At 39.1% G+C, this 288358-nt stretch overlaps 13 protein-coding genes and 2 non-coding genes across 25 annotated transcripts; 12 read left to right on the top strand and 3 right to left on the bottom strand.

The window, feature by feature from the left end:
• Positions 1 to 10219: 10219 nt before the first annotated feature.
• tmpob (thymopoietin b) lies at positions 10220 to 15219 on the top strand. 3 transcript variants are annotated; one of them, XM_058408837.1, is made up of 7 exons: positions 10220 to 10376; positions 10670 to 10942; positions 11015 to 11132; positions 12056 to 12232; positions 12623 to 12720; positions 13292 to 13395; positions 13542 to 15219. In XM_058408837.1, the coding sequence occupies exons 2-7, from the start codon at positions 10715 to 10717 to the stop codon at positions 13915 to 13917; spliced, it is 1101 nt and encodes a 366-aa protein (XP_058264820.1). In that variant the 5' UTR covers positions 10220 to 10376; positions 10670 to 10714; the 3' UTR covers positions 13918 to 15219. The 3 variants fall into 3 exon arrangements, with proteins under 3 accessions (XP_058264820.1, XP_058264818.1, XP_058264819.1); XM_058408835.1 differs by having other exon boundaries at positions 13289 to 13395; XM_058408836.1 differs by lacking the exon at positions 10220 to 10376 and having other exon boundaries at positions 10385 to 10942; positions 13289 to 13395.
• A 320-nt stretch (positions 15220 to 15539) lies between these two features.
• On the top strand, positions 15540 to 20828 carry slc25a3b (solute carrier family 25 member 3b). Of its 3 annotated transcripts, none has more exons than XM_058408839.1 (8): positions 15540 to 15698; positions 16032 to 16181; positions 17574 to 17701; positions 18110 to 18289; positions 18691 to 18872; positions 19447 to 19619; positions 19840 to 19950; positions 20445 to 20828. In XM_058408839.1, the coding sequence occupies exons 2-8, from the start codon at positions 16043 to 16045 to the stop codon at positions 20603 to 20605; spliced, it is 1074 nt and encodes a 357-aa protein (XP_058264822.1). In that variant the 5' UTR covers positions 15540 to 15698; positions 16032 to 16042; the 3' UTR covers positions 20606 to 20828. The 3 variants fall into 3 exon arrangements, with proteins under 3 accessions (XP_058264822.1, XP_058264824.1, XP_058264823.1); XM_058408841.1 differs by lacking the exon at positions 17574 to 17701 and adding an exon at positions 17330 to 17454; XM_058408840.1 differs by having other exon boundaries at positions 15562 to 15702.
• LOC131365327 (small nucleolar RNA SNORA53) lies at positions 18941 to 19167 on the top strand. The gene has a single exon (XR_009206632.1). It is a non-coding gene; the product is annotated as a small nucleolar RNA SNORA53 (small nucleolar RNA).
• On the top strand, positions 20165 to 20375 carry LOC131365328 (small nucleolar RNA SNORA53). Its single transcript, XR_009206633.1, has one exon. It is a non-coding gene; the product is annotated as a small nucleolar RNA SNORA53 (small nucleolar RNA).
• A 329-nt stretch (positions 20829 to 21157) lies between the features above and the next one.
• Positions 21158 to 25677, top strand: ldhbb (lactate dehydrogenase Bb). The gene is made up of 8 exons (XM_058408842.1): positions 21158 to 22286; positions 22768 to 22904; positions 23361 to 23478; positions 23694 to 23867; positions 23950 to 24123; positions 24287 to 24404; positions 24502 to 24625; positions 25339 to 25677. Exons 1-8 carry the CDS (start codon positions 22232 to 22234, stop codon positions 25504 to 25506), a joined length of 1068 nt encoding a protein of 355 aa, XP_058264825.1. The 5' UTR covers positions 21158 to 22231; the 3' UTR covers positions 25507 to 25677.
• Positions 25678 to 25740: 63 nt separating this feature from the next.
• On the bottom strand, positions 25741 to 30350 carry golt1bb (golgi transport 1Bb). Of its 2 annotated transcripts, XM_058408845.1 has the most exons (5): positions 30196 to 30349; positions 29766 to 29857; positions 28231 to 28409; positions 27254 to 27335; positions 25741 to 26463 (listed from the first exon to the last, which is right to left on the bottom strand). In XM_058408845.1, exons 1-5 carry the CDS (start codon positions 30218 to 30220, stop codon positions 26425 to 26427), a joined length of 417 nt encoding a protein of 138 aa, XP_058264828.1. In that variant the 5' UTR covers positions 30221 to 30349; the 3' UTR covers positions 25741 to 26424. The 2 variants fall into 2 exon arrangements, with proteins under 2 accessions (XP_058264828.1, XP_058264827.1); XM_058408844.1 differs by having other exon boundaries at positions 25741 to 27335; positions 30196 to 30350.
• A 317-nt stretch (positions 30351 to 30667) lies between these two features.
• On the top strand, positions 30668 to 38037 carry slc35b4 (solute carrier family 35 member B4). Its single transcript, XM_058408843.1, has 10 exons — positions 30668 to 30902; positions 31115 to 31228; positions 32845 to 32947; positions 33057 to 33106; positions 33690 to 33771; positions 33883 to 33943; positions 34095 to 34204; positions 36201 to 36276; positions 36701 to 36776; positions 37207 to 38037. Exons 1-10 carry the CDS (start codon positions 30826 to 30828, stop codon positions 37451 to 37453), a joined length of 996 nt encoding a protein of 331 aa, XP_058264826.1. The 5' UTR covers positions 30668 to 30825; the 3' UTR covers positions 37454 to 38037.
• Positions 38038 to 39018: 981 nt separating this feature from the next.
• On the top strand, positions 39019 to 47098 carry LOC131365063 (uncharacterized). Of its 2 annotated transcripts, XM_058408664.1 has the most exons (9): positions 39087 to 39241; positions 39576 to 39744; positions 40243 to 41320; positions 41457 to 41550; positions 42825 to 42996; positions 44822 to 44905; positions 45562 to 45632; positions 46353 to 46488; positions 46674 to 47098. In XM_058408664.1, exons 3-9 carry the CDS (start codon positions 40243 to 40245, stop codon positions 46698 to 46700), a joined length of 1662 nt encoding a protein of 553 aa, XP_058264647.1. In that variant the 5' UTR covers positions 39087 to 39241; positions 39576 to 39744; the 3' UTR covers positions 46701 to 47098. The 2 variants fall into 2 exon arrangements, with proteins under 2 accessions (XP_058264646.1, XP_058264647.1); XM_058408663.1 differs by lacking the exon at positions 39576 to 39744 and having other exon boundaries at positions 39019 to 39241.
• A 1626-nt stretch (positions 47099 to 48724) lies between these two features.
• Positions 48725 to 53519, bottom strand: gpr22b (G protein-coupled receptor 22b). The gene is given in 4 exon segments (XM_058408665.1): positions 48725 to 50402; positions 51195 to 51216; positions 51219 to 52260; positions 53081 to 53519. Coding segments are annotated over 3 exon segments (1404 nt in total). The 5' UTR covers positions 51277 to 52260; positions 53081 to 53519; the 3' UTR covers positions 48725 to 49078.
• Positions 53520 to 88045: 34526 nt separating this feature from the next.
• On the top strand, positions 88046 to 100430 carry pidd1 (p53-induced death domain protein 1). Of its 3 annotated transcripts, none has more exons than XM_058407933.1 (16): positions 88047 to 88107; positions 88558 to 89285; positions 89650 to 90063; positions 90251 to 90409; positions 90551 to 90602; positions 90717 to 90918; positions 91031 to 91180; positions 91305 to 91478; positions 94524 to 94671; positions 94761 to 94896; positions 95241 to 95391; positions 95761 to 95884; positions 96810 to 96925; positions 97234 to 97341; positions 97541 to 97734; positions 99291 to 100430. In XM_058407933.1, the coding sequence occupies exons 2-16, from the start codon at positions 88727 to 88729 to the stop codon at positions 99520 to 99522; spliced, it is 2919 nt and encodes a 972-aa protein (XP_058263916.1). In that variant the 5' UTR covers positions 88047 to 88107; positions 88558 to 88726; the 3' UTR covers positions 99523 to 100430. The 3 variants fall into 3 exon arrangements, with proteins under 3 accessions (XP_058263915.1, XP_058263916.1, XP_058263917.1); XM_058407934.1 differs by having other exon boundaries at positions 88048 to 88154; XM_058407932.1 differs by having other exon boundaries at positions 88046 to 89285.
• Positions 100431 to 100569: 139 nt separating this feature from the next.
• On the top strand, positions 100570 to 126438 carry slc25a22a (solute carrier family 25 member 22a). Its single transcript, XM_058407935.1, has 11 exons — positions 100570 to 100944; positions 110771 to 110923; positions 112230 to 112355; positions 112464 to 112519; positions 114359 to 114449; positions 115313 to 115370; positions 117489 to 117549; positions 118898 to 119045; positions 119210 to 119364; positions 121109 to 121184; positions 122254 to 126438. The coding sequence occupies exons 2-11, from the start codon at positions 110904 to 110906 to the stop codon at positions 122405 to 122407; spliced, it is 945 nt and encodes a 314-aa protein (XP_058263918.1). The 5' UTR covers positions 100570 to 100944; positions 110771 to 110903; the 3' UTR covers positions 122408 to 126438.
• A 4632-nt stretch (positions 126439 to 131070) lies between these two features.
• syt7a (synaptotagmin VIIa) lies at positions 131071 to 244519 on the top strand. 3 transcript variants are annotated; one of them, XM_058408088.1, is made up of 13 exons: positions 131071 to 131374; positions 180157 to 180260; positions 198586 to 198665; positions 200140 to 200274; positions 204228 to 204395; positions 208412 to 208816; positions 213986 to 214102; positions 230520 to 230631; positions 230991 to 231255; positions 233295 to 233464; positions 233654 to 233768; positions 234235 to 234434; positions 235620 to 244519. In XM_058408088.1, exons 1-13 carry the CDS (start codon positions 131341 to 131343, stop codon positions 235722 to 235724), a joined length of 2010 nt encoding a protein of 669 aa, XP_058264071.1. In that variant the 5' UTR covers positions 131071 to 131340; the 3' UTR covers positions 235725 to 244519. The 3 variants fall into 3 exon arrangements, with proteins under 3 accessions (XP_058264071.1, XP_058264070.1, XP_058264069.1); XM_058408087.1 differs by lacking the exons at positions 200140 to 200274; positions 204228 to 204395 and having other exon boundaries at positions 131076 to 131374; XM_058408086.1 differs by lacking the exons at positions 131071 to 131374; positions 180157 to 180260; positions 198586 to 198665; positions 200140 to 200274; positions 204228 to 204395 and having other exon boundaries at positions 205209 to 208816.
• Positions 244520 to 251736: 7217 nt separating this feature from the next.
• saxo4 (stabilizer of axonemal microtubules 4) lies at positions 251737 to 260821 on the top strand. Its single transcript, XM_058407526.1, has 12 exons — positions 251737 to 251850; positions 253092 to 253222; positions 253924 to 254041; positions 254148 to 254292; positions 254394 to 254457; positions 254711 to 254823; positions 255273 to 255335; positions 255428 to 255514; positions 255753 to 255830; positions 257352 to 257446; positions 257620 to 257721; positions 258260 to 260821. Exons 2-12 carry the CDS (start codon positions 253114 to 253116, stop codon positions 258270 to 258272), a joined length of 987 nt encoding a protein of 328 aa, XP_058263509.1. The 5' UTR covers positions 251737 to 251850; positions 253092 to 253113; the 3' UTR covers positions 258273 to 260821.
• Positions 260822 to 260908: 87 nt separating this feature from the next.
• LOC131364382 (leucine-rich repeat-containing protein 10B) lies at positions 260909 to 265758 on the bottom strand. The gene has a single exon (XM_058407525.1). It carries the CDS (start codon positions 264737 to 264739, stop codon positions 263588 to 263590), a length of 1152 nt encoding a protein of 383 aa, XP_058263508.1. The 5' UTR covers positions 264740 to 265758; the 3' UTR covers positions 260909 to 263587.
• Positions 265759 to 275699: 9941 nt separating this feature from the next.
• LOC131365224 (fatty acid desaturase 2) lies at positions 275700 to 284863 on the top strand. Its single transcript, XM_058408910.1, has 14 exons — positions 275700 to 275857; positions 275989 to 276034; positions 276686 to 276899; positions 277060 to 277170; positions 278533 to 278730; positions 279256 to 279357; positions 279944 to 280069; positions 280221 to 280281; positions 280408 to 280484; positions 280608 to 280705; positions 280827 to 280923; positions 282599 to 282678; positions 282790 to 282915; positions 283075 to 284863. The coding sequence occupies exons 3-14, from the start codon at positions 276690 to 276692 to the stop codon at positions 283124 to 283126; spliced, it is 1338 nt and encodes a 445-aa protein (XP_058264893.1). The 5' UTR covers positions 275700 to 275857; positions 275989 to 276034; positions 276686 to 276689; the 3' UTR covers positions 283127 to 284863.
• Positions 284864 to 288358: the final 3495 nt, after the last annotated feature.

The raw sequence follows: 288358 nt of genomic DNA, 5'->3' as shown, positions 1-288358 counted from the left end.
TCCACTCACACATTTTTAAGTGTTTATTTGATCTCTGGTTAATCGGAATTTCATGATTACTACTGCATTTGAATCAATTGCATCCATGATTACGGTCAGTATTATTTCAGTTCAGGAAATCGACCTGTATTCATGTCATAAATATGTTGAAGTGAAACAGAAGTGGAATTTTTGAGCCAGAGCTGCTAGAAAGGTGCACTCACTGAGCGGAGAGAACAGAGACCCTCCCTTCCCAATAGATGTGCAGAACTGGGTGAAAAAAGCAAACACTGCTGGCTGACCACTGTCCCAAGAGATCCTAACCATAACCTCAGTGAAACCCAGCTTGTGGGTAGGTCTCCTGCCCTACTAAGCAAACCTCCTAGCCATTTAATGGTTAAGGTGGTTTTTGAAAAACACACAATTCAGTAACACTTCATTTACTTGTTTATATAATGTGTTAATATATATTATGTTGTTCATCAATATTAACAGACCGTATCTGAAGAAATACTTTACTTTATTTCTGTCAAATCTTTTATGTTCTTTGATTATCATCTTTGATGTCATCTCTCATAAACAGTGTTTCTTTCTTTCTTTCTTTCTTTCTTTCTTTCTTTCTTTCTTTCTTTCTTTCTTTCTTTCTTTCTTTCTTCTTTTTGTTTTACATTACCAATTCTTGCTTTCCATCTGTGACTACATTCTCTATTCTATATCAAAATAATAATAGATGGATGGATGGATGGATGGATGGATGGATGGATAGATAGATAGAATTATGTTATATATATATATATCGTTCCAAAAGTCTGGTCGAATACTGATTTGGTTGAAACCAAATTATTTTCCCCATAGGAAATAATGTAAAATGAATTAATCTGTTTCAACTCGATGGTTGATCTGACAACTTTCCTCATTGGCAACATCGCCAGGGTACACCGCATGAAAAGCTTGTGTGGTCACAATAATTCTTTTAAAGTCGGGTCGAACACTGATTTGAAATATTGATAGTCATTGTAATTCTGTATGAAACAAGAACTGGCGTTCCTGACGGTACACTGAAAATATTTTCGTACACCGAGGTCAAATTCGAAAATTCTAATCGAATACCGAAAATTCGTACACAGGGGTGGTTGAGGACTGAGGTACCACTGTATTACTATTTGCATAGAAGATCTATTTTGTGTATAGGTTTGTTCTGATTTTTTATACCAATGTCACCTATAACTTCTCTAAGCCTCTTTGGATGAGAGCATCTGTTAAATGCCATAAATGTAAATGTATCTTAATTGGTGTACCTCAACTTCTGTTTAGTTTGCGGTATATAATAAAAATAACACATCAGTGAAACAATAAATTGAAAGTAAGTGGCTATTACTGGTGAAAATACTTTTCTTAAGTGGTGTATGTCAATTTTGTCATTTCTAAGCAAGAATAATGTCTAACAAGTGTCAAATGTGTTTTCCCCATCACGTCTTGTTAAGTCCGTTCTTGAGCTGTTTAGCCAATTGTACCTTGTTCTATTCTATAAACACACACAAATAAGTGACAAAGTTTTGCTCTTGGCTTCGTAATATGAAAAGAGCAGTTTGGCTTCTGTGAATCCATTGAGCTCCAAGTATAACCACAGGTAATTGAACTCTGTTACCAAGAAAAGCCTTTTTTTGTAGGAGAAAAACTTTGTGGTCTGCTCACTGAGACAAGTAAATGAATAAAATGTGTCATTTAACACCGTCTGTGTTACCCCATTGACCACTGCCACTTGACCCTCTCAGCACTTGGACAAACTGATACAGCACCTGCACTGGATTGGTTCGTCTCTATAACCAGCTTTAAGTGAATGATATGTCACTTGAGAAAGAGCATAGCTTTGGTCAACCAAACCACCCAGTATGGAATCTTGCTGTGAAATTATTAAGACTGATGTCCCCAGCAAGTCCAATATTTTTTGTTCTACCACTGAACGTCGGCAATTTATCATTCAAACATCCCACTGGTTTGTGTTGTGTAGGTACTTTTGGACCTCAGTTCAGTGGGTTTGATTCTGTGCCAGAGACAACATGGCCACCTTGCCAACAGACCGTTTAGAGCCCAAGCTGTGAATGCTTGTCTGAGAGTTACAGTAAATCCTTCTGCTAGCAGCACTAAGAAGTTTGGAAACCTACAAGGCTGCTTTGCCCACCCTCCCCAAACCTCCCACCACCTTTTTGCTGCTTGAATCTCACATCTATGTTCTAACTATTTTTCTCTTTACTAGACACATACATTATCAATTAGCTTCATATGGGCAATCTGTTGTTCTACATAAAACATGGTCCAGTGAGTTTTTAAATGGGCAGTGAAATTCAAAAGTTGTGGTGCCATTTCCTAACAAGATCCCTGCAGCCAGTGGACATAAATTAGTTATCTGAATCAAGTAGCAAGCATTATGTCTGTTTCTCGCATGGGAAACTTTTATTAAAGCTATCAGCAATGTCAGACATCAAGTTCTTTTTCTCAGAGTAAATAAGCAATAATCACCTGTGTTAATTATTAGATACTAAATATACTGAATTGGAGTATTTTGAATTAAATGTTGGTACAATACTCCACATGTAACTTCTGCAGTTACTAGCAGCAAATTCTTCAAAACAAACTATTAACAGTATGTTAAAAGAAATTCACTTGTTTCAGAAAATAAAAGCAGGTGGCATCCTATGTGGTCTGTCAAACATTCCGCAGAGATTGGACCGCATGCACAAACATGTCTTGATTTTATCTAATGGTCTGGAGGGAAAACTCTTCCAGTAAACGGCTGGTTTGTTTAGCAGCATGCCACCCAACCATACATAAACTAGACAAATATTTACTCCATAATGAAGTGCCCCATCTCTACTAATTAATTCAGTGCAATAACACAGCACAACACAATGAATGTCGAAGCAGATGAGCTTTCTTAGAACATGTACAATCATTTCCAGTTAGTTGAACGTTGATAGGTGAGGTAATTAAGTAGATTTGGGAGATTATACATCATAGGAGTTACAGGTTCTTGACCTCGTCCTCTGTTGTTGAGAGGGGGGCCTGAGGAGAAGTCTAGGACACGGCACACCGGAGCTGTGTGTGCTGCCGCACAGTAAGGCCTTTTGCTGGCTGCCATGGCGTTGGCGACCGCAGAATTGCAGTGTTTACTTTAAAGCTGGTGCATAAGAGAACAGCAGACCACCGGCACTCGCCACCCGCTGGGCCCCGGGCAAATCCTATGGCTCATCTTTGTTGAAAATGGCTCAGGAACCTGTCGTCTGAACAGGGCCAAGCTAAATTTAGCAACAAACTGAAAAACCTTCCTCATTCTTAAAAAAGCGATTTAACTTTCCATTGAGAGAAGGGTTCAGTAAAGTAATACAAGAGGGTGAAAGAGTATTTTTCCTCATATCTCTAATCACGATGTCTTGTTATAAGTGAGGAGATTTGCTTTTTTATTAATCAATCCTTACCCACTTTCTATGTTTCCCATATCAAAGCATCTGAAGCATCAAAGAGTGAGGTCAAATAACAAATTTTGATTTTTTTTGTATGCTCCGTACCAATAACATTTAAATGAACCTGATTCTGGAGTAGCATGTGGTTATTTTAATGGTGGGGGTTTTGTGAAGTCAGCAACAGTTGAGAAATAATGTTGGCAACTGTATTCAAGCATAATGGTTCCTATAATCATGGCATGTTGAATCAATCAAAGCTAAGTCGACTATTGCTGTGTAGTCTTTATAAGCCAGATCCTGTTTCTTAGGAAAGTAGGACGGTTCTGCTGGTAAAGGTAATTGTGCTTGGCATCATGAATGAACACTTTGTGCCAAGCTCTGTACATTGGATCTCCAATGTGGAATTCCAGCGATAACAAGCAATAGTTACAAAAATGGAAAACGGCAAGGTAGCACAGTAGGTGGGCAAAGGCATGGGCTTGTACCTATTCAAGGTCTGCTAAAGCGATCTAACAAAGTTCACACTGCTTTTGAATGCAACCCTGTATTGACATGAGTTGACCTTTATCAATATCTGCCAAACAAAACAGCATGATGGCTCAAATAATAATTGGACAAATAAATGGAGAAGTTGCTTGGCACATGATTCATAAGGAGGTGGGCTGCCAGGGTTCGGGAAGGGGCGTCTCACTTTCCTGCAGTGAGAGATGTTGACATCGAGGTGTGTGTCCTATAAGTACAGTTTGGACTGTCAACAGGGGAATATACTGTGCAAAGGCTGCAGGATAGGTTTTTCCATGCCAGGACAAACCTATTCAACTCATATGAAAAGCTACCATCTTAGTCTGGCCTGACACCAACAGCCTGATGGTAATTACTTATGAATAACATCCTTTGAGGAGCCTGTTGCTTTAGGATTTGTCAAGAATAATGTCCTCACTTCTTGTTTTGCACCATAGTCGAGCTACCCTTAAGAGAATATTGAGTATCACATCCACCTGAGCTACCAGCCAACAACTTCAACAACCTCACATAGAGAGGTGAAATTGAGATGTATGTCATGTCACCACCATGGGATGATGGCTATTACATACTGCGGATAAGTTCCACGGTAGAATATTAATAAATTATTTTTAAGGAAAACAAACTTGCCATCGTAATCCAAAATCGAGGTCAACTGGGCCTGCTCAGCATTTTATACATTTTTATATTCATATTATACATGGGAAGATGTAATCAGGTAATCAGAGTTTTCCTTTAATTTGCCATTCATCTGTGTCTTATGAGATCTGTCTGAATGCAGCTAAAATCTTCATTGAATTTATTAACACCACTTTTCTTTTCTGCAGGTAAAATCTATTCCACATTTTTTTTGCAATATCTTATTATTAAACAAATTTGTACAAAATATTTATTTATTGGTTCTTATGACAGATGAATGTGGTTCTGTTCATACTGCATGACCTTTCAAACCGTGTTGTTTTATTACATGAAAATCCACAAACACAAAAATGTAAAATTGACATTTATAAATCTGTCATCAGCTCTATAATATATACTGCTTTTCCTTTTTAAAGCCACTTTCATACACACAATTACTAATAATTGCTTTATGTCTCTCAGATCCTTTTCCTGAGGGCCCCACTGTTATGCTTTAAAAGACACTTTTCTGTGATTTTTGGCTTATATGGTATTTTCTGTATAAATAAAATACAGTAAAGGCTGAAGAAGTGTTTCTTAGAAGCTTGGCACTTTTAACACAATACTGCCTCCACTTTATTGGCAAAGGCATGTCAGAGAAGCCGGTGAAGATTAAGCGCTGAAATTTATGTGGATTGAGGCATAATATAGGCATCAGTTCTATAAGCTATAGTGATACCCCGAATACATATGTCAGGTCAGAGAGGTATGCCACCTTAGACCACTCTCATAACTACAGTGAACTGGAATGCAAAAACACCAGACAGTGGTTAAAATCAACACCCAATCTCACACTTATACTCTTGGTTCACTGAGTATGTGTAGGCTGTGAAAGTGAGCTGTGAGGAACTGAGCCCAGCAAAGTGTAGTATTTGGGCAGTGGAATAAAAAAAATAATTTAAGAAAACCTTGTCCAGTGACAACTCTGCCCAGACCCACATTAACCTTTCTGTGTTATGCTCAAACATTACAATATTTTTTAAATTCAGCTTTACATATGAATACATTTATGACTGCATCATTTGGCTCATGATTTCCTCAAACCCCAATCTCTGAAATGTCAAAAAAAAATTCTTGATACTAATACTCTTAAGCTCTTCAGTCTATGATTCAAAGACTTTCTATGCAACACCTAGTAAACCCAAAGATGTAAAAACACATGATTTATTCTTTTTATTTTATGTGTTTTTCTTATTCCCTTAAGGCTACATAAACCATATGAAAGTCTAGTTAGTACACTTGACATAAAGCAAGAAAGTTTTTGAAACAGTAAAAATAAATAAATAAATAAACAAACTTAGTCCCTACTCTAACATAACTCACATGATATTTGTATGAATGCCATCTCATTTATATTTTATAGTTTAAATTAAAAAAAATTCTTTATGGTAGGTGGCTTAGTGGTTAGCATGTTTGCCTCACACCTCCAGCATCCTGGGTGAAAAATCTCACTCCTGCTCACTGAGTGTGGAGTTTGCATGTTCTCCCTGTGCTTGGTGATGTAAGTGCAATCTAGGCTGATTGGAGTCCCTAAATTGCCCGTAGTGTGTGTGTGCCCTGCGATGGGTTGGGACTCTGTCCAGGGTGTATCCTGCCTTGATGTCTGAGACACAGGCTCCCCGAGTATAGATTGGATAAGCGGTATAGACAATAGACAAAATGAAAAAATCTTTATGGTATAAAGCATTGCGCTCATGTACAGTAACCACTTTACAGCACTGTAATTGGACTATCATGATAGAAATATACCCTGGATGGCATGTTTTGGAAGATGGTTGGAAATTCAGAAAACCCAGTAGAACGCAAACATCTAGAACATGCAAAACTAGTAGCCTGAGCTCAGAATCAAACCAAGAAACCTGGATCAGTGAGGTCTATCTGCTGAGCCCACTGGTCTGAAGCACATGTATGTATTAATGTATTACATTTAACACAAACATTTTTTTTCTGAACAGAACAGTCTCTTGTGTATTGCAGCTATTTATGATATCACATAAAATACTGTTTTATTAAAGGACCCTCTTTCAGGAGCTTGCTTGTATTACAGACTGAGCCTGAGCTTCATCGTGTCAGTGATGTCAAATTGATGTATTGACAAATTCAGACTGAATTGAGGTAAATTTGAATTACCCTTAGAATTATAAGTTTGTAACTAAGTCAAAAATGAATGGAAGAAGATTATGATACTAATGTCATTTTGTATGGTGTTATTATGATAATATGATAATACACTTATTACTAAAAATAACCACTGTTAGGTTTAAAATGAAATCATTTTATTAGAATATCAAAGTTCATTTCCTATTGTCCTTACATTTCTGACCATCATCACTGTAATGAATCCTATGTGATGCCCATGATGGAAATGCTTGACTCCTGAACTTTCTTCTACTTTATGCATTTTAATGAGAAAAATTCCTGAATCATGTACATTGTATATTACAAAGGAACTGAGACTGAGGTTAAAAGCTTCTACGTCTGATATTATCAGATTGCCTTGCAATGGCTTAATAGCACAACATTAACCCCAAGAAGCAAACTTAAGTTAAGTTAAAACCTAGCTGCAGATTTGACTCAGCTATAATTAATGATTTAGGGGCTAAATTACTAAAACTCTTCTGATTTTGAACAGAGCCATCTTTATAGTCATCTCATTCATTCTTCATCAGAGACAGATGATTATATGTCTACAGTTTTGTACAGGAGATACACTGATCAGGAATAACATTATGACCACCTGCCTAATATTGCGTTGGTCCCCCAATGCACTATGTATTCTGACACCTTTCTATCAGAACCAGCATTAACTTCTTCACTAATCTGAGCAACAGTAGCTCATCTGTTGGATCGGATCACACGGGCCAGCCTTCACTCCCCACATGCATCAATGTGCCTTGGCCACCCCTGACCCTGTCGCCGGTTCACCACTGTTTCTTCCTTGGACCGCTTTTGATAGATACTGACCACTGACCAGGAACACCCCACAAGAGCTGCAGTTTTGGAGATGCTCTGATCCAGCCGTCTAGCCATCACAGTTTGGCCCTTGTCAAACTTGCTCAAATCCTTACGCTTTCTCATTTTTCCTCCTTCTAACACATCAACTTTGAGGACAAAATGTTCACTTGCTGTCTAATATATCCCACCCACTAACAGGTGCCATGATGAGGAGATCATCAGTGTTATTCACTTCACCTGTTAGTGCTCATAATGTTATGGCTGATCGGTGTATTGCCCAGATTATAGACATTGAACCATCATATTCAGTTCTAGCCTCAGCGACTTCTAATGAAGCCCCAGCACCTGCTTGCTCCAAGGTGCCACTGACAGGCTCTAAACTAGCTCTTAAGATTACAAAATCTCAAGAAAGACTAGATGGTGCTATTTAAACTGAGCCCTGAATGCACTCTTTTGCACAGCAAGAGAGGTCAAGAGAGAATTACCTAATCAGAATTACCTATGCTATAACTTCTGGTTCAAGGTCTTGATGTCAATCAGACACTACTTAAATCCAGGTAAAACTTAATTTGGGGCTTAAAGAAGAGCACTACATACACATACCTAAAGTTAAGACAGACTGTTCCTGTGAACACTTCTACAGTTTTTATTGTCTTAAAAAGACAAAACTGGGTCATGAGCCTGAATTTACATACCTAGGGTGGTAGCTATTAAACACTAGTAAAGATCAGGTAATGCTGATACTACTAGCCTAATACTACTACCACTGCTAGTAATCAACATCATCTTATTTTTATTTTTAACCTTCACAGTATTGACTACAAGAGCACTCTGCAGTCTGTCCACTAAAACCCTAGCTTTATGGCGTGACACATTCAGTCTTTGACTTGGCTCCACATCAGCTTTTAAGTACACAAAATCATTTCCCACATCCTTAAGAAACACACAACCAAATTTATTACTGTGATGGTACTGGTGAGCCTCCGAGGTCGTCAAATTGCTCATTGCCTTACTGTCTCAAGCAACTGAAAGAACAAAATATACTATATTGGCAAAAGTTTGGGGACACCCCTCCAAATTATAGAATTCAGCTGTTGTCTTTCAGGGGTTGGGCTAGGCCCCTTAGTTCCAATAAAAGTAACTCTTCAGGATACCAAGACATTTTGGACAATTTCATGCTCCAAACAGTTTGGGGATGGCTCCTTCCTGTTCCAACATGACTGTGCACCAATGCACAAAGCACGGCCCATAAGACATGGATGAGTGAGTTTGGTGTGAAAGAACTTGACTGACCCTTCACCTGATAGAACACCTTTTGGATGAATTAGAGTGGGGACTGCGAGCCATTCCAAAACTGGGACGTCGGTCTTTACATGCACATAAATGTAATATGGAGTTACCCCATAAGTTAAGGCTTTCCACAAGGTTTAGGAGTGTGTTTATGGGAATTTTTTGACCATTCCACTAGAAGTGCATTTGTGAGGTCAAGCACCGATGTTGGACGTGAAGGTCTGGCTCGCAGTCTCCGCTCTAATTCATCCCAAAGGTGTTCTATCGGGTTGAGGGCAGGGTTCTGTGCAGGCCAGTCAAGTTCCTCCACACCAAACTCTCTCATCCATGTCTTTATGGACCTTGATTTGTACACTGATGCGCAGTCAGGTCTGAACAGGAAGGGGTCATCCCTAAACTGTTCCCACAAAGTAGGGAGCATGAAATTGTCCAAAATGTCTTGGTGTACTGAAGCATTGAGTTCCTTTCACTGGAACTAAGGTGCCAAGCCCAAACCCTTGAAAAACATCACCTGAATTCAATAGTGTATCTACATTTGCTACTGTAAGTTATCCACCACCACGTTATTAAGTTGTCCTCCCCTTCCTCTCATAATTAAGGGACGGGTTTACTTATGTTGTCTTTTACGCGTTCTGTCTGAATAAAAGCCGAGCGACATCGCAGCGAAAGTTTTGTTTACGTCCTAACTAAAGTTACTCTCATGATTCAGGTAAAGCGTCATGGGGCGTGGAACAAGGTGATATCACGAACTTTTCTCTTTTTTTGTAAAATAATGTTAATAATATCTGTAATTAATCTGTGTTAATAATCTGTAAACTGGTGAAAGTGTTCACAGTAAAACTAAGAATAATCATTTTAATAAACGGTGTCTAAAAACGAGTGTGACATTTAATGAAGGCACAATTAATTATTTACATATTTTTAATAAATAAAAAAAAAAAAAAATAATAATAATAATAATAATAATAATAATAATAATAATAATATTAGAAAGATAACAATAATTGTAGTATCTGTCCTAAATTCTGCGCCTTGGAATAAATATGTACTAATATTTTTAAAATGCTGTGCGATAGACTAGACCCCCAGCAGCAGCCTGTATCTCTAAGCGTGGTTAAGGCCGCCATCTTGAGGAACTTTCGTATTGTTCCACACCGCCAGTCCTAGGAGACTTTTTTTTATTAAAGAGATACATAACCAGTTTGGTAAAGGGGCTGTAAGTTAAAATATTTTATTTTTTTTAACACTCGCATAACATGTCTCTTACAGACAATTAAAACTGAACCAGTTTTATTACGAAAAGGTTCACGCGCCCCCGCAGCTTCGTCGAGCCCTTTATCGCGCTCTTTGATGCGGCGGTTGGTCGTCGTTTCATGTGCACCAATCCCGGAACGCCGTACTAAACCAAACTAGCCAATAGGCGTTGGTTTTATTCAACCGTGCCAGATAGAGGCGCGCACGGACCATCGGGATACAGCGAGCGAAACAGAGGTAGTTATTTGTTCTTTCTTTTGTATAAACAAAGCAGAGCGTCGAAATATAACTGCATTTTATTGATCGAAACATGGGCATTGGGTGGCGTTAAGAAGCCCTGTTTGGAGGTGGAGGAGTAAGATTGCGTGTTTTGCCGCGTAAATCTGTGAGGCTATTCAAACGCGCTGAAGCGCTCCAGCCGGTCTGACGTTTGTCAACAACGGCGCAAGTTCATTAACTCTTCAGGAGCTGTATTCTGTGGCTCAGTGTCGCGCTTTACTTACTCTAAACACAACTGACTTTTTTGTTAGATAAGCTGTGTCTACTTTGGGCTGGAAACAAGCCGGTTATAAAGCATGGCGGATTTCCTTGAAGACCCGTCCGTTCTCACAAAGGACAAGCTTAAGAGCGAACTGCTTGCGAACCATGTTCCTCTTCCCACCGGAGAGCACAGGAAGGACGTCTATGTCCAGCTTTACCTCAAACACCTGACCGCACTGAACAAGAAACACTCTCCGGCTGATACTTTCTCTAGCGACGACGAAATAACACCCGTGATCTCTAACAGAAGTAGATCAGGAAAGGTAAGTTTTAAAAAATATATATATATATATATATTAATTAATGGAGTTAATCGGTTTGTGGTCATTCTGCAGAAAGCTACAAAAAAGACCGATAAGATTCGGAAGGAGGAGGTGGAAGTGACCAGTCTGACCGACAGCGACTTGAAGGATCAGCTGCTGAAGTATGGCATCAATACCGGTCCTATAGTCGGTAGGTTTTCCGCCAAACGCTTAGATGAGATTTATGGTATTTCCCCAGCTATTACATAATAAATTACATGAAAACAGGCAATGTGTGCTTTCTTATTTAGTCAATATTTGAAGCATGATGGCTTCAAACTGGCTGGGTTCAGGAAAATGGCTTTAAAAATGTCCAAGTGTGGGTATTTTTCATGCAAATTTCAAAAGGAATTACAAATTGCATTTGCAATTGTGGTTTTTTTTTGTTATTATTATTATTATTTGTGGAAACATAAATTATGACAATTCAAATGAAAATGCAAATTTTCTAAATACAAACATGGCCTGTAGTATACACTGCTTGACGGGTTTCTGTGCAAGGCATCAGAAATGCACACGCAAAGGGATTTGTGATCGTCTTTTTATTTTGTTATGGTCCATCCATACACATTGTATGCGAAAGTGAAGGTGGCAGTCGGTGTGTGTCTGTAAGATTGCATTTTCATTTGAATTATGTCTTAATTCATGCATCCACCCATAGTAAACACAACTGCAAATATGATTTGCAATTCTTTTAGAAAATTGCCCACTGTGAAACGCTTCCAGAGGCTGAAAGAAAAATAACTGGGGCAAAACTGCGAGAGAGAGATAATAATAAAAAAAGAATGTATTTACATCACATTTGGAATAATCTTCTTGACTGCTGACCAAAACATGCACTCTATGGTCCTTTTGCTAGTGAGTAATTAAGGAAATCATGTTTATTATTTTATCTTCTAAAATGGTCTCATCAGTTTGAAGGTAGTGTGTACAGATTTTTGCATTTGACTCTGTTATTCTATTCTATTCTACTCCAGTAGATAGTTTACTTTAGTGAATTTTTATTTGTTAAATGGCTAAAGGACAATCGGTTGTGTTATCTTGTTTTTTCCCCTCCTTGTTCATGTGCAACAGGCTCAACTCGTAAACTTTATGAGAAGAGACTTCAAAAGCTGTTGGATCAGACTTCTTCAGAGACTACATCACCTGAACCTGAGACCGCAGTTCCAGAGTCAGTACCTGTGAAGGCAGACGGCAGTCAGAATGGCAAAACGCACACGGTGGAGGATCAGTACAGCGACAAGGAAGAAGGTTGTTATATTCTTGGCTATTGTTTTTTTGTTTTTGTTTGTTTGGTTTAAATTAAATAAATCACTGGGGTTGTAATATGTGTACTTCCTCCTAAATCAAAGTTCTGCTGTGGAATCACTGCTTCTTCAAAACAAAAAGGTACAAGGATTGTTTACTAGGCTTCTCATGTAATGAAACGGGAAATGCTTGTTTTAAAGATTTTAAACATGGCGAAAAGATAAGATTCTTCTCATACCATGATCTAATAAATCCTAAACAGGGACTCTAAGTCCTTCAATAATCCAAACAGTCGATAGCTTCGAAATGGGCTGTAGTCAACAATGTTTTATGTGGTTTTCATGCATTTTACTTAGATTTCCATCTATTTATTTTTGCTGTTTTTGTTTGCAGATGTTGAGCCAGAGCCAGTTCCTGTAGCACCAAAACCTGTGAGGAGCCGAGGAAAAACACCAGTGACCACCAGGACAAGCAGCCGGCACAGTACTAAGGTAAAGTACGGAGTGACGTTAGTGATGTTAATCCAGTAGAAAATTTACATACATTTTTCTTTGTTTGTTTGTTTCTAGAAAGCTGAGCAATGTGTCTGGACAGAAGTTTTGATGATATGCAATATATTGGTCATTATTGTTATAGACAGTAACTGTGCTCAAAACTGTGCAAGAAATAAAGCGAAAGAACAGTGTGTGAGACATCAACAAACCATGCAGGTGTTTTATGATGCACAAGCACCTGCTGACCTATGGAAATATAAAAATGTTGGTTAAAAATATGAGACAGAGGGAGAGAAACAAAACATGTTTTGCAAAATTTATAAACATAACATTGTTAGAATTAGCATATCTGCAAAGTGGATTCATTTGTAAATGAATTTGTTTGCAAGAAATAGTCTGAAATGATGCAGATTCATTTGAATGCCGGTTTTACCGGTTGTGGTTTAAAGATCTAAAGATCTCTCAGAGGTAAAAACCTCTGATTATACTCTTGGTACTATCGTTCCATAAGGCCACTGCACCAATGACTGACATGCCTATACAATTTGTGACTTTTTTTTTTTAGCAGGTAGAGGAGACAACAGCAGCTGACGAGCAGTCATTTACTCTGGACAGAAGTGATATTTTAAAAGATATCTTCCCTAATGAACCTGCAACACCCACAGGCATAAGGTGAGTGTAAATCTTAAGATTTATTAGACTGAGCACATTTCTGTATGAAATTTTGGTGAGATTAGTGGTGGTGTATATTATGGCTAGTTATATAGGTACACACCAAGTAATGCATTACCCTCATACCGCCTGTTGCTTATGTACAGTGCTACCTGCCGGCGACCTATTCATGGGGCAGCTGGGCGTCCAGCAAGGCCGCTTGACCTTTGGCCAGAGGAGTCTCTCTTACAGCAGCGTGTGTTCACAACCACCAAGTCCTCACTCTCGCACATTCACAGCCCTGCATCTCATGCACCATCATTCTCACCTCAATCTGAGCTTCGTCCACGCCGTCGCTCCTTCTCCATCTGGCTCAAACTGCTGGTGTTCCTCATGCTGGCTGCCTCACTTTACTATGTCTTTCAGAATGTGAGCAATGAGCAGATCGACTCCTGCCTGCTCTTTTTACAGGACAGGGTGATCACGCCCTTCCTGACTGCGATTGGTGTTATTAGCCAGGAGGAGAAATCTGGGAGCGAGTGAATGCATCTTCTCCCAGTGTTTGCATGAGCTGTCTCTTCTTCGACTTGAGGCACATCCCCATCTGATAGATTGAAGGATCAACATATTGGCAGGGTTTGTGCTTATAATTATTGCAATCCAACTTCTCAGTCATGTCCAATTGTGTGTTTTAATTAGTCTTTAAACTGTGTGTACTGTGTTTTCACTTTGCCTTTTTTTACTGTTTTGTAGCAGATTATCAGGACAGGAAGAAATAGTGATATTTTTTTTAGCCTTGTATCATGAAACAATTGCCACTGTGTTTGCCTGTAGTGCATTTAGACAAACTCCATGACAAAACATTTGTTTTAGATAACAACAAAATGTTTTTATTTTTATTTACAGGGCATTAGTATATGTTAAATCACAGGCATTTAAACTCATCACGATGTGAGTTTAAAATACTGGGGCATGCTAAAAAAGTACTATTTTGTGTGCTGTGGATTTTTAGTAAAGGTTACTGTATGTACATATTTTTGCTGTGCTGGTTACCTTTGTTATCAGGATAGCAAAGAATATCGTTGGTAATTGTATCTTTATGTTTCTGTCTGTTTGTATAGTAGCATGGAAATGTGCCCAAACTACTAGACTACCTGGTCAGTCATGCAGTTTGCTTTTAGTGCCACTTGTGCTGGTCCTTCATCAAACCCTAGTTCAAATTTCTACACGCTCTGCCGTCCTCTCAGGCTATAGGTGTGACTCTTATTCACTTAAGAATGACTGGTTTTGTGTTGGTTGACGACTTATTTACGTACGTGATCTATATGTAATGTGAAAGTATACTCGTCAGATATCCCAAGTCGTCATAACACAAACTTTATCCACCCTCAGAAGGTCACATCTGTGTCTGACAAGCATGAAGTCGTGTAGAACCTTTTAGCTGAAATAAATACATTTACCATAAACTTTTTTTTTTTTGTATTTTACTACATGGATTTTGAAAACGTCTCTGCTTTTTAACTGCAATATTTTTCTAATGTTTTTGTTGTTGTTTTTCTTCTAAAAAAAAAAAAAACTTTTTAAAAGACAAGTAAACATAGTACTTTGGAATGGTATGTGCCAGTGAGTTGACGCAAACATGTAAGTTTAAACCTGCTGTCTGAAAGGCAGAATGTGTTTTTAAAAATGGAAATAAATAAATTTTGCACTTTGTCACAGGGCAGCTAATAGGATCTGACGGTTAACTGTAATCTTTCATTCTGGATAATCTGAGTGTCTATCTTTTGGTTAAATACACAATTGTGCAAAATAAAAAAAATATATATATAATAAAAGACAACTGAACTGAATGTTTTTTTATTACATTTAGTTTATATTAGCAGTCTCTCTTTTGGGGTCATATTTTTCATGCACAAGAATGTGAACCTATGAATAGACCTCTCCCATATGTCCAGTATATATCGTACTCTGTCTTTCAGGTTGGTTTGACCTTCATGGGCAGTAAAGTGTCCCAGCAGCAGGCAGTCTAGTCTTATTTATTCATTATATATATAATGTGTATCTGTTTCATGAGCTGAAATTTTTTGGACCAGGCTTTGAGGTCGTGTAACAGCAATAAAAAAGTATATTTTATTACATTGTTTTATATATAAAATATTCTAATGAGGCTCTGGCCGTCGTCCAATCGGATTGGTCAGGGCGCTAGGTGACGCGTGCACTTCCGCTGCTCTGCGGCCGGTTAGAAGGCGCCGGTGCGGTGCGCGAGTTCTCTACGAGCGGCCGGTAGAGGAGGACGGAGGCGCCATTTTGAGACGTGTTCAGCTGTAAGTAAGGACGTTTTTTAAAAACATAATGCCGGCTCACTGTGGTTGTGACTCTGATTTCTTTTTCGTAGATGAACCCTACTCTTACATGTTGTTGCTATTACGGTTGCCGATAAAATGAATTTTTACTTCTACCCTGAGTGACCTGACTAGCAGGCTAGTGCTGCTAAGCTAACTTGACTCTATTTGTCATTGAAACGTGTAATGTAGCAAATAAGCCAGCTAGTTAGTTAATCTGCTTGTGGAGCTTAAAGTCGCTTATTGTGGTGGTGTTTTATATATATATATATACACTTCCTTGGGCAGTTATTTGATTTGTATTTTTATTGTTAGCTATCAACAAAATGTATCCCAGCACGCTGCTACACCTGGCCCGGGCAAATCCTTTCAGCGCCCCGCTGTTCACGCTGCAGAAGACGGAGGAGCCCTCACGGCCAGCCGCTAACGGACAGACCCGCAGACTGGCAGCAGCTTCAGTGGCTGGTGGGTTGCCAGAAATTATTAGGATTATATTTCTACAATGATAATGCAGTGATTCCCCCCCCTTCGCTTTTCTTTCACAGTTGCTAATTCAACGCGTGTAGCATAGCCACTGTTGGTCATTCATTGTCAGCTCTCTATATATAGATATTGTAACTAATGAACTATGGTCACTAATTCCTTATCAGAGCTGTTTCTGTTTTTAATCATCGAATTGTTGCTTCAGTGGACGTCCACGGCACTGGAGGTCGCATTTCAGAGGTCAGAATGTTAATGTTAGCAAGCTAATGTAAGCTAGCGTAGCGTTAGCATGCTAGTTAGCCGGTGTGGATAGGTTGAGCAATACCTTATTTTCCCCCATTTTCACCCCATTACTAGTCGTTTTATGGTGCGTTCATAGTTTCGTTTGTTTTTTAATGTTTTAATTGATTGCTTGTTTTTTGCCAGTAAGACTCCAGGCCTGGTTGGAGTTTCCATGGAGGGCAACGAAGGACAAAGTTGGGTCAATCCGGGATAGTGAAAATCCGGGGGAAAAGTTTATGATCTCGCTTGGTTTAACAGTATAATATATGCTAGCACGCAGCCAAGGAATATGAAATAATATTAAAGTGTGCTTTAGTACACCCTGTTCCCATAAACGCGCCTCACGCACATGACCGTCTCAGATATTGGACATATCAACAACGAGCAACGCCATTGGTTGCTTTCTAAACTGTGGGTTCCTATTTAACAAGATCTCTATACCCTAGTTACTGGATCTGCTGGAAACCGTATTCCCTCTCCCTTTCCTCACAGCACATTATAATGTATGTCCTAGTAGATTTGGTAAGAGGTCTGGGTTGTAAAAGTACTTGGATCAGAACAAAAGTCTTGCAGATCCTTTTTTGGGGATTCAGAGTTCTAATATGATGTAATCTAAGGCCTTTAAAATTGATGTATATTGATTGGAGGGATGAGGAATTTTAAAGGTCAAAGAGTTTGTTTTGATGTTATGTAATGACCTTGCCATGACCTGTCCTTCTCTTGGGTCATCGAAAACATTTGCTCAGTTTAGTTCAGCTAAAATCATACAGATGAAATGGCGCTCCACTAATTTTTAGCAAGACATTTTGTAAGTGTCCAATGATTTGTAATGCCATGTTTCTCTTCAGAGGGAGACAGCTGTGAATTTGGCTCACAGAAGTATTTCATCCTGTGCGGCTTCGGTGGGATTCTGAGTTGTGGCACCACACACACTGCGGTGGTGCCGCTCGACTTGGTTAAATGCAGGATGCAGGTCCGTTTGGGCATGAATGCTGGAGTCATGTGGAGTGTGTGGCCCTGGCACTTACCCAGCATGTTACATATTGTGTTGTGATGCATGAGCATGTGTGTGTTGTGTTCCTCATATAACAGACTCGGGTGATAGCTGTGAGTTTGGTTCATCAAAATACTACGCACTCTGCGGCTTTGGGGGCATCTTGAGCTGCGGTATCACACACACAGCTGTAGTGCCCCTTGACTTGGTCAAATGTCGGCTTCAGGTCTGTATTACACTGAGAAACAAAAGTTTAGCTAGTTGATGTTCATTGTCCATTTTAAGCAGGCATGAATAGGAGACCAATATTTGTATAAGCATATGGTGGGTTTTTTTTTTTTTTTTTTTTTAAATTGAATTGATCAGAGTTCACACTGACTGTTTTAGGATGATTTATGCATTGTTGAATTTGGCTCTCTTCATGCCTTCTTACGATGTGATTTGTTCTACTGATGTCAAGGAAATTATAATCATATTTAAAAACCGTAACAACCGTTTTCAGTTTTGAAATGCATGTATATCATTTGAACATGGTGTGCACTCATCATAACCAACCAGTTCACAGAATGAAAGTGACCTTCATGTTTCTATATGTACTTGATGAGCAATTAAACTAATCAAGTGTTTCATTTAGGTGGACCCTGCAAAGTACAGGAGCATCTTTAATGGATTCTCGGTCACAATTAAGGAAGATGGCGTTCGGGGGCTTGCTAAGGGATGGGCACCAACCTTCATCGGATACTCCATGCAGGGTCTCTGCAAGTTTGGCTTCTATGAGGTGTTCAAGATTCTGTATGGTGACCTGCTTGGAGAGGTGCGTTCTTCTGATTGGACAACCTAGTTTTGATTAAAAACTAGTTGTCTCTTTACATGATTCTGTCTGCACATGTCCTTTAATTGTTATCAAATTGGTCATTTATTTAAATCAAAAAAGGATTAAAGATAACTGTATCTTTAGAGTGACTGTATGGCATTCTTGCAGTATAGGCAGGTTTATATGCCCGATTTTTTCCTACAAATACCAAGCTTGCTAGGAAATTTTGTGTGTTAGTGGTCTTGATTCTCTGTAAGTTACCCAGTGCTTAGGGATGCTGACTGCTTGTGTTGGCCTGATTGCCTCAACATAGAAATTTGTCTACAATCAGTTTGCCTACTATGAAATTGTGTATAAAGGTAACAGGCCACAGTTTAATGCTCCTCCTTCTGCTCAAACAGGAAAATGCCTACTTGTGGAGAACCTCTCTGTACCTCGCAGCCTCTGCTAGTGCTGAATTCTTTGCTGATATAGCTCTGGCCCCAATGGAGGCATGTAAAGTGCGCATCCAGACCCAGCCTGGCTATGCCAACACCCTGAGGGAGTGTGCCCCCAAGATGTACGCTGAGGAGGGTCTCTGGGCGTAAGTGTCCTTTTTTTTTAGTTTCCAGAAGACTTAGAATTACAACATCATGTTAAGCAAAATTGCTACACACGTTCCTTAGATCCACCTCTAGGGAGTCCTTCGGCTCTGGTGCTGCTGTTCTTTTGAGCATGCAGCTCCAGGCTGGAGGCTCCCAGCAGCTTTTCTGGCTGTACAGTTGGAGGTGCTTGAGTCATTGGCGTGTGAGAGCAGTCTACCTGCTCCTTCAGCCGAGTTGCTGCCCTGGCACCCACAGTGGACTTCACCAGGGTAGACAAGCTGGAGGGCGGACACAATAAACTTTCACCAAGCTGTTGCTTTAAGTTATAACTTTGTAGCTCAAGACCCATACCTGTGAGGCAAATTTATTTCTTTTTGCTATCAGTGTATTTGGTTTTAACTTGTAGTCATTGTGTGCTGATTATCTGGCTGTCATTTTTATTGTATTGCCCTGTTTCTTTTTTTGCCAACATTGTATGCAAGGCAGCTTTCTAAGGCTGCAGTTAAAAAAAAGGAATAATAATAATTCACATCCCTGGCAGCTGAGAATTCTTTTTCCATGTTCTTTTGGCAGATTCTACAAGGGTGTGGTTCCCCTGTGGATGAGGCAGATCCCCTACACCATGATGAAATTTGCCTGTTTTGAGCGCACAGTTGAGCTGCTCTACAAGTATGTGGTACCCAAACCCCGCAGCGAGTGCAGCAAGCCCGAGCAGCTGGTGGTCACCTTTGTGGCTGGTTACATTGGTAAGCTTGGCTGATCATAGCCATGTTACACTGCGATATGTACTAGGCTCACTTTATTGCTTTGTCTGTCTCTGTTCATTCATTCTTTTTCTGATTGGTTTAAATAAATGTCTTATGAGCTTAAATCTTCATGCGTGCCACTGCTGCTTTGCATTATTAAAGTGTAGGTGTAAAGGTGCATTTGAATATTGACCACTGTGGTTTCTATCTTCCTGTGTAGCTGGTGTTTTCTGTGCCATTGTGTCGCACCCTGCTGACTCTGTGGTGTCTGTGCTGAACAAGGAGAAGGGAAGCACAGCAGCTCAAGTGCTGAAGAGGCTTGGGCCCATGGGTGAGTATTTCGCACCCTGTTTTTAACATTTACACTTTAAAATATGGCATTAAGCAAATGTATATACATATGGTGGGATAATTTCAGAGTATGTATATGCCTCTGATAAGAATGGCTAGAGTAGCTCAACTTTTATATAATTTGGAAAGAATAAAATGAAAGGTTTCTTACTTGAATGCCCAACTTTTATGTATTATGGTGGGGTTAGATGGACCACACGCTCCTTAAGTCCACCTCTAGGGAGTCCTCCAGCTCTGAGTGTCATAGCTCCAGAGTGGAGGCTCCCAGCAGCTTTTCTGGCTGTACAGTTGGAGGTGCTTGAGTCATTGGTGTGTGAGAGCAGTCTACCTGCTCCTTCAGCCCAGTCTCTACCCTGGCTCCCATGGTGGACTTCACCAGGGTAGATGAGCTGGAGGGCGGACAAGAACTTTGTGTTAATATGGAATGAGTAGACCTAAGTACTGGTTTCTTCTGACTTGGCTCTTTCTTTTCAGGTGTCTGGAAGGGTCTAGTGGCCCGTATCATTATGATCGGTACCCTGACCGCCCTGCAGTGGTTCATCTATGACTCTGTGAAGGTGTACTTCCGCCTGCCCCGCCCCCCTCCACCAGAGATGCCAGAGTCTCTGAAGAAGAAGCTGGGTCTTACAGAGTAGAGAACTGCTCATTCCTCGGTTTATCACGTTCCCTCCTGTTTTCTATATTTAAGCTCCCAAATGCTACACTGTTCCTCCCAGGCTGCTGCTCGTCTCGGTCATCTGGACTCTGAGAGGGATTTCCTCCATGTATAGAGGTTTCATTTAGATTATGACATGAGTGAATTCCATCTGGTTTTAAATTGTCAATAGTATGATTTAAAAAGACGATCTGGAAATGTGACGCTGTCTTTCTCTCTTTGTTTAAATGTCATTTTGCACATTCTCTCCTTAACTACAATAATAACTGATCCAGTTTTTGTCCCAAAAGTATTCCATGTTCACACTCTAATTTAGAGTACAGCAGTACCTTATTTGGATATTTATCCATTAAAAGGGATGAAATAAAGGATGTTCACTATTAATATTACATTGTCTTGAACTCCTTGATTTGTTTAAGTTTCAGCACTGTAGGTAAGTGACTAACTGATAAAACGTTTATTGTTCTTGGTGAACAGTCTTACTGACAAGAAATGGGGAGGTGATATGTGGTTACAATCCATACTAATTTAATTGAGAAATTTCCTTTAATGTTTTTTTTTGAGCCTTGGAGTCATGGTTAAATTGTGGCCCTGTTTGCAAATCCACTTTCCATGCAGCTCAGAAAGTTTAGATTCATGAATATGTATTTGAGGTGGCCAGGCGTGACATGCAAATTATATTCAAAAACCAACCTGGTTGGCTTTGGCCCACAAAATCTCTGTCTTTGTTTAACTAAGGTATTCTTATTTGATATAAAACTGATTTACATAAGTGATGCACATACCCAGCAGCACAAAGTACAGGTTATCAGTTGATTTAAAGACTTGATTTGCATGTTATATTCAGTCCTTGTGCTTTCGAGTTTAGTTTGACAAACAGGTTAACATAAGCTAGATTAGATAATGTGTATAATGTTTATGTTCTTCAGGAAGTTAGAAACTTTATATGGGTTTTTTGAATGTTTTACAGTTAGGCACCTTTCACATTTATAGACCCTTTTCAGTACAGGTTTATTTTATAAACCATTAAAAAAAATGTGGGGCACTGTGAGAATCACTGCTGTATAGTATAATATCCATAATGTATTGGAAATTGGATTTAATTTATCCCTCATGAATTTAAGACCTCTTGTCTTATTTTTTTTAGAATTAAAAAATAAAACTTAATTAATGTCTTGTCCTAAATTAATGAGGACATGATTAAATGCACTTGGATAAAAAAAAAAAATAATGTTAATTGAATTTCTCTGTTAAATTGCGAAAGCCAGATGAAGACGAGGCTGGTTTAATTTGAGTAATAGCTTGTTCAACATGCTATTAGTTGATCCTTTCTTGGGTCTGAGTGGTTACCTTGGTTATACAGAGCAGGTCAGGTTATACAGAAAGTGTCATGGGATTACAGTAACACCATTAGCTGTCTACATATAAGGCTCTGTGTTTTACTACACACAGTCCTCAAAGGAGAAGGCGTGGAGTCTCTGAGCCCTCCTCTCCTCTCCTCTTCTCTCCTCCCGCTCTGTCTCTGCTGCAGCTTTGAGGAAGTGTCACACAGCGACGCCACTGCCGAAACACTGCAGTCACCTGCTCTCCTCTCAGCTGCCCTACCATGATGATTTCATGGTGGTATTTGTACCTGGGAGCTCAAAGCGTCTACAGGGAAGGCAAGTGTTCAGCTGATGTTTGTGCCAAGCTGCAATGCAGCTAAATGTTTGTGTGCAGTTTGTGTGTACTGAGAGAGACCTGGGTTTGTGTGTCTGCCTTCCATAATGTGGGTGTGTCATAGATGTGACCTTGATGTAAGGAGACCTGGAACAGATATCAAACGAGATTTTTAATTTAGAGGACGAATAAGAGCTCACTAAATAAAAAACACAAATGTAAATACTGTATATGATTCCCAGTATAGCTGGTGCATATTATTAATGATAAACCTTTATCTGTATTTATGTGTTTGTGTAAATATCACATGAATATTGAAACCTGTTGATAAGATTTTGCTCAAGCAGAATGTGCTGTTATTCCTGTTATTTTTGCATTAACCAGCATATAAGTTCCAACCATAAATCAAGAAACGAATCATTTCTCAGAGTCCTGCACGTTTGTGTATGTTTGCACTGATTTATGTAGTTTCTTTTTTTACAGTACTAAATATGGCATCGGTGCTGCAGAAGCTCATCACCCCCTTCGTCAGTGGACCAGTTGAGCCTCCCAAGAACAAGGTGACGGTGGTGGGAGTGGGTCAGGTGGGCATGGCATGTGCCGTCAGCATCCTGTTGCAGGTAAGACTTGTGGACTTCTGCAATCTTGTATAGTACTATTTACACCATTTTAATGGTTACATGAACTCAGGTACAGTGGTACTTGCTTTAGCAGCCAGCCTTATCCATTGTGAGTCACAGGAATTATAAATAGAGTCCCTGGTTTGATACTGAGTTTAAGATACTGTCTGTGCAGTTATTCACGCTCTTCCATGTCATTTCTTCTGGGTTTTCTAATTTCCTCCCACCTCCCAAAAACATGCCAGTGGGTTTGGTAACTTTGCATTGTCCCTAGGTGTGAATAAAGTGTGTGCTTGGTTTGCTGTGGTGGACTGGGTGTACCAGGACCAGGCTGTATTTCTTTACACCCAATCTTCCCAGGAACGATTCTGATCCAGTGTGACCCTGACCAAGATAACGTGTATACTGAAGATGTATAAATGAGGTCAGACTGTTTTGTCTTCTATTGCTGTGTAGGAGTTGGCTGATGAGCTGGCTCTGGTGGATGTGATGGAGGACAAGCTAAAAGGAGAGATGCTAGACCTGCAGCATGGAAGTCTCTTTTTCAAAACTCCTAAAATTGTCTCAGGAAAAGGTAAGTGTTACTAGTTACTATAGCCCTGCTATAAAAGATGGAGGCATGGGGAATCAGGGGATCCTATTTGATAAAAATTTAGTTTTTTTAAAAAGTCTGGAGTGACTTGAATGCAGGTAGAATGATGTGACAATGTTATGTTATATATAATGCAGGCATTTGGGCACTGAAAACCTTGACTGTAAAATGACTCTCAGTTGCTCATGTTTCCACAGACTACTCAGTGACAGCAAACTCACGCATTGTGGTGGTGACAGCAGGTGTACGCCAGCAGGAGGGCGAAAGCAGGCTTAACCTTGTCCAGAGGAACGTCAATGTTTTCAAGCACATAATCCCACAAATAATCAAATACAGCCCCAACTGTATCCTTATTGTTGTGTCTAATCCAGGTACTCAAACAGCTTCTTGTTAACATGAATGTTTGAACGTGAAACTTTTACTTTGGTAATCCCAAGTTGTGTGTGTATGCAGTGGATGTTTTGACCTACGTAACCTGGAAGCTAAGCGGCCTACCCAAACACAGGGTCATCGGCAGCGGCACGAATTTGGATTCAGCACGTTTTCGGTACCTGATGGCGGAACGACTGGGAATTCATGCTAGCAGCTTTAATGGCTGGATTCTTGGAGAACACGGTGACTCTAGTGGTAAGACAGCAGGGAGGAATCACTGTCTTTCTTTAAAAAACGTTCTGTTTACAGTTCTGATACACAGAGATGCTCTTTCCTATCAGCAAGCTGTGTGTATGAGGTGGCACAAGTTTTTCTGTGTGCACTTATTCATTTAAAATTCTGTTTGTAAAATTCCTAGTGCCTGTTTGGAGTGGTGCAAATGTAGCAGGTGTGAACCTCCAGAAACTGAACCCAGACATCGGCAAAGATGGTGACAAGGAAAACTGGAAAGAGACTCACAAGTTGGTAGTCGATAGGTATGTTCATTTACATCCAATTCTAAAGTTTGTCATTTAAATCACCACCACAGAAGATGGAGTTATACGATCCTGTGTATGTGTTGATTCCCTGCAGTGCTTATGAGGTGATCAGACTGAAAGGCTACACTAACTGGGCTATTGGACTGAGTGTAGCAGATCTGATAGAGAGCCTCATTAAAAACCTGAACAGAGTTCATCCCATTTCCACTATGGTCAAGGTCAGTAGCTAATACATAAAGATACATGTAGTGCCTTGAAAAGTTACTGAGCCCTAAAACATATTTTTAATCACATGATTGTCATAACCTGGGATGTTGGTGAATCAGAATCTTCTGTATGTATGCACAAAAAAGGAGGACAAAAATCTAAAACTGGAATGTGAGCAGTTCATAAATATTTAATTCCATTGCTTAGTATTTGGTTGCAATTTTTTTTTAACTCTGCTATTTATTTGCAGCATGAAGCATGCTATTCCCCTCTACGAAATAGTTTGCACTGCGTCATGTTAGTTGGAGAGCAATTTTTAAGGTGTCACCAGTCACCACACATGGGTTAGGGTCAGTCACACATGACTGGGCCATTCAAGGACATTGTAGTTATTTGTGGTGTTTTCCTCCTGAAAGTGCACTTCCTTCCTAGTTTAAGCTTTTGAGACAGGAACTCCCTATCAGCACTGACCAGTGACAGCTGGTCATCATATCCAATGTAGGGGCTAAAAAAAAAAAATCGAACGAACTATCAATAACTCTGTGGTACTGTTAAGAAACCACTAATGTAGCCAGCACTTTCATGCAAAACTTTGTGTAATTTGCACTAGGATTGGACTTTAAGCTTCTGTTTATTTTTATTTTGCCTTTAATTGTTTTAAGCGTGCCTTCTGATGGCTTGTTATAGATGTGTCTGACAAAAGCATACCCTTTTTGACCGATAGGGGATGTACGGCATCAGCGATCAGGTGTTCCTGAGCCTGCCGTGTGTGTTGAACAGCAGAGGAGTGAGCAGTGTGATCAACATGAACCTGACTCAGGATGAGGTGTCTCAGCTGAAGAAAAGTGCAGACACACTGTGGAACATTCAGAAAGACCTGAAAGATCTGTAAGAGCCGTGCTCAGGAGCAAGTGCGCTTGTTCATTAGTTTTTCAGACTAACATCTTGACTAACACAGCAGCTTTGTCATTGATCTCCTGCTTATTACGCTAATAATATGAGCAGAGGTAGGTCTAGATGCAGCTCTCATCTGCTATGCGCGATGAACATGTAAATTATATGTACACAAAAATGGATTGATTTGTTCTTGATTGTTTGAAAATAAAGACTGAAACAGCCAGACATATACAGACATGGAGAGGTTTATTAAACTGTTGCTGTCTCTGTGTAAAAAAAATGTACATCAGTCTTATACATTACTTAAAATACGTATTTACATGTAGTATCACGTGTGTTTCACAAAGGCTACTAATTCCTCACTGAGCCAGTAACATGATGAGGTTTGTAGCTCATTCGGTGTGCTGTTCTCGCAACCCGCTTCAATACAGCACACTCTTAAAAGCAGTTGGCACCTGAACAAGCAGAATTCCAGTAACACCATCATACATGGAGATCATTCGATTTCTGTAACAGCGGCATAAAGAAAGCTAAAAATGAAGTAGCAAACTTCGGTTCCTCCCACAGCAGGTTGGTTCAAAAGCCGGAAAATAGGCGCACCATCAAAACACGCCCTCTACTGGTTCAAATCCACGTTACCTCTCCGATGGAGGTGATGCAGCAGAGAAAGTAGCCGAGCCCAATTTGGGCTGTGGATCAGTTTCCAGAAATAACAGCTCTCTATTGGTCACATTGCTTTTTACAAGGTGACTACATGTGCCACATAAAAGCACTGCCCTTTCTCAAACGTGAGAAATTCTCATTTCAGACATTCACTGGTTGCCGATAAGGGCGTCAAGTTACAAATAAGATTGAGGAGTTTAAATAAGTGGTAACAACACAGAGAAAAATTGTTTTAAATGGACTTTTCTTGTTATACCATGGCGTTGCTTTCACCGACTTTGTCCACCAACTAGAAAAAAAAACAATCATACAAAGCCATTATCTTCCTTCATCAAGTATATAGTGTGATATTTTTGAAAGAAAATCAAATGCAAGGCTTTTCAAATGTATCAGATTTGATTTACAACAATCAACTAAGTGATCAGGTGTCTACTCAGTGAGACTCTTAATATACATTTTTATATTTCTGTCAGTCAACATGGTAATAATAAAGCTGATCGAAAATCATCATCATAATTTCTATTAAATATATTATGTTTGGATTAATTTTTTTGGCCTGCTACATGCACCACACCTGTCAGTGTATCATGTGACGCTCAGTCTTCTGATGATTTCATAGAAGGAGAGTTCTGCATGGGTGAATTTTAGCAAACAACAACAACACAACCTTGCACAAAACAACCAGACACCTACAGTGGGACAGTTTCAGTGTCCGTTTCAAATCATCTGTGATTATGGATACTGGTCTGCTCTGGTAATTGGTTGAAGAAATATGAAGAAAAGCTTTTCAAAGAAATAAGAAGCCTTGGTTTTGTCGCATATATATTACAACACAGTGACATTTTTTCTTCACATATCCCTGTACACACTCCAGCAGAGTCTCCATTCTTTGCGATATACTTATTTACATAGTTGATTTTTCTCAGTTATTAAAAGCTGTGTCCTACATCCACACATCCATCAGTCAGTGTATAGCCAGAGATGCAAAACATTTATCCTTTCACTTAATTCTTTGTAACATATCTTTCTGAATCCTCAATGCAGTATGAATGTATAAAAGAGTCATGGACAGTACTTACCCCACTGATGCCGGGGAGATTAAGCAGTGAACCGAGAATGGGTATTCTTCTGATGAAGCCAACTGCCACTGGGAAGAAGCCCCTACAGCACACACACACACACATACACACAGAGAGAGGACAGATGTTGGGTTCAAATAGCTAGCAGCTGTATAAAGGCACCATGTAACATACATAACCACTTTCTAAAGGCTTAGCAGGGTTTTTTCAGCTTTTACAAAACTTAATCCATAATGTATTATAATGTATGACATGAGCAATGTGTATGAATGCCATTATATTCATTATGTCTTCGCTGAATGGCAAATTAAAAGGCAGCAAACTGACAGCTGACCAGATTTACTCCAAAAGACCTTACGCAACGAGGATGAGAAATGTCCTCATTCTGCTACTCTATTTTTACCAAGGCAAAAAATGACCTGCTGGAAATAATTAATATTTGAACTAAAGCATGGTGAAAATTTACACTATAGATAGAGAGACACTATATTGCCAAAAGTTATGGGACACCTCTCCAAATGATTGAATTCAGAGGTTGGGATTGGCCCCTTAGTTCCAGTGAAAGGAACTCCTAATGCTTCAATGTATGCTACAGCATACCAAGACATTTTGGACAATTTTGTGGGAACAGTTTGGAGATGATCCCTATTCCAACATGACTGCACACCAGTACACAAAGCAAGGTCCATAACGACTGACCTCAACCTGATAGAACATCTTTGGGATGAATTAGAGTGGAGACTGCGAGCCAGGCCAAAACTGGGTCGTCTGCCTTTACATGCACATCTATGTAATCCCTCTGGGAAGGCTTTCCACAAGGTTTAGGAGTGTGTTTATGGGAATTTTTGACCATTCCTCTAGAAGCGCATTTGTGAGGTCAGGCACTGATGTTAGACGAGAAAGTCTGGCTCACAGTCTCCAATCTAATTCATCAAATGAAGTGAATCTGTTGTGATATCAAACTGTACCAAACTCACCTGAAAAGGAGGAAGAAGCCATAAATCTCCAGTACCACGCCAATGATCGGCCATCCGATCAACACCACAAACACTCCTCCCAAAAAGAAACTGGTAGCTTTTACTTTGTGGCGCTGGAAGAAGAATCTGAAAGTACGCTCCAGACCAATAACAAATGACAGACCTGCAACAAACAAGATCTACACACAGAGAGACAGAGAGAGGGACAGAGAGACAGAGAAAGAGGGACAGAGAGAGAGGCAGACAGACAGACAGAGACAACAGAGAAAGAGAGAGAGAGAGAGAGAGAGAGAGAACAGAGACAGAGAGAACAGAGACAGAGAGAGAGGGAGAGAGACAGAGAGAACAGAGACAGAGAGAACAGAGAGAGAGAGAGAGAGAGAGAGAGAGAGAGAGAGAGAGAGCAGAGATAGGAGAGAACAGAGCGAGAGAGTGAGAGAGAGGCAGACAGAACAGAGAGAGAGAGAGACAGAGAGAAAGTGAGAGAAAGAGAGAGAGAGAGAGGCAGACAGAGAGAACAGAGAGAGAGAGAGAGAGACAGAGAGAAAGTGAGAGAAAGAGAGAGAGAGAGAGGCAGACAGAGAGAACAGAGAGAGAGAGAGAGAGAGACAGAGAGAAAGTGAGAGAAAGAGAGAGAGAGAGAGAGAGAGAGAGCAGAGAGACAGGAGAGAACAGAGCGAGAGAGGCAGACAGAACAGAGAGAGAGAGACAGAGAGAAAGTGAGAGAAAGAGAGAGAGAGAGACAGAGAGAGAGGCAGACAGAGAGAACAGAGAGAGAGAGAGAGAGACAGAGAGAAAGTGAGAGAAAGAGAGAGAGAGAGAGAGAGAGAGAGAGAGAGAGAGAGAGAGAGGCAGACAGAAAACAGAGAGAGAGAGAGAGACAGAGAGAAAGTGAGAGAAAGAGAGAGAGAGAGACAGAGAGAGAGAGAGAGAGAGAGGCAGACAGAGAGAACAGAGAGAGAGAGAGACAGAGAGAAAGTGAGAAAGAGAGTGAGAGAGAGAGAGAGAGAGAGAGAGAGAGAGAGAGAGAGAGAGAGAGCAGAGAGACAGGAGAGAACAGAGCGAGAGAGTGAGAGAGAGGCAGACAGAACAGAGAGAGAGAGACAGAGAAAGTGAGAGAAAGAGAGAGAGAGAGAGAGAGGCAGACAGAGAGAACAGAGAGAGAGAGAGAGAGAGACAGAGAGAGAGAGAGAGAGAGAGAGAGAGAGAGAGAGAGAGAGAGGCAGACAGAGAGAACAGAGAGAGAGAGAGAGACAGACAGACAGAGAAAGTGAGAGAGAAAGTGAGAGAGAGAGAGAGAGACAGACAGACAGAGAAAGTGAGAGAGAGAGAGAGAGAGAGAGAGACAGACAGAAAGTGAGAGAAAGAGAGAGAGGAAGAGAGAGAACAGAGACAGTGAGAACAGAGACAGACAGACAGACACACACACACAGAGAGAGAGAGACAGAGTTTACTGGACACTCTGGTTACAGTGTGGTCCTGAAGTTATTCAGTATTTGGGTGTAAAGGTGAACTCAGTCTTCCATCACACTCACATTCCCTATGGCCAGCAGAGCTTTATCGAAGAAGAGGATCATCCCAAAGAAGAGGAAGAACACGCCGAAGCCTGTTAATCCCATCCCGATTTCTGTTCATACAGAGAGAACACAGAGTAATGTACATCACACTCACTACTGGAAACACACACACACACACACACACACACACACACACACACACACACACACAATCTTACATGCCACACGTCCTAAAACTAGACGTTTTTGGTACCATTGAGGTAAATATTTAACACGTGTTTAAGACTCTAGACGCTTGTAGGAGAATGGGAGTCTGCTTGTTTGTCTCAGGCCGCGCCATGATGGCTCTCATTCATTCAAACTACCGTCCTATCTTCACCATTCAAATCCTCCAGCGTTGGGGTAATGACCGATAATCCTGAGATAAACACAATCAAAGTCCACTCACTCTGAGAATCTGTTAAGGAGATCATTTCTGCGGTCTATGAACTTGCTTCCGTGTGAGCAAAAATCAAGGCGAAACGCCGCACCGTTATAATTTCAGCAATCGCCACGTCTTCCGGAAACACGTAACTACGCAACACTCTGGAGCATTTGGAGAGTTACTTCTGCGCTGCAACTGCGCAATATGAAACACAGAACGCGATCTCATTTAAGCTTATATTAGCATTTACTTATCATTTAACTTCAGTATCTTGAAATGCAAACAATATAATGATAACTAATTGGCGTATTAGTTTATAAAAACCGTGGCATATATTTAACGTCTTTGAGGTTGCCTAGACATATAGTTGACCGTCGTGAATGCACCTCATAGAGTCGGCCCACTCTGCCTTTGTGGGAAATGTAGTTTATGTATCGCCTTTTTAACCACGGCGGTAACGTGAAAAGCACGAAGGCAAAGACTACAATATCCACAAAACCTCGAAGGTGAACCTAAAATGAACGCGTTCATTGAAAGCTTTTGCATACCTTGACGACAACATGCCAGCCCTGGGATTAGTGTAGTTTTTGTGTTATCATTTATTCATTTATTTTTGTTCATCTTGTCGTAGGATAGTCTTTAAGGTGTGTGAAGATGAACACGGTTTTTGCAGTGACTTTGGTGTTTGTCGGCTGCTGCAGCAATGTTGTGTTCTTGGAAGTTTTGGTGAGGTCGGTGCAACTTCTGCTTAATGTCTTATACAGATCATCAGCTGCGGTTTATTATCAACAACCTGTGCTTAATGTGATATCTGTGTGTATTTAATAACATAATGATCTATTCGGTGCCATAACAGTAGGCTGTTCTGTCTCCAGTTGAAAGACGTGTGGAATGAATGGTAACGGAAGTGAAGCTGACTTTTTCTGTGATCTGAACCCTTTAGAGATTTCCGAGGATGCGGGAACATTGTGACATTTGCCCAGTTTGTTTTTATTGCCTTGGAGGGATTCATCTTCGAGACAAATTTTGGACGCAAGAAACCAGCCATACCAATCAGGTACTCACCAGCTCTGTCACAAGAAAACATTACAACCTACACCGATCAGCCATAACATTATGAGCACTGAGAGGTGAAGTGAATAACACTGATGATCTCCTCATCATGGTACCTGTTAGTGGGTGGGATATATTAGGCAGCAAGTGAACATTTTGTCCTCAAAGTTGATGTGTTAGAAGCAGGAAAAATGGGTAAGAGTAAGGATTTGAGCGAGTTTGACAAGGGCCAAATTGTGATGGCTAGACGACTGGATCAGAGCATCTCCAAAACTGCAGCTCTTCTGGGGTGTTCCCGGTCTGCAGTGGTCAGTATCTATCAAAAGTGGTCCAAGGAAGGAACAGTGGTGAACCGGAGACAGGGTCATGGGCGGCCAAGGTTCACTGATTCATGTGCACGTGCAACAGACGGGCTTCTGTTGCTCAAACTGCTGAAGAAGTTAATGCTGGTTCTGATAGGAAGGTGTCAGAATACACAGTGCAAAACACAGAAGAGTCAGGGCTGTTTTGGCAGAGAAATGGGGACCAACACAATATTAGGCAGGTGGTCATAATGTTATGCCTGGTCGGTGTAACTCCCTATAGTAGTACTATAGACTCAGGAGCTCAATGTCAAAATCAGTGTTACACTGTAATAATTACTTAATTAATATACTAGTATAGTATATACACAAAAACACACGCATTCATTATGTTACACTGGCTCAGCTTTCTTTGAATGAGCACGCATTCATTCCTTCATTCATTCATTCATTCGTCTTCAGTAAACCACTTTATCCTGGTCAGATTTGCAATGGATTTATAGCTTAATCCCAGGAAAACTGTGTGAGAGAAGGGAATACACCCAGGATGAAACATCACCACACACACAATTACAGCGTTTGACAGACACCAAATCTGGATTGACTTCCATTTATATCATTTATATAACTCAGCAGCTGATGGTTACGTGGCAGTTTGGTAGTGCTGGGGATTGATCTTATGACTACCCCAAGCAGACACACACACACTCACTCACACACACACACACACACTCACTCACACACACTCACTCACACACACATACGCACCCACACTCACACACTTCCAATCATCCCCCTATATGCACTTTTTTGAGGAAACCCACAAGAAACAGGAAGAATATGTGAAACTTCACACAGTCAGTAAACTGAAACTAGGGATTCAGCATTTGTGAATGATTTTAAATGAGAAACAACCTTATTTTACCAGACCTGTTTGTTGGATCTATTTTATTGCCCCTGCTAAAAATATCCACCTTAGTCTCATCAGCTACCACTTACTAAAACACAAGCCAAGCTGCTTAATCTCGTAGACCATCTTTGCCTGCTAGTAAATACTGGTAGAAAGGAAGCAGTTTCGGAATTACCGACTATAGAAATAGAAAACATATTGTTACGAAAATAACACAGTAAGGCAATTATAATATTTTAGTAAGAAATAAAGAAGATGGAAAATCACTTACCAAGCTACAAAAGTTGTGCTTTGGTAGCTGATACGATCAGCCGCTCAAAACAAGCTTCAATTTTCAGCAGCTGTTTTTATTAGTCCAGATCTATTGAGTGTGTTAATACTCTTCTCTGTGTTTTTGTTCCTTTCTAGAAACTATGTGATAATGGTGACCATGTTCTTCACTGTAAGTGTTGTAAACAACTATGCCCTGAACTTCAACATTGCAATGCCACTGCACATGATCTTCAGATCTGTAAGTCTCACACATCTGTTCAGGAATCCATCAAGTTGCATCAAGTCATCCATTTGATCAGGATGTATGCTTTAAACCATATGAATGACAGAAATGTATTTTCTTGCAGGGCTCTTTAATAGCAAACATGATACTGGGTATCATCATTTTGAAAAAAAGGTAGGATTGATACAGCGCCGAGCAAAATTTAATATACTGAGAGAAGAATGTATGCAATAAGTGATAATTTGATCTAAAACATACAGGGATTGGATGTATGTTAACCTTGGTCCACTTCTTCAAGCTTCTTTATATTTTTGGGTTTGTGCATGTGGACTCCCCTCTTTAATTAAGATTTTCAGTAAGGATCTAAGATAGCCTTAATTTTGTGTTTCCTTAACCACACTGCATCAGCATCTTGTTAAAAGCCAAGTCTAAACCTCCTGGCAGAGGCAGCCGTAATCTTCACAAAAGCCCCAGAACCACAAACAAAAGAATTTTCATTTAAAAAATGTAATTAAACTGTGTAATGCTTATTAATGCTTTTACATTCACTTTTATGAATTTACATATTTACACCGTTGCTATGATTCATCTACTGATATCGAAAGTCTTTTTCACGTCTTAGTTTTTATTTCATTTCCATTCCCTTTGGTATATTTAAATTCAGTTGCTCAGTGTTTTGTTGCATGTTAATATGAATGATTAGAATATTTTGCTCATGGACATAATTTACCAATGTGCTGTCTTGTCTCTGGTTCAGGTATTCATCAAGTAAATACCTTTCCATATTTTTGGTATCAGTAGGCATCTTTATCTGTACCATCATGTCTGCCAAACAAGTAGTAAGTACCTTGGTCAATGTTGTGCCATCTTTTTCTGACTGGTGTAAAGTTTTATATCTCATTCTTAGTTTTGCAAAGATGCATTTACCTTTATTTGATGATTTTTGCTAGAGTGCTGAAAAGGCTGCTACACAAGAGGAAGGCGTGTATGCGTTCTTGCACTGGCTTTTAGGTAATTGTGGCTCTATGTATATTTTAGTTTATGTTGTTGAGCCACAACAACAGGTTTAGATTTTTTTTTAGGTACCTTTTAAAGGTTTTTTAAGAATATGGTTGAAAGACTACTCCAGTACACAAGCCTGAAGTTTCTATTTTTATTCAAGGTATTGGCATGCTGACCTTTGCCCTAATAGTGTCTGCTTTAATGGGCATTTTCCAAGAGACGCTGTACAAGCAGTATGGCAAGCACTCGAAAGAGGCTCTCTTCTATAATGTAAGTGAAATTCTGTGACCTATTAGTTCAGAAGTTGCATTTACACCTGCCATTGAGTGATCAGATCAAAAGTTGCTTGTACCTCACAGTGTCAGACTTACTGATTGTAAAAATAATATTAGTACAAGTGCATTATTTACAGAGGTGGACAAAGTACACAACTTCCTTACTTGAGTGAAAGTACAGATACTACTGGTCAAACATTACTCCATTACAAGTAAAAGTTGTAAAGACAGATTTTTATTAGAGTAAAAGTACAGAAGTACTTGTTTTTAAAAGTACTCAAGTATCAAAAGTAAAAAGTAAATACCATCGCATTGTTTTATTATTGTTTTATGCAATACTTACAGCAACCTAGTGAATATACTGACCAGTTTGTAGTATCTGTAGAATTAAGAGCGTTTAGAATGTTACAAAATTAAGAAATTAAACTACTGAATTGACAAAAAAGACATGTATAATCATTTTAATTGTTTATTTAATGATCCTACCACCCCCAAGTACACATCTGTGTGTATCTATTCATGCACATTTGAATCAAGTGGTCTGTAAATGCAGACTGATCAGAAAAAAAATCCAACCTGCTTTAAAACCCAGCTCCACAACTGTAGCTGTATAACTGTAGCTGTATAACTGTACCTGTATAACTGTACCTGTATAACTGTAGCTGTATAACTGTACCTGTATAACTGTACCTGTATAACTGTAGCTGTATAACTGCCCAACAGCTACACTGCTTTAACAAAGAGCAAAACAGAAAGACTTATTTGCTGTCAAAACAAAAATTTCAAAACCATTAGTTGTGACAACGATACTATGTCTAACAGATCACTAGTAGAGAGAAATCGTACTATGGTCAAATAAGTCAAACTTAAAAAAGTCCTTTTTCATCTTAAGTAGAAGCTGGTTCATATGCAAATTAATTGCTCAACTTCTTGGGCTAAAGATCAATCCAGCTGCACTAAAAAACCTCTCACAGGCCACTGAGGGCTGTGTTCAGCTTAAGTGACAGTGGATAAGGCTGGATAAGATGTCAGCATAGTCATACCTTCAGCTGTACATGTTAGGACACATCCAAACAACCTGTGTGCGCACATGCACAATATTAGAGAAGAAATCCTCTTTATCCGAAGTGTATGAGGATACTTCATGGCACTCAGAGCGATTTAGAGACAGTCTAGAAGCATGTCTTTGGACTGTGGGAGGAAACCCACCAAGCACGGGGAGAACATGCAAACTCCACACAGTGAGTGGGAGCGAGACTTGAACCCAGGACGCTGGAGGTGTGAGGCGAACATGCTAACCACTAAGCCACCGTGCCACCCAAAGCAAACATTTAAAATGGAAAGAATCTTTACTCTTTTCTAAAAACAGGAACATACTGTCTAAGTATGGCCATGGATGCGCATATGAAATGATTCGTCCATTTTGCCACCAATTGATCAGAGTTCAAAAAATGACGGAAAACCACTGAACCTCACGACACGTGATGCTACAAGAGTGAAAACAAATCATCCTCTGATTAACGTAACTATTTACTACTCAGTGACCTCGACAGAAATGTAGTGGAGTAAAAAAGTACAATATTTGTCTTTTAAATGGAGTGAATTTAAAGTAACAAGTTTCCAGAAAAAATTATACTCAAGTAAAGTAAAGATACTCAAAAAGTGTACTTAAGTACAGTACTCAAGTAAATGTACTTTGTTACTGTACACCTCTGATTATTTAAAAACTGTACAAGTTCCTGATTTTAGCTGAGCCATGGTGTTTTAGAAAATGAATCAACAACAGATTTCAGGAAAAGGTCTGAGAATTCAGCAGCACTGTGATAAAAAAAAAATCCCAAAATTTAATGATAATTTTATATTTAGTCTCGCACTCCAAATTTTTCTGCACATTGTTAAATGTGGCACGGGTGTGAATGGGGCATCAAATTCGATGTATATAGGTTTTCTGGGTCATTCTGTTGTCAGTGTAGTTTCTCTGCTTCTTTCAGCATTGCCTGCCATTGCCAGGGTTTCTGCTGCTCTCGACTGACATCTATAACCACGCTGTACTCTTCAGTCAAACCAGTGAGTCTTACTACCATTTATATTAACTTTTTTTTACCCACAGACAATGTGAAGCAGGACAGTTAGAGCAGAAGAAGCTCTCTAAGCATGTAGCAAAGTGCTCCAAAGCATTTAGAAACCTGTAGTTGTACTATGAAAATATGAAAATATGAAAATCATCATTCATTATCTATTAAATTTTTCTTTATATTTGAGAAGATTGTTTATTTGCAAAATACTCCAGTATGTTATTCTGAAGTTGCTGGGTTGGGGAGAGGGGCTGGGGTTGGCAGGTAAATTGTAAAGCAGAGGTTTATTTTCTTCGATTTAGAAGGAACAGGGGATTTAAATGTAGGTAGACGATTTCACTAGGCATTACTATGTGAATAGTGCTAACAGATATTTATTCTGATTATTCTAATGTCTCAATGTCCTTTTCTTAAAGCTCCTGTGGAACTCCCTGTGATTGGTCAAAGTGTACCAGTTATGTGGTTGCATTTAGCGATGAATGTCATCACCCAGTATCCTTTGACATATGGCAATATTTTGAAATATATACACTGATCAGCCATAATATTAAAAGCAGGACACGTTATCCTGCTGAAAGAGGCCACTGCCATTAGGTAATATAGTTGCCATAAAGCGGCATACTTGGTCTGCAACAATGTTTAGGTAGGTGGTACATGTCAAAGTAACATCCACATGAATGGTATGACCCAAGGTTTCTCAGCAGAACATTTGCCCAGAGCATCACACTGCCTCTATCAGCTTCCTGGTCCCATCCAATGCGGTCATTTACCTGGGTTGACAGGTGCCATTGTAACGAGATAATCAGTGTTATTCATATCACCTGTTAGTGGTTTGAATCTTATGGCTGATCGTGCGCGCACACACACACACACACACAAAGATTTTAACTTTATCTAGCCCTTAACTCGGCTGCTTCCTCAGATACGTATGCATTCGGGGTGTATTCATCCTAACCACAGAGTGCACCTCCCTTACTGTTACACTAGTAGTGACTCTCCGAAAATTCCTGAGCCTCATCATCTCTATATTGTACTTCCGGAACCCATTCACAGCCTGGCACTGGGTTGGCACAGCTGTGGTCTTCATGGGAACGCTTCTGTACACTGAGGTGTTGTCCAGCATCCGCATGGCAGTGAAAGGAGAGAAACCAGGCAAGAAGGCAGAGTAAAAATGATGAGCACAACAGAATACCTCTGTGTGTGTGTGTGTGTGTGTATATGTGTGTGTAACCATGCCTATGGGCATTGTGGCATAGCAGGTTCTAGCACTGCTATGCAGGTTCTTTCTACTTTTAAAATATTCTAAGGCTGTATTTTAGGGTCAAAAACAAAAAGCTAATTTCTTTCACAAATCCACTCCTTTATCAGTTTTCTTATGGGAAATAAGCAGTAATAAGTCTGTAGAATAGTAGTACATTTTCAGACATTCGGAGTTACATTATGTCTGCAACTTATTTACTATGTTTTCAACTGAGGTAGGGAATTTGTGCACAGGAAAATTACTATGTGTTTTGGTCTAGTTAGGGGGATTAAGATTTAGGGGATTAGAACAGAAATGTGTAATACAGATTTTAGTCGGCAGATATGTACTGTATAAATTTGTAATTATGTCTCAGGATTTTATTGTTTACTTAGTGAGTCTCAAGATGAGTCTTAATGTCTCAGATAAAGTGTTATCTCACAGCCCTCATATGAAACACATTTCCACCAGACTCTACTGCTATAATAAAATTAACCCATGTTTATTATTCTACAGTGTGTAACTCATCATTTGTTGCCCATCTACACCACACAGTGAATAATGTTTGCTGCTCAGGCAAAAGACAAACACAAGTCAGGAATAAAAACACAAGTCAGCTGTGATTTTATAGGAAGATAGAGCCTTATGTGAGGTAGAGTTACAACCCTGAAGTGGGGTGGTTACAGTAACTTTCTGTTATTGTTTGTTCTGCTCAGCAATAAATAGGAAGCTTACCACCTGTCCTTTTTTCTTACTTGAAGTAAATTAAGACAAAATGTGATTGCTCTGTCTCTCCCATGGTAGAACCTTACTGACATTATAAAAGCTCTGACATTTAAGACTCCTTCCAAACATGTTAAATAAACATTTCCTAATTGAAAACTTCATATCAATTAGTGTAGTCTTTTCTTTTGTTAAATAACATTTTTTATCCAGTTATTTTTAGCCTTATTACTTGATTATATGGATTGTCCACTATAACTGCCCGCATAAAGTATTAGAGTGAGGTCATTCATATAAACCCCTGGTTAGAACTGCAGTTATAGAAAATTAATCAACACTTTCTGACCAATCAGAATAGAGAATCCAACAGCTTGGTTGTTTGTCTTTGTGAAAATGGATTTTTTTATTTATTGCTTAACATCTGAATAAAACAAAATGGACAGCTTAATAAAATAAAATAAAGTTGTAAGTCCACAAACAAAATACTTGAAACCACCCACTTTGAATACTAATCGAAATAATATTATAGTAGTATTATAGTAAACGAAATTAGTCGTAATAAATAAATCTTTAAATTTTAAACATTTTTTGTATTGACGTTTTTGCGCATGCGCGGGACGATCAGGCAGCACAAGCTCCAGCCACAGCCTCCCACTGTTCCTTAGAGCTGTCCTCTGGATGTGTAGTCAAGCACAGCGCGTGCAGAGTGCTCTGACCAATAGGAAGCGCTGTTGCTAGTACCTCCGTCTCGCTGTCCAGTGGAAAGCATCGTTCTCGGCTCAGGCGAAGGGGGCAGGGTTGGATGTTGGACCCTCTGAATGGGTATTGACTCCAAATACTACAAGTTAGTTCTCAATCTGTGCCTATAATTAATATAAGATTTAGGGGCGGCGCGGCGCGCGTGCTGATAGAGATGGGGGGCAGCAACAGCTCCAGGCACATCTCAGTGGACTCTGAGGACGCAGAAGGGGTCGTGTTTGTGAAGGGCATTCGGGTAAGTTTAACAGAGCAAAACTTAATTATGGTTACAGTCTTCTCTTTCTGATAAAATACTGCAGAGTTTAGCTTTCTGAATGGATTCTGGGAGAAAAGCCCAGGTAGTAGTATATTTGGGGTACACTGGTGGGTGTGCCTGGTCTTTAAACTCACATTACTCTAATAGGTCTTAGAAAGGTACACACTGTTCTGTTTAGCACAGCCTGCACACATGGTGATATAACCAGCAACTGATATAATAATAATAATAATAATAACAACATAGAACTGAGGGCATGAAGCCTTTATTACCACACACATTACAGCAGAATTCTTTTCTTCACATATCCCAGCTGAGAAAGTTGGGGTCAGAGCGCAGGGGCAGCTATGATACAGTGCCCCTGGAGCAGAGGGGGTTAAGGGCCTTGTTCAGTTGCCCAACAGTGGAGTTTGGTGGTGCTGGGGCTTGAACCCTGATCCTCCGATGATGATGTCTATTGATGGTGCAAAGTGCATGAAAAGGCCAGTATTAAAAAGCTTAATATTTACACAGTAGTATGATGTTAATTTAAAAATTGTGTTGATAGATTGTAGAATTTTATTTAATTTAAACATGTCTCTGCAAAAGGTTTGCGTTTGTGTGTAACAGGAAGTTCAGGAATATAAGAGGGCTAATGGTTGCAATAAATGATGTTATCGTTCACATTTGCTAGCTGTGTTTAATAACTACATACTAAGTCATCAGAATGATTACGATGTGATCATGGGTCCATAATAATTTATTTTTGCACTGAAAGGGGTCCATACTTGGCATACATCAAGTCTTTTATTTATGTTCGCGTCATGGATCATATTGAATGGTAGTTTTATATATACCTCATTTGAAAATGGTTCCAGGACCCATTTTAAAAAGCTTGAACAGCTAAACTTCCAGGGGACTCCTAAGGAATTTTCTACAACCTCTCTCTCTCTCTCTCTCTATCTATCTATCTATTTTTTTTTTTTACATGTGGTTGGCAGATGACCGATAGAGTGATTGATCGCATGAGGGAGCCTCCACCAGCCCAGCGTTCTCAGTCCAAAAGCTCAACATGTCCTCCACCAGATCAGCTTTTAACCCCTCAGAGTGAGACCTTGACTCCTACTGAGCTTTTGCCACCAAAACTGCCCCAACCTCCTTCATATGCCAGTGCACTGGTACCACCATCTCTGCAGGAGTCCATCAGTCCACTTGCTCCTCTAGTGTCAGTAAGTCAGGAGACATCACCTACATCCACACCTACTGTTGAAGCAGTTCCCTCAGTTGCTCATACTGTAACTGAGCCTGTGCCTGCTCCTGTGCCTTCAGTTCAAGAACATATAGTAATATCCATGTCCTCTGAATCTGTACCTCCAGCTCCACCTGCTGACCCCATACCAATAACCACATCTCCTTTAACTGTCACTGAAGCTGTAGCAATGCCTCTACCTGCTGAGCCTGTACCTGGACTATTATCACCTTCTCCTGAAGCTGTGGATATTTCTCCACCTCTGCCTCCAATTACTGATACTGTGCCTTCTCCTTCACCTAGTGAACCAACAGCCATACCTCTTGAACCACCAACAATGCCATTAACTAATGATGTGCTCACTGCTCCACCTGTTCAAGCCATACACCTGCCTCCCACTGTTGATACAATTAACATACCTGTGGAATCATCTGTCCCATCTACACCTACTCTGACCCTAGATGCAACTATTACAGTTGAACAAGTAGAGCTGCCTACAACACATACCTATGAGCCAGTGGCTAAGATTGAATTGCCACTTTTGCCTGTTACACCACTCACATCAACCTCTAAATCAATGGAAATATCAACAGACATTCCACCTGCACCTGTCAAGCCCAGTGACTTGTCCAGCAACCTGGAAGAGTTGCTGCCTCCTCCACCCTCTTCTTCTCTAGCTGTGTCCTGTGAAGTTCCCTCAGTGGGGCAGAATGGATGCCCACATAATGAAGATACCCCAGCTCCAACTCCTGTTGTTGAGCCAGCTGTTGCACCAGTGTTGCCTCCTCTAACTGAAACAGTGGGTCCACTTACTTCTCCAGCGGCTATGGGTGAGGCTTGATCATGTTAATGATGTGTTCTTATTATGCTTTTTAGAGGTTCTTTTTTTGTAGAATGTGCTTTTCCTTAAATATATTATAGCCTTTTTTCTAGGAGATCAACAATTTTGCTCTCTCTTGTATTTAGTCAATGAAGAAAATCTGAGGAAGCTGATCAGAGATGAACTGCAGAAAGTCCTGCAAGAAGAGATAAAGATGGCAAAGCTAAAGATCCATAAGCAGTAAGTGCATGACGAATTTTAACATCAAGTATGCATTAGTTGTGTCTATTTATAATATCCCTTATTACCAGTGGATTTCACAGCCGTGCATTTCACAGCTAGGCCTTCACTGGTGTCCTTCCTGAATTAATTCACCTCTATACCATCATCACGACGCCACGGCAATAGATACTAATTAACCAAAAATATCAACTAAATAGCGAAGTAAAATAGAAATTAGGCTACAGTATTTCACACCTCACAAGGAATAGTCAATTTTATTACAGTCCGCCTTGAAAATGCATTTGTAAGGATGTCTGCAACCAAATCGATTTCTTCTCCTCTGTCAGCCATTGTGAGTTAAAATATATATATTTTATTTAGGTTGTGCAGTTCGCTGCCTCTGACTACTCCAATTATCCAATCAAAGGACGGAAAATTGCTGACGTAATCGTATGCCTGCTAGATGGCCCCAGTGACACCAACTCAAAATCTGATTGGTTAATGTAATTTCATTGCCACTTATTTTAAGCTACAGGCGCCTGCACTATTGATTCTGAAGGCCTTAAGGGCAGATTTCTTTCACCCTGTCAACAGGCTGAAATATGATTGGATAAATACTCTTATCATAAATATACACTACTGGAAGCAGCGCAACCAAGAGAAAAGCTATAAAATGTAGAGAATAGGCTATTGGGAATAATTTAATACACATTCATGGAAAAATATATTAAATATATTAAAATGCAAGTCAGCAAGTCAGTCAGATTCAGATCACTGCTGTTTAGGCCAGCAGAGAAGGCCTTGCTGGCCCTGACGGCCCACCCCTACTTATTACATATGTATTCTTCATCAAGATGTATACCAAAAACTAGTGCTGATATACACTACCCACAAAAAAGTTAAGGATAGTTGGCTTTTGGGTGAAATTTATGGAAAATGTAAAAAGTTCACACTACAGTGATATTATATCATGAAAGTAGGGCATTTAAGTAGAAGCATGCAATGGTGATTTCCTCATCTCAAACAATTTATTGAAACAAAAGCCAACAACAGGTGTGGGTATACCACAACAAAAAATGTCAATGTCTCAATAATTTGTGTATATATATATATATATATATATATATATATATATATATATATATATATATATATATATATGTATGTATACATACATACAATATGTGTATATATGTGTATATATATATATATATATATATATATATATATATATATATATATATATATAATGTATATATGTATATATGTTTGCGTGTGTGTTTGCGTTTCAGTTTGGAGGAGGAGAAAGCTAAGGCTGAGGCAGAAGCTCAGGCCAAAGCTCAGCAGCAGGTCCAGGCAGAGGTTCAAAAGATCCTTGAGAAGGAACAGCTAGCCCTTCAGCAAACTCTAAAAGATGCTGTTATTCAGGAGCGCAAGAACATTCAGCTTGCAAGCCAGTATTATGTAAGATATACTGAGATCATTGCAGATGCACAACATGCAGAACACATTTGGTGCCCTAGACAAGCTTCAATCACTTTAACCAAACTCTTGATGAAACAAACTTGATCCAAAAATTGCCCATATCTGCAACACTTTGTAAGCTGATAATTACACCAGCTAAAGTGGGCGTAAAACAGGACAACTTCTTTTCTTCTGTGCAAGTGGAAATGTCACCCATTTGTTCCTGAAAATAAATTGAAACATACTGACCTTTATGGCTTTTTATAATCAGATAAAATCTGAGCAACCAACAGGTTTCCTTATTGATCAATTTCACCTTTAGCACATTTCTATGATGTAACTCACATCTGGTTAGATTGTGTTCAGTTGCGCTCGAAAAATGCTCGTTTTTATGTCATTAAAATTATTTCATGAATAGGTGCAGAGTTTCATGTTCTCCCCATGTCCACTTGGGCTTACCCCGCTAGGCTCCACAGTGACTCTGATGAGGATAAAGTTTTAACTGAAGATAAAAAGACAAAGAATAGAAAGAACTTCATGACATTTCAGCGGTGTTTCCTGAGATTGTCTTGACTAGGGTGTAGTCCTGCTTCATTACCACTGTTCTTGGCATCAAGTCACACCATGACCCTGACCAGAATAGAACACTTACTAAACATGTATAAATGATTGAAAACAACCCCTCACCTTAATTCAGCCATTACTGAATGTACACTGACCAGGCATAACATTATGACCACCAGTCTAATATTGTGTTGGTCGCCCTTTTGCTGCAAAAACAGCCCTGACTCGTCATGCACTGTGTATTCTGACACCTTTCTATCAGAACCAGAATTAACTTCTTCAGCAATTTGAGCAATAGTAACTCGTCTGTTGGATTGGATCACACGGGCCAGCCTTCGCTCCCCACATGTATTAATGAGCCTTTGCCCATGACCTCATCACTGGTTTACCACTGTTCCTTACTTGGACCACTTTTGATGTGATACCGACCAGTGCAGACCGGGAACACCCCACAAGAGCTGCAGTTTTGGAGATACTCTGATCCAGTCGTCTAGCTGTTACAATTTGGCCCTTGGCCTCAAATCCTTACACTTGCCCATTATTCCTGCTTCTAAAACATCAACTTTGAGGACAAAATGTTCCCTTGCTGCCTAATATATCCCACCCACTAACAGGTGCCATGATGAGGAGATCATCAGTGTTATTCATAATGTTATGCCTGATCGATTTATGTCCTATGCACTTTTCACTCAGTCTCTTTACCGAGTAAGAATTGTTATGATTTGCATTAAATTGTCTTTAAATAATGCTAAGCTTGCACTGGAGTTAACCAAGAAGTGCATTGTTGCTTAGAAACCATTATGTGAAAGTTGTGACAGGAAGTTTTAGTTATAGCATTTAATGGATGCCACAGTTTTATATCAGTTAACAAACACATTTTGTTAAAATGCATTCATCTTCTTACTTTCACTTTATCTTTATCTTATTCTTTATTTTCCCTTTTTTCTTCCTTCTATTTCTGCTCCTGCATTTCAGTGGATGGAAAGGAAGGTAGGTGCAGTGCAGCTCGGTCCTGCATACAGCATGCTTTATTACTGTCACTCCCAGCTCTTTCTAAATTGTTCTCCAGGACTGAGGTTCTCAATGTAAAATATTAGCTTTACATTCAACTAGTGCATGATAAGGGACAATGCTTAGTTCTTTTTGCTCCATATCCCAGAGCGATATTGTTATTGAGGATGACTCCAGTAATTAGGTAGCTTAATATAGAGTCCCAGCAGAGTTGTGCTCTTTGTGTAACAAGTCGGTGTTTCTGAAACAGATCCAGAAGCTGAAAGAGAGGGAGAGAGACCTTGCAAAACAGGACTTAATGTACAGTGAACAGATTGCCAAGCTTGAGGAGAAGGTAAGTAACTTGTGCAATATGAACATATGAAAAACAACAATCGTAACAATCATGCCCATGTTCTTACCCTACCCCTGGTCGGAGTCTTGTCGCTTGGTGGTGCCCACAGATGCTGTACATGGATCTGTGTGGACCAGGAGACAGCCATGGACAGAGCCACTTGGGGACTTTCACACCATCACAGATCTGCCATTTCATCTGTCAGCTTGTGACAGCAAAGAATTAGTGCCTATAATGACCTTAGAAACTACAATGACCTAATAGTTCCTCATGGGCCATTGATTGGTGTTGTAGAAAGGACATAAATTAGTTACAGTTACATTATCTCCTGTTTAGTGTCACCCAAATGAGGATGGGTTCCCATCTCTCAAGATTTCTCCCTCATATCATCCCAGGGAGTTTTTCCTTGTCACCATCACCACAGGCTTGCTAAAATAGTTTAATAATTTAAATTTAATAATTTATTCTTATATCTAGGTATTTAGTTTTTTTGTTTTTTTTAAAATATTTTTATTTTCATTTTTCCCCTCCCCTTTCTCCGTTTCTCTTCTTTTGTAAAGCTGCTTTGAGACAATGTTCATTGTAAAAGGCGCTATACAAAATGAATTGAATTGAATTGAATGTTCTTGGTATGTCCTTTGATTTACCTCATGCAGACTGCAAAGCTCGCCAGAGTCACAGCAGAGAGCTTCAAAAAGGGTCTGGAGGAAACTCAGAAACGTTTCAAGTGAGTGAGTGAGCCTGAGCATGTTCTCTGTGCTCAAATTTACTAGCATGTTGCCAAAACCTTAAAAAAAAGTTAAATCTTAATTTTCATATCATTATGCTGTTTCAGAATCAAGTGGTAAAAAAATCACACTAAAATAAACCTATTGAGAAGACTGATTGAAAATGAATTTTATCTACCCATAATCTATTTCCACTGCAAAAAACATTATGCAAATCTTGAATCTAGTGAAAATGATTAAATGATTATTTCCTATTGTTAGATTACAAGAAACCAAATCTAACATTATGCAGCCTTGTTCTAGACATATTTTACTATTTGTAGGCTTTAAGATTTCTTGCTCTATTTTGGTCATTTTAAGCATTAATTTCTAGAAAGAAGCAAAACGGTCTGCTAATAAAATAAGAAAATGTAAAGATTAATAATAGTAGAAATATGTAGCAAAAATAGCCTTGGACTTTTGGATTTGGTTTAGTTTAATGTTATAATAGGAAATAGCAGATACATTTGACTAGATTCCAGATATTGTCACTAAGATCTCATATTTTTAATAAATAGGACAGGGACTTGGCATGGGATTACTGCGTACTGACCGTAGATTGTAAATTACAACTACTCTGTCTAATGGGAGATGGCATAATTATAAATCTCTCTCTCTCTCTCTGTCTCTGTCTCTCTGTCTCTCTCTCTCTCTCTCTGTATCTATCTGTCTATCTGTAGGAGGTACCAGATTAAGCCAGTTTGCTCAGAGCTGCAGAGTGAGATATTGAAATGTTATTTGCAAAATACTGGCCAGTCTCTGACATGCTCCAAGATTGCCTTACAGTATGTGAAGTGTGTGAACAATACTAAACAGGTACAGCATCATTTCAATTGGTTTAAAAGGAATTTTCTCATTATTTCCTGCCTTTTATGTGCAACATAACATGTGAAAGCCTGATGATGATAACTTAGTGTATTCGAGTTTATCCCTTGAAAACAGATTGATGCTTGATGTAGGAATTTTTCAACATTTTCAACATGTGATTTCTCTGTCTCCAGAACAAGAAGGTGAGCACAGGGGGTTAAACCCATTTCCAGGATGAACATTAATCTTATGGTAGAAGAAACAACCCGACAGAGAGGTGACAAGCATTTATAAGCAGGTTAACACAGCTGTGCACCTTGCCTTCATTCTAACTGTTTTGTTGCTATACTGGAAAATGCAAAGCACTGAGTTCATAAACATGCCGCGAGCATGATTTAGTGCAATTCATATAATATATTCTAACCCACCATGAGTGGGTGTTTGACATTAAAACCATACGTAGAATTCATGGGAAGGAGAAGTCATTGTGCCTCGATTATTCTTTTTTTGCTCATCTGAAAAAAAGTGGACTGAAGCTTATTTTGTTATTTCTAGAGATCTCTAAGATATTGCCTGTGAAGAAAGAACATGAAATACCCTCATTAAATAGTCAACAGTGTTCTAGTCTCTTTGCTTGTGAAGTTGTGAAGATGCATGTCATTTGCAATTTAAATGGCGTGAGTGGGAGTGAGTGTGGAGCTGACCTGTATTTCAGAGGAAGACCTCTGCCAAGTCATAAGCGTCTTTCAAAATTTCTCCACAAGGCTGTGCTGTGGCTTAGAGTTCCTTCCCCATCCATTCTACACGATTAAACCTTATCAGTCTGCTTCATCACTTCTGAACCACTCGACAAGCTCCATGTTTACATCACCAATCAGTGTTACAACATGTGTTATTCAATACAGATGTGCGATATGCAACGTGCTAATTAGTCCAAAAAAAGGGCAAATCAATTCAATTCAGTGAACTACTGCAACAGTGACAAGACAGAGATAGTGGAAAGACTCGAACGTAATGAGATGCAGAGAGTAATAGGGCAGCGTCCCACTTCACTCCACCTGTATAACACTTTTGTTATTATCCATTAAAGCTGTCAGATGCGCTCCCACACTCCCACACACTCGCACAGAACAATCACACATCATCACACATTCCCTCGCTCACTTGGTTTCACACATGCCCGCGATTACACATGCGAAACAGCCACACTGAAATATGTTCACTCTCTTCCCTGTTTAAGCTAAAAAAGAGCAAGGCAGGAGCTGCATCTGACATTTAAGACTAAAGCTCTAGAAACATGAAATGTGGAGCTGACTTTGTGCTAATGACCTTTTTTGATTGCTCTGAAAAACCAAACATTATGAAAGTCAATAGAGGCCATGCCGGCTGGGTTGAATTCCTTATTACATTTTTGGCTGTCAAAACAAAAGTGACCTTGATCAGACAGGGAGCTCAGGCATTTTATTAAGACGTGCAATGCTCCAGCACATTAAACAGCTGGGCTCAAAAATAGGAACTGGCCCCCCGCAGTAGTGAGAAACAGTTCTCATCTGGATGTCTGTGTATGAAAAACAGACAAAAATCCTAAACACAAGCAGCCTGCTTTTGCTTGTTGGAGATTGATTATTGAATTTTTCCCATAATTTATACGCCTCTGGAAGGAAAGCTCTAAATTTAAGCGTCCACTGCCTATTTAACATTGATCTTCCCCTGTGTGATGCAGGACAAGCCATTACCACATGGCTTACTGTAATATTGATGTGGAGGCCATCCTAATTTAAGCTCTTTTACTGAGCCTGGATGCCCTTCAATATTGGAAAGAAAACACGAGTTTGTGCACTGAATACTCCGATGTCCTTGAACAGAAGAGCAAATTGTCTGTGTCTGTGTGGAAAATAAGGTGAATGACTCTCCAGTCTTCTATTACATTCTGCAGTGTTGAAATAAACCAGGCATTCCCCTTGCTCGCAAGTCACTTTGTGTAAGGCATAATGCCAGTTACTTGATGCTCAAGTGATCTTCGCTTGCTTGCATTTTTGGCTACAGCTAACAGTGTGTGTTCGTAGTAATTTGCTAAATTGTAATCTGAATAATGACTTACTAGTCCAAGAGAAGAACACAAAGGGGGAAGAGGACAACATAATAAACAGATGGGTCATAAAAGTGATATTACATCAGCATGGGTCAAAGGTGAGCTGCTGTCTGATGGACAGATCAGCAGTTAATTTGTGTTGAAACCTGGAGGGAAGCTTTTGCCTATTTTATTACAAATACTTGTATGTGGTGCCTATGTATTCTAATATTTATACATATAGTGTTTTATGTGTGCATATACACATCTCAATTATTGAATTATATATACAGTGTTATAAAAACATGCAGTTTTCAACAGCACAGTGAATGTCATACTAGTATACTAAATTTGAAGTTCATATAAATAGTAATAAACTGATATTAATTCATATATTCACATCTAATGCAGTTCCGTCTTTAGCACACACTTGAGGCAGTCTCTTTCCATTATGACCATAATGAAGATTTTTTAAAGTTCAGTTTTTGAGGCTACAATGTGTACTGGTGTTCCTGCAGGTACTGGTATTTAGTCAACATCCTCTGATGATAGACACTTTTGTTTGGCTTCATGATCCTCAAATGTTACTTTTTTGTTCCTCTTTGGATCAATCCATGAGTTCTTTATGACTGAATTGGTGGGCATCGGATCCGTCTCGATGATGGACACCACCCGCTTTTTCATCTTACTTTTCAGAACCTTTTGAAATTTCTGCCGCGTGAAAGCATAGAGGAGCGGATGGAAGACTGTTGTTCCATACGCCATGACCAGGAGGCCCAGACGTAGCTTCACATTGAGGTCACTGGGGCCTGTGCTGAGGATGATGCTGTTTAGAACAGTAATAGGGGTCCAGCACAGCAGGAAAGTGGAGATGATAAGGAGTGACATGCGGAACACCCGCTTTTGCCTCTCCCGCCGCTCGCGGTGCCGTTTCACAGCTCGCCGCAGGGCAATGATCACAGACACTGAGGTTCTCATGCCCAGTGGCACATTACGGTTCCCACTGCTGCCCTGAGAGCCATCTGTGACTTCCGGCAACTGCTGTTGTGAGGACGACATGAGTGAGATGTTCTTTTTCCATCGCATCTTCTTCTTCTTCTGTGAGGCATGGAAGCGTGTTCCGATGCGGATGTTTAGCGCTTGCAGGATTTTAGAGTAAGTGACCAGCATGACCACAGCAGTGAAGCAGAAGATAGGGATCTGTGCAACCAGGTGGTAATACAGGCCTAACTCTGTGTAGTACTCATTAACATGCACTACAGCAGTCTGGTTGGCTTTGGTTGGCTCTGGTCCAAAGAAGCCCACCTCAATGAAGGGCACCAGGAAACTAAGAAAAGACAGCACCCAGATACCCCCCAACAGAGCCACCGCTCGGCCCATGGTCAACACACGATTGGCTGGTTTGACAGATATATCATAGCGATCGAGTGTGATGGCTAACACGTTTGCTGCTGTGGCCACACTAGCGAAGGACACGCAGGCCTCGTGGAAACAGCAGACCAGCACAGTGTCACCTTGCAGTGAGAGAAGCAGCACAACGATGGTCAGCGGGATACAGCACACACACACCAGCACATCGAGCACATGCAGGTTCATAGTCACAATGTTGCTAACAGAGTTGACCAGGTTGGACTTCATGCAGTACAAGACGAGCACAGTGAGGTTGCTGCTCAGGCCCAGCACTATCTCTAGCATCAGGAAGCCAGTTAGGGAGACCTGGAAGCTGAGGGGGTAGGGGTGAGGTTCGTCCGCCGTCATGGCTGGGCTTACAGTCTCCGTGATGTCCAAGACTGTAACGTTACTCATGGTGCCTTCTTCCTCCTGTGTTGAAGGGATAGGCCTGTGCATTATCCTGTTCCAAAGAAATGGGGACAGAATTAGAAAGCAAAATCAGGACAATATTATGGAGATTAACTGTTCAAATGATCAAATATGGCACACAGAACTATGCTTTTGAGTGATCACCAATTAGGAGATTGTTGTATAATTATACATGCAATATTAATTATATTTTCTTTTGTGTTTTATTGCTTAGAACATGAATATCTATGAAAGAGGTATGAAGAAATCCCTGCAAATATCAGTTTGTTGTTGTTCGGCTGTGATGTTCCACAGCAATTAAACGTTACATGTTTTATCTCCTTTTTTTTTTTTTTTTTTTTGATAAATGCAATACAAGGAAAACAAGAGGGAACAGGAAACAGACGGGAGCAGAGATTTTTGGAAAACTACCATAAAAACATCAGGAGCTACAGGCACAAATGCCAAACTTATCATAATTTAATTTTTAAAAATAAAAATCTAGCCGCCTGCATTTTGGTTGTGAACTCTAATGTTTCCATGTGATAGCTTCTTATTACAAAGCGTTCTGGTTCTTTTCTTGTGTATGTCTTTGGCAATGTGTATTTTTATGAAGAGGAAGACCAAGAGCAGAGGCAAAGGGCTGGGGGTTGGGTGTGAGGACAGCACGTATTATATAAAGCGGCTTCAAGGTTGTCTATGGACACTGATGGCCACATAGTGCTCAAGGTAAAATAAAAAAACAAACAATGAAGTTTAGGGGCAGAACTGAACTGGAGATTTTAGAGTTGTTTTCAGATATCCAATTATGCCATGACAATATCCTAATAATAATTGAACTTACCCCTCTCCAGAGCTCGGTCTCTCTCAGTATCCACAGCGTGTGGTTGGCCCAAAAGAGTCTGGGTGGAGTCCAAGTCGAACATCACACCCAAGCATTTTCAAAGGAGAGTTTTGCACCTTTTGTAATCCTTGCAGTCCAGCAGGGAATTCACATCTCCTGGTTTCCACAATAGGTTTGCACTTCTTTATTTTTTTTATCAAACTGACTGCAACTCTTGGGTCACAGCCATGTTCTGGTTTAACAGTAATAGGCCAGTATCCACATTCCCTGTGGGTCATGGATAAAACTGTCCTATATCTCTCCCATTTAGAAACCCCTCTCTGTCCCCATTTCATGCAGTTAGATACAGTACTAAAACCCATAAAGGAAATCCAGCGAATTGTTTGGAATGATTCAGAGCAAAGTTCACGTGTTGATCTATTAATACAGCCACTTCACGTTTAAAAATAACAGTCTTTAAAGCTTCAGATGCTTCCAGTTTTTCGTCGGCTTCAAATGACCCTGTCCTATATCAATGTGCCTTTCAGTTGCCTGCACTGTATTCCCTGTAATTAAGATTTTATGGACCAAGCACGGTGATAAGTCCTTATTGATTTGCTGTTGTTGATTTACATAAGCCTCCACCAAGGAAACCAAGGTCACAGTATTGGTGAGGTCAGCCCTTGCGAGTGGTTATATGTATGAGTGTGTGTGTGTGTGTGTGTGTGTGTGGAGGGGGGACTTTCATCCCCCTTGTTAATGGTAGCCCATAAATCCAGATTTTGTCATTGCTGGGGCAAATAATAAATCCATCCGCTTCTATTGAAGTGCATTTAGTTATTTATTTCATGCCACTGTTTTGCTTGTTCATGTAAATGATGACATTTTCCATCTCCAGTATAAGCTCCACGGAGCAATCTGGATTCATATGCCTTATGGACAGTCAACTTATACAGAGGATAAGTGATGAGTCCTATTGCCATGGGTCCTGTCTTGGCAAATTTCCACAAGGTATTGGATTGGTGCTTGTGTGAACCACGCATTGCCTCAAAAGCACCTTCCCTTTCAGCTCCATTTCTCCAGATGCCTGACAGAGGAAGACAGAGCAGAAGAGCCTTGATGAACAAAACAACCTGCACTAAGACTGTCGCCAATCCCTGACTAAAGAACAGTCATGCATTACCCATACATGCTCCTGTTGCAGCCTGAGGAAGTGCATTGCCTCTAGATTTGATTATGGTCTCTGTTAAGGTAAGCGAAAGGACAGCTAGGGAGCTGCAGAGGATAAGGACCAGAAGCTTGCATCTACTATACATACACACAGTTTCCCAGCCTGAGCAAGTCCTTTTTAGGAAAGGTGTATGTGTTCCTAAACTGAGGCCCAAATCTCTCTCACTGTGCATTTTTCTGTGCATATTTCTGTGGATTTCATAATATAACATTTAATGAAATTGTTGGATTATTGTTTTTTTTAATAATAGACCCATTAAACTGTAAAGTTCGTCCCCAAACACCATAGCCCATCTCTTATCAATGAGAAAAAGATAGGGAGCACGAGCAATCTACATTGGAGAATTATGAGTGTGAATTAGAAGCTAATGAACACTTGATATTTGTATACTATAGGAGGCTCAACATTACCCAGCAAACAGCACAGGAGATTCATGCAAACAGCTTACTGACAGAAATGACTTCTCTTATGCCTTTTTTCCCCTTTCTCTCTATCTTTCAAAGAAGAGCTGGTGTATCCATGGGAACCCAAACTCATGAGCTCTGCTTTCTCAAATAACACCTCACTATATTAGTTCACAATGTAACAAAAAAAGTGACTTTCCAAGATATGGCTGTTTATGACAGCGGATGCTCATCCTTCTTAACAGTCAAGGTTGTTGATGTCACAAACTTACCTCTAATGTAAAGGGAGACCCAGCAGGTACCTGTTTCACAAGAATCTTACAAATCCCAAGTGGTGTAAAAGGAAATATGTTGCTTGAGGTTTTCACTACGGTATTTCCCTGAGGTTTCCAGAGTTGCCCTGGAGAGGAGCATTAAACATTCATAGTCCTTTCATCATCCAGTCAAGTGTGCCAAGAAAATGAGAATACACAGGCAAATATAGGCAGTCCTCGCACTTTCTTGTCCTGTCCTTCTTATCCCTGCTTTCTGTCTCGTTTTTGCTCTATTACACACATGTATACACGAACACACATTGCCCTCTCTATCTCTGCTTCGCTCTTCACGCTGTGGTGTGTGTCAGTGTGTGTGTGAAAGCTTGGCTCATCTAACCCAGCACGCTGTTGCACACTCTCACCCCACTCCTACTCTCTCTCTCTCTCTCTCTCTCTCTCTCTCTCTCTCTCTCTCACTGCGGAGGTTTTGCAGTGCTACTCTCTGTCCTGATTGGTTTGTTATAATGGAGTTAACCCTTTTGTCTCCTGCAAGGGGAAAGCACTCCTGCTTTTGTTTTTCACCAATTTTCGCCAAGCTTTAATGGTGATGTGGGCTAGAGATCTGCTTGTGATCTCTATGAAGCTTGAACTACTGAGCACATGATATTTAAACACCTAATACTCATATTCCATGATGGATAGTGTTCCTCAGGGGTGAAGGGGACAAAGAGGGTATACCGGTAACTGATGATCAGATTACTTTTGGAGTGTGTGTGTGTGTGTATGACTTGTGTGTGCATTAATACAGAGAGGGTGCCTGATTGATAGCTTCAATTATATTGGCCTGTCACTTGGCAGAGGGACCCGTCAACTTCAATTCATTTTGCATGGCTCATTTGCCAGGTGAGCTAAAAGCTAGGGGGTGGGGCACAGCTTCTCATCTGAAGAGACAGTTACAGCATGCGTGTATGTGTGTGCACTGTGTCCACAGTTTAATTTAAAGCATTGCTAGCTGTAAACCCACGCTGTTCTTCCTCCCACTCCCAGCTCACATCAACAGAAGTTCCATGTTTTCAAGTAGGTGTACAGGAATAAGCCATTACTACAGAAAACACTGCTGTTGTTTTTGAGAAATTATCCTGTATTTCCCCCCCAACGACAATAAGTTACTTGTGCTAATATTCAGATTTTATAGACGTTTAGCACTGGTCATGTAATTGTACATAAACTTGAATGTTGTTACTGTAAAGATAATATGTTTCCATAGTGTACAGTACATGTATGCTCTTACAGTGGTGGAAAACATCTTTGGAGTGCAGGTAGTGTATTATTAAGTGGCACATATTCTTCTCTGCTAAAGGCAGTGCACTTCCTCAAACTTTTCACTAAAGACAGACTCAATATTTCATTTTCCCATTAATATTTCAGTTGGATTTTCCTGCAGTCCCCAGACGTTTCTGACTGATATTCTGTTATTCTGACTCATTTTTCTTCCCCTTTGTTCTGCACAGTGTGTGTGTGTGTGTGTGTGTGTGAGAGAGAGAGAGACTCCAACCAGAAGTTCTTGCTCTGTGTTAATCATTTTTATAATGTTATATACCATATTAAAACACAATACAATGAACATGAACGTGAATAATAACTCATGCAGTTTTATGAAATTACTCCAGGCAGGGTGGTGTGATATGGTCAGACATGAAGTGGAGTGAGTCCCCCCCCCTATAAAAAATCGATCTTTTTTATTTATTAAAACAACACACTGACACACAGTTTTGTGACACTCACATTTAATGTTAGTAAAACTTCTGTGACACAGGTTTCTTTTATTGCTTACCGTACAGCAGCTATAAACAGCTCACCAGCTTCTCTTTTTGCTTTCTCTTGAATTTAATAAGACAAAAACTGTTACTGACAAAACAGAAACAATGTCTTGGAGATTCACCTGTGATGGAAAACTAATACTGGAGACTCTAGAATTGGAGACACTTTTTACACATCTGTTTATTTTTAGACTTAGATAATGTGGAGTGTGCACTATACAAGTCCCTGTATATCAGCTGTATATGATGAGGCATATAGCGTACCAGTTTATTAATAGAAACCTACCGCTTTTGTTACAGCTGGAATCATTATCAGAATTGCTGTTATAGACGTTTCTTAAACACCTTTTGATTTGAGAATTCATTCATACTGTGGTATAAAAAAAAATGGCAATGACAAAATGACTAAGTGAATCTTCTGTGATTAAGTTTTAACCCCTTCAGGTCTCATTCATTTTCTTATTCATTATTCCTCGTAAAGCATATGACTCAGAAATGATTCACTAACTACAGTGATCCAAACAGGAGAAGGTATTTAGTCACAAGACTTCGGCGTTTAAGGGGTTAAACAGCATTTACGTTTAAACGGAAAGGAATATAAATTTCTATAAGCTGCCTGGTTGCTGTCATATTTCATGGTTTGTTCATCATAGTGCAGTTCCAAATTTCGAACACTGTTCCTTTTCTTGTCATTGTAAATTAGAGTATTAATGGATTAATGTAGGAATGGAGTGGAGTCGTCATCACACTCCTGCACTGAATCATTTTTTGGACTATTACAAAAGTTAATAAATGTGTACATGCATTATTCAGTAGTGGATATTATACTTCCTCAAAATCCTGCCACACCTTACTAAAAACAAGTTCAATTTTCCTTCAGCATGTTTGATGTTTTCAAATCATTCTTCCCTGCAGTAGCTCTCCTGTGCACTGAAGCCTGAGGCAGTGGGATCCCCAGTAGATTAGCTATTCGCTAATAAAGCTGCCTGCCTTTGTATTACTGAGGAGGCTGACTGTGTTTTAATCAATGAGCTCTTAACACCCACTGTAAGACTGAGTACTATCTGAAGGAGCCAGACCTGCGTTGAGGAGATCCTGAAACATGAAAGAGAACATGCAAAAGTCAAGACTTCACTCATGTAAAAGGGTTCCTTAAGGGTGTTTAGAGGGTTCTAGTTTTACAAAGATGATATTTGACCCTTTGTTTAGGGTTCTACATAGAACCTTCCAGAAGACGGAACCAAAACACTTTAGTGGGTTAGGCAGAACCTAATTTCTTGACTAAAATATTTAATCGGTTATTTTTTTTGTTGGTGGACTTCCCCGACTCTTAAAAAGGTGTTAAGTATGAAAAGAGGGAAACGAACTAAACAGCTAAATGAAGCCCTGAGTCATAGAGCTTCACATCATTCAGGTGTAATTTCATTAATATGCTCTTTGAGAACCTTGCAAAAAAAAAAGCCATTCATGTTAGACAGTTTAAATTACTGTCTCCTTCCCTCTCTATCATGTGCTCAACTCTAAACAGCCCACCTCACTAGACCACATAATTTAATTGTTGATGATTCCCATTGTTGGCTGTGACATTTAGTGCGCTCTCTTTCTCTTTAGCAAAGCACAAATGAGTTCTAATTTGACTGGGTTTTGAAGAGGTTCATAGTTAGAGGGAAAATGAAAAAGGACCACCAGATGAATTTTAATCATACTCTGAATTGGAAATGAAACAGTGCTTAGTTGTTAAGTTTTTAATCTTCTAAATTGATTACACTGGGCAAATCTGTTCTATCTTTTGCTGGGGCAGAAAGGGAACGACTTCTGGGACGTGCAGCACTTCCTGTGTCAGTAAGCTGTGTTTGTGCTGGGGTGTGAGAGAGCGAGGGAAGGCGTGGGAAAGTCTGCCTGCCGCACAGGACGCATTCACAAGGTCATCAACACGCTCTTCTTCTAGCCATGTCTGTTAGGGCCAACTGCAGTGTCATGCTGCAAAAAAACAGAAGCCATGATTCTAGGATTAGAGGCGGTCAACACGCAGACCTATGTTAGGGTTACTCTAGTGAAGACTTGCAATGTGGCAGTTTAATCCTGTCAATAGTGTTTATATTGTTTTGCTATCTAGATTTGACATTGATATGAACTGACTAAATTCCCAATGGTGTTACTTTTCAAAATGCCTATCAAAGTTATTTGTTCTGGCAATATTAAATGTTCTGTCTTTAATTCCCAGATTCCCAAAAAGAAAAGCCATATGCAATATGGGATCAGGGGAACATAAGACAGCATATCAAATGAAGCTTAGCCATAAATAGGTACTAAAATGAAATGAATGGGATGTGGGTTCATCCATCATTATGTCAATGTACAGAGCCACGTGCAGTTTGGCTACTGTGGCCTCCCACAACGTTGCGTGAAAGTCTGCTTGTTTTTCCTCCCCAGGGAATGAGACGTTTGTGAGTAGGGAATTTTTGCTGAGAATCACATGGGGAATCACATGAACATCTCTACAAATATGACACATGAACATCAGTGAAAGGGGTCATAAGTGGACATAGGTCCTTTTAGCTTTCTCACGTTCCCCCCCACATATTTGTGGTACAAGGCTGTAAGACAGTGTTGTTTGGTTGCAGTAGTGGTTATTGTTTTCCCTCTCTGATTTATACTGTGATTAGATTCCCCCCCCCAAGGTCAATCAATACCTCTGCAAGTGGTATTCCGTGTGAAATAGCTCTGTCTGACACATCATATACAAACACACTGGGTACATTTGATGTTGTCCACAGTGCTCTTCACTGATCCTGGCCAATCCTTCAACCTCTGAGACATCTCCCTGGCTTCTCTTCAGAGGACCCTTGTTAATATTCAATGAGAACTATCTGCCACAGGGAGAGAATAAGCCAAGTCATGCATAAACATACACTGAGATTTAATTATATTCCTTGGTGAGAGCAATTGAAATTGCTATATGCATGATGTGAGGGAGCAAAGGGGAAATTAGATTTTGGAAGCACCTGGAAGTTAATGCTTTCGACACAGCACTGGGGGATTTGATGGGCATTAGGATTAGGACGCTCCAGTTACCAGAATTCACAAATATGAGGGATGTTGAGGTCAACAACTTTGGGCAGTATTGAGAAAATGAAGTATGTTAAACAGGATACATCAGATTTTAACATCATACAGGTTAAATAAAGTAGAGGGAATGTGTGGTGAAAAAGGAGTCCTGCTCTGTTTGTGAGTGTGAGTGGCAGGCAGGGTCAGAATATGTGTTGACTGGTGAAGCATAGCAGCAAACAGGGATTTAGTATTCCACATGGAAGCTACCTATCTGAACTCGGTGCAGAAACCCAGCACTGTAAATTAGCTGTGCCTGAGAGCAGGAACTGGCCTCTCGCCTCGCATAAAAATCACACCAAGAAATATTTTATTTCGTTCTGCTATGGTGTGCAAAGGCATCAGGAATATCAGGCAAACTGAAATATAGCTCCTCTACACTATGCCCACATGCACACACTAGCCTTTTCAATCATTTGCACTTTTCCACATCCTCAGTTTTACCTACCAGGAACCTCCTTCCTAAATTCTCTTTCTTTGTTCCTCATCTCTGTTAGCTAATAAGCCTAATCTTTATTTCAAACCTTTACTTTAAAAACAAGACGGTCCCTCTGTTCTAAAAGAGCTATAGTTACTATCAAGATGAAGTATTGTCCTTTGTCATACCTTTCTCTACTTTTCTCCACTGAGTTATTTTTGTTCCCCACCGCCAAATTCTATTGCATGCTCTATCTGTCTGGATGATGAAGCTGCATAGAAATTGAGGCTAATGTTTAAGTGCAGGTGTACGCTATTTATTGTACCTGAAAAGCAATTCGTAATTTCAGTTTCTACATCAAAGATTAAAGCACAAATAACAACATTTCTATCTTAAAAAGCAGTGTTCCTGAAATAGGCAAAAATAGAAAATCCTGACACTGTGCAATGCAATCCATCTAGTTCATTGTCATGGTTACTGTTCAGTACTTGCACAAACAGTCTTATTATGTTGGCGTATGCCAGCGTGTCTGTGCACTTCCGTATACACATGCACACATGCGTACACTTCATTTATACCTTTTACTTCGGTGGTTTGACTTTCAGCCCTTACGAGCGTTTATCAGCGCAGGCTCTCGGAGCGTGACAGTTGTAATGAACCTATTAAGCATGAAATTGAGTTTTGTGATCTAGAGAGGGAGGGAAAAGAAAGAGAGTATATACACTCTTCATGTTCTCCACGTTTTGCTCACAAAACCTAATTAAACTGTTAGGGATTTGTCTTAACAGAGGCAGGATTGTGCATCATGCTTTATCAGTATTACAACAGCATGCTTAAATGTTGTGGGTATTTCAAATAATACATCAACTTGCTCAGAAATTTAGTTTCCAGTTTAATTGCAGATATTAATGTGGTTTGGATTACTGTTATAATATTACTATGGTCTGTCTAATACATTTTGTAATCTGCTGCAAAAATGTAAAATACACCAGTCGACCATTACATTCAAATCACTGACAGGTGAAGTGAATAACAATGATTATCTCATTACAGTGGCACCTGCTAAGGGGTGGGATATATTAAGCAGTAAGTGACCAGTGTGATGTATTAGGCAGCAAGTGACCTGAGCAACATGGGCCAAATTGTGATAGCTAGACGATTGCTTCAGAGCATGGTCTTGGCAGGGTTTGTGCAGTGTTCCTGCTATGCAGTCTTCAATAACTAACAAAAGTTGTCCTTCCTTGGTAAACTGGCAGCAGGGTTATTGGCACCGAAGGCTCATTGATGGGCAAAGGGAGCAAAGGTGAGCCATTCTGGTACAGTCCCACAGAAGAGCTACTGTAGCACCAGCTGCTGAAAACATTAATGACTTAAAAGATCTGTAGCAAAAACCTTGTCCACAGCATACCTTCAGAGACCTTCAGAAGGCCTACACAATATTAGGCAGGTGGTTATATTATAGCTGATCAGTGTATATTTTCCATGCTACATTTATTCACATGTAGGAAACAAGTCATTGCATAAAATTATATGGAGCACTTGCCAAAATACTCAGGGATCAACTCACAAATGGAACTTGGTGACCAAAGTATTTGAATATGAACTTGACATGTATGTAATTTAAATAAAGGAAATACATGTTCAAATGATTTCAAACCTTCAAAGTCCAATACAATAGGAGACTTCAGCAAAGGTGATCATAGCTTGGTAATATTTTTGGGTAATACGTAATACTCCCGCCTACCTGCCATGGTTTATTGAGCTCTGTGGTGCGGTCAGCATGCCCCCTGCAGAAGCACAGGCTCTCTCCATGCCCTCTTCTCTGCCATCTGACTCCCCACACTGATATGTACACACACACACACACACTAACCTCCATCTGCCCACTCCCACACTGCCTCACCAGCTCAGCGTCGTGGGAGCAGCTTCAGAGAGGTGCGTTCGCAGCTCATTCCTGCACCATCTTTAACACCTGTGTCTCTCTGTGTGTTGTTGCCGCATGATGGCAAGTGTGGTGGATTTCAGGCTTTCGGTTTGTTGAAAATTCAACACAGATGGGCTGTGATAAATTAGAATGTAAGACAGTGACTGAAAGGTGAACCCCCTCTTTATCTCTATTTGTCCATTGCAAAGGCATTATGGATACTGTGCTACCATTTTGCTTCAAATTATGACAGTAGTATGAGACAGCTTCCAGGTGTGAGAAATACACTGCATTTGAAAGTGGGGGGAAATAGTGAAAGAAATCTGAAAAAAAAAGAAAAAAAATTAGCCATGTGCACTCTCTTCAATCCTGCATATGACTCAGATGAGAAAGAGAGAAAGAAGGAGATCGAGGATGGGGAGGGGGGTGAGGTGGGGGGGGGGCAGTCGCTGAGGTGATTATACCTCTTCACTAAAGTGCTGATTGCACACAGTCATTAATCAATGCTCTAATCAGGACTGAATTCTCCGATTATCTATGAAATTCACATTTGAGTACTTAAAGATTTTTTGCTCTCTGCCAAAGTAAATGTTGCTGGAGGAAGCTGAGAGTCTTCTCTTTTGAAGTAGAGGCGAGAGTATTTTTAGGCATGACACACATACAGTAGCAAAGAAGGCTGGATGGAAAGGCAAGAAGCACCGACATTTGCTGAAGAGAGAGAGAGAGAGAGAGAGAGAGAGAGAGAGAGAGAGAGAGAAAGAGAGAGCATTGAGTAATCCAGATTTCGAATTGCAGATTGTGGAGAAATGAATATGGCCCAGATTTTTCTTTTTTTGGCTTCTTGTGCGGAAGAACACCTCCAGTCTGTTGACGTCAGGACTGATGGGGGATGATTGAAGGGCATGTTTTACACTTCCTCTGCTTCTCTTTTTCCATGACCAGTTCGCCTGTAATACTTCTCTCATTTAGCACTGATGTTTACACAAACTGGGATTAAACAGTGTTTAATGTCTTAATTAAGTGGTTATTTCATACTTATACAGTATTCTCAGCCCAGGGAAGATAAATCTGGTATACAAATAATGCACCATACATAAAATGCAGTTATTAGGTTCCACAGCTCTCATCATTACATAAGTAAACATATGCCACTGTGCGTTGGGCAGGTCTATTAAGACATGCACTCATCCATTGGGTACTCCCATAATGGATCATCTGAGTGTTGACAAGCACACTGTCAGCCAAATGACTTTATAATTGCATCTTTCCAGGTGGTACACCTGTTTAACCAAAGTAAACACCAGAAAAGAAGGTCACACAAGCACAGAATGAACTGCTATGTAGACACTGACCTGTATAGACTGTACATTTGGGTGATGTATGACAAAATGGTCTTTTCAGTAGAGAATTAATTGATCTCTTAATAGGTGCTCTTTATTACACAAATAACGATACATTTCTGCTTAAGTAACATGCAGTTTGAAGAGCATTTCATGATTTCCAGGTGAATAAATAGAACCATAGTTTCGAAGTAGTGATCACTGTTCAATTACAAGGCTATTATTTTTTAAAGGACATAGACATTGTGCCTTACCTGCCATTATTTTTTGTGCATATGGCATGCAGCCATTTGGACTGGCCAGGTGCCATATGCACAGTTCCGGTGATATTCTCTAAATCCTGACTGAGGAACTCAAGATGACTGGGAACTATCAAACCTAAATGAAGGCTGACACTTCAAGCGAAAATCCCTGGGCGCAGATTAAATCTAGTAACAAACTGACACCCAGTTTGATTCTTCATTTCACTTCAACATTAGTTTGGACAGGTTCTGATGAACCATTTTCACGTGGTATTTCTGTGTGGTCAACATGATGTATTTCTCCTAAACACACACACTGACAGGCAAAGATTACTATACTACTAGGAGACAATGTGGTGTAGTGTAGGCCTTAGTGGGGAAGGTGCTGGTGCTGTGATTAATACTGTGTTGCCCTTTGCTGTTCAAGAGCGTCAGGGCGCCATTAGTATTCTGAACATGGAGGCCAGGAGTGTTTGTGAAGTGAAGCAGACGGCAACAGCAGAGCCCATGTTTATTCTGGCTGCTCCTCCAAGACAGGCACACATACGTTACAAACCTGTAGTGTATATATTTGTCCACAAAAGGTTTTTAAATAACCTAACCGGTATGTAGAATTTGTCAGTCTCTTTCACCAGATATAGACCTTAGACTCTGTAGAAAGAAACTGTTATCCTTCACATGCAGGCTGAATAATTTACATATTGCTGCAGTTTTTACACTCTTATTCACATTGATGCAAATGTTGCAGGACATTCTGTTGTTGCCTTCTACATAACAAGTGTAGATTTGTTATGCATTTGTTATGCATGAGTGTGGTCTTACTGCCATCCCTGTCAGAGCATGTTTTCTAAAGGCAAGGTTCTCCGTGGTCTGTGGCAGTGTCTCAGTGTGAAATGACTGCACATAGCTCAGTGATTCATACTGCCAGCAGCTTTGGATGGTGCCCATAAAATGATGCTAAGGGTGCACCATCAATCTGTAACTGCGTACATCCACTGAGCCTATCAGTAAGATAAACTCATAGCAAGAGTGTGGGTATATAAACTACTTGCCTTGCTATGTTTATGGCCTTTGTGGAAATTGTTTATGTGAAACACGATGATGTGTATTTCACTTTACAGCAGTCGAGCAGCAATTAACACTGCATATTGTCAGACACACACGTTTCGGCAGAAGCAGGAAGAGAAGGACAATGTCAAAATTATGTAAGACTTATAACAATAAAATCCCTTTTAGATAAATTTCCTGTACATAATTTAAGTGCTTTCTGAACTTGAATGTTACTGTTCTGGTATGTGGATTTGTGGAAATTAAATCTCTGACACGTGGCACAGACTATGTCCGCACGCCCACTGAAAAACACTAGGGTTTATATAGCAGTGTGCACAGGTGACAAGTGTCAGCACTGATTACCTGCACTGGACTGAGGCACTATAAAAGAGCACGCAGATGGCCGTGGATTTGGCTGCGAAGGCACCCGCGACGTTACAGGAACGATGGGTTCTTTATGGTGTATATGTTTTCATTTAAAGCAGTCATAAAATACACTAAGCACAGAACGGAAAGATTCCATTTTTCTCCTGGCTGCACATGTACATTTTCATCTGCAGCAGTCAGCAGATATTTTCATTGACTTACTACAAGCTATTTAATTCTATACCCCTACCCTAAACTAACCCTAGTAACTAAAAGAAAATCTTTGGGCTTACGTTTTAAAATAAACAATGCATTTTTGTTTTGAAATAAAGGTACCTATGAGGTGATTGCTTCCACAAAAGTCACAACTGTCCCATATTTCCATCAACACTCCTCATTCAGTCTTTTGCAGTGATCTTTCTGTCTCCTGTTCAGGTTCTCATTAGCTCAGAGTTTAGGAACAGCAGTCAATGCCTATAGGCAATCGCCTCCATGATGGCTGCCCTATGATGTATGCCTCCATTGCGCAACATTAATAGCCTTCCTCATGTAATCGCAATGTCATGACCAACTAAACACAGCCATAAATTACAACACTAGCACATTCAGCTTCTCATCAATGCTGATTTGTGCATGACAGTTATTGTGCCAAGCAGACAAGGACATCCAGTGAGAATTACTAAATACACTGAGGTGTGAGATGATGTAGAAGCTTATAAATATCTGGTAGGAGAACATCATTAACCAATCTGTCTTTGCCAAGATTTAACACATAGTTCAATGTTCCAAAGGAAAGTGAAAAAACATGGAGAAGTAGTGGGACAGACGTATTAAAATGAGCAAAGGAAACCCCTGTTATTTAATTCTGAGATTGTGGCTATGTCATCCCAGCAATATGAACTCTAATTTCCATGATCCCCAACCATGTCACATGATCCTAAGATTGTCTCTCACTGAATTAACCTCTTCTCAATTACCACACTCCAATGAGTAAGCCAGGCTCACTTGCATATTTTGTAAAGGCTCACTCCAGGATTCCGCGCCTGTCTGTTTGCTGATCACCTAACTCATTGACTGTTTATTGTTTTGAGTATTTCCTAGCTTTTCTGGTTTGTTTGTTTCAGTGACATGCCAGAAGAATGACAGAATGCTTTTGCAGATAACATAGATACAGCAGGTTTTAATACAATGTGACAAGACTCACACCAAGACAAGCGAACAGGCCATGTTCTTTAATCTCATATCGACCCCAGTTCCAAGAATGTCAAGGCTGTTGCTTTGTCACACATTTATCCATCAAGCTCTAAACCTATGACTACTGACACTATCCTACATGAATCTTACTTTATTGCAGCTCTCAGCTGGGACAGATAAATCAGGACCAAGATCACCCAGTGTCCAGAGACAATGGCTACATCCCTTCTAATTTCCACAATGCTCTGATAACATGTGTTCACACTTCACTAGCCACAGGACACCCAGATGTCACCAAAGCTTTTCAGTTCCTCTGCATGAAATATTGTTAAAAGACAGTCAACAAATCATGTTTGATTTGTGCCAAAGGCAAAGTCCCCCATACTCACCAGCAGGCCATCTTCTACCTGTTCTGGTCCATTAGTATCTATGGTCTCATCTTGCCAAGACCCAGCAACAAACCAACCAGCTGCTTCTTTAAATCCCTCAGGCTTATCCCTCACCTGGCCTTCTCCACCACCTTTAAAAAAATGGCAGAGAGTGAATAGCAAGCTTGATGTCTGCATATTAAGCATTGGAAGGTTTCTCAGAATAACCAGAAGAATAAACACCAATGGACACCCAAAACTATGCCACTTGGCAACACATAACATAGCATTCCAATGTATACATGGAACACAGAACTCACAAATACTTCTACATTCCATGATTGGTTCAAGGAATGTAAGAGAACAGCGAGACCAGAAGATCAGTCATGTGATTTACCAACTACACATCCCATAATCCCAGCCAGCAACCATATGACACAATCCTCAAACACCTATCCCTGTTCTCCCTCATTCTTAACTGGCTCATTTGCATACTTTGCAAAGTCTCATTCCTGTGATGTTATCTGTAATGTTACTAAGATGTTCTATTTTTTCATTGCTTGTTTTGCATCACAGGTTTCACATTTTCTGTTCTCCTATTTGCTCTGCCTAGTTTAGACCTTTTGAAAACCAGATTTCCCTCAGATGTGGGATTCCATGTGTAGTAATTTACCTATCCATGGCTTGTACATCTGTCCTTATAATTGATCTAATCTTAGCTGAAATTCACAGCAATCAGAACACGAGAAATGTCAGCAATTTCAATGTAAGTTGATTTTCCTCTAGTTACCAGTGACATAATAATGGTAACCAGTGTATATAAATACACTGTCTATATTTACTCGCTATAAAAAAAAAAAAAAATCACGTTTCCTACATTCTGAATAGAACTGTCACCCACAGAGAAATCATCATGTGCATGGTCTGCTGTGTTAGTGCTCTTAATGCAAATGGAACATAATTATATTGTTTTTTTTCCATTGCAGTGAGGACAAGGACATTTTAATCATTTGAATCTGTCCTTGTTTAAGGGTGTAGGACGTGGCCTTATTTTGCTATGAACTGGGAATTATATTATTGTAAAAATTCATGAACAAAAACACGGCCCTGAGTGACCCAGAATAATTTGTTTTAAAAAATTGGCTTCTTCTCTGAGACTCAAGCGTTCGTGGTTTACCATTTATAATAAGTGGTTTACCAGAAAAATCTGAGCTCAGTCACAGTCTTTATTTTAGCAGATAAATGAGACATGACAGAGTGCAAATTTGGGATAAATATTCTGTTAAGCTGACAAATGAACATTTAAGCATTTTGCTACATTGCATATTAGAGCACTTTAATAGGCACCATTCCATTTTCTTGCCCATCTTCCTGTGGGCTCTTATCACATTTTTGTGCATGTTATCTGATGTCACACATGCCCTAGTGTTTACACAAACGAGTTCCTAAGTGCACCTTTTCCTATTCATGTTTAGTTTTTACTGTCTCTGCACAGCACATAATTAATTTTATCTAGAGAATGAGTAACAAAAGACATAAAGGGAAACAAAAGGATGAAGAATAGCGAGATTTAAGAGAGAGGGAGAAAAAAAAAACCCTGAGAAGCTCAACCTTTGAGTTCCTTATCTCTTGACTACATTGGCCCATCTGAAGGTTTTGTTCCTTTTTTGGTCTCATTATCCACTGTAACCTTTGACTTCATTTGTGATGTTCAAAACACACATCAAGACACTCTCACTTTCACTTTCTCGCTCTCTCTGGCACCTTTTCTGACCCTGCTGTAGCTTTTAAATGTCAACTGGAATCTGGTAGTACTGGCTCGGTTATAGAGCATACAGTAAGAGCTGAGGGACGCACTCTTGCTATTGAGCAGTTGTGCTGCAGATTTCAGGATTATACAGTCCCTCTAGATTTTGCAGTTTTGCACTTGAACACAAAATCAAGCAAAAATATTCAGAGGAGGTTGCAATTTTTCAAAATTAATGCAGATTTTTCATCAGTTTCGGCCAAGGCTTTCGTCAGTGCACATGCTTCATAACATAATTACACAGAATCTCCTATGAATTCTCCTATCCCACTTTCATAGAAAGTAATTACATATGTGTCTTCACTGTAAGTAGTTTAAAAGAATAATCCTCTGCTTGCAATTTCACCAATACAAGTAGTTTCTTGGAACAAAATCGAACATTTTTGGCTGCAGCAATCACAAAAAACCCTGAAATGCTAAAGGGACTGATTATAACCAATAACTTTGAAGCTGATATCACAGTGGAGAGAAGTGTGCTCTCATGAACCTTTACTATATTTACATTATTGTGTTTTCACATTTTATATTCCTGCCTCAGGTTTTATATTCTTGCCTCGTATTTTATATTCTTGCGTTAATAGTTTCCTTTTAAAAGCAAAAAGGATATTTGTTTTAAATGTCTGTGGCATTTTAGTCTACACGTTACCAAAGGGATTTTAAAGCTGATTATTTAGTGAAACAAATGTGTAATCGTGAAACAATAGAAAATGAGAAAGGGTACAAATTAACAGAAAAGAAACAGAACCCAGAAGACAGAAGGTGTCTTGTAATGATTTGGGCTTCCAGAATGGCTTCAGGTGCCACATATTCTACAATTCTCAAGAACTGTATTGCAGAGATGAAAACTATTCTATTAACTGATATTCTCTCAGCTGGTGTTTTGATGATTATGGTGGAGAGTGGTGTCTAACACATTACTCAAAAATCTCCCAGAGGTGTTCAATTGGATTGAAATCCAGCAACGGAAAAGGCCATAACACAAGATTTACACCATTTTCTGACTCTCCAACCAATTCAGTGAGCCTGTTAATGTCCGTAAAACATGTTGGAGCTTATATTTCTTTATTCAACCTTCACACCAGACTAAACTGACAGAGTCAAAAAATACATTCGACTGTCTGCGTCACTCCCTGTTATGCCAAATGTTTAAAGGAAGTCATTGATCCTATATTTAACCAATGTAATGAACACATTGCCTTAACTGTAGGACATTAGATTAGAAGCATTTCTAGGTATGTAACTGAGATCTTGTGTCCTGTGGTCTCTTCTATCCTGGAAGAGACCCCTGCCATCAGGATAGAAATGTTTTATCACAGGATAGAGGTGATCAGTGGTAATGAACTTTGTATTGATTCACAGTGTCGTTTCTTTCTAAGAGAACAAGTCGAGCCAAATCATGCCAGCAAAATGCACTAGAGAGCATAACAGAGAACAGTTTTATCTTTAATTTGTGACCTGACTGTATGTAGTAACCACTGGTGGTTCTAGACTATTTGAGCAGGGGAAGCCAGGCTGGGATCAGTCATTCTGTTACAGCAGGGGTTCTCAGTCTTTTTGTAGTCAATGACTACTGTAAAATAAATTGCACAGAACAATTCCTCAGTACAGAGTTTCACTTAAATGTGTACAGTAACATTTTGTCAGTATATAGATGCATAGAGTGTAATATTTTTGCTGTTATTTCTAAGCCTACTTGTTTTTGAGTTACTGAGGTTTCACTAGTTCCATTATCAAATCATGTTCAGCTGATAGGGACAAGCTGCATCAGGTATTTTCTTTTCCAAACCTGATAGTGCTGTTCTTATGGAGCCACATGACTCTTCTGTCTGTGTCTCACACTCAGATCTACATCGTTCTTATCCTCCTTCTCAGGATATCCGTCCATCTTTCACTGCTGTACTGTGCATTAACTTCCTGAACCCTTCACCTGACATTTCTTCCTGCTATTTCCTATAGCTTCCAACTTTGCTAAGTGGGAAAAAATGCCTTCTGATCCACACAGGAGACTATAGGCTATACATAATAATTATTTCAGAGTCCCACTACATTTAGAGGGGCTGCAAGGGGGGGAGCAAGTTTGTTGCCACAGGGGCATTGGCAGGCAGTACAAAGAGATAAACATAAGTCTAGACCTGGTGATATGTCCAGGGAAATTCTTTTGACAAGAGAAGAGAACAGAAGGATAAAAACAAAAAAAGCTAATGCAAAATTCACACACACACACACACACACACACACACACACACACACACACTATTTCTAAGCAGGACACAGAACACAGAGTCTGTACACTCTCTGGGTTTGTCTACACACAATCTCTCTCTCTCCCTCTCTCTCTCTCTCTCTCTCTCTCTCTCTCTCTTTCTCTTTTCCATTATTGCAGCCTAATTTTTCCTAACAAAGGAGTCGGGTGCAGATGCATGCTCTGATTAGGTGAATGCACCTGCTGACATTTCTCTCTCTCCCTGACTCTGACTGTCCTCTGCCCTTAATTGTTCATTTCATTATTCATTTGCTCCCTAAATTGGTCTTCTCACAAGACCTAATACATAATGAAAGCGAACAGAGTCTCTAAAATGACTACTGAATTAAACCAACTTATAGTTAAGTGCTCTGAGAAGTACTTAGTAAGGGATTAGTGCTGGACACATGAAAATATCAGCCTCAGTCCATTGAAACACTGACATGATTTTAAAGGCCAATCAATATTGTCCATGGTGCAGTAGCAATATGTTCCTTTGTTGCGGTTTCAGCTTTAGATAAATCCCTGAGGCCCTTCAATTGTGTTGCATGCTCTTAGAGTCTGCTGGTAACAATAACACTATAATTGATCGAATTTCAACATTGTTCTTTTTCTGAAAGTTATTCAGCCAACATTGCTCATTCGAGAGAGCTCAGAGACTTTGAGGATCAGAAAGGATTGGTTTTGTGCATTAAGGATAGAAGGGGAACAATAGTGGGTATGATTCCTCAGTGCCAGTCAGCTCCAGGACTCTGACCATGCATAAACATGAGTCAGTCACACTGCCACAGCCAGACACTAACACTGAAGAATGGCAGGCTTCAGATGCAAGTGGAGATACATAGTGTTTGTTTATGCAGTTCTGATTCTGTGGTTATATAATACTTATGAATATGGAGGGAGCAACAACAGCATGCAGATATTAACATATAACATATTTCATTGATTTTTACTCATGTTTCTTCTTGATGTTGGATATGAATTAATAGATTTTAGTGTTCTGCTGAGAACCCAAATTATTACTCAGAACCTTTTTTAAAAAACAGAATGTATTTAATAGATATTGGAACCTGAAGATAATATCATTAATTTATCACACATTCTGACTGATAATACAGAGGACATAATTATTCATAATAATTATATTTTATTTTAACCTTGTATTAAAAACTATAACGATAAATTGTTTTCTGTTTACAACAGGTATAATAGCAAAAATCCAAGGTACATTCAAGTTGATGTTTTGCCACCAGTTAGTTGGGACAAAATGCTATGTGTATGCACTTTCAGTTGCCCTTTAACAGTTTGTATCTGTGAGGTAAAATAGTCAGTCAAAAAATTGCATATCTACCAACAACAGCTTCAAAAGTGTCTTTATTCTTCTACCCTACTGGACAAAATACACAGACAACAGCATGTGTGAACCACGGCTTTCCAAATGAAACTAGTACAAAAAGACACTTACACTAAGTAGCTAGTTATCTGGTGTTGTTATAGAAACTTATGTGGCTACAGTACAGTAGTTTCTGTTACATTCTGTTAGACAAACTGGAAACTTTGCATTAATGCACTGCATCTTACATATTCTACCAGTTTACTACGACTCCAGACAAGTATACATGTTTGGGAAAAAAACACAAAATCTTTAATAACATTCAACAAACAAGGTTTATGAAGTTAAACCAGCTAGATAGATTAGCTTGCTCCCAGGTTACTGTCATCACACTTTTGCATACAAATTTGGATGACATATGTAATCAGGCAGAAATCCTAAACATAATGTCACACCAGTGTTATCTGGACACCACTCATGCAAGACACGTTTATCACCAAAACATGAAGCTTTCCCACTTGCTGAAGTAATCACTAGCAAACAAAGCAGTTCTCAGAGACACCAACACCCAGATCAACAACTTGCAGAGGCTCATAAAGATGGCTGTTAAGGGACAAACACAAGGGGGATATCCCAGGCAGGGCTCTTGGGTAATTGTGAAACCCCATAATATATTTTTGAGCCCTCAACAAGATGTCTTCTTGCTCTGTGGTGACACACTACACAGGCTACTGCATTCTTCTTTAGTGTAGATAGGCAGCCACTGTCTACTAGTCACTTAAGAAAAAATAGCACCATGTGAATTAGCTATAAAAGGCCTATGTACTAGAGGCTCTTGTGTTCATGAGTGTTGCCTGGACTGCTATGTCACATTCCTCTGTCCACAGTTTATTCCCAGGCACCAAACCCACAAGCACAGGTGATCTGGCATGTGACAGTGTGTGCTACTAGATAATGTGATTTTATTGAGGCCATGGCTGAGCCCTACAGAGGAACTTCTGTGTAAGGTGAAGAGAGATGTCTGACCCTGTGATTGACATAGCTGAAGAGCACAATGTTATAAACAGCACAAAGACATGTCAAGATCTCAGAATAAGAAAACATGGTCAAAGGGTAAAACAGAACAACCTCTATTCCAGCTGTATCCAGTGGCTGTGTTCAAATATTCTATTAAAATGTTGAATGAATTCATTGTGGCCTAGTAATGTCTCTTGTAAGCAACCCTAAGACGGCCAATGTGAAAAGCACATTCAGTACTATTGGCTGTGTCGCACTAACAAACCCCACTAGGGCAACTGTCATTTTAAAACTGGCAGCCAGGGCTAGTTAGAGCACATCAGTGATGCCTGCATGCTATGAAAGGCTGACCCAGACCCATTTTCAGCCATTGCTGAGGCTGTAGTTAAACATAGCAATTCCATTACTAGGTCATTAACAGCATGTAAGAATCTTTCATAAGAATCTAGACACAGCATCCTTGGGTTGCTTGAATGTCAGAAACTGGAAGGGTGACTAGTCATTTGATTGGATTGAAGGCCCTTGTTGGAGGACATTAGTCTCTAAATTTTGCAATCTCAGCTCCTGACTCATCAATTTCAGCTGAGCCATGTATTGATTCACCAAGAAAGTGACTAAGATGGATTTGTGGGCCTCCTGCTTTGTTATATTTATCAGTCATGGCATGAGGTGAGCAGATGTGACTAGCAAACATTTTAAGCTGTGAATAGACCTGGAGACACCCCGAGCATCCAGAAACAGATATGGGGACATCTTTAGGACACCAAATTAGACTTGAGGACACCTTAGGCACCCACAAACAGGCATGAGGACACCTTAAGGACACCAAATTAGAACTGGGGACAGCTTGAGCTCCCAAAAACATACATGGGGACACATTGATGACACAAAATAGACCTGGGGAAACCTTAAGCACCAAAATTGACCTGGGAACACCTTGAGCACACAAAAACGGACACGGGACACCTTAATGACACCAAAATAGACTTGGGGACACCTTGTGCACCCCAAAACTGACCTGGGGACACACTGGGCACTTAAACGCAGACATAGGGACACTTTAAAGACACCTAAATAGACCTGGGAACACCTTAATGACACCAAAATAGACCAGGGGACACCTTAATGACACCAAAATAGACCTGGGGACACCTTGCACACCCAGCAGCAGACATGGGGACACCTTAAGGACACCAAAATAGACCTGGGGACACCTTAATGACACTAAAGTAGACTGGGGGACAACTTAATGACAAAATAGACCTGGGAACATCTTGAGCACCTAAAAACAGACCTGGGGACACTGTGTGTACCGAAAACGAACCTGGGGACACCTGGAGCACCTAAGGGGACACATAAAAGACACCAAAATAGACCTGGAAACACCCAGAAACACACATGGGGACACCATAAAGACACAAGAATAGATCTGGGGACACTTTAATTATGCCAAAATAGACCTGGTTACACCTTAATGACACCAAAATAAACCTGGGAACACCTTGAGCACCCAAACACAGACCTGGGGACACATTGGGTACCCCAAAAAAGACTTTAATAACACAAAAATAAACCTGGGGAAACATTACCACCAAAATAGACTTACGGACGCCTTCAGCACCCAAAAACAGACCTGCATCCGATGCTTTGCATTGCACTTGGTGATGTATGGCTTGGATGCAGCTGCTTGGCCATGAAAACCCATTCCATGATGCTCTTTATGCACTGTTCTTGAGCTAATCTGAAGGCCACACGAAGTTTGGAGGTCTGTAGCTATTGACTCTGCTGAAAGTTGCTGAACTAATTTTACATGGCCTACCACTTCATGCTTTTGTTCTGAATTGCTTCCACTTATATTATTATATTATTATGTTATAATACCACTAACAGTTGACCGTGGAATATTTGGTAGTGAGGAAATTTCATGAACGGACTTATTGCACAGGTGGCATGGCGTGACGCTTGAATTCACTGAGCTCCTGAGAGTGACCCATTCTTTCAAAAATGTTTGTAGAAGCAGTCTGCATGCCTAGGTGTTTGAGTTTATACACCTGTGGCCAAGGAAGTGAGTGGAACATCTGAATTCAGTGATTTGGATGGGTGTCCCAAAGCTTTTGGCAATATAGTGTACATCAGAGACTTACAGACTATGTCTGCATTCATCGCAAATACACATACTTATTTGCATTCTTAATGCAAATAAGCAACATGGACTCTTCTACTCATCTACCTCTACAGGATTTTGCATATAGGAATAAAGAAGGTATAGAAAATGGATGGATGGATGTCTTTATGTTAAATCGTACACCGTACACTTTATACAGGAAATACTTTTTGTCTCTTTCCTTTTTTTTGCACTATGAGTAATTTTTGTAATTGTAAATTTGTAATTTCCACCTTATATATACTAATGTTTTTTTATGTCCTTAAATTACGTGTTAGTAAGAACTTCATTGGTGTATCACACTGTTTGCTGTACAAATGACAAACTGTTGAATCTTAGATCTAACAATGAACTTATTTAGTCATTTTCATCTAGTCCTTTAGTAAACCCCTGCTACAGTCTTCCAGGGCCTCACAGTACTTCATGAACTATAATCCTAAACATGACATACAACTTTACATGCCATGTGTGAATTTGAAAGCAAAAAAGCCTACTGCTAACAGTTAAAGAGGTACTGAAGCATTTGGGCCCTCACAACCAGACTGTGTAACAGTTTCTTCCCTCAAGCCAACACCCAGAACTGAACTGTACAGAACTTACACACACACTCAACTGTGTGAACTGAACTGTTCTGAACTCGAACTCAAACACACACTCAAACACTCAATTCAATTCAATATTCATCCATAGCACCACCCATATTATGACTGTTTACATGTCATTTCAAACTGCCACCAACAGCAAGAACTGTTTTTGTTTACACTTCTCTTATTTTTGCACATTGTTCTGTATAACATATTATACGGAATGTATACTGTCGGTGCTATTTTGTGTATCTGTACTGTTTGGCTTTGTATTACCTGCTCTAAAACTTACTTTTAGTCCTTAGCTCTGTGTTGTTTTATGCAGCTCTATGTGGTGTTCTAACATTGTTTCTATTAACTGTGTTCTGTGTCAGCGATATTTCGTTGAAATGACAATAAAAAGCTTCTTGAATCTTGACTTGAGTTATCCTAATCAGCATGGTCAACATGGTTTCTTAAATTGCATCCCCATCACGTCTTGAGAGCCAACATTTCATTTCCAATCTCATTTAATGCGGCTTATAGCCAAAAGCGTTATTCTTATTTTTCCACTTATCCTTTTGTCTACAAGATGCATTTAGGACAAACCTTTTTCTCATCAACGTGTTCCAGGCTACTCCGACAGAAAAAACATGTCCGTGCTACAGTATTACGGGAGTTCTTCAGGGTGTCCTTAACTGCTTGCAGCCCAAATACAGAAGGCACTTTAACTGGTTTCTGTTTATTTTCATATGTACTTATTTTGATTGTCCCTCCTATTTGAAACAGGTTTTCCCGAAATTTTGAAAGAAGTCGAACGTAGGTAATTTGAATATAAAGCTCCTTCTGCCTGAAACTGCCTTCCTTTTTCTCTATGACCTTGCTCTTTTCCTTGAAGTCCTCTCCAAATTCTCATCTTAAATCGCAATTAATTTTATTCATGCTTCAAGTATGTATTATTTATTTCTTGTTAGAAAAATATGGTGATCCAAATTGTACATTATCTGGGTTTTTGTAATGACTTTTTATGTTGTATGGTAGTAGAATGAGCAGGCTGTCTGTTTCTGTTTGTTTCTTTTTGTGAATTTGTTGTGCTATATATTGACGTTATGTTTGTATATGTTTTATCATTTCGTAGCACACTTGTGTTTAGGACACCCTCAAAAAGGAGATCGTTTAAGAAATATCGTCTCAAGAAATTCAAAATTAGAGAGAAAGTGCTTCCTAAAAATTTTTCAAGAATAGCTGAAGTAAAAGTTGTTCTTTCGTGTGGCACAACCTGGATAAAACAATGTTGTACTAGTATTTTCCACATCAACTGCAAACGAAGAAAAAACAAACAAAAAAAAACAAACAACGCTTTTATTATATATTACAACAAGTGTATAGCGTATACAGTAGCCTCTGCCTAAGACTCGTGTTTCTCTGCCTAAGAACCATGTGTTTCAATCTGTCTACAGGCCCGAGCTTCATAAACAATCGCTCTAACCACTAGGCTATGGCAGGCAACAGACCACACACTGCACAGAGCTACATACTCCAGACAGATTCCACCCCTTCTTACAGATGATAGGCTGGGCGCCTTACACAGCCCCTCCACGGATTGGACAGTTCAACTGCCACTCAACTCAGCTAACAACCGGATGGCAAAATGGAGCTTGTCCACAAATAACAATGCCACTGACCAAGTCCTGACAAATTGTACATACTAAATATGTGTTTGCTGCCAGCATTAATGACCAGGTTATAATTTTTCAGACTAAATAAATCAATAAATTCTTGGCTTTACTGCAGAGCCAAAGGCCCTGGGTCAAAGCAGTTCTCTAAACTGTCTTAAAACTTTGAGCAGTTTAACATGTGAGATACGTACCTCTAGCCTGTGGGTGTGAGTGCTTTACACTCCAACTCATCAAGACTTATGCTTGTGAAAACCCTCAAGCCTCCTGAGAAATGGAGTGTGCCTTTTCTATGCGGTCATCCAATTATCAGCCATTGCATTTCTGAGTCGGATCGGATGGCGGAGTTCATTGATCATTTTATCAATCCATTATATCAAAAACACATTAGTTATATCCGGGACACTTATAACTTAGTCAATAAAATAAATAAGTTGTTTGTACCAGAGACTGCCTTTTTATATACCATTGATATTAATTCCCTTTACACAAATATAATATGACACAGATAGACAGCAATAGACCTGATGAAGAGATTTTACAACTTTTAAAGTTGGGTCTCCAGGCCCATGGCGCTTCAATGGGGAAAAAGTTTGCACCGGCTTATACAAATCTGTACATGAGCACATGGGAAGAGTGCAACAAATTACCAATAGTATATTACAGATTTCTGGATGATATATTTGGCATTTGGAGTTACTCATAGGATGATGTTTTTAATAGTTTTATTCCCAGCATACATTAATAAAAATCACATACAACATACAGAAAGACAAAGTGGGGTTTTTAGACACACAAACATTTTTTAAGCCTCCAGAAAATGGGAAAAAAAAGTGTCTGGCCACAAAAGTGTTTTTTAAAGACACAGACAGACACGCACTTCTGTTTCATAAGAGCAGCTTCCATCCCTTCAAAAGAATAGTGAAATCACAATTAATTTTATTCCATAGAATCTGCAGCTTTGCAGAGGATGTGGAGGTACTGTTTAGGGCACTCAGGTCCAGAGGTTAAGTCAATTGGTTCCTGTGGGAATGTAAAACAAAGGGATGTAAAACAAAATTTTTGACAGGATCCAGCACCATTTAAAAATTTAAAAAATCAGCTATAAATAATACCTTTTGTACTCACCTATTCACATTATCCACAAACCTTCAATAAAGAGCTTAGAAAGCACCTCCAACAGGCCCAGGAACTGGCAGTGGAACTGGCAGACATCAAACCCATTGCAGCACACAGAAAAAAACAAAAATCTTATATATTATAAGACATTGGTATGTACAAAAGTGACCATGAGAAAACAGAACAAAAAAGAAAGAACACACACATAACAAACTAAATATTTAAAAAACTAGCATTCTGGACAAGGTGCACCGATTTAGCAGACCATACATCTGGAGAATTTCAATGTGGTGTATACCATCAGATGTAGGGAATGCCAAAAATTATACATAGGGGAAACCAAAAACAAATAACTAGACAGACTCAGACAGCACTCATAAAATTAGAAAAAGAAAAGAGAGAAACACAATATACAACCATTTCTGAACACATGGCCTCGATAAGCTGCAGATTCAGGGGGTGGAGAGCAGGATGGAATGGACAATGCAACAGAGATGGAGAGCAAAAAGGTGATGGAATAGGTTATTGAGTACCTGGGTGCCTCTTGGCTTAAATAAAAAATAAAGAAATAAAGGAATTTTCCCCATGAAGTCAGACTTGGCCATACAGCGACTCTTTCCTGTGGATCTTCGCCCCCTACTGGTGAAGCATGTGTATGGTGATAATGTTTATTAATGATTAGACACTTAAAAATATGTAATTTTAATAAACTAAGACCTCATTGTTGTTCTTATTTATTTATTTATTTATTTATTTATGAGTTTATATGCATTTATCTGCAGTTTAGGGTGAATTTTTTGTTGACTTTTAATGTATGATGTGTAGCTTTAGCACTTAGTGTATGGTGACAGGTACCACTTAAAAAATGCACTGTGGTAACCTCATTGCCGGTCTCAGCTACATTCTAAAAACAGAAATGACAAAAGATTATAATAGATATATTTAAAAAAGATCTGCTATAAATAAGTTAATTATTTTCACACTAGTAAACTGTTTTGAAAGTAAAAAATCAATGGGTATTTATTAATTGTATCATACTGCCTTTTTTTTGTTTGACAGCCACCAGGATAACTGCTAACCCTGAGAAACCCTCACCCTATAATATATACGATAATAAACAAAATGACATGCATGTATTAATGTATTACTGTACATAGCTTGGTTTTAGTAGACCAGATAACCATCTTCCCTGGTACCATCAACACTGAAAGATAAAATAATTGAAAACATCTTTTGGCTGCAAGGATGTACTCTTCAAAAGTGTACACATTAGCATGGCATTATATAAGGAACAGTGCAATATTATACATAGTTATGTTATACATACCTTAATAGTTTTCAAGGAATTCAAGCATGAACTCGTTTAGGGAATCATGATATAAGTTCTGTCTCCAATCACATTCCAGTTTGTTTATGAGTTGTTCCGTGTATTTCAATAGAAAATTTCCCTTATCAAAATGGACACAGCTGAATACTTCACGATCTGAATGAGAAATAAATCTATAAAGCCAGTCTTTTCCAAATCTAGCCTTAACACTAGTTTGGTGTTTTCCATTCTCTTATATACCCAGTAGTGGGCAGAAACAAAATGAATGTAATTCGTTATTGTACTTAAGTATCTTTTTTCAGTATCTGTACTTTACTAAAGTATAATAAAATGTGAGACTTTTTATTTTCACTCCACTACATTTTTAAAGTAGCATACCATACTTTCTACTCCACTGTATTATGCCACATTTCTTGTTACTTGTCCAATTACAGCACAGCAAACAAACCTAGGAAAAGTGTGCGCTTTATTTTTGACCTATGTAGCTTTTTCGTTAGACTAAATGCGAGGACCTACGATGGAAGAAATATATGAAATCTAATGTTAGCTTGCAACAGTAAAGCATTTTATTATGTGTGAAGTATGTCATATTAATTTTGTGCGGTAGTCTATGCTAACGTTGCTAATGTTATTCAACAATCTAGTAAGGCAAGTTTTTTTTCTTCTGTTCCAAATAGTTAATTATCTCTTTCACCTTTTACTGAAGCTCTCTTATTGTGATATGGTAAACACATTAGTTGGAGGAGGTTCTTAACCAAAGATTTCTATTTCCACAAATTCAGCTTTCACTGACTGTATGAATTTATAACGTGCTATTCTTTGCCTTAGTAGGCTTTTCTGGAAGTTGAGTCATATTAACTACACTTCACTGCTCATCCAAGCAGCTTCTCTGTTCTGAGGGAAGTTCACAGGATTTGTGGAAGTTACTTATTGAACATTGATGTTTATCATAGAGAGGGAAACTGACATGTGGAATTAAAGAGAAAACATGGTGAAAAATGGAGAAAAATGTTGCTCTAACTTCACAAAAAAGAAAAGCAGAATCTGACGTAGCTCCTTCAACCTCAAGACAATTGAAGTTAGGAGAAACCAAGGTTATCAATCAGAACTTTGTCATCCAGAGTCTCCAACCCTTTAGCCTGGTAGACCAGCCAGCATTTAAATCCCTTATACACAACCTTCAGCCAAACTCATCCCTCAGTCATGCCCCACCTTGTGACGCACAATGGATGGACTTGCTATGGAAATGAAACAAAACCCTAAAGTGAAGATGAAGGAAATAGATTTTATTGCCACAACCACAGATTGTTGGAGTCCATGTAGGAGACGTTTCCTAGGTGTCACAACCCACTGGCTTGATCCCAGCACTCTGGGTGGCACTTACATACAGGCAGCTAAAAGGACCACATACTTTTGATATTTTGGCTTGTGCACTAAATGAAAAACATTCAGAATTCTGTATCCAGAACAAGATTTTTCGCACTTCAACAGATAATGGATGTGTTTCGATTTGTTTGGAGAGCAAGATGAAAACAAATATGATCCAAATAAGGACGAGAAAGATGTGCTCCTGGGATGGGTGAGGAAGACGATGAGGATGTGGATGGTGCAGAGGTGGAATTTGTTGATGTGATCACTGATTTGGATGAGGATGATGGTTTGCAATTCCATCTCTTTAAACATCATCAGTGTGTGTGCCACTTATTAAACCTTATTTCAACCGTGGATGCTGAAAAGGTAAATTCAAATGAGGTGTGCAAGGAGCTCTTCCGGTCAACATTCTCAAAGTGCCATGCACTATGGAACAAGTGTGGCAGGTCTGCTACAGCAGCAGAAATGATAGAAGAGGTGTGCGAAATTCAGCTGATCCGTCCAAACACAACAAGATGGAATTCCTTGTTCTTGGCTGTTGAGAGAATTCTTCGAATCATTAAAGGTCAGGTAGAGGGAGCTATCAAAACTGTATGCACTTCACTGAAGCTTCCCATGTAAGTGCTGTTTTTTGCAATTACTTGAATCCATATAAGGTGTTGGAAAGTAAATATCGCAATAATGAAGCAGTTCTTTTAACCCTTTTATAAATCCTAGCCCACTGCCTTTAAATGATTAGTTGCATGTTAACCTGCCATTAGGTTAATTTTAGTTGATTCAATCACTGAGGAACTGATTTACTGTGGAGAAGAATAAAGAAAAAAGTTGAGCTTTACCCCTCCTCTATTAAATGTGTGATAACACGAGATGATTCATTGTTTTTAATTATGTGTGTCATAGGTCCAGTCCATAGGTTAAGTCCAGTTAAAATAGCCTTTCTGGAGGAGTAGGCCAGAACAATAAGCCCCCTTGCTAAAGCCATCAACATTCTCCAAGCTGAAATCGATGATGGGATGGCTGCTGAATACTCTCAGCCTACTTATTTCCAAACTCAACAGAATCCGGATATCCTCCAAATATTGCAAACCTCTGGTGGATGCTGTCCAAGAAGGACTGCAGAACCACTTTGGTGACATGCTTACAGAGCCTGAGTTTATTGCTGCTGCAATCCTTGTACTGAAATTCAAAACATCCTGGACAATGTACAAAAACATCATTAAACTAGATAAAACTCCTTCAGCTATCCAGTTTTGTTTTTGACAAGTGATCTTAATAAAAGACTAAAAACAACTAAATCAAAACATTTTAATAATCACTTCAAATTATTAATCATGGTATTGATATTAATTTGTTTTGTGGTTGGTTTCAAATGCAGACTGGAAATACATAGGGCCATAAAGATTTTTGAAATGTAAATATGAATAATTTCATGCTGGTGTGATTGTAAAATGTCTGACATGATTCTAAGCATCTCAGTAAATTTCTTTTTCAGGTCTGGACTTCATCAAGGACCACCTGGAAAAAGAGACCAGGTGTTGGCTTCAGTGCCTCTGTTGAAGAGGGGTCCTTCGTAATCATGAAGCCAACTCATGGTCAGGAAAGTTCGGAAGTTAGATGGTTACCTTGCATGCAAAGTTGATGACACAGATATTCTGAAATCTTTCCCAGCACTCTGCAAGTTGTCTTTAAAAGTGAATACGGCTTTTCCTGTTTCAGAGATTCTGTAGCTTTGCTTAAGTAATTGGTAGCCTACTGGAGGTAGTACGTAGCTGTTTTGCAAAGAAATCTTGATTTGGTCCAGTTCTGTTAAAGCAATATCTATTGTTGGTTTGGTTGAACAAGGTGTTGGTTTTTTGAACAAGTGCTTATTCAGGCTTTACTTTGTTACTAGGTTATGTATAAAATTAATTCCAACAGGAAAGCTTCATTGTTCTCAAATCCTGCTATTTTACAGCCCTCCATGTTCCCCCTGTGTACCATGACTGCTCAGAATAATGTTAACTGTAACATATGTATCAACTGATTTCTAAGAGGCATGTGTGAGTAGAGTGACAGATTCTTCTCACATAAAATGAATAGTTAATACAAATAATTACAACACTAGTGCTAGGAAAAGTGTACTACTTTTTTTACTTAGGTACATTTGGTTACAAGTACGTTAAGTCAAGTAAAAATTTAAATGGAGATCCTATACTGTAACTGGAGTAACATTTTAACTAGAGTATCTCTACTTTCACTCAAGTACAGGAGATGTGTACTCAGGCATAACATTATGACCACTGACAGGTAAAGTGAATAACACTGATGATCTCCTCATCATGGCACCTGTTAGTGGGTGGGATATATTAGGCAGCAAGTGAACATTTTGTCCTCAAAGTTGGTGTTAGAAGCAGGAAAAATGGGCAAGCGTAAGGATTTGAGCGAGTTTGACAAGGGACAAATTGTGATGGCTAGACGACTGGATCAGAGCATCTCCAAAACTTCAGCTCTTGTGGGCTGTTCCTGGTCTGCAGTGGTCAGTATCTATCAAAAGTGGTCCAAGGAAGGAACAATGGTGAACCGGAGACAGGATCATGGGTGGCCAAGGCTCAGTGATGCACATGATGAGTGAAGGCTGGCTCCAGTGGTCCGATCCAACAGACAAGCTACTGTTGCTCAAATTGCTGAGGTAGTTAATGCTGGTTCTGATAGAAAGGTGTTAGAATACACAGTGTAACAATATTAGGCAGGTGGTCAAGTGTTATGCCTGGTCAGTGTGCCTAACTGTTAATGGAAAAAACTAACAAAGAATGACATTTAAATTAAAATTTACCATTACCTGAATTTATATATTTTGCATAAAATCCATTTTTGTCTTTGCCAGTATTTGTAAAATATGCTTTCACCCTCCTCAACTTCAGTCACGAAGAATCTTGCACGAAGGATGCTGTTTTTATAACAAGTCATGCTTGTTAAACTATATTTAGTTCATTTTATCCTTAGGTTGAAGCCTTAACTCATTTAGCCTGTGTATAAACCCTGGTTCAGTAAAGCACCTTTTCTCCAACCCACTGACAGATCTATCAGCATGAAAAAGTTTGAAAGTTTGGCTTTAAAATGACAGAGATTTAAGCATGCTTCAGTTACTCTGATTGACACTGCACAGGTTTTTTTTGAACGAGTAACGATTTCACGAAATGAATGTCCCCGGAACAACAGGACAGAGCAGAGAGAAACAGCGACGATCTTATTTACTAATTGGAATCATTTAGTTAAAGTTGGGTGTTAATTATTTTGTGGATCAAACGTCATAATGCTGTTAGTGTTGATGCTAGAGCACTTACAGGACATTATCGGCAATATATATTCAGAGTGAAGGCAGTACAGCAGCATGTAGAGACTCATGTGCATACAATGTAAAACTTACTCTGTTCTGACACCAACAGAAGGCTAGAATAGGCAACTGTAGCTAAACTGAGAAATTTTCCCTAGATGGTTTAACAACAATCTTAATTGCATTCTGTCTGGGTTTGATGAGTTATAATTTAATACATTAATTTTTTTTTAAAAAGAAAGATTACTTCAAGAGGTAAATTCTACTGGGATTTCTTTATAACAGAAATATATTGAGGGGGAATAATGGCTTTTCCCAAGAAAGTTTTGTTTATAGAACAAGGTTAAAAAAGTTCATTATAAAATTCTTCACAAAATCTCCACGGTTAACTCCTCCATTTCTAAATATTCTGACACTGCTGAGACTTATGAAACAAACAGATGCCCATTTAGTTTTTGACTGTAGCATTACAAATAGATATTGGGTTGGTTTAAGTTCTCATATTTTTAGCCCTATGAATGTGGTTCACTATTTCGTCCTCAAAGACGCTATTTCTTATTATGAAAACCCAAAACATGCAACCTTTGGGTATGTTGTTTTTTTGTTTTTGTTTTTTTATTTTATATGCAAAATTCTTTATTCACAAGCAAAAATGGTGTGGTTTTCTATTTTTTCTTGCTGAATTTAACTCTCTAATGTCACCCCTTAGACTTATAAACAACCGAAAAAGCACAACATTTTTGATGCTTTATGAAGACTTGTTGAAAGAAATGTGTTAACATTAATATTGTGCTTTTCTATGCCTGTGTACGTAAATCCATGTTTGTTTTTTGATGATGTATGTTGATGTATCGTCATAACGCCATGGCAATAAGACGTTTTTCTCCACTGATTATGTATTATATGTTCTAAAAGTAGAAAGAAGTAAAGGGAGCTGTAGCTAACAAACAGTTAATCATTGGCTCTGAATTATCTACAATAATGATTGAAAACAAAACAAAAAATAGTTAACCATGCGTTTTTTATATGTATACCGGTTGTTGCACTAAACTACCGCAGGCACACAAAAGCAAATAATTCATAAATCATACTCACAATGTGTTCAAAAATCATATAAAGAACAGCGAAGATGCATACTTTAGCATAAACTATCATTAGCAATTGCAGTCATGCTAACCTACAGACATTTCCTGTTCATTTTAATTATGCCAAATGCACCAAACCAAAATATTCACCTCATTTACTAAAATACATTTGCTTAGTTTTTAAAGTTAAGCATTTTATAATCACTTGGGTAGCTAACTAATTGGGTTCTTAATATTCTTTTATTTTAATGCTTTTAATAATTTCTCAGGATATTAATAAAAACTAACTTTTACAGTGTCAATTTTGCCATATAAAATATATCATAAAACAAGCCAGTCTAATGAAGTTTATAAAGCTGATCCTCATACCTGGTTTCAAAGATTGTTTTTGGAGTTTGATATTATAGTATTACGGTATATTCAATGTGATGAATCACTGCATAAAGAGAAACTCTGCCCATAAGCACGAATGTAGCATGAATACTATAAGGCACTATAAGGGGTGCTATACTGAATTCTAGGTTAAGACTGTGTTATGTCACTCTCTGGGTTTTGGGGTGTAAAAGGACATCAAGAGAAAATCTGACTGGGAGCTATGTATCCCAGTATAATGTCAATACATACAGAGGTCAAAAGTCCTTGTAAACCATAAAATCCAACGCACATTGCACTGTAACACAAACTACTACAACACAGAGTGCACTCTGATACATGCTATAAGACAAACTACAACAGACAGTGCAAAGTAACACAAACTACAAACAAACTGCATTATATCACACCTTGGGACACCCTGAGGACACAAACACACATTGGAACATATAGGACATAAAAACAGACCTGCGGACACTTTAAGGACAAAAAAGGGGGTCTCCAACTCCTACTTTGACAAAATAATGGTGAAGAGTCACTCTTGTTATATTACTTGTATTTTATTTACATAGCTTATTGCTATAAACCAAACCAGCTGAATAAGCTATTTTTGTGTGAACGTTAAAAAATGTCAATATTGAACAGTCATGTTTTGCAATAAATCATTTTAAATAGACGTGAGCAGTATGTTCATTGTGGAGTCGAGATAACTGATTTAACACAACGGGTTTGCTGACTAGATTTATTATTATCACTTATTACTGTCAGATTTCATTCTGCTATTTATCAGCAAATTTTTAGACAGTCCCATGGCACATACCCTGATGGCTTTCAGACTGAAAAAGACTCTTTTCAAAGTCAAGTCAAAGAAGCTTTATTGTCACTTCAACCATATATAGCTGATGCAGTACACAGTGAAGTGAAACAAAATTCCTCCTGGACCAGAAGTGCTACACAGAACAAAAACAAATTACAGGTGACGCAGACAAACATAGAACTATTCCTACAAGGTGCATTCTTTAGAAACTAAACATACAACATAAGTGCACAAGACAGATGACATGACAAGACAAGACAGTGCAGACAGACAAGACATATAACGCCGACTCTTGTGCAAAAAACAGTGTTAACAGTGGGTGTAAAGACAGATAGAAACAGGTTAGGACAGTGAATATACACTATATTGCCAAAAGTATTCGCTCACCTGCCTTGACTCGCATATGAACTTAAGTGACATCCCATTCCTAATCCATAGGGTTCAATATGACGTCGGTCCACCCTTTGCAGCTATAACAGCTTCAACTCTTCTGGGAAGGCTGTCCACAAGGTTTAGGAGTGTGTTTATGGGAATTTTTGACCATTCTTCCAGAAGCGCATTTGTGAGGTCACACACTGATGTTGGACGAGAAGGCCTGGCTCTCAGTCTCCGCTCTAATTCATCCCAAAGGTGTTCTATCGGGTTGAGGTCAGGACTCTGTGCAGGCCAGTCAAGTTCATCCACACCAGACTCGGTCATCCATGTCTTTATGGACCTTGCTTTGTGCACTGGTGCACAGTCATGTTGGAAGAGGAAGGGGCCAGCTCCAAACTGTTCCCACAAAGTTGGGAGCATGGAATTGTCCAAAATGTCTTGGTATGCTGAAGCATTCAGAGTTCCTTTCACTGGAACTAAGAGGCCAAGCCCAGCTCCTGAAAAACAACCCCACACCATAATCCCCCCTCCACCAAACTTTACACTTGGGACAATGCAGTCAGACAAGTACCGTTCTCCTGGCAACCGCCAAACCCAGACTCGTCCATCAGATTGCCAGATGGAGAAGCGCGATTCGTCACTCCAGAGAACGCGTCTCCACTGCTCTAGAGTCCAGTGGCGGCGTGCTTTACACCACTGCATCCGACGCTTTGCATTGCACTTGGTGATGTATGGCTTGGATGCAGCTGCTCGGCCATGGAAACCCATTCCATGAAGCTCTCTGCGCACTGTTCTTGAGCTAATCTGAAGGCCACATGAAGTTTGGAGGTCTGTAGCGATTGACTCTGCAGAAAGTTGGCGACCTCTTCGCACTATGCGCCTCAGCATCCGCTGACCCCGCTCCGTCAGTTTACGTGGCCTACCACTTCGTGGCTGAGTTGCTGTCGTTCCCAGACACTTCCACGTTCTTATAATACAGCTGACAGCTGACTGTGGAATATTTAGGAGCGAGGAAATTTCACGACTGGATTTGTTGCACAGGTGGCATCCTATCACAGTTCCACGCTGGAATTCACTGAGCTCCTGAGAGCGACCCATTCTTTCACAAATGTTTGTAAAAACAGTCTGCATGCCTAGGTGCTTGATTTTATACACCTGTGGCCATGGAAGTGATTGGAACACCTGATTCAGACACATTTAATTAAAGTGACCTGTGTATTTAAATAATCAAAAGTGAACAGTTATAAATATTTAAAGTATTTATAAAATATTTAAAGTGTAAACAAGATCAGTGTAAAAAAAGGGGGGGGGATTTTGATATTGAAGGTAATATTAATTCTGAAGATTAGACTTTATGTGATTAAATAGTATTTTTATGGCATTCATATGCATGTGCCATTGGAAATATTAAAAAGTACTTTACTCCAAAACACCAGCTGCACTAATAAGAAATGTCTACAGCACACTCATCTTGCATCTTCGTGCAGCAGGATAGATTCATTCACCAGTTTGACTTTGGCAGCATTGTAGCTTTACTCCTAACACTGTTCCAAAGTTAAAAGCATCTGCCATGTGTTTTTTCTTTATATTTTATCCGAACTACTTTAATTTTTCTCATTGATTTAAGTTTATATGATGCTTCCATGTACAATCTGGGTGCTAGCTGTGTGTGAAAGGCTGGATTAAAACCGGGATTCGTCCGGGGAGTCAGATTCGGTACAATAAAGGAAAGGGGCTGGGTGTCTGTGAGTTTGATTGGGATGAAATTTATACAGGTTCATTGAATTAATTTGATTCAATCAATTTTGTACATATTCTGTGAACCTTTAGGCGAGCTTCTCAGAAGAAGAGTGAAGTGCTGGAGACACCTTGTTTCAATATTTTGGGTTTAATAACAATAATAATAATAATAATAATAATCTTCTTCTTCTTTCAGCTTTTCCTTCAGGGGTCACCACATCTCTTTCCACCTATCCCTATCTTCTGCATCCCCAACACTTACACCCACTAGCTTCATATCCTCATTTATTACATCCATATACCTCCTCTTTGGCCTTCCTCTTTGCCTCCTTCCTGGCAGCTCCATGTCCAACATTCTCCTACTAATATACTCACTCTCCCTCCTCTGAACATGTCCAAACCATCTTAATCTGGCCTCCCTAACTTTGTCCCCCAAACGTCCGACATGAGCCATCCCTCTGATGTACTCGATCCTAATCCTGTCCAACCTGGTCACTCCCCAAGAGAACCTCAACATCTTCAGCTCTTCTACCTCCAGCTCTGACTCCTGTCTCTTCCTCAGTGACACTGTCTCTATACCATACAGCATGGCTGGTCTCACCACTGTCTTGTACACCTACTCCTTGATTCTCGCTGATATTTTTCTATCACAATAATAATAATAATAATAATAATAATAATAATAATAATAATAAAGCTGCTTTTTTCAGGCCAGCATAAACATTGGCTTGGCAATTACACATCATCTGAATCTCCCAGAGAATATTTGGACTGAAGTGAAACACTGGACTGTCTCTTTAAGAACCCATGCTCCGCCTCGCCCTTCAAGTTCCGCGCGTGCAAATATGAAAAAGTGGGGAAAAGTGCTCTGATAAGGAACTAGCTGGAAATGTGGTATTTTTTAAACCTTAAGCTATAAACACTTACTCACATTCACTCAGGTATTTTATTGAGGTATTTGTTTACCTTTTTGACGACGGACGTTTTGGTGTTTTGCCCTAAATCCACCGCGACACTGTATGAGTTTTGACAGGTTGTTTATTTGGCTAGCTGGCTAACGTTTGCTAGCTTAAAACTTTTTTCTTAGCAAGACAGTGCTGATGAGTGCTGATATTACCTAGACAGTGAATTAAACTCAAAACACCACTGCTTATTTTATATTCAGAAATAAACAAAACTTCCCTGTCCATCACATTGTAAATGTAAAATTATACTGGATATCACAATAAGGACCTGGCTTTACATTTTATACTCCATTGCATTTCACTAAGCCAGTACACTGAGTTGAGAAACATCTGTTATTATATCTGGCTTTTTCAATTTACACCTTCCATCTCCTGGCAGGCATGGGCTTGCCTGGACTAGGATATCTCAGCATGGGCCAGTTTGGTGATGTGATTCAATCTCAGTCATGGCGCAGGAGAAAGAGACGAAGTGTCACATTTATGTTTTGACACTCCCAGTCTGACTGTCTCAGTCCTGCTCACTTGCTTTGCAATCCAAAAGAAAAGAGATGATGGAGAGAGAGGAAGGAGACACCAGGGCACGGGACGAGGAAAGACAAGATTATACAAGAGTCATGGAAGTGATGACTGTGGAAAGGGATCTTGAACAACCTGGGACAATGTCAGATCTGGATCAGCGACAATCTGTAGAAGGTGTGGATGAACTGGAGTGCAGTCCTGATGTGGCACGGAAAGGATCAGTGTCAACTCAATTTCAAGGACATGGAAATGGAAAAGCTTTCGATGCCTGTACATCTCTCTCTTGCAGCTCGTCTTCTTCCTCATGTCCCTCTCCCCCTGCTCTCCTGTCCACTTTGTCTCTCTCTTCCTCATCTCCAGTCTCTTTCATGCCTTCACTGAAATGGGATGCAGTCTTAGCGGACGGGAGACTGGTGTTGGACGTGTATCAGCGTGGGGGTGCAGTGATGCCCGCTCTGTGGGAGAGTGCTCCAGAGCAGATGAAGCTGGTACAGTATGTCCGGCTGGGCTCAGAGGATGAGGAAGTAGTGGGAGATGCACTCAGTGTTCTCCCTCATCTCACTCAGTTGCGCTCATTAGCTATTCGAGGTACACACACACATGTTCATGTTTTTAATTTGACTGATCTATGTAATGTTAGGTAACTGATTAAGAGGGCAATACTGGAAGGCAATTTCAAGATTCATTGTTTTGTGAAGTAGTAGTGACACATTTTAATATTACTTTTATTTTATGTTAAATTAATTATTTAATGGGGAAAGTGGAACTGAAACTTTTGGTACAAAATAAATTATAGCATGCAATCATCTACTTTTAAATGGTTATAAAAGTACTAATGATATCTGATTTTTGAAATGTAATGCTATGTGTTTTATTGCAAAATGATTGCATGTATTTCACTGATGCACTTCATAACTATAAGATAGAGACCATCATGTTCTTGTTCCCCTAGGTCACCGCTTCTACGATGCCCAAGGTGACCCCCTCCCTGGCCTGTTGACCTCTCTTCCTCCCACGTTCTCCTGTTGCTCCCTACTTGTCCACCTGGATCTCTCCTTCAATCGCCTCTCTTCTCTCCCAGCCTGCCTGTTCTCTCTCTGTCACCTCTCCGAGCTCCTCCTCTGCCATAACCTTCTGATCAGCCTGCCTGCAGAGGTGGATGGCCTGGTGGCCCTGCGCCGTCTCAGCTTGCTGGGAAATAAACTGGAGACTCTACCTTCACAGCTTGGTCTTTTGGATGAACTACAGGAACTGGACGTGTCATTTAACCAGCTGATAAATTTGCCTGATGAGCTTGGCCGGCTGAAAAACCTACTCACTCTGGAGCTCTCTTCCAATAGGCTTCGAGAGCTGCCTGAGACATTGGGTGAGGAAATAGAATTGGATCTAAATAAGACGGTCTATTCACAATTTAGCAAATAATCTAGAGGCAAAATAGTTAAAATGTATCCTTGTGTGATATTGGAATGTGCCTGTATGTCCTCTTCACAATGATGACAGTCATTATGGGGTAAAAGGAGGGAAACATGATGATTTTTTTTTGTCCTGCGTAGGTTCTTTATACTCATTGAGGGTGCTGGCGATCCACAGTAATGAGTTGCGGATCATCCCAGAGGCTTTGAAATCTCTCCCTGAGCTAACCAGACTTGATGTACGAAATAATCCACTGGGCCGACCCCCCACCCCCCCACCACTCCCTCCTGCACCAGCAGGTTGTGCAACATTTGACTCTAATGATATGTCATGTTTCATGAAGTCCCACATACGCTAGTTAGTCACTTTAATATATCACATTTTTAATAAAACACATACTGGTGATTTGATGCAGGATTATGATCTTGTGTCCCTCACAGCTCAAACCGATTCTCTGATACCAGAGTTACACCTTGCCTTCAACAAACACAAGTAACTCCAACACAACAACATTTAATGCTTTCTTTTAATTATAGATATGATTATATATGATTAGATATAACTATAGAATACCCCTCTCTTTGACATCCCTTTTTGTTCACACAGGTTTTCAGTGTCTTCTGCTGGATGTCATGTGTTTCTCCCTGGTGGAGGAGAGCTTTTGTTTCCGCGGGGCTGTGTTAAAAGCTTTACACAGTTCAAATGGGCGGAGAGAAAACCGGACAGGAAGTGGATATGGCTTGAGGAGCATGATTTCCTGCTAAGTCGTCCTTTGGAACTGCTTCCGCATGGTATTACATTTGACAAGGTGAAATGAAAGGGTGTTCGTTTTGTTTTGGAGAATTAATATTACAACTAATTAGATACTTCTCACTCTTAGTGGCTATTCTAATTTGTCTTTTCTTTCTATTCTTTCCAAGCCTGTAGAAGTGTGTGTTCCCTACCATAGGACTCGTAGAGGAGAGGTGATAGTGCGCAGGTATGATGGTCACTCCTGGAGTACACTACCCACACGGACCAGAAGAGGGAGCCACAAGCACAGCTGTAGGCCACAGGGCCGACCTGCCCGGGTAACACAGATCACCAAATATACTCTTATTTCTTTATAATTCTCATATTGATATATTATTAATTTAGAATTTGTACATTTATGTATGTATATATATATGCATATGTGTGTGTGTGTATATACAGTTAGCATGCTGCACTGTGACGCACTTCTCCTGGTTTGTGGCTGTCTCTCGTCCTGTCAGAGACTGTTGCTCGGTTATCCCAGAGGGAGCGCTGCTGGTGTCTCGCTATGACCCTGGGATCAAACTTACTTTTCCTCCAAACTGCACAACACATGCGCGTGCTGTAACACTGCAGGTGTGTGCCTTGGTTAAACAGAACCCTATGTAGGGACTGATCAATTTTAACCATAAATTACAATATATCTAAGTAGTGTTTATAAAATTAAATATAGCTAGGTGTATAATGTATGTACCAAATATAGAAATACCCAGGCATGTGTACTTATATATTATTTTCATAGATATATTTAATTTTATAAATACTACCTAGATGTATTATAATTTATGGTTAAAATAGCTTGTTCCTGAAGAACAGACTAAACATTCATTCACCATTTTAAATAAGTGTTTTATCAGGATCAGTGTAAAATGCAGTGTAGCATTTAATAATTTGATTTTAGAAAATAACAGTGTTTTTGACCATTTCTGATGGACTGGCATGAGTGTGAGTGAGTGTGAGTGAGTGAGTGAGTGTGTGAGTGAGTGAGTGAGTGAGTGAGTGAGTGAGTGTGAGTGAGCGAGTGAGTGAATGTGAGTGAGTGAATGTGAGTGAGTGAATGTGAGTGAGTATGAGTGAGTGAGTGTGAGTGAGCGAGTGAGTGAATGTGAGTGAGTGAATGTGAGTGAGTGAATGTGAGTGAGTGAATGTGAGTGAGTGAATGTGAGTGAGTATGAGTGAGTGAGTGTGAGTGAGTGTGAGTGTGAGTGAGTGAGTGAGTGTGAGTGAGTGTGAGTGAGTGAGTGTGAGTGAGTGAGTGAGTGAGTGAGTGTGAGTGAGTGAATGTGAGTGAGTGAATGTGAGTGAATGTGAGTGAGTGAATGTGAGTGAGTATGAGTGAGTGAGTATGTGTGAGTGAGTGAGTGTGAGTGAATGTGAGTGAGTGAATGTAAGTGAGTATGAGTGAGTGAGTATGTGTGAGTGAGTGAGTGAGTATGAGTGAGTGAATGTGAGTGAGTATGAGTGAGTGAGTGTGAGTGAGTGAGTGAGTGAGTGTGAGTGAGTGAGTGAATGTGAGTGAGTGAGTATGAGTGAGTGAGTATGTGTGAGTGAGTGAGTGTGAGTGAGTGAATGTGAGTGAGTGAATGTGAGTGAGTGAGTGAGTGTGAGTGAGTGAATGTGAGTGAGTGAATGTGAGTGAGTGAATGAGTGTGAGTGAGTGTGAGTGAGTGAATGTGAGTGAGTATGAGTGAGTGAGTATGTGTGAGTGAGTATGTGTGAGTGAGTGAGTGAGTGAATGTGAGTGAGTGAGTGTGAGTGAGTGAATGTGAGTGAGTATGAGTGAGTGAGTATGTGTGAGTGAGTGAGTGAGTGAGTGAGTGTGAGTGAGTGAGTATGTGTGAGTGAGTGAGTGAGTGAGTGAGTGAATGTGAGTGAATGTGAGTGAGTGAGTGAGTGAGTGAGTGAATGTGAGTGAGTGAGTGAGTGAGTGAGTGAGTGAATGTGAGTGAGTGAGTATGTGTGAGTGAGTGTGAGTGTGAGTGAGTGAGTGAGTGAGTGAGTGAGTGAATGTGAGTGAGTGAGTGAGTGAGTGAGTGTGAGTGAGTGAGTGTGAGTGAGTGAGTGAGTGTGAGTGAATGTGAGTGAGTGAATGTGAGTGAGTGAGTATGAGTGAGTGAATGTGAGTGAGTATGAGTGAGTATGTGTGAGTGAGTGAGTGTGAGTGAATGTGAGTGAGTGAATGTGAGTGAGTGAGTATGAGTGAGTGAATGTGAGTGAGTATGAGTGAGTATGTGTGAGTGAGTGAGTGTGAGTGAATGTGAGTGAGTGAATGTGAGTGAGTGAGTATGAGTGAGTGAATGTGAGTGAGTATGAGTGAGTATGTGTGAGTGAGTGAGTGTGAGTGAATGTGAGTGAGTGAATGTGAGTGAGTGAGTATGAGTGAGTGAATGTGAGTGAGTATGAGTGAGTGAGTATGTGTGAGTGAGTGAGTGTGAGTGAGTGAATGTGAGTGAGTGAGTATGAGTGAGTGAGTATGTGAGTGAGTGAGTGTGAGTGAGTGAATGTGAGTGAGTGAATGAGTGTGAGTGAGTGAATGTGAGTGAGTGAGTATGAGTGAGTGAGTATGTGAGTGAGTGAGAGTGAGTGAATGTGAGTGAGTGAATGAGTGTGAGTGAGTGAATGTGAGTGAGTGAATGTGAGTGAGTATGAGTGAGTGAGTGAGTGTGAGTGAGTGAGTGTGAGTGAGTGAATGTGAGTGAGTGAGTGTGAGTGAGTGAGTGTGAGTGAGTGAATGTGAGTGAGTGAGTATGAGTGAGTGAGTATGTGTGAGTGAGTGAATGTGAGTGAGTGAGTGTGAGTGAGTGAATGTGAGTGAGTGAATGTGAGTGAGTGAGTGAGTATGAGTGAGTGAGTATGTGTGAGTGAGTGAATGAGTGAGTGAGTGAGTGAGTGTGAGTGAGTGAATGTGAGTGAGTGAATGTGAGTGAGTGAATGTGAGTGAATGTGAGTGAGTGAATGAGTGAGTGAGTATGAGTGAGTGAGTATGTGTGAGTGAGTGAATGTGAGTGAGTGAGTATGAGTGAGTGAATGTGAGTGAATGTGAGTGAGTGAATGTGAGTGAGTGAATGTGAGTGAGTGAGTATGAGTGAGTGAATGTGAGTGAGTGAATGTGAGTGAGTGAGTATGAGTGAGTGAGTGTGTGAGTGAGTGAATGTGAGTGAGTGAGTATGAGTGAGTGAGTGTGTGAGTGAGTGAATGTGAGTGAGTGAGTATGAGTGAGTGAGTGTGTGAGTGAGTGAATGTGAGTGAGTGAGTGTGAGTGAGTGAGTATGTGTGAGTGAGTGTGAGTGAGTGAGTGTGAGTGAGTGAGTGTGAGTGAGTGAGTGAGTGAGTGAGTGAGTGAGTGAGTGAGTGTGAGTGAGTGAGTGAGTGTGAGTGAGTGAGTGTGAGTGAGTGAGTGTATGCGTGAGTGCCTGTGTAACATCAATGTGCAGAACATATTTAATTCCATACCAAACCCAGATGTTATTCAAGATATAAAGTTGAACCATTTTACATAGATGTAAGCTTACTAAAACAGAAAACTCCATGTTTTATCAGCGTCCATATTCTGAATAGTCCATAAGCTGTCTCTAGGTAGGTCTCAATATGTTATAATGATAAATTCTTTGCTATACCCAGGTGCTGCAGGTAGCACAGTCTGTGGTACAGGATCTGACTGGAGACTCACACGCCAGTGCTAGTCCTCTCCTCTGCCTCTCCCAAACTCCCAGCATGCACTTCCTCCAGCCAGTCAAAGTGCAGATCCCTCTTCCACCTGGACTTACTGGTGCATAGACTACCTCTCTGTTTCTTTTCTCTTTCCCCTGTTCAGCTAGGTAAGGATTAATTGTGTGTGTGTGTGTGTGTGTGATTTAGGACATACAGTGGATATGTCTAGGCTGCACCTGCTGCATGGTGACCCTGTGGCTCACACCTGGACTGATGTCACTGCTCAGGTGTCTCTATACATCACACATCTCTATGCCATCTTTTCTGTCACACATTTCTCATGGTGAGTCATGAGACCGTGCACATATGTTTATACTGTTCAATGCAGCAGTGTAAAATAACATTGATAATTTTGGTGATGAAATATTTTTGACATAAATCAACAAACTTTTTTTTTTTATTAGGATGTAAAGAAGTAAAGCCAATCTGTGCGAAAAATGCCTTGTGGCCCCTTCCCTTAGAATTAGTCTTTAAAAAGTGTCCAATTACATTCTCCTGCTTTAACTCAGTTACTGTATATTGTTTCACAGTTACACAACCTTTAAATGTATGAATGTTTGAGATAGAAACTGGCAATTATTAATGGTTTGGGGAGACTTGTGAACATCTATATGTGTTTTTATTTAGGTACTGGCTATGGTACACTACTCACAGCTGCATTAGTGGAGTGGTGAGGAAAGTGTACCACCGGCTAAAGCAGTTCAGGGTTCAGTTTCTGGTGCTGCAGAGAAAAACAGACCTCACACAAGTGTTACTGCAGTGTCTGCCTTCAGATAAGGTGTGCCTTTGTGTGTGCCAATACTCAAAATAATCTACCTGTGTTTACCTGCTTATATGATATGATATGATACTTTCTAGGGCTCTTTGTAGGTTCTTCATAAGTTTGTAAAACCTCAAAACCATATAATATGTTGTTTGGTCATTTTAGCCATCAGTGTGACAATTCACAGTTCTTTTTTGCTGAGGTTGCTATGGTAATGTGAATAATTTCCTGATTGTCCAGCTTGTGAGTAAGACTGGAGGAATTATAACACAACTCATGATATACAGAAAACATAAATTGTGACTGCCTATAAATTGTGACAGTTCAAATTTTTTTGAGTGACCCATTGTGTGTGCGTGTGTGTGTGTGTGCATGCGTGTGCAGATTGACTGTAGGTTATCCTCTCTATCAGAGCAGTATGATGGTCCTCAGCCTTCAGATGTTTGTAACCTGTTGGAAGGAGAGCAGTTCTTTGCTGGTTTTGAGAGAGGCATCGACATCGTTTCTGGTGTGCACACACACACACTCCACATTCTCCACATACACACTAATGTATAGCTATTAAACCAGACTGTTAAGAGTATTCTTATTTGTCTGTGTTTGTAATTGGTTATTGGTGTGTATTGGTATTGGTTAGGGGATTTCTGGGTTGGGTAGCATGTGTATATATATAAATAGCTTATAAATCTCTTCTGCTTTAGTAGATGTAGATTAGATTACGTGCACACACACGCTGTAGACTGTTATTGTTATTACTATCTATAACTTGCCAGACATTATACTTTTTCTGTTAGACCTTCCTATTTTAACTAACACCAGTGTACATTGTTAGGTGTTGAGCTGGTCAGCATATGAATATGAAACAATTGACAGTTTTAAAGGTGTTTTGAACTTTCTTTTATTAACTGAACGCACATGAAGACATGGTATATACAGCAATTAATATGAAAGCGTGCAAGTAAGTTTTTGTAGTGTCTGCATGTTACAAACAAGCTGCAGCGTTTTCCCTCAAGAGCTTGGTAGCTAGTGTAACTCCAGTATTTATGCACACTTCAGTTTTTTTTTTATCTAAGACAATTAATTTGTGATTATTTTATCACTAAATTCAAAGCATACTATGTACTGTGCATGTCTGTAATTGTTGTTAATTCTTGTATATGTAATTCCATTTATGTTTCTTTTATCATTTTCTTTCCTTCATGTTGAATTTCAGTGTTGGTTTCTTAGTGATTTGTGATAGTCATTATGTTTGAATTAGCATATATTTCCATCTTGATGGGATCTCGGTTGAAGCATCTAATAACACTAAAAGATCCTTAGCGGTCCTACAAACAGGCTCCTGTTCATTAGGGACAGATGCCCAAGTTAATTAGTGCCCATGTTTTGTATAACATTTAGAATAAAACAAACATGATATGATTATGTTCTGTCAGATCGTCCAGACTGCAGAGAGGGTAGACTGGCTTTCACTTTCTATTCTCACCTGAAGAACATAAAAGAAGTACATGTGTCCCCGACACAGCAACAAGAGGGAACTGTTCGAGGACAGGTGAGTGTAAATGGTCTGGACTGTGTTTCTAGTTGTTGTTTACTGGGCACAGCTGAGATTTCAGACCAGACCAATATGTTTAGATAAGCAATAAAGTTTTGTATACGATACTTCATATGTGAATGTGGTAGACTATACTTTATATGTGAATTTACATCTCATTTATATTGTCACAGTCCCAAGCAGATCCTTTATTATCCAAAGATAATGTATCAGTCTTCCTACTTATGCACAATAATTATATTATATGTGCTTAACCAAAACGTGTGTGTGTGTGGGCTAATGTGTACATATGTTTATTTTCTAAGGTATCGTTCTACAGAGGCGAGGTCCCCAATGACCTGCCTGAGGAAGTGGCTCGGAAAAGGAAAGGCCATGACAACCAATGGTTGGCTACACTCCCCCTTAGACTGCCTGTAAGAGTGAATACATACATACTGGTTTAAAAAAATATATATATATTGTTTTTGTGCTAATGGTTCTGGATAGATTAGGATAGAGATTCATCACCAATGAAAGGAACCTAAGTGGAACTTGGTTTTCTCTGCTCAAATTCACTACAGTTTACACCTGCTTTTCCTGTACAGTCACGTACTCATATTGTCAAACACGCAGGGTGCTGACCAAGAGGGCAGTGTGTATGGAGAACGGCAGTACCCTCCTCTAAACCTCGGTGATCCTGAAAGTGGCTACTTGACAGAGACCAACTTGCTGGGCATCTCCTTACGCATCAGCAATGACTGGCGCAACATCGGCATCAACCTGGGCATCAGCTATAAGGAGCTGGATCGCATCCAGTTCAAACACAGGTGTGCATCTCAGGGAGTGCCACAAGAGAGAGCTCTGTTCATCATGCTTCAGTGGCTGCTGGCTCTTAGACTAATTTAATATCTGCACATGCTGTCTAGATATGTTAATCAAAATATGAATACTAGATGAACATATTTTTTTATTAGAGCCTTAATATTTAGAATTTAAACTTCAAATGTTAATGGGAATATGTACACATCTATATACATATATTACTAAGCAATTTCTATATGGATGTTTGTGTAATGTGTGTTATACCTGATGAGTAGTAGCTGTAGGTTTGGCTTAGCTGACAGTACATGAATATGCACAAGGATTATTGTTTAATCTATTCCCTGTTAGTCATTAGTGGGCCATCTTGGACACTACAGGGGGTGGTACACACACACACACACAAACAGAATCTCAATGCATTGTCTTTTTTTTTCTCACTCTCCAGAATCTTCATAGTGTCAAAAGTAGGTCTGTAGATTTTCCAGAAGCACATTTCTCCATAGCAGAATTGTAGTGTTACAGTTTTATGAACCCAGTGGAGGTGTGCAGTTGGTACACAATGTGTAAGGAATGACACACAACAGAGTGTGATGTTATATAAAAATAATGCACGCCAGGGGGGAGTGTGTTTTTTTTTGTATAACAGCATGATATAGAGGGGGTTTTTAGGCTTATACCACAGGGAATTTGCCAACAGTTACAAGGTGTCATTTATTAATGTGCAACATGGATCATGTTTTATCGGTTTGTAGACAGACTTAATGCTGTGAATCATCGAGAGAAAAGTTAGTTCTGTTACTCACTTATGTGATAAACAGTCATTTCCTCACCAGCCGCTCTCATTTTTCTCTCTCTCTCTCTCTCTCTCTCTCTCTCTCAAAAAACAAAGAAACAAAACAACAAAGCTTGTCATAAACTTATAGAAGCCTTGTGATTGTTACAAAGCACTTCCAATTCCAGACTTTCCTTCCATCCTTTCATAAATACTACTTCCATAAATATGTCATAACACAAAACCCCACCGCATCAATAATTATCGGTTTTACTTTGATAAAATCTGTTATCAAATTCTTTATTAGTAGTCTTGGATAATGTGGAGTGTACAAGTATAAACTAACTGTAACAAAAATGTTTTAGATGGGGGTGCATTCATGTAAACCATATGACCCAGAAATTTTTTTGTAACGATCAGAAATGTGCACATCAAGGGCTGATATGGTTAAGCTATGTTTGCTTTGTAGCTTGTAATGTAGCCAGCTGCATTTCTCTGATTAATAGTTTCATTTTGAAGCAGCTTAGATAGCTACATTTAATATACAGCATTTGAATCGTTAAATCTGTATTTCAGGACTCAACCTACTTCATCTTAGCTCAACCAATGCTTAAACACCTACATCCTGCCCGGATGTTACTATGCTAATTACATACTCATGTCTAATCTGACATTTAGCACACATTAATCACGCAATTAATGAATATCTGAATGCACCACACTGGCTGTGCACATTCAGCCCCACACCATACAGCTGGGAAAACACTGATCTTGATGTGTGTTTTTCAGAGATAACCTAGGAGCCATGGTGTTAGAGATGCTCTTCCATTGGGCGAGAGGGCAGGAGAAGGCGGGAACTGGGGCGGTCCCACGGCTGATCGATGCTTTAATTGAGAGTGGAAGACGGGACCTTGCTGAGGAAGTGGAGGATATAGTAAATCTGGGGAAAAGGAAGTACACAGAGTCCTTGAAGAGAGTGGGCCTAGAGACAGAGACTCCTACAACCTCTGCTCAGTCTTAATTAAGCTGACACACACCCATAGGAGAGGATGGAGACTTCTCCCAGGTGCCAGAATGCACAAATCACACTAATGGTGCTGGCCGTTTATAGGCTGTGCTTTTAATATTTTAAAGAGCCAATTATTTAATACAAGACACGCATACGTATTTCTTTGTAGTCTCCCTCCTGTCAGGTTTTCCACTGTGTGACTGTTGGTATGGCTGTGCTGCTAAATCAGCTCCTCCCACATGTCTGCTGAACAAACTTGGCCTCTCCTGAAGCATACAACAGTCTTGTGTTCACTGATTCCTAACTTAAACTGGAACCAGAAAAGTGCACTGAAATTGCCACTGTGTTTCAACCATTTTCTGATTGTATATGGTTTCATGTAAATCATGCCCAAGCTACACTATAAAGGATGCCTTCAGAATCTGTTTAATAGCCAGAATGTTGTACATACAGGTATTTGACTTGGTTAGGATCCTGTACATATAACACAACAGACAAGCAGAAAAACAAGAGAGTTTTTATCGAGCTGCAGCGTTACAATTTCCTCTTACTGGAAGTAAGCGATAGATCCCAAAATCTGTTCCAGTATGACAATGGCCCTGTTTCCAAAGCGAGCTCCATCACAACACGGTGTTTAAGGTTGAAGTAGAAGACTTTGGGTTGAATGTGAACCCTGACTGTACACCAGGTCTCATCATGTGACATTGGCGTCTGACCTCACTAATGCTCCTGTAACTGAATGAACTCAAACACAAAACCTTCAAAGAAAGTTTTTATAAGAGCAAAAGGAGTCCAACACACATTTGATCATACAGTGGAAAGGTGTTTGTGTGTGTGTGTGTGTGTGTGTGTGTGCTGAAATTGTAAACAAACAGTTTAAAATTGTTTTCATATGTCCGTTTAATAAACTCATAAAAATGTGCTGTGAAAGAATCCTTGCCTAAGAAGAATCCCAACTCGGGCACTGAACAGTATGTAGGTTTAGCAGTACCTATCCTTGCGCACTAGTTAGTGCTCAAGTGTGCAGATTGGGACGTAGCCGGAGCCATACGTCCTAGTTATTTTTACCTCAAGGTCACGGAGTGTGTAGCAGGCTATGTCGTCATGGTGACGCAGTGCTCATCGCCCCGCCCCTTCCACTCTAGCTGCAATAACGGGGAGTAGCACAAGGGGGCGCAGATCTCTCTCTACACTACTCTTGCCTTCTTGTCATCCCGGCACCGCATTCCTTTTAGCTCTCACCTCTCCTCCTCAGCTTCTCCTCCGGTCCTTCACAGTGTCTTGTTTCGGGGGTTTGTTTAGTTTCCCCACCCTTCTAGTTTTAGAGACACCAGGCTGAAAACGGTCGGCTGCAGTCGGCGTGTCGGAGGGCATCATCAGGAGTGAAGAAGACGTGATTAGGGGCTTAAACACAACGGGACGCACGACACTACGGTATGATCGCGTTAAATAATTTATTAACTCGTTTCCATGCCATTTTCTGAGATCAGAGTGCAATTGTTAGGGATGCAATGCAGTATTAATGACAGTGCGATACAAAACCTGTTCATCTGGAGGAGTAATCTTGTATCTTGTGTATGTGTGTGTGTGTGTGTGTGTGTGCTCTATGGGAAGAGAATCGTTTCCCGTTATGTCGCGAGATAGGATTCCCTAAAGCCTTAGTGTTACAAGGGTTGCCATGGTCACACACACCATACTTCTGCAGTGATCGGTTAATGAAAATCCTTAATCTTTGACAAATCTGTTATTTCATGGCTATTCGGCCTGGGGAGTTGTGTAGCACGGTCAGATCATCCGGTTATCCTCACGCCAGTCTCGGTTGTGTGCGCGTTTAATGGATGCTCCGTTATTGCTACTAATATCTTAATACTACTACTACTAACAATAATAATAGTCATAATAATGATGATGATAGTAATAATAATATGTTAATTGTATGTTATTTATTAAGGGGCTTCCTGCAGTACTCTGTCATTCAGATATTTGTATAAACGCTATGTTTGGGATTGGATATGGGATTATGATACAGGAGAAAAACAACGCTGCGGTAAGAAGGAGCGACTCGTCGAGTACGGTGCGCGCCACCGACACGCTTTAGTGCGCGCTCCCGGCTCAGGAAAAAACGTGACCCTTTTCGGCGGCCAGTGATCTAACGGTGCAGATACACGGCGGCAGCACGACTTCACACACTGATCACTGTATCTTCTTCTGAGGACTTTGCACTTTTTGTCGACTTTTAGAAAAAATAAAATTAAAAAGGTAAAATCTAGCACCTTATTCGATTTGAATGTAGGACCCGAGAACAGAGTGTCTTTCTACCAGAGACCCTATAAGCCGACTACCCTTAACTAGGCTGCACACACCACTCAGAAAAAAATATTTCTTTTCGGATTTTGTGTACCAAATTTGTAATGATATTATTATTATTAATTATTATTATTAATATCATTATTAACAACCAACCCATGGAAGGGCATTTATTTACAGTTACCACTGTCTGTGTCATAAAAAGATCAGTTTTAACATTTCGACATTCCCACTCTTTTCTCTGTCGATTTAATTTTATACTTATGTATCAGGGCTTTATTTTAGTCACATACCTTTTCGACTGTAAAAAGTTCCATTAATGCTGATACAGATTGATGTTATTGTTTTAAATTATTTTAACATTAAAGACTTGACAGTTTTTTTTACTCAGACCACAAGTCCAGTTTTTTATTCCTTTAAAATGTTTTAAAATTCAATGCAATTCAATTGTGTAATATGTAGATTTGTACCATAATATTTGAAACACAGTCAGCATGACACTGGTTAAGCATACGCTGTTGCGTTTGCTGACCCCCCGCTATAGTTTACCCTACATTAATAAGAACCACATGGCTATAAATTGTCTCTACCTCTCTGACCCACTGGGAGCCTGAGTGGTCAGAGGTCCCTGGACGTGTTCATTTCTCACCAGTGGCACACACTGTGGATTAAATTTGGGGTGTAGGTGTACATGTAAACAACTTGTTATTTTAAGAATTCCTAAATGAGACACTTTAGAGCATTCGCTTCAGGTCTGTAGGGAACATAGAGAATAAAGTTGTTTTTCCCTTCTGGTCACGTTGCTGGGGTCAGAGGACATTGGCAGATACACACAGTACAGTTTTCATTAGTGATTCGGTTGAAGGACGTTTCCCTGTTTCCACTGTCAGGGGATGGACCAGGTGACAGGCACGTCAGACATGGAGCTTTGGTATGAACCACATTCTTACTGTATTATAAAGCCAAGCAAAATAGGAAATCTACTTATTGCTTGTTAAGCTGCTGAGGCAACAATCTACTACTGTTGCAGATAATTCAGCAGAATTAATAATGTTCAGAGTGGAGCTCATGACAAGGCTTTGTGCTTAGGTTTTAATTAGGTTTAAGAAATAGAGTTTTTTAAATGGGGTGTTAAATTGTATGAAAGTGCAGTACAAAAATGAGCAAGTCATAAAAGAATATTTAAATTGGGATAGTGAAGTCAGTGTATTGTGATGGACTCAGGGGTGGCCGATTTAGTGCCATAAAGAGAAAAGACAGCTGAGGAAAGACAGCTGTCTTCAAAAAGACAATTCTTGTTCATGAAATTTTTTATTAACACTACTTAGCTACCACAAGGTGTGATATAAAAATTTCAGCAAGAATCAAGGAGTAGGTGTACAAGACAGAGGTGAGACCGGCCATGCTGTATGGTATAGAGACAGTGTCACTGAGGAAGAGACAGGAGTCAGAGCTGGAGGTAGAAGAGCTGAAGATGTTGAGGTTCTCTTTGGGAGTGACAAGGTTGGACAGGATTCGGAACGAGTAAATCAGAGGGATAGCTCATGTTGGACGTTTGGGGGACAAAGTTAGGGAGGCCAGATTGAGATTGTTTGGACAGAGTGAGTATATTGGTAGGAGAATGTTGGACATGAAGCTGCCTGGCAGGAGGCAAAGAGGAAGGCCAAAGAGGAGGTATATGGATGTAATAAATGAGGATATGAAGCTAGTGGGTGCAAGTGTTGAGGATGCAGAAGATAGGGATAGGTAAAAGGTGAAGGGAAAAGGGAAAAGCCGGAAGCAGAAGAAGAAGAAGAAGAAGAAGCTACCACAAGACTAATCTATGATGGATATAAAAAAATCCACACAGTGCATTTAGAATGGCAGGATTTTGTGATGTAAACAAAATGAAACCAAGATAAAGTCAGAACCTTTTCCACCCTTAATGTGAAACTGCATTATAAGCTTCAAAAGATGAAACTCACAGACTAGCTTCAAATATGAGACTCACACGATAGTTTAAAATATGAGATTCACAGGTTAGCTTAAACTTTGAAACTCACAGACTAGCTTCAAAAATGAAACTCAGAGGATAGTGTCAAATGTTAAGCTCACAGACTAGCTTGAAATATGAAAAATACTCCAAGATTCTACCGTTTGGCTAAGAAGATGCTTGAATATTTGATTGAGCACATAAAGCAGGGATTGGGATAGAGACAGTTTTCAACTCATCTTCTCTGAAGCTAATTCAAGATACATGCCACTCCTCAGTAGTTCCACTTACACGTCCACTCTAAATAATCAAGACATGGGACTGCCAATGCTTTCTGTCTCTTTGTCTCTGCCTTAGTTTCACTTGAGTCTAGCTCTCTGCAGCACACACTCATTAAGTCAGTCAGTGAGATTTATCACTGATTAACATTGGTTTGTTTTTCTTCAGTCAATGTCTTCATGGAGTTTACATTTCCTCAAGTTTGAGATGATTGTCTTTGTTTTGAGGTGAGAATGAGGGAATTCGCTTCCCATACAGTATCTCAGAGACATCTCAGTGTCAGTGAAAAACATTTTGGTCAATTTCAATGACTGACTCTTGTCTGTTCAACACAACAATGCTGCATTTGTATAAAGGGTTGAGTGTGGAATTTTAACAGTGTTTGCTTTTTGGTGTTTGTTTTTTCTTGGACAAATGATAAATCCATTAGCTAACTCACTAGGCAAGAAAAAGCTCCAGTGTGCTAGGCTACAATGTGGTGGCTAATGTAATATAATAACGTAGCTATAGTGAGCTAGTTAAGTGCAGTAATATACACTAAGAGAAAGGAATGAGTTTTTGATTATTGTTCTCTTCTAAACAAGGTTTATTTAGTAGCACATCATGTTTGCATTCCTGACAAAAGGTCATTGAGGCTGTGGGCAATGTTTTGGCTATGAGCTGTGCTGTTCTGTCCTCATATCACGTTTGTGTATAACTGTGAGGTGATTGTTTCTTACAGTGTAAAGCTGGAGATTTATGTTAGCTTAATGCTTGAATTATTTCGACGTTCCAGTGTGTTCCTGACCAAAATATCATATTACAATATTTCAAAGCATTTCTATCATATGTATCGTGGCTACCTAAAAAATTGGAAGCAAAACAGCAGCAGAACATCAAGTTCATTCCACCACCTCGGTGCCAGAACAGAGAAGAGTCTTGATGTATACCTACCTCTTACTCTGAGAGATGGTGGGACCGGTCGGGCAGTGCTAGTAGATCTGAGGAAGCGAGGTGCAGTGCGAGGAGTAATAAGAGCTTTGAGGTAAGATGGTGCTGGTCCATTCTTGGCTTTGTAGGTCAGCATCAGTGTTTTGAATCTGATGCAGCTACAAGGAGTCAGTAGAGAAAATACAGCAGTGGGACGGTGTGTGAAAACTTATGCAAGTTGAAAACAAGTCGTGTAGCTGCATTTTGGATCATTTGCAGAGGACAAATTGCATTCAGAAGTAGACCTGCCAGTAGAGTGCTGCAGTAATCCAGTCTCGAAATGAAAAGAGAGAGTGTCATCAGCATAGCAGTGGTAAGAGAACCCATGTGAGGATATAACTTCACCAAGAAAGTTAGTATAGAGGGAGAAAAGGATAGGACCAAGTACTGAGCCTTGTGAGACACCAGTGGAGAGTCTGCATGGAGCAGATGTCCCCTCCATGTTACCTGATATGAGCTACCATCCAGGTAGGAAGCTAACCATTCCCATACTGTTCCATGGATTCCAAGACTCCTGAGGGTGGACAAGAGTGTCTTGTGGTTGACTGTGTCAAATGCTGCCGAAAGGTTGAGGAGGATGAGGACAGATGAAAGCTTGGCTGATCTAGCAGCATGTAGCTTCTCAGTGACGGCCAGAAGGGCAGCTTCTGTGGAATGTGCTATTTTGAAGCCAGACTGGTTGGGCTTTTGGAGGTTGTTCTGTGAGCGATAGTCAGACAGCAGTTGATTATAACATAACTTTTACATATATACAGTATGTATATACTGTATATATATATATACATATATATATATATATAAGCATCCTGGAGAAACCTGGATCAGGTCGAAGGCTGGCCCGTGTGGTCCAACAGACAAGCTACTGTTGCTCAAATTGCTGAAGAAGTTAATGCTGGTTTTGATAGAAAGGTGTCAGAATACACAGTGCATCGCAGTTTGTTGTGTATGGAGCTGCATAGCCGCAGACCAGTCCGGGTGCCCATGCTAACAATGGGCACGTGAGTATCAGTACTAGCCCACGGAGCAATGGAAGAAGGAGCAAACCAATCGAGTATCTGTGGGATGTGCTGAACAAACAAGTCCAATCCATGGAGGCCCCACCTCGCAACTTACAGGATTTAAAGGACCTGCTGTTAACATCTTGGTGCCAGATACCACAGCACACCTTCAGGGATGGAGTAGAGTCCATGCCACGATGGGTCAGGGCTATTTTTGGCAGCATATGGGGGACCAACAATATTAGACAGGTAGTCATAATGTTATACGTGTTTGGCATATATATATATATATATATATATATATATATATATATATATATATATATATATATATATATATATATATATATTGTTTGTGGGGGGAAAATCTCCTACTTTTATTTCTTAATGCATTATGAGTAGACGCAGCAAAACAAAAAGCAAAAAAAAAAAAAAACAGAGAAATTGCAGTTCATGTCATACTTCACCTTTAGAATTTGGACCTTATAACAGGAAGCTGTGAGGATGTAACTGCTGTAAGTCACTTAACAGCCATGTGCTTAGGTTTAACACCACATTACTGCGACTTTTATAGTTTTCATCAGTTTGTGGAGTGTGTAATGACTTACATACGATACGTAATGCGTACGATAATAACACCAAAAACAATAAACAAACAAACCAGTACATCTGGTTATAGATGATAGTAAATTTTATTGCCACTGACATTCACCATAGAGCTAAAGCAAAAACATGTTACACGGAAAAAATCTAAGCTTTCTTGATGACCTTCCAACGTTGATAATATTTACTCTACATGTGAAAGTGTTGCAAAGGCAAGATATGACACATATAATAATATATATTTAAAAAAAAAAAAAAAAAAAAAAAAAAAAAAAAAATATATATATATATAGTATTGTATATATAGTATTGTAGTGTAGAAAACCTTTTAAGCAGTAATAAATACATTGCTAGATAGATCTGAAATAATTGTTTATAGTTCAACACATGTGATATATGATATAAATCTGCAGTCGGGTGATCTGACCATTCTGACTGATCTGACCATTGTAGCAGTTCAAAAAGGACAAACACTTTGAGGAATGTGCAGTGGATAAGGGGACTTGACAGTCAAAGTTCAGAAAAGTTTCTTCACTGTTTCAGAGTTCATTGTGTGCTAATAAACTGCAACACACACACACACACACACTTGTATCTCATGCCAAGTTTTATTTCATTCTGAAGTTGCTACTTGCGTTATTTGTGCATTTGCTTATCTGTTTTCTGTTTCACGCAGAGCCACGTAGTAGTAATTTTTCTGTACAGGTGTTGAGTGTGTGAGTTAATTCAAGTGTGTATTTTTTTCTTTCTGCAATTTCTGAAGATTTTAACATCTGACAGGCCTCTTGTTATATTCACTGTTTGACTTTTTTTTTCCCTGAGTAGGAGCTCTGCATTTCACCTTACACACACTCTCTGTCTCACACACACACTTATGATCAGTTCTAGTGGCAAAGAATGCATTGTGTAAAGTTTTATCTGTGCTGTTCTCTGCCTACTTGCCAAGATTGACCTTAATTTCATGTGAACAGTCAGGTTTTGTGTGATTGAGCTGCTGATTGTTAGCTCTTTATTATTACTGATTATTTATGTTTTCTTAAATCATCTTAATTGAAACCTACGAAGTATTGTGTCATTGACTTTTACTTTAGTGGGCTTGATATTTCTGTGCTTTGATAACAAACGCTGTATGTTTTTCTTGGTTCATGTTGGCTGCTCCTTGTTAAATAGTTTTCGTGCACTGCTGAATTCTCATATCTGGCCAGAAGGTTTTAAATAATCCTCTATAACAGCATGTCTCTAACAAATTGCAGGTTTATGTTTATGCGCTTGTCCTAATGCATTGCTGTTTTTATAGTAACAGTTAATTCACAGGGACCCATGGCAGATATGGCACAGTACTATCGATCCCTCTCCTGACAGATCTATCTGTCTATCTATAACAAATGATTTACAGACTCTGCATGGAATAGATTGCTGTAAAAGATTACACAGATTTGTTGTAACGTGTTGCAGTACAGTCGTTGTGTGTTTGGTCGAGTGTGACAGTGAAGAGTTTAAAGCATGGATGGAGAACGTCTGAACATTACAGCACAAGGAGTTTGGTCAGAGGTTCAAGGTAGAAAAGAATAGACGAATGGAGAGATAAGAGAAAGGAAAAGAGTGGGCCAAAGGACAATGACAAGAGGAAGAGTTCAGGAAGGGAGGAGAAAGAGTGGGACCAGAGTCAGCATATTACCCTCTCAAGCCTGTTCAGTAAAAAATGAGAGAGAGTGAGATTAATCTGTATGTTTCCTGTGGCCTGCTTTGAACTCTGACACTGGACCAGACAGACAGACAGACACACACACACATTGATCATATTAGAAGTGATGACCATGAAAGTTAGGAAAGGGCTTGGAAAGAGATGAAAATATGACTTGGCATAAATGGAGCTGGAGGAGTGTATGAAAGTGTTTACAGTATGTGTGTGTGAGGGGGGGAGGGGAGGGGGGCGTGAGATGGAGAGTTAAATGATTGGTTGCAGGGAGAGGTGGAGAGTCTGCCAGAGTGAAGCACTTTCCAAATCCTTAGTTTCACATCTGGTCAGCATCAGAGCCAGTGAACCATTTATGTGGTTCACTGTCAAGTTACACTTTTACTGGACACTCAGCTACATTGTGTGACATTTCAGAATCTTGCAGAATAATTTTTTTGAGTCTTACTGGATAAAATGGCTGAATGTTACAAATGAAAAATCTTCCAAAGGAAAACTTTGTGTCAGGTTTTGGAGGAAAAGGTGGATGTAAGGGCAGATTCTTTATTGAGTAAAATCCTAACAAAACAATCAAAGATGTGAAAACCAAGCTTGTTATGATACAAAGAACATACAGTACAGAGGATGAGCGATACAGTTAGAACACACAAATACGACAACTGAACAGCTTGACAATAGGTTCATTTTATGCGTAACCAAATCATCTGTTAATAATCGGATTGATAGCTCAGTCCTGATCCGCTTGAGCTCAATCCAAATGAAATTTTGATCAGATTGTAAGGGGTAGTGTAGATCTGAAATAATTCGTTAGGGAAAGATGTAGCCATGCTAACGAATAGTTGAACTGGAATAGATTGAATTGCAGTTTTTAGGGTACATAAACAAAAAAATACTTTTGGAATCTTCAGTCTGATTGAATTCATTTGGATTGGTGAACATGAGCAGATGTAAACATCATCTTCCTCTTCTTCTTCTTCTTTCGGCTTTTCCCTTCAGGGGTCTCCACAGAGAATCATCTCTCTCCACCTATCCCTATCTTCTGCATCCTCAACACTTACACCCACTAGCTTCATATCCTCATTTATTACATCCATATATCTCCTCTTTTCCTCCTGCCTGGCAGCTCCATGTCCAACATTCTCCTACCAATGTACTCACTCTCCCTCCTCTGGACATGTCCAAAGCATCTTAATCTGGCCTCCCTAACCTTGTCCCCCAAACGTCCAACATGAGCTGTCCCTCTGATGTATTCGTTCCTAATCCTGTCCAACTGTGCCACTCCCAAAGAGAACCTCAACATCTTCAGCTCTAGATGTAAACATCTCATAAGATGCTGAAAAACAGGATTTTATATAGTGGTGCTAAATCAAGGTGAAATGAGACACATGCTTGATTTATGACATCCTGGGGCTTGTGGGTAGTGACACTTTGGAATCTTACAAAATAAAATCCTTCATTTTACAGAATAAATTTTTCAAATCCTACCGAATAAAATTTAAGTACACTACAGAATAAATCTGAGTAAGCTTACAGTCTAAATCTTTGTTCTTTTTCTAAATAAATCTTCAGATCCTGTTGTTGCTTGTACATTATCTTTTTTTTCCCTTGCTTGTTCACTGTCCCCTGTATTACACTGACAGAGATTTAAAGCTTCATGTGTTCTCTCGGTTTCTAGTTTTCAGGAGAATGAAGCATGTTGTGCTGGTAACATATACAGGATGTGTGGTGTCGATCTAACCGAAGATCAGGACATGTGAATTTGGGCTTAGCTCTCTTCAGAAAAGTTTAGAAACACAATGTGCTCATTAAGTAAAACTCTTTTGGTGATTTAGGTCGATAGCTGTAGGATTTATCATTTAATAAACATTTTGAGTGTGAAAATGGGCTTTGATCTGGAGAGAGAAAGTCAGTGATCACTGACATGCATCTCATAGACATTCAGGAATAATGTCTGAGTAGACTGTGTAAGGTGTAGAGGACATTTTCCTCAGTTAGTGTTAATATTGCCAATAAACTAAAAGAATATATAAATATTGTCTGTAAGATAATGGGCTCTGTTAAATATAGATTGTATTGCCTTTGAGTACTTTGGAGTTATCATGCAATCCTCCAGAGATCAGAATGCGCTCCAGTGAAAGAGAATAGCTAAAATCATTGTGCTAGGTAGGTATGCTGAATGTGTGTGTGTGTGTGTGTGTGTGCTGGCTTATAAATCTAGAGAGAGAGAGAGAGAGAGAGAGAGAGAGACAGACACAGACAGACAGACAGAGAGAGAGAAAGAGAGAGAGATGTGATGGGGTAAAAAAAAGAATGGCAAAAAAACAGGCAAAGGCAGCCAACTGTGAACTCTTCCTATACACAGTCATCTAGGTGGTAGATAATAATACTGTGTTCTTGCCGAGTTTAAACCCCTGTCTCTGGGTGCATCTTTCTTAGGTACCCTTGGTCAAAGTGAATGTGTGTACACACACGCTGAAACCTTACCGACTCTACGCAAGATATCCAGAGGACATACCCCGATACAAAAAACCCTCTCTAACACACAATAAAGAGGTGTGGGCTGACATAAATGGCTGACAAACAGATCAGGTAAGCATGAATATATATATATATATATATATATATATATATATATATATATATATATATATATATATATATATATATATATTACAAGAAAGAGTCCACTTCAATTCAGTTTCATTTCTCTATATTTGTGGACACTGCCACAAATCAGCTTTATAGAAATATAGAAATTGTGGATAGAAATGTATACATTTATCCCTAATGAGCAAGCCGGAGGTGATGATGTCATGTAAAACCTTCCTGAGATGATATTAGAAAGAAAACTAGAGAAACCATTCTCACTGAAGGCTGTCACCGGATATTGTGATTATAAATCATCTCCCGTCTATAGCTGTGTACTATATGCTCAAACATTATGTAACAAATATAAATAATAAAAAAAATGGGTAATCATTTTATAATGAAGTCTGTTTTGTTGAACTGATCGCTGATTGAGTGCAAAATGTTTCGTGGCACATGCAGTCCTAAGGGTTTCAGGGTTTCTAAGTGGCACCATTCACCCTTAATCTCAAGTATCTTTACACTGTCCATATGTATCTGTCTTCAGCACCGTCAGGTGGTCTTCTTTCCTTGCTTGTATCTGTGTAATTTAGCTTCTGATGTCCATGGACTCTCACTCTTGACCCCTTACATTAAACCAGGTGTCTCCAGCTCTTCGCTCTTCTGAGTAGCTCGTCTAAAGGTTCATAGAATATGTACAAAATTGATCAAATCAAATTAAATTTCATCTCATCTACCGAATTTGCCTCCACAAACAAATAATACTCTTATGCCAGTTTGCTGATAAATAACAGAAACCATGTGAATGAATGAAATCTGGCAATAATAAGTGATAATAATAAATCTTGTCAGCAAACCCGTTGTGTTAAATCAGTTACCTCGACTCCATGGCTCATGTCAATTTAAAATGATTTTTTGTGAAATATGATGTTCGATATTGATTATTCAATTCAATTCAATTTATTTTGTATAGCGCCTTTTACAATGAACATTGTCTCAAAGCAGCTTTACAAAAGAAGAGAAATGGAGAAAGGGGAGGGGAAAAAATTGAAATAAATAAATAAATAAATAACTAGAAATAAGAATAAATTATTAAATTAAATTATTAAACTATTTTATTTTAATTTTTTTTTTAAAAGTTCACACAAAAATGGTTCATTCAGCTGGTTTGGTTTATAGCAATAAGCTATGTAAATAAATCTTACTAGGAATATAACAGGAGCAACTCTTCACCACCTTCTTGATCTTATTATGACTTTTAAGACTGCCTTGTGTTCTGTCTTTCCTCACGATTAATTCCTTCTGCCAGTTTGCCTGCCAAGTTAATAAATGGGGGTATCGCCGGCCTGATTGGTGTCACCTGTGTATTTCCCATTGACTTGGCCAAGACCCGCTTACAGAACCAGCAGAATGGCTCTCGTCTCTACACCAGCATGTATGTAGACAGTCACACAGAATGAACACAGCAGTTTTTCTCTATTACCTAATGCTGAGTCTGTGCCTCACTGCGTAATTTTGTTTGACTTCTGTTTATGCTGTACAGGTCAGATTGCCTTATCAAAACCATTCGCTCTGAAGGATACTTTGGGATGTACAGAGGTGTGTGTTTCAACTCTCAAGTTTATTGCCATATTCAAAAGAATGCTTTAACCATCTATATACAATTGTGCTACAGTTGTACACTCTTACGGAGTAAGTAAGTGTAAGTAAGATAAGTAGAAGAGAAAATTAAACAATGTATGCAGTCATAAAGTGGCATAGTGGGTGATATTGCACATATTCAGTGCTATAAATTATTAAAATAATTTGCCAGATAAAAAGTAGTGATACATTTAAACAATGTAAACATCTCAGACAAATTTGCCAGTGTTCATAAATGTCCCACCAGAAGTCATAGGGGACCTGTACACAGCATTGTGTGTCTATTTGGTGGACAACATGACAGCAGCCCGAATGTGTCTGATGCCCTCTATTGGCTCGACTGAATGCACATTGCTTGTCATGACAATTTTATTATCAAGGGCATAAAGAGAGCTTTAACTCTTTTCCCCAGAGGCCAACAAATGGAGTTTGCTCCTATTTTGTTGTATTCATGTTCGGCATTGAATGTCATGTCCCACGATTTCTGTTTTTACCTAGACACCTAAAAATAAATAAATAAAATTAAAAAGAGTTTAGTTTATTTATGAATGTTTGTATCTCATAAATGTAATGTAAACTGTGATATCAAACCTATTTCTGCTCTCTGAGATGCCCCAAGTGTCACAGTGGAGAGTACTACACATGCAGTACAAGGACAGTCAGAATATATCAGTTTGGAGTCCCAAAGAACCCTGCATGGTTTGACCATTTAGCATTTGTAAATAGCACACTGTGGGCTGTTCTTGCAATGGATGAATCTATGTAGATGAATTTACTGTTTCATGAGGTCTTGGTTAATTCCCACCCTCGGGTTAGGTCTCCTCTATCATACGCATGAAGCCATCAAACTGAATTGTTTCAAAGTACTGCTCATGTAACGTCAAGTGGTTGTGTAACACACAGGACAGTACAACCCATATCGATTATGACCTAGAGACAGAGTATACCACGCCTTTCTCCCTGAGTACATGAGCTCTCTGGTACAGTACTCATGGCCATGTTGGGATTTAACTTTGATCAATGCCAGATGATAAGGCAAACTCTTTACTGTTGCACTACCCAAATGTCTTTTCAGGTTTCACGTGAATCAGTTGCAGATGTTTGAGTACATTAAGCTCCGTCCCAATAGAAGCTTTGTGGTGATCATCTCAACTGCAAATTTTGTGAATGGAGTCCAATACGAGGAAAACTGATCATAGTTTTCTCATAACAATATGGGTGTGGTGTATTATTCTTATCAGCTCATATAACTTGGTGGAACGCAAATGCACCAACCTACAACCTACAGGGTCACCCTATAAGCTCAGCCTGCTACACAATAGACCATTTTCTTTGTTCCTTATACTAGCATTCCTTTCAAAAGCCTCCTTGGTAAGGGTAAAGCTTATGCATTCTTTTTTCAGGTTTGTGACCCACTTCACATCAAATAAGGAGAAAACTGTGGACTTTGGAAAATTAATCATGAAATGTACATGCAATTTACTAATTAAAGCCAAATTAAAATTTTGTCACATACACAACCATACACAGTGTGATATAGTAAAATGCTTATTTGACTGTCTTAAAAATAGACTCAAAATAGAACAAATCCAGATAAATCAAAGAATTACAATAAAATTCGGATTTAATTTTACAGATAATTAGACAGCAATCAAAAATTTATGTTTGCAGGAGCATTTCATTCTATATTTTAACAGTAGTAGGTTATATTAAGTATTTTTTTTGTTTGTTTGTTTGTTTTAATTGATGATTTTATGCATATGATGATGAAACGTCTTTCCTCTATGGTGTGTTCAGGTGCCGCTGTGAACTTAACTCTCGTTACTCCAGAGAAAGCCATAAAGCTGGCTGCCAATGATTTCTTTAGGCACCATCTCTCCAAGGACGGGTGAGACACACACACACACACACACACACATTAACAATCTTGGGTACAGTTGCACAAATGCAAGCATGCAAAGAAAGGCAAAAGTACAAAGTCATCCTTCATGCACACAAGCCTGCCGTTCTTGTACATGCCTACACTGTAGAACATCTGGAATCACTTCTTTATAAAGGATGGTGTAGTATTACACAGTGTGGGCTGCTATTGTATGTCAAACATTAATATTAAACCCAGGCTGTTTTCCAACACTACCCAAAAGTCTCTGCGTTCAAATGACAGACCACTCGACCTTCACCGGCCAAGTTGCACACTGGCGCATATCTCCATAGTGACCAGAAAAGGGGCCAGTAAATTATTGACTTGACACAATGTGAATTATTAATTCAGGACTACGTGTGTGTGTATGTGTGTGTGTGGTCTACACATTCATGTACCAATCTGTGTGTTTGAGCCAATGAGTTGTGTTTAATTTGAATACAATATATAAAATATTTATTATTCAAATGGATTAAAATATTATGAGCTTGTAATACAGAAAATCACAAAATGTGATAACTTCAAATAATTTTATTTCCATTTATGTCACTTAAACAGTACAGAATTGTTTCTGTGTGTGTTATATTTGCTCTATAAATATGGCAAACCATAATAGTGTTGCAACATCTCTATAGTACACTATGTACAACACCATATATCAACAATTTTTGAACGTTTTAATATAAACACACAATTTATTATAATGTAATTATTGTTGGACCAAGATGTTTAGATGTTTTGATATAACATGACCAGTAATTGTCCACAAGTTTTATTCAAGCTTATCATGGCTCTCTGTCCCATTCTCACATTCGTCTGCTGTGTTTCAGGCAGAAGCTCACACTGTTTAGAGAAATGCTGGCAGGCTGTGGTGCAGGTACATGTCAGGTCAGTTCTCTCTCCCTTTTTCTCTTTTTCTCTTTTTCTCTCTCTCTCTCTCTCTCTCTCTCTCTCTCTCTCTCTCTCTCTCTCTCACACACACACACACACACACACACACATGCACACACACACACATCCACACACACACACTCTTTGCATACACACTCTTTGGTGTGTGTAAATTTATGCATAAGAAACCTAATGAATGTAACCTCAAATTTCACTCACAAAGAACATTATCATGCAATTATTTAATCAGACACTCATGTAGCAGCATCGTAGTACAAAAAATCAGGCAGAAACAGTCCAGCAGCTTCAGATAATGTTTACATTAACCATAAGCATGGGAGAAAATGAGATCTCAGTCATGGTATGATTGCTGGTGCCGGACAGGCTGGTTTAAGTATTTCAGAAACTCTGGAATTTTCACACACAGCAAATCTCTAGAATTTACTTCAAATGGTGCAATTAAGACACTCAGTAAGTGGCAGTTGTGTGAACAGAAACACCTTGTTGGTAAAAGATCAACAGAGAATGGCCTGAGCTGACAGAAAGGCTACAGTAACTCAGCTTCAGAATACACAACACTTCAAACCGTCATGGGATGAACAGCAGAAGATCACGTCAGGATCCATTACTGTCATCCAGAAACAGAAAACTGAGGCTCCAGTAAGCACAGACTGGCAAAACTGGCAGGTGAAGACTGGAAAAACACAGCCTGGTCTGATTTCTGCTGAGGCACACAGATGATAGGGTCAGAATTTGGCCCAGACAGCATGAATCCATCCTCAACCTGCCTTGTGTCTACAGTCTAGGCTGGTGGAACTGGTGCAATAGTGATTTCCTTGGCACACTTTGGGCTGTTCATATAATCAATCACTTGAATGCCACAGATTATTTGAGTATTGTTGCTGATCATCTGCATCCCTTCATGACCACAATTTACTATCTTCTAATGGCTACTTCCAGCTTGATAATGCACCATGTCACAGAGCAAAAGTCGCCACCAGTAGATCTGAATTCAGTAAAACACCTTTGGTATGTGGTAGAATGGGAGATTCACAGCATGAATGTTCACCATGGACCAGAACCTTAAGAATGTTTCCAGTTTCCATCTGGTGGAATTGTTTTGATCGGTTTGCACAACTTTACTCAGTGATTGATCACTGAGCCCCTGAGCCACAGATGTCATATAACTGAAGTTTAAAGCTCTCTGCTTTACATTTCTGAGTATACAAAGTTCATATCATGTATGGTGTAGACAGCCATGTCATCTTAACTCTTGCTTTCTGGTGTGATCAAAAGGCAATCCACTTCAACAGAATTGGATTCTTCATTAGTGAATAGGACTGGAGCCACACTGAGCCCAGTGAAGGGATTACAATACTAAGCAGCGTGTGGATTATCATGTATTGACCACACAGGCGGTCTGTCACTGACAGTTCCATTTTACACGTAACCCCTCCATCTATCCACCCCTCAGGTGAGAGGAGAGAAAAACAGTCTTTCATGATCCCAATTAGCATTTAACTCCGAGATAGATTTGTAGCATCTGAGTGTAGCTTCTTTGTGTGCTCAGACCTGGCACATATCCGATTAACATACCTTGTGATTTGCATGTTTGCCTTTTATGGCCTGCTGAACTGAGGAGATAAACCAACATGTCCCATGTGAAAGAGCTGCTCAGGAAAGTGTAATGGTCTTAATTACAGCTGGCTGACTCTGCTAAGTGTGTGTACATGTTAATCCCATGGCAACCACATCCTGTCATCTCCTCAGGTGAAAATGAGTCTTATGAATCCCCTTAGGAGATGAGTGATTGACCTTTATACTGCATGTTTTGTGTATGTGTGGAGAGCATTATTATTGTCATATTCATCCACTTCACTCCAGAACATTCTGATTAAATATGAGCTTTTGAATATTAATGGCTATTTAACACCAAGTATCGCCTGTTTCTAGTTTTACTGTAATGCTTTCATGACACAGAAATATTAATTTTACTGTCAAATTTAATTCTGTCCAGATAAAAAGGGTGTGTGTTGTTAGGATTTCATGTTTCATATATTTGCGCATTCTTCTTGTCGTTATAAAATGTTCTTGATTTTTCTTTGTGTATGGCAGGTCATTGTTACAACACCGATGGAGATGCTGAAAATCCAGCTGCAAGACGCGGGAAGAATTGGTGAGAAAAAAAATGGACTCTTGTTGATCTATCCTGCAAGCTGAAAATAGATTCGAGAGGCGAGAATTACATTTACACGAGAATCAGAGGCCACAGTGGGCACACACTGGCTGAAACTAGACAGCTGGCAATTAGAAAAACATGACCTGGACTGTGGTCTTCTGCTTTTGTGGCCTGTTCACCACCAGATTTTTGTTCTGAGATGGTTATCTGAGTTGCTGAGCTGATGTTTGATGTGAACTAAAGCTCTTGTACTTGCATGATTTTATACATTGTGCTGCTGCCACATGATTGGTTCAGGTCTTCTATTTACAGTGTGTGTGTGTGTGTGTATATGCTATATAATAAGGAAAAGATTTGGTCATCTACAATAACACGGAATCACTGAATTCAGGAGGAAAGAAAAAAGAAAACATCACTGAAGAAGTGCACAAGACATTTTATTCTATCTGTATTTATATCTGATTATTATCCATATTTAAAATTTTACTGATGTTATTTATGTTCTTGATAACAAGTCACAAATAACTATAAACAGCAGTTTAAATATAAGGCTGAAGTATTTATTTGATCATATTTATTTCCACACACTATCTAAAAAACATTTGCAGACTTAAATGTAGCTACAAGTTTACTCTCATGACCCACTGATGAATAATTTGGTGGAATAGGAAGAGGTGTGAAATGGGACGAAAGAAAGGAAAGAGATTATAAAACACTGCCCTCATGTGGCTAAACGTTTAACAGAAAAAAAACTCTTGCAGTGAAGGGTATAATTCTAATAAATGCGTGTATTGTGGCAGAGATCGTTAGAAATCTCTTGCTGATGTTGTCAAAAATAATATCATAATAGATACAACAAAAATCTATAAAACTTGACTCATCATTTAATTTCTGCATCCATTTTCTTTTCCATTCTGTACTGATAATGCTTGCAATATTATTACACATCAAATTCTGTTTTTTCTTATTTCTTCTTATTTATATTTCTTCTTATTTTTAATTTATTTTGTTAATTTATTCATTTATTTTTATAAGTCTAAGGAATTTTTAATTGCAGCTTGTATACTGTGTGTAACTGTTTGTGACTAATAAAATCTTAAATTTTAAATCATTGTTCTGGTGTACCATCGACCTACACATGCTGCTGCTTTCTCTCAGCTAACTCACAGCCTAACCTGGTCTGGTTTGTGAAGTAGATGTATTAGCTGAATCAGGTGAATTTGGAACATGGAGCAAAGTTTAAATATAAAATGTACAATGGAGCCAAGACTGGTCTAAGATTATTCTGCTCTCTCTCTCTCTCTCTTTCTCTCTCTCTCTTTTTCGTGTGTATTTGTTTTTATAGCTGCTCAGAGAAAACTGATGCCACAGGCCGTGTCTCCTGGTGGCCCTGTTGAGGTGAAGAGCCCGACTGCTATGCAGCTCACACGAGAGTTGCTGAGAGAAAAAGGCATTGCTGGACTCTATAAAGGGCTAGGGGCCACTCTGCTCAGGTACTGCACACACACACACACACAGAGAGAGAGAGACAGAAAGCATAGTATTACGTAATCTTTGTTCATTTGCAAACTTGTTGATATAAAGGTGCTTTCTCTGCCTGTTTCTGTTTCTGATTCTCTCTCTCTCTCTCTCTCTCTCTCTCTCTGTCTGTTTGCAGGGATGTCCCTTTCTCGGTCATCTACTTTCCTCTGTTTGCTAATCTGAATAACTTGGGGAAGAGAGGAGAGGACGGTCCTGCTCCCTTCTACGTCTCCTTCATATCAGGCTGCATCGCTGGCAGTACAGCTGCTGTAGCTGTTAACCCTGTAGATGGTGAGTGCCAGAGAGTGAGATTCAGACCTCAGACCCCTGGAGAGAGAAAAAAACTTGCCTGTTGTTGGTTTCACTCCATCTACACAGCCCCTGAAAGATTGTTTGCGTTGTTCTTCTGTGGGAAAAGGGAAAGTTTAATATGTACAATGCTACAACATAGACTTCCTTGCAATTCAGTTCAAAACAGGTTCAGGTTTTCCTTTTCATAAATCCGGGCGCTTTGGAAAGCTAGTGCTCTTAACCATCCATTGAATCCTTGTGCATAAGACAGGTCAAGTATTGACGTCCTCCAGGAGAGAGTAGCACAAGGATGACATTTAGAGTGAAGGAGCAGCCAGGAACACAATTACAGCCAACAAACAACTTATTGATTGAATCATTAGTTTGTCCACACAGAGTGCTTTCACAAAACTGCGGCAAAAGCAAAAGACCTTTTAGTTCAAAGTTTTTTTTCTATGGTGGGACAAGGGGGACTAAAAAGGCATTAACAGAGCATTCCAGCTGAAGATATGCTCATACAAATTTCAGAAACTATATTATTACTAAATATTATTAGCCTACACAGCTCTTTTGCAAAAAGCAGAATCAATGCAATGTCATGTTATGACACCATTGTGATATATGTTTTTAGGCAAATTTTTATATAATAAAATTGCAACCCAGGCTTCTCAAAAAGTTAAACACTGTAGGGTCTTTCTGTGTTGTTCTTTTAGAAGGATACTAACACAGATAAAACCAGCTTCACAGACATTTCCTAACTATATTACTGCAAATCTGAAACACTGAGCCTGCTGCAGATTTGCTCATACACGATGCACCCTGGACTGTATCATTTCATCAGCGATACATTTTGTGATTAGCTTATCAGACATTTTCAATCAGTATAAACAAATAAAGTATTTCATCACTGCAAGTCTGATATAAAATGAGTCAAGACTCTTGGCTTTCAGTGTGAGTGTCTTTCCCTCTGTTGGATAACCTTACACAGAATCTTAGTGGTTGAAGATCAAATTTTAGCTGCTTATGAACAATCACTTGGAGCATCTCAGAGAGCAGGAATGGGTTTGATATCATCATTTACTAAGACATTTTTGGGTTTTTGTTCTTTTTTTGGAAAGATATTGCCCATAGTAGGCTAGGTAATAATTACAAATTCTTAAAGTCCTGTGTGTCTACATTCATATTAACCACGACTGTGGAGTGGAAAATGACAAGACATTCAATAATCAACATGGAAACAACAAAACAGGAACAAACAACTTTTTCTGACCTCTGGGAAAAAAAGGAATCAGTAGGAATGGCCAACAGTTCCTTTATTCTGCCTTAATAAAATTATTTACTCTGTTACCCTCTCTTCCTTTTCCACTGTCTTTTGTTTTCTTTATTCCCTTGTAGAGTTTGCTTTTGAGTGCATAGCTGGTGAAGCTCAGCAAGATTAGAGATTAAGATCCTAAATGATATATCCTCTGTCTCATCAGCTGCACCAAAGCGCCTCATGATTATTTCCCAGTAATCTATTACCTTCTGGTGGCAAATTAGACTGCCCTGTAACTCTTGTGTAAAAGTGTAATGTTTTAGCATTAAAGTGACAATGTGAAGGTTTTTACTGAACCAGGATAAAGATACAAGTGAACTATTGGGCTAATGCAACAAGATTAATAAATGTGTAACACTTGAACTCACAAAACTGAATTGTGTGTGTGTGTGTGTGTGTGTGTGTGTGTGTGTATTGTTTGCATTATAGTGATAAAAACCCGATTGCAGTCACTAACACGTGGTAATCAGGAGGACACATACAGCGGGGTGACTGACTGCATCAGGTGATTACAATTTTTTCTCACTGGCGTGACGTCATCAACTCGTTTTTATTTTCAGGTGAAGGTCAGAATTGGTCCTGTAATGGCAATATTTCAACTCACATTGGTTCGATTTCAGCATTGTCAACATTTTGCGTAAGTGGCTGCTTCTCAGTCATGTCCACAGGTCGCACAAACTCACACATGGATTGAGGAAACAGTGTTGGGAATCTGTGGGGGCCTTGAGGACTCATTTCAGAACCACTTACTTATGCAAAAAGTTTAAAAATGCTGAAACCAATTTAATATTCGGATATTCACCGATTCAGACATAACATTTGAGCACAGACAGGTGAAGTGAATAACACTGATGATCTCCTCATCATGGCACCTGTTAGTGGGTGGGATATATTTGGCAGCAAGTGAACATTTTGTCCTCAGCGTTGATGTGTTAGAAGCAGGAAAAATGGGCAAGAGTAAGGATTTGAGCGAGTTTGACAAGGACCAAATTGTGATGGCTAGACGACTGGATCAGAGCATCTCCAAAACTGCAGCTCTTGTGGGGTGTTCCCGGTCTGCAGTGGTCAGTATCTATCAAAAGTGGTCCAAGGAAGGAACAGTGGTGAACCGGAGACAGGGTCATGGGTGGCCAAGGCTCATTGATGCACATGGGGAGTGAAGGCTGGCCCGTGTGATCCGATCCAACAGACGAGCTACTGTTGCTCAGATTGCTGAAGAAGTTAATGCTGGTTCTGATAGAAAGTTCTTATAATACACAGTGCATAATGTGTCAGGGCTGTTTTGGAAGCAAAAGGGGGACCAAACGAATATTAGGCAGGTGGTCATAATGTTATGCCTGGTCAGTGTAAATGAAACACCACTGCAGTACCACATAGTGTAGCTTAGAAGCTGCATTTCTAGAAAAATCTCATCTTTGTTATGGTAGATTAAACGTGATCATAATAATAATATCACATTTAATTATGTTCACCTGTGGGATTAATAGCTATGATTTTATCAGGTATAGGTTCTCTGATTGTCTATGTATCAGATTTATGCTAATATCACATCTCCAATGTCTTTTTCACAACAGGAAGATTCTGCGTAACGAAGGTCCCGCTGCTTTCCTGAAAGGTGCATACTGCCGTGCTCTCGTCATCGCGCCACTCTTCGGGATTGCTCAGGTCGTCTACTTCCTGGGTGTTGGTGAATTTATCCTCAGCTTTTTACCCAAGCGGAACAATTAACCGATCGGTTCTGCTTTCTGCCTTCCCATCTACACTGCACCAGTTAAGACCTCTTCCCTACTGCCTCCAACTCAAGTCAATGTGTTGCCTGGAGGTGACTTTATTTTTGTCTGTTTATTTTATTATTGTGTAATTTTACTGAAATGTATGTTTCATTTTTGGATGAATGTGACAATCAAATTATGATGAGAAGAGATTTGTTTTTTTGGAATGTTTGCCAAATTCCCTGAGGGGGCCTGTTAGTCCTCAGCTGAAGCACAGGCCATGAAATTCTTAATCCAACATGCCAAAGTTGTTGGTTACTTGTTTATGGAGCATCATATGAAATCTCAACAAAATAGTAATTCTGTTTTTCAATTTTACAAAGATAAAAGTTTTCAGTTACAGGATGAAAAACAACACTTAAATTCTTGTCATGACCTTTGGGTAGATTTCCCATTATTATTATGATATGAATTCCTTCAAGCCTAGAATGTGTATTTTTGGCCTTGAATGACCTCGAGGCATTATTGGTGTATATGCACTTGAAAGTTTTGTGTACGTGTATGTGTGTGAGATGCAATAGTCGTTTACTGTCTCAGATGGACTGCAGGTCTGGAGTAAACACACACACACACACACACACACACTGATGTTGAGCTTTGAGTCTTATGATAGCAGCACACACAGCGCAGATGACTAATATCAGCTTGAGCCCTCTCACACTATGACTTTCCATCTGTGGAGAGATAGTCCATTATGCACTACGTCATGGAGAGCAGTGCTGTTTAAATAAACTGAACGCACACTACGGCTGTGTCCTTAAGAGCTAAAAGTAGCAGTTTCCACTTGTACTTGTTTGTAATCCTACTCCGCTTACCCGCTCCACTCTGGCTAAAACTAGCCCTTGCACTAAGAACCGTGACAGAAAACGTAATTATTGTGTCATGCACATGTGTGCATTCACGGACTTCTTACATACTCTGAGAGCAACTTTAATGCATTACAGCCCTCAGATCAGTGCTGATTATAGTTCTCTGAGGCATTTTACCTAGCAGCCCTTATATAACGCTAACATTAAAAACAATCCCCCTGAAAGCACAAACATTGCCTATGTGTAATCACAGATCCTGCTTGGTTTGGCAGCAGACTTGCTCTCATGAGCTTGTGTTTAAAGTCTTATTACAGCTGCTAGTGGGCTTTTGAGCAAAAGGAGAATGTCAGTAAAAATGTGCTGCATGCTGAGCCGTCCCTTTTTTTTTAAACAATAAATGTGCACTGGTCTGTTCTTTGTAATGTTAGTTATTGCTAATGTAATTAGATTACATCTAATTGAATCACATTTCGCTGCTCTTACAGTACAGGCTAGGGTCATTTTACATCTTTTACCCTGCAAACCAGATCTCATACATTAGATATTATATTTTGTGAGTTGGTACAGACATGTGGAAATGTTAAATAGTGCACGTAATCCATCGATAAATATTTATTTGGTCTATGTGAAATTCCTCAGCTGCATTTTTCCAGGCAGGTGTAAGCTTTCTTAAAACTGACAAATGACTAAAGCATCTCTCATACAAGATCATTTTAAATACAGAATCCAATGCTGTGATTTTAGAATGGCTTTTTTTAATCAGTAAGAGATTGATGATGTAATATCATTAATATCGTTTTTTTCCCTCATATCTTATCCCCCCCATGCATTGCGTGCCCATGGTGAGTTGTGGCCTCTTATTGGCTAGTGAGAGATGAAGGTGACTTTGAAGAGTGATAGCTAATCATATGATGTCTTTTCAGTGCTGTGTAGTGAAAGGGCAAAAGCACATGCTGAGTGATGTTTCAAAAAAGATTCTGTCTTATCTGCTGGGAGTAAAATGATATTTATCAAAAGTATATATCTATATATATATATGTGTGTGTGTGTGTGTGTGTGTGTGTTTTATTGTTGCTCGTCTGTATTAATGGTTTAATGAATATGTGCAGATTATATTTTTGTTTTTGTTGTGTAGGTGATGGCTTATTTTGCACACTTCCCCTTATCATGCTCTCTTTTAAACTTTTACATTTTTGTTTTAACAGTAATTGTATCCAGGAGCATTAGGACCCAAAAAGCTGCCCCATGAGAAATTTACATTAACTTAAATTAACTGCCACAGTTGGTACATTTCTTAAAGTCCAGATGAAGTTCAAAAATCTCCAACAAGTCAAAATAAGTCAAGTATATATGCAACGACAAGCATTTATAGTCAGAAACAAGGCGTCTAGGCTTTTACGTGACGCTCCCCTGCACAAAGAGAGCCTGTTTTATGACTGCCAAACAAACCCTGACCAAATCCCTACTCAAAAGACTTATGCTCCTGAGGCCTGCCGCCAGCCTACCTCTCTAGAGATTAGCTGTATAGAATTAGCATGTGCGCTACAGGAAAAAGCCATTTAAGCGGAGGTCTTTACTGCAGTGAATTGGAACTGGGAAGGAGAAATGGTTTTATGGAAATCTTTTTCTCATCCTGGTTCACTGGTATTGATGAAGAGTTAGTTATTTAATACCACAATGCAGTTATTTATTTACAGTATAGTTTTTTTGGGGGGGTTAGACAGCCCAAAGTTTCGACAGCTGCAAAGATGGGACACCAAAAGATTGTTTACATGGTTCTCCTTCTTGTTTATTATGCTGTGTCATCTGTTTCTTTGCAGTTTGTGTTTTACACATTTTTATTTGAACATGTTCAGTGTTCGGTCTCACTTTGAAGGCTTTGTGAATGTGTCCCAGTGACACCTTGCTCTCCATGTTTGCCTTGTGCTTCTTCTTCTTCTTTTTTTTCCAGCCGGAATTTTATTTGTCTTTTTCCTGCACATTCCAAATGCTCTTTTGTGATATTTAATTCTTTACATAACTGTGATTATTATTTCTGTTAATTTCTGTTCAAACTTTTTAACGTCATGTGATTACTGGTGTTTTTATTCCTGATTGTAAAAAGAGATTTATTTTTTAAATCTCTCTAGTTGTAATTGTGACGATGTCTGATTCATCAGTTGTGAACTGACTGTAAAGTGAAACTTAATAGTATATTCTGTGGGGTTGTGTGTGGCAGGTGTGGTGTGTGCGTTTAGGTGTGTGTGTGTATGTGACTGTCACTTATTGTGATGTGCAATTTATATTTTATATCCTATATAATTTATATTCCTACTTTCCCTCAATGATTCCCTACATTCTGTCCATCATTCCCTTTGCCCCGAATAGAGAGGTGTAGGAGATACACACCAAAAAGATTTATTTATAATCATGAAGAAGCAAAAAAGCACAAAGAAAGATCAGGCACAAGCTCTACACTTGCGTCCACACACGCACCCACCCACCCACACACACACAACCCTTTTGTTAATGAGGAGTTCTCAACTGTACACTAGAGTTAAGATCCTCTGATACAGGGTGTTTAATGAATACATAAATACCTTAACTGTAGTGTGTTATAACTTAGATTGAATTTGTGCTTTTTTAATAGTTGCACATTTCTATAGTCTATGTATTGCGGTCCATAACATATTTTAAACCTTATAACAAAACCAGAGAATATACCTTTGAATATTATGACCAATGTTGAAGATTCCAATTTAGTAGGTTAGATGCCAGTTCCCTAAGATTCAAATACATATAATGTGAGTGTAAGTAAAATAGATAGACTATATAATAACCAGCTTACTTATATGCAATAATAATAATAATAATAAAAATGAGACACTATAAACAGGAGGACTAACCTGTCAGATCTCTGCAACAATGTAATGCAGCTTTTGTGGATTCCGTTATAGGCTGTAGAAGTAGCACATCAAACTCCTAACTCCTTGTTTTCTTCCTCCAAGAGGAATAGTGCAAATAAACACTTTAAAACAAACAGCGCGCTTTCTCTATTTTGTGTGATGGGGAAATTGCTTTAAATGCAAAGGATATAAACCTTTTTAAATCCTTGCTGTTTTCCATATACAACATGGATAGACAATGTGTTGCATTCTTGTGTCAGAGATGATTGTTCAATAAAATGGATTTGTCATGAGTTCCTGCTTGATTTTTTTATTTATTTATTTTTTAGTATCAGTAAGCTTCTTGGTCAAGAGACTGTCAGATGTCTACATAAAAACCACTTTACACTTGTAGAATGAAATGGGATATACTAAAAGCCAAGTGCACACACACACACACACACAAGGTGCATGCGTGAACAGTGCGCTTTGGACCACAAGGTGGTGCTCCAGGATGACGGAATATTACTATATTTTACAGCCACATTGGTTTGTTTCCATCCTGGTAAGTTGTACAACACAAGATGAACTTTAATCGGTCAGAAGCGGTTAGATTGCCAAATCAGTTTTAAAACATGAAAATAACAGACTATTAAGAATTAATGAACAAACGGTACACTGTATCTAGAACTGGGAGTCGATACCAAAAAGAATCGACTCCTTGATTCCGAAATGCCTGGAATCAAGGTGTCGACTCTTTTTGGTATCGACTCCCAGTTCTAGAAGAGTCGACTCCAAAGAACTCGATTCCAGGCAGTGACTATGCACAATATCGCATATCGGCCGGGTTATCACTTTATGTGGTTAATCACAGTGATGTATGAAGTGCTGGCTGAAGCCTTAAGCAAAGGTTGACGGAGTACTAAAATATAGAACTCCCACATGATACTGTACTTTGTTCAATAAAAAAAGCTAATCAGTTATACAACTTTTATAACAGATGTATAACAAAAATATTTCTGCTCCTGTGTTCAGTCTGAAACACAACAATAAAAGTATGTGTTGAAAACACAATAGTATAATAATTCAAAACCATTCAGCAGGGAAGGGCATGGTATACAGTAGGATACGTTGTGGTCTATTTTTGTCTATTTTGGTTGACCAAAACACTGTACAGAGGCTAAGACTAAGGATACTAAAGATATTAAAATAAAATAATAACAGTAATAGTAACAAATAATTAGGCTGACTGAGTGTGTGTGTGTGTGTTAAATTTTGATTTAATATTAATATCTCATAGGAGAACCATAACACTGTGATTAATGACAAAGGAAATTTAAAATTGATATGCTATACATCAACCATTGTAAGAGGTAGAGGTAATAGCTAGAGAACAAAGTACAAAGCCACTGTTTTAATCATTGTCAAATAGATCCAGTAATTAAGAATAGTTTGAATTCCTCATGGAAAGGAAAGACAGAAGCACACTTTCACATACACACTGATGAGAGAGAAAGAGTCTGCAAGTGGTTATTGAATTCAAGTATAATTTCATGGTTCAGGTTTCATACACTCTACTAGAACCGGCTCATAGGACAGCGCTCCATCGTGTGCTATAGTTTATTACAAGTCTCGACATCAGCATATCTGCTGTTCATGTGACAGCAATGACACATGAGATTACGCTGGAGCATGATGGGAAATACAGAATTAGAACGTAGCACTTCAGGATGCAGCAGGCACAGTGTATGTCATGGTAGCGTATCCCAGCTGGTGTGTCATTCAGGGTCAGCTGTATTGAGATTTTTTGTTGGAGCTCAGTGCCAGTCTGGACGTGATTTGGTTCCTTGGCAATGAAATATGAGCTGACCTCGTCTGTTCCCTCATCATGTCAAGAAAATGCTGCTTATATATCACCGTTAAGGTGCTGTCATAGTGCTGTCCTTGACCACACCGGCATGTCCCTTTAATCTTGGTTTAAATCTATATAATAACGCCTTTGTAATATAATTTGCCATATAAATTTCAGTGGTGCGTGTGTGCATTTGCAGTCATACATTGAACGTTTCCTTCCTTGTGTCTCTTGGCCACTCTAAGCCTCCACCCTGAACTATTATTAGCCCCTCTTCCACTCAGGCTGGAGAGAGAGAGAGAGAGAGAGAGAGAGAGAGAATAACGGAGACAACACAGGCCAGATAAGTGGAGCTGAAAATGGGGAAAAATAGAGACGGTTTGATGAAGGGCTGAAGACAGAGGGGTGACTACTGAAGCATAGAGTGGGCAGGTAGGGGGCAAGACAGAGTGGTGGTGGTGGTGATGTGTATATAGGTCACTAAATCAATGGAAATCTGTTTTTTGAGAGGCGAAGATAGTCATGGAAATATTTATAGAGATGAGAGAAACTGACTGAGAGAGAGAGAGAGAGAGAGAGAGAGAGATACATTTTAACCCTCTGCATTCTTGTTCCTTTTATTCCACATCACTGAGAAACCACACACACACACACACACACATTGATATATAATGGGTATACTGTATATAGAATACAAGGCTGATGGTCTACATGAATGCTTTTATAAAATGGCCAGGATTGTGGTGTTTATGGAGGCCTGGGTGTAACTGTATCCTGCAGGAAATGGAACAGTAGACATTGAAAAATGACATCAGCGCCAACACTGATACACCAATACGTAATAACATCAGTAGATATCATTACTACTGTCAATAGCCACCACTGTACATGAGCCTCAGGTAACAATCTGAGCCTGATAGGTTGAAAAAAAAAACATGCATATTATATACTGAAGGAAGTTTTATGACTGTAATAGTGCAGTATGTAAAGAATTTCCGGATTATGTGTTTGCAGCACCCAAAGGATTCTGCTTGAGCTGACATTTTTACTTGTCATTGGATATAACACACCTAAAACCCCCTGCCTGCACCTTCAGTTTCCAAAATGCACTAGATTGCACGTATCTCTAACATCTCTTAATGAAAAACTTTTAAGACAAGAGATACACTTTGTGATACTCACAAACTTTGTTACCTTGCAATCACTATCTAGGCCCATTAATTTTATTGCTGCCTCATCTGTCTTGGCATCCTGACAGCTGAGAGATATCATAACTTTAAAAGCCACTGCTTCACTTGGCAAATTGAGGGGGGACACATCCTTAATCCAGCGATGCCTGTCTGCACCTCAGAAAGGGAACAATCCTGCAGTTTGGTGATTTCCCTACACAAACACGCCTAATGATTTACCCCATCTGTTTAGTACCAGACTTAGTTTACTCCAAGTCTCTTTGGCCTATGCCTCTCTGTCTGAGATATGGTCTATGGTGATGCAGTGGAGTGTATTCAAATATTTTACATGGTGCAATCATGACTATTTTACCTATAAAATTTGATCAGTTTTAAATATTATTTAATATATACATATTTTTATTTGACTATTTTATCAAACTTTTTGTGAGCTTAATTTATAAACTATTTTATTAATGTGAATGTTTGCTTCACATCTCCAGGGTTTAAATGCCCTGGGTGTGTGAAATGCATCTTCTCACTGTGGTTCAGGGGTACACTGGTTTCCTCCCCCCAGTCCAAAGACATGTGTTGTAGGCTGACTGACATCTTTAAATGATCTATAGTGTGTGAATGTGTTTGTGACTATGCCTTGGGATGGGTTCGGACCCCATCCAAAGTGTCCCGGTGTAGGATGAGCGCTGCAGATGATGAATGGAGTGATTTTATTTGAGCACTTTGGCCTACAATTTGTTGACTTTGTCTTCAGGTTAATGAGAGCATAAAATATTTGAGCCAGGAAGAACACGTAGAAACTCAAGCTCAGGACTGAAACAATAACCCCGTAGGTGTAAGGCACTGTGCCAACATGCCAGCCTAAAGTTATTCTTGAAAGCTGCCATCACTGCCATACAAATGCCTGGCTGTAGGTGACAAGGTGAACATTCTTCCGTGCTCTGATAGGATAGGATGTTATTTTATTTTGAGCTCTACTGGGTCCACTTCAGATACTGATGAAAGTGTGTGTGTGTGTGTGTGAGAGAGAGAGAGAGAGAGAGAGAGAGAGAGAGAGAGAGAGAGAGAATGTGTGAGAGTGAGACAGAGAGAGAGAGAAAGCACTTCATGAAGAACGTCCAAAGGAAGGTGTTCTGCTCTTGGCAACAATATGGAGATCATTTTTCCCACATTACATCATCACAAAGTGCTCAAGGTTACTGTTTTACTCAAAGTCTACGGAATAACCGACAGACAGCCTTTGAGTTTGCACAAAATGTAAAACAAACAAAAAGGACAGGATGGATGCTGACGCTGATTGCAATGCCACACATAATCCGCTAGACGTCACCACTTTGACGCGTAATCTCCTTCCACAGGCGTGAACAGCACGCACAAATACAGACTCTCTCTCACACAGTCTCTCTCTCACACAGTCTCTCTCTCTCTCAGTCTCTCTCGTGTATTTGACGAAGCTGAGGAGGTAAGGGCTGTGCGTGTAATGAGAGCAGAGTCACGTGCGATCCACCTGCACGAAAGAGCCCCCATCCAGCGGGAACTTCACCCGGGAGACGCGCGCGCCTCTAATTGCCCCGTATTGTGAGCTTGGTTAAGAGGCCACGCCCCTTCAATTAGTTCTCCGCGCTTGCACGTGCGCGCCACCACCCAAAAACAATATGTGCACACAGCGTGCTGGAAGGAGTAGAGCCACCAGTGAGCTTTCTCTGAATATTTAGCAAGATTCTGTTTGACACACACAAAAGTAAAAAAAATGAAGGTTCCTCGTAGATCATTTAATGGTTAAAATCTATTTGTCTTAACCAGCGTAACCTAACAAGGTGTCTAGAAACGTAATGGTTCTTAAAGGGAATTAAAAAAAATCCAATTTTTTGGAGTGTAAGAGCGTCCGAGTGCAAAAAAAGACTTTGCCTTTCTCATTCTTTGTGTGTGTGCATAGAGAGAGAGAGAGAGAGAGAGAGAGAGAGAGAAAGAGTGTGTGTGTGTATCTCACATAGAGAGAGACTGTCTGACTACCTGCCCGCGCGTAATTCTGGGAGGACTCCGTAGCGCGTCCTCTCGCCGAGCAACAAGACAATAAACACCAAAAAAGAGAGAGACGCGGATGCGAGAGTTTCCCACCGGAGGAGTACACGTATCCACCGAAGAAACGTCTCCGCCGTCGAAGGGCGAATCAGCAAGCCATGTATCTGAACCGAGAAGAGGAGCATAACAAAGGTAAGGCGCTTGAACCCTGAACGCAGCACTACTCTGGACGTGTCGTGTCGAATCTTGACAGCTGGAGGTGGGGGATAATTTTGGGGTTTGGGTACTAAGCACCTGTGAGAGGCAGGGGTCATTACAGCGGCCACTGTGTCCCCTCAGGATATAGTTTTACACAGTCAGTTGCGTGACATTGCCCTGCGCTGCCCGGTGTGCCACCTGAACCAAGTCCCATTGATTTATCCCAAGGTGACTTCTTGCATAACCATTAAATACATAACGGGGAGCTACTTGTTGGCTGGCTTTAAAGAGGAAATCACCAGAGAGGACACGAAAACACAAGGTCAAAGAAATCATGGCTATAGGACGGTGTCTCCCTCTGAGGGAGCTGCATGTTCAGGGGACCGTTATGAGAATTTATAAAGGTTATTGGGACTGATGATGATGATTGCTTGTTTAAGGTGTCGCGTAAAAGGACATTGGCCGCAGGGTTTAGGGAGGACGAACTGGTAATTAGGAGCGAAAGCTTCGGGTGAGACAAGCAACACCTGCTGCTCAACACTGTGTGTGTGTGTGTGAGAGAGAAAGAGAGAGTGTGTGTGTGTGTGTGTGTGTGTAAGAAACAGGCACATACACGGTGCAGCAGGGCAAAGGTAGTAATGCTTTACTCCAGTCCCATTTCTGGTGTGAGGTAATGGCTCTGTGCAGTGTATCAGTGATAACAGTAAAGAGCGCTGCACGGATCAGTGTGTAAGATGTGGGTCTCGTGCACGGGTGCATGTGTTGCAAGAAAACACAGACCATTTGTGATCAGAATGCAATTGTTTATCATTTCTCATGAGTTTGTGAAAGATCAAGAAATGGATCGATTTTTATTAGTACCCTCACACGTACGCACTACACAAACAATTAGTCCAACAGACTGTATTAGACTCACTCTGTACAGATGTACAGATATTGCATCCATGCGTGTGATTATGATTATTATTCCACTGATGCAATAAGCGCTCGCGGCGTGTATCCAGTGTCTCTGCTTCCTGCCTCTTGTTCTGAATTCGCGGCGCGTCTCAAGGTGGAGCGATTGGGCGCGAGATTGAGTGTGTGCGTAAGTGAGTGAGCGCGAGCGTCGCTCGTGGGCGGGATTACGGCGCACGAGGACGCGATGGATTGGTCACGTGAGCCACGCGCCTAAGATCTTATTTCCTATTTGGTTCTGTCCATTTTGACATGCTAAATTGAGCAGAAGCTTATATAAAGCCATCAGTGTGCTATAAATACGAGGATGAACTATTTTATAAGGCATGTGACACATTTGAGTCTTTGATAATTAATGCATTCTCAACAACTACTTCCACCCTATCAGGGTGGCAATGGATCCTGGAAACATCAGACATGAGGCAGGAATACATCCTGAATGGAACACAATTCACCTCAGTGAAGCATTCACACCTAGAAACAATTTAGTATAGCCAACTGAACCCAGATGTTTTATTTTGAAGGTAAGATGAAATCAGAGGAAACCTGCATGGACACAGGGAGAACATGTGAAACTCACACACAAATGGTAACCTAAGCTCAGGTTCGAACTGAAGCTGTGAGGCAGGAATGCATCCTGCTGCACCCACCATGCCTCCCTGTGAAAATGCAGCCTTTAGTCCAACTCTCTTAGGTCCTGTTCACACCTGGATTTAACATCTGTCACAAGTGATCTGATCATAAGTGGACTGTTGAAGCACAAGGTTACAGCTGGTATTTTGAATTTGTCTTCAGTGACAACTTGTGATGCCATTTCATACATCATTTCTACTGGGGGGAAGGGTGTTGACATCAATGAATGGGAGCTGAGACAATAAAAAATTCTACAAAAAACAGCTTCTTTCTTCTCGCTGTTATAGCATCACTTTTAGCCTAACGGTGGAGAAACATTCTGTTCAGCATGATTTCCAAACAGTCTCAGTTTCTGGCTAGGGCAATGATGCCTTCGATTAGGTGTCCTTTGTTGCTGTCCCAGACAGTTTGAGGCACTTTTGTGTTCACACTGTAGAACTGATGTGCTGATATGCATTCTACCTCCAAAGGTGGTTTGAGTGGTCAGATCACAGCATGTGTCCAGGACATATTGGACCCCATTAATACCTGTACTTAATGCTGTCCACAACTGGATCACCAAGAATGCATGTTAATACCTGGTCCATTAAGGGTCCTAGGTAGTGAGCTAAAACTTTCTCCCACTTAACCAACCATATGTTTTCTTGTTGAACAAAATCTGTGTTCCTTTGAGAAATTTATGACCTATTTGGATAAGAATGGCCTGACTAAAAGATTTCAGAGAAATATTGCTTTGTTCATACGTACAGCAACTGTAGACCATTTTTGATAAGAGCTGGTGACTTCTAGCAACATGGTTTACAACTAAAAGAAATGTAACTCTTCATCCACACTTCTAAAAACTGGGCATTTTATTAAAATCAGTCCAACGGAATGCTGGTGAACAATCAAACATTTGGCAGAGAGCACTACTCAACCTTCTCCTGACAGCTAAGGTTCAGCAGCAGTGGTGTGTGTGTGTGTGTGTGTACATACATACATGGACAGTAGAACATTACTTATACATTTTTTTTCAGTCAATGACCTTAATTCTTTAATCTATTTGTTCAGTAAAGAAGATATGACAGCATGAAATATGCACAAAGCACATTTCATTCAGGCTTGAAACTGTGCCACGAGTCTCTGCTCCTCCTTATGCTTCACTTTGACCTGTGTGACTGTGCAGTCATTCATTTGACTAAAGTCGTTTTGAAAAGCACCCTGTTGCCATTTCCTCCCTATTAAGAGCTCAGTGAATTATATGCTGATATTGTTTCATACATTTGAGGTTTAATTTTCAACTCCAGTTGTAAGAATGTGTATTAACCGCAGATATTCGTGTAAGACGAAGTTTAGGACAATGAGATTTCATATGGTTGTAATTTCTACTTAACACATCTTACATAAGCATAATGCATTCATGATCATACTTGAATCAAATTGTATAATTATTTTATGACATGGCCATGGACATTTGCTCCATTAAGATGCTATTAGAAATATTGAATCACTGCAATAAAAATTCAGTGTAGTCTGCTTCAATCCAGGAGGTGAGATGACCTCAAATGTGAATTCATTGTTCACCATTATGTTGGTGAAAGCCAAATGTTTGATTACAACACTTTGTACATACGCATTGTCATAATCTACAATGTCTTATAGCGTACAGCGACTCGAATAGTAGTGCAAAGTGCCATTGTTTATGGCATACAGGTTCATATTTCAATATAGTTACATTTTCTGCTCCTATACTGTAAAATGTCATGTGGCATACAGGTGATTATGTCCAGTAGTTGTTCCAGTACACTGCTTCCCAATAATGCGTCCCTGATGATCTGTTGTTTAAATCTAAAACAAGAATCTCTTACAAAAATAGTTTATGAACAAAAATAAACTAGGAAAACCTAGCCAAAAGCTACACCTTTTCACTTATATATTATTTATTCATTTATAACAGCATTCCCTTATGATTGCCTCGTCAGCCATTTGCCACCACAACTCAGTCTGATAATCAGTCCCTCCTGGATTTTGCGATCACAGAAATGAGCACAAAATCAAGCAAACCCCATGATATTCAAAGGAACATGCCTTTTTTTTAAAAAAAATTCCTTTTTACAGATTTGGTCCAGGACACATTGTGTGATCACAACACATTCAACCAAAGCTCTTTTCACGTCATTTGTCGAACATGAGTACAGTGCTACAGTTTAAAGAACAATCCTGTGCTTGCAGTTTCACCAATTCAAGTTTTCTGCATAAAAACCACATATAACCCTTTTTGAAAAAGCGACTGCAAATTCGAGCATTCTTGGCTGCAACAATCACAAAAAAAAGCTCAGAATCCTGGAGGGACTGAATAATTATCCTGTGAGCAATCAGCCGGATAATTCTCCTGTGAACAAAAAAATCTCTCTCAGAAAAACCAGAATAAGCGTTGGCAGCACTTTTTGAAGATGAAATAATTTCGAAGTGGTAAAAATTGCAAAAGTATCTGTATAAAGCTTTAAATAGTTTGAATGGTCAGGTTAACATAAATCGAGTGGGGGGGGGGGACCACTGCCCAATCTCCAGATTTGAACCCTACTGAAAACCTCTGGAATGTCATCAGGAGGAAGATGGATGGCCACAAACCATCAAGCAAACCTGAGCTGTTTACTTTTTTGCAAAAAGAGTGGTATAAAGTTCCCCAACAGCAATGTGAAAAACTGGTGGAGAGCATGGAGCCAAAACACATGCAAATCGGGGTTATTCCACCAAATACTGATTTCTTAATATTATTTAGCCAAAGCATTAACACTTTTTTTACAAATTATTTGCATTTTGTTTTATTTGAGTTATTAAAGCTCTGCAAATACTGCATGACCTTGGGTTATTTTGATGTGTTGTCATTTCCTTTAAATATACACTCTAACAATAGTTATTATATAGCATATATATTTTGATGTGTTATATTTTGAATTTAGGAGAAATATTGTCAGCAGTTCCCAAAAAATGAAACAAAACTGTTCATCTCACCAGTACATGCAACTGTAAGAACAAAACCTAAGAAACTGATTATTTTGCAGTGGTCTCTTTTTTTTTTTTTTTTTTTTGGTCTTTTTTTCCAGAGCTGTGTGTGTGTGTGTGTGTGTGTGTGTGTGTGTGTGTGTGTGTGTGTGTGTGTGTGTGTGTATGTATGTATGTATATACACTATATTGCCAAAAGTATTCGCTCACCCATCCAAATAATCAGAATCAGGTGTTCCAATCACTTCCATGGCCACAGGTGTATAAAATCAAGCACCTAGGCATGCAGACTGTTTTTACAAACATTTGTGAAAGAATGGGTCGCTCTCAGGAGCTCAGTGAATTCCAGCGTGGAACTGTGATAGGATGCCACCTGTGCAACAAATCCAGTCGTGAAATTTCCTCGCTCCTAAATATTCCACAGTCAACTGTCAGCTGTATTATAAGAACGTGGAAGTGTTTGGGAACGACAGCAACTCAGCCACGAAGTGGTAGGCCACGTAAACTGACGGAGCGGGGTCAGCGGATGCTGAGGCGCATAGTGCAAAGAGGTCGCCAACTTTCTGCAGAGTCAATCGCTACAGACCTCAAAACTTCATGTGGCCTTCAGATTAGCTCAAGAACAGTGCGCAGAGAGCTTCATGGAATGGGTTTCCACGGCCGAGCAGCTGCATCCAAGCCATACATCACCAAGTGCAATGCAAAGCGTCGGATGCAGTGGTGTAAAGCACGCCGCCACTGGACTCTAGAGCAGTGGAGACACGTTCTCTGGAGTGACGAATCGCGCTTCTCCATCTGGCAATCTGATGGACGAGTCTGGGTTTGGCGGTTGCCAGGAGAACGGTACTTGTCTGACTGCATTGTGCCAAGTGTAAAGTTTGGTGGAGGGGGGATTATGGTGTGGGGTTGTTTTTCAGGAGCTGGGCTTGGCCCCTTAGTTCCAGTGAAAGGAACTCTGAATGCTTCAGCATACCAAGACATTTTGGACAATTCCATGCTCCCAACTTTGTGTGAACAGTTTGGAGCTGGCCCCTTCCTCTTCCAACATGACTGTGCACCAGTGACCAAAGCAAGGTCCATAAAGACATGGATGACAGAGTCTGGTGTGGATGAACTTGACTGGCCTGCACAGAGTCCTGACCTCAACCCGATAGAACACCTTTGGGATGAATTAGAGCGGAGACTGAGAGCCAGGCCTTCTCGTCCAACATCAGTGTGTGACATCACAAATGCGCTTCTGGAAGAATGGTCAAAAATTCCCATGAACACACTCCTAAACCTTGTGGACAGCCTTCCCAGAAGAGTTGAAGCTGTTATAGCTGCAAAGGGTGGACCGACGTCATATTGAACCCTATGGATTAGGAATGGGATGTCACTTAAGTTCATATGCGAGTCAAGGCAGGTGAGCAAATACTTTCGGCAATATAGTGTATGTGTGTTTTTTATTTATATATATATATATATATATATATAATATAAAATGATGTGTGTATATGTATGTCTATATACAGTTTCTCTAGTTTGCTTTTTTTGGTGCTATTTCGGTGTACTGTCTTGTGGTGTTTTTTGTATTTTCTGTCTCTGCATTCTTCTGACCTGCACTGTTTGCACATGGTTGCACACGTTGCACTTTATGTAGCTAGGACAAACTTTCTGTCCCTAGCTCCGTGGTGCTTGTTCTGTAATTGTTATTTTGTCTATGTAGCACCAGGGTCCTGGAGAAATGTTGTTTCATTTCACTATGTACTGTGTCTGCTATATGTGGTTGAAATGACAATAAAGCTTCTTGACTTGACTGATCAGTATGCTGTGTGTTTTGTGACTGTTATTATAACTAAGATTCCAAGCAGCTGAATGTGTTTGAAAATGATTTTATGCCTTGCTAATGTCATCTCCAGTTAGGAAGCTAAGCCTAGTTAAACTCCTGTAAGTTTTGGGCAGAGTTTTGGTGCTTGGGTGGGAATAAGGGTGGCTTAATGGAGTAAAAAGAAAAAAAATCGTTAATTCGTTAACCTCCATCCACTTCTCCGTTTGAGACCTTGCTGAATTTTGAGAGAAACTGAACCTTTATAGCTTTTTCTTTTGACTGGTACAAAGTGCTGACAGTGGAGACTCCTTTCAAAACATGAATAAACCTCTCTTTCTAGAAAACAACAATTACACCACTTTTTATCTGAATTGTCTAACAACGTAAGTCCATGTGTCATCTGAAACTTTATAAATGATAATGTAATAGAACTGAATTTAATATAAATCTGTTATCTGTCTGACAACTGGAACTATTATCAGAGCTGCTGTTAGAAAATGAAATGTGATCTGTGAAATATATATATATATATATAAATATATATATATATATATATATATATATATATAATTCTTATTTATTTTTTTTTTAGAATATATTGAGCATTCCATGCATGCTTTTCATGCCATGATTAGAGTTAGCAGGTTCCTAATAGTGTTAACTGTTTTCAAATGAGAAACAAATAAAGATGTAAATTGATTTGGATAAAATTGACTTAAGCCATCAAGTAACCACCTTCACTTCCCTCTATTTGTTTTAAGAACTAGGTTATGTGATTGTAGAGGAACTGCAACTAAATCAGTAACTAATAAAAGTGTCTGATATTTACTTATGCAGGTTTTGTCCTCAGGGGATGCCCCACTTAGTTTAAGTGACTAAACACACACACACACACCAATCTATACACTGTACATAATGAAGAAATGTCTGCTTCATTTCATTACTGTTTCCATGTGCCTAACATGAAGTCTTTTACTCCTTTTGTTTGACGTGTACACACACACACACACGCACACACACACTTTTCCTGTATATTGATTGATTATAATGTGTTAGGGACAGACTGTAGACGCAGTGGTTCAGAATGGAACAGAAGGTGTGTGTGTGCATATCGCTTCATGGTTGCAGCAGAGGAAATGGGAGGAAAGGAATGATTGACAGCTCATGCATTATTCATGAAGTCATGTTGATCATAGTGGTGTTGGTGGGAAGCAGGGGTAAGGGCAAGGCAAGACCGACAAATGGAACGAGCGAGAATGCTATATAAAGAGAAAAATTCAAACGGCGAACTGGGTGTCACTATGGACTGCTTGATAATCAATATAAAGGTGTGATTTGTAATGACCAAGAGGAACTCAGGGACTCCTTTCTGTCGGCACTTTAAACTAGCCGTTATTACCTAAAAGCCAGTCTGGCATGTCGCAGTAATTGGAAACCTGCAGAAAGCTATTATATGAAGGATAATCGAGGAGAGACATTGATTTTAAGCTCTGTTATATCCAGCTTTGCTCTTATAAAATGAATCTCGGGCATAATGAATTGATTCTAAACTTAAGCCTTTTAATCATCATGAATATTAGATGGCTGTATTGGTAGTGAGCTCTGCGTAATACATGATGTGTGACTTTGCCTTTAGTGTCTACATACTGTACAGTTCCTTTTTCCTGTTTTTTTTTTCCCTTTATCTTCAGCAGTCCACAAAGCCCAGCCCATAATTATTCTTGCTTTTTAATGGCTATTGTTGTCCAGAGTTCACAACAATACACTGTTTTTCATAGTGATTATTCCACAGATTCTATCATCACTACAAAGTTTGATGAAGTAGGACACTGTTTGGATGGCATGTATTCACACATCCTGCTTAGGTATGAGGGCGGCATGGTGGCTTAGAGGTTAGATGCTTGACTCTCATCTCCAGGGTTGGGGGTTTGATTGTGTGAAGTTTGCATGTTGTCACAGTGCTTAGGGGTTTCCTCAGAATACTCTGGTTTCCTCCCCTGGTACAAAGACACATGCTGTAGCCTGATTAGCACACAAATTGTCTGTAGTGTGTGAATGGGTTGGTACCTGGTCCAGGGTGTCTCCTGCATTGCCCCAAGACCCAAAGGATAGACTCCAGGTTCCCCTAGAATCCTACAAGGATAAGTGCTAAAGAAATATGGATGGTTGGAAATCTATGTATGAACTGAAGGTACGGAATGCAGGTCTGGACCCACAGAGGGATACGAGGATTTTACTACAGTTATGTTGTTTATTTTTCTGCCTGCCACTTGCCCTCCAGACAGATGTAGTCTAACTAGTAATGAGGAGAAAAAAACACTGGCATGCAGCTTCTCTGCAGCAAAGAGGATTCTGTGTTCTGGCATGCTTGATTTCAACCAAGCCTACCTGTACGTAATGAATAATTGTATTTTTATTATTTACATATATTGAGGGTAGCCCACTTATTGTGTAAAGCTGATGCTTTTCCGGACTGACCAGGCACATGGAGTAACTTCTCCTTTTCTGTGGCTTGGAGGTCACATGATAATGCAGTACATAAACATGGGCATTTTTTTTTAAAACACTGAGTTTTTAAAAGTAAATTCATGAGGCTACAGAGACGGGCACAAATTCTATTTTTGGCCTCTTGGAAATAGAGTACCTTGTTACCGAATGTGACATACAAAGTACTCAAATGAAAATTTCATGTTATGCCATATATGCTTGTGCCAGAACCCTGATATTTAATGCATAGAAAGTGCTGCACATAAAGTTTCTGTAAGGCTGGGTTGAGCATTTAGAATGCAAATCTTGGTTTGAATTTAGGGCATATGTGAATTTTATTGAACAGAGAGCGATATACCATATGCATTCATATACATGAATGTTTATGGTAGAAACAGAGCAGAGAAGGGAAGAGGTGTGTGTCTGTGTGAGGGAGGGAGAGAGAGAGAGATGCATTCAGTAGCCACAAAAGCAGAGGGAGAGGAAAAGGAGGACAGCCAAGTAGCAGGTGAGTGTCGAGACAAAATAGCTGCAGTTCTGAGAGGGTGGGTGAATATAGTCTGATCAGTATCCCTATTTGGCCCCTTTTTATCGCATGTGGAGAGTCAGTTTTGTTTGCCAATTTAAGGGGAACTACCCCGTGGCATTTTCACTTTGATGAGCAATAATTAATTCCATCCATCTTGTGGACTTGTTTATCCTGGTCTTGGGTGCCAGGATAGAATACACCCTATTTTGCCAGTACAAAACACACACTCATTTACACCAGGGGGTAGATTAGAGATTTCAGTCCACTTATTGTCATGTTTAAGATGCTGGGAGAAACCAGAAAGTTAAGAGAAGAAACACATGGACACGGAGAAAATATTCACAGAAACGTAGTATCCTGAGCTCTGGACTGAACCTGGGACAGTGTAGCTGAGAGAGAGCAACACTACAACAAAATTGTGAAGAAAAGAGAATGATTAATATTTAATCTACCATATCTGCTAGCATTGCATATTTCCAGATGGAAAGGCATGCTGTGCACATGCACACAGCACAAAAGCAATAATGCAGCTTTGCGTTCAGCTACACAGGTATTTCTATTTTCTTGTTGTTTGCATATTGTGCTTTATCTACATGTCTGAGCTTATTAAGGGTTAAACTGTAGAACATCCTCGTGGATGACTAAGTAATATCACTGGCTAACAAGCCAATAATTTATTAGTATCGCATAAATCAGATGACACTCAAAACACATAGCATCATATGAATAATCTCAAATAGACATTATTTATTATTGAAGGTGAAATAAAATTTGCCATAAAGAAAAGTGAATGATTACAGGCAGAGTACGATCTGACCTGGTAGAGTAGGAATTTAAGTAAATACTAGAATAAAACATAATTGTAATCAGCACCTTTGGACATTTGGAAACATTGATTCAGTACAGTGTAAAGGAACCTTGGAACCATGATTAAAAATGTATGAAAAAATGACATAATAGCAAAAATATTATATACTGTAAGAGGTATCACTTGTATAATAGCCTATAAAAGCTGCAGGGCCTCTATATCAGATTGGGGCAGTGTCCAGTGTTCCCATCTGTTCATGTGAGTTCATGTGATGAGTTCTGATGAGTTGTGGTGAGTGTGTTGGCACTAACACAGTCACATCATGTTTCTTTTGGATGATACCACAAAATTTTTCCATGCCCAATTTGTCTTGCCTTAAAGATGTATTTGGAATTTTAGCCAAATATTTTTTTTCTTGAGGAAGAACATTTTAGAACAGTGTTGCTTAGTGGTTAACATGTTTGTCTCACACCTCCAGTATTGTGGGTTTGGCTCCCACCTCCACTTAGCATGGAGTACATGGAGCTTACATGTTCTCCCTGTGCTTCAGGGGTTTCCTTTGCACACTCCACTCTGCTCCCCCAGGCATCGTGTAGGTTGATTTGTCATGGCTAAATATTCATTCGTGTGTGATTGTGCCCTGTGTTGAGCTGGCATCCCGCCCCGCCTTGTGCCAAAAGTCCCCTAGTGTAGACTTCAGGCTCACTGCAGCCCTGTGTATGATAGATGGACGGACGGACAAACAGACAGACTCTTCCTCCAATAGTAATGACACCAACAGTGTAGAGAAATGAGTATTTTGTACAGTAGTATGTAGTTTAGGATTCTGGTCCATGACTTTTGCTCAGAATTAAAGAAATGTTCAGAAAATGAAATAACTTGGTATATGCCATCAGTTAAATAACGTCATAGGTTAGCTTCTCACAAAAAAAGACCACTGATACTGAATCCTTTTTCCTCTTATATCAAATTTTTAACTCTCACTCCCCTGTTGTCTTTTGGTGTTTGTCATACCTTTTCCTCTCACTCTTTGTTCCCCATGATTTCCTCCAGCTTCCGTCATGGAGTTTTTTCATGTCATACAGACTATAGAGCGAGCGTATGACTCAAATTTCCCACCAGTTCTGACCTGACACATGTGATCCAGAGCTGACTATCAGGACTCATGCAGCTCTATTATTGCCTGACTGATAGATTTTTTTTTATTCTTTTTGAACAATACCAGAGCTTTACATGATCTTAGCTGAACCGATACTCAAATGCAAGCAGTAGTCTGAGGCATTAAGATTGAATTGTCTGTCATGTAGCATGTTCTCTTTTTTTCAACCATCCAACACGTATCTCCTTTCATTCATGCCTGTTACCTTGAAAGCTGTAATTTATTTTCACTTCAGCATTTTCAAACAATATCCCTTGTTTTTTTTCTGTTTAAATTTTATGCATTATAGTTGTCTGGGTTCTCTGAAAAGAGAGGCTCATGCTTCACTTTGAAGTTTAATATGCTAAATGTCAAAGCTGTCATTCTGGACTTTCATAGCAGGTGGTGTTTGCCTTCTTCCTGTCTGCATTTAAAGTGTGTCTAATAGCAAATTGCCGTGGTGGCTTAATACATGGTTGTGTAGTCAGAGGGAATTTAAATTGGTGATGGAGGCAGAGGAGTGTGTGTGTGTATGTGTGTGTGTGGTGTAATGACAAGATTACAAAGCCATTACAGCTAAATGATGATGATAAAAGCAGATAGAGAAATACAGTGCAAAGCTGCTGAAGGGAAGTTGCAGTGTGAATGGGGTCCCGGGAGGGATGAGGGAGCAGCACGGCTGTCGTCTCTGCTTTGTCTGCGCCTCACAATGGTTGACCCTGCATGTATCAGAGGTGTGCTGAGTTTGGGAGACATTGACTTCATTTCCTGATCTGAGATATGATAAAGAGAGAGATGTCAGAGATCAAAAGTAGTGAGAGCGATTATTGCTTTTCTCTGCTACAGGAACTAATTACAGCCTTTGTGCATAAGCACCTGCCTTGGTGTGTGTGTGTGTTTTGACACAAATCTACTCTCAGCTCAGCTGTAACAGTAATAAGAGCGGCGCTCAGTGCATGACCAGATAGAAAACATTGCCAGTGTGATGAATTGGACGAAATGAAGCCACATGATTTCTTTCTCAGACATTGTTGTTCTTCCATTTGAACTCTCACAACATTTAATAGATTAATACTGATTTGACCCACTTTTAAAAGCCTTTTCATGTACCTTTTGCTTTAAGTAATGCCTTTATTCAGTATTACTAATAAACAAAAGCAAATCTAAGTGAGAAGTCAAAATTGCAAAACGCTTTAAACAGAGGAAAAATAGCATAAAACACAATTAAGCAAGCACTATAAATCTTACCATATAGTAAAGACTTGTGTAGGACTCAGTGATTACACTTAGTGTTCAGGACTGTTACTGAATACACTGTTTCTAATTATGATTTATATTAGAGGAAGCAGACTGATGAACAATTCCAGAACTTGAGGCAACAATCAGTCAGAAGCAGGCAATAAGCAGATTATCTGCAAAAAGCAAACACTAAGACGGGTAGAAATCTCAAAACCAAAACTACGGCAAATCAATCAAGGCCAGGACAACTGGTGGTCCAGTGGCAGGATCCCACACTCTCACCACCACTGTTTGAGCTGAGCTACTGAGGGGTTAACTTTCAGTGCCGGTGCCAAGCCCTGATAAATGTGAAAGGGTTTCATCAGGAAGGGCAGCCGGTGCAAATCCTGTGCCAACTCAAATATGTGGATCAGATGATCTGCTGTGGCGACCCCACCTAGGGAGCAGAAGGACTGCATGAATGAATGAATGAATGAATGTTGTCTTATAAACTCACGCATACTGTATGATTTAGTCCAAACTCTTCACTGGTCAGTGCTGATTTTGTTTAAAGAACATATCTTCAAGTAGCAATGCCTCAATGTGTCTGGCATTTTCTAAAGGCTGAAACTAATAATAACTGACCTGCTCACAATAGTTATATGATGCCTTTAATAAAGGTGAAAAAAGTGACAGGAAATTTGATCTCAAGCACTAAAACCTCACAAATCTACCAGAGTAGCAGCAAGCATTAAACAGAAGGCGTACATTGAGACACACATCATCAGTAGAAATAAAGTATGACAATCATTAGACATGAACCAACATGTGATTCTTCTTAAACAAACAGAAAAATATGAGGTCATGAGCACTCATTTATGTCTAGAAGTTTATTGGTTTAATAGAGTTCTAGCTAATGGTGTGATGCCAAACCCAGAAACCTAATTGTGTGTGTATGCAGTAGCTCTGACTCAATACAATGTTTGTGACCTCTTCGGCCTCTCAGTCATCTCTTTATGACACAAGCATCTTAGACAGGGACTGTGTGTGTGTGTGTGTGTGTGTGTGTGTGTGTGTGTGTGTGTGTGTGTGTGTGTGTGTGTGTGTGTGTGTGTGTGTGTGTGAGAGAGAGAGAGAGAGTGCAAAAAAAGAAGGAAACTGGGTTCTTTTATTATTTATTAAGGAGACAAGAAAACAACTTGGATGGAAGGAAGGATCTCTATATTACTATCATTTGTTTGTTTATTAATTTTAAGCCACAGCTTTTTAAAGTTTTATAATTTTCTACCTTTTTGTATTCAAGCTACAAAGTGCGGGGGGGTGGGTGGCTGGGCAATGGATGCCTCCATGTTTACTTTTGCTAGCAACAAACCTGCCAGCTAACTGTCATGAGTGATATATTTTCCTCCTCAGTACAGGAAACTGTACAGTCATTGTTACACAGCAGTTTTAGTAAGAAATATGTCTATGTTGATTTATCTAAAGCGAATTCTTATATAGGTATATAGTATAACTTGTTTAAAGCTGCTTCGTTTGAGTCTCCTAACTAGCTGAGAAGAATGCAGCAAGGTTGTTTTTTCCTCATTAGAGTTTAGGAATTATGAGTTCCGACCTCTAGTTGAACAGGGTATTAAAACCCTGGACACTGCTAGACTTTGTGTGTGTAAACTAGCCAAAAACTTGAACCTGATGACAGGCTAAAGCACTTAAAGTTGATGAATAATGATGTTACTTTAAGGCATTTACTCATCACAGACTAACCTTAACTATGATGCAATTAATTTGTGCAAGAATAACGACCACCTTAAGTACCTGTTAGTACATGTTTGTTAGTTAATGGCAATAATTAACACACACGGGTAAATTAAATCAAACCTGCTCTAAAAGAAACAATATGAATTATGCATGCTTCATTTCAGGTTTTATAGAATTTGTCAAATGCAGCTACATTATTGTATGATGCTGTACACCATACTTTCATAAATTACACAGATTCTCCTTAATGAATGTAGAAAGATGCACTAATAATACACACCAATCATTTCATTAAGACCCGTTTTACATTGTTCTCCATCCATTTCCCTTCCAATCCCACTGCAATACTAGTACATGCAGGGGACTGGGGCTCTGCTCCTTTACCCACAAAAGCGAAACTAATACAGTAAGATTTATTCATTTAACATTGAACACCAGAGTTCTGCAAGATTATTTTCCATTGTTTCAACTTTAGATAGAGCAGGTTTGATTTAGGTTAACTCTGTTTGTTTTTGCTCTGTGTATTAATTCACGTAGCACAATATGATTGTTCATGTACTGATATTGTCTAATCCTTTAAAAATGTAAATAAACAAGGTGTCGTCCATCACCTTTTCTGTTTTCTGAGACCCTTCTTTCCATTTTGTAAAAGAAAATTAAGAGGTATAAAACAGCATTAAGCGGCACAGTGAACCTGACCATCAAAACTAAATAAAATATCTCGAGGTGCAACTACTTTAGCTAGCTTCACCATCGTCTATCCTTTGATTAGCCTTCCTGTGCGTGTTATGAACAGGTGTTTTTGAAAGACAGCATCAGCTACATCAAGGTTTTGTCATGTTAGCGTGCGCTTTTGAATAGCCATGGAAAGATAAATAGGAAATGTTTTAATCCGTTTCCTCCCACATGAACAAAGAACCTCTCGAGACTTTGCACAGAGAAGTGTGTGTGTGAGGGAGGTTTGAGGTGTGTGAGTGACTGAGGTGTGCCAGGTGTGAAGTGTGTCAGGTGACACTGTGTTTCATATCTCTTGAGTGAGACACATATATGTGTATATAAATATATTGGCATTTCATTAAGGAAAAAAGTGTATGTTTAAAGGTACATAATATAAAAACAGTAATAATTCATACTGAATTAATAGCCTAATCTAATTAATCTTAAGAAAACATCAAGTGTTTCTTTGTACTGTTGGATAACTGAAGGGAAACAGAGCTGCAAACCTCTGCTCAGGCAGTAATGACGGTCATCTTTGATTGTAGGTTTAGGAACTTCATCGTATAATTTAATGTGAAGGCCACTCGTTTTTTCACATCCTCTTTAGAGAATTCTGCCAAGTCTTTATTAGGTTCATGTTGTACATTATAAAAAGAACAATTGCACAGCATGAAAAAATGACACATTTCAGGTTTATATGTACATTTGAAATCTCAGTTTAGCTGCTTGATGCTGTAACTAATATCATACAAAAATTCAAAGGACTGGCTGTAGTGGGCAGCTTACTGAAATCGTTTGGATCCACGTCTCCCCTTAGAGGGAGGAGTCACTGCAAATCAAAACAAGCATTTCTAACCAGGTTGGCAGAGTCAAGAGGCTTTTGTCATTTCAACCGTGTGTATATGTATAGCTGGTGCAGTACACATAAATGCTAAATAAAGGCACAGAACTACATTAACTCACTTCCACATAAAGTGCATGAGTGCACACTTGTTGTGCAAAACAGACACAGTACACAACAATATAGTACAGTACACTACAGCAGTGTACACAGAGCAGCCTGGTAAACAGTTCTGTGTACACTACAGCAGTGTACACAGAGCAGCCTGGTAAACAGTTCTGTAGCGTGTGGCTAACGACTAAAAATACATTATTAATAAATAATAGTATTAATAAACAAAGTAGGAAGATAAATTATTGGGCGATATGGGTGAAAATGAAGTCATTTTATAGTTTATTGTTTATTTAATTATAAATAAATTAAATCAGATAACTAGATCCGATAAAGTATGCTTGCTGGTAAATCAATCAATCAGTTGACAAAAAAATGTCAATCAATTTAACAGAGATTCATCCGCTTTCCGAGTGCAAGTGACTGCAGCTTTAAACTGCAGTGACTCTCTCCACCTGTGTCGTGCTTATTAGGTCATCTGTGAACATGGCTTCGCCGGTCTGGAAGTTTTTCTTGGTGGCAGCGGAGGACAATGCCATTGCTATTCGCAACGCATGTTCAGCAAGGATTCCGAGAGGAGGTAAAAAGGTGTCACTTGAAGGGTAGTAATCGCGGCGAAGCTGTATTAAAAGAATATGAAGCAGCCACGGCAGCAGCAGCTACTAGCGCTAGGCCTAAAACAGGGAGCATCGATGTCCCCATTCAGCAGGCATTTGAAAATTATAAAAAGTTTTCCAGAGACACAGAAAAGGCAAAAGCCATAAATGACAGTCATGTAATTTATAGTCCATGATGACCAACCTTTTTCTGTGGTAGAGGATCCAGGTTTTCACATTTCTTTATGCATGAAATACTTGAATATAAATTTGTTGTTAATGAGTTGTTAATTGCAGATAAACCGTAGTTTTGCCATAGTTCTGTTAAACCCTTTCAGTTCTTATTCTAGTGCTTTACACAAAAAATAAAAACATCTGAAGAGTCAGGACTGATGTTTGCTATTAGTTAGGCCAGAACTAAAATATCAGTTTCATCAGTGTATCGTAGAGTTTCTATTCTCCTGGGTGAGCAAACTGCAGATTATATGAAAATTCTAATATGAAAATATAAACTTATTGGTTATCGGAATCGGCCATGAGAAGGACTTAATTATCGGTTATCGGTTTAAATTTTTCATATCGTGCATCTATGAAATAAAGATTAAAAAAACTGATTAAAATGATCTGGTGGCTGCTCAGTCATTTCAAACTACCTGAACATCTATGAGAGATTTTGGAGTAGAAGAACATTCTAGACAGGTGTCCACCACCACCATCAACAAAACACCAATTGAAGGAAGATCTTTTGAACGGTATTCATAATTGCTCCAGTACAGTTCCTTGTACAATTGATGCCAAAGCACGTCAGTTGTTCTGTCAGTTCCGTGTTCCTCAGCGTCTATAAGAAGAAACTTTAGGTTGATTCTTTCTTTCAGTTGTAACGTGTATGTGAAGTCGCATTAAAGTCAGAATTCCATTAAGTTCTAATTAGCAGCTAATGATTTATGGATCATTGACACCACAAAGTTCTCACCAGACACCACAGAGATAATAATGAGATGCGCGGCATCAGATCCACCACGCTAATTGTCAGATCAGAACTTAAAACCAACCTTAATATTATTAAACCTCTTTCTAGACAATTTTTTCATTCATTAAAGCCTTGTTTCAGGCTTTAATTTTTTATTCTGTTGCCAGAAGTCATTATTATGTAGAAATCAGCACTTCCCCTTATGTCGCATTACCCATCAGCCCTTGCAGGCCACATGACCCCGAGTGCCTCACTGAGCACTCTCACCTGTTTGCGTGTCTCCTAATCGGCACCTCTGCTTTCTGTCCACGCTGTTGTCGTTGTCATGCTTCTGTTGATGTGTGTTTTTGTTGCTTTGCCACGGTGGCCGAGAAGTGCAAAACAAAAGTTTGAAAACAAAATAATAATTCAGAAAACAAAATAAATCCGAAAATACAACAGCAATTCAGACAAACCGGAAATGGTAGGTATAGTTTGTGACTGGAATGCTTACAGCTGATTGGATGAGACGTCTGTCACTAAAGATATACAAGAAGTGGGAAATTGTCTATCTAACTTTATTTCTTGTATATGTATTGAGTTCTGCATTTACTTTAAACCATTATTTTCACAATAGTGGAACTTTAAATCTTTTAAAGAAAATAACATTTATTTTTTTATAAGAAAATGGAATTCATTTAAAGCTACTTTGAGGATGGACATTCATATGCCGTGATTTGGATATACTGATAGCGTATCATGGCATAGTTTGGGATGTCTAAAAATGCTGGTTATGTTTCGAAGACAAAACTACTTCAGATTAAACAATGTAAGGAGCGCTATAAGAGCAGAACTGTGTTCATACACACACCAATCAACTTCCTACTGCCACAGCCTGCTGTACTTCCTGTATATCGTGAGTGATAGATGTCTCTTCCAATCAGTGGTAAGAATTTCATTTGCAAAATGTGCCTACTGTAGGAAAGCATATTTTGAGGTCACTCTGAAATCTATTGTAACATGCATGGCTCTTTGAATAATTATTTACATATCCTAGCTTTCACCACCAAATGGTAATCAAAGCAGATGGAACTGTGAACTAGCTTGCAGTTGGGGGTCAACTCCGGAGATTTCAATGCTTTGTTCAAGAGTATCACCTCTAGGATTTTGTACTGTCACACCTTTAAGGGCTACCCACTCAGGCCTTTAAAACGGCAAAGTATGTGCCTTTTCACTGGACTCTATGACTACAGTGCCACTACCGTATATTCTGATCTCCAATAAAACATTCCTGCTGAACACTACTTCAGAGTCCCCACAACAATACCTTCTCCGGTTTTTCTATTTTATCTATTATTGTTGTGTTTTTGGCTTTGTTATTTTGTTTCGCACCGTACTCTGCCTTCCATAGACATGCTTAAAGTATGTGTTTAGATTTGTGTTCACTGTTTTGTTCTTTTTACATTTTACAATAAAAGTCTGCACTTGCTTTGCCTCTTCAAATCCAGATCATTTTGCTCTTTGTGTAAAATAGAAGAATATTTCAAGCTTGAAATTAAGAAAACATTGTCCATAGAGTTGGGTTAAATAATCATACATGTAATTTCTTGTAATTATGTAATAAGAAATATTACGCTATTTGACTATTCAGGATAACTTCACTTGCTAAGATGTTAGTTTGTGTTTAACTGTTGTTTGAAACTGCATGATTTACTTATAGATCTTTGGTAGTCATAAATCATCTACAGTTAACCACTGGTACAACAAGCAACCCCCCCACCCCCAAATCTCTCGCTCTGTCCCTCTTAGAGGTAATGATGCTGATGACATCCTGTTTCACCGATAACACAACAATAAAGGTTGTTTGAGGTGTTTAACCTCAAGATAGAAGTCATTATGTTTGTGTTTATATGCACAGAATAGATGTATGTCTGAATGTACTGCTTTATTAAGAAGCTATAATCCCATGCTGAGTGGCTGATTTCATTCCCATTTTGTTTAGTAATGAAAAGAACATTCATATTAAAGAATACTAATGGTGCTCCATTAACCTGATTTACATTAATATGGGTAATTTTTTTTAGTCAGCTGATTGATATACATCCAAATTCTACATTACCTTAACACTGATATAACCGCTTTATTTCATGTGCTGCATCTAACCATGTGATGCTCTTATCAGCCCTGAATGAGGTCATATCAGTAATGTACAGAGTGACTGTGTGACTGAGAGTTTGTGCAAACGTAATTACTGGTGTTTGAGCTGCTGTGTGTGTGTGTGTCAGATAGAATCTGGCAAGATAGACAGATTGTACTGAATGTGTGCCATCTTTTCAGCTTGATTGCTCTCTATCTCTCTCTCTCTCTCTCTCTCTCAGAATTTGAGTTTATACATAAAGGCAAGTGTTGGTGCAATTGACAGGGAAAAGAGAGAATGAGAGCACAGTTTTCCTCTTTTAGCACCCTTCATGAGCAGGTTTCAATCTCCTGATCTCTGACGTGGAAAAGGTTTTCTGTTTACTTGCAGTTTGTTAGCAAACTCACATTTACAGAATTGTGATGCATATTGTGTATGTAAATGTTTTCACAGTATTGTGATGTGTCTGCTTGTTGAAGATCTCATTCCAGATGTATTCCCTCTTTTCTGTAATAGAAGAAGCCTTTATTATTATCACCACACATACATATCCCAGCTGAGGAGGTTGGGGTCAGAGCGCAGGGGTTGCTATGATGCAGCACCCCTGGAGCAGGGAGGGTTGAGGGGCTTGCTTAAGGGCTCCGATCCTCTGATCAACAATCCAGAGCCTTGACCGCTTGAGCCAACATTGGAAGGGTCCACTCTTCTCAAAGGTTTTCCTCTAGATGTTGGATTTTCATTGACATTTCTGGCATTTGGCGGGCGCCTTTATCTAGAACGACTTTCATTTTATCTCATTATACACAACTGAGCAATTAAGAGTTAAGGGCCTTGCTCAAGGGCCCAGAAGTGGCAGCTTGGTGGACCAGGGATTCAAACTCACAACCTTCCAATCAGTAGTCCAACACTAAGCTACCACATCCCCATTGTGGCTTTGTGAATATGGCTGTGTGGATTTGTGATCAATCAGCTACAAGAGCATTAGTGAGATCAGACATGTAAGAGTGAGGAGGTCTGGGGTTCAGTTGGTGTTCTAGTTCAACCCAAAGGTGTTCAGTGGGGTTGAGTCAGAGTCAGGGCTCAGTGCAAGACACTTAAATTCAATTCAATTTATTTTGTATAGCGCCTTTTACAATGAACGTTGTCTCAAAGCAGCTTTACAAAAGAAGAAAACAGAGAAAGGGGAGGGGAAAATGAAAAATAATAATAAAAAATAACTAATTAACTAGAAATAAGAATAAATTATTAAATTCTATAATTAGACTATTTTATCCCTAATGAGCAAGCCTGTGGCAAGGAAAAACTCCCTGGGATGGAAAGGAAGAAACCTTGAGAGGAACCAGGCTCAGAAGGGAACCCATCCTCATTTGGGTGACACTAAACAGAAAATAATGCAACTGTAGCTGATTAATGTCCTTTCTACAACAGCAATCAATGACCCATGAGGAACTATTAGGTCATTGTAGTTTCTAGTTTATTAGGTCATTATAAACATTAGTTCTTTGCTGTCACGGGCTGACAGATGAAATGGCATATCTGTGATTGTGTGAAAGTCCCCAAGTGGCTCTGTCCATGGCTGTCTCCTGGTCCACACAGATCCATCCACAGCATCAGTGAGCACCATGAAGCGGTGAGACTCTGACCAGGGGTAGGGCAGTGGTCACAATGGAAACTGGCAAACACTGGGAGCTCAGGAGTGGGGTGTATAGCTCGACAGAGAAGGTAGAGAGAGAAAGAGAAAGATTTTAAGTTTCTGTAAATTCTTCCACTTAAACCTTAACCTCCACACCATGTCTTCATGGAGCTGCTTTGTTCACAGGGGCATCATCATGCTGGGACAGGGTTTGATTGTCTTAGTTCCAGTGAAGGGAAACTGTACAGCTACAAAATACAGAGACCTTCTAGACCGTTGTATGCTTCTAGATTTGAAGCAACGGTTTGAAAGAATGAATGTGATGGTCAGGCAAGCATTTTCTTTTGGCTTGAATTTCAAAACACATCATGTAAACACCACATAAATTGTGAAAGAGTGACAGACAGAGAGATAATATCCTTAATGTCCTTATTCATGTCCTTTCTGTGAAAGGTGATGTGTTGAGCAAATATGATCAGAACACTTTAAACATTTGTAACTATATAAATCCACCACAGAGCCTATTATTTTCTGTTTTTTTTCATTTCTGCCATCACTGTTGCTGCTCACTTGCTCACACCCAAGGAGAAGACTGTCATAGCTACAGCACTTGTCTTATATTCAGCAGTTTTGATCAAGCAGTAAAACATGTTCTTTTTTATATAACCATGTTCTCCTTGACTATATTGAGCTCATGACAGCTTGCATTGTGATGCCTGCAGTTTGTTGGATAATTACTTGCATGGGCATTTACTTCTAAATCTGCTGAGGATGACAGTTAGTCCCCTTGCACAACAATAAACTGTTTAACAATTAGTAACAGTTATTAACCTTACAGGTTTAAAAGATGCTGAGCTTTAAGACTTTTCCTGCTTTTATATGTACATGCAATTCCCAAAATTGCTTTTAATTAGTTTTCTGGGCGAATGTTGATGAAGCCGTGTTTACTGCATTCTGTCTCTGTGTCTCTTGTGTAACATGTTACAGTTATAACCCTTTTTTTTGGCCTGGAGCGCAATAGGTTTGTATAGATGACATATTTTTACAGTAGCTAATTGCCTTTCGAGTGTTCTGTGGACTGTGCTGCCCACTAGTGGTCAGAGCTGCAGGATTCTCTGTTATTTGGGAGAAGAGCAGAGAGAAGAAGGGGAAGAATGAAATAAGGGAGTTGACTGAAAGAGCAATGGCAGATGTGAAGGGTTGACGACGAAGCCTGAAGCCGTGCATATGGTTGTCAGGATGCGCAATGATGCGCACAAATAGAGTACACAACCAGATGCCTTGTATGGCAACATCGCTGATATAAATGCTTTTCTGCCAGCAAATGGACACAATTGAAGGCCGCCACCAGCTTATGCTGACTAGAGTGACCAAGGGTAAAATGAACATACCAGCAAATCATAACACTGAGCACATCTGTCTGTAAATAAGAAGACAAAATAGTGCTTGTGTACAGGGAGGAGTCAGATACAGAGAGGGCCTTGGCTGTGCAGACACACACGGCCCAAATAGAGCAGATTCCTCCCTGTGAGACAGCTCAAACATCAGACAGACTCATTTGCTCTCTCCCCACATCCTACTTTCAGTCCCACTACACACACACAGGCACACACACAGGCACACATTTGCATGCTGCTCTTTGTTCTTACTCTTGATCCTTCTCAGTTGGACAGCTCTGTTCCAGATCTTCTCTCATTACTTCCTACAGGACACACGCGCGCGCACACACACACACACACACACGCGAGTGCGTATGCAAGCACGCGCGCGCACAGACTAGGAAGAGAGAGACCCAGATGGCATGAGGCATAATGGAAAGAAAAGAGGGTCTGGAGCTCTAAGTGCATTCCTTCTGCCTTAACTGTGTTTCTGTGTTGATCTTAAATAAAGCTCTTAAACGCAGAGCCGTCCATCCACAAGTGGCTCATCAGGGAGAGCTTGCCAATGCCCAGTCGATTCTCATATTTTAATAAAGTTGTCCTTTTATTCTTTAGTGACTAGAGCACACTGCTGTAAAACCTCTTAAATCGAATTTGCCTTAAATGGCACATACACTCTTATGTGTTCATAAAAACGGTAAATCTTAGTCATTCCATTGTATGAATTTAGTTTTTTAGGAATTCAGCACAGATCTGACATAAGTGCTGGATGCAGGCAAATGACAGGTTTATATAAATATGGTAAATGTAATGTTTTATAGCAACAGGAATATGTAGTTAGACATACCACATAAGCTGATGAAATTATATGACATGATGTTTACTCTAAAGACACATTTAGCATTTTTGGAAAGAGTCTTCAGTGTCAGTGCTTAGTGTTAGTGTCAGAGGTAAAGATGTAACTTTCTAGGAAGAAGCTTCTCATGTCAACACCAAAGCAGCTCCATGAAGACATGATGTGTTAAGGTTGGAGAGGAAGAACTCGAGTGTCCTGCACAGAGCCCTGACTCTGTCTCAACCCCACTGAACACCGATTGGACCCCAGACCTCCTCACTCTTATCATCTCACTAATGCTCTTGTAGCTGAATGATCACTAATCCACACAGCCACAATCCAACATCTAGTGGAAAACCTTTTAGAAGAGTGGAGCTAACTATAATAGTAAAGTGGAAATAATTTTCGAATGGAAATTCAGCAAGCACATATTGGTGCGTGTGTCCAGATTTTTGCCCACATACTGTATACATACTGCCCTCCATGGCATGCCCTCCAGGTTACTCTGGCCTCCTCCCTGTTCAGAGACATATGTTGTAAGCTGATTGGCATGTCTAAATTGTCTGGTGTGTGTGTGATTGTCCCTTGTGATGGGTTGGCACCTTGTCCATTGTGTTCCCTTCCTTGTGTTCCAAGTGGATATGTTTAATCACATAGACATACACAGATGTACTGTAAACACTCACGCATTGACCAGTATCACTCAGTGGAGCTTGTTGTTATTGTGATTGCTTTTCTGGTGTTCCTCCTTGTCTCATTTCCTGGTTCCTGAGTCCATTAAAGTCTGCCTTACTCTGTTTGTTAATTGCCTGACCCATTTACGACTTTCACAAAGCGAGGCTGGTGAAGAAACGACTGTGTTAGCTGCTTTAAATCTGGCATTACACAGTCATAGCAGGATCCAGCTTGTTTCACTGATGTATAACTATACACAGATGAAATGTCTGACGTCATTCTTTAATTAAAAAAATAAATAATTGTTGTTGGCAAATCGCAGTGGTATAAGGAGATAAACTTCAAGGCCTTGATAATTATTTTTATTTTTTATTCCTTCTTTTACCTCAGGATACATTGAGGTTGCTGCAGATTATACTTTATGCAATGTGAAAAGCTAAATATAACAAGCCACATTATCAATGCTTTTTTTAATTAATTTTCTTAATCTGGCTAACCTAATGTTTTCTTACACTGACGTGAATCCATCTGAGCAATGAAAAAGTACCGCAAGAGCGCTGATTTTAATGTCAAACTGGAGGACAAGCACAAAATGGAGCATCAGCAACCTAGTGAAGCGTATCAGTAACAACAAACTGATGAATACACTGTCAGAGGAGCTGTTATCAGTGTGTTCCTTATGTAGCCTTTAATAAAGCTATTTTCTTTCATATTACAAATTCAGTTTAGTTAGAGCTTATCTCTTTTATGTTGTCCATTTTTAGTCTTGTATGTCTATGTAAACTGTGTATGGTAAATAGTTGTTAGTCATTTTTAAGTGTAAGTGTTCTTTATACAAAATGAATCAATTCATTGATTCCAGACATTTGGAGTTTAAACTGAAATCTTGGATTCGATTCCACACAGTGACCATGTTGTATTAGCCTGACATAGACTGCTTTGTGCTTAACTACTATATAGCTGAACCTATGCTATATGCTGTCAATAGTTTTTTTTCTGGTCAGATCTATCCTCTCAAATATTATCTGACTGATGGTAGCTTGTCTTGTTCTTTACACCACAGAGCCACTTTCATGAATGACATGTTTTAGACACAGGTTAGATTATGCTAGCCTGGATGTTTTGCATGTTCACATAGATACATACAGCATATATCTGTTCATAATGAATTCAGACATGTTTGTTTAAGTCTTAAGCAAAGGTGGAAATAAAGTTCTAAGTAATAACCACTCCTTTTTACAGTATTTGCTCAAATAGTATTGCACTGTTTTTTTTGTATTGTTTTTTGAAATCAAGAACGGAGAAAATTATTGCGAGAATATTTCTCGAATCGATCAGCTTTACTTCTGACAAAAGGGAAACAAAATAGGATTCAAATCTACAAAAATGCATTGAATTATACTTTCAAGGTAAACCATTATAGACGTTTTCTTTATACACCTGCTCTGTCTGTATTGTATATTAATCCACACACTTTCCTGTGGTTATTCCTGGTGATGTGATCTTTTCCAAACCCAGTCCTGTAGCACAATGCTGCCTATTGTCATGATGTTTATTCTGTCAATATTGAATCCTAAGCTCTTAGATATTTACTTAGATCTTGGGTCACTGAGTCACACTGTCAATCCCCCCCAAAAAAGGGAGGAAATATGGTGAGTAAATACACTGGTACTGTAAATATTACAACATTATTTATACTAAAACATTTTTTTTACCTATTTCTACCCCAGTCAGTGTTTGTGTGGTTGGTTTTGTGTGTCAGTGTGGAACAGTCATTCATATATAAAGCAGTTTCAACTTTTTAAAATTCATTGAATGCACTTAATGTTTTTTTTTTTATCCCATGTATGTATGCATGTATGACAGACAAGAGAAAGGAAATAACTATTTATAGTTGTTTGTACAGGAATAACACACACACCCTGCAAAACACTGATTAGCAGTGCTATCCATTTACATACAGCCTCATATTTGATAATGAGCTTTATCACCCAGGGTCTAGGCATCTCACACAAAAATATTATAATTATCAGCTACATGGGGGTCTGTGTGTGTGGGTGTAAAAAAGAGAATGATGGTGTGCCCACATCAGATGCTTAATAAATCCTGTTTCATTTCATATGACTTTCATAAAAATTTTCTTATGATCATAGAAAACCTGTTCTAAAAGGATAAGAATTTGTAGGCTGGGTTGTTATTTTTAAGCTATTAATTGATTACTTGGCAGGTGACATGTTTTATTACTGCCAATTGCTACAAATAACTAAGTAAGAGTGTTTTTATTGATTCTTTGTTTTCGTTTAGTTTTATAAAATGCTCTTAGTAGTAAATGGGCAGCGTTATGTATCACCTGCACTTTGCTCCTTTGTGGGATCAATAACGTCCATCCGTCCACCTTGGCACCAGATCCACAGCTGGTCAGCTTTTATAAATGAATCGGAATAAAATGCTTCTGTTTACTACGAAGAGTAATAAGGCAAAACACTGCATTCTGTTAGAGGTACAGTACAGCATTGTATGTGGTAAGAACTTAAAAATTAAAAGAAAATGACTGACAGCTTTGGCCAATTAATTTTCTTATTCTTATTTATTTTTATTCATAAGGTTGTCGTCCACTTCTTTCATCTGGGTCAAAACAGATGTCAAAATATACAATGCACCCAAATTTCCAAAACATCATATTCAGAGTCTAGATTGTCCACTACATTCATAGCCAAGGCTGCAAATGGGTAAAATTAGAAAAAAAAAAGTAGTTAAAAAATAATAATGACAAAAAATCAAACAGATATGGATGTGAATGGACTATACATGAAGGTTGGAAGAGAGTAAAACTTAAAAAGTGGCAATGAAAAGTGACTGTAGATAGAAGAGAGATTAACGTGAGGGGGATTTCACACTGGGCACTTTTGTTGTGAAGCAGAATGAGCGTCCGGTTCCTGGTGCTCCTGCTGCGTTAGTTCATTGATTCTGTTGAACCCCGGTGTGTTTGGATTCATTTTGCGTCATCACAAACGCGCATGGAGAACACCGTGTGACTGTTAGTGCTATTATACATCTGTATTCTTGTCGGTGTTTGTTTTACAGCGCCTGTATGTTTTCTTTTCATATTTGACCAAGGAACCTTAGCTCTCAATGTCTGTGTCCCACAACGTTCCACTGCTACTCATGTTGTGGAAACTAATGATGTAATCATCAGCTAAAAACATGCACAGGTTACTTCCGAATAAAATCAGACCCGAGTACAAGCTGTGACACAGGTCCGATGCAACCGAACTCTCACCACCTCCTACAGCTAGTCTCAGGGTCGGTACTGTGGTCTGCTTCCCGGGCCACATGACAGCCTTCACATTACCGATTTATCATGCAGTGTGCTCCGTTTCAGACTAAACATCCAGTGTGAAAGGATTAACCTTAGTCTTAACTCCAGTTCTAGAAATCCAGCAGCGGAGGTTGTGAGTGGAGATTCGGAGGTGGTATAAATGATGAGCTCTACTAGATAAACATCACCAACAAATGCAGACTCAGAAATGTATCCAGTGCACCTGCACTTTCTATATAAATCATGTGTGTCTAATTTGTAGAGAAAGAAAATGATGTGAAGAATCTGTGGATATTTTTGTTCCTAAGCAAAAGTGCTGAATCATTCCTGCTTAAGGCAGTGTTGTTCAGGGCTCCCTGGGGACCATCACTCCATCTCCAATGTTTCCATACACCTGCTATAGTTAAAACAGATGTTCTACAGGTTAGTTGACAGAGCGTTCATGATGCACGTCAGTTGAGATGGAGTTTATGAGGAAGGCCCTGCTGCGTGGACTGATGCATAAGACCGTCATCAGTTCACAGAATCCATCACACACACAACTTTGGATCACACTACATCCACAAGTTTGGCTTCGCAGTGTGTGTTTATGCTCTGTAGTGCTATAAAATATTCAGGACATGTAATAATACTTTTTAATAATTAATATGTACATTTGCATTTCCCAAGGTCGTGTTCAGACCATCATTTGCTATTACTGATAAGGTCATCATCATTTTAGTGAAAGATGAAGGAGGAGCATGTGTGTGTGTGTGTGTGTGTGTGCATGTGTGTGTGTGTGTGCGCATGTGTGTTTGTCAGTGTGTCAGTGTGGGAGTAGCAGGAGACTAAGAAAGGAAGAAGGAAAGATGATTCCTGGAAGTCTGGAGGTTTCCAGCTGGCTGTTCTACTTTTCCCGCCAGTGCTCCTAAGGCGTGCTCAATTCCCAAGATCCTCTGCTGCACTCTCCATTTGCCACTTTCTACTCATTACACTCTGTTTATAGCCACCTGATGCCTAATGCTTATTACTGAATATGGCACCATAAATCAGCAATGCAGCTTATGGACGAATGTGTGTACATGAGAGAGAGAGAGTTCATTATGTGAAATGACATGAAGGAATAAAGGAGAAAGAGGAGAGTTGAAGATGACTGTGAGACAGATGGCACAGACTGAGAACGGAGAGAGAAAGTGGTGTAGTTGAGAATCGGGGAGCTGCGATTCAGACGTGAGATCCTGTCAGTATGGCTGTGAGAGGGGAGCAGAGTGATGGAGAGATGATGAACAGATGGAGGTATGGATGGTTGGATGATGACATGCAACTATGGGCAGGATTGAGAGACTCTCCGGCTGCTGTTTTTTTTAAATTATTTATTTTAATGGCTGCAATTTAGGCTAAATAAAGACAAGTCTCATTTCATCTTATTTCAGTTTTGATTTTTTTTTAACAGCCACATAGAAAAGCCTCGAACCTGGAGGAAACCCAAGGAGAACATGCAATTTACACACACACAGGGCAGAGACAGAAATCAAACCCGTAACCCCAAGCCATGGTGTTGGCCAACCTTTATTATGCATTCTAAAACTGATTTATATCTGAAGGTGCTGATTCAAATATGTAACTCACATTGTAATTCAAGGTTTATTAATGAAATTATTAATGAAATAATTGATTAATTAATTATTATAAATGTTTATCATTTTGAAAAATTCTCCATTGTCATCACTTGACAACAATCAGTGGTAATGCTGTTAGTATTTGGACAATTTCTAAAAAGATAAAATGTCTTTTATTTCCTTTGCATCATGTACATAAGCAGTGTAGCTGCAGGGAGGGAATTACAGTAAAGGGAACCATGAGAGCCCAGTGGGAAATGGCAAACAATCATTACATGCCACTAAAATGTGTGGCATTGTACAGCATGGTGAGCGCGTGCTAACTGGCGTAGCTGAAGCGTAACGATGGCTATTGTGCACAGACGTCCCTTCTCCCTATCTCTCTTCCTCAGTCACTGGTGTGCCAGTAAGCAGGCCGTGTTTGCAGGCCTCTCACTGTTTGAGCCGGGCACCAATTCAAAAGCTAAGCCTGTTGTAGAGCTGCACTGAACCACGTGGGGTTTGTGTGACCTTGTGCTCTAAGCTTGGCGAAAGCAAAGGTGGCGAGCAGTAAAGCCAGGCTCAACCCCACAAACCCAACACAGCGTAGGATTCTCAGTGAAGTGAATCACTGCACACACAGAGCAGCAACACTCAATAGCACTCACGGAGACAGCAAAATCACTCAGCATGAATGTAAGAGCACTCACTATGCCATTAACACATCACTAACAACTAAAGCTCAGTGTAAAAGTGTAAAGAAAAAACATTGTGTATCACATCACTTACAGTCACAGCTCTATGCTGCATAACATCTTATATTCAGTAACACTTCCTACATCTTAAATGTATTTAAAACACACTGAACACACAGTCAGTCTGTGTCACAAAACTCAGTGTACTATAGTCTGATGAGACCATAATAAGAGTAACCACATCACCAACAAGGTTTCCCCAGGGCAGCATGCTATACTTTCACACTGAGGTGGAAAAAGTTCTGGCATCATGATTTATCTCCGTTTCATCCTTTACCACCACAAAAACCATTTTAACAGTGTGTGTGTGTAAACAAATTGCCTGTACTTTAAACCTGTACTGATTGTACTGAATGTTGGATTTTATGTCTTGTTTTATCTGTTAAACATTGAATTAAAAAATAGAAATAATTTGATGTAATCTGACACAGAAAATATACCACCTTTATAACACATTTATTAGTATATTTTATAAAGCAATGTTGGAGTTGTTTATTAAAGGCTTATAAAATGTGCAATATTTTTCTGTAACTTTGTATTTATATGAAATGATCATTCAGACTGAACTGTGTTAGTGTTTAGATTTTCAGCATCTTCATAAGTCTTCTTTAGTTCTTCATTTGGCAGGAATATTTGCATTCTAACCATATGAACTTCTTATAAGAGTTGAAGTGGAATTGTATGCTCAGTCCATTTGCATTAAAATGAACCCATTCCTTACTTCTAAACTTCTTATTCAGACTTTATTCCAGCTAACAAACTGACATTTTGGCATAAGCCTTTCATAAATACTCCAGCTTTATAAAATGCTTATAAACGTGTTAAGGCACTTTGTAGCTTAAAAAAAATCACTGAATTAGTTCCTTTTGTATAATAAGCATTAATGTCCGAAGAATGCACCCGTCTTTCATATGAAGAGCTTATAACTGTGTCTCAGGATAGCTGTAACTACAGTATTTTGTTAAAACGTATGCTTTAAGTGGGAGTGTTAAAAGCTCATTTTATCATAAATACTGCTTCATTACAAATCCTCTTATATTTCTCACAGATTTCCGGCTTAAAGAGTCATTGATTATCTCCATAATTACATTAGTGTTGTGATTTTGATCACTTGGTGTGTTTTTTGTCATTAATATTGGGGTTATTAATATCAACATTGACTTTAATAGATTGCTGACAGATTACTTTCTAACAGTCTGTGTGTGTGTGTGCTCGCTACTGCTGTGTTTATTATTTACATATTAAGTATGTTTGCTATATATATTGTGTGTGCGTGTGCGCTTTTGCAGTGTATTGGGCTAATAAATATTCTCCAGTGAGCTTGAATCTCATATCTTTTCGGTCGGTTTCCTAATGAACGAGTTAAATACAGCTCTCTCTGCTAGCTGAGCCTCTTTTTGCCTGCTAACTGTCTCTATCCCCTGGCGTCTCAGCTCTGAATATGAAGTGCTATTATCTGATCCAGATAGCTCAGGAACAGCATTGTAACTCATCCCAGATAGCGCTCTGTCACAGACATTCCCTCGCAAAAGGTCACAGCACACAAATTGTATGGGTCGGTTTTTGTGTTATTGTGTGCTACGGAACACAGGACAAGAGCGCTCACCTCTAGAGAATGTTAAACCCTTTGATTGTACGTAGATCTCACTCACGCTCTACAGGACACGTAGATTTTCAGACTATAACGGCTCATGTGACATCAGCATACAGTACGTTTTCTTGAAGGTAAACTGAAGAGCAGGATATTTAATCTCACACAATAAAGGCAAGAAGGTTATCGAGTCGACGGATTGTGTTTGCTTGTGGATTAAGTGTTTCTAGCTGGTGTGTGTTTATGATGCAGGGTGCGTCTCCGGTATTACTTTTTAGCTTCTTTTAAATGCCTTCAAGTCTGAGACATGAACGATTTGATAAAAGCTTATAACAGCTCAGTGGAAACTGAAGATTCCAAGTTAACCTTGACCATTGACCTTTAATTTAACACCATTAATAACTTTAGAACCATGTGTTTTTTTAAAGCATGTGACACATTAATGAGTAGCAACATTACAGCATGGATGTGGTGTGTCACTGCAGCTCCAACTCAGCAGTAATTCTGAAACAAAAGCAGATGTGAAGATCTGCACCAGTGTGTGTGTGTGTGTGTGTGTGTGTGTGTGCTTTTTTTCCCCCTAGTACTGCTATTTTTAAACCTTTGATGCCCATGGCTGAGTTTCTTTTTCTTCCTTAGGGTAGTGTTTGTAGGGAGGTTTTGTTCGAGCATCTGAAAGATAAATGAAGGTATGAAAAAGACAGTGATAAACAACTAGAAGGCTTATTGTCTGTCAAGTAATGCTGCATCTTGTTAGAAGCATCTGAAAAGTCCACCTAATTTTTATTAGTGATATATTTAGAAAATTTGAAAATCCTGCAGTTTTTTTTTTTTTTTTTTACACATGTAATGACTTTCTGTGAGTGCTGTACTCGTGTTCCACACATGTGACACACGTGGCTGAATGCGTGTTGTGACATCACATATCACGTCTCAATTTTAACCTCCTCCAAATATTGCTGATTTTGCTTGGTATTCCATTAACTAGGAGGAACTGTATATTGCATATGTTAGCGCTATGACGACTGTGGCATGCCTGGTGCTATTTAAATCCATCATCTTCTGTAAACATAAATTTTAAAATAAATACCTCGCTCGTATTTCTGGGGGAAGAGCTATTCCAAGTGTCATGATGCCAGAACATTTTCTATAGAAGAGGGTTTCTAGATAACTGATTGTTTTTAAAGAACATTTTTTAGTGATTTTTTTTTCCCCCCAGTCAATGTATCAATCTAAGGATATTATGCTGAGAGAAACAGGGAGCAAACACACAACCATCCAATTATTGGTAAACGCCAGGATTCAGAAAGTGTTTCTCTCGACTGCCCTTTCAAGCGTGATCCTTAGGGAACAAGAAAGAGAAGGAGAGAAGAAACACAAAAGCAGATTATTAGGAGGGTCCACTCACTTGTAAATAAACACATTTTTTCTTCATGACATCTTAAAATCACCTGGTCTACCAGTTAGCTCTAGATAGGTTGTGTTTTGTAGCTTATATATTTGATATAGTTGCTGTCTTATGCACAATTTATTCTTTCTATTCCTTAACCTGGTTTCCTGATGCAGAATAACATTTCTTTTTGCTTGTTTGATGATAAAATGAATTTCCCCTCACATGTCTAAGATTTGAGCTTTCACATAGGACCTTTTCACCAGCTTGAGTCTGATTTCCAGGAACGACTGCAAAAGACAACAGAACAGACTATATTTGAAGTTCACAACTCAGATGATACGCTCCAGGGTTTAGTTATTGAGAAATAAATAACAAGCTTGTTTTTAGTGGGTAATAGTACTGCGAGAGGCAAATCAGGTTTTAGTCTTATTTGAGTGGCTTTAGACTTAGAAAAGAGTAGAGTGATTTAGGGAAAAATAACACGTTTATGATTATCATATTTATGCATGCGTTTAGAGGTGAGTACATTGTGCATGTTTACTGCTTACATGCAAACAGATTGCCCTTTTGACCCATGGGCAGAACATGAAGTAGTAATCTTATGATAAATGACTATAAATCTGTCTGTTGCTGTGTTTTATGGAGTCCAGAACAAGGCTGGTGAGCCACGCAGGGCTGAGCACCAGTCGATATTCTATCGCTGGGATGAGGGTGCAAAGCGAGCAGTCACCTCTGAGCTTTACAGAGGACGCTGTCTCATGCAGTAATAAAACGCTCTTTACAGAGACGCTTTAATTCAATGAGCGGTGAGGTAAAGGGCAAAGGGACACCAAAAGAGAGATAGAGATAAAAAAAAAAAAAATGAAAAGCAACAAGGAGGAGTGCAAAGAGAAGGGAAGTGAGACAGAGGAGGGGGTCTCCAGGTGCTCATAAATCTTTACTAATTTGTTTATGGCAAGTGAAGTCTGTCTGGCTTTAGCAGTGGGCCCTGGAGGTGGGGTGGGTGTGTGTGTGTGTGTGTGTGTGTGTGTGCTGAGGGAATCTAGGACATGGGCCTTAAAATGTCACAGTTTCGGGAGCAAATAGGATTCCAGACCCACATATGGTGACAGCCTTTTATTTGACATTGAAGGGTCGTGGAGAAAACGTAGGAGTGTAAATGTTCCGTGTTCAGCATCGTGCAGTCTTTTAAGCCAAAAACCATGGATTATGCTTTCTGCTGCTTTTTGCAGAAATGGAGGCTTGAGAATCTAAGCTCAGTATTTGAAATTTCATTAAAACTCAAAGCGTTCAATTGAACTGTCACTGGACTGTCAACTGTCATCGTTGTTTTAATTACTCCGGGGATAATTGTTTTTTTTTTTTTCTTATTTAGTTAAATAAGGACAGTATGATGAAGAGTGAGTTATGATTGAGTTGTCACCCTCCCGAATGACATCGTTTCTTCTTCACAGATGGATTACTGCATATCAGTATGGTGTAACTGGCACTGAATTGACATTTGTGTGTATCTTTACATATACACATAATCTGTAAATGCGTGTGTACCTGTGCGACACACAGGACTGATCTGAGCATGGCTGTGTGTTTCTGATATGCAGAGCTGCCAGAATGAAGCCTAAAACCTGGAAGTTCAGTTTGATTTAGTTTAGTTGTTTGACAGGTTCTTATTTGAAGTAAGTATTAATTCAGGTATCAGATTAGGATTATTCCTGTACTGTTACTGTAAAGGCTTACCGCAATATTTAATGTAATTTTTCTTGTATGTGCAGTATAATGTGCAAAAAGGAGCTGTATAACACAAGAACTGTAATACTGTAATATAGTGTTTAAGTGTTATAATGCACTACTCAAGATTCAGACTGCCTGAGAGTACAAACCATTTTTCAGTCTGCTAGTGGATGCAGTCTGCATGATGCAGTACCTCCTACCAGACACTAGGGGATAGACTGGTTTATGGCTTGAGTGGTTTGGGCCTTGTTTTTTTTGACTGTGTTGCAACAATGGGAAACACAAAATGTGTCGCAAATAAGATACCTATGCACTAGTCTATGCCATTATATTGTATAAATATTCTGAGTAGAAAATAGAAAATTAAAAACTGGATGATGCAGTCAACTGAAATAAAGTGTGGAATGTTGGACTCTCCATCACTCAACGCTCACAGATTTTCTTACATAGTGTACACGGGACGGGGCGACCTGTACAATTTAGTTTTAGTGTCCTCTTAGATCTTACAAAAGTCTCTAATTTAGCCCATGTGTGATTTTTCACCATATTCTGCTGAAGCTAGTTTTGTTGCATTACGTGGATTTGATGTCATTCACTGGCTAATGACTTCTACTTCCGATTAGAAAAACTGTTAAGAATTCTATTTCAGATAATACTGCTCTTTTAAATTTCATGCCCTAGAGTACAGTATAGTGCATATTGCACAGTGTATAGTGTATAGTCTTTTGGGACGTAGCTCTAGATGTCGTAACTGTTAGCAAAGTAAATGTTCTTGGAACTGTGACATTCAGAAAAATGTTCTGCTAAAAGCTAAAGCTGTTGGGCAAATAATGCTGTTATTTGCTTGGGAACCAAATTGGATCTGTCTTTCAGAGGATCTTGAATGTAATCATGTTGCTGGCTAGAGGCAGCGTGGGCATGTTCATCTTCAGGTTTTCCTGTTTGACAAATCACCCTTCAATACTATTAGGGTTAATGCAATCTCCAGTCAGTGCTGCTTCATTATCTGCTACATGCTGAGGGAGTGATGTTCACTCCATCCACATCCACATCCACCATCATTCTGGCTGTGTTGGTGAGCGATGGAAATTTTTGGAAGGTGAGGATTAGGTTTCTAATACAATGACGAACAAAAGCAGTCAGTGTTTAGTTTTGGGGGAGAGGTGGAAGACGGGTGGGATTTTAGGAAATCATGTAAAATGAGGGAGATTTCAGCTAAAAGAGCATGGAAGTGTGACCTTTAAGCCAGCGTTAATTAAAGTTCTAACAGACATATGCTGATTAACATGACTGGAGAGACAGCTATACAAAAGATTATTTTATTACATGACAAAAAACCTCCACTGTTGACCATTCAAGACTGCCAGACCTACAACATGTACACACTTTGTGACTTCCTGTCAGCCAGTAACAAATCACTTCAGCTCACATGAATACTTGGTGCAATGGAGCATGTTAAATATATTAAACTGAAGCAGGATTAAAATGTTTGCTGTCATTTGATTGTAAAAGAGAATTAAATTAGGAGTTAAATCAAGATTTTAACAGATTTTTTAAACAGTACAAATAATGTTGATGAAGAATGTGAAATTCAGAAAGTGTACACTAGTTCACAGTACAAGCTTAAGAGCAGGAACATGCAGAAATCAATCAGTTGTGGCGAGAAAATTAGAGATGAAATTGATTTTAGAGATCAGTTGACTTGGAATTGACTGATTTATTGAGAATCTAAATTTGGAAGAAATTATTTCCGTTCATATAGATAGTACTGAGAAGCTAAAAACAAGCTTTTACATGCTTATTTATAAGCTCTATAAAGTGGGTTAATATGATATGGCAGTATGGAAAGAGTACAATGGATGTTGTTCTGTTTAGTGAATTCAGTGGGAGTTAAAACACAATACATCATGGTAATAAAAGAACTATAAAAACCTCAGAGTGTTCTTTTTCTGTATGATGGTCAATTATAGTAACCCTCAACCTCCCGGAAACAGGGCTTCCCTTCCTCACAAATCCTAATTTAGGCTTTGTTTAATTTTGGCTCAGAGGAAACCTGCAGTAGATTATTATGCATGTGATAGTGATGTACAGTACGTTCTAGTGTATGTTCAAGTGGGTGCAGTTCATAGAAAATAATCAGCATCTGAGGAACTATGAATCTTCACTATAGATACACTACCAGTCAAAAGTTTGGACACACCTTTTAATTCTGTGTTTTTTGTTTAGGGATTTATTTTCTACATTCTAGAACAATACTGGAGATTTCAAAACTATGAAATAACACACATGGACTAATCCATATGTAACGACAACAAAAAACAGTCAGTTGTTATTTTAAGACACGAAGGTCAGGTGTTCTGGAATAGTTCTTGCAAGAACAGTATTGTCAAGTGCATTTGCAAAACCCATGAAGCACCATGATGAAACTGGCTTACATGAAGACCATCCCAGTAAAGCAAGACCAAAATTTACCTCTGCTGCAGAGGAGAAGTTCATTTAGAGTGACCAGCCTCAGAAATCACCAATTAACAGCACCTCAGATTAGAGCCGTTATGAAGGCTTTACAGAGCATCAGTAGCAGACATATCTCAATATCAACTGTTCAGAGGAGATTATTGTGTATTTCAGCCACCTTCAGCATTGTTTTACAATGTAGAAAGAAAGAAATATCAGGAAAGACCATGGGATTAGAAGATGTGTCCAAACTTTTGACTGGTAGTGTATACTAAAAAGGATTTAGTTCCCAGTGTCCCCAGGTTAAAAAAATATTAATCTATACAAAAATGGTAAGATATGCTATAAACTAGTTTACAATTACAAGTTTACAAATACATTTTCAATATCTTTAGTGATGTTTATATAGGCAGTATGTGTTTGTCAAACCCCAATATAACATGACATAATGAACATAAATAATGATTTATGCACTTATCAAAACAGCCAATAATGTGGCAGCAGTGCAAAGCACAAACCCATGCAGATACAGGACAAGAGCTTCAGATAAAGTTCACATGAAATATCAGAATGAAAAAAAAAAGTCTTTAAAGCAGCTTTACTTAGCTTGACTTTCACTGTGCATAAGCTGGAAAGTGGACTGTGGATGTATATGCAAACAGGTTTGATTCCTACCTGACCCTCAGTGATATAACTGAATTTCAGAAATGGAAACAGTTTTGTACATATCAATTTTTTTAATAAGGTGACCTATTAACATTACAAAGAAACGAAATGATTGTATGAAGTCAATTTCAAATGAACTCAGTTATGGGCCATATAAGATAATGTATGTGCTGTGTGTGTGTGTCTGTATGTGTGTGTGTGTGAGGGAGAGAGAATTAAGAGGTAATTACAACAGCATTGTACCAAATTTTCTAAAGCCTTATAAACCAAATTGAAAATAAAACGTCGGTAATAATACAAAGGGGATTATTTTTAAAGTCTCATTTAAAGTAGATATCTAATGTTAAGCTTTTTTCTACGTGCAGTTAAATGGACATTTGTCTGGAACTGTACACAATGTGTCACAGGCTGTTCTTTCATTTTGACCTAATTCAGCAGAAACGGAGGACGGTACAAATAAGTGCAGTCTTGATGTTTTTTTTATTTTAAAGCTGTTTTTTAAGACCTATGGAACAATGTATAAATAAATCTGTAATGTAGAAAATTCTAACAAGAAATAAAACAGCAAATGTTGTGAAGGTGTAGAAGTGTTAGGTATAATCATACAAGTTCTATTTTATTTAGTCCAGACCTGCTGTAACACCAACAGTCGTGTACACTACTGAGTGTATATATAATGTATAAGTCATATATATAGCAGTCTAAAATAATACTCATGTGTGTGTCAAGGAATATGAACTAGCGGGGACTGAAAAAACATGAGTCTGGGTAAATACTCTGCCTCCTTAGTGTTCCTCCACTCACACACGGGGTTCAACACTTCAGTGTGTATACATTTACATTACATTTATGGCATTTGATACACACTAATCTAAAGTGACTTTATGTACAGAAGTTACTTTCAATAAACACCTCATACTGGTTCAGTAGGTCAGTCCTCTTAGTCTAAAACCCTGTTGGGGATGTAGCGGTGGTGGTAGCACAAATGGTTAAAGCTCTGGGTCGTTGACTGGAAGATTGGGGTTCAAGCACCCAGCACTGCCAAGCTACCACCGTTGGGCCCTTGAACATGGCCCCAACCCACCCTGCTTCAGGGGCGCTGCACCATGGCTGACCCTGCGCACCAAGAACCTCCAAGGATGAGATATTTCACTGTGCAGTAATGTTCATGTGACAAATAAAGACTACTTAACTAATACCCATAAAAATAATAATAAAAAACGCACACTTTTTTTTTTTTAAGCTTTCAAAGTGCTAATTTTATCCAACTATAAGAAGCAGATGTGATGCAGTGACAACATGTCTAATGGGAGACAGGGCAGATCTGCCAGGAGGTACGCAAGTATTGGTTAAAAGGTGCAGAGCGAGAGTTTAGCATCGGTTGCCAATGTGCATGGATTGTTTGGCTTTTTTTTTAAGGAGTTATGTGACTGTTTCACAAATAAAAGATGCTTGAGTTTAACCCAAGGACTCATCACCTTGGAGAACAGTCCATCTGTAGTGAACCCACTCAAGTATCACACACCATCATGTGTAGCATCACGCTCATGTAGCATTATGTAACATGCTCACTAAACATTATTATGACCAGGTCAGCTTAGTCAGTTGTTTTAGAGCAGGTACTATACATCATCCGAGTGCACTTCACTGTGACAAGAACCTCAACTGGATATCTGGAGCATGTCGTAACCCTTTTTACCAGTACACTGGTGTTCCGTTCTGTTGGAGAAATGGAAACGTTTTCAATCAGTGTAAAGAAATGAACAATTTTCTGGTTGTGAGTCTGATATAAAATGAGTCAGGACTCCATGTGAGATGTGGGTTTTTCCTTCTGTTTGATAACCTTACAAGGAATTTTAGTGGTCAAAAATCAGATTTTAGCTGCTTTTTAGATGAACAAGTACTTTGGCATCTCAGAGAGCAGAAATAGGTTTGTATCTTCAAATGATATTATGATGATTATGATTATGATCAAACATTTGTGTGGAAGAAAATATTTTTGTTTTTTAGGAGCTTTTCTATGAATATATCACCCCAAGTAGGCTAGGGAAATGATCGACATGAACACAACAAATCAGGAGCAAACTCCATTTTCTGGCTTCTGGGTAAACAGTTAAACGATTATTACTATGTCATTGTGCTAAAGTCACAGTTTCACAGTTCTATGTAAATCATATCTTCCTCATATCTCAGACCATTTTGGGGAAAAATATATGTTCATCTTAATGGCAGCAAATCTATGCAAGGAGTAAAAAAACCCCTCTTTTATATATCCTCATGCCTATTATTATTATTATTATTATTATTATTATTATTATTATTATCATCATCACCTAGTAATTTATTTGGAAAATGTAAACATCATGATAGTAAACGCAAAGCACGCTATTGCTTTAGTAAAAGCAGCACACTACACACCACACTGTCCTTGTCCCTTTCTACATATTTTAATATCAATCCTTACAGTATTGTTTTGTTGTGTCAGTAAGTTAATGAGTACACAATTTCTTCTCCTAATAAAGGACCTTTATTAGTTCTTTAAGATCACAATGAGCCTCTGATGGAGAACTAATTTCCAAATTAATCTTGTCTTAATGCACTAAAGCTGTGATGCATTTTATAACATTGTTGTACCTATGACACATAGCTCAGTGTTCATGTTACGTAATTCTCTCCGAAGAGGCTTTGCTCACATTGCTGTGTGTGCAGTCATGGAGTTTATTTTTGTTTATCAACATTTTCTGGTCCTCGAGTTCAGTAACAGTATTTTCAAGAGGTGCAGAGCTCAGATGCTGTTATAGTGCTCATCTGTGCTGCACCTGGGACCTCATGCACTGTGTGTCATGCCAGGAAATAATAAAATATCATGCTCATATCGTTAGAAGTTGCTCAAGCATCATTCTGAGCCATTTTTCAGCAATATGTAAGCTTACATGTAGCAGATGTATAAATGCAAATGATGAGAGGCTCTTCATCCTGGGTGGGGAATGCGTAGATATTTATAAATAGAAGACAAATTTTCTAGCTCTTGGTTACAGCATCTTCTCCTCTCAAAGACACAAGCACATTCTCTTCCTCTCTCTCTCTGTCCAATTTTATTTCTGTGTATCATTCCTTTGGCTTATCATCCCTTAGTCAGTGAGTGAATTAGCAGGACAGATTCAAATAAATGTCATATTAGAATAGGGAGTAGAGAAAAAGGTGGAGAACACTGGAGAACATCTCTCCTTCCTTCCATGTTTTTGTCTTTGTGAAATGACAGACATAGCTGCATAAAGGTCAGAGGCTACGTTTGTCTACTTGTGTGCTGTTTGCCATCTTGCTGTAGACATTATTCACTGTTACCCTGCAGGTTTGTACTAGTCACCATTGCTCAGCTCAATGCTCACAATCTTGTGGGGACACACACACACACACATTGCCTCTTACATTTCTCTTCTCATTGGCCCTATAGTCGTTGAGTCTGATGACGTATGTTAGGGACACACTGTACTCCACTCTCATTTATACAGTGAGGTTTTTTTCAGCATTAGTAAAAATGTTTCTATTTTGCATTACTTTCTATTCGTTTCAGTTTGCATATCCCCTTGTTGCCTAAATTTATTTACAATTATATATGCATCAGCTGGCACTGGTGGGATACATATGTGGTTTGATGCGATTTCATGACAATTGTCTACAAAGGGATATTTCCTTATTGCTTTAATAACAGTGTGCAATCTGGGTGCTGTTGACCCCGCAAGTTTGTGTAAAACCCAATGATGCATGTTAAATCAAATCACATTGGAGTGTGTAGTGAACACGCTTCGGTGGAAGAGATAAGACTCGAGGAAAATCTGACCTTTTGTACAAAGGACTTAACATAGTTTCACACATTTGCTTCAAATTGAAAAGTGACCTACAGTAATCATGTTGAAATAGTGCAGAGTCTTAAATATTCAAGATATTGAATTTAAAATTAAGCTAAAATGTACAGCCATGCCATTGCCTGTATAAAGCTAATTTTATTTATATATTGCTTTTTCAAACACCTTAATCAGATAATAGCACAGTTAGAAATGCAACCTAATTCCTTATCTAAACGAAGAACTGTGATGTAATTATGAGTTTTCCTCAAGAAAAAAGTCATGTTTTTGCTGCCAACAGCAGGTTAATTGTCAGGTACCAACCTACACCTGCCCTCAGCTCCTACACAGAGACATTTAGATGAAATAAATCTGATCAAGGCTGATTGAGATCAGGGCTGTTCCAGGACCAGCTATTTGGCTCTGACTATTATTTTGGTTAAGTCTACATGGTATGTGAATAACAGACTCACCAACTATATTAGGAAGACCTGTACACCTGCACATTTATGAAATGATCCAATTAGCCAATTGTGTGGCAGCAGCACAATGCAAAATATCCTGCAGATAAAGATAACGGTCTGGAAAGTGTCATTTAACCATGGCATGTTTATTTGTAACAGGTGGGCTGGTTTGAGTACTTCAGAAACTGGTTATCTCCTGGAATTTCTTACAATGGATAGTGTGAAAAACAAACAACATTGAATGAGCAGAGGTTCTGCAGGCTGAAACACCTTTTAAATGAGGGAGATCAGAAGAGAATCACTAGACTGGTCTGAGCTGACAAAGTCTATAGTCACTCAAATCACTCTTTACATCACTGGTGAGCTGAATAGCATCTCATCTCATCATGCACAACATGTTGGTCCTTGAGGTGGATGAGCTACATGAGCAGACCACATCAGGTTCCTCTTCTGTCAGCCAGGACCAGGAATCTCAGGCTTGTCCAGTTTCAGTGAGCCTGTACACAGATTCTTGTTCCTAGCTGATGGAAGAGGAACCTGATGTGGTCTTCTGCTGTAATGGTGAGCTGAATAAAGTGTATGGTGCACATTTTTTGCAGAATAACAGGATAAAACAGAAGAAATGCGATTTAAATGGAGACTGGTTTCCTTATTTGGGCAGGAAGATTCTCTTCTTAATGTCAAACAAACTGTAGTCTGAGTCGAGACGCACAGATGTTTTGAATTAAAAACATATGCGACTCGAATTATAAAGACTTGAATCATTTTTATACTATATCGTGTAAAGCTGACACATTTATGTCTCCAATTTAATCAGTACATTCTTTCAAAATGCCGTTTTTGCTCTAAGTCCATAAATACAAAGGTAAATAAGCATTCCCTGTGAGAAGAGATCAAAGGCAGGACTTTTAGATCAGGATTCTTATTATATTTTAACGTAATTGTTTAGACAGAGGTCACAAAGATACATATAAGATATGTATGAGTAACAGGTTAGAAAGTCAGATACAGGTGATTATTATTATTTTTGTTTTAACAAAATGTAAAATCTGATTTGGACCAATTTACAGAGCCATGTTGGGGACATCATAGTACTGAACAAATCTTGAATATAGTTAAAAGTATTTAGTGACCCTATTATATGATTACAATAAACCAATTGTAAGATCTAGTTATAGACTCGAATTAGTTTGTTTAAGCTATTTCTTGAAAAATGGAAAAAAAAACCCTAATCATCTGCCAACAGAATAAGAGAATGTACAGTTGGAAATTAGTACAAAGGTTTGGAAATATATTTGATAACCCTAACCCATATATAAGGTTATCTTATGAAATATGAAATAATTCTGACTATATTCAAGATAATTTTACTTGGTAAGATAAGCACAGAGGACTGAGGTGATTATTCTATGATGGTTATTCTTTAATAAAACATAACATAAAAAGTCATATATTATAGACCCTGAGTTGAGTTTCTTAAAATCTATTATGTGGCCACAAACTGCTTTTCTCATGGCAATAATTTATCTTTTAAAATGAATGAGACACATTGAAAGTGAGTAGTCAATCGAATTAGACCATTGTGGCCACAGAAATGTAGGCATGGAGATGATTGACAATATTACACAGTAATTCAGTCTTTGAATGATGTATAAATGTATCAGAGTCACTGGCATTGCGTCATCAATATCATTAAGCAAAATGTCAAAGAGCGTAGACCTTGTCGGCTGATCCTGTCAAATAGTGAACTGGAGGCCATGTATTAAGTGACTTAATATAGTAGATTTTGGGCCCAAGTCATTATTCACCTCAGCGGCACAGTCCAAACCTGATCCTTCACTGTATTGCAGTATATTGATTTGTGCAGATCGTGATGTGTTACACATTTTCTGAGCATTTGTAGGTCATAGGCTTGAAGTAACACCTTCCACTATAAGGTCATTATTTATAGAAGGAGAATGTGGGAGTGCAGCAAACAGACTTGGGTGTTTTTACCTCAGTGGGAAGATTTCATTAAGGACTGTTAGTGGGTCAGTGTCTGCATCCCTGTGCTCTTTAGCATCTGACATTAGAAGATCTTTTTAAACACACTCCCACTCAACCTTGCACACAGACACGTCTCGTGGTGTGTGTCGTAGCTGCTGTTTCTCTAAAGTGCTGCCCTCACCATGTCAAGTACATCCTCATCCTGCATCCCAGAGGCTGTCTAGCATGGCAGCTCTGCTCAGCAAACTGCACTGCTGCTAATAAAGCCAGACTAATTATCTACATGCACTCACTATCACGCACACACAGCAAGGCAGATGAGCTCCGCTAGGTTGGTTTGTAGACCCTCGGGGCTTTAAGCATGTACAGTACACTGGCAATCAAATCTCAGTATGGAGTCATAAATATCAATAATGTGTTGCTTTGGACATTCAAAAACAGCAAGGCTAACTCCTTTCATTGATGTTTCAGTTCTATAGATTCACATGCTGTACTCAGGCTAGCTTAGCATGTTGCTTGTGGTGTGTAGCATCTGCCCAGCACCACTGAGAAATGTAGCCTATAGCACACAATATACAGTATAATATAGAGAATATAGTATACTATTTATTCTTTAATCAATAGTAGGATTAATTTTTAATACATTTTAAAGTGTGGAAATGGGTTGTTCCTTTTAGTATATTAGCACTGAAGGCTAACTGTACTAGCAATATTGAACACTCATCCCAGACTCTGTTCACCACTAAATGCCTACATATCTATAGACACTCACTGTCCACTTTTTTAGGAATATCTGTGCATTCATGGATTTATCTGATCAGTCAATCATGTGGCAACAGCATAAGATGAAGTCAAGAGCTTTGGTAAATGTTCACATAATTTATCAGAATGGGAAAAAAATCTCTGTGACTCTGACTGTAACTGTGGGCTGGTTGTTTGGTACCAGATGGGCTGGTTTGAGTATTTAAACTAAACAAAAATAAACGGAAGGATTTTCACACACAACAGTCAAAAACAAGACAGTTCTGTGGGTGGAAACGCCATGCTGTAACTCGTATATAGGATACAATAACTCTTATAGTCACTCTTTGCAAGCCGGTGAGCAAAAAAGCATCTCAGCATACTTTTATAAATTTGTTGTTCAATAATGTAAACACAGCGTAAAATAATAATACACTTGTGAACAGGTATTGTTTTTCAGTGTTTTTAAATGTTTTTAGGTGGTTATTTTTTTTTACTCTTTATTTATTTATTTATTTATTTATTTATTTTATCTTTAAAACTGATGCATCTGCTCTGTGTTCTATATCTATGTATTGATGCATTATCCCCTCTAAACCACTGTGCCAGAGTTTCTCCTCTCTCTTATTACAGAAGTGTAATTCACACAGAGAGTCTGAACCCAAGCATGATTGTAGTTGTTTAAACTTCTGGCTTCCTGTAATTACGCTTCTGAAGAAGTTGGCCTGTACCCAGAACAAGCACTTTGAATGCAGGCCCTGAGAGCTTCTTTAACCAAGAGGACCGCTATATTCATATCATTAGGGGTGTCTGGATGATCGTCTGATCAGAACAGCTTTATGCTTGCATCTGATAACTCACTATGTTTCCAACTAGGCTTCTCTTCATGTCTAGCACTGTTAATATCACATACATAGAATTTTACATTTTTACAGAATTCAGAACAGCAGAAATTCATGTCTGTGCAAGCAAAACCTACACCCTGTGTGTGTCTGTGTGTGTGTACATATTACAACCTTGCTGTTTTAAGCTGAACCTTGAGATACAGATTAAAGATCTGTACCATTGGTTTATGAGAGAGAGAGAGAGAAACAAAGAGAGAAACATAGTGAAACAGAGAGAGAGAGAAAGAGACAGAGTCTCACCACCAGGGACAGTTTGCCTCATTTAGATCTCATCACGTTTCCATCTGTGTGTCTCTCAGTCTCGAGAGCAGATTTCCTTCTGTCGTTTACCTTCACTCCATCTCGTCTCTGTGGGGTCAAGATCCATTATACTGACACTTTATTTCATGCTCCACCTTCGAGAAAAGATTGAGGTGTGTGTGTGGAGGGGAGAAAAGATCACCCACTCTGGTCTGCAGCATGCTTCAGATGAAACCAGCTGTGTGGATTGATTGGTGCTTTATGCCCTGTGGTCTTGTTTAAGTTAAACACAGAATCTATCTGTCTCTGTCTTTAGACACACACACACACACACACTCGTCAGTGTAGAGGTGAGTGTTTAGGATGAGTCAAACAAAAGGCATTGGGATATTTCTATAGCAGATAGTCTGTCTGTCTATTAGGATGTGCCATGTGGCAAAAATATAATGTGTTACTTGCTGACAATATGGAAGTGTAATGTAAGTGATAACAGTAAGAATAAGCATCCTAATGATGCCACAGACATCAAGGCAAATGTAGAGAAAATTTGACTGTAGCTGTTTCCGAATATTTGGACTACCCTATTATACAGTAGCAAAAGAACACTATGCCAAAGGAGAAGTATGTCTGAATTTTCAGTGTTTATAAAACAGTAGGTGAAAAATATCCAGAATGCCTGCTGCTTCTGCTGAGATTCTGCAGGATGGAACCAAGGTACACTGTGTGTTCCCATAATGCTGCAGGAGTGGTGTGGAAGAGCTGAGTGTAATTGCGATAGATATTAAATGTTGTTCCTTGTTGAAGGTTTAAACTAAAAAAAACAATCTGACATTGTAGGTCACATGACAGTGCCAAAATGACAGATGCAGTATTTCCAGATCAGATTCTCTGAGTGGGAGGGGCAGATTCCTTATCCCTTGTCAATCACAATGACACTAGACACAGCCGTGACATCTGGAACACTGAGTGTGTAATGCCACCCTGTGACTCAGCATTTTAAATAGATGTATTTGTTTGACTTAATGTGTCTTGGACGAAGCAAATTCCTGACTGGTCGCAGTCGTATAGTCAGAGAGGTCTGTCTGCCTTAGTGTTATTTTGAAACTTGCTGTAGATGTGGGCTGTGATGAGGAACAGCTGAGTATGTGTGAGTTATGGCCGGAAGAGACCAACGTCAGTTTCTGTTCTTTAGAAGAAATAAAATGCTTCTGACATTCTGACATGGGAGTTCAGTGTTAGCAAGTAGAGTAAAACATAACCTCCAGTGGCATTGAGGGTGAAGATGTTGGATGTGCATGTTCCAGTGTGAGCAGCCGTGTTGGAACTGTTCCCAGACTGGTATGGTGATGATGAGCTGGGTGTTTGAAAGCCTGTTGTTTTATCACAGCTGATAGCGCTCAGCTAAAAATAGAGTACATGTTAAGTCAGTGAGAATAATATATATATATATATATATATATATATATATATATATATATATATATATATATATATATATATATATATATATATATATATATATATAATATTATACAGGTCTGTCTGTATTTTAGTCTCTTTAGTCATAGGGTCCAGCTCTTTCAGTTTTCAAGGTTGAGCTAAAACAGAAAAGGAGTAATATTGTTCTATATAGATGGACACACACACACACAGTCAGTTTGTGCAAGTGCAATAGAGGATTATAGTTTCCTTCCATGCTTACTGTGGAAATAAATCTGATTCTTGGTGCAACTCTACCTTCATCCTGCATGTGTTCATTAATCAGAGTTTGTCAGATTCTCTCTCTCTCTCTCTCTCTCTCTCTCTCTCTCTCTCTCTCTCTCTCTCTCTCTCTCACCCACCTATTCTCTTTCTCACCTATTCTCTTTTTTCTTGTCTCAGTCACTTTGTTTTTTTCTTTATATTTCTTTCTTTTAATTCCCCTTTCCCCTTTTGTTTCACACATCTTTCTTTTACAGTTACTTATACAATGTTTGCTTATTTTTATTTGTGTGCGTGCGTGCGTGTCTGTGTGTGTGTGTGTTTGTGGGGCTGTGTAAGAACAGCCAGACAGAACACACTCATTATCAGAGCTGATCCCAACAGCCTGCTCTCCAGACTGGCCTGCCTGCCATCTGACACAATCACAGCCAGCTCTAGCCTCCACTTACAAGACCTGTGTGTGTGTGTGTTGGTGGGAGTGTAATGGGGGTGAGTGTCCACATTTGTACTAAAAAAGGCAGAATAATAGATGTGTGTGCATCAAGCTAGAGATAACAGACATTTAGACGCTGTAATTGTAGTGAACTGTGAGGCTTCAGACTCTCTCTCTCTGCACATATCATTGCTCCAATTCCATTTTCCACTTTGTCAACTCAGTCTTCGTGCTTGTCATGTGTATGTTCCTTCTGTTAACAGATAATCCTTCTTTTATATTAATGGTTTTAAATCATGTATGTTATTATAATCTGAAAAGCCAATATACAGATACGTAGTGGAAAATGTTCATAACAGTGCATCTGTTTGTTTTTTTTTCTCAGAATGAATGTGGGGTGTTTTTGCCCAAAATTAACTAAACACTAATATGATTTAGGAAACCTACAAGCCTGGAAATTGTGTGTGTGTGTCTGAAGAGCAGATTTATAACATACACCTTTTAAAATTCAGCATCAGTGTCTGAATGATCAAAATGGTTCTTAAATGGTATCATGTTGTACCTCACTTCCAACAGCGTTTATGGTAGAAACTGAAAATTCAGTTAATAATATTGTAATATAATAATTATATATCACAGCCTTTATTCAGTGTTGTACTGGACACACACTTGACCCGTAACACACTGACTTTTTGCACATTGGCTAGAAACATTCTGTAAACGTTTTCCCCCTCTGCCAGTCATTAACACTCTGTGTGTGTGCGCGTGTGTGTGTGTGTGATTCACAGGCTCAGTGGCACTGAGTGTGTTCCTGGTGTCATTGGCAGTAACAGTGTGTGCTGTTTGGCTGGTGGCTCTGTGCGGCGTCTGTGGTTGGTGTCAACGCAAGCTGGTGAGTTACACACGCGCACACACACACACACTGAGTGACCACACAACATATCTACACACAGGTCTTAATGATCAAATTAGCCTGCCAATAAAATCAATGCATAAAATGAAGCCACTTCTACTGGGAGAAGGAGCGTAACACTTAAATAATAACTCCAACTCTAGTAATAATATGACTGACCAATCATATGTCAGAATGTCCTTAAAGAAAGAGTCAAAAGAAAGTATTATTACATGTAGTGTCCCAGGAGTCAAAGGGTACGGAAATTTCCAGCAACCAACCCGGAGCTTACTTACTACTTTGAGACCAATGAACAGATGACGTAGCAGTGGTGGTGTTTTGTTCAGGATAACTCTGGAGTGTTTCCACCTACAGTACTCTGGTGAGTTGCTAGCTTTCTTTAAGCATGGAGAGGAAGCTTAAATCTAACGATGTAGTTGAATAGACCTTGATCACTACAGGCATTTAGATACTTTGCAGCTGTAATATTTAGCTCTTGCTTCATGAGAGAAAAGTTTAGATGTTTGGTTTTTGAAAATCGAAAGGTGCTTGGTCAAAAAGCCATTTAGCTCACATTAGATTTATTACTTTACTAAAATTATTACTAATATTTTCCATGTGCATGTATTTTAGTCTGTTTTACTTAACAATAGTCAATTCTGTTGGATTTATTTATGACTTAAAACTTTTTTTTTTTTACATCAGGCAGATCCACCTTTATTAAAGGAGAAGTTCACTTGCAGAACAAAAATTTACAAATAATTCACTCACACCGCTGTCAAGCAAGATGTTCAGGTCTTTCTTTCTTCTGTCGTAAAGAAATTGTTTGAGGAAAACATTTCAGGATTTTTCTCCATATAGTGGCCTTCAGTGGAGCTCATGAGTTTGCACTTCCAAAATGCAGTTTAAATGCAGCTTCAGAGGGCTCTAAACGAATCTATCAAAACGATCTTATCTAGCAAAATTATCCTAATTTTTTTAGAAAAATAAAAAATTTTATACTTTTTAACCACAAAAGCTCGTCTAGCACTAGCTCTGGGATGCGTGTCCGTGACACTAGGTAATCATGTCGAACGGTCACAGCATGACATAGGTCGGAACTACAGACCCAGTGTTCACAAAGCGAATGTGGAAAGCCCAAGGAAGTGCAAATAAGTCAAACGCTTTTTACTAACAAAAAGGTAGAAGGAGAATGTCTGGGTGTGTTGATATCCAGGTGCAGAGCGAGCAACCACAGCTTCAATCACTTAGGATTTTTTAAAGGAAATTTGTGAGCAGTCGCGTTGTTTCCAAGCGGACGTAATCTTTTAGGTTTAAAACAATTTCCACACTTGGGGCATATACACGAACAGACCATTTTAAACAAAAACAACAACTTCTTGAGATTTATTGGCGGATGACGAACAACAAAATGGTGCATTTCCGCCACCAACTGGTATGGAGTGTGAGTCAATAGGACTTACTCCCTTCCTTATTTTTAAAAAAAAAAATCCTCTCCACAGATTAATCCTTTTTAAGATACTGAAAAATAAAACATTCATTTCTCAAGCTATTTTGTAAAATATCTCGGTATAACTTCGGAGCGGTCCTCCTTCTCCACACTAGTAAACACTGGGTCTGTAGTTCCGCCTAGATCACGCAGGACCTTTCAACGTGATTACGTAGTGTCACGAACGCACATCCCAGAGCTAGTGCTGGACGAGTTTTTGTGGTTAAAAAGTATACAATTTTTTTATTATTCTAGGAAAATGACAGATGGTTTGGCTAGATAAGACCCTTCTTTCTTGTCTGGGATTGTTTAGAGCCCTTTGGAACTGCATTTAAGTTTAAACTCGCTGGCACCATAGAAGTCCACTATATGGAGAAAAATCCTCAAAAAACATAATTTCTTTGACTGAAGAAAGAAAGACATGAACTTGGATGACAAGGCGGTGAGTAAATTATTTGTAAATTTTTGTTCTGGAAGTGAACTTCTCCTTTAATATCACTAAAACAAGTCTGATTGATGTTTTAGCCATTGTGTCCTAACCCTGGCATTACGGAAAGGAAATGTACTTATGGGACGTTTTCAATCTGTATAAACAAATGAAGTCTGATATTAAATGAGTCAGGACTCTGTTGGCCTTCAGTGTGAGACGCCACTTCTTCACCTGCCCCCTTGGCCATTCATTAGGGTCAGACAGTGAAGTGATGTTGAAATGTGTTACACAGTATGATCTCATCACACACTCATCTCCAACACAAACACACATTAAGATCGATCTGTTCAGTGTCAGTCGTTTTTACTCTTTCAGGTCAGGTCTCAGGTCTTTCTTTTCCATATACTGTAGTGTATCTCTCCAACATTAGCAGAATATTTCATCTTGAAGTCATGAGGTTGAATGCTTTGAGAGGAACAATGTAAGTTGTACAACTGCTTCTAATTTAAACCTGACTGCCTACACACACACACACACACACAAAATGAAAAACTTACATCCTGTCATGACATATTATCCATGAGCTTAATTTTCTCACAGCACACAGATTTTATTCCTTTCTTACAAACCAAAAGATGGCACACACATGTACACACACACACACTAAGGCTCTCTCATCCACAGACACACACTTTCACTATAGATTACATTGAAAGGCTTGAAGTTTTAATGCAGTCTATGGCTTATGTAACAAAGTTTGGCTTGTTATGTGTATAATCATGCAGCTGCACTTGATTACTTGAGTTTTTGAGCAAACCCAGAACTCACCCAGAGTATGCACACACATCACACACACATCACACAGTTGCAACTGACAAGATCTAGATATGAGGTCCATGTGTACATGTTTCCCTGCATGTGTGTGAGTGGGTAGTGTTTGATCGCTCGCTCTGCTCCGTCTCCATCAGTGTTAATTAGGCAGTATGAAATGTGATTGATTAAAATAAGGTGGCTGCTCATTAGGCGGCTCGAGCAGCACATTGTAAGCCAAGCGCTTGAACGGATTTGCTCGCTTGGTTCCTGAGCTGATTGATTCAAAATGCCTACTGTTCCCTTACTCATAAGCAGGAACATCGGTAACATGACGAGTCCTGAACAGTGTAGAAACATGAAGCATGGAAACAGCTTCTGCATTTAAATAAAAAAAATAATAAGTTTGAGCACTTTCTTTTCCACCTGCTGTGCACAGGAATTCGACAATGACATTTTGAGGCAATTGACCTTCTCTGGTCCAAAGGGACCGGTAATGTAACCCCCCCCCCCCCCCCTTACTCACACCCGCTCTAATCTTGAACACGGTTCTCTGGCATGGGAGGTGGGCACACAAACAAGGAGGCTAAAGACTGCAGCCACTAGCGTCAGTCGCTAGTGCGCCTTTTGAGATCAGGGGAGTGAGGTTTACTTGTACAGCACCTACCACTGGCCTCCGTTACACTAAATCGCACTCATAAAATGGAAAAGCAATGATAGAAATTTTAAAATAGTCATGTAGTTGACAGCAGACATGAAGTTGCACCAAACTCCCTGGGTTAGACGACTGTAGTGTTTCAGGACTAGCAACTCAGATCAGCCAAGGGCTGATACAGGACAGAGAGAGAGAGAGAGAGAGAGAGAGAGAGAGAGAGAGAGAGACGGACAGACAGACAGAAAGAAACAGATATGCAGCAGAGAAGGAAATAAACAGGCATTTTTTATAAGATCCCATAAGAAAGTTGGATTAGTGTTTAGTTTTCTTCCTTCATGCTAATTCACCTGTCTGGTTGCCCTTCACTTTTTAATTTCCTCGAATCATAATAGCGTTATGATGACCATTGATTACTCCAGACTAGGCCAGTGTAATATAATAGAACAGTATCATCATCCCTGCTTCATATTATGTGGCCACAATATCCAGTGAAGTTGATCTCTGATTATATTAGCAGCATGTCAGTCTCCAGGCATTTTGTGCAGGAGCTCCACGAAAACACATCAGAGCGCACTTGCACAAAAGGGAGGTTTTCGTCTCCTAAAATTATAGATGAACAAATGTGCGAACAAAAATGTGTATTTTAAACATTCTGATATTAACACACAATTGCTGGAAGCTCCGTCCCCTTCCTCTCTTCTCACAAACAATATTTTGAGTTCATTCATGTGAAATAAAATCTATCAATTAATGTTCAACTGGGATAAAATTAGAAATAATTAAGCCAATGAAAAGAGAACAAACAGTTTGACCCCAAAAGATTCAGTCAACCATGACGTGTTTCTAAACTAACATTTTCTAAATAACGTTTATGGTAACGAGAATTAGAAAGTGATTAATACACAGCTTTTCTTTTTTGTTATACAACTGTGCTCTCATCAATAGCAAAAAAAGATAAAGATGATTATGTGGATATTACACAACAAAGCTGGTAATATTATGTTCTCGCCTACTCTTCTGAAATGGTTCTCGTCTTCCTGTCTTTGTCAGATTAATGCTTTAAACAATTAAATCATTTAGTGCAATATTTTTGAAAATTGTAATCAGGTAAAAAATTAAATATTACACAAGACCATTCCAGACCTTTCAATCTCTTGTGCAGGTGTACAGTATATTTGCAGTGGGGGATTTTTGTGCAGTATCCACTACAGCTTTACATCATAGGTGTTAGATTTATCAACATGTAATTGTTAGATATTTAAAGATATGCACACAGATATGGGTCATAAAGTTCAATGAAGATGCCTGGAGTTCTAAATATCACCAATTTGTCTGCATCCTCCAGGTGGAAACTACTTCCACACACACACACACACACACACACACTTCCCATCTGACTCAGACTTCACATGCGTCATGGCTGAGTGTCAGGGGTCGTACAGACTGGTATTAAATCCTTAATGAAGTCTGGTGAGACGAACTCACCGTGTGTGTGTGTGTGTGTGTGTGTGTGTGTGTGTGTGTGTGTGTGTGTGTGTGTATGTGAGAGAGAGAGAGAGAGAGAGAGAGAGAGAGAGAGAGAAAGAGAAAGAGGGAGAGTGTGGTGATAATTGTATCCTGTCTCATGATTGGAGGGATCCTCCGGATCTGGGTGCCAGCATTTGATATGAAAGAGTCAGAACTACAGGCAGGCTTTAATGAAGGCGATGGGTGATGTGGAGATCTGCTCCTGAGCTTCTTCCTAATAGAGGAGAAATGGTGCATGGTTACCCAGGAGTCACAAATCATCCCTGATAGACAAACACACACGCACCATTAATAAGCAGTGCAGATCTGGGTGATTATTGTACAAAGCTTGGCTTTTCAACGAATTAGGACCCAAATTTGTCTGAAGTCACTGTTAAGAAGAATTACTTAACCCTTTTTATAGGCATTACAGAACTGATAAAAATCAATGAATATTGCAGCAGAATGTTTTGGACAAAAGTGCTTCGTTATCTGTTCAGCCAACTCGAACACAGCTTCTACAAAATCTTCTGTTTCTCTGGAAACTTTTTAAAGCCCTGATTTTTTTGAGCGCACTTACAAATGACCATTTGTTTCCTGCCATTAGATCTGTCAATCGCTTACAGCACGTCATACAGTTGTTTTGCTGACACTGCAATGATGTTTTTAGTCATAACAGACATTTAAATGATTTTAATTTTGGTGCAGAAACCTTTCACCATCGCACCGTTGCTTGTGCTGACGCTCACTCCTGATGTTTCCCATTAGAAAATTGAGCAATTCAGAAAATTTCAGTAAGCTTGAAAAGTATTTGAGTTACTGTAGCAACATCACCAAACTGTTGAATTTTGTTGAGTATTTCCAGGCTCGTAGTTCAGCTTCTTCCACTTATTGATTTTCAGGGAGTTCTGTCTCCCCTCACTCTCCTTTACAGGAAGTGAAATGCACGACTCTGGGACAGGAGTAGTCTTGGCCAGTCTAGAAATGTATTCAGAAGAGTGTGTTGAGCAGACAGGAATGTTACGGTAACTCAAACATGTGATGAGCCAAAAAAAAACCCCATCTCAGATCTCCCAACATGTTGAACCTCAAACCACGGGTTCACGGTACACTGTGCTGTGAGATGCTTTTATGCTCAAAAGGGTTGAAAAGAATGTTTTTTGAGATTGAGATCACCAAACTGCTGCTTTCTGATAAAGTCTGAAGCTGTGCTGGCAATGTGTTTTCGGTTTATTTTTGGGCTGAATGATGTTAATCCCAATTAGACTGGATGTACAACAGTGGCTTCTCTCTTCTTGAGTACATTTCCAAATTGCTGTATTGGCTATGCTCAGTGCTTCTGCAGTGCCTCTGATTGATCTTTCCACTTTTCTCAGCAGCAATTCAGACAATTTTTCTCCCAATTCAGAGAATTTGTTCTAAAGGACATTTTAGGGATCCTAACAAAAATCCTACGAATATGACATTTAACAAGTTGCCAGGTTTCTGATGGTCTCTTTTGTTTGTTTGCGTTTTCTAAATTGCTGTAGTTATGACACTTTAGATATTCTCTAAATAAAAAGCAAATATACATCACAATTCATTTGCAGTGAAAAGCTTGACTTGATTTCATTTTATTCAGTTTCCTGAGTGAGTAGGAGTGACATTGACAGAAGGTGATTTGGAGAACTTTGAACATTTTTCAGCTTGTCTGTCTCTGTTTCTGTTTGGAATGTAATCAGCGTGAAACTCTAATACACATCTGCCCTTGTACAAGCACCAATCCACATGTATTCTTTATGAATATTTATGGATGTGGATTCCATCTCTGTAACAGGAGCAGATTAGCATATACTGTTTAGTAAAGAATATTAGCATTTAAATGAGAAATTGTGTTGGTGTAGGTTGTGCCTGTAGCAGATGGAAATAAACACAATCAGAGCTAATGATCAAGAAGTAACTATATTTAGATGGCAATAACTATATTTTGACAGTGTTTTGTTTAATGGCAGACTAGTAACACACACACGCAGGCACACACACACTCATTACATTTGCTTCCAGTGTTAAGTGTGTGAACAGGTGTGTGCTCCTCTGAGTCATAGGTTATCAGCTGACATTTTGAGTGAAATATGTGTGTTAGTGAAAGGTTTTTTTTTTTCTGCAGTAGGCAGAGTGCATTTCGTTTTCCCTCCAGCTCATCATTAGTCAAAAGAAATCCATATGAATGCTGTAGGAATTCTGCCAAGCATTTAGGCAGATACACCGATCAGCCATAATATTATGACCATCTGCCTAATATTGTTTTGGTGTGGTTTCTAGCAGCAGATCCTTTAAGTCCTTTAAGTTGCAAGGTGGGGCCTCCATAGATCGGACTTGTTTGTCCAACACATCCCACAGGTGCTCGATTAGGTTGAGATCTTGAGGCCGTCAACACCAAACTCATGTCCTCATCAAACCATTCCTGAAGCATTTTTGTTTTGTTACACAGTGCATTGTCCTGCTGAAAGAAACCACAGCCATCAGGGAATACCATTTCCATGAAAGGGGGTACATGGTTTGTAGCAATGCTTAGGTAGGTGGTATGTGTCTAAGTAACATCCACATGGTTGGCAGGACCCAAGATTACCCATCAGAATATTGCCCAAAGCATTACACTGCGTCTGCCGGCTTGCCTTCTTCCCATAGTGCATCCTGGTGCCATGTGTTCCCCAGGTAAGTGATGCACATGCACCCGGCCATCCACGTGATGTAAAAGAAAATGTGATTCATCAGATCCACCTTCTTCCACTGCTCTGTGGTCCGGTTCTGATGCTCACATGCCCTTTGTTGGTGCTTTTAGTGGTGCACAGGGGTCAGCATGGTCACCTTGACTGGTCTGTCATACACAACAAACTGTGATGCACTGTATTCTGACACCTTTCTATCACCTTATGTATTGTACATATTTAACAAAATAAACAATAAAAAACAACTCAGTTTTAGGCTAATAGTATCCTAAGTCTGTAACCTACTGAACCAGTGTTAATATAGTCACTGATAGAGACTTTAAACCACTTTTGTATGTTGCTCTGGATAAGAGCGTCTGACAAAAGCCAGAAATGTAAATGTATCAGAACCAGCCATTAACTACTTCAGCAATTTCAGCAACAGTAGCTCTTCTGTTGGATTGGATCACACGGGTTCACCACTGTTCCTTCCTTGGACCGCTTTTGATAAATACTGACCACTGCAGACCGGGAACACCCCACAAGAGCTGCAGTTTTGGAGATGCTCTGATCCAGTCGTCTAGCCATCACAATTTGTCCCTTGTCAAACTCGCCTAAATCCTTACTCTTGCCCATTTTTCCTGCTTCTAACACATCAACTTTGAGGACAATATGTTCACTTGCTGCTTAATATATCCCACCCACTAACAGGTGCTATTATGAGATAATCAGTGTTATTCACTACACCTGTCTGTGCTCATAATGTTATGCCTGATTGGTGTATGTATCTGTGTATATTTGACTGTCTATAACAACTGGCTGTATAATAAGGTACACAAGCAAAAACAAGTTTTTTAGCTTTTTTAGCACTATGGCCTTAGGTCACAGTCATATCTAATGATTTTATGTTTAACACAAACACTTTAAACAGAAGTTCTGTCTTGTTGATTACAACATTTATTTGGAGAAGCTGAACTCCCAGCATGTGAAACCTCAACCAAGGGTTCACGGTACACTGTGCTGTAAGATGCTTTTCTGCTCAGCAGGGGTGTAAAGAGTGATTATTTGAGATCACCAAACTATTGCATTCTGATAAAATCCTTTGCTGTGCTGGAAGTGTGTTTTGGGATCACTTTTGGGCTGAATGATGATCCCCCCAATTAGACTGGATGTATTTCCCCGTAAATTATCAGACAGAATTTTCCTGTAGGCGTCTGAATTTTGCATCATGAGTTACATCATTATTAAAGATTAGTGAGCCATCAACTGCTGTTGTTTCCTTGGGCAACCGGTTCGATGTCTGGTTCTTAGTGCAACAGTGGCTTCTTTCTTTTTCAGTACAATTCCAAATTGTTGTATTGGTTGTGCTCAGTGCTTCTGTGGTGGCTCTGATTGATTTTTCCACTTTTTTCAGCAGCAGAATGAATTCAGAAGTTTATAGGAACATTCCGTCTGCCAATTTACTGAGAAATACATCCAGATTAATCATGCAGCAATACAATGATCCAAAACAAACTGCCAACTTAATAAAGAACAAGGAATAAAGTTTTTAGACTAAGTCAGTCACTAGACCTTAACCCAACTGAGCAGCATTTTACTTCTTGTAGGCAGAGACCCCTCTGAAACAAGAACATGAGATTACAGCACAAAAAAAGTGAAAAAAGACTCTGAATCATTTTAGATCCTGAATCATTTTAGAATGAATGAATAAATGAATGAAGATCAGCTGTTTTTGAGCAGCTGAGGATTTTTTTTTTAGTTTCATCTGACTGCTGATAGAGAGCTTATAAGAGCATGCAGGGCATCTATCTCACTTTATAAAAGGTACTAATCAGGAGACGGAAATCTAAGAATTTTCAAAATTTTAGTTGTACCATGGAACGTAGTAAAGGCCATCACTGACAAATGAAGGTATGGAGGAAATAAGCACCACAGTGACATCACTAAGAACGGGATCTCCTTCCAAATGTATATAAGGGCAAGACAAAAGCTTATACCAGGGAGGCTGCCGAGAGACTTAGGCCAACATTAAAGGATCTGCAAGAAGATTCTGACAAGTCTTGAATACTTTCTGTAAATGATAAGTTTCTCAGATTTTTCACATGTCTAGGTTATGTCACCATAACCTAGACATGTGAAAAATCTGAGAAACTTATCATTCACACATTCATGCACTTCTCTACTCAGAAGATGTGGCAGCAACCCAAAGCATAAAATCAAACAGATACAAGCCAAGAGCTTCATATTCCCCTCCAACATCAGAATAATTCATTATCCAGGACAATGACAAATGACAGTAAACTACTGAATCTTGAATTTTCGTTATTATATTACAGAATGTACTGTACTAGAGGTTTTTATACTTAAAGCCTTTAGGACTTGGTTAATTCCAGGTCAGTGCCTCAGTCTATGTCCTTGGAGTGTCCTTAGCTGAATTATTGTATAATGCCTGACAGTCACTATAGAACAAAAACATACAAGCTAGCAGTCATCTTTTAATATGCTCAATACATATTTTATAATTGACATTTTGCTATCAACCAACAATGTTTTCGTGACAAGAAAATGGTTTGGCCTCCACAGTCATCTTTCAGCTGTTGAGCTCCTATGGGAGGAGCTTGGAAGAGCAGGTCAGTGAGAAAAGCAGGCTTTAGCATTTGAAATAGACTTGCAGTTGAGGTCATAGGTTTACATCCCCAGTTTCTGAATCTGCAAAATGTCAATAATCTAAAAGAAATGTAGAAGAAGAAGAGGGATCTTATAAACTGCAAGCAGCATGACACATTAAGAGCCAGGGGGGTGTAAACTTTTGAACAGGATGATCAGTCTAAAGTGTTATAATTTTGTGCTCTAGTGAACATGTGAATACTTTATGTAGCTTCTGAAGAGCAGTAGGCTACTGAATGCAAAAAGATCTTTAAACAAAATAATAAGAATTTACACTGATACTCAAAATGTTTAGTTTTAGACATTTGTTATGTGAAATAGCTTATTCAGGGCAGAACTACATAAAAACAAACTAAAACACTCATTTCATTTAAATTATTTTGCAGATTTAATAAGAAGGATGTAAACTTCGACTGTACAAAGGCTGGTGAACATACAACATACAAATCTTTATGAAATGATGCATCAGATACGTCACGCTGTGGGATGGAGATGTTTCTGAATGTATCACTGAAGCATTGTTTATCCTCTCTATGTCACTGCTGCACAATAAACAAATTACTGTGTATCTCAGTTTGTTCTACATAATGGCTCACAAACGTTTAGCTTGTAGCGTTAAATACACAAAACTGAACACAATTAACATTACATCAGTTTGTGTGAAGCCACAGTAGGTCAGGGAACAGGATCAGGGTCATTAGATTAAGGGTTTGCACCAGGAACCACAACATGATGGAGCTCCTTGGTTCAATCAAAGCACTTCTGATATTAATCTAATGACTAAAGTTTCATGATGCTTTAGAACACTGCCACTAGCACAAAGCTCTCAAACTCAAACCTCTCCACTGGTGTCACCTGAAGCATGATGATGTTCTCAGTCACTGGTCTTACCTTGTCTTCTCAGCATAGATGATCAGTGACCGTGTCCATGACCATGTCCTCCCAAAGTAAAAAATAATAAAAAAGAACATAAAATAAATGGCAGAAGGTGTGAGAGCAAATAGCTTTACTGGCTGTCTGTCTCACTGTCTGTCTGATGTCTCAGTGTCTCTCACACACTCTATCTTACCCCCCCAACACACACACACAGTCTCTCTCGCGCTCTCTCTCTCTCTTTCTCTCTCGTTCTCTCTCTCTCTTTCTCCCTCTTTCTCTCTGAAATACACAAACACTTATAAAAGGTGAGCTGAGTGACTACCTTAAAGTGTCACACAGCATTGAAAATGAGAGAGAGAGAGAGTGTGTATATAAGAGACACAGATGTGTGGACAGTCAGCTTGTGACAGAGGAGAAGGATGGAGAACACTCCATAAGGGAGAAAGAAAGACCGAGGCAGACAGATGGGACACACTGGCTGACTTAAAAAACAAAGTGAAAGGCAGAAGACTTTGAAGTTGCTTCTGAAGAGAGATGAATAGAATTAGAAAGTTAGAGAAAGAGTGCCAGAGAGTAGATAAAGGAATAAATGAAGAGATTTGTGCCTGACAGTAGTGACCCCTTGGGAATTCTTTTTTTAAGAGAAGTGAAGACTGTTGAGAGAGGACATTACTCTTTGGTTAGGTGTGTGTGTAGTGCTGATTATTTCATGAATTGATTATGTGAATTACTATCTCTCTCTCTCTCTCTCTCTCTCTCTCTCTCTCTCTCTTTTTCACTTACTCACACACACACACACACACACAGCATTTGTAATTTTTCACAGAGACCAGTAGGAATACATGTTCACCTCCAGCCTGTCCTCCCACCGCCCCCTTTCTCTCTCTCTCTCTCTTCCTCTGACTCCCTCTATTTTACCCGCTTTTTAATCCCCTCCTCTCCTTTTTAACTCCCACTCATGTGCTCTCTTTTTCTCTCTGTCTTCCCTATATCTCATCTTTCTAAAAATTTATCATGCTGTTGAATGATAGATGAGTTGCCCTTGATAGCTTGTTCTTGCCTGTCACAAAGCAACACTGCTCTCCATTCCCAGGGACCACAATGTGTAAGTACAGTCAGTGTGTGTATGTGTTTGTGTGTAGACAGTTTATGACCAAGCTGCTATATTTGTGCTTCATACAGGATATTTTACGTATAGTAAATGTATATATGTAATATATGTATGTGTACGCATACAGATATCTCTCTCTCTCTCTCTCTCTCTCTCTCTCTATATATATATATATATATATGATTTATATACAAGGTTTTAAAAAAACAAAGCCATTTGCATATTTAGACATTTGTGCACAATGTATATTATTTATGTTTATGTTGTGTGGAGTGGTTAGGACTTTTTTTTTAATATTCTCTCCTCATAAACTCCTTAAACCTTCAGAATTCTACATTAACCAGTCTGAGTTTACATATAAATATTTTTTGTACTGCTTAACACAATCTATGCCTCTGGCTGGAAATCATATCCAATATCGTGGCATTTCTTGAACCCATGTGAACATAAATAGAACAACAACAGAAAGAATTTTTTTGCTGTATTGTATCATGAGTTTTAACATATCAGGCAAATCTGTTTAAATGATTTTTTTTATGAGAATATGCAAAACAATAAGCGTGCTCAGTGAGCATGATCTCAGTATTCATCCAGGGATGATAATTGATGACGTGGGGATGCTCTCAGCTGGAATTGCTCAAAGGGATGAGACACTGCAATATTTTTCTTTCTGGAAACTCAACGCTGCTGCTCACATCATTCCACTTAATCTGGACAGAGCCTCTGTTTATGACCTTTCTCAAGTAACACTGTTCTGATCATCCTGAGGCTTTTGTGTTGAAACCAGGTTCACAAAGTGTTGTGCAAGTTGCTGAAAAATACCAGTGATTTGTAGTTCTGCTATTCTTTACTGTGTTATGTACTTAATGTCAGTACACTGGCATAGATTGCCTTCCTGATTGTATCTATTTTTTTTTTTTTTATGATTTAATTTAGATGTTTTGATTCATTTTCATATAGCAGCAGCTCTGACAGGACAGTTGCTGTAAGACAAATCAGAGGATTATCTGATTACACTTGTTCTAGTTCATTGTTTTAAATCATTTCTGTAATAACTTTTAACATCCAAGTTACACAGGGGTTTTATGACCTAAGATTCAAATAAACACAAAAACTCATCGGGGTGTACCTTTGTATGTGTGTTTGTGTTTGTTCAGTTTTTTGACAGGGTGAAATTTTCAGACATTTGTGAGGTATTTAGGTATTTAGCATTTATTTGAAGGAGTCTCCAGTGTCTAAATTTTATAACAATAACTATGTTTTACAACATAATGGGTTTGTTGTTTCTTTCTCTCTCTCTTTCTCCTTGTGTGTGTGTGTGTATGTATGTATATATGTACACTATATTGCCAAAAGTATTCGCTCACCCATCCAAATAATCAGAATCAGGTGTTCCAATCACTTCCATGGCCACAGGTGTATAAAATCAAGCACCTAGGCATGCAGACTGTTTTTACAAACATTTGTGAAAGAATGGGTCGCTCTCAGGAGCTCAGTGAATTCCAGCGTGGAACTGTGATAGGATGCCACCTGTGCAACAAATCCAGTCGTGAAATTTCCTCGCTCCTAAATATTCCACAGTCAACTGTCAGCTGTATTACAAGAACGTGGAAGTGTTTGGGAACGACAGCAACTCAGCCACGAAGTGGTAGGCCACGTAAACTGACGGAGCGGGGTCAGCGGATGCTGAGGCGCATAGTGCGAAGAGGTCGCCAACTTTCTGCAGAGTCAGTCGCTACAGACCTCCAAACTTCATGTGGCCTTCAGATTAGCTCAAGAACAGTGCGCAGAGAGCTTCATGGAATGGGTTTCCATGGCCGAGCAGCTGCATCCAAGCCATACATCACCAAGTGCAATGCAAAGCGTCGGATGCAGTGGTGTAAAGCACGCCGCCACTGGACTCTAGAGCAGTGGAGACGCGTTCTCTGGAGTGACGAATCGCGCTTCTCCATCTGGCAATCTGATGGATGAGTCTGGGCCAAGTGTAAAGTTTGGTGGAGGGGGATTATGGTGTGGGGTTGTTTTTCAGGAGCTGGGCTTGGCCCCTTAGTTCCAGTGAAAGGAACTCTGAATGCTTCAGCATACCAAGACATTTTGGACAATTCCATGCTCCCAACTTTGTGGGAACAGTTTGGAGCTGGCCCCTTCCTCTTCCAACATGACTGTGCACCAGTGCACAAAGCAAGGTCCATAAAGACATGGATGACAGAGTCTGGTGTGGATGAACTTGACTGGCCTGCACAGAGTCCTGACCTCAACCCGATAGAACATCTTTGGGATGAATTAGAGCGGAGACTGAGAGCCAGGCCTTCTCGTCCAACATCAGTGTGTGACCTCACAAATGCGCTTCTGGAAGAATGGTCAAAAATTCCCATAAACACACTCCTAAACCTTGTGGACAGCCTTCCAAGAAGAGTTGAAGCTGTTATAGCTGCAAAGGGTGGACCGACGTCATATTGAACCCTATGGATTAGGAATGGGATGTCACTTAAGTTCATATGCGAGTCAAGGCAGGTGAGCGAATACTTTTGGCAATATAGTGTATGCATGTGTGTGTATGTGTGTGTGTGTGTGTATATATATATATATATATATATATATATATATATATATATATATATATATATATATATATATATATATATATCTCATATATGTGTGTATATGTATATGTATATATATATATATATATATATATATATATATATATATATATATGTGTGTATGTATATATGTGTGTATGTATGTGTGTGTGTATGTATGTGTGTGTATATGTATGTGTGTGTATGTATGTGTGTGTATGTATGTGTGTGTATGTATATATATATATATATATATATATATATATATATATATATATATATATATAAAATGCGCACTTTCGTAGATGCTCCACCACAACAGAACATAACTGCATAACATATATTTTTAATAACAACAATTTTTTAATTAATCAATATTTCTTAGTGTCTGCAAATTGCTGTCCTCAGAGGATAGAATACAACATCATGCTGTTAGAAAAAAGTCTCACCACAATGTTGTGGTTTGTTCCTTATATTTTACTTTTGTTCATGGTTACTGTACTCTACTTTGTTGCCCAGTGTGTATATTTGTGTGTGTATGTATGTGTGTGTGTGTGCTTTGAGGCGGTCAGGGTTCCTGTGTGATATTTCTTTTAGCTGGGTCTGGCTCAGAGGTGTTTGGTCGTGTCCTAACTGCTGTTTCTGTGCATGTCCTCTTGTTTTTTCTGTGTTTTCCTGTATTTCATCATGCAATATACACACAGTTCTTTTTCTCACGAAGCTAAGATGTTGCGTTTGTGTAAGTCATATTAAATCTGAAAGTCATATTTAAAAATTAGCGTGAATATCGCTGTTTAAAATATTATTTAAATTTTTCGAGTTAGCCTCCTAATTCTGCGGAAATCCTCGCTGCCTAAAAGCCTTCAGATGAAGAACCATGTCCCGTTATTGTATTACTCACAGCTTACCTGACTGTTATGGTTTCCAAACTTTTTGAGCAAACAGCTCAGAAAGGAGACAAATTTTTGTGTGTTTGTGTGTAGATGAGCACTGACTTTCTCTGTATACCAATACCCCACCCGCACAGCCTTCCGTTCCTGTAAGTGTATGTATGCATTAAGTGCACAGTGGGTCCTGACTGGCATATAAAGTGAAGCGACACTATTTATAGACTCGGGTACTCTCATTCCTCTACACACACACATACATACACGAGCTGATTCAGCGCTCGTGTCCTTGCTGTTGGAGATTCCTGCAGCATCACGGCTCCTCCAATCACAGAGCTTTGTTGGTACGAGCGTAACCACAGCCTGTCCCTTGCTGTGAGATGCTCTTGGCCACTGAAAAGAAAATCCAGCCAAAGCCATTCATACACTTAGACCCTGCTGTCCTCTAGCTCTGGACTGGCTCAGGGACTGGGACAGATAGCGCTGATGAGCCAGATATCCACAGTCCTAAAGGCCATGGGTGAGATCTCACACCGTCTGTTGATTACTATGTAGTATTCACTCTCATGCAGTGTACTGGACTAGACTTGTTACATGTAGTGTGGCGTGTTTGATCAATTATTCTGTATAGAAATATAACATACTGGATATGAACAGAATGAAGTACTAGCCTTAGACCTCGTATTTGTGTGCACACTAGTGACCATGCATCACAGGACTAAAATATTTACATCATATTCATATATGAAGGAATGATCAGAATTTTTCAAGTTATTATTATCTCATATTTTTCTGCACTATGAATATCTATATATCTGCTAATTCATGCAGATATTCAATCAGCCAATCATGTGGCAGCAGCAGAATGCATTAGTCCATGCAGATACATGGGGTTTTTCACCCTTGAAATATTTACCCCTGGGTGATTGTAAACTGAGTATATTTTACCCTGGGTTACATGCTGCTCATACTTTACCCAAGGTTAACAATTAATGCTACCTCTTCATAATCTGATGTTTCACACTGTACATTCCTAAACCCTGGGTTAATGTTCTGACTTAAAAAAAAAAATCATGGAAATATCGGGACAAATACAGCATGTGACTGCTTTAAATCATGTCTTTTCTTCACAAAAAAGTCTGCTGTTCTGCACCCAAGCAAGTGTTATATTTTAAAGCTTTCTAATTTTGGCCTTTTTAAGTTTCTTGTGTAGTTGACCAAATGTTCATTGATGTCCGGTTTCCATTCATCTTTTTCACTTCTGTGATTTTCCGACTGCCGCTAATGAGGCATTCTTGTTAGGGGTTGCTACGTCTTGGTTTTCACGTGATATGATGCACTAAGCAACTAGCCGTAACATTCTACACTGCATATGTACCACACTGTACACATTTGGCCCCACAGTGTAGGGTCAAGACTGCAAATCCATGCTAACCCTGTTTTCTCCACCATTCTGAGTAAACTCTAGAGACTGTTGTGTGTGAAACTCTCAAGTGATCTAATTTTCTGAAATCCCGAAACCACCAACCATGCCACCATCAAAACTCACTGAGAACAGATTTTTTTCACCATTCTGATGTCTGAAGTGAACATTAACTCAAGCTCTTGACCTGTACTGTATCTGTGTAACTTTAGGCACTACACTGCTGCCACATGTTCGGCTGATTGGATAATTGCATTAATGAGCAAATGTCCTTATTAAAGTGGCTGATGAATGCTAATTGAGAAAATTCAGCAAAGACCTTAGACTTCTATTATGTATCACTTCTGAGTCATCAGGTTTTCTTTTCTTTTGTGCAGTAGCTAGAGATTAATTTAGGAGGAACAAAGATGAGATGAAAAAAAAAAACCCAAATGGAATATTCCATCAAATGCAATAAAACCGTCTTGAACAGGTACATCATATGACCTTTTGGGACCTGAGGAAATATTGTGCATTTTTAATGAGTATAAATACAAATACATTTACCTAAACCCCTTATAGTGCTAAAAAACACAACAGCTTAAGTCTCAGCATGAGGAGTGAGAGCTGAGACAATACTCAGAAAGACACACACAGCCACCATCAACAGTACAGCAAAAGAAACTGTAATGGAGAAGCCCTGTTTCTGAGGATGAAACTCCAGAACACACAATGTGTGAAATTTTCTTGTTTTGCACATACTTCTTTTAATTGGTCCACACTCAGTGCTCGGTATCTGAGAAGCTGCACATCTGAAATGTGGACTTTTGTTTTCTTTACAATCTGGAGACTGAAAGTATGAGATGTGCAGTAGGAATGAGTGTTTGGATGGTGAAATTGAAGCGCATTGTTGCTTTTGTCCTCCTCTCTGCTGAGGGCACGGTTCAGTCTCACAGCCATGAGTTAAACTGGGTATTTCTGTGTAAATATGTGTGTGCAGTAATTACTGCTGAGGAGGTAGTGTGATGTCGGCAATCAGACATGAGAGAGAGGAGGGAGGGATGGAGGGAAGGGTAGCAGGAGGAGCACAACAAGAAGGATAATGGCTTACATACAGACCTAGTGGATGCACTCCAAAGTTATGATTCTAGGATTAATTAGGAGGCTTTATCTCTATCTCATTCTGCCATCATCTCTTTCTCTCTCTCTCTCTCCATATTTAGGGAAAGAGAAATAAACCAGGGGTCGAGGCAGTGAGCACTCCAGACTCTGCACGAGGCCGAGGAGAGAAGAAAGCCATCAAGTAGGTGGAGGGCATCTCACACACGCTCTTGCTAAATTAACCCTTCTCTCTCCCTCCCTCTCCCTCCCTCTCTCTCCCTCTCTCTCTCCCCCCCACCTTTGCTCTGGTGGGATGTGATCATATGACTTGGTAAGTGTAATACAATGGCAGCTAATGAGCTCTGCTCTGCTGATAGTCATGTGACTAGCATCATGAAATGTTCCTACTTCCTGTCCTTTATTCCCTTCCAACTTCCAGCTCTGTATGACTTTATGATCCTTTTTTTTGTTACATTAAAATGATGAATTTCATCTGCTGCGAGGCGTTATGATCTGATCTGCTTAGGTTGAAAAACATATCAGCTTACTCTATTCCAAATCCTCTTTTTTTATTCTGCATAATTCCGCTTCTTTGACTGATAGCATCTCCATGTGTGTGATGGCAGAATACGAGCTACGTGGAGCAGCACATACAGTAAATGAATATCCTCTCCTTAATAGAGGATTTTTCTTGTGTGTGTGTGTGAGAAAGAGGTGCTTGGCAGTCATAAGTGCTGCCTGTAAGTGAGAGTTAAGTGCGGTGGATGCGCTGTGTTGCTGTGCAGCTGTTGTTATTGGTGCGAGTTGGAGGCAATCGCTGCTTCCTTTTTCATGCTCCTCAAGATCTTGTTTGATCTCTCGCTAGTGACTCATGTAAAATGCAGTTCACTTGATTCTCTAATGTAGCTGTGCTCCAATAATAATAATAATAATAATAATAATAATAATAATAATAATAATAATAGTGTTTTGTCTGTTTGCAGGTGGTGCTGATTTGCGAATTTGTTTTTTTTTTTTTTTCCTCCTGCACTTCATGAGTTTATTTTTCAAAGCAGTTATACTTAATGGCTTTATCTTTGCTTCTGTTGGCGCAGTAAAAACCGTTTGTTCTCTTTGAGTTGGATTTCTCTGGCTGTTGCTCCAGTAACCCACCAGACCTTTTTTCTGCACTCATATTTTGAAGTAATGTGCAGTGCATCTCTGAACATGCAAAATGTAAATCTCCATGAGATTTTCTTTGTAACCTTCTCGTGTCTCTGTTTCATTGTACTAACTATCATTTCTTTCCTTAGCCCAATTGAACTGAAATGTTGTATCATTATTCTGTGTTTGAATAATCTGTCAATTGCATGTAAACACTGACCTTTCTGTATAATGATGTTTCTCTAACTTTTCTCTTTATTACTCTGATTAATGAAACCGATGATCGTAACCTGTTTAATTTTTTTCTCACATTTGAGGTTGTTTTTTCTCCAGCAGCTCTATGATCGACTTTATGCCGCTTCAGATTTCCACCTCTTTAAACGCCGTCTTTCGGTGAGGACGGCCGTCTGTGGTTTTCGTTGGAAACCTTGGCTACAGTTCAACTCTCTAACTGATGGCCGGATGGAATAGATGGATGAGTGATGAATGGATATGCTGTGTCTCATGGATGTGTGTCTCTTTCTGGCCTTTAGTGATCTAGACAGAGACTTTTGGAATAACAATGACAGCAGTTCAGAGCAGCAGCGGTGGAGCTCCTACCCGCCCAAGGAGTTTGTACTAAACATTTCTCCTTATGCCCCTTACGGAGACCCTCGCCTCACGCTCAAGTGAGTCTCTGTCCAGGCTGGTAAGAGACCCAACCCTTACCCAACAGACCCCCCCTAACTACCCGACCTTTTATAACCCCTGCCACCAGGCAAGGCTGTAGAGTGCAGATGAGGAGGCAAATATGACACATGAACTTTATTCAAGAAATAGGAAAAAAGGATACAACCTACTTTACATTGCTGTATTTGGTTTATTGTGTGAAATTTGAAAGAATTCAATTGCTCGCCATTTCATTTCGTATATGGTGCTTTACATTTACATAAAGCTAAGGAAAAGAAAAAATTTCCAAAAAAAAATCCTGTGACCCCTTTTACAGCTGGCAATGTGTATGCATTTTTGTTAGTTTCTGCTGATTATTGGATGAGCTGCAGTATAAATGCACATAAAGGATGCGATGGAGCAGCCTGAGCACCTCGTGCTGTGTTTAGATTTCAGTTTGGTGTAAATGCAGTCCAGCCAAATGAAGTACATTTACTGAGGAAGAGGTCTCACCTGGGGAACTGACGATGTTGATGTGCCCTTGGTGAGTACTTGTTTGCATAATGCCACGAAAAAAAAGAAGGTGAAATCCACCCCACCGACGTGCATGAGTTTAACAGCAACATGTAACTGCATCTCCTTGACCCAGATAGCACACACACATCCAGCCAAAGTCGGCACAATGTCCGCAAATTACGTCTCGATGCAGATTGTTTGCTAATTGGGAAGATGTCAGCATCGTCGCTTTGCTTTTCTGGCAGTACGTGTGCTTAATCTTCATCTTTTCATACTTTTAGTGGAGTATTTATTCTGTTTTTAGAGAGCCGTCTGCTACACAGCTAAACCATTTTCCAAAAATAGGTTCTGTTGATTAATCACTGGAGGAAAGTTGTGTGAATGGAGCAGAATCTACTTATTACATGGTGCTGAATTAGAAGAAGCGGTGCTGTCTTACAACACTGTCAGGTTCGGATCACACATTATACTCAAGGTTGCAAAAAATAAAAGCAGAAAAAAGATGATAAAAAAAAAAAAGCTCAATTAGCAAACAAAGTGGTTGTGATGTCATTGACATGTGCTATCTAGGGATATGCTTCTTGTCTGGAAAATTTGCCTGCATATACATTTTGCATTTTTGCCACATGTAAACGGGGCCAATATTATGCCTTTGAAAAAAAAAAAAGATTTTTGCATCATTACAATTCTTACTCAATAACTTGGACAGTTTTAATGCACGGCGTGTGACGAGCGAATGAACGCGCTGCATTCTGCATGATCGGCGGAACTCAACTCGCTTGTTTTTATTCTGATCTTCATGCTTGTTTTGGTCACGCATCTTCTAACTTTTTATGCCACGTCGTTCAGACTCCTCTCCATCCGCCATCATAGAACATGGCTCTGTAATTCAGTGCGATCGAGCGGCCGCGCGAAGCCTGCAGGTTAGTGCTGCATCTTAATCTGCTCAGTCGATGACAGGAGAGGAGTTGTGTGGAACTGCCCCTTGCTCCCTACAGCCCTGCCATGCTTTCCTGGACCCTAAACTCTAGCCTCCGCCCCTTTCCCCCCCATGGGGTGTTTCCATGGAGACGGACAACCCTCTAATGTATGAGTTTATATTGACAGATCTACCATATTAGCACGTTGTCTGTTTATTTCTGTTTTGCTTTCCCTTCCCTGCCCTTAACTCATCCCCGCTGAGGGTTGACCGTTGCAGTGATGTGGTAATGGTGTGTCACGGCTCCTCCTCTCCTGCTCTGGCTCTCCCATGGCCGCTTCCCTGGCCTTGTTCCCTCACCTTTGTGTGTGTGTGTGTGTGTGCGTGCGCGTGTGTGTGTGTGTGTGTGTGTGTGAAATCTTCTGGTCTCGCTTGTGTTTAGTTAGCAGCTGTTACCTATTTCCCATTTTCTTGTTGACCCCTGTTGCTCTGTGTTTTGTGGTTTTGACTTAGCTAACTAGTTCCTGGTTCCTGGTCACTCAAAGTGTGTTGCTTCTAAGTGCAGTCCTTGTTCACTCCAGCTTTGTGATGCGGAGGTGAACCCACACCTGCTTAATTCAGTCCAGACTCCCTTCGTTTCCTAAAGAGCTGACTATGCCGGGGGGAGCTTTCAGATGCAGGGGCCTAACAGAGCAGACTTCAATAGCACCTGTCTGTCAAAACCTGCTCAGTGACTTTTAGGGGAACAAGCAAGAGAGAGGTTTTTGATGGAGAGCGCTGTCAGGAATAGAAATAAAGGAAATGTGACTGATGTGGGAGCTCCTGTCTCTCTGCTTTAACATGCCATTCTATGAATTGGACTGTTCCAGGACATAGGTGGTGTTTCTTCAAGGCCCGGGAGAATGTGGAGCTGGTTGAATTAAAAAGGTGTGGGGGGAATCTAGACTACAGTGTGAGAGCTGCAGACTTGAGCCGATCCAAATCAGATTCTTTGATTTATTTTACCAGCCTATTTGTTGCACTTTTAGAGTAAATAAAATATAAAACACCTTCAAAATGTTGTACAGAGCGTTTTACCCTTCAGGGTGATTTGGCTGGTGCTTTAAGGCAGTGTGGTTTTTTGTTTGAAAGGAAATGTATCTGTATGTAAGTCACTATTAATCACCCCATTTTGCGTCTTCGTTCAGCGTCAGGTTTTATACGGCTCTTTATTTATCTTACGTTACCTTAAAGGTCTTTAAGCTCATGACAAATCCGATGCACACCGGGGGCTGCAGCATCTCTTGCTTACATAAGGAGCCTATAATGTTAATGCTCCTAAGATCCCTTTGGTGACTGGTGTTTTCTTTCATTTTTAAATGTATTTTATTTTATGAATTGAAATTTCAGTAAAAGTGCTTCGAGCTGGTTTTACTCTGCTCTGCAGCTGCCACTCTCATGAATTCATAAACTCATATTTGTATTTGCTATTATAGTGTTGCTACTGTTTGTGGAGAGATGTTGCGTTGTTTCTGTGTAGTTTATGACAAGGGAACCCCTCCTGGTGCCTAGTGATGGTTGTATGACTAATAACCAATTGCAAATATGTTCAGCTCAAAGGTATTTTTCTTGTGTAATGAATGTTTTGTTTGTTGTCGATGAAATTAGGATTTTATGACTCACATTATAACACAAAGACTGACGAGGTGTGTTTAAACAGAAGCACGTCTTCAGCATCACCAGGGGGTGCTGTAGTGCTAGGTTTTCCATCAACTTAGTTGCCATGAATGCCATTTCCTGTAATATTTACCAAAGCTCTATGCACACCATGTTGGTGCATTAGTGAGAAAGAGTATCACATGCATCACATAGCAAAACGGTGTTTACGTTATTCGACTCAATGACATTAGACTCAGTGAGGCCCTCTACTGACCAGCCTGTGCTGTTTTACAGTTTCACTAATGGCACCAACTACTAGAAGATCCTTGCTCTCACCAGCCATAGATTCATTAACAGAGGAGCTGATGTTCATTTTGCCAGACACCGTTACAATAACACCGGGCGCTCAATCCACAGAGAGCTGCTCTTCTAGCACCTGACTGGAAATCCACTAGAGCAGTAATGCAATGAGGTTACAGTGAGGCAGCAATCAGGCTGTAGCTATAGGCGAGTGACGCTCTGAAATGAGCAGCTGGTAAAAAAAAAAAAAAGATCCAGTAGTAATTCATACGCTTCCCCTGCTGCTTCCAGGCTTTTAGCACACACTGCATGGACTTGAGATCTAATCAGTGCTGGATACTTTTAGTCTGTGCGCTCAAATTCAGCCAACTATCATCTCCGGCCCACTCTCCACCTACTCGCGTCACCTACTGCACCCTTTCACATCACCCACCTGTTTGCACACATGCACTTTCAGCCAGTAGACAGTGTAAAGTTTTCCTTCCATCAAGCTCTTTCATTTCTGTACCCTTTCTCTATATCCTCGTTTTATTTCTCTGTTTTACCGTTCTTTCTCTATGTCTTGATTTCTTTCGTCACCCCCTCCAACCTCATCCCCAGTGGTGCAGTCCCTGGGGGGCAGAAGGGGTCTCTTGGTGGTCGTGGGGGGGATGGCGGGGGTCCCTCACGCAGTGACAGCGTAAAGAGCATGATGATGGGAGCCAGCAAAGCCAGCAGGTGGCAGATGGCGCAGGGCCGAACGCAGTCCGAGGATCTGAAGAGCAGCAAGTGAGTCGAAAAAGGAAATGAAGCTGCTGTGGAAGAGAAGCAGAGTATAGTTTAACAGCGAGAGGTTAAGGGTGAGGATGAAAAATGGGGATTATAAAGATGGACTTTAAAGCTTTCGTTTAATCACAGAGAAAGAAAAGATAGAGAGAAGCAAGAGTGCAAAAGGGCGCCGGGTGGTGGTGGCTTGAATGGGTAGCTCAGGACCACATACACTGTTTAATCGGTGTTTGTGTGTGTCCGTGTGTGTGTGTGAAAGAGAGAGAGAGAGGAAGAGACAAGAAAGAGAGAGAAAAATCGAGTGTAAATTTGGAAAGGTTTTATTGGGAACATGCCTGCGTGTGTGTGTGTGTGCAGAGGTCCATGTTAAACGGACGATTCGGGCCGCGCTGCATGCTAATAATAGAAGGCACATTACCACGCTGACTCACTGTTTCACCACACGCACATATAAGGAGCTCAATATCAAGCTGTAATATAAGAAAACAGTGTGATTACAACTATTCTAATCCCATCCACAAAGCCTGCCAACAACCTCAGCCCTTATAATGGCCTACTTATTACATTATTCCTGCTTTAGAGAAGCACCATTTAGCCTTTCTGCTCTTTCAACTGACTGCCATTAGTCCTACACAGCGGAGCACTTGATTGGCTTGCTGCTTGATGCTCATGAGGCTTCAACCGCATTTTAGCCTACTAATGACTTTCCAGCCTGCAGGGATTTGTCATATATATATATATATATATATATATATATATATATATATATATATATATATATATATATATATATATACACACACACAGCTAGTGAAGGATGTTTTATTGGTATTAATATTTGGATGTTACCTTTGTGTTTTCCCAGCTTAATCTCTTTCCACTGCATCTATAGCATGTGTGTGATTACCAAAGAGAAGACTGTCATTGCTAATGTTTTCCTGTACTACAAAAATAAATTTTGAATTCTGTCTATAAAAACCTAAATTACACATCTTTATATAGTTCGGTTGTGCACTGGGGAGCATCGCTGCCTCTCAGTTCCAGGGTAATATCCTGAGCAGAGAAAACAGGAAAATAAAGGCTTGGTAACGTCAGGACAGAGCACAACTGATCAAAAAACTTTGCAATGAATGAACTGAAAGAAGGTCCAGAGATTGTGTGTGGGTATTGATGTTAAAAACAGGTCCGTGTGACCAGTAAGATGGTGACGGAAGTGTGTGTGTTCTAGGAAGTGCAGTCCGATAAGGCCAAATTTGTAGGCTGTTTTGTATGTTGAGATGGAATCTGCAGTCTTGACAACTAGACATCTGTTGAGAAAATGAGTAATTACACAATATTAGCAATGATAACGTGCAGTAAACACTTTAGAAAATCCTTCTTACAAACTGGTTAAAAGCAAGAATTAATAACATAAATGTCCGTTAGGTAAGCTATTAAAACTTTAAAGCTATTAAAAGTAAAACAGGTCAGTGTAATATTTGTTCCATATTTTGACATAGAATTTTAGTTGTGATTAATTAGTGACTGAAAAGTAATACACTTTCAACAGTCTACAGTTCTAACAGGGACAATGAAGTCTAATACGACGTGAATTAAAGTCCAGCAATTCAGTTCGGCTAAACGTTTATAGAAAATGATCAAACTAGTCATGTAATTATTAGACATTTTCACCTCACATATAAGGTGAGTTATGTAGCAGTGCAGGATATTGTGACCAAACACATAAGTCAATAAACCTCTAATTTGAGCTATATTATAAATGAAAAGAAATCAAATAATTGTGCTTGTTTCTATGAATAAATGCTTAAAAATGATGTCATATTAGTCTATTACTGATTATTACTGAGTAAAAAAAAGTCTATTAATAATAATAAGAATAGTCTAATAAACCATTTAATCGGTTGATTGTAATCGTATAGTAAATACTAGAAAGAATCTGACTGTTTTTTTATTTTTGCTGTGTATTGACAGAATTCAGAATTTAAAAAGCCTTTAGACTGAAATAGGTTAATTTAATAGGTTTTTCTTCTCACTACCCATGGAACCATAATCACGCCTACATTAATATGCAGTAGATGGAGACTAAGCAGGAGTCTTTGCTCTGATGTAGGTGATGTAGTAAATTAATTTACTAGGAGCCGGTGTGAGGACGTGATGAGGAGCCGGTGTGAGGACGTGATGAGGAAGTGGAACAGGTTTCTGTAGTAGAACAATGCAAGTGGTTTGAATTCTTGAGCATTGTGTTGAACAGCAGCAGAAGCAGGGAGAGAGAAAATTTCTGCACTGGTTATGTTTAGACTTGTAACGGATGACGTCTGAGCTGTAGGTGTCACACACCAGGTGCTTAATTTAAGTTCGTTTCTCACCCCCATCTCGCACCTCCTCTCTTCTGGCACCTTACTCCCTCCTTCATGCGTTCTCTCCATCACACTTTTCTCTGGTCTCACTGTGCGCACACACTCCTCCCCTCCTCCGTTCTCTCTCTTTTTCTCTTTATCCCTCTCCATCCTCTTCACTCTGTAATTGGATTCTATTTTCAGGCAGCTATATGTGTCTGTCTCTTGTGTTTGTGTCTCTCACCCCATTTTTCTCTTTTCTCTCTCTCTTTTTCTTTCTTTGTGTCTATCTTTTTCCCTCTTTCTCTCTTGACTGATCTTGTATTGCCCTGCATTGTATTGCTACTTGTCACCATTTGACAGCCCAGTAGCTTCCTGTACAGAATGCATTTCTGAAAAGAAAAAAAAAAAGTGTTTATTCAGTGTTTGTTTTCAGTTGGATGCAGCTGGACGCTCAGCTGTCCAGCTGTTTGGTGTGCAGCAGGCTGTTTGGCCCTGAACGGTGCCGGAGGCTGCCTCTTCTCAGCTCTTTTATGCTTAACTCAAGTTTGGAGTTGTGCTCCAGTAAGTTTGACACAGTTTTTGAACAGCTGCTGATGGAGAACAGAGAGAAAATAGTGACAGGGGGAGGCGAGAAAAAAAGAGTGACGTCTCCACAAAGAAAGATAAGAAAGGCGATTGGTTGGTGTAGGATTTTTGAGGACTGAGCTAGTATATAAGACATGAGCCAGATGAAAGAGGAAGTGACAGAGAGAGGTGAAGTGGTAGAAAGAAGAAAGCAGGAGATGTTCTTGGATTTGCTATGTAAAGACTGAAGAACTTAGAGAAGAAAAGAGAAGAAAAGATGGGCGTTCCTCATCAAGCCAAAAAGCAGTCACCTGGAAGAGCCAGCAGTGGTCGCTTGGTGCCACACACGCCTCGACACTCGCGTTCAGGGCAGACGCGACATACTCCACGTGCCGCTCAGCCTCGGTCGGTGACGCCCCGGAAGCAGGTCGCACACACGTCGCAGGGACACACACACGGTCATGCGCACTTGCACTCACACTCGCACCGCTCACTGTCTGCTCAAGGCGGTCCGACTCGGCCCGGGAACGGACACACACACATGCACAGTTACACACACCTGTCGGCTCATGCTGACCAAGGTGGCTGTAACCTCTTCTGCTACCTGTGTTACTGTGCCTACTGCCTTGGCCTGATGGTCCTTTCATTCTGTCTTCTTCTCTTCCTCTCTCCTCCTTCACCTCGCTCTCACTCTCACCCTGCATCTCCTCAACCTCCCCCCACCTCCCCTCACCCTGATGAATTCATTTCAATGCCCTTGTCTTCCTTATCATCTCTTGCTGTTCCTTTCTGCCCTCATCCATCTCTAAACTTCTCCTCCAACCTCTCTACCTTCTTTCCTTTCACTCCTCTTCTGTCCTCCACTGGCTCTCTTTCAAATGATTTTCTGTTCAATCTCACCTCTCCTCTCTCTCCATGCCCCACTCAATCCCACTCTTCACGCGGTGCTTCCACTTCATCCCCTGACTCCCAACATGGCTCTTCATCCTCCTTTTCTTCATCCCGCCCCTTTATGTTGGTCCCACCTTCTCTGCTGCTCCTGCCCCGTCCATCACTGTGTCGCTCTCGCCCTTCCTCTTCTCGTTCTCTCCCCTCTTTCCTGCTTTGCCCACCCAGTTTCACAGACCCTGCCCTCTCATCTCTGGAGCAAATCCCCTTGGCGGGCGCCACGCCCCGCCCCAAGACACTGCTGAGGCAGCAAAGCCTTCAGCAGCCTCTCATCCAACCTCCAACCTCAGGCCTCGGTGCCCATTCAGCCATCTCACAGAGTTTGGGTCAGCTCCATTCTCAGCCTGGAGGAGGGGGTGGAGGGGCAGGGCCGGGTGGAGGGGGAGGAGCAACATCTACGGCTCAGCGTAGAGGAACAGGAAATCGAGGTACTAGAGGCAGCACAGCAGGGGGCGGAGCTTCACGCTATAGGGCAGGAGGCACAGGGAACCGGGTCTTGAGGGGGAACCCGGGCAGCTGGGATTACATGATGAGCCAGATCAAGAACCGTGGCCTGGATGTCAAGTCTTTCCTGTGAGTCACTTCCTGTCTGGGATTTCTCCCAGGCATGATCGTGTCACTGTGTTTGTGTAGCTCACAGCTCCTTGACTGCTTTAACTCTAAATAGAAACTGAGAAGTTTCTAACCTCAGAGTAGAAAAAATGCATTCCTTCAACTCAAATTGGTCACTCTTAAAGTTTCTGAAGAGCTTTTTCAGTATGGCTGCATGCATAGGAGTATATTTTAAGTCTTTAAGTCTCTCTCTATGATATCATTAGTGTGACAATGGCATTATTGTCATACTGATGATATCATAGAGACACTTTCTATGACATTGTCTTTTGTTGTGCTATTAATGACAAATTATTTATTATTATCATTACTCTACACTAAATTATTATTTAATTAAGAACTAAACCAAAGAATTTGATTACTTTGCCAAACAAGTTAGCAAGAAATCATGATTTCTGATCTTAAACATGTCTGTTTGAATGCTCTGAGGTGGAAAGTTCTCAGGTGAGTTCCCAGCTGTGAAAGCTACATAATCCCACAGAGCAGACAGCATGGAGATGGAGAAAGCTCAAGGTCTGGGTCTAAACATCTCAAGTGGCTCAGAGCAAGCGACCATTTGCAAAGTACATTCCTGAATATATGGAATGCAAAGGTGATTTGGACTCCAAGACATTTTATGACACTGAGTTTTATGCTTCCTCTTAGACCAGGAGTGTGCCTCTCTCTCCATCTGCCTGACTCTTGGGATCTGCATGAAGCACTATTTTGACCTGGTGAATATTGCTCCCATCCTTCATAACCATCCTTCTGGTCAACATTAACCTTTATTCCTGAGATATAACTTCTTATCGTATATTTATAATGCTGGAATATTGCTCTCATTCTCTTAGTCTCTCTGGGCTGATATGTATGTATCATGACAGTATTAGTGTGTGTACCCATGTGTGGCATACTTTGTATATAAGTATGATTCTATTAAATTCAGTTTATTTGTTTTAATTTATATGATTTCATCTCATTAGTATTTATTTTCCACCCTATGTTTTTTTTTCTTCTTAAACTTGGCTTATTCCTGCCACCTTTTAATTTCTTGATGGGCTCTGCTCTCAGAAGGTTAAGGGAAAAAACAAACAAACCATAATTTAGCTTTGAGAAGAGGCATGATGTATTGAGAGAGAGAATGCCAGCATATACTGCCAAGGTCAATCCCATAAGCTTTTAATCATCAACGAGGGATCTGTATTAGTATTCTGTACTTTTTTTACTGTCTTTCAGTACACTGTAGGAAATTAAATTTGAGGGTGAATAGAATGCAGTCTTTTTATAAAATAAAATATAAACTTTAATAATATTTCAAGATCCTTTAATTGCAATATTGTATTATGTTAAATGTTTTCAATCATGATCAAATTTATTGTTCTAAATGATCTTTTTTTTTTTTAAGTTATGTCATATTAGATCATAAAAATCATACACTGGCAGCAGGTCAAAAAACATAAATGTTTGCCCATAAATTAATAATAAATAATAAGAGAATTTGTGACAATGGCTTGACAATTTTCCTCATACCTCCATGATTGAGGGTTTAATTTCCACTTCCATCCTGTGTGTGGGGTTTGCATCTTCCTTCTGTGCTTTGGGGTCTCCTCAGGGTTCTCGGATTTCTTTCCCCAGTCCATGCACTGTAGGCTGATTGGCATCACCAAATTACTTGTAGTGTGTGAAAGGGTGTGTGAGTGTATGATTATGTCCTGCAAGGGCTTGGAACCCTGTCCAGGGTGTCCCCCAATTTTACTTCAGGCTCCCAGTGATCAAGTGTAGGGGATGGATGGATGATTTATTCCATGACACTTTGCAGAGGTCTCAATCCATTTAACTACGAACAAACACATTTCAAGCCATCTTTTTTCTCTGTTCCGTTCCCCCAACATATGGTCATGTTGTGACATGTAGTTAATTGAATTATTATGGATATTTGGTTTGGAATGAGGGCAGTATGCCAGAGTAGAGCTGTAATTTGCGCTGAATATTTAAATAGCACAGGGATAAGATAAATGAGCGAGCTCCTTCACACACTGCTAGGCAAATGGGTTTTATTACATGGGTAGCATTTAAAGGCATTAATGCATTAATTCTTATGTGAACAGCATGGTTTTCATCACTAAGTGTTAAAGACAGGAGATCAGAACCACGTTTAGTGCAGGATGTGTTCTGCAGCATTGGTTTGAAATGTGGTGCAATATCTTGCCATGGCCCCTTGGGCATCATTGCACTTGGTTGATGGATGTGTCAGGGATTTTATGAGCATTGATGATGTATTTAACAATTAGAAATAAGAATGTCTTAGATTTTTGTGAAATTTGTGCTGTTCAGCTGCTGCTTTTTGGGGAGCTTTTTTTTCTCCCGACCATGGGATCCCAAGGGCTCTCGTATACACAGAAGTGGGAATTTAGCACTCTTCTCCAATTAGGATCAGTTGCCCTGTGACCTAGCATGAGCAGACATTTGGAAGATGCAAATGCCTATTTCAGAGGATTACTTGTTAGTGTTCACCCTCCCCAGTTGATAGCATTCAAGGGATAAAGAAGAGCTAGTTAGTGGGTGAGAATCTGAAGTTAGGGATAAACATGTAAAAAACTGCTGCCTTATATACTCTGATTACATGAAGAGTCTGAACTCACAGCATTTACACTTTAAATTATTTCTAAGAAAATATGAAATCTCCAAATCACTTGAAATCCTGATTTATTTTTGCAGGTTTTTTAGACTATTTGCTAAAACTACTACAACAACAACAATAATAATAATAAAAATTTTAAAATATAAATGATTTAGACCTGAATATATTTCCAAGCACATTGGTTTTGTGTATATTTTGTTTTAGTATTATATTTATATGATTAATATTATGTACCCAATTGATATTAATGTCTAGTATTAATAATTAATATTGCTATTTTCATGTAATAATATTTATAGAAAAAGTCAAATTTTATTACTTGAGTTTTATTAATTAAAAAGAATCTGGATATGTATTTTTAAATAATTTATCCGTAAAAGAGTTAATGGAATTTTGCCATTTTTAATATTTCTTAAATAATCATATTCAATAAAGTTTTGCTTTAGACAGACATTATTAGTTTATTGATTATTTTATTTATTACTTCAATCATGCATCACAGTAAAATCTTGAACATTTACCACAGCCTAAGTCTGTTTCTTTTTTTCTTACTGAAAACACTCACTGTGTTACTGAAGAACTGATGATTATGAATTACAGCAATAAAGTCTTTAAGGGTTTAAAGGTAATTTTCTCCTCTAATGTTTTTGTTTTCATTTGTTTTCTGTTGTTTTCTCTTTTTTTTGCATTTTTGTATTAATGTGTTTTATGTATTAGTATAATGTATGTGTGTGTGTGTGTGTGTGTGTGTTTTGGTTGTGTGTGTGTGTGTGTTGGTTATGTGTGTGTCAGATGCTGGGGTTAAGCTCCTGGCTGCAGGCTCATGTTAAGCCCGACACATTGATCTTCTGTCTGCAGCCTCATTAAACCCACAATAGATAGTAACTGCAGGCAGAGAGAGAGAGGTATCTTGGAATCTGCTTTAAATGTATGCACATTTACATAATTTTGAATATTAGTGCTGCATTTTAAATTATAGTGAACGTGCAAGAACTCCATGTTAAACAGTGACAGCTATTATTGGTAATTTGTCTATTAATAGAAGACAACTGACAGTAAACATCTGACAACAATTGCCCCTCGACAGGAGATTGATCATGTGCATTATGTGTAGGTGGCATTTCAAACTCAGAGAGCAGCTCATTTATTTTACAATTCTTTCCTCTCCACAGTCAAGCATAAGCTGTCCAAACAAGGAGGAGACTTACATTCACAACCTGTTTGGGAAACTGACACACAGAGAGAGAGAGACAGAGAGAGAACGAGACAAACAGGGATTATTGAGGGTTCTAGCTCTGTAATCAGTCTGAAGTGTTGGCATTGTTAACAGCCTATTAGAACAGTCTGTCTATCTGTACCGAGACTAAAAACTCCCAGTGCTGGTTTGTCTACACTTTGTGTCCATGTCTCGTGTGGGTGGGTGTGTGTGTGTGCATGCATGGGGGTGTTTTTGTGTGATTGTATGATGTGTTTCTGGCTCTTTCTAGGGAACCTGTCACTTTTTTTAAGGGCATTATGATATGGAAGGTAAAAATAGGCAGTGAGTGTCAGAACGGAGGGATACCCAGGAGAGTGCGAGCCAGACATGAAAATAGACAGATGGTTTTTTTAGAAAGACAGAATGCAATTTAGAGAGAGAGAGAGATATGCGAGGGATAAATGTCATAAGGAGGGCTTAAATGTTTGGGAGGTGAGTGGGCTTACATTCAGAAAGTAGAGAGCGAGCGAGCCACAGACACCGATAATGGAAGGGATGAAAAAAGTGGAAAAGCTGTTGAAAAAGGTGAGATGGTAGGGATTTGAAGATGGCAAGCTCAGAAGAAAGGCATTCAGAAGAAAATGGAAGAAATTAAGCATCGAAAGAAAGGATGGGGGAAAACTAAAAAATGGTAATGAGGATAGAAACGTGATGGCCCAGAAAGCAGCGGTAAACCCTAGGCACCGTGGTCTGGCCTAACTCTCAAATAGAAACAATTAGTCCAGATCTTTCTAATGATGCACAATTAAATCTGCACTCTACTGGGAGGGGGAGGGAGGGGATGGGTGAGACTGAGAGAAGGAGACAGCAATAAAGTGATGGAAGGGTTGATCAAACAGGGGATAGGAGATTCCTAAGAGTCAGAGATTAAATAAACTGAAGTGCATGTGTACTGAGGCTCTGTGTAGAGGAGCTCAGTGAAATGCACATCTGCTTGATTGCACTAAACATTACATTAAGGGCCACTGAAGGATGGGATGTAATATCCAGTTAGAGCTTGATATCTGTACACAGGGATTTTCGAATGTATTATCACAGTCACAGATTTGTTATTTTGACTTAAATGTTCCAAAAACAGATTCTGTGCTGTTACTTTTGGAGCTCGATGCACCGTAGCCCTGTAGAGATCCCAGCCATGCTGTTTTGCTGGCTATCATGCTGCTGCTTTTCATAATCTTTATATTTCCTGTTTCTCTCCAAACAATCTCCCTCTACTATTTTCGCTGTCCTCTTACGTTTGCCTGGGGTGAAGGGAAGGGAAGATGGTGGTTCTCTCTCTGGCTATTGGATTGGCTGAGCAGGATGATTTTGCCAATCTACCTGACCTACAGGAGGTACCACCCAGTCAAGAAACCCCTGCTGAAAAGAGGTACTGGCTTGTGTTGGTGTGTGTGTGTGTGTGTGTGTGTGTGTGTGTGCACGCGCGCATGTGAGTATGTACATGTGCATGTGTGCATGAGGTATTTTTTGGAATGTAACAGTGAGAAATGTGATTTGGATGGTGGATTGTGCATGCGTGTACAAGATGGCAAATTATATGAAAGGCATTACCTTTCCGTGAGTTTGTTTAATAAAGAGTATATTAGATACGCTTTGAAAGATACGTAGGAACAATCATTCTGGCAGCAGAGAGGCTTTTACATGCACTTAACCAACCCACACTGTATTGCATGAAACCAGTGGCTTACTGCATTAAAGGTGCTACATGTACTGTAGGATAATTCAGGTATAACATAATGAACAGCAAAAACACGGCACAAGATCACAGAAATTATCTTATATACAGATATACTATATTCTTGGAATTTTTGGATCCACTAGAGAAGGAAGTAACCTGAATGTGTGATAGAAAAGAAATGAATATGATCTGAAGATGTGTGTTTGAGTAATGTCCAATCAAATCTGCTTTATTGTGCAGTGACCTTTTCATAATGATAAAAATGTTATGTTTTTCAATGATGTGCTAGCTGGTATATGTTAAAGCACATTGGTATTCAAGCTTCTTGTGCTTATTATTTAGGCCAAGATTGGCCTAAATTCACTCTGACTGGTTGATGAAACTTGCAATGTGAAGATTTTGCTGCGGAAAATGATGTGCTTTGGGATTCTGGTGCTGATATTATGATAATTCCCACAGTTAGATAAAGTTGTGCGCCAGTCTGACATCGTATGGTGACTTTGCTAGCACAGTTACAATGACGTTTAATTTTGGAGAAAAAAAGATCCTTAAAATGGAATAAACTCAGGTTTCACTGTTTCAACAAACAGCTTATTTTCTCACTCACCATTTTTGAGTGATATTCAAAACCATATTACAGAGAGCTCTAGAGTAACAGAGACAGAAACACTGTACAGTTAGTTAGTGATCTACAAGATGTCAGGGTGATGGTGATATTAACTTGAATGTTATAGCCCTTATTTCCAGTACACTGGAATTTGAAATGGACAAATGGGACATTTCATGAATGAATGATGTACATATAAAATTATATGGACTCACTGTGAGATTTCCCCTCTGTTCAATAACCTTACACAGAATATTAGTGGTTGAAGACCCATTTTAGAGAGCAGAAATGGGTTTGATATCAACATTTACTTTGCAGATAGAAACATTTGTGTATAAAAAATAACTTTTTTTTTTTCTATTGGCGAATATATTGCCCCTAGTAGGCTAGGGGAAAAAACAGAAATACTTATGAAACACTACAAAAAGTCCTGAGTGTCTACTTTCATATGAGCTTCATATTAACCACCATTGTGGAGTGGGACATGACAAAGACATTCAATGATCAACATGAAAATAACAAAACAGGAACAAACTCCAATTTTTGGGCCCTGGGAAAAGAGTTAAGCTGCTGAATCCTTTGTGTTTAAGCAGAGTCTAGAAATGAGAAAGCTGACACTCTAAAGTACTAAAGCGCTGCTGTATCCGACTTTTTTTTGTTACAGATGAAGTGAGAGATAAATACCAGAGCAGAGCAATGAATTTCACCTAAAATACACTGTCAATGAAAGACCTTTAAACTAAAGATGTCAAATCCAAATCGAAGATGATAATTATAAAGATTAATATGCATGCTGAGCAGGAAAATGGAAAACATTACACTGATCATTTACAGATAATCAGTGCACATACATGTAGCACCTTTGGGTAACACAAACTACTACTAGTCTCGCTCTTTCACGTGTTTCTCAGTCTCGCTCTTTCGCGTGTTTCTCAGTCTCGCTCTTTTGCGTGTTTCTCAGGCTCACTCTTTCGCGTGTTATCATCTTTTTCTTTCTTTCACTGCTTTTTGTCAATGAGTGACTTGTTAGGAGGAAACTAATTTAAGAGAACTAACCAGTGAAAACAAGCAAGTCTAGTATCTTGGTGACACCTCTTTTTTAAGGATGGTGTACGGTTCTATGTCGTTAATAGCTATCTAGCTAATTAATCATTCTAATGAAATCTTCACCTGAGGCACATGGGGCTTTACACACACCACCGGTTGCTGTGTGAGCAACAGCTCATCCACCGAGGGATTTGGCTATGTTTTTCACACCAGCACACTTAAAGCCATCACGCTCTTTAGCATTCATCCAGCTATTTTGTATTTATTTATTTATTAAACTAATTTGGTCTGCTTTCCAACACTTTTATCTCCTCTCCCTCATCCTCTCTCCTGCTATGACTCCTCTGTTTTCGTTTTTAATGCTAATTCTGGATTTTGTTTCTCTTGCATGCTCCATCTTTATTCTTTCGCCTCATTATTTTACCTGTACTTCCCCCTGCTTTGGTGTGTGTTGGATTAAGGTGTGCAGGCACGTACAATATGTGTGCATTTAAACTGAAGACTCAGCGAGAGGTCTCATTATTCAGCTGCATGCCAGCCACTTACATAAGCATTCATCTATAAATAAAGCATTTTTCAGTAGCCTAGACAACAACAACAAAAAATAATAATGCACGTGTGTGTAAGACAATGAGCTGATGTTTCTAATCAGCTCTCTTTGCTAGCAGTGTAAATAGTTTCTCAGCGTGTTTATATGGCGTGATTGTTGGTGCTTGTTTTATTTGAAGTGCTTATGAATAATCTTCCTCTCCGTCTCTGTCCCTAACAGCTGGGATGCTTTAGATTTACGGTGTTTGGGCAATTTGCCGAACAGGAGTGCATTAGAGGACCGACATTAGTGTGTACGTGTAAGAATAATGCTTATGTCTCTCTCAGAAAAGCCGTAAGCCACCTGAACTTGGGTGTGATTTAGTGAACCGCTTCAGATGTTAATGTTCCTCCTGTAACCTTATGCACTTAAGATGACGAGAACACTATTAATATTAAATACACACAGCAGTCTTATTGTCTTCTGCAAACCTATAAAACAGCATTGTAGTCTATTGGATTCATCGTCTTTACATTGAAAGTGTCTGGACAGAATGTTCTAGAGAAGCTAAGGAACACACACTTTCACACACATGTCCAGCAAATCTGAGGTAAAAGCTGAAAAGAACCTCTCTTTATGGAAAGTTTCTTTACGGTTGACAAAACTGCTGGCTGGTCGCTGCTGCTATTCTAGTAATCATTACCCAGAGCGCTTGAATAATCCAGTGGCCGTTCTGCATTAGAATAATATCACAGTTATGCTAATATGGTGTGAAATAGAGTGTATAATGTGAAGCAATTTTATCATCTAACAGACAGAATCAGCGAACGTGATGCATTGCATTTGTGCGTGCACAGACACACACACACACACACACACACAGAGGGAGAAACGTTTTTCTATCTTTCTGACGACCTTCCATTGACATAACGATTATTGTAGCTAATGAATGCTACGCCTACGATTAAACCAAACCACAACCTCGACCTTAACTAAAAAAAAACACTGTTTTTTAATGTGAGGACATTTAAGATTAGTGTGTCATTGTGAGACAATGTGCTCTCAAAAAAGGCTAAATGTGCGCACACACACACACATATGCGTCAATAACTTTGAAACCAGTCCATATCTAATAAATTGTTAATTATGACCAGTGTGTTTAAAGTTGTGTTCTGTGGCTTGTTGTAATTTAAGCTTAGGTGGAGTCTTATTAAAGAGACTTGTCTAATTAGAAACTACTAACCACTGATTCTGGAGGAGAGAGAGGGGGAGAGAGAGCGCTATACTAATTTTCAAATAAGCATAATTATTGTTCATATCATAACAGTGAAGATCATTAAGCTGCTTTTAACAATACAATAGAAATTCACTCGTACGCAAAGAGCTTTAGCCGTTTTGCAGTTTGATTTGGTCAGTACTACAGGGGCTCTGGGCTGAAACACCCACAGTGATGATGGTATTTAGACTGAATGGCTGCAGTAGGGAAAAGGCTTTTTCAGTCAGCGCTCATGTAAGACTGAGGGGATCAGTATTCTCAGTAGCTTGAGCAGGATTAAGTTATGCATTACATGATTACATTTATTGATTTTGCACAGAATTACATGTAGAGCAGTGCAGCACAGAATCTCACAAGAAAACCAGACATCATAAATGACAGAATTATACATGAAATGTAAAATATAAAACAATTAGAAACTGTGTCAGTGTGTATGTTTTTGTATCTGTGTGTTCTGGTTGTTTTGTGGTGTTGCATGGTTAGGATTGCTTAGGATGGGATTAAATTCCCATGTCATATCATAGATAACAAAAATCACACTGGAATATTGTGTGTCTGTGAACCTACATGTGAATTGGAAGATCAAACAGATTTAGGTGAAGAGCTGAAAGCTTTATTAAAAAAAAAACGAAAACACGAACAAGTCAAGGATTTGAGTTTTCTAGTATTTCAGAGTTCTGTTTTTGTGTAAAAGGGTTTTTGGATTCAGATCCACATTATCCGATTAACCAGTTTCAATTCACTTAGCTGAAAAGGCTTCAGTTCATGAGCATGCTTCATGACAAGGTTTGAGTTTCAAAGTGATATGAGATGTTATGTGCTAAAAAAAAAAAAAAAAAAACACTCAATGACCAAATTATTAGGAACCAAATTCTGAAACTTGGTGATGCTGTGCATTTGAAGATTCTTCTCTGTTTACAGCTGTTGCAAAGAGTGATTATCTGAGTTACTGTATTCTTCCTGTCAGTTTTAACGAGTTTGTCTATTCTCCTTCTCTGTCATTAAAATGGTGTGTCCATTCACACTACATTCTCTAGTGTAAAATCAAGCCATGGTCAAGGTCACTGAGGTCACTTTCCCCCTCAGTCTGATGCTCTGAGCTGCTGAATTATGGTTTTTCAGAAAATCTTTAATGGTGTTCCTAATAAATTGTTCAAGCAATGTATACTGCATAACTCAGTTTACACCTCTTTATCCTGAATGAAGAAACTTTATGAAAATAATTAGCGAGTATTGGATTAAGGCTAGAATAAGTATATAACAGATTGAGTCATGTTTCCATTACTGTCCTGACACTGAACACCACGAGCACTGTGTCTGTTCAACAGAACTGAAATAGGATACAGCTTTCCGGGACACACTGCCTACATCTGTCTACTGGTGCATGCAGGAGGGTGATATTTTGGGTACTTTTTATTACATCTGTATTGTCTCAGCAGCGTCTTTTTCTGAGAATCAAACCTCATGACTTGGTGCTCACAGGAGGATCTTTAAATGTAGTCGAGTAACTCTCTGAGCTAAGGCTGTTTTTTTTTTTTTTACAACTAGTTAATTTTCTTTGGGACATTATATATATACATTTTTTTATTTGGCTTGGTTTCATGTTATTCTTCCTCTCTAAGCACACCAAATTATTTGCAAATGTTCTCTGATTGGTTAGGTATGTGGTGAGGTGTGATTTTATAGACACGTCTTATGCATTCTCTCTGAGGATCATACTTGCAACACCAGCCATGCATGCGCATATTTATTTGAGAAGGTAAATTACTGGAGTTTTATGCTGTTAAACATGCTGGGTTTATGTTTTTGGGTTCATGTGTCTGTCCATCTTAAATTATTATTATTATTATTATTATTATTATTAGCATTATATCCATCTGTTATATCTCATTATATCTAAAGAATGAGTGATTGTAGGATTAATCATGCTTCGTATATTTGTAGGATTTGCATGGAATTGTCATAGTAGCCAGTAGATGGACTGATTAGACATCCTGGGAACATCAGGGTCTAAAGTCTGCACTATTGTTTCTATTTCTTTCTCAGTAGAGTTCATTTAACATCATTTTAATGAGGGTCATTTATAAAACTGGGTTCTTGTCAGAAAAGAAGATAGTTCACTTGGACAATTGATCAAATATCTGATTTTTTGAGAGTTCTGTCAAAAGATATGTGAAAATGGCCAGAACCAATGTTTGATTTGCCCACTCCAAAAAAAGGCATGAGATGGAGCCCTTAAACCAGAGAAGTACAGGACCAGAGACTAATGAATCAGTACACACACACATACACTGCCTAACTAATGCCTAGTTATGCAATGTTTGAATCAGTGTGTGTACTGATTCATTGCCTAAGGCTAGTAACCCTCAGTTGTTCAGTTGTAAAAAATGTACGCTGATCTGGAAAAGAGCATCTGCCAAATGCCAGAAAGAGGGAAGTTAAGACGGAACCTGTGAACAAGTGCAAATGAGTTATATATTAAACCTCCAAATGAAGCAATAGTCCACCAGTTATTGCAGTTATATGTGACAAACTATATGGTGTAACTGGGTGGCTGGTGAAACGGCTGTGCAAATTGTTTGCAGTTGTAAGCTATCAACGTTCACCTAGTTTGATTGAATGTATGGTACCTTACTTTACTTTCAAAAGTGAGTGAGAATGTTAATTATTGGACTATGCAAATAATAAAATTTGAGACATTAATATTAAAATTTTAATCTTTTTCACCACCACAAAGTGCAGCTTTCTCATGACATTTTAAAGTTGGACAGTTTGTCCTTGCAGCCCGACGAATGCTTTCAAGATGCTTCTATAATTTCTATCAGTCTTTGTAGTCAAAACTGCTGCTGACTTAATACGGCTGAACAAATTTGAAAGAATAATTACATAAAAACTGCATTTAATGTTATGTAATATTCGGTAACGATCTTGTATGTTTAAATTCTATACCGATCTTATATGCATAAATTACAGTCTTTAGGTATTTTCAACCTATCCATCCAATCAATAAAAAAATCATGTTTAAGGAAAGTTAGAAAGCCAGCAGTGTCTTAGATAATGATTCAGTTTAGTGAAGCGCGGTGATGTGTACCTGTGTAGTCTCGGACCGTGTGGTTATGACACGCTTTACTGTTAATCGAATTTCAACTCTTAATGCCTCGGTGGAATTTCTTCTCTGGTTTGAACATCTATTGTTGGCTGTAGTAAATGAAACAAACTCCTCTTAATCGACGTTATCTCATTTAGTGGAGTAAGAAATGCTCTCCACTGTTATGGTTGCTGATTTGATATATTTATATAGAAATTCTAGCCTGAACATTCAACACCTTTTTTTCCTAATGATATCTTTGCCTTAAGTTTATTTCTGGATGGACATTTGATACAGTCCACACAATAAGTATGTGACCTAAAAGCAGTTGTCGTCTTTCCGAATTGAATTCCAGCTTCAAGACCAGGGGAGTTGAGACAATCAAGTTTGGAATTATTACATTAGTAATAGTAATAGTACATTTGACTCAGTAGACAGGTGCTGCATATCCAGATATGACTCTGAGGAAGCTAACAGTACAAACATTGAGCTGAGATGTTGAGGTTTAATAGCTTTGTTCAACAGCCCAAGTGGCTCCCCAGCAGTCCTGCAATTTGAAATCCTTACCTTCTAACTTCTTTATCCATTGAGGTACTACAGTTTTTGTAAATAATTCTTCTTTCTTTCTAATTCACAGTTGTTTGGGTGTTAGTATTAAATATGACACTAAAATTTAGGCTCATATTTTAAGTGTAAGAACCCTTCTCTCCATTCTGTCATTCACCTCTTTAGAGGAGGCTGTTCACCAAACTTTAGTTGTAAGAACATTGTTACAGAAACAACTCTGAAGCAGCTGGAGAGATCCACAGCTCACACAGAAGAAAATAAGATGTACCATTTTGAAATCCTATACTGAGTTCAGCAAGAAGGTGGAAACGGATTCCCTGGAGACAGAAAACTTTTCTCCATAAAGTGCTGTGTTTGGCAAAAAAATCAAAGCTGCTGATCACCCTGAAGTCTGTAGTCAGTGAAGCGTGATGGTGGTAGCATCTTTCTGTTCATCAGCAGGGTCTGAGAAACTGCACAGGGTCGAAGGTAATTCTGTCAAAATGTTGAATCCAGATGTTCAAAGTTGATGAAGACATAACCCAGAACACATGAAGTTGTAGTTGCGACCAAAGCAGTAAAAAAATATCATACACCATCAAATTTTAGATATATTATTCCAATTAAGTCCATAATTAATTCCAGGGTACACCACCACCGAATGTGGAGAAATCCAAATGGGTAAAGAATTACACAGGACACACTGCATAAGTATATTGGAAGTGTGTTCCTCCAGCAGTGTGGGTGCATGAGGATGTTAGCTTCCCTCATACACACTTTGCTTCACACCAGTCGCAGATTACACCTCTCATCAAAAAGGGTAAAATGTTGGTGGAAGCGACTTCCATCGGGAACAAAAGGCATGCTCTAACTCTCCCCTGCACACACACACACACACACACACACACACACACAAAAGGATCTCAAACAGTTTGTTATGGTTCATTGGTCATTTTTTTTCTGGTGCCTGTGAAGTAAAAGGCTGTTCAATTTTCAAGGGCACTTAGTTTCACTCCTTCTTTCTGGCACAAACAGTTCAGCTCAAGGTTTACATGTTAGATAAAACTGCTTCTCTTTGCAGTATAGGCAAAAACTGTTTAAGTTGTAACTAATATAAATGTAGTGGTCTGTGAATGATCTTTTTTTTGTCATATGCAGCTCTGAAAACTACTAATTAAAGTGAAACTGTGGTCACTGAAGGATGCACCGCTTACCAAACGAGGGGATGAGTTATCTCTTTGATTATCAGCATCAGCCACATGAGTCTCTGTGAGATCACACAAGCTAAAAATGAAGGTGAATAACTAATTGCTGAATTATTTAGTGAGTTATGTACTGTATACATTTATTTTTAGTGCTGTGATTTAATTAGGTAATTTCTTTGTTTTGCTCATGATTTAACAGCAGAGGTGCATCATGGACATTTTTCAATTTTAATTCAATTTTACTTGTATACCATTTTTAACAATGAACATCAGCTTTACAGATACACTATATTGCCAAAAGTATTCGCTCACCCATCCAAATAGTCAGAATCAGGTGTTCCAATCACTTCCATGGCCACAGGTGTATAAAATCAAGCACCTAGGCATGCAGACTGTATTTACAAACATTTGTGAAAGAATGGGTCGCTCTCAGGAGCTCAGTGAATTCCAGCGTGGAACTGTGATAGGATGCCACCTGTGCAACAAATCCAGTCGTGAAATTTCCTCGCTCCTAAATATTCCACAGTCAACTGTCAGCTGTATTATAAGAACGTGGAAGTGTTTGGGAACGACAGCAACTCAGCCACAAAGTGGTAGGCCACGTAAACTGACGGAGCGGGGTCAGCGGATGCTGAGGCGCATAGTGCGAAGAGGTTGCCAACTTTCTGCAGAGTCAATCGCTACAGACCTCCAAACTTCATGTGGCCTTCAGATTAGCTCAAGAACAGTGTGCAGAGAGCTTCATGGAATGGGTTTCCATGACCGAGGAGCTGCATCCAAGCCATACATCACCAAGTGCAATGCAAAGCGTCGGATGCAGTGGTGTAAAGCACGCCTCCACTGGACTCTAGAGCAGTGGAGACGCGTTCTCTGGAGTGACGAATCGCGCTTCTCCATCTGGCGATCTGATGGACGAGTCTGGGTTTGGCGGTTGCCAGGAGAACGGTACTTGTCTGACTGCATTGTGCCAAGTGTAAAGTTTGGTGGAGGGGGGATTATGGTGTGGGGTTGTTTTTCAGGAGCTGGGCTTGGCCCCTTAGTTCCAGTGAAAGGAACTCTGAATGCTTCAGCATACCAAGACATTTTGGACAATTCCATGCTCCCAACTTTGTGGGAACAGTTTGGAGCTGGCCCCTTCCTCTTCCAACATGACTGTGCACCAGTGCACAAAGCAAGGTCCATAAAGACATGGATGACAGAGTCTGGTGTGGATGAACTTGACTGGCCTGCACAGAGTCCTGACCTCAACCCGATAGAACACCTTTGGGATGAATTAGAGCGGAGACTGAGAGCCAGGCCTTCTTGTCCAACATCAGTGTGTGACCTCACAAATGCGCTTCTGGAAGAATGGTCAAAAATTCCCATAAACACACTCCTAAACCTTGTGGACAGCCTTCCCAGAAGAGTTGAAGCTGTTATAGCTGCAAAGGGTGGACCGACGTCATATTGAACCCTATGGATTATGAATGGGATGTCACTTAAGTTCATATGCGAGTCAAGGCAGGTGAGCGAATACTTTTGGCAATATAGTGTATATAAGTTACTGAACAAAAATTATTTCTCCGTAATGAGCAGGCCTGAGGTGACTGTAGTGAGGAAAAACTCTCTTAGAGGAAGTAACCTTGAGAGGAACCAGACTCAAAAGGGAACCCATTCTCATCTGGGAGACACCGGAGAGTGTGATTATAAATCATTATAAACACCAGAGAGTGTGAATAATCATGAACTATTACGATTATTAATAATGTCCTTTCTACAGTTGTATACAGACATGTGAAGTCATGTAACCAGGAGCTCCTGAACAACTCATAAATTACATCTGAGTTCATTATAGATTTAACACTAACTCCTCTGGGCTGGAGCCTTCAAATGTTTAAAAGAGGAGATGCAGAAAATGTAGAATGTTATTTTGTGTGTATTGAGTATTATTGTGCAAGTTTTACACATTAGGCTGATATCCTTTTTGCTAGCGAAATCCAAGCTGGATCCAATTGTGACATCCATTGTGTGAGAAAAATCACAGATATCTAGGAATGTTTTAGACATGTTTAGTCAGATTGAGTGCGTTAGTTAGACTCTATACACTGTGATTTTTGAAGGAAGACAGCCAAGGCAAGAAACAACAAACCTGCCAGCTCACTGTGATGACTTGTGTATATTTTCCTCCTGAAAACAGTGAATAGTACAGAGTTATAGATTTATCAAGTCAATATGTCTGTATGTTGATTGATCTAAAGTGAATACTTGTAACTTGTATAGATGTAAGAAGTGCTGCTTTGGGGAAGTTCCTTAGTTTTGTGTTGTTTTTTTTTGGTCTCAGAGAAAAGATTATTCTCTTTTTTCTCTCTGTAATTCAAAGAAATCAAATATTTTCCTTAATTTTTTTGAAAGTTTTTTGATGGTGAAAATTAGTAAGCCACCTTTCTTACAACCTCACCGCTGTTATACTGATCACAAAATCTGTCTAGACAGCCGAAATCTGTGTATATCTGTATATGTGTGTGTGCGCACTGTTCGTTGGCTGGGCTTTCGCTTACTAAATTGGTTAGAATAACTGCCTTGTGTTGGAGAGATTCACAGAGAAGGCCCTACACCGCTGTAATGTGGGTCGTGTTTTAGTATCGTTGCTCTGCAATTCCAAATGTTTTTGTCCGATAATTTGATTTATTCTTATTTGGCTTTGCTTTGGAGTGCTGGACTCTGGAGTGGCTTTGAGACCAAGCTCTTGGGCTTTGAACACTTTGTGCTGTATTTTACTGAGAAAATTTGTAATACAACTTCAGACTAATTATAATTAAAGCTCTTAGTTCTGCTTTATATGTATCAGACTGTTCCTAATCCTTTAGTTTTTCTAAAAGAAACTGCATGCAAAGACTCTTAACATGTGCAGGTTTGTTTTCTGAGTGGATCTTCCACCCTGAAACCATAGATCACAATAGTTCAGTCTGTGCTTTTGTATGATTTTGTAATTGGTATGTCTGTTTTCTTGAAATTTCTTTGCATAAAAAGGTTAGTGTTTTTTTTTCAGTATCACGTCAAGATCATATTTTTTCCATTCTTGCGTTCTCCACTGTTATGACCATATTTTTTTTTTCCAAGAGTAGCCCTGTAATAGACAGTTGAGAATCAGAAACACAGTTATCAAGCATACAGGCTAGCAGCTCATGTTGTGCGGTTTTAGACATACCATCAACTGTTCCAGGTTATCCAGCGTTGACAAATTTCAGCTAAATTTCCATTCCAGTTAAATACAAAAGACATGAAACTAGCCTAAAGTTTGGGAACCGGATTATCCACTGAGCTACGACTGTCCAAGCAGAGCTCTATTAAGCTGCCACTGTTGGGCCCTTGAGCTAGAACCGGATCTTAATTAGAACCTCGATTTTTGAACTTGGATATAAGTGGGGCTTTGTTCATGCTGCCCAATGACGTCTGGAATTCAGTGAATAATCAACTTATGTCAGTAAAATATTATTATTTTTTTAATTCATTGGTCACTCAGGATAGATAATTAGTATTAGAAGTTTAAAATGCATGAAGAAGTGAATCAGGACTTTATGATGATTAACGTTTGTTCAACTGCTGATAAGAAGCCACGGCTACCCCCAGTTCAAAGTTCACACAGGTGCTGATTATCAGTCCCAGTTAATTACAGTCTATAAATAATCCAAGAAAGAGATTTCTATGGAATGTTGGATTATTTAACAGATTACAGTTTTGGATATGGTTTAATTTCCTGGCAGTGTTCAAAGCACTTATTTTATTGCAGGTAGCCAAGCTGCATTCGCTGTTTATATTATGTCTTTGCATAATTTGTATGTTTGCTAGAGTTCATTGTCTTTAATTAGGGAGTTATGGAATGTGTGTGTGTGTGTGTGTGTGTGAGAGAGAGAGAGAGAGAGAGAGAGAGAGAGAAAATGTATGTGTGTCAGATGTACATACATTTGAGGTGTAATTTCTTGTCATTAATTGCCACTCGTATCACTCACACATCCTCACTAAACACACACACATGCTGGAGTGGGTTGGTTATGTAATCGCCTCTCATATGCTCTCTCTCCACTCTGATGAGCTTTGGACATTGTTCCCCCAGTGAAGTGTGTGTGTAATATATGTAGTGTGGTTTAGTGCAAATGGTATGTACTCTGTGTGTGTGTGTGATTAATGGTAGATGGTGTGTGGAATAAACAGGAGTGCATTTCTGTGTGTGAGTGCTTGCTCTATAATATTGCCATTGACTTGTTATTGGGATATCTCGAAAGCAGATAAAGGGATGGAGAGATGGTGGAAGGGAGGGAGGGAGGGTGGGAAGAAGGGAGGGATGGCTTTGTCTTTCGCGTCTTTCTGCAGCCCTGCAGCCGAGGCTGTTCTGCCCACTTTACCCTCTGCTGTGTCGGTGCGGGGGGCCACATGCAGCCCACAGGGCAGGTAACAGCAGGATAGTATAACAGGTCACGGTGAACAATAAATGGCCCAGCCGCCTGCCTCTGAATGCGTGTTCCCCTGTCCATGCGTGTGTGTGTGTTACCGAGGCTCTCACCTGTACCTGTCATATATCCTCTCCTTGTCTGGTGTGTTTGTTCTGTAACTGTCTGTCTGCTGCTTCGCCCCACATTTTCCCAAACCCTCTACACACACACACACACACACACACACACACTTTTCCTCTCACACACTCACTCATGTACACTCCACTCTACCCATTGGTTGCTATGCCAACAGCCTACTTTTGAGCTGGGAGTGATGGGATGAACAGAAGTGTTCTGGGGAATTTGAGATCATTCTGCCCCCTACTGCTGGCTCTTCATGCCCCTGACTGCTCAGCTGTTTCGAAGACATATTCATTAATTCAGAATCCTGAATAATTAGAAACATATTTCTTAGTTTAATAGTTTCTGGGGATTTGTTAGAACTGCTGTCTGATCAAATGAAAGTTACATTACCTTCCATGAATTTGTATTTTCGTTCTGTGTGATTTCTTTTGTCGCTCACTCTTTCTCACCACTCCCTCTGAATCATCTCTGTTCATTACTACATTATTGCTTTTTAGCTATATTTTTTTCTGAGACCTGCTGTGCATTTACAAACAAATATAAGCCAGTGCTATTCAATGTTTATAGTCACAAGTGCCTTTTACCTTCCTGCACTTTGTACATTTTGGCATTTCTACCTAAATATTTATATTTAGAACTGATTTCCTTCACATATAACATACTCCAGTACTGGAAGGTTTCAGTCCTACACAAATGTTTGTTTCTTTCTTCTAACACACCAGATTCTGCCCATGAGCAGCTGGAGTCTGGAACTCCTATCCTAGAGGACATTACCTTTATTATGAACAATACTTCAGGCACAGTGAATTATACAGCCCTTAGTGCAGATTCGCTTGGTCACCTCAGTTTCTCAGGTGTCTGTTTCTCACCTTCGTTCCCTTGCTTTCTGTTTTATTCCATAGTTTGGAGGTCAGCTTTCAAACACCTCGCACTGCTCTTTATCTTTCCCTTTCTGTTTCACTTCACCTCTTCACTCTCTCATCAGATTTCACTTAGCTCAATGTCACTAAAAATCAATTACACTAACCAATTAACAAATCACCTAACCACTTAGCAACTGATTATCCAATCCACCATACTGTGCAGCACTCAATTATGCACTTAACCAATTACTCACTAATTAACATAAATGCCAAATATTACCTGGCATCTGCTAGCTGAGCATTTTATCTCAGCCTTTCCCCAGGCTGTTACACCACTCTTTGTGTGTCTGTCTTTGTGTTTGTCTGTTGGTGTTGTGTGTTTTTCAGTGTTGTCCTCAGTCTCTGCTTGTCTCACTTTGCTTGCTTCATGTGCGTGTTTTTAAATTATATGGGTACGTCTGTGTGTCTTCATTGATAAGTGAATTCATGAACAACAAAATACTGCTACACTGAGAGAACATTTTCTATCAAGCTTTAATATCCATGTTGGCAGATAAAACATGTTGACAGACAGACAATCTGAGTTTCTACTGTGAAACTCGGTCCAAAAAAGCCGCTCGTGTACCGGCACCCCTGTCCTGAGTGTGGACTTCGGCCCCGTCCTAATTTCTTTAGACTGTTGGGGTCCATCTAGCGACGCGAATGAATTCTTAGCATCTGATCCGATATTAACGAAATTGAACTAGATTTCTCATTTCTCTCTTCTTTCCTCATCTCCCCACCATTCTAAAGATCGTCCCCTGACTGTAATGTCCCACCTGTCCGTCCGTCCGTCCGTTCGCCAACTGTGTCTGTCTCTGTTCTTTGTTTCTTCAAGACTTCACTCTTTCTCTATAGCTTTCTTATTGTTTCCTTCTATGTTTGCATTTAAATTTCACTCTTGCTCTCTGTGTCTTTCTAGCTCTCTCTCTCTGTCTAATCTGAGAAAAGAAAATGTTTCATCCTGGCCTTTCTTTTTTTCTTTGTCAAACTAATCTTCAATCTTGTTTCTCTCTCCTTCTGCTCTCTTTTCCAGCATACACTCTATTTTGCTTAACTTTCTGTATGCTCTTGGTTTGGTTTACTTTTTTTTTTTAATTTCTTTTCTTTTTCCTTTGTTTATTCTTTATCTGACTGACTGTATTAAGCGTTTCTTATGTTTCCAGGCTTCTTGCTCTCCTTCCTTCTCTTGCTCTTATTCCTCTCTTGCAGCTCTTCTCTTCTGATAACTCAGCACTGGTGTAGTCGTTGTCTCTCTTCTGGTTTCATTTGACTCTGTAGTCCGTAGTCATGCTAATAATATGCTGCATCTATTTCTGACAGAGAACTTTCTCTTTTTCCTGTCTTTCTCTTCCCTGCAGTTGCTGTCTGAATTGTCCACCCATTGTCTTGTTGCTGTTGCATTTTTCTGTCTCACTTTCACCCTGCGTCTCTCTCTTTGTTGCTGTCTTTCTCTGTTACTCATCATTTCTGTTGTCTCTCACTGTGCATCACCTGGTCTGTGTTTTATATGTGGTCTATCTCTCTCACTCTTGTGGACTCTGTCTCTCTCATTTACACTGTTTCATATCATTAGGGTTTTTTTTTTGCAGGGTTTGGCTCTGTTGCCTAGTTCGCTGTAAAGTGAGTGTGTTACTTTGGCTTCTCTCTCGCCCTGTAAGACAAAGACACACTCCATATTTATACTGCTTATTCTAGCAGCTTCTCTCCTGCTGTTAGAGAATAATGCATTCTTACAGTTTGACAGGTCTCATCTCTTTATAAGTTTGCTGTCTGCACATCTGTGTGTGACGTCCGTCAGCCTCCTCGTACCTTTATTTACTCATGGTCCAAAAATTAACACATCTGACTGTAAAGTCTTTAATCTGTTTGTATATCTGATGATGTGTGTTGCGTGGTTGGATTTTGTTCAATGCCTGTTTGTGGTACAAATGTTTTCTTGTTAATTGCATTTATAATTTGATCATGCTTTATACTTTAATGGTTGTCTGTGAGTGTAAGAATGTAAACGAATGTAAGGTGCTTGCTGCAATCTAATAGTTTTTGGATTTTCACTCATTTGTATTATTGCTTTTTTTTTTTTGCTAAGCATAATCTTGTTCAAATGTCCATCACATGCTTGTTGTCTAAAGCACGTGTAGCTCAGAGAGAAAATATTGCACATTATGTAATCTTGTAGAAGAAATTTGTCTAAAATTGTAATTTTCCATGCCGGGTCTGTTCAGTGGGTGAACAGTTTGAGCAACTGTGAGATAAGACTCGCACTAAAAGAGGATCCTTCCTTGTATAAAAAGTCACTCTCATTCTCTCTCTTTCTGTTTTTCTTCTTCCTTATTTCTGCCTGTCTCTGTGCAGTAGGAATATGGGTAATAAACCAGCAAACAGTCCTAAGGGTCAGCCACCAGATGCTGATGGACACTCCTCTGTCTCTGACCTCGCTAACTCGCTCACTGGAGACATGGTGATGGTAAGATGGTGGGCTGTGGATTGGGTGCCTCATGTCTTTGCTTTGGTTTTCAGAGATCAGATTGTGATGGCTTCAGTTTGTCCACCAAAAACCCTGAGCCTCTTATTGACCATCTTTCTTATATAATGCCACAGGAATTGTGTGTGTGTGGTTTGACCAATACCAGATTCAGAGATACTAATGCTGCTGTTTTTCAATTCAAAACAACTATTGAGTAAATCTACTTCAGTTACACCTTAATTACACAGTGTTTCTTTCAAAGCACTCTATCCTAACTGATGTAATTACTGTTTACTGCACATCTCTGATTACATAAATGACTGTGTGTGTGTGGGGGTGGGTGTGGTTTTTCGCTTCAGTTGTCTCCTGGTTCGGATGAGGATCATGAAGGCCCGATCAGTGAGAAGCTGGGTAGGATTCAGTTCAGTGTCGGCTACAGCTTCCAGGACTCTACTCTCACGGTCAAAATACTAAAAGGTCAAGACCTGCCTGCTAAGGATTTCTCTGGCACCTCTGACCCCTTTGTAAAAATCTACCTTCTACCTGACAAAAAGCACAAACTGGAAACCAAAGTGAAGAGGAAGAACCTCAATCCTCACTGGAACGAGACTTTCCTGTTTGAAGGTTTGTCAGTTTGATTCCTTTCATTTCAGTTTATAAGCGTTCCTCTTGAGCTGCATGTTGCGCTGGGATTAAAGGGTAAAAGGTTTTCATTCCAACCGAGCAGAAGCCACACCTGAGTCTATTGGAAGCCAAGATGAGTTGATTAAACAGGTGGAATCAGGTGTGGCTTCTGCCTGATTGGAATGAAAACCTGCACCACACCGGCTCATTGTGGATAAAATTGGACATCCCTTGTTTAAGGCTTTGCACTACTGCTTGGAAGGTTGTGTGTTCAAATCCCACCACTGCCCAGGCTGCTACCCCTGGGCCCTTGAGCAAGGCCCTTAACCCTCAGCTGTGAGATGTATGTAAGTTGTTCTGCATAAGGGATTTACCAAGAATACCATAAATTTTACCACAGATTTTGTCTGGTTCTTTGAGCACTACCTGATATAGAATCATTTCTCTTCTTCTGGAAACTATACTAGTACCAGAACTGTCTTACTGAGGAACTGGAAAGCATAAACTCATTTGTTCTGAAGATTTTTATGAACAGGGAAACCTTCCATATAGGTCAAATAAATCTCAATTGTCACCTCAACTATTATTTTTTAACTTTCTTAAAAAGGTTTTTTTTTTTTTTTTCTTAAGTAGAAGCTCTGGATTAAGGTGCATGAAGCAGATACTAACACTCGTGCAGAACTTCCAGAGTGGTTTCTTTCTGAACTTGTGAGAAGTGAGGAGCAAACATAGCAGCAGAGACTTCTAAAAAGAAAAAAAAAATCTCCATTACTGTATTGTCAGGGCATGAACAGAAATAGGCAGCACAGAAGTAGGCAGAAGTTTCAGCTGTTCAACTCTGTGGAAAAGGAAGAGTGTCTTTACTATATTGGAGCACAGATTAGAGGAACTGGCACTGGGCAAGGGATAAATAACAGAGCTGTTAGCAGCAATGCATAATGAAATGCAGAGCTCGGGGGAGATTAGTAAAGCTGTCCTGCATACAGAGATAGACCTTGATGTACTTTCAGTGACTGTGACTCATTCTTGAAATTTGAGGCCCACCTTGAGCGCTCATCGCCCATCACTGGGGGGTCGGATAAAAGAGTGTAATGAAGGAGTGTGTCTCAGCAGGAGAAGCAAGAAAAGCACTGCAAGCTGGATTTCCGGCTGCCTTCGCTATATTAAAGTTCTGATCATATGCCTGAACTATCCTACCAGATTATATTCAAGAGCTCTTACACATGTTCATGAGAGCGGTGATGCACCTCATCACAAAAGGATGATAATAAATTGAACAAAAAGGAAAACTGCCATGTAGTCGTCCATTTAACCGCAAAACTACAATTACATATTGTATATAACCTGCAGTTTATGCAGTTCTGCTTACCTAAGACTATGACTAGTTTTTTGTACACTCTATATTACTTTTATTTTGTAACAAGCGTACATATAACCATCATCTGGCACGTCCAGTCTGTTCTGTAAATTGAATATTGATGTGTGTATTCATTTGGTATGATGAAGGGCTCAACACCTCACAACACCAGCTCGGAGTCAGAGATTTCCCCCCTCAGTGTTACAGCAGACTTAGCAAAGTACAAGAAAAACAGCAGCCTAAGAAAACTCCTTTACTGACTCTAAATATTCTCTAATTACTTTTTGTTTGCTCCCTTCTGCCTCTTTAGAACTGCCTCTGGCATTTTTCATATCCTCTGAGGAGCTTTTGGTTTCTTTTAGTTGTAATGTTATTCTATCTCTTCTAACTCTGCAAGATATCATGCACAGCCACCTCTGGAGATTGGGGTCATATCAAAACTTTTTTTATTCCTGAAGTTTTACTGCACGTTTTGCATCGTATTCTGGGTTATATAAATGCATACACACTTTCATTTTTAGCATCTTGGAATTTTAGTGAGATTTTCTGGGAATATAAACCAAAGGGGATGCAAACTTTTCCACTCAACTTTTCTTCTAGCTATGTTCCCAAAGAAACGCTGAAAACCTTGTATTTGACTGTAGATATCTGAGTGACATATCAGTTCAATCTGCTTGTGCAGGGTTCCCGTATGAGAAGGTGCGAGAGCGCACTCTTTACCTGCAGGTACTGGATTATGACCGCTTCAGCAGGAATGACCCTATAGGAGAGGTGTCTATTCCACTAAACAAGGTGGAGCTGGGCCAACACCAGAGTTTCTGGAAGGACCTGAAACCGTGCAGTGACGGCAGTGTGAGTGGCTTGAGTGGAATGTGATCTTGATTAATTCGAGTTATAGATGTATGAATTAACTATATGTTTTAACAGAAATTAGGAGTTAATAATAGCAATCAGTTCTTTTACACAGCATCATTCTTTGTGAAGCATTGCAGTCTTGGTGTGATTATTAACTAGATGGATATTTGTGCGATTGATTTGTAGGGGAGTCGAGGAGATCTGCTCGTGTCTCTGTGTTATAATCCTACTGCTAACACCATCACTGTTAACATTATAAAAGCACGTAACCTTAAAGCCATGGACATCGGAGGCACATCAGGTAAACATATAGGCAGTAATTATGTAATCAACATGCATCGACTTACATTCTTCCTTCTCTTTTTGCTTTTCTATACATGAGTGATTCTCATTTTCGCGATTGATTTTGTCTTGATTTGCCTCCATCTCACAGACCGTAGCGTTTCATCAAAACTCATCTGCAGTCTCAAGCACCAGTGTCCGTTCCACTCGTTCCCTCTCCTATCCTCTTCTTCCCTCTCCTTTCCTCTTTTTTCCTCTCCTTCCCTTTCCTTCCTTCTCCTTTCCTATCCTCTCATTGCTCATTCTGACAGTGTTAAACAACTGATCCACTTTCACTCAGCTATGATTTCATAAACTTGACCAAGGTTTCACAGAAAATTTCATGGAAGTCTAAAAATATCCTTGTAACAGAAGGTCCAGATGTGTGCTTACATTCATGTTTGAAGATTTGCAGCAGTTTTATTCTCCGCTTCTCTGATATGCAGATCCCTATGTAAAGGTGTGGCTCATGCACAAAGACAAGCGTGTGGAAAAGAAAAAGACAATTACCATTAAGCGCTGCTTGAATCCTGTCTTTAATGAGTCCTTCCCCTTTGACGTTCCTGCACACGTGCTCCGAGAAACCACCATCATCATCACCGTCATGGACAAGGACCGACTGAGCCGCAATGATGTCATCGGCAAGGTACTTTTTAAACTGACTGTGCTTTTTTTTAGTCCAAGGATTAGGCTTTTTGCATCAGATGAATTATATTTAGAGTATTTATTACTATGTAAACATATTTGTATTTGTGTCAATGATAGATACGCTTTAGAAATTATAATGTCTGTAATAATATAAAAGGCAATTTAGTGCTTGAGGAATGAAAACTACATGCCTTTCTCACAACATCTGGCAGCCTTTGTGATTAATTGTCACAAACAGCTACATCATCTTCCTCGTGTCTAACAGAGTAACTCAATACAGAGAAATGAAGATTTTCCAGTATTCTAATTGGTCAGGGTTTGTTAGTATGTGGTCCCAGCTGCAGGTTACATGATTAACTCTGCCTCAGTAATATTATGGTTACCGTGTTATATCTGCACTGCGGCCCTCATTGCTCAGTATTGCTTCAGTTCTGAATTCAGAGATCTGAAAAGAGTAGTTTGTGTACAACTATTTATACTACCCCTAGTACATGTTGGTGGCATATAATTTCTATTTAGTTCAGCAGTACAATAATAGTATTCTGTTATACACTGTTGTAGAGCCTTCTAGGTAATTTTTTTAATGATTACTTCTGTCTACTGCCACCTGCTGTTATGGAGAGTTACTGACTTTCACAGCAAGTCTCAATAAATATGTAGCAGTTACTGCTACATGAAACTGAGTGAAAATTTAACAGTAGTTCTTTAAAGTGAGCTTGTTGTGCCACAGCTCTTAGACAATCCCTAGACAAGCCCTTACACAGTCCTTAAAAATTTATGCAAAATGAAGCAAAATCTGTGATTTAAGCTGATTCGTCTCAAAAATCCTGCAGATGATTGATCTGGGCTACAACATGTCATGTGACATCACTGTCATGTGACTTCACAACACATTCAGACTAAGTCCTGTTCGATTCACATGCATCGATCAGGAGTGCAGCTCTCGTAGAAAGTCATTAGATATGTGTCTTTACTCGTAGGAGTTTAAAAGATAAATTGTGTGCTTGTGATTTAAGCAGTTTGTGCAAAAAAGCACAACAAAACAAGCTGCATTGCATCTTTAGCTGCAACAATCACCAAAAATCACTCCTGGAAGGACTTAGAGTATATCATTGGCACAGAAATTTACAAAGTCGCTAAGTGTGTGTGTGTGTGTGTCTGTGTGTGTTTACTCCTGGGTCAGATCTATCTGTCGTGGAAGAGCGGTCCAGCAGAGGTGAAGCACTGGAAAGACATGCTGAGCAGGCCGCGCACCAACGTGGCACAGTGGCATGCCCTCAAAGCCTGATCAACTTCACCTGGTCCCACCCTGAGCCCATAACCTGTAACCTTTGACCCTTTGAGCCCATTTCCCATCCTTATGCACAAGACTGACTCAATGCCTGGCTGCAAAACACGGGTACTTTAGCCATCCATTCTCAAACCTTTGAACTAAAAGCCTCTGCCCTTGTGTGACTTTTGCTTTCTCCCTTAGCTTAATCACACACGTGATCTTTTTTGTTGTTGTTGTTGTTGTTGTTTTTCCTCTCTCTCTCTCTCTCCCTCTCTCTCTCTTGCAGCCCTCTTTGAGATCTGCTGTCATTTTGGTAACATGTTTTGTTAAGGTCTGCATATGAAATGATCATAATCGTTAAATTAGTAATCGTTAAAGTAGCTCCCCTTTTCTAACTAAGAATATTAATTCTTCCTGTACTTCAACACAAAGAAAAATTGAAGGAAGCCATTTGAAAACTGCTATATGCAAACTTTAATGTGATGTGTTACCACTATTTCTGCTTGTACCTTTCAGTTCACTTTCAGTTCATTCCTATTTTTATTAACAAATTTCCCTAGAGGTCTATCACATCTGTCCGATCCCTGCTTCTCCTCTTTTTTATTCTGTCTTCTCTAACCTTTCCCTTTTCTCTCCTGTTCTTTGTGGGTCAGTCTTTACTCTTGCATTAAATTTGGGTGAGAGCCATCAGAGACTTTTGGGAGCTCATTTATTAGCCATCTTCAGGGGCGGACTGGCCAACAGGAAGTTTGAGACTTTTTCCACTGGCTGAATGGGCCAGCCCTTTTTTCTAGTATGTTCATTAACCTATTTAAAGGGAATGTTGGCTGGCAAAAAAAAAAATTAAAACAACCAAACAACCGAGCAATATCAACAAGCTGTAACCTCCATCCATGTATTCCCTCTGTGTTATAAGCAGATAATATGCTTTACCAGTCAGTTACGTCATGCTTTATTTAAAAAAAATAATTGAAATATACATTATGAACTGAATAGATTTGTTTCAGAAGCTGGTTCTTAAAACAGGAAAATGATGGAGGAAGCTTTTTCCAACAAAGATGCACTGCAGTAGTGCTGTGGATTAGAATTTTAAAGAATAAACTTTTATAGAATATACCTTTTTTTATTTACATGTACCGCTTTGTTTATGGATCTATTTTTATGCGTTATGCATTGGATCTAATGCAGCCCAGTTGATGCAAAACATTACAATTACTGACAATTGTCAACATTTTAAACCAAATTCCCTGATGTTTTTTGTTCCCAGTCCGCCCCAGGGTTCTTTTGTGCGTATTCACTGTTACACACAAAAGGAATTTCATGCTTATTTAATCCCCAAGGATTGAACAGCATACAGTCTGATGAACATCAGATCATTTCATTATCAATTTTAGTAACTTCCTTTATCCATCTTCTTTATTCAACATTATTTTATCCCTCCTTTCTTCTACTTCATCCACCTTTCCTCTCTTTGCTTGCTTTTCTTTTCTATCTGAATTTCTGAATTTTTTTCTTTTGATCTCTGTCTCACTGAAAGAATGGTAGTAAATTTTCCCCCTTTTCCTGGGATGTTTTCCTTGTCGGTGTGCCGTAGATGATGTGTTATAGCTCCAGTTGAAAAGCTATTAATCTTTAGTGACCGAAGGGAAAACCACTAACTTTTGAGACTAACTGTTCCATCTCCTCTGGGACATTTGTAAAAGAAGTATACAGTCATTCAGTAGGAATGAAAAATATATGTATACAAAAAATCTAGTCATCTTTGCCATAAAAAATAGACAATTGATGAGTTCAAGCAAAATGTTCTTCCAAACTTGTGAGAAGAGAGATGTGGGCTGCATGGCTCGTCAGGGCTTCTGTACCGCAGTCTGATCTATTCTCCCGGTGGCTTTTCTTTCTTTTTTTTATTTCTTAACTTGCTGATGAGGATAAGTCTCTGCAGGAATCCTCACGATAAAGAGTTTGCCCTAATACTGCCTTTACCTGACTGTGTGTGTGTGTGTGTGTGTGTGTGTGTGTGGTTAAAATCACTGATGTGAAAAAGTAGCCAGTCTGCAATGTTATCCTCTTTTCTCTTTCTGCCTTTCTGTATGCCTCTGAAAATGAGATGGAGAAATAGAGTTAACCTGCACTATATGGCAGTGTAATAATGATGATAAATATAATAATAAATGTTTTAACAGTAATACTTTTTTGGATTTTAAGGGGGAGGTATCTCAAGATGGGTGTAGCAATGCATGGAGGCTGGGCCAGACAATACAGCAATGACACTCTCTTTCTCTCTCTCTCTCTGATTTCTAGTCATTGATCCTTCAGTGACATTCAGGCCTTCAGCACATGGATGTTGTCTGTAGGTGCATGTACTATTTATGCTATAGTTTTAAGTGAGTTTCATCTTATTTAAGCTCTTTACACACTCGGACCATGTTAGTTAATCCTCAGTTATTGTTAATTACTAACCCTAAAGAACATATACTTGGACCTGTTTTATTTATTTATTTGTTTATTACACCTGGTTACAGAAGGTTTGAGAACACATGTTCTGTATAGTGTGCATAATCATATAAGCTCTCTTGGTTCTTAAATAATTAAATAAATTCATTGTTATATAACAGCAGCTTTATGGGAATCTGGATGTAGGTTCACATTGTCCTCCCTGGGATACATGCTAGTGTGTGAAAAGAGTCACATTTATTATTAAAAATAAGCCATCAAAATGTCGACTGACCGACTGCAGACATGTTAGAGACGTGAAGCTCAAATCTGATCAAAATCAGCTGTAACTCTGTTTGTATTTAATCCTTTATTTTGTTACATCCATTCCAAATTTCTGCATATTACAGCAGTATTGTGTTATTCTGTGTGATCAAAGCAGGGGGAAGTAGCTAAATGTACAGACGTGATTATTAAAGCTATATTAGTAACTATTAGTAATAAATCAGATAACAAATTCACTTATCAGTTATCAGCAATAATAAAATTGTAAATAATATAGCATAAAATAACGATATCTGTGTATAATGATGTAAAAATACATTTACAACAAATTCATCCATGTATAACGGCACCATCATATTAAGACTTTGCCTAAATGTCGGATATGTGTCTGTGCTTTATGCGAACTTTGAGGAACAGAGTAGGTACAGGGATAGTGGCTCAAAAGCACTGCCACAAAAAAACAAAATAAAATAAAAATAAATGTCTGCAGAGTTAAGATTTTAGTCTTTAACCTCAGACTTTAAAGCTGTAATGCTGCTGCTGCAATCTTGTTGGAGGAAAACCGAGCCATTACAGAAGTCATTGGTCAATTTTAAACATTGACAGAAAAAACGCCTTGAGAGCTCAGCAGACTGGAATGAAATCAACCCCGGTTCTACTCAAGGGAGCGTATATAAAAACAGCTAAAACTAGCAAGTGTGCAAAAATCAATAAGAATGAAGACATTCTTCTGATTGGGTTTGGAAGTTGGTATATATTCTCAATAAAGTAGTGGTGAAGTTCTATCACTCTCTGGCCTGAGAAATTTTTCACTGCTTAACCTCCTAGACCTCAGTGATGGGTTCTAACTTCCTCTTAGTTTTACTGTATCACTGCGGATTTATTGTAGTTACTGAGTAATGTGCCTTAAAATCATTTTAAGATGATGGAACCAAATATTTAGTTATTTTGAAAACTAGGACCACATGAGCTGAGAAAAGCAAGAAACTTCAGAAACAAAATTGAGGACCACAATGCACGTGTGTGTGTGTGTGGTTTTGATGTGTATGTGACTCTGGGTCCCTGTGGGGTTGTTGGTCAGGATAGCATTCGTGAAGTCATGCTGCTTTCCGATCATTCGATGTTCTTGAGTAAGAAAGCTGAGCTCTAATCAATCCGTCATTTTGCTCATTCACACTTAATGGCAATCCATATCTATGGAGCACTTCTCGTTGAGTGCTTGCTTTTGTGGCTTAATGTGGACTCCACCCTTTGTTGCTTTGGTTCATGAACAATTAGTGAATGAATAAACGCTTCACTTCTTACAAGCATTGTTCCTCGTTCCACATTAGCGATAATAAAAGGATTTAAAAGCCCAGATCTTTTTTTTTTTCCTGTGGAGTGCAGGATGATTTAGAAAGGATGTTGACATGGGCTGTGTATTTTATAACACATGATATCTTGTGGTGTTGTTTTCTCTTTGATTTGTAGAGTAGGTTAAATGAGTAAACACTGCCTAGGCCTGCTTGTCTGTTTCTGTGCTAAAGCTAATTAACCACTGCCACTTATTGTGTTCATTAAACACTGCCTGTGTACCAGTATGTGTGACCTCATTAAATACTGCCTGTATTGAGCCGATGTCTAAAAAAAAGTTTACTGCCAAGCTTTCTGCAGATGTCTGAACAAAAAACAAAACCAAAACAATACAGAGATTTGTATAGTTTGTGTGTGTGTGCATGTGTGTAAGTGGGTGGGTGCTCTGTATGTGTGTGTGTGTGTGTGTGAATGGGATGTTTGTGACTGTGGAAGTCTAAAAGGTGTCACATGCTTTACTCTCTCTATGTGTAGGGGATGTAGTAGTCTGATCTTAATATAGTTACACATCTCACAATCACTATTATCATTAAATAAGCTTCTCGTTGCTGTGTCATTGATTCGTTTGATTCTCGTCTTGTAAATTGTGCAGACAGAAATGAGATGAACAGAAGAGACGAGAGGAAAAGGGGAGACAGACACCATCCAAGGTGTGATGCAGTTTCTCTTCCATTGCACTCGATTGCATCATATGGAGTGTTTGTGTTGCTGCTGCTTCGGTATGGAGTGTGTTAAACTTTACAGTACTTGTCTGAAGCCTGCTATTAATCTGGACAATGTTGTTAAAATATTATTTAATGGAACAAATGTCCAGATCAACTAAATGTTCATGCAGTAATAGTAATACCAATAACAATATTCTACAGTCTTCTAGAAAAGTTACTGATCATTTGTGAGATGTTTGAAAGACACAGGTTTGGCTCCCAGTCATTCTGCATGTTCCAGTCCAGCCAGTCCACACAATTGATTTAACTTATCATACCAGTGAAAGCACTAATCACATGATCTATTAGAGGAGTTACATATTGCATGGTCATTACAAATACTGCAATAGCTCAAAATCTAATGTCTATCGCGCCACAGTGACCTAATTAATAACCTTTCAGAGGTTGATATCAGTGTGTTAGTGCAGCAAAAGCACTAAAATGTGCAGGTCAGGGGGTTCTCCAGAACCAGAGTTAAGAACATGTGATGTGGAAGATCTAGTGAAAATCAATAGAACAATTAATTCAGAGGTTAAAAAGTCTACTGACCTGCTGCAAACATGTTAGGACGACATGTAGGTGTCATCTGATCAAATCTATATTTAATCGTTTATTTTGTTACATCCATTACACATTTCTGCATATTACAGAGTGCTGATATTCTGAAGAACTGAGAACTGACAGCCAAATGTGTACAGGATGGAGCTAAAAGCTCAAATGTGATTCTTAAAACGGCAGTATTCACAAGCTATTCATACTGAATAAGAGCAGAAATCGGTTTTAAATGCTCTTATGCGTTATAAGCAATAACAAAACTGTAAATGATTTGACATCACAAAGTATGATGTTACAATAACCTCAGCTAAATGTAACTGAGCTGTGTGTCAGAGCACGTAGAATAACAAGTCTGGAAATAGCGATCACACACTTCATACCAATCAGTTATAAAAAAGCATGTCTTAGTAAGTGGAGATGGTGAATAAATGAAAAGTTATCTAGAGAATATTATACGTCAAATATAAGATTATTATGTTGTCCTCCAGCTGCTCCCTGTCCGGGGTCACCACAGCGGATCATCTGATCTGCATATCAGATTTTGGCACAGGTTTTAACTCTTACATTTTATCCGAGTTTGAGAGTTTACCCCTTAGTGTCTGGGTTGGTTTCCTGCCCGGGAATTGAACCCAGGCCATGGCGCTGAGAGAAATATAAGATCATTATATAATTATTAACTCATATTATATCATTGTATTCTATTGGCAGATCATTTTTCTTCTTTCCAGAAATAAATTAGCAAAACGTCATCGGCTAGTAGAATATGGCATTGAGTAAAAATATAGGCTTAATTTTATTTCTGTTCCAAAACAAAACGATACCGAGAAAGGTTAGTTGAGTTTGCGTTTTTTTTAACTAGCTTAAAGATCATTGTTTTTGCAGTATAACACTTTCACTCTGTAAAGTCTCCTGCCTGCTGTCAAGGCATCAAATCGAGTCATGACAAGAGTGCTAGAAAAGCAGACGCTCGAGAAGGCGATAATTCTCCTCAGACTGCTCTTCTTCTCTCCTGCCCACATGTTTATTCAGTCCTGTCTCCAGACTTTTTCCTTCTCTCTTCCTTCCTGCTCAGTTCAAATAGTTCAAGCTTTATTAGCAGTAAAGGTCAGAACAGTTTGTGGTGGGATTTTGCAGATTATTGTGCAAAGCTCTGATTTTGGTTGTTTGCGGTGATTTTGCCCCTAAGGGCCATGTGTTCCCAAACACACACACCCACACACACCCCAGATACCAACAATGCATTATATTGTTCTCATTCAGCAGCTTATAGCTCTTATCACTGATTTTCTCCCGCCGGACAGGGCTCGTCTTACAGCTCGGTGTCTCTGCAGATCAGGTCTGTAATCCAGTGTCGCTTGAGAGACGAGCTAATAGAGTGCAGTGTCGGGGTGGGAGGGCTCAGTCAGCCAGGTGAAGTGTGTTCAGAGGAACTTATCAGACTTGATATCTCTGTCTCTGTCTCTCTCCCTCTCTCTCGCTCTCTCCCTCTCTCACTCAGTGTGTGTTGTTCTAGTCCCAGCCTCCATCTGCTCTCCTTTTCATTGTTTAAAGCGCCGGTCCTTGCGCCGGCTTGGCCACACTCCCAGTCAGGGTTTCTGTGCACAGTATACTAAATGAACATAAATGATTACAATAAGTAATAATAGCTGATCTTTTTCTGTTTACATTTGAATGTTGGTCTGTGTATAACTGTGTGTGATAGACTAGGTGTTCTAATGTTGAGTTTGTTTCTTTATAAACTAACTGGAAAAAGGGGAGTAATAACGCCCTGAATATTATCTTTTGAAAAGTTTTTTTTTTCCTGTAAATAATTGACAAATGAAGAATTCTGTGGTTGTAAAGATGATTTAATTGCCACTTGTAATAATGCTAAATTATTATTGGTGGTTTAAAAAAAATGATGATGATGATATGCCCTTCTTGAACAAGGGTATTTGATGTCCACTATATTTTCATTGGAGGAAGGGTTGTTGGCAACGACAGAGCAGAGATGCAAGAGAAGAGAAGGAGAGGCATCTTTATCTGTTATAAAACATATTACATTAATTGTAATGAAAAACCTTATATTACCCAGAATTCCTCGATAAGCGTTGATATGATTGTGATTATTAAATGTCACATCTATATAAATGCGCTGGGAGATATTTGGAGATAATGTGTGATAAAGAGATTTTGCTGAAACAGATGAAAGGGTACACACACACACACTGTTTCCCATATGATGTCACATGGTGGTTATAAACGTCAGTAAGCTCCATGTCTCACATCTCCAGGTTTGTCTCCAGGTTGTTGGTCTCCTCAACATCACTTCTAGAGAATAAGAGTTACTAACAGTCTCAGCGCAAATTGCAGCCTTCAGCTCCAAAGAACTGATGGGGATCCTCTTTTTATAGTTAGTCAAAGCAATTCCATTAGGAATGTGTCAGTGAAATGAGTCTACTTGCATTCTTTCAAGTATTCAAGGTTTTTAAATTTCACAGATGGTTTTTAATACACTTTTAAGCCTAGGAAAAATGTATACCCTTTATAATGAGAAGACTGCCTGTTTTGTCCAGGGACTACAGTCTGGAAATAATGAGACGACAAAAAAATAACGGCAGCACTGACAAAATGTAAAATTCTCCTGAAATGATTTGATAATTGGATGAAGATTATTATGATTCGGGTGTCCTGGTTTAGCAGATGATTTGTCGTCTCTCTCCTTCTCTTGTTCTCCCTCTGAGTTTGTCCCAAATCAACCCTGCTTCCACTGAAGAATGCTGTGTGTGTCAGCACTCCTGTGTGTACAATCTTAATGGATTTATTTCTGTATTTTTTTGCCAACTTTGTATAGTGTAAAAAAGTATAAATATATGAAAAATGAATACTGTATAGATTTTAGCTGCCTGTCGAAGGCCCAGAAGTATATATAACTGGTAGAGTAAATCAGTCAGCCGTGTAGAAGCATTCTAAAGGAATTTACCGAGATCATGCTTTCTGTAGATTCTTGCGGTGCCACGGTTTTATTTTATTTAATTTTTTCCTTTGATTGTTATTCTTTTTATGAATTACCACGTGGCATCTTAAAAGTCTGTGTTGTTTCCTGTTAATACTTTGTATGGGTTGTTTATTTGTTTGTTGTTTGTTTGTTGATGAACACAGCGAGGTTCAGGCGCCCAGGAGAGTGCACGGGAACGCAGAGTGGAAGTGCGGGAGTTTGTTTGCGTTTGTGTAACATGTTCGTTCTGAAAAATTAGTCTGGTGGTTAGTCTGTGGTAGTGCTATAGAAGCTTTCGTGTCTTTATTGAATCGTGTCCTAGATATATAGATGTGGTTGAAGTACGTTTCTAGCATAGGTCAGTGTTTCTCTTTTCTTCTTCTGTCTTCCTCTTTATTGAAATGAACCAATTTGATAAATATTATAAATTCCATTAATATCCATTAAAAAAAGATAATACAGTGACCAAATGTTAACAGTGTCAAATACTTTTATCACACTGTGTAAAAGAAAAAAAAACACCTTCAGTCAGTGTTGGGAAATGGTGGATCTTGGATTTATCTCAGCATTACATGCTTATGATGCTTTAAAGCCAGGCCATCTTTCCTTTCCCTGATCTGAAAAATCCTCCCACATCCCAGTGTCTGGCTATGTTTAGATGTGTCTAGATGTAGAGCTGTCTGTCTAAGTGAGCTTGTGTGTGTATGTGTGCGAGCATGTGTGTGTGCATCTTTTTACAGAATGTCAGTTTAGTCCTGGGTTGAAGATGCCGTCTGGACACCTCAGTACTCTTACACCACTCTGTAACTCATTCAAGCATCTTATATCTTCAAACATTCCATGAAAACGATTGAACTGCTGTCTTTCAGAGTGAGAGGAAAATGTCATAGAAACGAAAAATCGCAGTCAAGCCTTACGACTCAGACCAAGCGCTCTGTCGGCGTTCATAACACTGAATAAATCTCCATGTTATTGTATGTGTGTGTGTGTGTGTTCAGGAGTGGGGTTAAAGATTGAGGTGTCTATAAGCTCCACCCAGAAGTACAAAGGTTAAGCGTTTCCTTTCTTTTTTTCTGCCTCTCCTGTTTTTTGGCCGAGCGGACTGTGATTTAATTGGTTGATATGTTTTCCTGTCTGCCCCCCACCCCTCTGTGTGTGTGGGGTGGGTGGAGCTATAGAGCTGAGCTCTTACTATGTTCTATGATAAAATAAATAAACAATAATTTGTACAAACAACTGCGTGTTCGGTGACATGTTCTTTACACTTATTCATCTGGAAAGAAATTGAATTCTGCTGCTAAATTATTGGCTAAATACACATGGCTGGATGAATAAGAACACTGTGCTCTCTTACACATGTGCATACACACACACACACACACAACCACACAAAGACGTAGTGTACTGTAAGTACAGACTGCTGTTTAGGACAGAACCACAGTGTTGTGAGGTGGGTTCTTGTACATCAGGAGTGTTAAAGTAAGCTTAGGTCACATGACACTCATTCAACCAGTTTACCAATAACATGTTTACACCTCCAGCTGCATCTGTTCATTTATCACCAGAAATCTCACACATAAATGTCTTAACACATGCACATACATCACCTACAGAACATCTGAACACACACTTCAACCACAACACATCAGCACCTTCATGTATATTAATTATCATATGTTTTTCCTGACACTGAAATGAGTAAGCTGTTCAGTGTGAATCTTTCAGAGACTTCACAGAACATTTTATTTACCTCTGTTTACGTTTCCCTGTTTCAAGGCTTTTACCAGCGCAGGCCAACAAATACAACTCAGAGCTACTAGGCTTGTAGCACCAAGCTTTGTATCATCTGTCTTTTAAATGACACTCAAAACAAAGAAGTGGCGCATATTGTACAAGTATTCATCCCCTTTCCCTAGCTATTTTAATGAGGTTTATGTAAGTATTATCATTAATTAAAATATAAATCATTTAAACCAAACTCAAATATATATAATTGACCTGGTTGAAGGACTTAAATATAAATATATAAATATGGAGCTCTAGGAAACCTGCAAACATTTGTCACGTGTGCATAAGACATGATAAGTGTGTTGTGTTCACATAGTCATGATGTTATACCAGTTTCAGACTACAGGGGAGCTAGTGAGCACACGTGACCCACAGCTGAAGACATAGATGTTAGCGAGTCCAGCAAAAAATTTTACATCACACAAATCAGCATTATCTCCTGAGCAAAAATTAGGAACAAGCAACCAAAACTGTGGTTCCCTAAAGGAATTTGGTCCCCAGTTTATGAGTGTTCTAATGCGCCATGGTCCACACAATGTAGTAAAAACAAACACACACACACTGGTCCATATGTACAATCATAGTGCATCTGTATACAGCATTAATTATTTAGCACTGATGGGCTGAAACATGCACCACATTATTTAATGATCAGAGTATTTAAGGCGCTTCATTTTGAGAGAGTGTTTTGCAACCATTTGCTAACCAGTGTACCGATAATACAATACAGTGTGTGGAGTAATGCATTTGAAACAATTGGTCACGCTCAGTCAATATTAAGAGTGAACAAGTTGTTAATTTCAGCATGGCGCATTCATTTGTTACAGTGTAGCAAATAGTTTGGATTTGTTAGCTACAAAGTGTGTGTGTGTGCATGCGTGCGTGTGTGTGTTAAAATGGCAAATGAAAGAGCAGCAGGTGCTGTACCTGTTTAGCTGAGAGCGGTCATAACCGCAGCATCGAGACAAAAAGAAACCTGGACAATGGAAATCAATGTTACAGCCATGCATGAAGCCAGTGTCAGGGAAGAGAGTGAGTCACGCTGTAAAGCCAACACACACACACACACACACTGAGCCAGGTTCCTGTAGACAAGGACTGTGCTGTTGTCCTTTCCTGCGCTGCACCAGACGGCCGAATCCACCCAGCGCGACAGGAGCCCCAGCTTACATCACATTACTCTATTAATAGACTCACATTGTACACACCTTTACTCCCCACTTCTGTCTCTAAATTCTCAAGTTCTCCCTTTTTTCAGGACATTCTCCATCATTCTCCCACATGCTTTCACTTCTCCTAATGATTTAAAATACTCTCTTTAGAACTAGGGGACTGTTAGTGCAGCACTGGTGCCATGAAACATCCGTTCTTTTTTCATCAGCCAGAACCTTGGATCCTGCAACCTGCATCTTCTCTCTTTCAGTGCAGCTCAGAGGAAAAGAAGCAAATGTTCCCTGTTTTGACATAATAACATTGCAGGCCAGAAAAATGGCAAGAGAACTCTATAATTGTGAATCACTTGAACAGACACGCAGACTCTGGCAGGAGGCCTCCAGGACAGATGGGAAAGAGATATGATGAGGGGAGAAAGGAAAACTGAAAGATGAGAAGAAAAGTGAAAATTGCAGAGAATTTGCAGAGAAGGAAAGTGGTTTGATTCAAGCGAACAACAGAAAGATAATACAGGATACATTCAGCTCCAGAAGTATTAATGGTCTTGGAAATTTGATCTAATTTAAGGATGCATGAATGTTAAATATGATACATGAATGTGTTACAAAGGGTCACGGTTTAAGTTAAAAGTCTGGAATATTTATTTTGTCAGAAACGGTGCACACGAGCAGAATGATCCAGGAAACCAAGAGAACCGAGGTCACAGTTAAACAATGAATTCAATTTCTAGAGATCACATCCACATAACATGCTGTGTGGAAGATTAGCTTTGTTTACTGTTAATGCTGTGAGCAGCATGTTGATTTGAAGTCGGGGTATAAAAGACCGTCCGGAGTACACATGTAGGAATTCCTAACTGAGAGAACGCTTTGCTGCAGTGTTCAAGAGGTCAAGATAAAAAAAAAGATCATACAGTATGCAGTATACATTGGAAAGGTTTTAGTCTGGAGACTGTAACAAACAACATTCTCCATCTTTGTTTCTCCAGAAAGTAAAGCAGACAGAGAAGTAGTAAAGGAGAAAGAGAGACTAGGAAAGAGCTAGATAGCTGTTTTATTAGATTTAAATGGCTGTGGGCAAAAAAGACAACAGACACTGGATGATTGATGTGCTGTGACAGAAGTGCACCCAAATTGAAGCTCTCATACACACACACATACATTGCTATTCCCCCAAAAGTTTGTTTCGAGCCCTGCAGTATAAGAGAACTTGACGTCTTGAAGTTATTTGAATTATTTAGGTTGTTGGTTATTTAAAGCCCAGCAGACCAAAACTCTGCCCTCCTGCTTTCCACCAGCATGTGGAGCCTCTCCATGACTTGCTCTCTTAATAAACATGCTTCTCTTAGGAATTGTAGTTCCTGAAACCTTAAGTTTGTTTCCCCAAGAGACAGACATAGCTGTGTCAGGCAGATTTTTCTTGTCAAAGAATTTTTAGGCAGTCAGTGGGCTTTGTGGCTTCTGGACCGGCTGTGCTATCTGCTGGGATGAGGAATTTTAAGCCCTGTGGGTGAAAGATGCAGTACAGTTACAAGGAGTGTGCAAAGAAACCCGTGTCACCTTCAATTAAAGTCAGCCGAACCTCAAAACACCATTTCCTGTTCAAGTTAGGAAATAAACATATTCTGTTCAATGGATGTAAATGATTAAATTGTGCAAAACAATCACACACACCAATTTCATCTCCCTCTAATGAATGTTTAAGATTTAAAATGTCAGAGGGTAAATATCTGCTGTTATTTTTTTTCTTATTGAGACCCACAGTGGTGCTTTTAACAAAACTTCCTCCAGGTCTCACAAACTGTGATGTTATGGAAACAGGAGACACTGTAGGGACTTCAGTAGTGGAGCCTGCACTAGTTATTCCAAAGGACAATCTGTCCAACATGCTGCAAAGGCTGTTTCTCTGCTTTCATTATTTCCACTTCTTCATAAGGGGAAATTTCATTTTGTCTGGAAGAAACAGTAAATGAATACTTGACACAATACATTTGCAGTATAATTCACTTCTGGTGAAGTTTTCTTAAAGACTGTCGAACTGCTGGACCAAATGAAAAACTCTTGTGTGCCAGCAGACAATCTTATATATAATCTGATACTGAATGCTGACAGAAAATCATTGTTCATTTCATCAAGAAAACCCGAAGCTTTTCGAACGAGGGAACACTGGACATGCTGTAGATGATTTTGGAGGATGATGAGGGTTGAGGAAGTGTACCGGCATCTTAAACCTTGAATCTTTTAATTCAAAGAAATAAATTAACAGTGTGAGCCAGCATACAGATTAAGTCAGTAGAGAGCACAAGGCTTTTAAAGAAGAATTAAAATGGAGTTTGAGTCAGTGAGTAGGACTTCCACACCTTTTATACTCTTCTCGATAAATCTGCCAAGAATAAACATTTAGAGTGATGCCATAAAGCACCATTCTGGACATCCGTTTTTTGAGGAACTTTTGTTGATGTTACCATCATGTGGAAGGATTTGGGTGTAGAAAATAATTTGGTTTATTGTGGCAACAAAACTCAGATTGAAAGATTATTCAGGAAATGAAAAATGCTCCTACTCCTGGTTAGAATCCCATCATGGAGGCTGTTCACTGCTGCTGAGGATGACTCCACATGGAGCCTGGAGATACATGAAATTGCTGTGGATGGCACCACTCAGAAACCATGAAGGTGGATTAGGACTGCAATTGATATGAACAGTTTTGCACTCAAGTCTCCAACAGTGATCAGTTTCTTCAACTTCAACAAGACAGACTTCATCTTCAGATGAACAGAATGAATTTCCTGGTGACACAACTGTACTTTTTGACCATATAGTACACACTTAATGATTTATAATCTCACTCTCCGATGTTAGTAATGATTTATAATCTCACTCTCCGGTGTCAGGTAAGGATGAGGCTCCATTTTGATTCTGGTTCCTCTCATGGTTTCTTCTTCTTGTCATCTCAGGGAATTTTTCATCACTGTCACCTCTGGCTCGCTCATAAAGGATAAATTGATAAAATCTGCACTGTTAAGTGTTAAACAAATAATATTCAATCAAATTATTCACTTAACCACAAATCTTTTCAGGTATCTTCCTTCCTTCCTTCTTTCTTTCTTTCCTTCCTCCTTCCCTCCCTCCCTCCCTCCCTCCCTCCCTCCATCCTTCCTTCCTTCCTTCCTTCCATTCATGTTTTTATTTGCACTATATGTGAAAGACAAGAAGATCTAACCTCTTGTGAACATGTGTGCACATGTGTGTGTTCTCTCTTGGCACGACCCACAAGTGCAGCCAAGCCGAGCCAATATGCACCATTCAATATTGGAGCGTGGCGAGAGGTGGGACAGTGACAGGTCACTCTGCAGGAGACAGGAGGAGTTCTGTTCACTTAAGAAGAGCTGCTGACAATGAAGGTGAGAATGAATTGATGTGAGGGCAGAAGGTTGATGGCAAAAGCACAGCAGGAGCCACTGTAATGATACCCTGGATGTTCAAAAGGATGTGCTAAAATCAACCAAAGTTGTGTCATAAACATTCTCACAATATTGAAGTGATATATCAGACTGCACAACACAGCTTCTTTATGTTTACTCTCACTTTATATTTGAACTGAAATAGAGACTAAGGATAAAAAACAAACAGGTCTTTACATATTGGTTGATCCATAAATTAATCATAGCTGATTCACATGTTCCAGAGGAAGCACAAGTTATTGAAATCTTACAAACAACTGTCATGTTTCATGCTTAGAAGCTAATCCTCTGCAGCTGATGACGTTCTTAAGTCTCTGACCCATAAACATTTCCAGAGACTGGATATATTTCCAGGATTCTGTGCTAGACTTTTTTTTTTTTCTTAATAATGCAGGCGTTTTCAGATCCTGCTTGTTTCATAGGCTTTTTGAAATCACCCATGGGATTCAGGTTTTGTGGTTGGCTGGTCAGGAACATTGCACCCTTTAAGTTCCTGACCTGGAAACCTCCTAAGTTGTTTTATTACTTTGTTGTGTTTTAAGGTGGAACATTGTTTACTAGGATTATGATGAACTTATTCAACTGCTGCTGTTTCCAGTCATTCATCAAGACAGACATTTGATTCAGTTCACACATATCCATGCCATAATGCTTCACAGATGATAAGCAGTTCCCTTCGGAAAGGAGGGAGAGCTTCGGAAATGTGTAAATATTTTTAAGCATTGTGATGGTATTGACACTATTTCAGTTTTCATGCTGACAGACAAAAGGAATTATCTATCTGGAATTGATTTTTTTGATCTGTCATAACCTAGAGATGCAAGCATCCATAAAAATAGACACTGTCTAATTGGTCCCCAAAAAACTCGGTTTCATAACATTAAATTGGAGGAGGAGGATGAATTTAGGACAAGCAGCAGTGGCACTTCAGGCTTTTGACGGAACAACACCGCCATCTTGTGGTAGGAAATGTAATCGACACCGTCACAGGACAACGAGCACAATTACAGTTTAATGTGCAAAAAAGATTCAAAAGCAAACAACAAACCCAGAATCCCAGATAAATTATCCTCAAATTACTGTAGCACCGTGCACCAGCCTGCCTGACGTGTTAGTCTGTATCTCCTGTTTTGTTCGATGTAAACTACATACAGCAGTCTGTTGTTAGCCTATAAACCTAAATATCGGCTCTTCCTACTGATTCCAGAACAGAAATGAATCATGCTTTGAATGTTTTGATTGGTCATCTAGAAATTGGTGCCTATAACATTTTTATGCAATTTTGTTTTACAGGTCATTGTAGTTATTTATTAAGTCGTATGACATCGTGACGAGGCGTTAGAGTGCTGGTTTCCTTAGTAACAGGGAAGGGCGCTCTCCCGCCGCACGCGCAGCTTAACGCTCCAGGAGGTAAGTTTTTCAGTAATTGAATGAAGGCTTGAAAAATTATATTCTAAAACGTAGAAACTGATTAAAACATTACTGACGTAATCAAAATTCCAGACTATATAGTTGTTACAGGCATGTCAGGTCTTGAATAATATGAACTGAATATGATGGATGAATAATAATAATAATTTGCTAATATTCATTATTTTGCTGAACTGAAAATAATCATCTGAGAAATGAATTCTTGCCTTACTTCATGACTCACAGCTGAATGTGCATGAATCCACCCTATTGTAATAAGTCTGCTTTTCTCATTTCCTGCCAAGACAGTGTTTTTTTTTGTTTATAATAACCTTGTACAAATCTTTAATAGTTACACAAATGTGTTATAAGACCAGAGCTAGACAAATACTGAGTGAAAATAAGTACTGTGCCAAAATGTTAATTAAAAGTATACAGCCAAATACAGAGAAACAGACAAATAAAGTTAAATGAATTGCTACTTTAAGATGCAAATGTATTTTCTTTAACTCACTGTCATGTTTACATGAGAAAGATAACGTTTATTACTTATGTTATCTGTTAGAAAATTATTTTTACCCCCATAGCAATGACATAATTTTGCCTCTGTAAGAGTTGCCATTAGTTAAAATCTGACTCATTGCCTAACCTACTGTGTTAGCTACAGGAATTATTGATAGTCTAACATAGCATGAACAAACAAAACATGAACAATTAGTCAATTATAGGCAGTTAATGTTAGCACATTAGCTACACCTCAACATGCTGTTTCAGATTATAGCTTATATGTTCTACGGAGGAAGACTAGGTGCCTCATTCTCTGCAAGTCTTTGCTTACTCCAGATACTGAAACATTTGACTGAAGCAGGGCCTGAGACACTCATCCAAAAGCTCCACACTGGAGTTTGGGAGATTTTCCATATTCACACATATACAGCTAGCTCACATATAAGTATAGTGCTAAATACATTGTGTAGCATGAGCATATGACGATTGGACACAATTCTTGAAGACCTTTGTGAATTGTACTGTGGCAGTTTAAATAAAATTTTAAGGAATAAAAATTAACACAATTTTTCTTGGAAATGTTTGAGTACAAGTATTCAGTTTTAATAATACTCAAGTAAAGTATAAATACAGCAAACTAATACTTAAGCACAGTAACCAAGTACAACTCTACAAGTAATGTCTAGCTTTAGTTATTACTCTGTTTTTATTCTGTGTTTTGGATTGGATTGTAGGCTTATTGGTTTTCCTTGAGAGATGGTTGGACCACTGGATACAGCCAAGTCTTCTCTGAAAGGCAAAGCAGACAGATTTATGTTTAATTCCTCTCTCAATCTGCACTGCAGCAGCTACCAACATGACTATGGTGAGAGGAGATGACACGAGGCCAGACCTTTCACACTTTCCTCTCTCAGGCTCCATGGCTTATATTTCGCTCTTGTTTTGTTTCAAGATGGCTAGTGGCTATCTAACACTGACATGCCGATTTCTGTTCAATTCATTAAGATAAAACATAGTACATGTATGTTGTCTTGCACACAAGTCTTGTACGTGGGAAAGACAATTCAATATTTTTTATTTTTGTTTATTTTAGTTTTGTTCTGTGGGCATGATGGCTTAGTGGTTAGCACATTTGCCTCAGACCTCAGCCTCTACCCCGTGTGTGGAGTTCCCATGTTCCCCCTGTGCTTTGAGGCTTTCCTCCAGGTTCTCCAGATTCCTCCCCATGTTTAAACACATGCGCTGGTTGATTGGTATCTCTAAATTATCTGTAGTCTGTGATTGGGTGTGTGATTATGCCCTGTGATGGACTGGTACCATGTCCAGGGTGTCCCCCACCTTGTACTCTAAGTCCCCTGGGTCAGACTCCAGGCTTCTTCCACCCTGTGTAGGATAAGTGCTACAGAAAATGGATGGATGTTATGTTCCACTTATACCTTGCTAATACATTATTCCTGCTATACATTGCTAATACTTTATTATCCATGACATGTTTGAGTTCCCTATTACATATGGGACACCTTGACTTTATTGTATTTACAGTATATATTTTTCTTTTTCTGTCAGGTAAAGAAGGCTTCAGTTCATGCTTAGGTCATCACTATGGGACAGGCTACTCTGCCAATCTGAAGCCTGCTGTCTACTACAGCCCCAGCCTTGATTTGCTTGACAACCCTAACCTCGGGTCAGCAAACACTGCTGTCTGTCTGATAACCCTGTGTGTCCGGTTCTACCATATTTACCTGTAGGTCTCTCTCTCTCTCTCTCTCTCTCTGTATGTCTATCTCTAGTGTTTCTCTCTTGGACAGTTTTCAGTCCCAGACTAAGCACCATTACCAGCCACTGACTGTACCCAGTGGAGCTGAGGCTGTGCCCCGCACAAGAATCAAGAGCAGAGAAAGTGGATACCTTCAACTTTACACATACCCCAGACCTGTGAGCATCATATCTCTGCTCTCTACCTGACCAATTTTAGTTCTGGTAACATGGTTGATGTTTAGTTTGTCTATGATTCTCTTTCCTTCTTTCTTCTTCAGAAATTAGTATCATCGCAGACAGAGTATAAATGCAGTTATATTCCTCAGAGGCCCACACTCTCAGGTAAAATCGAAATCTGTCTGTAAGGTGTTCTGCATGTCCTCATGGCAGTAGGTGGATTGGTACAAGGTGTGAATCATGTGTATGCATGAATCTATGAAATCTCATGCCCAGTGTTTCTGGAATTGCTTCCAGGATCCATCCAAAACTCAGGATAGTCACTGAAAATGAAAGAATGAATGAAATATTGTCATGATTGTAATAGCCAAATATTGCTATGAGTGTTATTTGTTAAGTCTTTGTGTTTGTGCCACAGTGTACCGTAAACATCAGATCCTAAGCAATAACAAGGAGAGTGGATTTACCGATGGCAAGAACCTGCAGCACAATATACTTGTACCCCAAGACACCACCAGCATCCACAATTCAGTACATATTTTTTCATTATAGGAGGTGTATTAGAAATGACAGTCAGTTGTAGCTGTGACAATACACCAGAGTGCTTTGCTACCTGCTCTGTTCAAAAGTGTATAATTGAGTTTATATGACACAACAACATTATCACTGTATCACTGGATCACAACAGTAGAATCACACTATACTCCTTTCAGATAGTTATAGATTATTGGAGGGGAAAATATGAGATGACAATGGATAAGACATCAGATCAGGACGGTTGCCAAGATACATCATTACTGTGCCTGAATTGTATGTAGTTCTTCCCTGAATATCCTTAAAGCTGAATGTTAATTTCATAGTCAGTGTGTTATATCAAATGTACCACAGTATAGAGTCAAATTAACAAAAGCTCACTGTTCAGTTACACTTACCTGTTATTATCTGTCACATTACTTCACCTTCCTGTTTCTGATTGTCAGGGAGAAACTAACACAAAGAGCAGCGTAATGAAGATGGACTTCGGCCCTTTGGTTTGCCTTCAGGTCTGTATAATTATAATTATAACTGTATAATAGTTGTGTGTTATAGTACAGTACATAGCAAGTACAGATGTATATGTGTGTTTGTGTATCAGGGCAATGAAGTGTTACCCAAATTGGTCACTCATGCTTCTCGAGAGACTGCATTCACCAGAGACACTAAAGAACTGTCATCATTCCCAGTGAGAGCAGCACACACCTACACACACCTAGACACACCTACACACACTTACACTCACCTACACTTACATACACACGCATACATACACCTATTCACCAACACTCACCTCCGCACACCTCCAAACACCTACACTCATCTCATCTCACTGCTTTTCCACTAAGTTAAATTTCACTCCTCCATTCCTCCTCATTTACTCCATTAAGAGGTCAGTACCATGTAGTGCTGTTCTCTGTCCTCAGGATTCTCAACCCTGTGTGTGTCCTCATGGCCCCAGAAAGAAGAGCCTGCTGTTTTCTGAGAGAACTATTGGACGGAAGGTTTGAATGGCTTTGTTATGAAACCTGCTTACTCTGTCTGTCTAGAATATCAAGTGTTTATAGGTCATGAATAGGCATGTATAATCTTTCAGACCTTTCAAAGGACATTTTTTATTCTATTAAGCAGTGGAAAAACTTCAAAATAATACCCTAAGGCCACTCGATTTGAATTACTACCTCTAGACATTAGAGGAAAGGTGATCCATACTCTGATGTCATGCATGCAGTATAAAGCATGTGAAGGTTTATCATTCTGATTTCTGACACCATGTCATATTCCTTTCTCGTATTACAATGCTGCGATATGACGAATTTATAGAATTCATCATTCTCTGATATTCTTTTGAAATGAGCTTTCCTTTTGTTACACTTATTGTACATGCAAAAATATTGGCACCCCGGTCAAATCATGTGTTGTGTTGCTGTTCTCATTTAAATTTTAATGCAGTTAATAAATGAAATATAAAATATTTATGCAAACTCTGTAAATATTACTATAAAGGACACATCGACAAAGGGCACACTTAAACCAAACATACTGTATCTCTGCAAATTTTAACACAAATGCATATTTATTTTCTAAATAGCAGTACATGTGGGCGTTTTGTCTGTCAGTAAACTGTAGTAAACTTAGTAATCCACCTCTCAGCTTCCAAACAAAGATCCTTTTGATTCTTGCTTTTATTTAATTCTTGAACTTACCAGAACCTTAAACTGATGTAGTTCCTCAAATAGTAGTCAAACAGTCTATAAATATTTAGACACCGACAAATTATTGTTATTTTAATTGCCCACCACAGTATATTGGAGGAGTGCTTACATATCAGCTGAATGGTATAGGAATTACAGCACCTTTTACTTGTGCTTACACATATTTTGTACTTTTAACACATGCTGAATGAGTATTTTTAAGTGTTGATTGGACAGAGATGTCGTACCGAGGCTCTCATAGGTGACTCTCAGGCCCAACTTGACTGAAAAGGCTTTGAGTTGCATGGAAGATGTTTTACACTGCTAGAGAGTAGAGAGACATAGAGACTAATAGAGTGGTTTCATTTATTACTGATTTTCTTTAGGCTTTTTACATTTCGATTCTCATCAGAAAATGGTCTTTGCTGAAAGTTCTTTGAATAAATTAGGCATGATATATTTCAGTTTTTTGGGCTAAGTTATTGTACATGATCCAGCAGGTCTTACTGTACAGCTCTGGCTTTAGCTACAGTAGCAGTATTGTGTTCGAAGACTAATGGCTTTTACTATTAGTGAGAGTGCTGAAAGTCACCATAAAAACTGGTTTCTTTTCAGCTGGGCATGATTTGTCATCCACTTGAATCCAATCTACTGTAATTGCATTGTAAGCAGTGGCCGAGTTACAGTGCAGCAGTGCCAGATTTGACCACATGAAAGATCGGACAGTCTGAACGAACCTCTGTGGAAATATGGTGCAGTGAATTATGAGTTATAGAAGCTTGGCTCTGCCACAGTGTGTGAAGTAGACCAGTGAGTTCTGTTCTTTTTCAGGAAGGTTCAGGCTTCGTCCTCAACACTCCCATCCTCAAGACCCTGCCAGACACACCGTATGACCCACTGCAGTTCCTCTCACATTATCACACCAAGTGAGTCTGCATGTCTGCATTGTGTGTGTCCTGTCAAGGCCTCAACATTTTAAAACGAATACAAACTTCTCTGTTTGTTCCAATGTTTATAGATATTACATAAACATTTGCATTGACTATTACTGTGATTAAGACTAGACTGTAAAACGAGTATAAACTTGGTCTGTGTGCAGGTTTTGTAACAAGGCAGGTTTTGGTACGCTTCAGGCAGGCTGGAGTAGAGGAGGGGTTCAGTCATACAGAGAGAGTGGATACAGCGGGAGAGACACTGACAGGTACAGAATAAATACCACAAACACACACAAGCACTTAATGTAACTCACACAGTGCTGCTCAACCCTATGGAATTAGTGTTGTTATATGAAATCTATATGAATAGAGTGCCAATAGAATAAGACACTTTTAAGCTTGAGGTTATTCAATTTTTTATATATCATAATTTTTCACGAGAAAAAAAATTTCAACATGTATTCAAGATAAGACTAATATTATTTGTTATTTTTCCAGATAAATTTTTTGCATTGCAGTAGCATCCAAAAATGAGTGATATCATGCTGTTAATAATTTAAAAAATAATCAAAGTCTCCATGCAGTCTTATAAAGTGGATTATAGAATTGGCTTAAAATGATATTTATCCTGCTTCCTGTACCACGCCTCACTGTCCTAAATAATCAACAGCGACTAGTGCAGGGTTTCCCAAAGTAGGGGTCATAACCCACATGGGATCGAGTGATTTGAAGATGGTGTCATGAGAGAAATTCACAATCTCTTCTTTTAACTATTTGATCCTTTCATTCTTTTCTCCATCACAGGTTTAATCTTTGAGGATATCATTCATCCAAATAAATGGACATCTACTGAGTCAAGTGTAATATCTCATGTTCATGTTTCTCTTCATCATTATGGTTACCTCACTATCTTATAGAGTGTTTTAATGAGGTCTTAATGAGGACCTAGTGTATATGTGACAGTTGAGGTATTAATCAGCTGTTTTCATAATTATGTCACTGTGCGTGTGTGTGTGTGTGTAAGAGAGAGAGATTATTGTTGTTTTGGATTTTAGCAACACAAATCATTAGCCTCAGAAAATTCTTAATTTTAAAGTTAACATTTGTCTGTTTCATAGTGGAAGGTAATAAACACGTTCCATACCCTTGAACGTAAAAGTCACAAATGGCTTCTTAGCTGTGATTTGAGTTCAATCGTTGACGTATTTCCTCTTAAACAGGAAGTCAGAGAGACATCAGACTGACTGACTTGCGCATGTAGCCGATAGCGTTCAAGATACACAATACAGCTGACAAATCCAAACATATTTAGTGACCTAGCGAAATATGGAGAACAGCAAAGAGTTAACAAGATACTGTACTTTCTCTAACTGATGGAGAAGCCTCTGAAGCATAGAAACATGGAATCTTGTTCATCAAGCTCTAATGAAGCAAAATATGCCAGCATTGAATAGCCCCAAGCTGGTAAAACATCTCTGAAACTTGTGCTGCGACCTTACACAAATTCCACACTCCTCAAAAACAAATAAACTCGAACGTTTTTTTTTAACCAGAGGAAATAGTGTGGGAAGAGTGTGCGGGAGGGCACACAGCCAAAAGAGCAACCAGCCATGTTTACTGACCAAAAACTACCCCTGGAGTGGAACATATATGGTCCTAGGGAGCATCTAATTATACAAACATGAAGATTTACACAAATATGATTGATTTATTAAAATTTATTGTTTTTCCAGAAAAGGTGAACTAAAAACAAGAATATCTCCAAAATATAATAAGACTTGATGCACCCATTTTAGTTTCAAATGCTTTTTAATGAGAAGGCTAAGATTTCGGCCTAGAGGTTTCAGCCTCTACTTCCTCCTCTTATTAATTCATCTTCCTCCTCTGTCTTGACAGTATTATAATAGTAGCAAAAAAAAAGTGAAGGTGTAAGTGGTGTACATGTGAATCTCTTGCTCATTTGCTGTCATGTTTAGAATGGTATGTAGCAGACCCAAAGAGAATGAAGGTACTATAAACTAGAGACTAGTGTTCTTCATGATTAAGCACAGAGGCTGAGTGCACAGTGCAAACCTGCTTTATGTCAGAGTCTACAACAACGCCACAACCCCACATCCAAACCAGTCCAACACTATGCCAAAATCTGTCAGTGGAAAAAAAAAGATGTGGACATAATCATTCCATACTTTGCATATTTCATTTATTATGATAGCAGTATGTATTATAGAATATTGCAACTATACAGCACACACAAGTGCTCCATAAAAGTTAGCCAATAAAAACATTTGTTTTTGTATGATAAACTCTCTTGTCTTGCACAGCTCCATGCTTTGTACTTCCATTCGTCATCTCCAGAGCTACACTATAAGGTCCAAGGTTTGTGGAAACCTGACCATCACAACCATATGTGGTTCTTCCCTGGATGTTGGAAGCACACTTGTATAGAAGATCTATATATGCTATATAGATTATACTGTATATGTATATATACTGTAGCTTAACAATTTCTCTTCACTGGAACTATGAGGCCCAGACCCTGTTCCTGCTTGACAGTGACCCTGTGCACAAACTGGAGTGAAACTACACAACCACTGGACACCTTCTGGCCTAAATTTGAACACTGACTGCCTGACCTCCTACTGAACGCCCAGACCGCCTCACCTGATACAAGTGTCTAATCTCACAAATGCTCTTGTAACTGAATGAACACAAATCCACACAGCCACAATCCAACATCTAGTGGAAAACGTTTCCAGATGTGCAGAGACTCTTATAGCAGCAAAGGTGGGGTTCAACTTCATATTAATGCTTGTGGTGTTGGAATCACTTTTGACCATATAGTGTATATAACATCAGTGAAGACTAGATGGCTGTCTGCAATCAGAGAATTTTACGTCACTGAAAATGTTAACATTTTGGATCTAATCAGATACACAGCATCTTCACATGCTTGCTACGGAGTCCCCATCCTACCTGAAGATCATCAACAAAGACACAGTGGCAGTTTTTTCTTTCGAACTGGAGTGAGAGGAAAACTTGCAAGTCCAAATACCTCAGGATTCAGTAATGATGACTCAGAAAGTCAGAGTGATTTAACAGATGGTTTCGCTATAATTTCAAAAAACAGAGAAAGAGAGATTGAAAGTCAAGCATTCAGGAATAGTGCATGATAAAGCATTTCACTATGATTAACCACCATGAACCACAAGCCATTTCAGCTCAAAGACTTAAAAAATTATAATAAGGAATAAGTTCAACATGTGTACGTTGCCAGAACAGTTGCTGTACTTGGCTCCTGTGTATTTAAGGAATGTTAAAAAAAAAAAGAATGAAAAGGTTACAAAATTAGCAATACATTTCTCCCTTAGAGCTTCTACACACACAACCATTTTGTTAAATAAACTTGAAAAATAAACATTGTCTTTGTGACAAATAAACACTAAGTAACATTTGCAGTTTTTCATCATAGAATAAAAGCCCTGAGCTTAATTTGACAGAGAGAGTAAAATAGAGTATTTTCCAGCCCACCCCACATAGCCACCCAGTTTAACAGGACGAAGATGGAGGAAGAGTTAAAAAGCATAACAGGACAATAAGGGAACAAGAGGCTTGGAGAGTGTGACTGGAATAAAAAAGAAGGAAATATGCTGGTCATTGGAAGGAAAGAATGAAGTCAAAGAGAATTAGAGGACACCCCTGATGACAGCTGACCTCTACACTTTAAGTCTCATTTATTTGCTCCCTCTCTGTCTCATGCTAATGTTTAAACATCTTCATCTTACTCAAGCCTTTTAAGGAGAAGCATCCCCCCGTATCCTTTCCCCCTTCTCGTAACACGTTCTCTGCTTAACACACGGTGACCTCACAGAAACCCTGGCAGCTGTGACAAAGTTTATCAATGTTAGCACTGGTCTGGCTTGCACTGTCCATTTATCTCTATGATCCTCCAAAGCTCTGGAGCTTCTCTTGCTTCTGGCTGCCGTGTCTCGTTTAAAAAAAAAAAAGCACATTTCAATTCTGAGTTGAATTACACAGCTGGTTTGCATTGTGGATATTGTATAAGTCTGTTCAAAGTACTAGATCGTTCTCCTAGCCCTGCATGAATGATTGAAAAACATTTTCAGAAACCCAATGATTATTTAATGAGAGATTTCGTTTCAGCAACAGACATCACAGCAATCACAATATCCAATTCCAGATACAGTACACCAAGTTTAGAGTAGAATTACACCCGCTCTACTTTAGAATTAAACCCACTCATTTACACACACACACACACACTACAAACACACACACTACAAACACACACACACACACGTTGGTCTTCATTATGTATAAAGCTTAGAGAACAGTTACTGTCCATTACAGCTGCACTGTGTACATTGTTCTTCACAGGTTTTTTTTATGATAATAAATTAAGTGCAAAACCTAAAGGTTAGAGTTCTGTATTGCAATTGTTTCACTTTTTTCTCACAGCAGCTTTGTTGGAGCAAACTCTGGAATTTTTCACCTAATATCTGTCTACCACATCTAATACCACAACCAGGGAAAGGATTTTTTATGTGTTCCTGTACTGAGATAACAGAACCCCAGTTTACTCGAACTCACATATAATGGAGGTTTATTTGAGTTAATTAACCTTTATGCAAAGAATATTTTTGTGGAATCCTTTATTCAGATGTATGTGGAAATGAAGCTCTGTATAGTGACTCCCTTTCACATAGGGAAGATTATCTGCTGCTAAAGTAGTCATGTTGCTTTGATCGCACATGGATACAGAAATTCTTAGGTAACCTTATAACCTGATAAATAACCTGAATTATTTGTTACTCTGCAGCTCCAGCAGTTGAGAACTACATAAGAACAGTACTGATGAGGTTTCAAACATTGTTTTTGTTAAGGTTTAAATGGGTATGTGTGCAGATACCCATGGGAGACTTCATCCTCTGCTCTTGCCTCAGACTCAATTATAATTTTCATGGTGTGTTTTTGTGGTTGTCAGAGGACAGATGTTGCCTGGATTGCACTTGACACTGAAAACTCAACACCAGCAGCAGAGCTGAAAAAGGTTTCATCGCTCTTTGTTCGTGTTTAGATGCAGTTTATGATACAGAATCAGCTTGCATTTTCCTCAGTGATTACACTGAGAAGTTCATGTTTAATGTTTGGCACTTTTTTTTTTATTATGTAATCAAGTCGAATAATCTTTCTGATAAAAAGAAAATCAGGTTTGTAATTTAGCTACACATGCAAAAAAAATAAAAATAAAATAAAAGATAAATAAAAGATAACTTCAGTGCCAGTCAGAACATTTTTTGGTGTAGAACACACACTGTATCTTATAGTCTAATGAATCTCTAGCTGTAAAATTAAATTATATATATTTATATTGATATTTTTTGCCTGCATCTAAAGTCTCAGCTGTAAAAAATGTGTGGTTTACTACACATGGAGAATACTGTTTTGGAGTTGGGGAAATTGAAAGGAAGTATTAGTATGGACTGTAAGGCAAAATCCACTGACTGGATCATTTTTAGTGATAAGCTAAGAAGTGTGTGTTAAATGATCTACTCTGTTGTTTAAATACAAAATACAATCATGATAAAAGAGTTTCAGACACAACCCCTGAATTTAATTCCGTCTAAGTCTCTTTAGATAAAGGAGTCTTCTATAAATGTAAATGTCCTGTCTGAGAAGTTATATTTTTGAATGTGCATGTAATAGGAGTATCTCTGTGTTTATGTTGCTGGACTACTGATCGGAAGGCTGTGAGAGTCGAATCCCAGGAACACCAGGCTGCCACTGCCACTCCTTTAGCAAGGCCCTTAACTCTTAACTGTACAAATGAGATAAAGATATATTGCTCTGGTTGGGGGCATCTACTAAAGGTAGGTAGTCATATAAGTTTTTCTAAGAGAATTTAGGAACTGCCCTTAAACCACTATTATGAGTGAGTTTCGAGTGTGGGTTCTCTGCTCATTACTCAGTACAGGGAAATGTTTCAATTCTTGTGAGGAATTTGCATATTACAGTACAGATGTGGTAAATGATATTATGATGAAAATGATAGAGTATTCCTTTAATATAGTTAGTGCAATCCAAATGAAGTGTGTTGTAGTTAAAGGGGAAGAATCAATCATTAGTCTCATCTAGTCTCAATAGTCTTCCTTCATATTTGTAGCTTATCTCAGCTTGTTCATACTCCAGATCTGACTTTCTGTAACCATCATAACGTTCACCCTCATATTCAAGCTTCCCATCATCATACACCACTTGATGTCTTTCACACTCCTCCTCTTCTGCTTTGGCTTGTAATGGCACTTCCTCCTCAGCTGGTGCTGCTACCTCACTTGCTGATGAAGACTTCATTCTGAGTTTCTTTAGTATTCCTTGTCTGGTTGGCTTGGCTGCTTCTGCTGCAGCTGCCACCTCGGCCACTCGTTCTGCACGCTCCTCTTCTCTTATTCTCTCCCTTTCCTCCAAGGCCTCTGCTGCCCCTTCTCCAACAATTACAACATCCTCTCCAAAAAGCGGTGGCCCCTTCACAGGATTGTGGTCATAGGAAAAGAGTCGGAGTGCTGGGAAGATCAGCAGACTGGGTAACTTGGAGATACGGTTTCCATCTAAATCCAAAATCTCCAGCTGCTCCATCTTCAGGAGAACCTGTGGGAACTCAGTAAAGCGGTTGCCATAGAGCCAGAGACTTCGCAGTGCTTCCATGCGCCACATGTCTGATGGCAGAGCTTTAAGTTTATTGTCACCAAACTGCAGAGAGCGCAGATGAGGGAGCTCATATAGCTGCTTGGGGAAAAACTGAAAGTAGTTACTTTCCACCCAGAGACACCGGAGGCTCTGCAGGTTTTTAATTTCTGGTGGCAGGCTCATCAGCCGATTGCTGCCAAGATATAGGTGGGTGAGGTTGACCAACTGGCACATGCTCGGCGGGACGTCTTCTATTTTGTTAAAGTCAAGCGCTAGAGTGCGCAGGCCTTGCAGCTGCACAATGCCATCCGGCACCGTGCGAAGCCGATTTCCACATACATACAGTCTCTCCAAATGTTCCAGTCCCAGAACTTCCTTTGGGAGGTATCGCAAACGAAATTGGCTCAGGTCCAGCACTGGATCTCCGCTAGAGATTAATTCATTAAAACATGGAGGCAGCTTCTGTTCCACCTCCTCTTCTTTCACTTGTGCCTTTTCCTCTTCCTCCAATTCGTCATCAGTTTCCTCCTCTTTTTCTTTTTCCTTGTCCTCCGTCCCTTGTTTTTGAGAGGAGTTTCCCATGCCCTGCTTTGTGGGTCACTGTGTATGTATGTATGTGTCTGTCAGTGGGAGAATGTAAGAGAGTGTGTGTGCTTCAGGATGGGCTGTGTGTGTGTGTGTGTGTGTGTGTGTGGAGGTCTCTCTGGCTGTTTCGCTCTCTCTCTGTGAGCTTCACTCAGCAGGCTTCCCCTGGCACAGAGAGATGCTATGCAGGGTAGCATTTTGTGTTGGCTGTGAGCTACCTGAACTCTGATGCAGGACAGCAAGGGCGGACATCAACAAATACTCTCTCTCTGCGGACTCCCATAATAGGCACTCAAAAATGTTAAATATTTTATAATTCTAGAACAGATAGTAATAGTAGTAGTAATAGTAATAGTAATAGTAATAATAGTAGTAGTAATAATAGTAATAATACGTGTAGTAAAAATAGTAGGAGGTGTAATCATTAATATTGTCAGAGTAACTAAAAAGTGTAATCCTGACCGGTGTAACAATCCGTTGAGCAGATTCAGCCTTGTTAGAATAGCCGTCTGTCCCTTAGCAGAAATATTAAGTGCATCTAAGACACAAACTTGTGGTTAACTCTCAGTCGGTTTCAGACCGAAAATACCTTCCCGTGTGCGCGGGCGGTGTTGTGCCGTGGTGATCCAGACGCTACAGGGACGCAGTGGCAGATCCAGAGGCGCAGACTCAGGACAGGACCGTGAACGCCGTGTCACAGCAAACCTGGACACTGACCGCCGGTAATCAGAAGAAGGAACCTCGAATCGTCGCCGTCCGGTGCTTTTGTTTCCACACCTCGCGAATGTGCTCTTCGAGGAAACTTCAAAGTCAGTTCACAGTGTAAATGTTACAAAAAAAATAAGTCGACGGCGTCAAGCCACTTGAGACGCGGTGCGGGTGTCCACTACCGTGGGGTCTGTGTTTATATCCGTTTTCTGCAGAGTCGCGCCTTTCTTAGCTGGAGTTTGTGGGATTGGCTTTTTCCTCGCCGACGAAAAGTAGAGAGAGAGAGAGAGAGAGAGACTTACACATATGTCCATATACACACACACAGAGAGAGACACACCTACAAAAACACACACACGCACACACCTACATGCCCATATTCATACACACAGACACAAACACACACACACAAGTGCAGATATACACACACAGGGTGAGACATTCACACACACACCTATAGAAAGACATACACACAAACTCACAGAGAGAGAGCGAGCGAGAGAGAGAGCGAGCGAGAGACTGACATTATTACAAACACCAAAGGGCCCCATGACATCTACACCACTGAAATGAACCACAAAAAATGATTATGAACCAAAAAAAAATTATGTCACCTTTCAGAAAGAAAGAACCAAACTTCAATGTTATCTGGCACTAAATCATGATAGCTAAGAAAAGCCCTAATGATGAATAGGCTCCATGAACACAGCATGAAAGTCGCTGTCTCAGACAGACCTGGCTGCCCGGAGACGAGCGGCTGCACTCTCACTGCCACCTGGGAGATGTGGTGACAGAGATACACAACCTAGCACACTGTCCTAAATACACATCACATCAACTCAGGGTTTGGGCTCTCATTTGAATAACGTGTTCACTCGGCTTAAAGATTCTGTCACAGCTTCTCTTTCAGTCTGGTCCAGAGATTCCAGTAATTAGTGTGGAACTTGATTGGGAGACTATTTGGCATAATATTTTTATTTAATCAAAAAGTCTGTCCCATCAGCTGATACACTTTATGTTTGCTCGCACCATGCAGAGCCTACTTAATGATCCAATGACAAAAATTTTAATAAATGTAATGCAGGCACTACTGGGGATTATATTCATATGTTTTGGGAATGCCCACACATAATTTTTTGGAAGTATGTGTTAAATATGCTTTATATACTGTTAATGACAGTGGTTGATATGTCTTTATGTCCAGGTTTACTTTTGATAGTTGATGATTCAGGTTTAATGCTTAGTTTACAGCAGAAGAAAATAATAATGGCAAAAAGACTATTTTGAAAGGCTGGTTTGAACTACATATCCCCCACCTGTCATCTGCCTGGTACTCCTACATTTCAGAAATTTTAATTTTGAAATGTGCCACAGCCCGACTTCATAAGGCAACATGTCATACAATTAATAACTGGACAGCTGCTATAGATTTTGTTAAAGATGTAATGAAATGATCAGTGCGGTAACACAGCATCATGCCTGAATTTGATGAGTGCACTGAAGCTGATAAATTCAGTCAGCTACTGCAATCAGCTGTAAAGTACCAGATATACTGCTGAGTAAAATTAACATTACACTGTCACACAGCTACTGGTCTGAAGGCCATTTATAGGCACAGTAAATATAATAGGTACAGAACAATCTGATAAGTTTTAAACTTGTTCCATTTCCAGGGAAATGAACTCTTTCTGTGAAAGTAGAAGGTTCTTGGCCATGTTAATTGATTACAACATACCAGCCACTGGAGCAAATACTAAAACTCAGACTTGGGCTGGACTCATGGACTTGTTTATTAATGAATGTGGAGGACACCCTCTGCTGGTGATCAACTCAGCAAAACTCACCCTGCATCAAACAGTGGAATACATGAATTAAATAAATTAGTTTACTTTTGGTATAGTTTTGTGTTTGAATTTGAAAATATTTATCAGATTATCTACATACACTATATTGCCAAAAGTATTCACTCACCTGCCTTGACTCGCATATGAACTTAAGTGACATCCCATTCCTAATCCATAGGGTTCAATATGACGTCGGTCCACCCTTTGCAGCTATAACAGCTTCAACTCTTCTGGGAAGGCTGTCCACAAGGTTTAGGAGTGTGTTTATGGGAATTTTTGACCATTCTTCCAGAAGCGCATTTGTGAGGTCACACACTGATGTTGGACGAGAAGGCCTGGCTCTCAGTCTCAACTCTAATCCATCCCAAAGGTGTTCTATCAGGTTGAGGTCAGGACTCTATGCAGGCCAGTCAAGTTCCTCCACACCAGACTCTGTCATCCATGTCTTTATGGACCTTGCTTTGTGCACTGGTGCACAGTCATGTTGGAAGAGGAAGGAGCCAGCTCCAAACTGTTCCCACAAAGTTGGGAGCATGGAATTGTCCAAAATGTCTTGGTATGCTGAAGCATTCAGAGTTCCTTTCACTGGAACTAAGGGGCCAAGCCCAGCTCCTGAAAAACAACCCCACACCATAATCCCCCCTCCACCAAACTTTACACTTGGCACAATGCAGTCAGACAAGTACCGTTCTCCTGGCAACCGCCAAACCCAGACTCGTCCATCAGATTGCCAGATGGAGAAGCGCGATTCGTCACTCCAGAGAACCCGTCTCCACTGCTCTAGAGTCCAGTGGCGGCGTTCTTTACACCACTGCATCCGACACTTTGCACTGCACTTGGTGATGTATGGCTTGGATGCAGCTGCTCGGCCATGGAAACCCATTCCATGAAGCTCTCTGCGCACTGTTCTTGAGCTAATCTGAAGGCCACATGAAGTTTGGAGGTCTGTAGCGATTGACTCTGCAGAAAGTTGGCGACCTCTTCGCACTATGTGCCTCAGCATCCGCTGACCCCGCTCCGTCAGTTTACGTGGCCTACCACTTCGTGGCTGAGTTGCTGTCGTTCCCAAACACTTCCACGTTCTTATAATACAGCTGACAGTTGACTGTGGAATATTTAGGAGCGAGGAAATTTCACGACTGGATTTGTTGCACAGGTGGCATCCTATCACAGTTCCACGCTGGAATTCACTGAGCTCCTGAGAGCGACCCATTCTTTCACAAATGTTTGTAAAAACAGTCTGCATGCCTAGGTGCTTGATTTTATACACCTGTGGCCATGGAAGTGATTGGAACACCTGATTCTGATTATTTGGATGGGAGAACGAATACTTTTGGCAATATAGTCTATTATATTATTTTTTGCAAAAAAAAATAATAGACCACTGCCCAATCTCCAGATTTGAACCCTATTGAAAACCTCTGGAATGTCATCAAGAGGAAGATCTATGGTCACAAATCATCAAGCAAAGCTGAGCTGTTTACTTTTTTGCAAAAAGAGTGGTATAAAGTTCCCCAACAGCAATGTGAAAAACTGGTGGAGGGCATGGAGCCAAAACACATGCAAATCAGGGTTATTCCACCAAATACTGATTTCTTAATATTATTTAGCCAAAGCATTAACACAATTTGTTTACAAATTATTTGCATTTTGTTTTTTTTTTTGTTATTAAAGCTCTGCAAATACTGCATGATCTTGGGTTATTTTGATGTGTTGTTATTTCCTTTAAATATACACTCTAAATAACAATAGTTATATTTTGAATTTAGGAGAAATATTGTCAGCAGTTCACAAAAAAAAAAAAAAATACTGTTCATCTCACCAATACATTCACCTGTAGGAAAAAAACATAAGAAACTGATTATTTTGCAGTGGTCTCTTTTTTTTCCAGAGTTGTATATCTAAATACCTACATCTATATCTAAATAAGAATTTTTTGGTGCTATATTCTTATTTATTTATCTTCTTCTTCTTTCAGCTTATCCCTTCTGGGGTCGCCACAGTGAATCATCTTTCTCCACCTATCCCTATCTTCTGCATCCTAAACACTTGCACCCACTAGCTTCATATCCTTATTTATTACATCCATATATCTCCTCTTTGGCCTTCCTCTTTGCCTCCTGCCTGGCAGCTCCATGTCCAACATTCTCCTACCAATATACTCACTCTCCCACCTCTGAATATGTCCAAACCATGTTAATCTGGCCTCCCTAACTTTGTCCCCCAAAAGTCCAACATGGTCCTCCCTCTTCTGAAAATAAGTGTTAACCACAGCCATGTCCATCCTCAGCAAAGTCCACTACCATCTGTCCTTCAAGGTTCCTTTCCTTAACTTGCCCAACACAGCTTGAATCCTGCTCCTATACTACAAGCCTTGCTACCCTTCCACCTGGTCTCTTGTACACACAGTATATCCACCTTCCTTCTCTCCATCGTATCAGCCAACTCTCGACCAACAAAAAATGAAATGAAACAGCCTTTATTTGTCACATATACATTACAGCACAGTGAAATTCTTTCTTCGCATATCCCATCCTTGGAGGTTGGGGTCAGAGCGCAGGGTCAGCCATGATATGGCGCCCCTGGAGCAGAGAGGGTTAAGGGCCTTGCTCAAGGGCCCAACAGTGGCAACTTGGCAGTGCTGGGGCTTGAACCCCTGATCTTCCGGTCAACGACCCAGAGCCTTAACCACTTGAGCCACCACTGCAAAAAAAAAAGAAAATTAGGGGCAGTGGTGGCTCAAGTGGTTAAGGCTCTGGGTCGTTGACCAGAAGATCAGCGGTTCAAGCCCCAGCACCGCCAACTTGCCACTGTTGGGCCCTTGAGCAAGTGTTTATCTGGGCTTGGAACCGGCACACGAGTCACTGGACTGTGACCCCCATGGCTAGATTTTATTACTTATTTATATTTTATTTTATTAGATAATGTATTATATAATAGTAAACTAGGGCTGCAGCTATCGATTATTTTAGTAATCGAGTATTCTACCAATTATTCCATCGATTAATCGAGTAATCGGATAAGAAGTACTTTTTCTTTGTGGAATACTAAATACGCAAGAGAAAATAAGACAGGTCTCTTAAAATGAACAACTAAGTTGTTTCCTATTTACAAAAATGAAAATAAAATCTAAACCTATTTAGTGCATTTAATTGACATTCAAAATGCAAATACAAATATATAAATTAAAAAAACTTAATTACTTCATAGAAGGTAAAAATAGTACAACCTAAAACAAAATAATAATAATAATAATAATAATACCTAAACATTGCATTTATGTTGTGCAACTGAACTTTCACATTTCAGTCTAACTACAGCTCATGACATAAGCCTTTACTGCCTACCTGGAAGACTTTGTGGCTTTTGTAAGAGGCAAAAATTAGTGGACAGGAAGGTAACTTGGAACAAGAACAAGAGTCCATACACATAAAAGTTCTTAACACATTTTTCTGTAACATGAAATTAGAGTTATTTGGAGAATAAACCCTCTTAAATGTCTACAAATCTCTACTGGTGTGTGTGTGTGTGTGACAGAGAGAGAGTGGGGCTATCAAAATGAATGACACTTAGGCTTTCACAAAACTTAGCTAAATTAGGGACATATAACTACCCACCATACTGATTTACGGTCTTAAGTAGTCACTACATGTAGCCACAATCCACATACATTTATACTGGCCTTAATTTCAACTAGCAATCATATTGTTTTAAGGTAACTGTGAACGGTCATATTGTTTTAAGGTAACTGTGAACGGTCATATTGTTTTAAGCTAAGTGTGACGCTTGTGTCAACTCCATGGACTTAAAGCGGGGACTGTGTGTGAATATTAACGCGGTGAAGTTAGTTTGATATTCGGACATTAGACAGACATTCGAAAGCGGAATATTTCTTCTGAAATATACATATGCCATGCATCATTGCATGCTGCTTTTGTTAATGTATCAATACTAATTTAATTAACAGATAGTATTAATGATGCATCATGTGAACTGATTTGTAATTATTTATTTATTTTTTCACTTAAAAAAATCCTTCAACAAAAAATTCCTTCAGTACCTTCTAGGTCATGTGACCGTGTGACCCAAAACTAGTACCAAAATAATCTAATTGGAAACCCCCAAGAGGTACACCTCTTGTTATCCCAAAATATGTCTTCACTGATTTTTATTTGTCGACGGTCCCTAAAATACAGCTTCCGACTGTCTGTCTGATGTCCGGATATCAAACTTCAAGTATCGAACCTGTACTGTTGTGGGTACACCAGTTCAGTCTTACAGTAATCACACTGTACAGTTTTCTGTCTGTTTTGAAAACTTTCTGCCGTTTTCTTTGGCATGAATCTCCTCTGTGTGTAGTTACAATAAATAGATTAAACGAAGCTTTGAGTCAGCTAATTTGCCTTGATGATTTTTTGTATTCGAATTACTCGAGGAATCGTTTCAGCCCTCTATAGTAAACATAATTAAACAATTGCTTGTGTAAATTGGCCTCTCGGTTATTACACACTGGGAGTCAGATTAATGCATAACTGAAAAAATTAATGTCAAAACCAGATATACACAAAACACATCAAATCAAGTGAAATGTAAATTGTTTGCACAGGTTTTGTTCTCTAACAGCACCAGCAAGTTATTCATGCCAATTAAACAAAATGGAGTGTTTTTTATAACCAGTAAGTATTTCCAGAGATGACAGCTTGTGGAAGTCTAGAAGAACAAAGAGCAGCTTGTGGCAAAGTAACCTGTTATCAGTCAGTAAAATAAAGTGATTGAACTATTAACACTGGATGAGGTCATGCACACAGTTATCCGTTCTGTCAAACTATATGTTCATCTGCAGACCTTGTACCAATGACACTTAACCCATTTCATTCATTTTTTCACCTGATGCAGCTTCTTCTTTTTCTTTGACTTTGTCATTAATGTTAATGTAAATGGAACAATAAGATGAGCAAGCTAGGAGTAGTTAATTAGGGGAGATTCAGTATGCACTAAATTAAGTGCAAATCTGATATATAGTCAAAGCGTTATTGTTAAATTAAAATTACTGGCTTATCCTTAATGTCAGTGGTCTGTGTTTGGCAAGCGCCACTGTGCATAACATCATATAAAACCATTTCTAAGAAATGACTTAAGATCAAAACATTAGGCAGTGTTTACTGATAAGGTCACTGATCATTGTAACTCTCATACCATCCAGCTGAGCCAATAAAAAAACAAACAGCCACCCACCAGTTTTACTTCATTCAAACTTGATTTGTAGTTGGAGTTATCATGTATAAAATGCATTATGGGGCCATAATGTAAACGACTGGAAGATTACTGGATCACATTTAATGCTTTTATATATGAAATCTTATCTAACATAAATAATATTTTGAAGTAATAATATTTTGTAATAATTCTAGTGAAAATGAATATGCTGAAAAAGAATATTTTAAAATTTTATGCACAGATTTTTTTTTTACACTGCATTATTCCTTTATATCATATTTTGTTGTGTGTGTGTGTGTGTGTGCTGGGAACTGTTCAATATTTTAGTCTGCTAATAGAAAGCACAGCTGGACTTCACCTTGACTCTGTTCCAATGGTTATATACCATGGCACTTTTTAACTTGTCCTTGCAATTTAATTTCTATTCATTTCATTTTGTTTGTTTAGTATTTAGTATCTAGTATAACAGAAAATGGGCCTTATTTATCTTTTAGGAAAAATAACGTTTACATGCGTAAGTTGATGAATGACATTCACCCTAAAATAACCAGGCACATGCACAGCACAGATCATTTGCATTTAGTGACACACAGAAAACTTCATAAAAGGCAAAGCTCACACAACTGAAATGACAATTGAATGGTAAAAATAGACTTTCTCATAGTAAAATTTAATGTTGACTCACAAGTACAAAAATATATTATTTAACAGCATAGCAACACCTGAAAGGCCAAAATCGAGAGCCTCCATGGATCGGACTTGTTTGTCCAGAGCATCCCACAGATTTTGGAGGCCAAGTCAACACCGCAAACTCGTTGTTGTGCTCATCACACCATTCCTGAAACATTTTTGCTTTGTGGGATGGTGCATTATCCTGCTGAAAGAGGCCACAGTCATCATGGAATACCGTTTCCATGAAAGGGTGTACATGGTCTGCAACAATGCTTAGGTAGGTGGTACGTGTCAAAGTAACATCCACGAAGGCAGGATCCAAGGTTTTCCAGCAGAACATTGCCCAAAGCATGACACTGCTTCCGCCAGCTTGCTTTCTTCCTAGTGCATCCTGGTGCCATATGATACCATGAGCTTCTGTTTTGCAGATGCTCATGATCAGGTCATCTAGCGATCACAATTTGGCCCTTCTCAAATTTGTTCAAATCCTTGCATCCAATTTTCCTTCTTCTAACACATCAACTTTGAGGACAAAATATTCACTTTCTGCCTAATATGTCCCATCCACTAACAGCTGCAATGATGAGGAGATCATCAGTGTTATTCATTTCACCTGTCAGTGCTCATAATGTTATGCCTGATCTGTGTATATTCAATTCAATTTAATATTATTTGTTTAGTGCTTTTAATAATGCACACTGTCACAAAGCAACTTTTCAGAAGTTTATAAAATCAGAATATAAAATTTAAACATATCCCTTTCCTTACATATTATTGGAATTAATATGTAAAGACCCCTGTCTATATGAAAAGACAGGGATTCACAAAATTTTAGATAAATACATAAACTACTTAAACTGGTCAGTTTATTCTGTATATGTAAATGCTCATTGTTAAATAAATGTAAACACATTGTTGTTTATATTATTTAAAGCCAGTTATTGTAGGTTTGCAAGCATATTTGAGATTAGTCTTCTTATGCATAGATTAACATGAGTTTATGAGCTTTTTTTGAACACCATTTTCATGGATACCAAATTTCTTGGGTAAAGGCTCTTATGAATGATCACCAACCAGCACATTCATATCCAGCTTAATAAATGAGGCAGAATTTATCATTAATCTGTAATATATAAATCATTACCACATACAGTAAAAGAGTAAAGACAGTAGTGAGTGTGTTCGGGATTGTGCACGCAGACTGTGAATAAGATTCCTGAGATAAGGTTTAAGGTTACAGCAAAAATTCTTAGTTGCTACAAATCAATTAAGAAGAAAGGGTGATGCTCCTACTGAAGTCAGAGTAATGAACTGGATGCCTGATGCTGGTCATTTCTGTGTGGATTTTAAAATATCAGCATTATACTAAATAACTTTTATCTTTTTTCAGGCCTGATACTTTTATCCATATCATTAAGATATCATACCTTGCAATTGCGTACTTGAAGATAGTTTCAATGGGCAGCTGGTACAACTGATAACACTGAAATAGGACCTTGTCTTTCTACAAAAGAATGTAGATGCCTAATGTAAATTTCCATTCAGCCATATAAGCCTTTGTCACAGTGGGACGATATTTTTACCTCAACATTGTTGTCAAGACTAAACATTTAAGAGGTATCCAGAACTGTTGGAGAAAACATGCCAGTGCAGTATTCAACAATGAATATGTTAATGATGAGTAGCTAGATATGTAGGTAATTGCCAACGGAGTTAATCTATATTGTGGCTATTTTTCTGTTTATTTCCATTAATATAGTTACAAAAGGATAATTGTGTGATTAGGTGAAATAGTCAGTAGAACCTATATCACTGAGATCACACTCTTTTGCTAAAGTTAACAAGATTTATTAGTTGATGATCGAGAGGCTAGATTAAAGAAAAGAATTAGTCAGAGCTATATGCTAGTCGTCGATGAAGAGCTTGATGAACTCAGCTGTTAGTCCTGAAAGGCTGTCAGATTACCTTCATTTTGACAGCAAACCATTTTTACCATTTTTTTTTTTTCGTTATGGGGTTGGGGGGTGTTTATTTTTATTTTATTTATTTATTTATTTATTGCATCCTAAACTCTGCTTGTGTTAATATTTCAAGCTTCAGATTTTTTTTTTCCACTAATGTAATGTCACTTTTTTTTTCTGTAACACTTATAAACCCTTTTCTCCTTTGCGCAGTTTTACTGTTGTAGTATAAGTCATCCAGCAAAGCCTACTTCCAGCAGGAACAAAATAATAAAGAAGTGTTAGAGGTTGATGATACAAAGTGCAAAGGATACACGTGGAACAAGCAAAGGAATCATCGAATATCTTTTTTAATGTAAAGGACCAACTTTCTTTCTCACACTCTCAGTCACCCACAAAGGGAGAGAGAGAGAGAGAGAGAGAGAGAGAGAGAGAGAGAGAGAGAGAGAGAGGATAAATTAAAAGAAAGAAGTGCTGCGCGCTGATTGGTCAGAAAGCTGCAGGGCGCGCGCGCGGATTGGAGCAGAAGCGCTCGAACGATCTGTTTGGAACTCAGGAGAGGAGCGCAGTGATGAGAGCCGGTATGAAAGCGCAGCGGCGCGCCGTGGGATAACACTGATAACACCGAATACATCCATTTAGCACGCAGGACTGACCACAGTTCCATGATCACATCACGACTCCCTGCATGCAAAGAAGTTAAACCCTGACGAGTGAGTACATCTTACTGCATCTGCAGTCAGCCGTCATTCTTCTGTTGTATCCTGTGATGGATATGTGTTTGCACAAGATGGTATGGGACACTAAATAAAATGTATTATTTTATTTTTTGTCTTTAATCTAGACTGTATTACAGTCTAACCACAACCGTCTCTGAATCCTCACAACAGGTACATTTTCCTCCTACTGTATGAAATACATTTTTAATTGGACAGCAAAATCTGAGATTATTTTTGTGTGTGAATTTATATAAGTAGACTAGATAACTGCATGTTCAGACAAATCTATAAAATAGCCATTATTTGACAAGAACATTTTCTCTTTTTTTTTCAAATAAAAATGCATAAAAATTAGAAAAACGAATGCATATTTCTTAAATCAAATGGAAAAGTCCCCCCCCCCCATTCTTTCCAGCAATCCTGGACATTTTGTGTTTATTGTTCATATGTATGGTGGTGAATGTTGAAATATGAAGAAATTGTATCGTGTTAAATTGCATTTGAAAGTTTTTGTTCTAACATTATTTCATATATGTACATTTGCTATGCTTAGATGCATTTTTCATTATCAAGCCAGGTGTTGTGTTTAGCCAGAGATTGATTAGCTGATATGAAAAGGCTTTATAACCAGGATTGCAGCGTGGATTTTATTACTGGGTTTAACTGAAATCTCTACACCAACAGTAAAAAGCAATGTGATAGAGTAATTAACTTGTTTACTAGTATTCTATCCATCTATTTATCTGATCTCTTTATAAGAGATCTTTGGGGGGCTTTATGCCTTTTGAACTTTCCTAACCTGAGTTAACTGGATGTTAACAGAGAGATGGGTGGAGGAGGACATTGGGGTGAGCAGCTGGGGTCAGGAGAAAATGGTATATGTGCACAGTACACCTGGGAGGAAGTGCAGAAACACATTCGCAGGGGTGATCAGTGGCTGGTGATCGAGAGGAAAGTGTACAATGTGAGCGAGTGGACAAAGAGACATCCTGGAGGACGCAGAATTCTTGAACACTATGCTGGCGAGGATTCAACGGTAACTAGATACCTCATCAGATCTCTAAAGGAAACTTTAAAACAAGATATGTAGTAATTCTAAGTAGTTAGAGATGTTGATATGCACACAATATTATTGAGCAAAAGAGAAATATTGGTGTACTTTGTGGACACTGAAATGAAAGTGCTGTTTTGTGCAGGACGCATTCACAGCATTCCATCCGGATCAGCGATACGTGAGGAAGTTCATGAAGCCACTACTGCTGGGAGAGTTGGCACCTTCAGAGCCCAGTCAAGACCACGGCAAAAACGTACGGCTGCAACTAAAGACCACACAAATGTGTATCTGTTACAGACATAGAAATGAGCATCTACTGAGGGGGAATGTTGTGCCATAGTTTTTGTGTTTAAAAATATTTTATCATTTGTGTCAAATCATTATATATTTGTGGTCACACAATAGAGTCATGGGGCTGGGTGTTCAAACAGCACATCTGAGTGTTATGGTCAGGTTTCCACATATGTCCTGACAGATTATCAGATAACTGAATCAGTAGCATTTCTTGGCTTGCCCCTTCAGAGGTACTGTCAGGCCAGCTTGCAGTGGGAAATACTAAATGAGGAGTTTAACCGTTTGTGGGGTGCAAACATATTATTATGTCTGTTGCCATTGAAACTGTATCTGGCCTGCTGGGTGGCCTGGTTCAAGCTTGGCCACCGATTGGCTGTTAGGGTTTAAAATGCATGTGACTATGGCTGAGTTTACTTTGGGACAAAATAATGGTTCTGTATTTACTGCCACCTGTTGCTTATTAGTGGCAGTACAATTTGCCCCAGTTTGTCTGAGGGTCATGTTACATTCTTTTACTCCATTGCAGATTAAACAATAGTTATTTCCACAGGTTACAATGAGATATTATACTTAAATATAACTGTATGTAATGATCTTGTGAATATCATTCACATTATATGGTGTTATCACTCAATTACTCATCACACATAGTCCGGTTTCATAGAAATAAACATAGTTCAAATTTAGTTTATTCTTTTAATCATGGTGGCTTCCTTGTTTTGTTTCCTTGCTGAGTTATAAAGCAAAAAGTCATGACTTGGTGACTCTGACCATGGAACCCCACCAAACACAGGGGATCCCCCACGGAGTTGCCAGATGCAAGCCAATTGGCCACACTGACTGTTAAAGAGCAGTCACTACTATTAAAACAATCAAGCAGTAAATTAGGACACAGAGCCAGTATATTTTCAGATTTATTCCTATTAGTAATTTGCAAGTAAACAAGTAAGCAGGAAATCTCCACACACTCCACAAGGTCCTCCACTCACTTTTTGGAGGTCCTCCACTCACTTTATGTAGTTTCAGGATAGTTTATTTAACATACTTCAGAATATATATAATATAAATATATATAATATAATTAGTGTATATATATATATATATATATATACATATATATAGTGTATATATAGTGTGTAGTGTATATATAGTGTGTAGTGTATATATAGTGTATATATATATATATATATATATATATATATATATATATATATATATTATTGTGTAGTGTATATAATATATATATATATTAATATTATTGATTAATAAGATTGCCCCTCAATTCCATTCAGTCTGGCTCTTGTCTCATTATCTTTCTCAGGCTGCATTAATGGAAGATTTCCGAGCCTTGCGTAAGAAGTTGGAAGTGCAGGGCTTGTTCCGCACCAGTCCACTGTTTTTTATACTATATCTTGGGCACATTCTGCTCCTGGAAGCCCTGTCTGTGGCACTCCTTTGGACATTTGGCAATGGCTGGATTATTTCCCTTCTAATATCTGTCATTCTGACCATTTCACAGGTAGGATGGCTTCATCTTTAATATGGATTGTACTCTTGGTAAATATGTTTTAATACATAGGGGAAACCAAAGCTAACATTTTCTGTGACATTTCTGTCTGTACATCAGAATCATTTTTTAGTTAGTTAGTTAGTTAGTTTTCTTAAAAACTATCTGTAACATAGCCCAGGGTTAAATACAGCATCATTAATGTTACGTGTGTGTGTACGTGTGTGTGTGTTCAGACAATGGTATAATCCTGGGCTCCAATACAATTAAAACATGAGTTTGTGTATAAGAATGATGTCAGTCAAAACAAACCAAAACATGTAAATGCTTAATACTGGTAGTAGGCAACACATACACCAGGAGAATAATGAAATAAGATTAATAAAATGGCATTTTTCCAAAACCCAATTTTGTAGACGTCATATGAGTATAGCTGGTTAAAGTGAATTGGCAGGTAAACAAATTGGGGATAAAAATAAGGTACAATGTCGTAACAAGCCATATGTTGATGTGAGCTTTCTCTCTTTTGCCCTGCAGGCTCAGGCTGGCTGGCTTCAGCATGATTTTGGTCACCTGTCAGTCTTTAAAAATTCTACTTGGGATCATCTAATGCACAAATTTATCATTGGACACCTGAAGGTATCAGATCAAGATGTATACTACTATTTACCATTTAGATATATGTATGTCCTTCTAAAACAACTCTAGGCACTGACTGTACAAGACCTCTGAAAGTGAATCTGGCACCAAGACATTAGCAACAGATCCTTTAAGTCCTATAAGGTGCAAGGTGGTGCTACACAGATCAGACTTTTTTGTACTATTGAAGGCACACAGTCCCTGGACAGTTGACAATGTTAGCATGGGCACTCTGACCAGGTCTGTGGCTATGCCGCTCCATGCACAACAGAGTGCTGCGATATAACCATTATTAACCATTTCTGCAACATGACAGGACAGCCCTCACCACCTTTGGGTGCATAACACCCTGTTGCAAGTTTCTGGTTTCTTTCCCCTTGTCCCATTCTCAGTAGGCTCTCACCACCCTACAAGCCCTGTCATTTCGGAGACCCAAACCAAGACATCTGGCCATAACAATTTGGCACCTGAAGATGATCAGTGTTAACTTTTGACTCATTGTTGTATATTAAAATATGCCTGCCCAAGATGTATGACTTTCCCTAGTGTACCACTCTGTGTGTATATGTGTTTTATGAATATTTAGGGGGCTTCTGCAAATTGGTGGAACCACCGCCACTTTCAGCACCATGCTAAGCCTAATATTGTCACTAAAGACCCGGACATCAACATGTTGAAAATACTGGTCTTGGGAAACATCCTGCCTGTTGAGGTAAACTAAATGATTTCTGTGTTCATATCAAGTACAGGTATATTTGTATAGTAATTGATTAGCTTTCACACCTTCACAGACTTCACAATGCATATTTTACTTTAAAATGTTCTGTTTGTTTATAATTTTTTTCCATCTAACTTTGTTACAGTATGGGATTAAAAAGTTGAAGCACATGCCGTATAACCGTCAGCACCAGTACTTCTTTTTGGGTATGTCATTCATTGCTTATATGTCATTCATTGCTTTATTATTCTGAATAATTCACTAGCTTTATGTTTATCATTTAAACCACTCCATACCCACACTTTTGTACTCTCTCTCCTCATTCTCTCCAGTTGGCCCTCCTCTGCTCATTCCGTTGTACTTTAACATGCACGTTTTGCAAACTATGTATTTGCAACGGGATTGGGTGGTAAGTTGTCATGACGATGCCTTTTACGTGTTACACCTTCAGTGTTATGTCTAAACATACAGTAGAACTGCCCCTTGCTTATATAGAGACGTACTTAAGAATATTATGTGGGGTTTTTTTCAGGATTTTGCATGGTATTTGTCCTACTATACACGTTACCTCATGTTTTATTCTCCCTATTATGGAATTGTGGGATCTTTAGTGCTTATGACTTTTGTAAGGTAAGACTTCAACAGTGTTCTGCTTACCCTGATTTTGGACAGAAAATTAGAATTCAGTTCGTCCCAATCCTTCACATGACAAAAAATATATTGTATTTTCTCTTACTGGTGTAATATCTAGGTTTCTTGAAAGTCATTGGTTTGTGTGGGTGACCCAGATGAACCACATTCCCATGGACATTGACCATGATAAACATGACGATTGGCTCAGCATGCAGGTACATTTTTAGCTCCTAATCAATAGACATCTCAAGCTTTTACAGAACTGTACTCTGTATGCAATAATACTGAAATAGCATGCACACATTAGTTTAATGACTATGTTAAGAAATCAAGCAAACATTTCCATTTTTGTATGCATATAAACAAAATATGATCTGCACTCTGTATTTGGGGATGGTTCCTCTAGAAAGAATATCAACACTGAATCTCTACCTGTAATGTCTGTAGAAGATTGTGGTCCATGCCAACAATTACTTTTAATTTGCATTGAATTTTACATAGTCTTTAGGTGTCAAAATTATTTGCTTCACAAATATCTCCCCTCTGTCCATAAACACCTCAATCCCATCAGCCAGTCATCCTCACATGGACTGGGTCTACCGCCATAGCCTTTTTATTACCTCTGAGACCAGAAGACTCAATTTCTTTTGCCACTCTGACACACTGTGCTGATAAGCCAAAGTTCACTAATTTTTTTTTCAATCAATCTTTAGCCCTTTGCTCTATCCCTGCTTACTTGATACATCCTGCCGTTGAGAAAAAGCCAAGGATCACAAGCCTGAATGACTACAGACCAGTTGTCCTGACATCAGTAGTCATGAAGTGATTTGTGACTTGTGCTTGCCCACCTCAAATATATTATAAACCCTTTGTAGATTCCTCTGAAGTTTACAAAGCTGACAGATCTGTAGAATTCTAAGTATAGGGGTCCAGTACACTTTGTTCTTTGGGCCAATTTGGTCCTTGAGTAAGCAACATGCATGCTTAAGTTGATTTAGGTCATGGCCATTACAGAATGCTTAGACTCAATGCCAGTCTACACTGTGAGGCAAAGTTCAATGAGTTACAAAGCTGAATCTGATCAAATATACTTCAGAATTCATTCTGCTGTAGTTCTCAGCTGTCACATCATCAAAAAAAATACAAAGGAACAAGTTCCAGTGGCAGCCATTCATAACACCATAAGATGAGGTGGTGCTCTTTGACTCTTCTCTTCCCTTTCTCTTCTCTTCTGCTACAAGTTGTTCTTTGTCTTATAAGTCCATAAGGTGTTGCTCAGGGATTGTACACATTTTTTTTAATCTGATCTTAATGTTTTTGGGCTTGTGGTAAACACAGTATTTACTCTAGTGAAGGCTTCTTTTGATTGTTGACTTTAACACAGACAGGCCTAACTCCTGGAAGGTCTTCTTTATCAGAAAGAATTCTTCTTTCATCCACCACAGTTATCATCCATGGTCTTCTGGGCTTTTAGGTGTTCCTTGACTTACCAGAGCATGTTTTTAAGAATACGCCAAATAGTCAATTAGATTTTCCAGCTAATTATCGCTTGCATCAGTGGCAGTGTAAACCCTTTGGACTTCATGTTGAGAGTTAAATACAATTCAATACAATTATATTATATTACATATTATATTATATACAATTGTAAGTGAAATAATGACTTAATAATACACACATGTATAATATTACACAACTAATATTGACAATGTCCAAATATTTAAAATATGTGATCTCAGTGACTAACCATGGCATGGTTGTGTGAGTATTTCTTTATTTAATACAGAATATGTACTAGGGAAGTATGTTAAGGCGTAGCAAAATACTAAATCAGTATGTGATGTTTTATTTCTAGAGGTTTAATATGTGCTTTTGTGGCTTTTTGTTTAGTTGAAAGCTACTTGTAATATTGAGCATTCACCATTCAATGATTGGTTCAGCGGCCATCTCAACTTCCAGATTGAGCATCAGTAAGTGGACTAGCATTGTTTTTAGGTTTATGTTCATAAGTGCATGAATATTAGCAACATACTTCTGTATGGAGCTCTTGTATGTCTGTACTTTTTTCCCCCCCAAACCAGTCTCTTCCCCATGATGCCTCGTCATAACTATAGCCGTGCATCTCCTCAAGTACGAGAACTTTGTGAGAAGTATGGAATTCACTATCAGGTTAAAGGCCTGTGGGAATCCTGGTGTGACATTGTCAGGTAGTTAACTTAACACTGCAGTTCATTCAATATTCCAAAGTTTCAATTAAATTTGAAACAAATAATGGTAAAATTTATTTTTACATGAAATGATAATATGAAATCAGATACGGTACTTCAGGTCTGCTAAAACTGAGATTTTATTCATGTCCATTTCAGGTCTTTGAAGAAGTCTGGTGAGCTGTGGCTAGATGCTTACCTCCACAAATAATCATCATCTTATCTGCTTCCTTCATTGATCAGTTAAATTCATGTCTACAATCTAATCACAGTTCAACAATATAGACAATAGTGGCAATCCTAGGATTTTAATTTGCTGACAGTAGTGTCCATAGTAAACCTTTTTTGCCTTTGAATTCACATTTTAATCTTCTCATTATCCATTGTCCTATATGCTGGAACTGATGTATTATTTGGTGCATTATTTGTAAATGAATTGGGACCACAAACCTCTTCTGGATGAAAACAAAATTCATGCTGATATTAACATCAGGCAAAAATAAAATCTAATTATAGGGCTGGGCTTTTAAATTCTACGAATTTATAATAGTTTCTTTTTTATTATAAATACTTTTCTAATAACATCTTTATATTGAACCGTTTTTTTTTTTAAACTAATTTACATTTAAAAACAGACTTTTAATCATATTAAACCTTATAAGATAACATTGAAATTAAATGTGGGTTACTAAGTAAATCTGAAAGTTTTCCTATTATAAGTGCTTGTTTATTTAATTTTTGTGGTTTTTTTTGTTTATGTGTTCTTGTGAGCAGCCATATTCAGTCCTTGTTGTTTGAGACAGAAATCATGAAACAAAAATGACCACAAAACAGTATTGTTATTGGCAGCCCTGTAATTTTTACACGTGCAGGTACATTCATGTATGTTGGAGGCAAAATTTTGTTACATGACTAATTCTTATAATCCCTGTAATGTTTGCACACACTGGAGAATTGCTCCCTTAAAGCTTCTAAAGGTATGATGAAGGCATCTACACAATTATCAATTTTATAGTACCCTACTTTTTTTCTCCCCCACCCTATGGGGGTCAAACCCAGGATGAGTCTTGCCTCTAGAGCCATTAGCTATTATTCCCAGAGACTTTGGAAAGTGTTTGTGATGGCTTTACGTTGGCCTGGGCTTGTACTCACAAATCCTCTGCAGCCTACCTCTACTGGATGAACATTGACACTCCAGCCACGTTTTCTGGTATCTGCTCAGCCAAACTATACCAATATACCAAGCTCAGCATATAATACTGTTGCTCTCACAAGTGTCATCCACCACATCCTTTCAGAACACTATACACTATTATGATACAATCTCCATGAAGATCACACTAAGGTCTGGCCAGAGTTTTTACTGAAGCAATCTCAGCTGGGAAATGCAACCTTCAGCATCTTCCAATTCTGTGCTATTCCCACAGCGTGATTATGGCCCTTTTACTGGCAAATAAAGAAGGTTAAAGAAGGTCGTTATGGAAGCAGAGGCAGGTATTGTGCTGCTGGACATGTGAGCATCTTGTTCTTCTGCCAGATGTATCAGCCATGTGGTAAATCTGTCTTGCAGTCAATCAGAATGTGTTTCAGAGTTGATTGGGATACACTGACTGGCAAATTTAAAAAAGGATGATGGACAATAATTGCTACTTGATTTGCTTATTATCTTTCAATCTGCACCTCATTCTCTAAATAAATGGATTATTCTGAACTCCTGCAGTATATAGTGTCAGATGTGAGGCTTCACTCACTACATCCTTATATAACATACATGTGGCATCTAAATGAATTACAGTGTATAATATAATGAACCATTTTTGAAAAATCTTTTTATTGTTTTATCTGGGGCATTGGATTTTAAGTAGCTTAACATGTGGATGATAATAGACTGTAAGCCTTGAAAACTATGATAAGTAAAAAAAAAAATAAAACACAAAGCACCATCAAACCTTTCACTTGTTGATTGTTTTCCTATAAAACCATTTGTTCTCAGCTTCCTAAAAGTTTGACAAAGCATACACACATTGCTTGATCCACGATCTATCCATGAGTTGTGGACTTCGACTAGGATGGTATACCGGGAAGCACCACTACTGGGATCCAGATGAGGTAGCCTTCTACAGTGCAGAGATCAACCCAAAAGCCATGTGTGTTTTAGGGTCTGATGCTTAAAATGTATCTAATGCTGCTCTAAAACACTGCTTCCATTAAAAGTCTTCTAGCAGCAAAGTGAAGGAACTGTCCAATGATACTGCAACAGGCCAGATTATCTCAAACTTCCTGCTCATTTACTCTAATGATTTTTGCCCTATATGTTCAAGGTTCAAATCTCTGTGATTACCAACTGAAGCAAAAGTGAGACTTTGGCATAAACAGTTTTAGACACTTTAAATCTTTAGGGTATCCATGTGAACCCATTGACAGTGGCAGAAGGTAAGTCACAAGTTAAAAAAGGCTCCAAATGGAAATAGAGTATCAGGAACTTGCTGTCTTAGATATTGTTTTTATACAGTAAACAGTACACTGGCAGAACTTGGATCTTCCTCTGTAACTTTATGTAGTTATAGAGTGAGACTTACTATGAGTCAATATAAATCCTATCTTCCTAGTCCATGTGCAAATGAACCCTGTAATTAATTACAAGATATAGGAGCTATAGCAGTAGTATCAGGATTTGGCAATGGCACTGTACAGTTTATGCCAAAGTGCATGAATCTACAATCAGAAAGAGACTACACAACTTTAATTATTATGAGAGCTGTGCAAGTAGGAAACCTTTGCTGTCTAAAAAACATGAGGGCAAGACTGAAGTTTCCCAAAGAACACAAAGACAAAGGCCAAGACTTCTGGAATAATGTTCTTCAGACAGATTTAATTTATTTATTTGGACAACATAACAGGGCATGTTCCAAATACAGCATTTCAGCGAATGAACCTAATACCAACTATGAAACATGGAGGTGGAAGTGTTATGGTTTGGAGATACTTTGCTGCAGCAGGACCTGGCCAGCTCACCATCACAGAATCCATTATGAAGTCTACATTGTATCAGAAGGTGCTTGAGGAACATGTAAGAACATGTGTCAAAGAATTGAAGTTAAAGCATAACTGAACCTTGCAACATGACAATGACCCAAAACATACCAGTAAATCTACCAAGGACTGGTTGAAAAGTAAAAAATGAAGAATTCTGGAATGGCCAAGTCAAACACAGATCTGAATCATATTGAGATCCTGTGGGGTGATTTGAAACAGACAATGCATGCAAGAAACCCCCCAAACATCACATAGCTGAAAGAATTCTGCATTGAGGAACAGGGGAAACTTTCTTCCAGTCTATGTCAGAAACTGGTAGATGGCTACAAGAAACATTTCATTGAGGTTATTTCAGCCAATGGGGAAACCTCAGGTGAAATGCTCATTTTTGTTGATTTCTTTTGTTTAATAAGTGAAAACAAAGTGATATTTTGTTGTTTACATGCAATTACACCACTTTCATCTACAGGTACAAATTAAAGAAAGATCAGAAATTGACATGTTGACATTTCTTAATAAAGAACTGAATATTCAATGGGGTGTCCTAATTTTTTCACATGACTGTATATGTTGACAGAGACAGTAGACATTAGATTGGCTCTTACAATACAGTGATATAAAAAGGTGTATGTGTAGTGTAAGCAGGGACGCTGCCAGGTCTAGCACAGTACTCAATACTAACTCGTAACTACTGCATAACACCACAGTACTCTCAACAAAACTGATCTGTAGCTTCACCTGAGAGAAAGCAAAATGTCTGACTGAACAAATATGTTTTCAAACTAAGACTGAGAATGTTCATGAGTCCTGAACACTAATTGAAAGGTTGTTCCACAGTTAGAAGACTTTGCAGGCAGAATCTCTGCCAACTCTTTTCTAGGTGCTAATAAAGAACCTGCACCTGCTGATTGAAGCAGACATGATGGATCATAATAGACCTCAATTTTGCTCAGGTGCAGTGGGCCAAGACCAATCAGTGTAACTATAAAATACTGCTATTAACCATCCATCCATCCATTGTCTATACCCACTTATTCCTAATTAGGGTCACGGGGGTCTGCTAATAACCATTAAAGGTAAATGAGCCAATGTAGTGAAGACAGAATAGGAGTCTCTTGACTAATTCTTGGATCTTGGTCAATTCTATGGGAAATTACACGTTATAGAATATGTACAGCAGTTAAGTTACTGTAGTTATACCTAGAGCACATGTCTCAACTACTGGGAGATATTTTCTGTCAAATATCACTTGGAGAGATGTATTTACACTTAAATAATGTGGCTATGGTGCTTCCCAGGTCACTGTTTAACATAGTTTATTATCCGATTTAAATCTCTTTCTGTTTGTAGTGTTTTTGCTGCACTTTTATGTGAATAATTGCCATCTATATCTTAACCTGATATTCAAAACACCATAAAATAACTTAAATGGGTTCAATGATCAGAAACCAGAATCATCTTCAGTGATTTCTGCTGCCCTGTGTGATTTCGTTTCTACTTTGAAATCTTGAGAAAGTTTCTTTATCGAAAGTCTATCAAGAAAGTGTTCTTGATAGACGTTACTGCCTCGTGCTATAGGTTTATGCTATATTAAAATCCTAGAAGTGTACCTTCATTATTCTTTCTGATATTTATACAGGATAATGAGAAGATCTTTCTGTGTATTTCAGTAAATTTGCTTGAATTTACATGGTCATCAAATGAAGCACTGGGTGAATAATTTTTTTTGTTATTATTATTGATTGTAAGAACTCACAATATCCCACTTTACATTATCTTTAAATGTTTGAGACAATATCACATATTTTTCATAAAATATATTTTTTATGTAAAAAAATTTTTCCACAAAATTAAGACCACACTGGAATAATAATCATCAAAATTTAAAACGCAAAAGTTTGTGCAGCCTACTGAAGGCCACAGAAGATTATCCATATCATATAGATATCATAGCTTGGAGTAAAGTACTTGGTCAGCTACAGCTGATGAAAATGCAGTCGATTATTTGGGCGTGAAGTCTGTGTGCAGTGTGAAACATTTCACACACAGGAAGAACATGCTTCTTTATGGCTATTTATTTATTTATTTATTTATTTATTTATTTATTTATTTATTTATTTATTTATTTATGCACACAGATCATTTTGCAAACGAGAAACAAATGCATTTAGTCATTTTTCGTTATGGAATTAATGGAAAAATTAGGGGGAAATGAGGGGAACAAAAACAGCGTTTTATTTTCTTATTTTCTTATTATTTAGCGTTTTATTTTTGTGAAATATGAATTTTAAAAAAAATTTATCCTTTTTAACTGTTTCTATTTATTTATTTATTTTTTATTAATAGTTAATGGTAATAGATATGGTTAAAAAAAAACCCCTCTCATTACATTAACATTTATTTGATT

This window comes from Hemibagrus wyckioides, linkage group LG14, assembly GCF_019097595.1.
Source record: "Hemibagrus wyckioides isolate EC202008001 linkage group LG14, SWU_Hwy_1.0, whole genome shotgun sequence".
Lineage (NCBI taxonomy): Eukaryota > Metazoa > Chordata > Actinopteri > Siluriformes > Bagridae > Hemibagrus > Hemibagrus wyckioides.
This window is presented reverse-complemented; position numbering and strand designations above follow the sequence as displayed.

Excerpts from the sequence above, each read along its gene's own strand:
- slc25a3b (XM_058408839.1), top strand. The coding sequence starts at position 16,043 with ATGTATCCCAGCACGCTGCTACACCTGGCCCGGGCAAATCCTTTCAGC. Across the intron at positions 17,702-18,109 it reads TGGTCAAATGTCGGCTTCAG|GTGGACCCTGCAAAGTACAG; the intron begins GTCTGTATTACA and ends TGTTTCATTTAG. Across the intron at positions 19,951-20,444 it reads GAAGAGGCTTGGGCCCATGG|GTGTCTGGAAGGGTCTAGTG; the intron begins GTGAGTATTTCG and ends CTTTCTTTTCAG.
- tmpob (XM_058408835.1), top strand. The coding sequence starts at position 10,715 with ATGGCGGATTTCCTTGAAGACCCGTCCGTTCTCACAAAGGACAAGCTT. Across the intron at positions 12,233-12,622 it reads GTACAGCGACAAGGAAGAAG|ATGTTGAGCCAGAGCCAGTT; the intron begins GTTGTTATATTC and ends TTTTGTTTGCAG. Across the intron at positions 13,396-13,541 it reads GCAACACCCACAGGCATAAG|TGCTACCTGCCGGCGACCTA; the intron begins GTGAGTGTAAAT and ends GCTTATGTACAG.
- slc25a22a (XM_058407935.1), top strand. The coding sequence starts at position 110,904 with ATGGCTGACAAACAGATCAG. Across the intron at positions 112,356-112,463 it reads TCTCGTCTCTACACCAGCAT|GTCAGATTGCCTTATCAAAA; the intron begins GTATGTAGACAG and ends TATGCTGTACAG. Across the intron at positions 112,520-114,358 it reads ATACTTTGGGATGTACAGAG|GTGCCGCTGTGAACTTAACT; the intron begins GTGTGTGTTTCA and ends TGGTGTGTTCAG.
- syt7a (XM_058408086.1), top strand. The coding sequence starts at position 207,573 with ATGGGCGTTCCTCATCAAGCCAAAAAGCAGTCACCTGGAAGAGCCAGC. Across the intron at positions 231,256-233,294 it reads CGAGACTTTCCTGTTTGAAG|GGTTCCCGTATGAGAAGGTG; the intron begins GTTTGTCAGTTT and ends CTGCTTGTGCAG. Across the intron at positions 233,465-233,653 it reads AACCGTGCAGTGACGGCAGT|GGGAGTCGAGGAGATCTGCT; the intron begins GTGAGTGGCTTG and ends ATTGATTTGTAG.
- LOC131365224 (XM_058408910.1), top strand. The coding sequence starts at position 276,690 with ATGGGTGGAGGAGGACATTGGGGTGAGCAGCTGGGGTCAGGAGAAAAT. Across the intron at positions 276,900-277,059 it reads ATGCTGGCGAGGATTCAACG|GACGCATTCACAGCATTCCA; the intron begins GTAACTAGATAC and ends TGTTTTGTGCAG. Across the intron at positions 280,924-282,598 it reads ACGATTGGCTCAGCATGCAG|TTGAAAGCTACTTGTAATAT; the intron begins GTACATTTTTAG and ends CTTTTTGTTTAG.
- slc35b4 (XM_058408843.1), top strand. The coding sequence starts at position 30,826 with ATGAACACGGTTTTTGCAGTGACTTTGGTGTTTGTCGGCTGCTGCAGC. Across the intron at positions 33,107-33,689 it reads ATCATCATTTTGAAAAAAAG|GTATTCATCAAGTAAATACC; the intron begins GTAGGATTGATA and ends TCTCTGGTTCAG. Across the intron at positions 33,944-34,094 it reads GTTCTTGCACTGGCTTTTAG|GTATTGGCATGCTGACCTTT; the intron begins GTAATTGTGGCT and ends TTTTTATTCAAG.
- saxo4 (XM_058407526.1), top strand. The coding sequence starts at position 253,114 with ATGGTTGGACCACTGGATACAGCCAAGTCTTCTCTGAAAGGCAAAGCA. Across the intron at positions 253,223-253,923 it reads CAGCTACCAACATGACTATG|GTAAAGAAGGCTTCAGTTCA; the intron begins GTGAGAGGAGAT and ends TTTTTCTGTCAG. Across the intron at positions 255,336-255,427 it reads GCCCTTTGGTTTGCCTTCAG|GGCAATGAAGTGTTACCCAA; the intron begins GTCTGTATAATT and ends TTTGTGTATCAG.
- golt1bb (XM_058408844.1), bottom strand. The coding sequence starts at position 30,220 with ATGATCTCCTTAACAGATTCTCAGA. Across the intron at positions 28,410-29,765 it reads CTCTGCTGGCCATAGGGAAT|ATCTTGTTTGTTGCAGGTCT; the intron begins GTGAGTGTGATG and ends CTCTGTGTGTAG. Across the intron at positions 27,336-28,230 it reads GGCTTCTTCCTCCTTTTCAG|GGGCTTCTTCCCAGTGGCAG; the intron begins GTGAGTTTGGTA and ends TGTGTGCTGTAG.
- ldhbb (XM_058408842.1), top strand. The coding sequence starts at position 22,232 with ATGATGATTTCATGGTGGTATTTGTACCTGGGAGCTCAAAGCGTCTAC. Across the intron at positions 23,479-23,693 it reads TAAAATTGTCTCAGGAAAAG|ACTACTCAGTGACAGCAAAC; the intron begins GTAAGTGTTACT and ends ATGTTTCCACAG. Across the intron at positions 24,405-24,501 it reads CACAAGTTGGTAGTCGATAG|TGCTTATGAGGTGATCAGAC; the intron begins GTATGTTCATTT and ends GATTCCCTGCAG.
- pidd1 (XM_058407932.1), top strand. The coding sequence starts at position 88,727 with ATGATGGAGAGAGAGGAAGGAGACACCAGGGCACGGGACGAGGAAAGA. Across the intron at positions 90,064-90,250 it reads AGAGCTGCCTGAGACATTGG|GTTCTTTATACTCATTGAGG; the intron begins GTGAGGAAATAG and ends TGTCCTGCGTAG. Across the intron at positions 90,603-90,716 it reads CTTGCCTTCAACAAACACAA|GTTTTCAGTGTCTTCTGCTG; the intron begins GTAACTCCAACA and ends TTGTTCACACAG.
- LOC131364382 (XM_058407525.1), bottom strand. The coding sequence starts at position 264,739 with ATGGGAAACTCCTCTCAAAAACAAGGGACGGAGGACAAGGAAAAAGAA.
- LOC131365063 (XM_058408663.1), top strand. The coding sequence starts at position 39,161 with ATGGGGGGCAGCAACAGCTCCAGGCACATCTCAGTGGACTCTGAGGAC. Across the intron at positions 41,321-41,456 it reads TACTTCTCCAGCGGCTATGG|TCAATGAAGAAAATCTGAGG; the intron begins GTGAGGCTTGAT and ends TCTTGTATTTAG. Across the intron at positions 44,906-45,561 it reads TTGCCAAGCTTGAGGAGAAG|ACTGCAAAGCTCGCCAGAGT; the intron begins GTAAGTAACTTG and ends TACCTCATGCAG.